A 288358-nucleotide genomic window follows, 5' to 3' on the forward strand; every position below is an offset into this window, starting at 1 on the left:
TGTTGTAGGGTTTGATGCTTGAGTTTGAGCTCATGGCTTGCACTTGTGTGCATTAACTTGTGTTTGACTGTTGATGCGTGTTTTTCGCAAGTGTACGAATCACGTCAAAGTAATATAAAAGATTATCGAATCCACAGAGACCAAGTGTCAATCTATCAAACCTGTTGTTATGGTGTGTATCTAAGGCAACTATTTTTAAGGGTTTTAATAAGGGTGCAATGGTAAATAAAATTATAATTTTAAATAATAAATAAAGACAGGCTCGAATGTAATTCACGCAATCAATGATAATCCAGTACTTGTTAGTGGAACTACTTATGGGCAATGTTTTCTCCTTTGAAAAGAACTAATTTAACAGGAACTGTCGCTTTCGCGTATTCAGAACCGAGTTGTACTCTCTAATCAACCCCTCCTATTGTCACGGATAAAAAGGTGCGTACTGCGTTAGAGTAGTAAACCTATTTTTAAGAAATATAGTATCTTAACTAAGTTGAAAAGTATTTTAACCTGGACTTCTTAGCAAAAAGAGGTTCTTACGAACCAGAGTTTAAACTTCCTAACGCGTCCGAAAATCGTTTTAAAATCTCTTTTCTTTTTAATCTAAAATCTCCTAATAAACTAGACAAAGCGCTTTTGGCTGTTTTTGAAATAGTTAAAAACAATTACTTGAATTGAAAGATAAAATAGCCCTTAGGTGTTTCCACGAACAATTATACTGATTACTGGTTTAATTACGATCCTTACATTCTAACCTTTATAGAATTAGTTAGACATGATAAAGTAAATATTCTTTTTTATAGTTTTTCATAAAAGTAATTTAAAGCGAGTGCGGATAATAAACAAAGTAAAGTGCGAGTGCAGGAAATAAACAACGTAAATGTGCGAGTGCAGGAAATAAACAACGTAAATGTGCGAGTGTAGGAAATAAACAACGTAAATGTGCGAGTGCAGGAAATAAACAAAGTAAAGTGCGAGTGCAGGAAATAAACAACGTAAATGTGCGAGTGCAGGAAATAAATAAAAGTAAAATACGAACTTGAATTAAAATGGCGGCAGGATTAACTTCCTCCAGAGTGCTCCAAAACTCGAACCACAGACAGATTACAGACTCGATCACTCGATTGCAGAGGCACCCCGATGTGGAATGGCAACTGCTTTATAACTGATATATGCCTAGAGAATTCTAATTCTGGATGAAGAAAAACGAAAATCTAAGGTCCTATTTATAGTAAAAACTGAAAGCATGAAATGACAGGGACGCCCCTCCACTAAAAAGTGGAGGTTACTGATTTTGGCCTTGTGGCGCCCGCCACAGGCCTATGGCGCCCGCCATGGTCCCTACAGGGGATGATGGAGTGGGGATCGTGGGTCTTGGCGGTTGAGGAGTGGTCTTGAGACGTGGCCACGTCATGGCTAACCCCATGGCGCCCGCCACGGTGGGTGCCGTAAGTGCAAAACGCTGAATTTCTAGGTTTTCGCCCGTTTTCACTCCTTTTTCGCTCCTTTTCCCGATTCAAGCTCCGATTATTATAAAAACCTGAAAACATAAGAAAACAAAGAAATAACAAAGCAAAACAACAATAAAAGCTAAGAATGCATGCAAAATCGGAGTCAGAAATACGGTGAATTTTAGTGTGATCAAATTCTCCCACACTTAAACCTTTGCTTGTCCTCAAGCAAACATTAGAGCTTAAGAAAATATGGTGTCAACACTTGTCTTTGGGCTAAAGGGATTCTAAGTTCAAGTCAGGATGCAGTGACAGATACTAACTAAGTGAACCAAGGGTACCATAGTAACACAAACACAAACTTCAATCCTATATTAACCACTCCATATCATCCCACAATACCTAGGCCTATCTTCTCATCTTTTTGTGTCCTTTTCATTCAGGCGCAATCACATTAAGCCCGTTATCTGTACATGCTTCATAGTAGAGTGACCGGTTAGTGATTCTGATCCATAACATAAGGTTTCTGGCACATAAGCATGTGTAAACCTGTTTTATTTCGCCTAAATGTAGCTGCGGGGGATCGGATCGTAATCCGCCCTACCAAGTTCAGTGCCAGATACCTCTGAACCAACTAACAATAGGTGACTTGCAAATTTTTTTTTTTTTTTTTCTTCGGTTTAAATGACTTTGTGAGGGTCACCTACCAGAGTTTGCCTTTTTTTTTTTTTTTTTTTTTTTTTTTTTTTTTTTTTAAATAGCACTGGATCATTCACTTATGTTCATCGGCCCCCTACGTAGAGCATGCTTAAGCCGGAGCTGACTGCTAAGATAAACTACTTAGGACAATTTTTAAAATGATAGTAAAGGCCAAGGTGGTGGGGTTTAGGAGTGATTCCTATATTCAAGAGGTCTATGGTGCTAAAATGGTTCTGATGTTTCAAAAATTGACCTAGGTCACTACATCCTAATCTAAACCTGTCCCAAAGCCCAAAAAACATGTGAAACAACATCATTTTCTTTTTAAAAATTTTCTGGTAAGGCTAAGGAAATGGGAAAAAATGAAGATGAACTAAAAAGACACTATACTGGTGACTCGTCAGACTCATGCATTATCTAAGAAAATTAAATTACTGAAAGGAAATAACTGAAAGGAAATAATTAACTAAAAGGGAAATGACAGAAAGCAATAAAATCCCCTCCCACACTTAGATCGAACATTGTCCCCAATGTTTCGAAATAAGATAAGGGGGGTAACCTGAAAAAGACTACTGAGGAGGGGCACTGGTGCCTTCGCCGTCCTGATGTGATGGTCTGGAACGACGGGATCTACTACGATGCTGGTCCCTCCGGTCGAGTCGTGCTGATAAAGCAGCCCGAGCACTCCGAACCTCTCGAAGGTTACCTAAGATGGAACCCTGAGTGGCCTCGACAAGCTGGTAGTGTTGGCTGTTGAACTCTCTCTGACGGTTCTGCTCTAATGAGATATCGTTCAAGGTACGGCAAACGTTGCTATAGGCACGATCCGAAACCAATCGCGATTGTTGCATGAAGCTCATATTGTCCGTCAGCTGCTGTGAAATAGTAGAGAGAAGGCCATCACGCCTTTCTTCTCTAGCTGTCATATCACGCCACATCTCCTCGGTGACATGGAATCCAGGAGCAGTACCTGCAACAGGGTTAGAGGAAGATGGTGCGGTGTGTGACTGTGAAGGACGATGGGGGGACATGTGAGGGATGGGAGACTGCTCTCTCCGATCATACTCATCATCAGTGTCATGTGCCTCCCCATCGGGAATATTAGGAGGAAGTGGACCCAAAACACGTGGAGCATTAAGATCATAGGTCCAGTTCCTTTCATCACGTACATCAGTACGTCTACTGCATGGTAAAGCAACAGATGGGATAGCTACCCCATGAACCATCAACTCATAACCACCTTCTCTCCTTGCTCGGCACAATTTCATGTCTTTCAGAAATTTTAAATTAATTGTGCGAGGAGGTAGTGGTTCAAGTGTAGCTATCTCATCGTTCAGGCCAAGAGCCCGAGCAATATACGTAACAAGCCCTCCAAAAACAATCGGTCCTGTTTTGTTAGTAAATAAAGTCATATGAGCAAGCATAAACGGGACCGGATTGATGTGGGTTCTAGTGAGGCATCCTTGCAAAAATAGGAGTTCACGAGCATTTTAATCTTTTTGTCTTATATTTTTTTTCTTTGCACGACAAAAAAAAATAAAATAATTAAAGAAACAAAAGAAAAAGAAAAAGTTAACATTAGTGCATAATATGTATATATATAAGAAATTCAGAGTGCATGAAAATATAAAAGCTGCAGTAAAGTAAAATATGTCTGGAAATGCGATAAATAAAATACTAGGGTAATGCTGTCAGGGTAGAATGAGTCATGTGGTAGGCGTCTTTTCCTGGCTTGATCCACGAAACTCAGCTATCTCCCTCCGAAGCTCTTCAATCGCCTGATGTAGAGCATCGGTCTCTGAGGCATGAGTGAGATCAGAAACCTGCATCTGTAACTCTAAGTCTGCCACTTCCTGCTTGAGCAGGGCAGTCTCCTTACGGAGCTCATAAATCTGTGTTTGTAGGTCAGGTGGCTGCAGAGACAAATTGTTAGACATAACAGTGATCTGGGGAGTAAGAGGTGTAGGAGTGTACTCAGCGGCGGGAGGCGATTTCGGCTCTTCGACAGTCTCTCCATAACCCTCTAGAGCATAACTCCAATTTTCAGGATCATGGACACTGGTCATCAGCTGATCTGGTAATGTGAAATAGTGTATCGCTTCGCCGTCGATTAGCAGTCTAAACATGTTGGGCTCAAAAAAACCCTCCTCATCAGTCCTCTATCAAGACAAAAATCAATATCCAGGGTGGTGTAGAAGCAGAAGGTCCTGAGGTGCAATAACTTGCGAGACAGACCCAATGCAGTAGCAATCTGTGTAACAATCCCACCGACATGGATGATGCCTACGGATGATCTGGCAACACTAGCCAAGCCCTTTAACAGAAAGTTGCCACAAGCAACAGGGCGAGACTGAGTCGCACAAAACAGTAGGAAAATCTCCTCTTCACTTAGCAGTGTCTCTGTATCTGGAAAACCTAGGAAAGAATGTGCTAGAATCATCTGGAAGTACCTCAATGCAGGGTTGTGGATTACCTGAGAAAACTGGGTAGAAGGATCTTGGCTCCCTCCGCCGGATATTTTAGTCCAAAACTTTTCCACTTCTCTGCTCATAAAATACCCCATCGGTGTATCTGGAATAGCATCAGGAGTAGTCTGGAAACCTAGCAAATCACCAAACTCCTTGTGAGAGAATGAGTAGTCAATCCCGAACAACCTGAAAACAGCGAGTCCATCGGGTCCAGCCCAGGGGTCATAATGAAACGAGCTGAGGAACTCAAGAGTCAAGTTCCTATAAGTGTTGTTCCTGTAGTCAAACTGTTCCCACTGGAGTTGATGGCATAAAAATCTGACGCTTGGCTCTATCCCCAAGGCATCCATGCAGTCATGGTCAGGGTACCTGGTAGGAGCCATAGGGCGTCTCATGTGAACATAGTAACGCTCTCTCTGTGCATCATCTCTAAAGGCCACGTGCATGTCATCAGGGTTCTGCATTCTGTACAAGGTTAGCAAACAAGTCCTGTAAGCACATAAAACATTCAATCGTTAGTCCTGACATAATAATAATAATATAAACAAAATAAAGTAAAAGTAAAAAATAAAAAGTACAAAAAATAAGAAAAACCATGGGTTGCCTCCCATGCAGCGCTTGTTTAACGTCATTAGCTCGACGACCGATATTTAAACATCATTGGAAGGATATGGTGGATCACTCAGAGTATGGCAGGTGTATGTTGTCGGGATGTCACCTCCTTCGTAGGGCTTCAACCTCTGTCCATTGACGATGAACGATTTACATGTCTGGTTCTTGATTTCAATAGCACCGGATCTCAGGATCTTAGATACTTCGAAAGGGCCAGTCCATCTCGAACGGAGTTTACCTGGAAAAAGTCGTAACCTAGAATCGAACAGGAGAACAGGATCGCCTATTTTGAAGTCTCTTCTTATGATTCTTTTGTCATGCCAAGCTTTTGTTCTTTCTTTGTATATGATGGCATTTTCGTAGGCAGATTGTCTGAGCTCTTCTAATTTGTGGATGTCAAGGATACGTTTCTCACCAGCTGTCAAGTAATCCAAATTCAAAGTTTTGATGGCCCAATAGGCCTTATGTTCCAATTCAAAAGGTAAGTGACATGATTTTCCATAGACCAGTTGATAAGGGGTTGTTCCTATAGGAGTTTTGAAAGCGGTTCTATAGGCCCATAATGCTTCTTGAAGTTTCTGTGACCAATCCTTCTTAGATATAGAGACAGTCTTCTCGAGGATTTGTTTTATCTCCCTATTAGATACTTCCACTTGTCCATTGGTCTGTGGGTGGTATGGTGTTGCTACTCTATGCTTAACTCCATACTTGCTTAAAAGTTTATCAAATATTCTCGATATGAAGTGCGATCCTCCATCGCTTATGACTAAACGGGGTGTTCCAAACCTGGGAAATATATAATTTTTGAATAATTTGATGACTACTCTGGTGTCGTTTGTGGGTGCGGCGATAGCTTCAATCCATTTAGACACGTAGTCAACAGCTACTAAGATGTACTGATTTCCAAAAGATGGTGGGAACGGTCCCATAAAGTCTATACCCCATACGTCGAAGAGTTCTACTTCTTGGATATTTCTTAACGGCATTTCATTACGTCTTGAAATATTTCCTGTGCGTTGGCATCTATCACACTTGACAATGAAAGCATGGACATCACGCCACATAGTAGGCCAGAATAGGCCAGCTTGAAGAATCTTGGCGTAGGTCTTAGATGTGCTTGCATGTCCACCATAGGGTGCAGAGTGACAATGCTCAATTATATTATTTACCTCTTCTTCTGGAACACAACGGCGGAAAATGCCATATTTACCTCTCTTGAAAAGAAATGGTTCGTCCCAATAGAAGTTTCTCACATCACTATAGAACTTCTTCTTCCGGTGGTAGTTTAGATCAGGGGGTATGATGTCAGCGGCTAGATAATTAACAAAGTCTGCATACCAAGGTACATCACTTATGGCTAAGGATTTTTGAAAATGCTCATGAGGGTCTGGGTTATCTTCTTCAATGGTTTCTAGTTGGGCTATCAGTCTATCATAGGCAAAATCGTCATTTATGGGAACTGGATCAGGTTTCAGGTATTCTAGCCTAGATAGGTGATCAGCTACCACATTATCAATGCCTTTCTTATCACGGATATCCAAATCAAACTCTTGCAGTAATAGAATCCATCGAAGTAACCTAGGCTTGGCATCCTTTTTGCTTAGTAAGTAACGAATGGCAGCATGGTCGGTATAAACTATAATCTTGGCTCCTACTAGATAAGATCTAAATTTGTCTATTGCAAAAACTACAGCTAGGAGCTCTTTTTCGGTTGTTGCGTAATTGAGCTGTGCAGCGTCTAGGGTTCTACTGGCATAATAAATCACATGTAACTTCTTATCTTTTCTCTGACCTAGAACGGCTCCAACAGCGTAATCACTGGCGTCACACATTATCTCAAACGGTTCTGACCAATCAGGGGTTTCATTATAGGTGCTGAAGTCAGAGCTTCCTTCAGAAGATTAAATGCTTCAGTACATTTTTCATCGAAGATAAATTCAGCATCTTTCATTAAAAGACCAGTTAAGGGCTTTGTTATTTTGGAGAAATCTTTGATGAAACGTCGGTAAAATCCGGCATGTCCAAGAAAACTTCTTATCTCCCTGATAGTCTTCGGCGGTTTTAGATTCTCTATGACTTCTATTTTTGCTTTATCTACCTCTATACCTTTTTCGGAAACTATATGTCCTAAAACAATCCCTTCGGTGACCATGAAATGACATTTTTCCCAATTTAGCACAAGGTTTACCTCCACACATCTCTCCAGGATTTTCTCAAGGTTGACAAGACAATTTTTGAAATCTGATCCACAAACTGAGAAATCGTCCATAAATACTTCCATAATTCCATCTAAATAATCAGCAAAGATAGACATCATGCAGCGTTGGAAAGTTGCAGGAGCATTACAAAGTCCAAAAGGCATTCTTCTATAGGCAAAAGTTCCAACTGGGCATGTAAAGGTAGTTTTTTCTTGATCTTCGGGGTGAATAGGTATTTGGAAGAATCCTGAATATCCATCTAAATAACAAAAGTAAGAGTGTCTGGCTAGGCGCTCCAACATTTGATCTATGAATGGTAATGGGAAATGGTCCTTCCTAGTTGCTTTATTTAATTTTCTATAATCTATGCACATACGCCAACCTCCATCGGTTCTTTTTGCTACAGGTTCGCCCTTCTCGTTTTGCACGACTGTGATGCCTCCCTTTTTGGGTACTACATGCACAGGACTTACCCATTTACTGTCCGAGATCTGATATATTATACCTGCCTCTAGTAACTTAAGAACTTCAGTCTTAACTACCGCACTCATTATAGGATTTATTCTACGTTGGTGTTCTCTGGAAGGTTTTGAATCTTCTTCAAGCAAAATCCGATGCATGCATACGGATGGGCTTATTCCTTTTAGATCAGAGATCTTATATCCTAAGGCTGAGGGGTACCTACGTAAAACTTCTAATAATTGATCGGTTTCTTTTTGGTTTAAGGTAGCACTGACTATAACTGGACGATTCATATCTTCATCCAGAAATTCATATCTCAGGTTTTTAGGCAGTTCCTTAAGTTTTACGGTCGGTTTCATAGGGCAAGGCATAGGATCTGGGGTAAGAGATAAACATTCGTGAAGGTTATCATCAATGTAGGGTGTTTTATAATTGTCATCTTCCAAAATAAGGGTTGATGGCAATTTTATAGATTTATTTTCTTCTTCTTGTTCTAATTCCCTAATGCATTCTTCGATGATATCTAAGGCATAACAAGAATCTCCTATCACAGGTGCCATAAGAAATTTTGACAATATAAATTCTATCTTCTCTTCACCTACCTCAAAAGTTAGTTTTCCTTTTTTAACATCTATTACGGCTCCAGCAGTCGATAAGAACGGTCTACCTAGGAGGATTGGTATGTCGTCATCTTCTTTAATGTCCATGACAACAAAATCAGTAGGTATAAACAACTGACCCACCCTAATAGGGACGTCTTCAAGTATGCCTATAGGGTATTTAACGGATCTATCGGCTAATTGAAGCGACATCTTAGTAGGTTGTAATTCTCCTAAGTTTAATCTCTCACAAACTGCTAAAGGCATTAAGCTCACACTAGCTCCTAAGTCTAGAAAAGCTTTTTCGATGACATGATTCCCTAAAATATAAGGAATGGAAAAATTTCCGGGATCTTTATCTTTCTTTGCTAACCTATCTTCGGAAATAGAATTACATTCCACGGGTTTCGGATCTTCAAGTCTACGTTTATTCGTAAGTATGTCTTTGAGAAACTTAGCATAAGAAGGTATTTGGGTGATGGCTTCTGTAAAGGGGATTTCTACGTGAAGTTTTTCTATAACCTTAACGAATTTTTGATATTGATTATCGATTTGGGTTTTCTTTAATCTTTGAGGGTATGGTATTGGTGGTTTGTATGGCGGTGGTGGTACATAGGTTTTATTTTTAGGTTCTTCTCCTTTTTCTTGACTTTCCGGGGTTTCAGGCTTCTCTGGTTCCTTTTCCTCACTCCTCTCAGAAGTTTCAGGCTCACTTAATCTAGGGTTTAAAGGCTCCTTATAAGCGGTTCCACTTCGTAGAGTAATGGCATTAGCTTGTCCTTTCGGGTTTTGTTGAGGTTGTCCAGGGAACTGTCCTCCAGGGGTAGTCTGTGGGGCTTGGTTTAACGCTACCTGAGAGATCTGGGTTTCAAGCATCTTATTATGAGTAATGATTTGATCAACCTTGGTTCCTAACTGGGTAATTAGTTCGTTAACATGGACGCTTTGGTTCATGAACTCTTTGTTTTTCTGTTTTTGAGCAACGATGAAATCTTTTACAATTTCTTCAAAGCTCGGGTTTGGCGGTACAGGTTGCATAGGTTGATTTGTTCTAGGGGCTTGGTAACCTTGTTGTCTCGGAGGTGCGGTATTTTGAATAGGGTTATTATTTTTGTAGGAGAAGTTTGGGTGATTCCTCCATCCAGGGTTATATGTGTTAGAAAATGGGTTCCCTTGGGTATAGTTCACTTGCGCAGTGTTGGTTTCATTTAACAGATTGCATTCGGCGGATTGGTGTCCTTGCGTTCCACATATCTCACAATTCGGCGAAACTGCGGCTACAGTATTCGGAGTTGTACACATATGTTCGACTCTAAGGGCCAACGCGTCCATTTTAGCCTGCATCATATCTATAGAGCTTAGCTCATGTATTCCTCCTTGGGCTTCCTTCTTTTCCACTGTCGCTCGTTCTACTCCCCATGATTGATGGTTTTGGGCCATATCCTCGATAAGGGCACTAGCTTCAGGGTAAGGTTTATTCATCAGTGCGCCACCAGCGGCAGCGTCGATGGTCATCTTAGTGTTATAATGAAGTCCATTATAGAAGGTTTGGATGATTAGCCAATTCTCTAAGCCATGGTGTGGGCATGCTCTTAATAGTTCTTTATATCTCTCCCAGGCTTCGAACAACGACTCTCCTTGGAGTTGGGTAAATCTAGTTATAAGGTTTCGAAGAAGAGCGGTCTTACTTGGGGGAAAATATCTAGCAAGAAAAACTTTCCTAAGGTCATCCCAAGTTGTTATTGAATTGGGTGGAAGGGAATCTAACCATGATAGAGCTTTATCTCTGAGGGAAAAGGGAAATAATCTTAAGCGTATCGCCTCAGGAGAAGCTCCATTGGTTTTAAAGGTGTCTGCTAACTGAAGAAAGTTTTTTAAATGTTGGTTTGGGTTATCAGTAGCGAGACCTGAGAATTGTCTCTGTTGCACTAATTGCAGCAGGGATGGTTTAAGTTCAAAATTATTGGCTGGGATAACGGGGTTTACTATACTGGAACTAGGTTCCTCGTTTGATGGTTGGGCGAAGTCCTTAAGAGGTCTTCGGTTTTGTTCTTCGGCCATAGCTATCCTATTCCTATGGAAAAATAAACGTGCGCGAGCGTAACGTTCAGGTTCAGCTAGAGGGTCTACTAAACTTCCGGCACTGCGAGTCTTTCGCATTGACCGGTGGGTAACAACCTTAGTCTAAACGGTATAACTACAGGGTAATGAAATTTGACGAAATTGGTCCCCGGCAACGGCGCCAAAAACTTGATGCGTGTTTTTCGCAAGTGTACGAATCACGTCAAAGTAATATAAAAGATTATCGAATCCACAGAGACCAAGTGTCAATCTATCAAACCTGTTGTTATGGTGTGTATCTAAGGCAACTATTTTTAAGGGTTTTAATAAGGGTGCAATGGTAAATAAAATTATAATTTTAAATAATAAATAAAGACAGGCTCGAATGTAATTCACGCAATCAATGATAATCCAGTACTTGTTAGTGGAACTACTTATGGGCAATGTTTTCTCCTTTGAAAAGAACTAATTTAACAGGAACTGTCGCTTTCGCGTATTCAGAACCGAGTTGTACTCTCTAATCAACCCCTCCTATTGTCACGGATAAAAAGGTGCGTACTGCGTTAGAGTAGTAAACCTATTTTTAAGAAATATAGTATCTTAACTAAGTTGAAAAGTATTTTAACCTGGACTTCTTAGCAAAAAGAGGTTCTTACGAACCAGAGTTTAAACTTCCTAACGCGTCCGAAAATCGTTTTAAAATCTCTTTTCTTTTTAATCTAAAATCTCCTAGTAAACTAGACAAAGCGCTTTTGGCTGTTTTTGAAATAGTTAAAAACAATTACTTGAATTGAAAGATAAAATAGCCCTTAGGTGTTTCCACGAACAATTATACTGATTACTGGTTTAATTACGATCCTTACATTCTAACCTTTATAGAATTACTTAGACATGATAAAGTAAATATTCTTTTTTATAGTTTTTCATAAAAGTAATTTAAAGCGAGTGCGGATAATAAACAAAGTAAAGTGCGAGTGCAGGAAATAAACAACGTAAATGTGCGAGTGCAGGAAATAAACAACGTAAATGTGCGAGTGTAGGAAATAAACAACGTAAATGTGCGAGTGCAGGAAATAAACAAAGTAAAGTGCGAGTGCAGGAAATAAACAACGTAAATGTGCGAGTGCAGGAAATAAATAAAAGTAAAATACGAACTTGAATTAAAATGGCGGCAGGATTAACTTCCTCCAGAGTGCTCCAAAACTCGAACCACAGACAGATTACAGACTCGATCACTCGATTGCAGAGGCACCCCGATGTGGAATGGCAACTGCTTTATAACTGATATATGCCTAGAGAATTCTAATTCTGGATGAAGAAAAACGAAAATCTAAGGTCCTATTTATAGTAAAAACTGAAAGCATGAAATGACAGGGACGCCCCTCCACTAAAAAGTGGAGGTTACTGATTTTGGCCTTGTGGCGCCCGCCACAGGCCTATGGCGCCCGCCATGGTCCCTACAGGGGATGATGGAGTGGGGATCGTGGGTCTTGGCGGTTGAGGAGTGGTCTTGAGACGTGGCCACGTCATGGCTAACCCCATGGCGCCCGCCACGGTGGGTGCCGTAAGTGCAAAACGCTGAATTTCTAGGTTTTCGCCCGTTTTCACTCCTTTTTCGCTCCTTTTCCCGATTCAAGCTCCGATTATTATAAAAACCTGAAAACATAAGAAAACAAAGAAATAACAAAGCAAAACAACAATAAAAGCTAAGAATGCATGCGAAATCGGAGTCAGAAATACGGTGAATTTTAGTGTGATCAACTGTACAGATTAACATTTGTTGTTTATTGTTGGTTTGTCTGAGTACTGATGATACTTGATTGATTTCAGGTACATTAAGTTGCTTACAGTTCCTTGAGAACTTGCTTGCTGTTGCTTGGTTTTTAAACCAATTGAGGTAGAATTTCTATTCTCCATGTAGTCTGGAAGACCTGGCCTGTTACTTGGCCAGACAACTGTCTGAAGTCCTCCTTAAGAGGCGATGTTTGTGATTGTTTACTTTTGTCCCCAAGTAGGTAAAGACCTCTATGAGGCAATTGGCGGAACCCAAGGGATATGCAATCTATCCCCCGCTATTCTGTTGAGTCGTCCCTCTGCTCACACCACTGTGTTGATGCATTGGGACATTAACCCAAGATCTTGTGTTGTTGCACAGTCGAGTCAGAGTCTTGAGCGTAGAAGGGTTCCACGCTCCTTTGTCTGAAGCTCTCCCTGGCCAGGGATAAGAGCTGTAAAGTCTAATCTTCACTCACCTTTCATCTGCTTCACCCTGACTCTCAATGTCAGGGTTAAGAGCGAACACTACCTTGTACAGATGACTTGCCTCGGCAGTCCACCCTTGTTTGAGCCTCACTTGACTGGATATAGTGTGTGCTATGTGTTTGTTTATTTTGATTGATGCTTGCATGCTTGTTTTTCCTGGTTAGGATTAGCTTGTTGTTGTGCAAGTAGGATACAAACCATAACATAGGGCAATGATGCATGATAACACTAGGCTCGAGTACAGCTCCCTAGTAGTGTGTCTCCCCTTGGTTTCTGGCTAGAATTTCTTTCCCTTTCAGGGGAACTACGTCGCCCTGATCCTCATACCAGATGAGGTACGTAGGCAGGAGACCGTGCGAGGTCTCTCCGGGCACTTTTCTTTCTTTTTATGTGTGTGCTTGACGGTTATAGGCTCGAGTTCCCGACTCCCTATTAACTCGTTTGGTTGTTGTGTGCTTGGAAGCTGATGTAAGTCCATCGAGTGGCATTCGGGTTCCAGTGTGCGTGTGTTTGGTTCGGATGCCGATGTAAGTCCAGTGATTGGCGTTCGGGCTCCACGTTTGCCTTTTTGTGTGTGTTTTGGTTCGGAAGCCGATGTAAGTCCAGCGATTGGCGTTCGGGTTCCATGTTTGCCTGTGTTTGTGTGTGTCTTATTTGGCATGCGTGAGCCAAACTACGGCAGCTCTGATTCTCGTTCCAGACGAGATACGTAGGCATAGGATGCGATATCCTAGCGAGCCCCCTCCTCTTTTACCCCACCTGTGTTGTCTTCGGTGTGTGTGTGTGATGTTTGTTTTAGCAACCTATTCTTTCTTTAGAGCGTGGATCCCGTCGAGTACGATGGACGTGAGGGGTGCTAATACCTTCCCCTTGCGTAACCGACTCCCGATCCCATATCTTTGGTCGCGAGACCTTGCTTTTCCCAGGTTTACTCTGAGCGTTTCCTTTCCCTTTTTGGGATAAATAACGCACGGTGGCGGCTCTGTGTTATTTTTGTTTTAGCCCGCCGGTTGTTTTTCGTGGATGCGACACCAGGCATGTCCTAATAGGAACAAGCAAACACATCTGAATATTCTCGAAGAAGATCAACCAACCCCTTCTTGACATCTGGACACAGTCGAGACCCAATCTAGACTTCCTTCACATCATCCTCAGAGCCCAAGTTGACTAACTCAATCTGCTCTTCGAACGACTGAATGGTTTTCTCATCATGCTCAAGAAGACGAGATAGTTCATCACTCTTTTCTTCATCACTTTCCTCCTCGGCCTCAAACACAGGGAATTCAAATTTTGGAGAAGGAGAATGATCAATGTATTCAATGGGGTTAGGAACCAACCTGCATAATGATTTGATATTTTGATTTTAGAGAAGTGAATTTGTGACCAAATATTATGCAGATGGACAATTATATTGTTTATTTATGTTTTTTTGTGATTACCATTTTCAGAATAAAGCAAAAAGTAAAAATAAAACATCCTAGATGTGGATGAATAGAATTAATGTTATTAATAATCAATTTCAAAATGCCCAAACAATGTTCACTTCTCCCTTAGGCATAGGAGAAGGATTTTTCAAAACATATAAAGGCAATTACTTAGATCGATGCAAAATAACAGGAACATCAACAGAAGTCCAATTATTGCAAGCCTTTCCATGTGTCACAAAATTGGTGTAGTCTTCCTCTTTGTCATCCTCTAGCACAACAACTAAGTGTTGTTCATTGCCATGAATGAACCCTCTGCTACAGAAGCTAAGTTGCATATCCTCAAACCTTGCAGTTGATGAACCTCGCTGAAAGCCCAGACTGGCCCTACCTTTGTTGTCGGAGACCTCTACCATGCGCCCCCACTGATCAACATTGCCTTCTTCAACAATCTTCCTTGCATCTTTCAATAAGGACATAGGTGCCCTAACTCTCTTTTCATCAATAATAGATAAGGCTTGGAACGGAGTTCCAACCTCATCCTCAGCTTCAACATAAGAGAAAGATGATAGGTGCCTAACCAACAACGCCTTTTCCCCGCCAATAATAACAAGCTTTCCATTCTTCACAAATTTGAGCTTTTGATGCAATGTGGAGGTAACAACTCCCGCCTCGTGGATCCATGGCCTTCCCAACAGACAACTGTAGGTCGGGTGGATATCCATTACTTGAAAAGTAATTTGGAAGTCACTCGGACCTATCTTCACTGGAAGGTCCACTTCACCAATAATTGTTTTGCATAAACCGTCAAAAGCTTTGACGATTACGCCACTATACCTCACAGGCGCTCCTTGATATGATAGCTTTGACAGAGTTGACTTTGGCAGCACATTCAATGAAGACCCGGTCTTAACAAGCACATTAGACAAAGCATCATCTTTGCAATTCATAGAGATATGCAAAGCCAGGTTATGATTCCTACCCTCCTCAGGGAGTTCTTCATCACAGAAACTGAGATTGTTGCAGGAAGTGATGTTAGCCATAATATGATCAAATTGATCCACCGTAACATCATGTTCCACAAATTCTTGCTCAAGAACTTTTTGCAGTCCTTCTCTGTGCGCTTCTGAATTCATAAGCACAGACAGTACTGGAATTTTTTAGGGGGTTTGGAGTAGCTGCTCCACCACATTGAACTCGCTCCTCTTGATCAGACGAAGCACCTCATCATCATCTTTAGCCTTCAAATTGTTGGATTCACCAGACTTATTTTTTGAAGCACTAACCGGATCTACAGCAGGCAGTTCCACTTCCTTACTGACAGCCGAATCTTCTTTGTCTTTTGGGAACACTGGCCCAAACACACGACCACTGCGAGTCACCTTGGTAACATCAATAATGCTCATTACAGAGCTGGTCGTAGGCAATGGGACCTCTTGACCATCCTTCATCATTGTTGCATTATACTAATACGGAACAACTTTATCAGATGAATACGGGACTGGACCCGCTAACCGTATGACCAACGGCGATACCGATCTGTTGGTGACGCCGTTACTGTTGCTGCTGTCGTACTGAATCACCACTCTCTCGGGATTCTTAAAAACGGGTACTATGACATTCACATCATCATCTACATGACGGGATTGAGTAATTTGAATCATGCCTTCATCCATGAACCGCTGGATGTCCCTTTTCACAACCCCACAACCTCTTGGGTTGACATTACAGATAGCACAACCATCATAGTCATGCTCACAATCACTCACCATACAAATGTCCTTGTGCATTGTCACCAAGGACCTCCGAATGAAATTAACATCAAACACTTTAAACTCTCCAGGACAATCGTCCACCATATTAACAGAAGTATTCCCATGAGCGGGTAGTGGATTTTCTTTCATGTTTGGTGCACGGTACTCAAAGGACACCATTCCACTCTTTATCAGCTTCTGAACCTCGTACTTGAGCAGATAACAATTCTCTATGTCATGTCTGGGTGCTCCTTGGTGAAAAGTACAACGGAGTTCAGGCTTGTACCACCATGGAAGTGGTTCTGGAATTTGTGGCGGGTTTCTTGGTTGGAGTAGGTTCCTGAGAACCAAAGATAGGTATAGTTTAGCGTACATCATAGGAATCGGGTCAAAAGAGACCTTCTTCCTCTCAAAGTTCTGTTGATGGCGATTGTAACACCCCTTTTTCTACCCCAAATTATTTAACATATAATCAGAGTAAATAAGTACACATATAAAGAAAAGGGCGTCACATCGACGTTTTCGAAACTTAAAACTTTCAAAAACCAACAATACACCTGGTCATTCAAAATAACACATTTCATCATGAATATTCAAGCAATATGCGTTCGCAGCGGAAAATAAAGAATACTCATGTATTTCATAATATGATCCATGTCCCATACCATGATCATCTCTCAATAATCACTTCAAATAAAATAAAACAATTAATGACATAACGCATATCAAATTAAGATATGAGTTCAATACTACTAATCTACCCAGTGTTACATGACCAGAGCATTGACTCATTACCTAATTTCAAACTAAATACGAAACTCTCCAGTTATTCTTGAGCGAGCTACCGTCCACCTACTCCAGCAATACTACTCTGTAGTATCTGCACGATACCCATGTAAAGGTAACATTCAAACAAAAAGGGTGAGAATTCCAATCATTACGAAATAGCATAATAAGGCACAATGAATTAAAACACAATTTAAGAATTCATCACACTTGGTATAATCACGTCAATAGTATTAACCAACAATCATCTCACATATTTCAAACGTATATCGCATCCATATCAATACATGCATTCAATGATCACATAACTATAGACGACTCAATGCAAGACAATGTGACTCTATGCATGTGGTACCTCAATGTGAACTCAAAGTTTCACCGCTTTCCGATTCAATATCTAGAATCCAAGCCACGCTTCTGATCCGGACAAGACCAAAGCCCTACGTCTGTTTCCAATGAAGGATCACCGCTTAATACTACGCCTAATCCCAATTAAGGATTAACGTCTGCTACGTCTGTTTCCAATGAAGGATCACCGCTTAAATACTACGCCTAATCCCAATTAAGGATTAACGTCTGCTACGTCTGTTTCCAATGAAGGATCACCGCTTAACCACTTCCACCATGAAGTTAACCATGCTATGAATGAATGCATACATACCAACACATATGCAATTAAGACCATCTATATACCGTCTTAACATCCCACATATCACCATGACTCACAATTGGTACATATACACATTCATCACAACACATCAATTACGATTACATATACACATCCATAACCATAAATCATTCACAATTCAATAATGGTATACATACACATTCATGCAATATATTATTCACCAATATAGGCCAATCATCAAATATGTACACATACATTTCATTCCAACACATACACAACATTTAAATATCAATTTTTCACTTTTCAAACAGTGTTAATCGGTTAACGCCCTGGGTTAATCGGTTAACGCAAAACAGAATGCGCTTCTTGGCAATTTATAACAGTGTTAACCGGTTAACGCCCTGGGTTAACCGGTTAACGCAAGACAGAATGTAATTTTTCATAAATCGTAACAGTGTTAACCGGTTAACGCCCTGGGATGACCGGTTAACGCAAAACAGAAAGTTGTTCCTGCGCTTACACGAAAACAGAATGCAGATTTCCCCGCATTTTTCATCGTTGGAGGACTTCCGGACCTCCGATTTCGATTCCGTAAAAAGCTACACGTTCAGAAAATTATGAATCATCCAATTATATATTCATTCACAGTTTTAGCATAATTTAATCATCACAATTCAAGAGTATTTATCAAGACCTAATAATTCCAAACCATGCCAATTAAGGATTTCAACCTAAAACATGTTCCTACCCATTGACCAATCATACTAACCCATAATAATAAGGATTTTCCCCCTTAACTTGTAAATCTGATGAAAACCCTGACTCCTCTTTACTTTTCCTCTCCTCTTTTCTATTGCCTTTAGTGCTCAAGTGAATTCTAATTCTCACTTCCTCCACTCTTACTATTTATAATAGTATTCTAGTTGAGCTTAAATCATCTAATTAAATCACTGGCCCAATACTACCTAATATTTAAATACCTCTATTTAAATTTAAATAATTAACCACTCACTATGCAACCAATTTAATTATTTAATTCAATTATTTACTTATTTCTTATATCCACTAGATAATGAATTAATACACCAATTAATTAATTAACACTCCACATAATTAAATTAAAATATCATAATAATAGTATAATAAATAAATACTTCAAAAAAAATGGGTTGTTACAACTCTCCCCCACTTAAAAGATTTTCGTCCTCGAAAATTTACCTCAAACGAACAACTCCGGATATGATTCCCTCATCTTATCCTCGAGTTCCCACGTAATATTTCCATTGGCGACTCCGCCCCATATCACCTTTACCAAAGCAATCTCCTTACCACGAAGCTTCTTCACTTCTCAATCTTCAATCCGCACAGGTGATGTATCAACTGTCAAATTATCCCGTACTTGCACATCATCTAATGGAACAACATGCGATGGATCCGCAATGTACTTCCTCAATTGAGACACATGGAATACATCATGAAGATTAGAAAGTGATGGTGGTAATGCAATTCGATATGCCACTTCACCTATCCTCTCGGAAATCTGATAAGGACCAATGAAACGCGGCGTCAACTTACGCGACTTCAAAGCTCTACCAACACCCGTTATTGGCGTAACTCGAAGAAACACATGCTCGTCTTTCTCAAACTCAAGAGCTTTCCTCCTCTTATCATGATAACTCTTTTGACGACTCTGAGAAGCCTTCATCTTCCCTTGAATCATCTTAATCTTATCTGTAGTCTCTTGAATCAACTCGGGTCCAACCACAACACTCTCTCCCGATTCGTACCAACATAAAGGAGTTCTACACCTTCTGCCATAAAGGGCCTCAAACGGTGCCATTCCAATACTCGAATGGAAACTGTTATTATATGTAAACTCGATTAAAGGCAAGAAACTATCCCAATTTCCTCCTTGTTCCAAAACACAAGACCTTAAAAGATCTTCAAGTGACTGAATAGTCCTCTCCGTTTGACCATCAGTTTGCGGATGATATGCTGAACTCAAACGCAACTTCGTACCCAAAGCACTTTGCAAACCTTCCCAAAATCTCGAAGTGAATCTCGGATCTCTATCCGAAACAATACTCGACGGTATACCATGCAAACACACAATTCTCTCGACGTACAACTTAGAAAGTCTCTCCATCGAATAATCCATTCTCATCGGAATAAAATGAGCACACTTCGTCAGTCTGTCCACAACGACCCAAATCGCCTCACAATTACTCGATGTTCTTGGTAAGCCCGAAACAAAATCCATAGAGATACTATCCCACTTCCACTTGGGAATAGATAACGATTGCATCAAACCAGACGGCTTTTGATGTTCAATCTTTGACTTTTGACAAGTCAAACATGAATACACAAATTCCGCTACATCCTTCTTCATACCTTGCCACCAAAACATCTTCCTCAAGTCTTGATACATCTTAGTATCACCAGGATGAATACTCAGACCACTTCTATGCCCTTCCTCAAGAATCCTCTTTCTCAAATCCATACCATCCGGAACACACACTCGATCACGACACATCATGATACCATTCTCATCAATCCGAAAGTCACCACCTTTACCTTGGTTAATCAATGTCATAACATTGACTAACTTCAAATCTGACCTCTGACCTTCTCTAATCTCGTCAAGAATGTCACACGTAAGCTTCAACATCCCAAGCTTAACACACGAAGACGTCGCTTCACAAACCAAACTCAAATCTCTAAATTGCTCCAACAATTCAAACTCTCGCATCATCAACATAGACATATGCAATGACTTCCTACTCAATGCATCGGCTACAACATTCGCCTTCCCAGGATGATAATTCAAACCAAAATCATAATCCTTCAAGAATTCCAACCATCTCCTTTGCCTCATATTCAATTCTTTCTGGTCGAACAAGTACTTCAAACTCTTGTGATCACTAAACACATCAAACCTCGATTCAAACAAGTAATGCCTCCAAAGCTTCAACACAAACACAACGACCAACTCTAAATCATGCGTCGGATAATTCTTCTCATGAACTTTGAGTTGCCTTGAAGCATAAGCTACCACTTGCCCCTTTTGCATCAGAACACCTCCCAAACCTAACAAAGAAGCATCACAATACACAACGAAGGTTTCTAACGGATCCGGCAAAATCAAAATAGGAGCCGTAGTCAATCTTCTCTTAAGCTCTTGAAAATTCGCTTCACACTGCGAAGTCCAAATGAAAGCTTGACCCTTCCTAGTCAACTGCGTCAACGGTAACGACAACTTAGAAAATCCCTCAATGAACTTCCTATAATAACCAGCCAAACCAAGGAAACTTCGAATCTCAGCAACAGACTTAGGAGCTTCCCACTGCGATATAGCTTCGATCTTCGTAGGATCTACAGAAATCCCACCGCTCGAAATCACATGTCCAAGAAAACTTACTTCACTCAACCAAAATTCACATTTAGAGAGTTTAGCAAACAACTTCCTCTCTTTCAACACCGATAACACCACCTTCAAATGCTCTGCATGATCCTCTTCGCCCTTGGAATAAATCAATATATCATCGATGAACACAACTACAAACTTATCCAGATAATCATGAAAGATTCTATTCATATATTCCATAAATACACCAGGTGCATTCGTCACCCCAAAAGGCATCACGGAGTACTCGTAGTGACCGTACCTTGTCCTAAAAGCAGTCTTCTGAATATCCTCAACCTTTACACGAATCTGATGATACCCATACCTCAAATCAATTTTGCTAAACACACAAGCTCCAACCAGCTGATCCATCAGATCGTCAATCCTCGGAAGTGGATACTTGTTCTTAATCGTCACTTTATTCAGTTGTCTATAATCAACACATAATCTTATAGAACCTTCTTTCTTCTTGACCAATAGCACAGGTGCACCCCACGACGACACACTAGGACGAATAAACTTCTTCTCGAGTAAACCTTCAAGTTGACTCTTCAACTCTTTCAACACAGAAGCGGACATTCGATAGGGAGCCATCGATACAGGACTAGTTCCTAGAAATAAATCAATCGAAAACTCGACCTCTCATTCCGGCGGTAAATCACTTATATCTTCCGGAAATACCTCCGCAAATTCACAAACTATTGGCAGTTTTCGATCGTCCTCTCCTCCCGAATATCCAAAGTTGCCAACAACATAAACAACTCGGCACCATCTTGCACCGATTCATCAACTTGCTTAGCAGACACACACCAATCTTCCTTAGCATCAACCTCGGGAAAAATAACCGTCTTCTCGAAATAGTTGATATACACCCGGTTAACTTTTAACCAACTCATACCCAAAATCACGTCGAGTTGCTCTAACGGAAGACAACTAAATCAATTCCAAAATCCCTACCAAATATACTCAACGGACAATTCAAACACACATAGGAAGTAGAAACAGAACCCATAGCAGGTGTATCAATAATCATACTTCTACGCATATCAGATAATATGAGATTCAGCCTCTTAGCACAATCCAAAGAAATGAAAGAATGTGTTGCTCCGGTATCAATAATGGCAATCAAAGGTGTACCATTAATAAAGCACGTACCTTGGATTAGTCTATCATCTGTAGTGGTCTCCGCACCAGACAATGCAAACACCTTTCCCTTCACTTGCTCCTTCTTCGGCTTATCACATTGCGAACTAATGTGACCTTTCTCACCACAGTTGAAACAAGTTACGTTCGAACCAACTCTACACTGGTTTGCTCTGTGACCCATCCTGCCACAATTGAAACACTTCCCAGAATCTCTACTACACTCCGTAGCACGATGGCCTTCCACACCATATTTGAAGCACTTAAGTGGAATAGAAGATACTCCCCCACTTGGCTTCTTGCCAACACTAGATTATCTCCTCTTGTCATCATATGGTTTTCCCCGATCTTGGTTTTTCCCCTTCAGACTCTTGTAGACAGAAGCACTCTCCCTACTATCCTCGTCATAAATCCGGCTCTTGTTAACTAATTCTGTAAAACAAGTAATCTGTTGGTAACCAATGGCCTTCTTGATATCATGTCTCAAGCCATTCACAAACTTCAAACATTTAGATCCCTCAGCATTAGCAGTATTGTAATGAGGACAATACTTGATAAGCTCCTGAAATCTAGCAGCATACTCGGCAACGGTACCATTTCCTTACTTCAATTCAAGGAACTCCACCTCTTTCTTCCCACGATAATCTTCTGGGAAACAGTTCTCCAAGAAGGTATCATGGAAAAGAGTCCAAGTAACTTCAATGTTGTCTTCTTCGAACCTCTGAAGAGTGTTATTCCACCAATCTTCAGCTTCCTTCTCAAGCATATGGGTACCAAACTACACTTTCTGAGCATCAGTACAGTTCATGACTCTGAAGATCTTCTCAATTGCTTTTAGCCAAGCTTGAGCTTTCTCAGGTGCATGCTCACCCTCAAAGATAGGAGGATTGTTCCGCTGGAATCTCCCCAAAGCACGTAACTCATCATCATCTCCCTTTTGGTTACCGGCATTCGCATTCACTTGATGGGCATTCGCTTGATGGATCTGACCCATGGATTCAGCCAGCATCCTCAGCGCCTCAGCAATGGCATCGTCATTCCTGCCTGCAACCATTGTCCTGAACAACACGAAACATCAAACAAACAGTATCGATCGTGTCAGATACACAATCAAATACCACGGAAAAACCTACTACTATTGACCAACTGGTCAACCAGGCTCTGATACCACTAATGTAACACCCCTTTTTCTACCCCAAATTATTTAACATATAATCAGAGTAAATAAGTACACATATAAAGAAAAGGGCGTCACATCGACGTTTTCGAAACTTAAAACTTTCAAAAACCAACAATACACCTGGTCATTCAAAATAACACATTTCATTATGAATATTCAAGCAATATGCGTTCGCTGCGGAAAATAAAGAATACTCATGTATTTCATAATATGATCCATGTCCCATACCATGATCATCTCTCAATAATCACTTCAAATAAAATAAAATAATTAATGACATAACGCATATCAAATTAAGATATGAGTTCAATACTACTAATCTACCCAGTGTTACATGACCAGAGCATTGACTCATTAACTAATTTCAAACTAAATACGGAAACTCTCCAGTTATTCTTGAGCGAGCTACCGTCCACCTACTCCAACAATACTACTCTGTAGTATCTGCACGATACCCATGTAAAGGTAACATTCAAACAGAAAGGGTGAGAATTCCAATCATTACGAAATATCATAATAAGGCACAATGAATTAAAACACAATTTAAGAATTCATCACACTTGGTATAATCACGTCAATAATATTAACCAACAATCATCTCACATATTTCAAACGTATATCGCATCCACATCAATACATGCATTCAATGATCACATAACTATAGACGACTCAATGCAAGACAATGTGACTCTATGCATGTGGTACCTCAATGTGAACTCAAAGTTTCACCGTTTTCCGATTCAATATCTAGAATCCAAGCCACGCTTCCGATCCGGACAAGACCAAAGCCCTACGTCTGTTTCCAATGAAGGATCACCGCTTAATACTACACCTAATCCTAATTAAGGATTAACGTCTGCTACGTCTGTTTCCAATGAAGGATCACCGCTTAAATACTACGCCTAATCCCAATTAAGGATTAACGTCTGCTACGTCTGTTTCCAATGAAGGATCACCGCTTAACCACTTCCACCATGAAGTCAACCATGCTATGAATGAATGCATACATACCAACACATATGCAATTAAGACCATCTATATACCGTCTTAACATCCCACATATCACCATGACTCATAATTGGTACATATACACATTCATCACAACACATCAATTACGATTACATATACACATCCATAACCATAAATCATTCACAATTCAATAATGGTATACATACACATTCATGCAATATATTATTCACCAATATAGGCCAATCATCAAATATGTACACATACATTTCATTCCAACACATACACAACATTTAAATATCAATTTTTCACTTTTCAAACAGTGTTAACCGGTTAACGCCCTGGGTTAATCGGTTAAGCAAAACAGAATGCGCTTCTTGGCAATTTATAACAGTGTTAACCGGTTAACGCCCTTGGTTAACCGGTTAACTCAAGACAGAATGTAATTTTTCATAAATCGTAACAGTGTTAACCGGTTAACGCCCTGGGTTAACCGGTTAACGCAAAACAGAAAGCTGTTCCTGCGCTAACACGAAAACAGAATGCAGATTTCCCCGCATTTTTCATCGTTGGAGGACTTCCGGACCTCCGATTTCGATTCCGTAAAAAGCTACACGTTCAGAAAATTATGACTCATCCAATTATATATTCATTCACAGTTTTAGCATAATTTAATCATCACAATTCAAGAGTATTTATCAAGACCTAATAATTCCAAACCATGCCAATTAAGGATTTCAACCTAAAACATGTTCCTACCCATTGACCAATCATACTAACCCATAATAATAAGGATTTCCCCCCTTACCTTGTAAATCTGATGAAAACCCTGACTCCTCTTTACTTTTCCTCTCCTCTTTCTCTATTGCCTTTAGTGCTCAAGTGAATTCTAATTCTCACTTCCTCCACTCTTATTATTTATAATAGTATTCTAGTTGGGCTTAAATCATCTAATTAAATCACTTGCCCAATACTACCTAATATTTAAATACCTCTATTTAAATTTAAATAATTAACCACTCACTATGCAACCAATTTAATTAATTAATTCAATTATTTACTTATTTCTTATATCCACTAGATAATGAATTAATACACGAACTAATTAATTAACACTCCACATAATTAAATTAAAATATCATAATAATAGTATAATAAATAAATACTTAAAAAAATGGGTTGTTACAGTGATTGTTGTTGTTGTTATAAGTGTTTGCTCGTTGTTGTGGTTGTTGTTATTGACATTGTTGTTATTGAATTGGTGTTGCTTGATTATTCGAGAATATAGGAATGACTCAAGATACTTGATGATGGTGTTGACGGGATGGTTGACTCCTTCTGATCTGAGGCCTCCTCTGCCTCCCAATAGAAATTGCATTAGCTTCGCTATCTTTCTTCTTCCCAAAACTGCTGCCATATCTCTTACTTGATGATGTTTCCTCCTTTGACAAACGTCCTTCACGGACACCTTCCTCAAGCCTCATCCCCATGCTTACCATTTCGGTAAAATCACTGGAGGCACTGGCAATCATGCATTCATAATAAAATGAACTCAGGGTCTTCAAAAAGATCTTTGTCATTTCCTTCTCCTCTAAAGGAGGAATGATCTGAGCATCCAATTCTCTCCACCTCTGTGCGTACTCTTTGAATGTCTCTTTATCCTTCTAAGACATGGACCTCAACTGGTCTCTATCAGGCGTCATATCCATGTTGTACTTATATTGATTGATAAAAGCTTCTTCCAAGTCGTTGAAAGTGTGAATGCTTGCACTTTCCAACCCCATATACCAACGAAGCACAACACCTGTCAAACTATCTTGGAAGTAGTGTATTAACAGTTGATCATTGTCAGTTTGGGTAGACATCTTGCGGGCATACATCACTAGATGACTGAGCGGACATGTGTTCCCTTTGATTTTTCAAAGTCAGGCACTTTGAATTTCACCGGAATCTTCACATTCGGCACTAGACATAACTCAACAGCACTTTTCCCAAATAAATCCTTTCCTCTCAACATCTTCAATTCCTTGCGCAGCTCAAGAAACTGATCCTTCATCTCGTCCATTTTCTCATAAGCATCGGGGCCCTCAGACGGCTCGGAATGATAAATGGTGTCTTATACACAAGGTAAGGTGTGCACAACGGGAGGTGGCACAGACATGACCGGGCTAGATGCCGCCATAGAAGCAAAGGTAGGCGCAAAGCCTTCAGGTATGAAGTTCGGCGGAATTCCCCACAGGAATCCGGCAAGCATAGCAGGCGCAAAATGGGCGGTAGCAGCAGGCAGGGTAGAGGTAGCCACCTCTGAAATAACAGTCCTCTGAGGAGGAGGAGGAGCGGGCGTTGGAGAAGATTGACTCTGAGCAGCCAACACTGACTCCATCATGGCAGTCAGTCGAGCGATCTCGTCCTTCAACTCTCTGTTCTCTTGCTCAAGATGTTCCATGATTCTCAAATGATTGGCACGAGTGTTGTACCGATGAGTCATCTTGGCTGAAGCACATAAGAAACACCAATGAGACATCTGACGAAAGAGAAACCTGCTTATGCAAATGATGCATGAAATGTAATGCTTGCTTGTTTATTTTTATTTTCAAGGAACCTACTATATTATTTACAAATATATATATTTAACAACAATTGCAACTATTTTGATATGACCAAAAATCTCTTTTTATTTATATAATTGGAAGGATTACACTTAGTACAACTTCATAAACCGAAAAATAAAAATACAAGAGAAAAGGAGACTAGTCATCCTAAGGATCCTTAACAACGTTAGAAGATCTGGCTGAAGGCGCGTACTTTCTTCGAATGCGTCGAATCTCGGTCTCAAAAGAAGCCTTCATCCGAGTCTTGTCGAGGACAAACTGATCAACAATATTCTTCCAAGCAACGGAAGGTTGAGGCATGCTAGAAGATGAAACCTCCGGCTCTCTCTGTCTCTTTGTCACTCGGTCTTCAAGTACCTCAATAAGTGCATCTTTGTCCTTATACTCCAACTGCAACTCTTCATGCTTCTTGCTCAAAGCACGGAAACGATCTTCCCACATATCTTTCCCTTGCTTCATTTTGGCGAGTGTGTCTTCCAACTCCTTTACATCTTGGTTAGGGAGAGTTAATGGCTCAACCACAACCATAGATATAGGTCTTTCACAAGGATAAGTCATCTTCAACTCCAAAGCTCTCTTCTTCAGCCAAAGAGTGTAAGCTTCCAAAGCTACACAATTGCATGGACCAAGCTCGGATCTTCCCTTCCTATGCACATTATGCCAAGCATGCACAATCTTCTACTAAAAATGTTGGGGATCTTTACCCTCTTGATAGAAAAGACCTTCTAACAAAGTGTTATTAGGTTTGTCTCTCAAGGGAAACCCAAGTTGACGACGAGCCAAAGCAGGGTTGTAGTTAATTCCTCCTTGTGTACCAATGAGAGGCACATTAGAGAACTCACCACAACAATCAATAATCTCCAAACTGCTCAAAGAAGGATCATACCAAACTATATCATCATTAGTGAGAGACATGAGTCTTTGAGACCACCGTACACATTGTTTGTTCTCCACAAAAGCAGGTGTCTGAGGCAAGCGCGAAATAAACGACTTGTACAGAAGAGGAATGCAACAGACAATAGTTCCACCACCTTTAGAATTCCTTAAATGCAAAGATAAGTACATATCTCCAAACAGAGTAGGCATATGGTTCTCAATCAAGAAAAGTCTAATGGCGTTAACATCAACAAAACCGTCAATGTTAGGGAACAAAGCTAATCCATAAATGAGAAACACAAAGATAGCTTCAAAAGCGTCCACACTACCGGCTTGAGCAAAGGAAGTAGCTTTCTTGATGAGGAAATCAGATGGCAACCCAAATAAACCTCCTTTCTTCACCCAATGAGCCTTTATCTTAGACTTCTTCAAGTAAAGAGCTTCAGCAATAAGATGAGATATGGGAATCTCTTCCAATCCACTAAAAGGCACCCTTCTAGAAACAGGTATCCCCAAGAGATGCGCATACTTCTCCAATGTAGGCACAAGCTGATAATCTGGGAAAGTGAAGCAACGGTAGAGATGATCATAGAACTGCACTAGCACACTCAGGAGTTCTTCAACCACAACAGCAGACAAGATAGATAGAAGCTTCCTATGACGTTGTTTGAAGTCCAAGGAATCTAATACAAAAGATGTTAGCTTCCTTAACTCTTTCAAGTCGGGACATCTAAAACTGTACTTCTTAGTGTTCCTTCATCCACAATCCATGGTCTGAAAATATTTGCAAATAATACCTCAGTTCCTTGAAATTTTTGTGTCATGAATGTTATGATGCGCATGAATACATGAATGCAACAATCACAAATAAGGGATCACACACAAGGAAAACAAACAAAGGTCAAGATATGAATCAAGTCTTTGTCAAGATCAATCATCCATTTTGGTGGATTATGGTTTTCATCTTATCAACACCCAAGTTCCATTGATATTGACAAGACTTGATTGGATCAACTAAGAATCAAGGGTTTGTTGTAAGTCACGAGCATGGATTCTGGGTAAGAACCATCCCAAAGGAGTGAACTAAGGATAAAAACCTCTAGATCATGTTCTAAAAAGTTCCCAGAGTCTCAATTCCATCTATCGGATATTACAGGTTAACATGACTGACTCATCGACCCATAATATTCTCAAGAGAAACTCGTCTGAGTGTAGTATCGCATAACAACTGTTATCAAGTCTACACTTGAACAGTCTCCGCACTACGTCCTAAATAGGCCAAGAGGGGGGTAAATGTTCTACGGTTCTCAACTTCTCGGACCCAAATTAGAGATAGTAATGCCTAACCACAAATACTTGTGTGACATTTCCAAATCCAAAAGAGTCTCCACTGAGCAGATGGATCTCAAGCCAACTTGTTAAGGACTACTCCACACAAGTCAAACATGACTATACCATCCTCCTATCTTAATTGCACTCAAGTTCGGGTTAGAACTTATCTCACCACTCAGAGATCACCAAGCAGATTATATCACACAAACAAATATACATACATCACATATATACAATTATATACATATAAAAAAGTAAGCTAAACCCACTGGAGACTACTCCCCAGCAGAGTCGCCACTTAATTTCTGTAGCGGTAAATTCATGATCATCAAGCTATGAATAAGCAAGACATCAAATAACAAAAGTCACCACCGCGCTTTTATTATTTCAAAGGGAAAAGTACGAACAAAACCCAAAAGTAAGAAGTTTTCAAATCAAAACTAATAAAATGTCAGAGATTACAGGTAAGGGGGTTGGTTACATAGAGGGAAGGTGTTAGCACCCAAAGTGACCTAGGTACTCCTAGGGAGCCCTTTTTTGTGTGCATATGTATTTTGTACAAAGTGATGTTTACAAATAAATAGAATAGGGGGATGAGAAAAGAATTCATTAATTATATTTTTGTGTTTGACAAGACCTTCGGACTTGTGCCTACGTACCAACATAAAAATGAGGGATCAAAACCTCGTAGTTCGTGGTATAAATTTCAAAGTGGATGCATTATTTTTAGCAAAAATTAAGTTTGAAAGGCACAAAGGCCTAAAAGTTGCTTGAATGAGTTAGTTCTTTTTTTGGCTTTTTGGAAAGTTTATGTCAAGTATAATTAAGTTTATTTACAAGTTTGATTAAGAAAAGAATTTTGAAAAAGCAATGGCATAAGGCCAAAGTTTCTAGTTTGCAAAGTGGTCAAAGTTTAGAACAAAACTAGTTCAAGCAAAGAAGAATTTTTTAAAAGGAGGGAGAGATTTTGAAATTAAAGAAATGAGGAGGAGATGAAGAGACTAATCCTATGCATAAAATTAAAAGTTAAGAGTTGAAAAGATCTGACCAATGGGTAGCAATCCAATAGACAAGAATGTCCTATAGAAACCCCAAATTCCCTTGGACATTAGAATCATGCCACACACAAAATGCATACAATATTATCGTGAAGAGCAAGGCATCAAATAAATATAGACCCATCCAAGCCTTAGTCACTCCATGATCTCCTTCAAATTTGCCCATGTAGCAGATGAATTCCACAAGTCACAGGTTCAAAATAGCAGCTTCATAATGACCATGTTGCAGATGAACTCAAAGGGGTCTTCAAAGATGTATCAGATGAAGTTTCAAATTTCAAGTACTTGGTTTCACAAAAGGTAGCATTGGTCAAGTCCTTTTGCATAGGATTGTTGCCTAAATTCTAAGTCCAATTGTCCAAGATCAAGTCAATAGTCCACACAAAACTTTTTTAGGGTTTTTTTGTTATTATTATGTACATTAATGGTCAAAGGCCACACAAACAAACAAAATATACACAAACAAGATATATCACACAATATGGTCCAAATGGACAAAATGAAAATGGCATTAACATAAACAATTAGAATGGTATGAATAATGGCAAAGGAATAGAACTTAAAAATTAAAGTGCATTAAAATAAAGGACTTGAAGTTAGATGTTAGTTGTTAATAAGTTAGAAGTTAGTATTGTTTGGAGAACACTCAACCCACTTATCACAAGCATGAATCCTTGAACCAAGACATCTTCCAAAGGAAAGAAAACAGGCCAATTTTCCACACAATACCATGAAAGAGGGGAGACTTACAATCTCACTAACTAGAATGTTATGCCTTTTGTGTCAAAAATTCAGTGCTATGTTAAGCAATTGTAATTGGACTTATGTAGAAGTCACAACTATTTGAGACCGGAAAATAGAATTTTGGTGTTAATGCATGTTAGAAACATAATATAATGGACTATGCTCATGAAACAAACCACACACAAAAAGAATATGCAAAAGAGGTGGCCTAATCTCATCCATACTTATGTCAATTTTGCAATCAACTAGCCTTAGGATTTGGAGACATCATAGGCCAAATGAAATGGATGCATAAAGAAGGGGAATTAGATGAAGAGGGAGGGGAATAGATCAAAACTCAAATTGATCAAAGAAGGACTTTTACCAAGTTAATATCATTCATTCATTTTAGGAGATAGAATGTACATTCCATCAATCCCCTGAATCCAATGATATTAACCTAGCAAAGTCAAAGCAACATTGACCAAGGCCCTATAACACAAGTCAAACATACACAAACCGTCACAAGAGGTCAACACGATTATTTGGCATTTATTCAATTTAAAAATATTAAAATAATGCATTTAAATTAAATATGGTTTATCAAATTCCTAAAACCTCATCAAAACACCAAAGAAATGGCCATGAGATTTATCATAGGTCAAACAAGGTCCAAGGACTTTGGAGAAAAAATTTGAGAATTTTTAAAGACTTAAAAGTATTTTTAAACAATTAAAAATAATCACAAAATCAATTAAATCATGAAAAATAATAATAATGATCCAAAAAATAATTTAAATTCAGAATATGAAAGAGGAATTTATTTAAAAAAATTTGGTGAAACTTTCATATTTTTTGGATCAATATTAAAATTAATATGAATTAATGAAAATCAAATGAATTAAAACAAAAATAAAAAAACATGAGCCACTTGATCTCCCTCATTAATTGAGGTGGCAAATCAAGTGGATGGAAACTTGCGTTCCATGGTGGAACTCAGTCAGCCCGCCACACGCGTGGTAATTAAAACCAATGCCTAAGATTAAAACATTTCAAATAGATCATGTGGTATGGAGACGTGCCAACACACCGCCGGATCCAGAGCTTCGGTCTTCTTCTCCGGTGGACCTCACCGGACTGGTCCATCCTCAACCATCACCAAAATAAAAAAGGAGGACATGATCTGAAAGAAAAAAAATGACGTCGAGCACGAATCTGACCTCAATTTCAACTAACTCCAAATATATAACAATATATAAGGAGTTGAATTTTAAGGTGTGACAACTAAGTTGCTTCGATCTGACCTCAAAGCAACTTAATCTTCTTGCCTACATTGGTAGGAATTCAGACAACCAAAGATCCAAGAGAATTGATGAGAATTGAGTAAGAATCAAAGAGAAGAAGTTTTCTGAAATTTACCTTCAATGTTGTACAGAAATGGATCTTGCTTGCTTCAATTTTGATCTGATCACACTTGAAATCTTGCAGGAGAGGTTTGGCAATGGTACAAAGCTTTGGATCCTGGAGTTTCTGAATCTCCAAACAGTGAGATTCAAACTAAATTTTCAAGTTGAAAATTCTCAGGTTTTCCATTGAATGGTGAGGGTTTCAATTGGGGGGCAAAGCTGGCGCGCAAGGTGTGTTTGAATTGAGCTCTAAGGGCCTGTATTTATAGCAATTGGGACTAATATTTTCACACTTGAAAAATTGCTAAATTTGGACATGGTGATGCACAAGCTTGCATGGGCGTGTACAGGCCCATGAAGAAATCCAATTTGATCCATGTACAATCATTCTGAAGTTCATATGAGGCTTGGATGTCAAGGCAATGTGAAATGTGATTTTTGGTATTTGATTTCTTCCAATCATGCAAACATGTTAAAGCCATGCACAACCCTAGCAAATCTCATCCAAAATGCATGAACTTGGGTTCTTTGGAAAGCTTAGATCAAGGGGAACAAGTTTGATGTTTAACACTTTTCATTTGGAGCTTGTATCATGGTGAATTTTGAGGTGGAAGTTTGGAAATTTCAACATGTTGAAAAATTTTCTAAGTGTCAAGCCATATATCTCAATTTTCCACCTTGCTTAACTTTTTATGTGAGCTTCAAATGAGAAAACTGTCTTCATAAAAGTTGTATCTATTTTAAAGACCTTCAAAATGGTAACCAATTTCATGTCATTTGGATTTATAATGATAGAGTTGTGCATTCTTGAAGTTTGGAAAAATCACTTGTTCAATGGTATGGGGCAAAAATGACCTATAATGTAACTTCATATCACATGTTCATAAAAGTTGAATTAGATCTTACTCCAAACCTAAAGGTTGAAGTAGACATCTTGAATTTGATGTTGAAACTTGGAAATATTTCATCTCATAAAAATGGAGCAAGTTATGGCCTTGGGAAGTTGACTTTCAAATTAGGGTTTAGACAAAATGACATATAATGTTTCAACATAGAAATTAATTTTCAAAGAAAAACTATATCTAGGTCTCTACATGAAAGTTGTTTGGAATGTCATTTAGAGTAAATTTTCTCTTAGAATAATTTTCATTTGGTGAAAATTGTAGGATACAGGGTCTAGGGAGACCCAGTTTTGATCAAATGAATTCATCTGGCCAACCACCATCAACCAACTTGCCAACCTTCAATTCTATTGACTTTATAGGCTCATGGTAGATCATATATTCATAAGATGATGAATTTTGAAGTGTCCCTTGAGAAATTTTATCAATTGGTGAGATAGCTTGTTGGAGAAGTTACTCAAGATACCCAATCTAGCTAGGGTTTCCAAGGAAAATCACTTCCAAACTCTTGAAGAATGCTTGATCAATATAACATGTAGAGATCATTGAGACTCATATATGATTCTTAAAGACATTGTGGGTCAATCCTTGGTTGTGCTTTTAGCCATGAGGGTCTCAAACCTTAGGTATGAACTTGATGAATTTTGATGATCATGCCCTACCTACAAAAGAGTTAGGCAAATACAAAGACCTATTTTTCGTATTTTGGTTAGTGAAATGCTAAAATACAAGTATGATACAATCACATGGTTCTTGGTGATCTCTCCCAAAACAAACCCAATGAGAGAGGGGTAAGGAGGATGCCAAAGTATGATCCTAATGCTAATGCATATGATGAAATTGCATGAGGGATCTTAGGGTCAAAATTGGGGTATTACAACTGCCGCATGTGCACTTATATTCAAGCTTCTTCGGAAAGATCAGTCTTGCGATTGGACCGAAGATTGCCAGAAAGATTTTGATAGTATCAAAGAGTATCTATTTGAACCTCCAATTTTGTCTCCGCCTATTGAAGGAAGACCGTTGATCATGTATTCGGTTGTGCTTGATGAGAGTATGGGATGTGTTCTTGGCCAGCAAGATGAGACTGGAAAGAAAGAATATACAACTTATCACCTCAGTAAGAAATTCACCGATTGTGAGACTCGGTATTCTATGCTTGAAAAACATGATGCGCATTGGCTTCGAATGCTAAGCGTCTGCGCCAGTATATGTTGAATCATACTACTTGGTTGATATCCAAAATGGATCCAATCAAGTACATTTTTGAGAAGCTTGCTCTAACTGGGAGGATTTCTCGTTGGCAGATGTTATTGTCGGAGTATGATATTGAATACCGATCTCAAAAAGCAATTAAAGGTAGTATCTAGGCTGACCCTTTGGCGCACCAACCTACTAAAGATTATGAGTCAGTGCCGTATGATTTTCCAAACAAAGAGATTTTGTACTTGAAGATGAAAGATTGCGATGAACCATTGCTTGAAGAAGGGCCAGAACCTGGTTCCCGTTGGGGCATGGTATTTGACGGAGCTGTTAATTCATATGGTAATGGCATTGAGGCAGTGATTATTACTCCTCACGACACTCATTTTCTATTTACAGCTAGATTAACCTTCAAGTATACAAACAATGTGGCTGAGTATGAATCTTGCATTATGGGGCTCGAAGAGGCCATTGATCTCAGGATTAAGTATCTTGACGTCTATGGAGATTCAACTTTGGTTATGAAATAGATCAAAGGTGAATGGGTGACGAATCAACCCGGTTTAATACTGTACAGAATTATGCGAGGAGGATTTCAAGTTTCTTTACAAAGGTTGAATTTCATCATATTCCTCGAGTTGAAAACTGGATGGCAGATGCTCTTGCAATGTTGGCTTCCATGATTATGATGAATTTTTGGAACGAAGTTCCTAATTTAACTGTAATGCGTCTTGATAGGACAACCTATGTGCTTGCTGTTGAAGAAGTAAAAGATGAAAAGTCATGGTATTATGATATCAAATGTTTCCTCCAAAGTCAGATTTACCCATTTGGGGAATCTTTGAAAGATAAGAAGACTTTGAGGAAATTAGATGGAAATTTCTAACTGAATGGTGATGTGCTTTATAAGAGAAACTTCGATATGATTTTTCTCAGATGCATGGATAGACACGAATCATACCTATTGATTACTGAAGTCAATGAAGGTTCCTTTGGTACTCATTCCAATGGACATGCAATGTCAAAGAAGATGTTGAGAGCAGGTTACTATTGGCTGACAATGGAATCTAACTGTTGCAAATTTGTGAAGAAATGCCACAAGTGTCAAATCTATGCGGATAAGATTCATGTTCCTCCGACACTGTTGAACGTCATTTCCTCTCCATGGCCCTTCTCCATGTGGGGATTTGATATGATTGGCATGATTGAGCCCAAAGCATTTAACGGACATTGTTTCATTCTGGTGGCTATTAACTATTTCATAAAGTGGGTTGAAGCGGCATCATATGCAAATGTGACCAAGCAAGTTATTGTAAGGTTTATCAAGAATTAGATTATATGTCGTTATGATGTGCCAAGCAAGATCGTTACTGATAATGGATCGAACTTGAATAATAATATGGTGGAAGATCTTTCCAAATACTTCAAGATTGCACATCATAATTCTTCTCCCTACAGACCTAGGATGAATGGGGTTGTTGAAGCTGCGAATAAGAACATCAAGAAGATCATTTAGAAGATGGTTGTGACATACAATGATTGGTATGAGATGCTCCCATTTGCTTTGCATGGGTATCGTACATCTATTCGCACTTCAACAGGGGCAACCCTTTTCTCTCTTGTTTATGGCATGGAAGTTGTGCTCCCCGTGGAGGTTGAGATCCCATCATTACGTGTTTCGATGGAAGCCAAGTTGATAGAAGTTGAATGGTGTCAAACTAGGTTTGACCAACTCAATTTGATTGAAGAGAAGAGATTGACTTCCATGTGTCATGGTCAGTTATATCAACAGAGAATGAAGAAAGCTTTTGATAAGAAGGTTAAGCCTCGTGTGTTTAGAGAAGACGACCTCATGCTGAAGAAGATTCTATCTTTCAAACCTAATGCTAGGGGCAAATGGACTTCTAATTATGAATTCCCATATGTTGTTAAGAGAACCTTTTTAGGAGGTGCTTTGATTCTTACAACTATGGATGGAGAAGAGTTCATACGTCATGTGAATGTCGATGCAGTCAAGAAATACTTCTCCTAAAAAAGAAACGAACGGCTCGCTAAGTTGAAAACCCGAAAGGGCGACTTAGACAAAAATGAGCGTCTCGGTAGATTGAAAACCAGAAAGGGCGATCCAGGCAAAAATTAGAGACATAAAATAGAAAATTTATCCCGGTAGAATGAGTACTCCACCTTGGGGCAATCTAGGCAAAAATTAGGGATTGTGGCAAGTAACTGCACCCGACCGGTTTTGAGCAAGTCATTTGGTTCTGGTTCATCATTCTCAACCAAAGACAAGAGCACAACAGACTTCAAAGTTGGCAGCGAGAGTAGTGATCATTGTAGCCAATGTAGCCCTTTTCCATGTAAATTACCATTCTCAAACTTTGTAAAGATCAATGGAGTCCCGTCATTAACGAACTACCATTCTATTAAATAAAGTTGAGATTTTATCCAATTATTGATATTCTTATTTACCTCTGTTAATTAAAATTGAATTTTTATGATGATAATTTTGAAATAAATTAATGAATAGTTATTTTTCTTTCAATAATAAAAACATTCACTTTAAGAATAATTGATTTCAACAAGGAATGCCGACAGCAATTTAAGACCAGGTAAGTCTTGAAGTGTGAAGCATTATTGTCTTCCCCAAGCAGTTGTTTTGGTAACTATTTTCCTCCCCCAATAGTTCGTCATTTATCCCCAGTTTGGTCGATGAGTTTCTCCCCGAGTGATTTCTTATCCCCAGTAGAGTTGGTGGGTCTCATCCCCGGTTGAGCTGATGATTGGTCCCCTTTGCAAATCCATATTCCCCAGCTGAGGTTCTCATGTTTTGTATCCCCTAGTTTGTGATTTGAATGATTGCACCTTAGATATCCGGAACCTTTAGTTGGTTTCTAGATCCCCATTTGCATTTTTTGTGTTGCATAACCACGACAATTTCTCCCATGTGTGAGTCAGATCCGGTTATCTTTTCCTTGGAATTGGTTTATTTTGTAATTTCCAATAAGAATTTGATCTTTGAGATCACAGCATCCCTATCATTTTTCTCAATTCCCCACTCAGAGTTTTATCTCTCGTATTCCCCGGCAGAGTTCATCTTCAGATAGAAGTTCTCTCTTCCCCAACGGTGTTTGAATCTGAGCAGTATTAGATTTTGTCCCCTGCAAGGTTGTCTCCCATTTTATATGGTGTTGACTCAAAATTCCCCACAGTACTGATAATTTGGGATCCTCAGCAGACCTTTCTCTATCCTTGGCAGGATTGGTCGATTATCCTTCAGCAATGCTTTCTCCCCTCAGAGTTTGTCATGATTGTTTAGAAGCATGTTTTCCTATGTTCTTCTCTGGCCAGAGTTGATTAAATCGGAGCTAGATGATTTATTTTCATCCCTAGCAGATTCTCCAGTTGGTGTTTCCATCTTGTTGAGATTAGTCGAGTGTTGTAGTGATGATTCAAATCTTTATTATTTGTATCCATTGTGCTGTTTTTTTCAGCATAATCATAATCATATACATACATATTCATGCATAAAACATAACATTGGATATTTCATTGTGCACCTTATCGCATTGATTTTTCTTTTGGTCCCCTGCTTTAATGATAGTGTTATCACCATACAGATTCTGTGTGTCTTCCCTCCTTTAATTCAAGAGTGACAGCCCCTTAAGCAGAAAGAGTTTAACATTTCTCATTCCCCACTGAGTTATTTCCTCGTGGATGATTATTATTTTAGTTTCCTCCCTAGTTTATTATCTGGATGGAACCACTCCCTCTGAGTTATATCCTCATTGGGTTGAGTCGTTAATTGACAGTTTCTTTCTAGTTCTTACCTAGATAGATCGTTTTGGTCTCCAAGAGTCTATTATCCAGCAACTGGTAATATTGTTCTTGATGTTGAGTATATTACTTTTACCCAATACCCAGTAAAATGTAATCTACTTCCTTTTATTTTCCCCAGCGGATTCGTTTTCACGTTTCCCCGGTAAGTTTATCCTTGATATATTCATCCTAACTTGTGACGGATATTCTTCCCTTTTGGTTTTCTACCCAATAAAAAGGTAGTTGTAATCCCTACTTTTATTCCCCAGAGAGTTAATCCTTGATATGTTCACTTTAACCGGTGACAGATTTTCTCCTCTTTGTGGTTTTCTACCCAACAAATGGTAGATATAAATCCTATTTTTCCCCTCAGAGTTAATCCTTGATATGTTCACTCTAACCAGTGGCGAATTCTCTCTATTTTTGTGGTCTTCTGCACAGTAACTGGTAATTATAATTCCTATTTTCCCCCGACAATTTATCCTTGATATGTTTACCCAAACCGGTAACGGATATTCTTCCTCATTCCCCAGGTGGTTTATCCTTGATATAATCATCCTAACCGATGACGAATATTATTCCTTTGAGTTTATCCTTGATATGTTCACTGCATCCAGTGACAAATACTCTCTTTTCGTTCTTCTGCCCAATAGCCGGTAGTTATAAATCCTATTTGATTTCTCTCCCCTGTAGGTTATTCTTACCCAGTAACCGGTAATGGAGACACCTCTTTTTCCTCAGTAATTCATCCTTGATATGTTTACCCTAACCGGTAACGGATTTCCTCTGTCAGAGTGTATTATCTTCTTACCCAGTAACCGGTAATAGATGATATATCTCTTTTACTCCTGTGATAAAGTTCATTCTTCCCCAATTGAGTTTGAGCGTGTATTTCCTTAGAGAAATCGCCATCCCCTGTTTGGTTTGAGCATTTCAGCTTCGTTTTGATCTACCCTTTTCTCCTAGAGATTTTTCCCTGGTTCCCTAGCCGAGTCTTTCCATTGATTTTCATGGAAATTCCCCCCTCGTATCTCCAACAGTTTTTTAAGTCGTAGCCTGGCCTACGCATAGCTTGTGATCCCCTAGAGTCTCTGTCTTCCCAATGAGTTTTTCCTTATGGAATGCATTATGCTCCTGCGGATCTTCAGTCTCTTCCATATTCTCTTCCTTTGTGGCAATATGTTCCCCACAAAGATTATTTTAATATTCATATCATATGCATCATGAGGTCTCTTAGGGACAAAAATTTGTTTCTAGATGTTTTTATTTAAGTCCATTCTACTGAGTTGATACGAAGATTTTAACCTTCACATCCTCAGTTAGAATATCCTTAAATAGGTGCAGCTGTAAGACCCCAATTTTGACCCTAAGATCCCTCATGCCATCTCATCATTTGCATTGGCTTTAGGATCATACCTTGGCATCCTCCTTACCCCTCATTCATTGGGTTTGCATTGGGAGATGTCACCAAGTACATTTGATTGTATCATACTTTATTTTTTGTTTACTAACCAAAATTCCAAAAATATGTCTATGTATAGCTTTATTTCATTTGTAGGTAGTGTGTGCATCCACCTATGCCTCATCAAGCTCACATATAGGGTTTGAGACCCTCATGACAAGATATCAATCAAGAGATGGTTCATATTGGTTCTAGACATCATATATAGATCCCCATGTTCTTCATTTATCATTTTGATCAAGAAATCATCAAGAGTTTGAAGCTTGTTTGCCTTGGAAGCCCTAACTCATTCGGGTATCTTGTGTGACTTCCTCAACAAGTTTCTTCAACATTTGATCAAATACTTCAAGGGATACTTAACATTACATCATATCAAGCATATATGATCCTCCATGAGTCCCAAATATCAAGGGAACTTCAAGATTGCAAGTTGGTTGACCAGAGAAAGTCAATTGGTCAAAACTGGGGTTCCCTAGACCCTATCTCCTACAATTTTTGTCATATGAAAATTATTCCAAGATCAACGTTACTCTTTATGATATCCCAAACAACTTTCATGTTGACATCAAGAGCTAGTTTTGCTTGGAAAGTCATTTTTTATGATGAAATATTATAGGTCACTCTTTTTGTGCCCTAGTTAGGAGGTCAACTTCTAAGGACCATACCTTGCTCATTTTTATGATATGAAGGCCATCCAAGTTTCATTATCCTTTTAACGATGTCTTATCCAACTTTTGTTCTTTTAGAAACTTCAAGTTCAACTTGCAAGGGCATGTTCCAAGAGGAAATATTATAGGTCATTTTGGGCCATCATCATTGAACAAGCAATTTTCCTCAACTTCTAAGATGCATAACTCCTTCATTCCAAGTCCAAATAAGGTCAAATTTGTGACCATATTTAATAGGATTTAGAGAGCTACAACTTTTATGAAGGAACATTTTCCATTTGAAGCTCATAGCAAAAGTTATTCAAGGTGGAAAAAATGGATATTTGACTGGGTACTTAGAAATATTTCAATTATGTTTGATTTATCAAACTTCCACCTCAAAATTCATCATGATCCAAGGTTCAAATGGAAAAGTGTTAAACATGAAACTTGTTTCCCTTTATGTCACCTTTCCAAAAAGTCCAAGATTACCTCATTTGGACAAGATTTGAATGACTTGCGCATGGTTACCCTTCATGGTTCCATTTGGATAAATCGCATGATCATTTCTCAATTACAAATGCATGGCCTCATGTTAGACTTTCAACATCATTCCTGATCATTTTTGGACCTGATTACATCATCTAGTTTCAACTCTCATTCTGTTTTGGAATTAAAACTCCAAGAGTCCAAGATTTTTAATCATCAATATCATGTCCTACAAGCTTCTAGAGTCAAGCCAAGCCAAATTTGAAGCAAGATCAAGCTGATTTGAAGCTTCCCAAAGGTGACATTTCATAAACTTCTCTTCTTTGTTTCTCCCTTATTTCTCATCCATTTTGATTGATTGTTGGTTTGCTGAGGTCCTACCAATGTAGGCAACAAGATTGAGTTGCTTTGAGGTCAAATCAAAGCGTCTCAGATCATGATCCTCAAGATTCAAATCTCGGTATCTTTCAATATACTTGGAATTGGAGAAAATTAAGGCCAGATTCGAGCTCATGAGCATTTTTATTTAAAATCATGTCCTTGTTTTTCATTTTGAAAATTTAGTGGTGGACCATTCTGGTGAGGTCCACCGGAGAAGATGATCGGAGTCCTAGCTCCAGTGGTGTGGTGGCAAGGTCCTGTCAATCAGAGCATGTCTCCACATTTTAATCTCGTCCTTTGGTTTTGATTACCACTCCTGCAGCGCGTATGACTAGGTCTTTGGTGGACTGCACACGCGTGGCCATTAGATCTGCCACCTCAATTAATGAGGGAGATCTATTCGCCCCTGATTTTCCATTTTTTCTGATTTTCCATTTATTTATGTTATTTTGTTTAATTCATAATAAATCCATTTTTAATCCAAAAAACATGGGACTTTCACCAAAAAATTCAAATATTTTTCTCTTCCATATTCTGAATTAAAATTATTTTTTGGATTGATTTTGGTATTTTTTATGAATTAAGTGTTGTTTTGTATATTTTTAATTGTTTAAAAATACCTCTGACCTTTTAAAAATGGTGATTATTTTTGTCTAAGGTCTTTGTACCTTGTTTGACCTAGGATAAATCCCTTGGCCATTTATTTGGTATTTTGAAGGTATTTTAGGTTTTGACAAAATTAAAATGAATTTTAATTCATGTTTAAATTGATTTTTAATTGATTAAATGTTTAAAAATGTTATTGAGGCATTTTTATGGTCTTGTGATGTTTGATTTCTATTCGGGCCTTGGTCATGGTTGATTTGACTTTTGTTGGATCAAAACCATTGGATTTAGGGGGTTGATGAAATGTATATTTTATCTCCCAAAATGAATGGATGGTTTTGATTTGATGAAATTCCTCTCATGATCAATTTGTGTTTTTATCTTCCCCTCCCTCTTCATCTTCATTCCTATTCTTTCTCATTCCCTCATTTGACCAATGAAATCTCTAATGTCTAAAGGCTAATTGATTCATCAATGACCTTATGTCAGATGAATCAATACAAGTATGACTAAGATAGGTCCCTCCCATTTTTCTTTGAGTGTGTGGTACGTTTTAGGAGTTTGGTTCTTTGTACCAAAGCTCTAACATGCATTAACACCTATATTTTATTGTCCGGCCTTAGATAGTTATGACTTCTACATAAGTCCAATTACGATTTCTTAACATAGAGATAAATTTAACCCTCAAGGCATGATATTGTATGGATACTTGACCTTTTTTCCTTTCATGGGAGCTAGTGGCATACTTGTTGAATTATCGAAGTTGAGGCCTTCTCATGGAAGATGTCTTGGTTTAAGGATCAATACTTGTGAATGAATGGTTGAGTGTTCTCCAAAGAATGACTTAATCAATTCAAACTCAATACCAACATTTTAATAACCATTGACTAACTCTTATTCATTATGCTTTTACTTTCAAGTCATTTAATTTATGCAATTTAAATTCCAGTCATTTATCATCCCTTTATATTTACATTTCATATAACTTTTTATGTTTCAAGTCATTTTCACTTTGCTCATTTTAGCCATATCTTGTGATTGTATATATTGTTTGCTTGCTTTTGGTTTTGTTTGTGGTTTTAGGACCTTTTGGACTTTTGGTGCACTGTTGAACTTGATCTGAACTTTTGGAAATAAGATTGGGCAACATTCCCTATGCTAAAGGACTTGGCCAATGCCAACATCTGAGACTGAGCTATTCTTGACAAGTGATTTGCATCTGATGCAAGACTTTGGATCTCGTTGATTCATCTACTACTTTGTCTCTATGTTTAATTTTTATCTTGTTATTTGCCTATGTATGATGTTTTGTTCTGAGTTGATCAAGGAATATTTCATTTCATACATTGGAAGACAATAAAGATTGCTAGCTATTGGAATGCTTGCTTGGATATGGCTATATTTATTTGATGCCTTAATCTTCTTGATGTATGGATATTACTCATTAGTTATTGATTATTGCCTGATTAAAGTCCAAGGGAAAATGGGTTTGTATATGACATTCTTGTTTGTTGGATTACATCCCATTGGTCAGATCGTTTCAACTCTTAACTTTTAATTTTTGCTTAGGATAGTCTCTCCATCTCCTCCCACTTCTTAAATTTCAAAACTTCTCCCTCCTTTTCAAAAACCTCCTTTGCTTGTGATTTCAAACCTAGACATGTTTTAATGATTAGAAACTTTGGCCTTATGCCATTGAATTTTTGAACTTATTTTCTTATATCAAATTTGTAAATAAACTTAACCATATTGACTTAAATTTCAAAAGACAAAAAAGAACTAAGAACCCCATTCAAATCTTAGGCTTTATGCCCTTTTACTTAAACTTTTGTTAAAATCAATTCATCAACTCATTTGAAATTTTTACCAAAAACTACGGGGTTTTGATCCCTCATTTTTATGTTGGTACGTACGCATAAGACCGAAGGTCTTGTCAAACACAAAAATATAATCAATAAATTCTTTTCTCATCCTCACACTCTATTTTATCAAACATCTTTTATACCAAAAACACATACACGCATAAAAAAGGGCTCCCTAGGATTACCTAGGACACTTTGGGTGATAACACTTTCCCTTTGTGTAACCAACTGTCGCAACCTGCGAAAAATAACAACCGGCGAAAAAAAGAAAAGACAAAAGTCGCCACCGTGCGTTATTTATCCCAAAGGAGGGAAAGGAAACGCTCGAAGTAAACCTGGAAAAAGGAAAGGAAAAGACAAGGTCTCGCAACCAAATCTTGGGTTCGGGAGTCGATTATCCGAAGGGAAGGTATTAGCATCCCTATGCATCCGTAGTACTCTACGGGATCGACTCTTGTCGTTCTTGTCTGAAGGGTGTGGGTTTATCTAATGTACTATTTACTAAAAGAAGGGTCAAAAGGAAATGACTCGCACGGATATCGGATCCACTGCATACGTATCTCATCTGAATATGAGAATCAGAGTCTTCGTAGCTCGACTACCTATGGGTTAGGGGGATGTGTGCTCGATAAGACGTCGCGTCTTATGCCTACGTATCTCATCTGGAATGAGAATCAGAGCACGCCGTAGTTCGGCTAACTACGGGGTTGGTTGTGTTTTTGGGTGAACGACGTTACTACGCAATCTACCAGATGCTCGACCTTTGGAGACTTACTCGCCTATAGTAGAAGGAGTAAACGTGTTCTTAGGAGAAGACAAATCAATGAGTTGTTGGTGTTTTAGGGATGCTCATGCAAAAAGGCAGTCCTAGACGAGGGAACCGCGCTACCTTAATTGACATGCAGACGAGTGACTATACGAAGCCTAGCAATCCTATGGGGAGACGATCACGCCATACAAAACATACACGGGTAGGGCTTTAGTCAAGAAGGGTCATATCAACCTCGACAAACAAGCCATGGAAAGGTAAATAAACGGGCTCTTAACCACTGACATTGAACGTCAGGATGAGCAAACAAAAAGGGTAATGAGGATAAGACCTCATAGCTCTTAACCCTGGACAGGGTGAGCTCATGACAAGGCGTGGGGGTTCAGAAAGATGGAACCCTCTCCACTGACCGACCGGACAAAGGATCTTCAGCTTTTGTTCTGAAGCATCGACATGTAGTGTGATCTTAAAGAACGATGCACTGAATAACGGGGGATTGACTACTAATCCCTTTTATCCGTCAATTGCCTCTTCATGGAGGTCTTTAGCACTGGTGCCTCTCCTTTGAGATCTTTAGGCACACAAATAAACACACAAAACATTGCGTCCTATCGAGGTCTTCCAGCTAAGAAAACGGTAAAATGCGGGAAAAATAAAGGGATCAAGAGATCTACCGCACGCATAAAAATCCGAAGTAATAGCAACTAACGACACAAGAAACCCGGAGATCCCTCAAGCTAGCACCATCAGAGAAAGCGAGTCAGTATAGGTAATCGGAATAAACCTCTAGGTGGTATCCCACAAATAAAGTGGAATACCAACAAGCCATCTCTTCTAACGTCAGGTGAGCCCTCACAAAAAACTCAACAAACAGGTTAGACTAACAGGATGGAATCAGGAGAAAACAATTCCATAACAAACACAAAACAGGTTAGAGCAAACAGAAAAAGGCAACTGTTGTTACGCTCGCTACTGCTTCGCCTAGCAAAGGCTTAGCGAAGCTTCGCTGCAGGTTCGCCTAGCGAAGGTGCTAGCGAATGCCTGCGGGTTTTGGGTTCTTCATAGATAACAGTACGATCTCAGAAACCCTAAACCTTGTGGTCTCCAATTCAGAGATTAAGTGATTAAACATTCAAGGTATTGTTTTATACATTCATGCGTATCTAGACCCGTGGTCAAAACCTAACGATACCTCATACATTCAGAGAATTCAAATTGAAAGCATAGAGTAATGGGAATAAGGGCAAACCTGATCAGAGAGATCGATTAAAATCGAATGGCACGACTGGGTTTGCGAAACAATATTAGGGTTCGCGTGAGATGGAGGTGAAAAAGTATGTGAGTCAGAGTGAACTTTTCAGAGTTGTCTGGAGGTTGCTGCAGATTAGTTCGTAGGTCTCCTTCTCTCTCTTTTTCTCCTTCTCCCTTTTTTCTACTGAAACTTTAGTATTTATAACCTGATTTTCGTGGCTGGGTGGGCTCAAATGAGGGCAACTCAAGCCCATGACTTTCTGTTATATTCTGAAAACGCGTGCGCTTCGCCCAACGAAGGATTTGCTCGCCTAGCGAGCATGACAACTTAGGAACAGAGTTTTTCTCCTTCAAGATTAGCATTCTGAATGATGAATAGACCCATTTGAACAAGTTGGAAGTAACTCAAGTCTTTCCCTTGTGTTGACTGATCACCCGGATAGGACCCGCAAAGTGTCTTGGATGATGTTCAAGCTTCTTGGATCTGATTCCAATTGACATGATGAAATGCAATATGACATGTTAAATGACCTAAAAAATGAATGCATGAATGAGGAGGGCAAATTTTGGGGTGTTACACCAACCCCCTTACCTGTAATCTCTGGCATTTTATTAGTTTTGATTCGAAAACCTCTTATCTTGGGGTTTTGTTCGTGCTTTTTCCTTTTCCTTTGGAAACAATAAAAGTGTGGTGGCAACTCTGGTTTTATTGACGTCAAGTTTATCCATAGCTTGATGGTCATGAATTTACCACTACACTTTTGAAATGTATAACTGCAACTACACAGTCATATCGCATAGTTTTAAAAAAGATATTGAGCCCACATGACCAAAAACCAAACTATCGTTATTTAAAGTTACTATGTAAAGTTAAGGCTAATGATTTTTTTCTTTTTTTATAGTAAGGGAAAGTATAAATAAAATTTAATGGGAAATAATAATATAATAAAAATATTCAATAAGGAGGCATCGGTATGTAGACCACATCATTCTTCGAGGATTCGGTAAATAATTAACATAAAATAAGGTAAACCACTTTTTAGTAGGAAATATCAATTTAAAGGATTTTGCCTCACACTCTCGTGTTACTAACTCGGGCTATACTCTTAAAGTGGAGATGAAAATTAACCTAAAATCGTGTAGAAGTAGTTGAGAAAATATAGGGGAGTCCTTGACCACGTTTATGCAGTTGCTGAAAAACTGCATTGCATGCCTGTGGAGAACGCCACAGGGCCATGGCGAACGCCATGGTACTTAAACTTGGGGTGATGTGGAAGGGAAACGTGGCGAACGCCATAAGCCCATGGTGAACACCACAGGCCTAAAACCTACAATATTAGCCTTTTTCTTCTTTTCTTTATTTCTTCTCTTCTCTTTATCTCTTTCTCACACGTGAGTTTTGCATTGACAAGTACCTGAAACATGGCAATAACACCAGCATAATACAATAAAAACACACATAAAATTATACTAAAATGCATATGAATCGAGTCAAATAAACATTATAGTTTCACGTTATCAAACTCTCTCATACTTGAACCTTTGCTTGTCCTCAAGCAAATGCTACACTTGTGACATAAATATCGGAGGCTCGTAGCATATAGATCCATGAAAAAGAACATAAACAATCAAATAATCATTCTAAAGCTACAAAGTTCGCTTTGGTTATAATTGCTTAAATAGGTACTAATCGGTACACTAAGGATATCATAATAACGTTATTCCGCAATTGCAATCATGAGTCTCCCTACATGCAAACAAATTTAAATTATGTCATTATATCGCAAACTTGTCAACTCACCGTTTATTTTTCCATTCAAATGTGATCACGTTAAGCCCGTTATCTCTCACACTTATAGTAGGAAGATATTTTAGTAACTTTGGTCTTTCTTTTACCTTTGATTTCCCGGTTAGGGGCTTGATTATGGCATCTAAGTGGTTTAAGGCCCCTCCCAAATTGTAATTGCGGGGGATCGGACTGTAGTCTTTCCTTCCAAGTTTAGTGCCAAATACCACTAAACCAACTACAATTGGTATTGGTAACTCAAGTATTAAAATATTTCATTCAATATCATTTTTATTCTTTGGACCAAACACTTATTTACATCAATCTCCTACGTAAAGCATGAACGAGATGGTGTTGACCGCCTGAACTATTTTATTAGGTAAGGATACAAGGTTTTTGACATGATAAATATTCAAATTTATTCGCATGTTTAGGATACTTAAGGCATTAAAACGATATCGATCTTGCACACAAATTTCCCAAGATTTTACAATTAAGTCTCAATGTCGTTTGTAACATAGAACTTTTAAATTATGAAAAAAAATTGTTATGGCTCAAGAAAACAGGAAGATCAATAAATAGTGGAAACCACGCATAAAGACTCGACATCACATGCATTGACTCAATTAACACTAAACAATTAAATTAGAAATGGAAATGGATAACACAATAAATCTACCTAAGAAAGTTGTAAATAAAAGCGATAAAGTTCTTCCCCCATACTTAAATCGAACATTGTCCCTAATGTTTCGATAAAAGGTGGAAAAGGAAGATAGAACCTGGATGGAGTGCTCAACGATGGCCTCAGACTCGTGCTCGTCCATACCTACCATGTTGACGAGGTGGTATACCTATGTGATGCATGACCTCAAGCAGGTCCTCAGTCTTTACACGCATGCCTTCCATTTCTTCAATCAGGCCCGATATGTTATTGATCGGGAAAATAGCAAGTGTATTTTTTTGCCTTTTATAGTAATAATGGGGAAATTCCCCGAATGTCGATCTCAAGGACTGCACGTTAGTATTGAGTTTAACTTATCTTTCAATTAAACAAAAAGTATTAATTTGGTTTTTGAGTGTAAAAAGAAAATAATAAGGAAATATGAAAATAAGGGTTTATAGAGAAAAAGGAACAATGCCAGGGAAGGTGTATGATTTATCCTTGTAACAACTCTAACTTACTATTGCATCAACAAATATTAATTACTACCAGTTCTCAAGGGTGTTTTCTCCCAAGTCCTTGGTGAGAAAACCTTTAATCAATCTACCCTAATTCCTGTGTCCATAGCCAATCAGCGTGAAGTTAAGCTGTATAATATCAAGAATGCTCTGGTTCATACAGGGTATCCCTAGTCCTAGGTGATATCTACTGCAGAGTAACCTGATGAAAACCTCATCACTGGTGGTCCAGCCTAAGTGATAAATATAAATCAATCTCAATTGGTCCGAAAGAGAAAGCAATAAACACATCAAAAGGTTACCGTAACCAAAATATTATAAATGCAAATGTAAACTCAAATTCATTACAATTCTAAATCAGTGACACCCCCCTAGCATTGGGGAGCTAGCTACTCATATTGTTTAAAACAAATTCAAGATATAAATTACACATTACAAGTAATTGGATGACTTTGATCTTCAATCGCTCCCGCTCATGAATCTCTCCAGCTCTCCAAATGCCTTGATCTCTATAATACTTGATTGCTTCACAATACTGTGGTTTGTTGTATTCCCAGATGATTTTTCCTTTGGTAGAAGACCTCTTTTTATAATGAAAGTTCCCAGCAGCAGTTGGACAGGTCCACATATGTATCCACAAAGCCTGAAGAATGAAAAGCCCGAGAAAATTGGAAATATTGGGCTTGGGCCGACACGGCCCGTGTCAGCTGACACGAGTGGCCGTGTCAGGCTACTGTTTTTCTTCTTCTGCTTCCCTTGCCTGACACGGCCTCTGTCAGGTGACACGGGTGGCCGTGTCAGGCCTCATGTACCGGTATTTTCTGCTCTTTTGCGTATCAGGCTCTCGCACTTTCGTGTTCTGAGTTCTCCGGTTCTTCTACCTGGATCTGTCTGACAAAAACACAGTTATCCCACGCATAAAATCAAGATAAACAAATAAAACATAATAAAGATTAAAAATGCGTAAATAACATAACGGAAGTAAAACTACTCGAATTGTACCTTTAATGCTTGCACAGTGTATCAAATGTCTCTAATTTGCGTCGGATCAGTAATGAAAACTTACTATAAATGGTGACTGATCACAACCCAAACTTAGCTCATTGCTTGTCCCAAGTAATGTTTCACTATTACTCCCCAGAATTCTTTATGCTTTCCACCACTGCTGAGATCATTCGCAAACGTCTTCCATTTTCCTTCCACAAGTACTACCCCTCCTCGTAAGTCATCATTCACACTTCCACTTTGAAGCACTGTTTCACCTGTCAGCTTATTTCACATTCTCACCAATTCTCTCGGGGTTAACTATTTACACTCATAATTCAAAGTATGCAATATCACTCACAAGTTTGAATAGTCTCTCTTTTCTCATCACCTACACATAACACACACACTTTTGAGGTCTTTAGGGTTGTAGCTTGGCTTGGGTTAGGGTATGGATTCACAAAAAAAAAGGAAAACAAGGGGCTTTTGGTTCAGAGTCGATGTTATATTCTGTGTTTGTTTCTTTTATTTCCTCGGTTTTATTTTCTTATTTCTTGAATTTTTATCGACTACCCTTTTCCGTGCTTCTCTCTTTTGAATCATCAAGTATTTGATTTTTTTTTCTTTCTTTTTCTCGATTCATCACTTTTTATTTTTTTCTTGTTTTTGCACTTTCTAGGGCTTTGCGAGCTTTTGGGGTTTTTACCCTAAAGTTAGCTTTTCAACACAGTTGGAATATATTCTCATGACTCTGAACATGGTGAGGAAGTGTTTTTGGCCAATGGTTACACTCATGGTGTTTTAAAAAAAATGGATATAGGCTCAAATGGGGTTAACAAAGGATATAATAATGCGGGATGGCTAGAAAGGCTCGGGGTTAATTACAAACAACGTGCCTCAGTGTGTGTATCATGCAGTGACAGTCCCAGAGAGTCTACGCAAATTTAGAGTGATAAAAACAAACCTGAATGACGCTCATGATGATTAATGTGTTTGGCCTTTTCTGACTCACTTGGTTTGGTTCAGCTTTGACAGGATCCACAGTGCTTCTTAATTTGGTGCAATTGTTTTCTTACTTTGGAATATGCAGGATACTCGTGTCAGGTAAGCTGTATACGTTGCGTCCGATCTTTATTTTCAGCAGTGTTACTTTCTGGGGAGATCTTTCGCAACAAGCCATGGTGAGTGGTGTGATCTTTCATCCACTCTCAACTGTGATCATTACTTTTCCAACCTGTCAACACAGACTTGACACACACACTTGCAGCATAGTGTACATTCAACAGACAAATTCAATCTAGAATACAAAATTAAAAATAACATAAAACAAATTACAAATAAAAGACATAAAATCTCCCACACACTTGAACTCAACATTATCCACAATGTTTGTGAACAAGCGCGGAGGAGGGAACTCACAGGGTCCTACTGAGGAGGTGGTTGCGGAAAATGCAACATCAACTGTCGCATCATAGTGCTCATCTCATCCAACATCACCCTCTGACGGGCTTGCTCGATGCGTTGCCTTTGCTGTTCGGTCCTTAAGTCACCTAGCTCGGTCTATACCCAACTCCATTGGTCAGTTGACCAAGATGATGAATCCGCGGGAACATAACACTGTTAACACTGTCACAACCCGAAGTGGAAAGTCAACTGAGGTAAATTATATAGAAAAAGATGGATTAATAGAGGTGGATTTAGAAATCAATGAAACAAAAGTCCAAGATGAATAAGCAATACCACCCCCTGTCCAGAATAAGGAAAAGGTTCCTAAACAACCCATAATCAAACTTCCTTACCCCCCACGACAGAAGAAGAAAAATCAATATGAGAAGAATTTTGAGAAATTTCTGGAGATGTTCAAGAAACTCGAAATAAATATCCCTTTTTCTGAAGCATTGGAACAAATGCCAGTATATGCCAAATTCATGAAAGACATCATTTCCAAGAAGCGGTCCACTGATACTGAACCGATCATCCTGACTGAAACATGCAGTGCCGTTCTCCAAGGCATGAAAACACCAGTGAAAAAGAAAGACAGGGGATCAGTTACTATTCCTTGCACTATTAGTGATCGAAAATTCAAGAAGGCTATGATTGACTTAGGAGCGAGTGTAAGTTTGATGCCACTATCCATCGATAAGAAATTAGGCATCAGTTCTGTTCAAGATACTCGAATGACCCTTCAGTTTACGGATCACTCTGTTCGGCGACCCTATGGTATTGTGGTATATGTTCTTGTAAAAATTGACAAGTTTGTCTTTCCAGTCGACTTCATCATTTTGGAAATGCCAGAGGATGAGGAGATCCCTCTCATACTAGGAAGACCTTTCTTGGAAACAGGACGATGAATGATAGATATTGAGGAAGGAACTATGACCCTTAAGGTCTATGATGAAGTGTTAAAGATAGATGTGAGGAATACCATGCAATACAAAGATGATGTTGGTCTTTCCTCAATATCTTCTTCTGTCTTGGACATTCACCGGCTGGTTAACAATGGTCAGTCGACCACCTGGTGCATTTGTACCTCCATAGTCACCTAGGAGTCTTTTCAGAGGTGGCGGAGGTGGAATTGGAGGAACTTCAGCCATTGGTTCCTTGACTTCGGGTTGATCCGATGTACTTTCTTCTGTAGAATCTACTCTTTGTTCTCTGCGTCTTCTGTGATGGTCTCTCTCGATCTCTGCGTCAAAAAGAAATTCAACTGAGGGTTCTCGTCGCATACACAAATTAGCAAAATATAAATGACAAAAAAATAATTTTCTTTCAAAGCAACAAAATTTTAATTAAAATAAAATTAAACTCTATATTTTTGGCAGTCCCCGGCAACGGCGCCAAAAACTTGATCGGGAAAATAGCAAGTGTACTATTTTGCCTTTTATAGTAATAATGGGGAAATTCCCCGAATGTCGATCTCAAGGACTGCACGTTAGTATTGAGTTTAAATTATCATTCAATTAAACAAAAAGTATTAATTTGGTTTTTGAGTGTAAAAAGAAAATAATAAGGAAATATGAAAATAAGGGTTTATAGAGAAAAAGGAACAATGCCAGGGAAGGTGTATGATTTATCCTTGTAACAACTCTAACTTACTATTGCATCAAAAAATATTAATTACTACCAGTTCTCAAGGGTGTTTTCTCCCAAGTCCTTGGTGAGAAAACCTTTAATCAATCTACCCTAATTCCTGTGTCCATAGCCAATCAGGGTGAAGTTAAGCTGTATAATATCAAGAATGCTCTGGTTCATACAGGGTATCCCTAGTCCTAGGTGATATCTACTGCAGAGTAACCTGATGAAAACCTCATCACTGGTGGTCCAGCCTAAGTGATAAATATAGATCAATCTCAATTGGTCCGAAAGAGAAAGCAATAAACACATCAAAAGGTTACCGTAAACAAAATATTATAAATGCAAATGTAAACTCAAATTCATTACAATTCTAAATCAGGGACACCCCCCTAGCATTGGGGGGTTTAGCTACTCATATTGTTTAAAACAAATTCAAGATATAAATTACACATTACAAGTAATTGGATGACTTTGATCTTCAATCGCTCCCGCTCATGAATCTCTCCAGCTCTCCAAATGCCTTGATCTCTATAATACTTGATTGCTTCACAATACTGTGGTTTGTTGTATTCCCAGATGATTTTTCCTTTGGTAGAAGACCTCTTTTTATAATGAAAGTTCCCAGCAGCAGTTGGACAGGTCCACATATGTCTCCACAAAGCCTGAAGAATGAAAAGCCCGAGAAAATTGGAAATATTGGGCTTGGGCCGACACGGCCCGTGTCAGCTGACACGAGTGGCCGTGTCAGGCTACTGTTTTTCTTCTTCTGCTTCCCTTGCCTGACACGGCCTCTGTCAGGTGACACGGGTGGCCGTGTCAGGCCTCATGTACCGGTATTTTCTGCTCTTTTGCGTATCAGACTCTCGCACTTTCGTGTTCTGAGTTCTCCGGTTCTTCTACCTGGATCTGTCTGACAAAAACACAGTTATCCCACGCATAAAATCAAGATAAACAAATAAAACATAATAAAGATTAAAAATGCGTAAATAACATAACGGAAGTAAAACTACTCGAATTGTACCTTTAATGCTTGCACAGTGTATCAAATGTCTCTAATTTGCGTCGGATCAGTAATGAAAACTTACTATAAATGGTGACTGATCACAACCCAAACTTAGCTCATTGCTTGTCCCAAGTAATGTTTCACTACTACTCCCCAGAATTCTTTATGCTTTCCACCACTGCTGAGATCATTCGCAAACGTCTTCCATTTTCCTTCCACAAGTACTACCCCTCCTCGTAAGTCATCATTCACACTTCCACTTTGAAGCACTGTTTCACCTGTCAGCTTATTTCACATTCTCACCAATTCTCTCGGGGTTAACTGTTTACACTCATAATTCAAAGTATGCAATATCACTCACAAGTTTGAATAGTCTCTCTTTTCTCATCACCTACACATAACACACACACTTTTGAGGTCTTTAGGGTTGTAGCTTGGCTTGGGTTAGGGTATGGATTCACAAAAAAAAGGAAAACAAGGGGCTTTTGGTTCAGAGTCGATGTTATATCCTGTGTTTGTTTCTTTTATTTCCTCGGTTTTATTTTCTTATTTCTTGAATTTTTATCGACTACCCTTTTCCGTGCTTCTCTCTTTTGAATCATCGAGTATTTGATTTTTTTTTCTTTCTTTTTCTCGATTCATCACTTTTTATTTTTTTCTTGTTTTTGCACTTTCTAGGGCTTTGCGAGCTTTTGGGGTTTTTACCCTAAAGTTAGCTTTTCAACACAGTTGGAATATATTCTCATGACTCTGAACATGGTGAGGAAGTGTTTTTGGCCAATGGTTTCACTCATGGTGTTTTAAAAAAAATGGATATAGGCTCAAATGGGGTTAACAAAGGATATAATAATGCGGGATGGCTAGAAAGGCTCGGGGTTAATTACAAACAACGTGCCTCAGTGTGTGTATCATGCAGTGACAGTCCCAGAGAGTCTACGCAAATTTAGAGTGATAAAAACAAACCTGAATGACGCTCATGATGATTAATGTGTTTGGCCTTTTCTGACTCACTTGGTTTGGTTCAGCTTTGACAGGATCCACAGTGCTTCTTAATTTGGTGCAATTGTTTTCTTACTTTGGAATATGCAGGATACTCGTGTCAGGTAAGCTGTATACGTTGCGTCCGATCTTTATTTTCAACAGTGTTACTTTCTGGGGAGATCTTTCGCAACAAGCCATGGTGAGTGGTGTGATCTTTCATCCACTCTCAACTGTGATCATTACTTTTCCAACCTGTCAACACAGACTTGACACACACACTTGCAGCATAGTGTACATTCAACAGACAAATTCAATCTAGAATACAAAATTAAAAAATAACATAAAACAAATTACAAATAAAAGACATAAAATCTCCCACACACTTGAACTCAACATTATCCACAATGTTTGTGAACAAGCGCGGAGGAGGGAACTCACAGGGTCCTACTGAGGAGGTGGTTGCGGAAAATGCAACATCAACTGTCGCATCATAGTGCTCATCTCATCCAACATCACCCTCTGACGGGCTTGCTCGATGCGTTGCCTTTGCTGTTCGGTCCTTAAGTCACCTAGCTCGGTCTATACCCAACTCCATTGGTCAGTTGACCAAGATGATGAATCCGCGGGAACATAACACTGTTAACACTGTCACAACCCGAAGTGGAAAGTCAACTGAGGTAAATTATATAGAAAAAGATGGATTAATAGAGGTGGATTTAGAAATCAATGAAACAAAAGTCCAAGATGAATAAGCAATACCACCCCCTGTCCAGAATAAGGAAAAGGTTCCTAAACAACCCATAATCAAACTTCCTTACCCCCCACGACAGAAGAAGAAAAATCAATATGAGAAGAATTTTGAGAAATTTCTGGAGATGTTCAAGAAACTCGAAATAAATATCCCTTTTTCTGAAGCATTGGAACAAATGCCAGTATATGCCAAATTCATGAAAGACATCATTTCCAAGAAGCGGTCCACTGATACTGAACCGATCATCCTGACTGAAACATGCAGTGCCGTTCTCCAAGGCATGAAAACACCAGTGAAAAAGAAAGACAGGGGATCAGTTACTATTCCTTGCACTATTAGTGATCGAAAATTCAAGAAGGCTATGATTGACTTAGGAGCGAGTGTAAGTTTGATGCCACTATCCATCTATAAGAAATTAGGCATCAGTTCTGTTCAAGATACTCGAATGACCCTTCAGTTTACGGATCGCTCTGTTCGGCGACCCTATGGTATTGTGGTATATGTTCTTGTAAAAATTGACAAGTTTGTCTTTCCAGTCGACTTCATCATTTTGGAAATGCCAGAGGATGAGGAGATCCCTCTCATACTTGGAAGACCTTTCTTGGAAACAGGACGATGAATGATAGATATTGAGGAAGGAACTATGACCCTTAAGGTCTATGATGAAGTGTTAAAGATAGATGTGAGGAATACCATGCAATACAAAGATGATGTTGGTCTTTCCTCAATATCTTCTTCTGTCTTGGACATTCACCGGCTGGTTAACAATGGTCAGTCGACCACCTGGTGCATTTGTACCTCCATAGTCACCTAGGAGTCTTTTCAGAGGTGGCGGAGGTGGAATTGGAGGAACTTCAGCCATTGGTTCCTTGACTTCGGGTTGATCCGATGTACTTTCTTCTGTAGAATCTACTCTTTGTTCTCTGCATCTTCTGTGATGGTCTCTCTCGATCTCTGCGTCAAAAAGAAATTCAACTGAGGGTTCTCGTCGCATACACAAATTAGCAAAATATAAATGACAAAAAAATAATTTTCTTTCAAAGCAACAAAATTTTAATTAAAATAAAATTAAACTCTATATTTTTGGCAGTCCCCGGCAACGGCGCCAAAAACTTGATCGGGAAAATAGCAAGTGTACTATTTTGCCTTTTATAGTAATAATGGGGAAATTCCCCGAATGTCGATCTCAAGGACTGCACGTTAGTATTGAGTTTAAATTATCATTCAATTAAACAAAAAGTATTAATTTGGTTTTTGAGTGTAAAAAGAAAATAATAAGGAAATATGAAAATAAGGGTTTATAGAGAAAAAGGAACAATGCCAGGGAAGGTGTATGATTTATCCTTGTAACAACTCTAACTTACTATTGCATCAACAAATATTAATTACTACCAGTTCTCAAGGGTGTTTTCTCCCAAGTCCTTGGTGAGAAAACCTTTAATCAATCTACCCTAATTCCTGTGTCCATAGCCAATCAGGGTGAAGTTAAGTTGTATAATATCAAGAATGCTCTGGTTCATACAGGGTATCCCTAGTCCTAGGTGATATCTACTGCAGAGTAACCTGATGAAAACCTCATCACTGGTGGTCCAGCCTAAGTGATAAATATAGATCAATCTCAATTGGTCCGAAAGAGAAAGCAATAAACACATCAAAAGGTTACCGTAAACAAAATATTATAAATGCAAATGTAAACTCAAATTCATTACAATTCTAAATCAGGGACACCCCCCTAGCATTGGGGGGTTTAGCTACTCATATTGTTTAAAACAAATTCAAGATATAAATTACACATTACAAGTAATTGGATGACTTTGATCTTCAATCGCTCCCGCTCATGAATCTCTCCAGCTCTCCAAATGCCTTGATCTCTATAATACTTGATTGCTTCACAATACTGTGGTTTGTTGTATTCCCAGATGATTTTTCCTTTGGTAGAAGACCTCTTTTTATAATGAAAGTTCCCAGCAGCAGTTGGACAGGTCCACATATGTCTCCACAAAGCCTGAAGAATGAAAAGCCCGAGAAAATTGGAAATATTGGGCTTGGGCCGACACGGCCCGTGTCAGCTGACACGAGTGGCCGTGTCAGGCTACTGTTTTTCTTCTTCTGCTTCCCTTGCCTGACACGGCCTCTGTCAGGTGACACGGGTGGCCGTGTCAGGCCTCATGTACCGGTATTTTCTGCTCTTTTGCGTATCAGACTCTCGCACTTTCGTGTTCTGAGTTCTCCGGTTCTTCTACCTGGATCTGTCTGACAAAAACACAGTTATCCCACGCATAAAATCAAGATAAACAAATAAAACATAATAAAGATTAAAAATGCGTAAATAACATAACGGAAGTAAAACTACTCGAATTGTACCTTTAATGCTTGCACAGTGTATCAAATGTCTCTAATTTGCGTCGGATCAGTAATGAAAACTTACTATAAATGGTGACTGATCACAACCCAAACTTAGCTCATTGCTTGTCCCAAGTAATGTTTCACTACTACTCCCCAGAATTCTTTATGCTTTCCACCACTGCTGAGATCATTCGCAAACGTCTTCCATTTTCCTTCCACAAGTACTACCCCTCCTCGTAAGTCATCATTCACACTTCCACTTTGAAGCACTGTTTCACCTGTCAGCTTATTTCACATTCTCACCAATTCTCTCGGGGTTAACTGTTTACACTCATAATTCAAAGTATGCAATATCACTCACAAGTTTGAATAGTCTCTCTTTTCTCATCACCTACACATAACACACACACTTTTGAGGTCTTTAGGGTTGTAGCTTGGCTTGGGTTAGGGTATGGATTCACAAAAAAAAGGAAAACAAGGGGCTTTTGGTTCAGAGTCGATGTTATATCCTGTGTTTGTTTCTTTTATTTCCTCGGTTTTATTTTCTTATTTCTTGAATTTTTATCGACTACCCTTTTCCGTGCTTCTCTCTTTTGAATCATCGAGTATTTGATTTTTTTTTCTTTCTTTTTCTCGATTCATCACTTTTTATTTTTTTCTTGTTTTTGCACTTTCTAGGGCTTTGCGAGCTTTTGGGGTTTTTACCCTAAAGTTAGCTTTTCAACACAGTTGGAATATATTCTCATGACTCTGAACATGGTGAGGAAGTGTTTTTGGCCAATGGTTTCACTCATGGTGTTTTAAAAAAAATGGATATAGGCTCAAATGGGGTTAACAAAGGATATAATAATGCGGGATGGCTAGAAAGGCTCGGGGTTAATTACAAACAACGTGCCTCAGTGTGTGTATCATGCAGTGACAGTCCCAGAGAGTCTACGCAAATTTAGAGTGATAAAAACAAACCTGAATGACGCTCATGATGATTAATGTGTTTGGCCTTTTCTGACTCACTTGGTTTGGTTCAGCTTTGACAGGATCCACAGTGCTTCTTAATTTGGTGCAATTGTTTTCTTACTTTGGAATATGCAGGATACTCGTGTCAGGTAAGCTGTATACGTTGCGTCCGATCTTTATTTTCAGCAGTGTTACTTTCTGGGGAGATCTTTCGCAACAAGCCATGGTGAGTGGTGTGATCTTTCATCCACTCTCAATTGTGATCATTACTTTTCCAACCTGTCAACACAGACTTGACACACACACTTGCAGCATAGTGTACATTCAACAGACAAATTCAATCTAGAATACAAAATTAAAAAATAACATAAAACAAATTACAAATAAAAGACATAAAATCTCCCACACACTTGAACTCAACATTATCCACAATGTTTGTGAACAAGCGCGGAGGAGGGAACTCACAGGGTCCTACTGAGGAGGTGGTTGCGGAAAATGCAACATCAACTGTCGCATCATAGTGCTCATCTCATCCAACATCACCCTCTGACGGGCTTGCTCGATGCGTTGCCTTTGCTGTTCGGTCCTTAAGTCACCTAGCTCGGTCTATACCCAACTCCATTGGTCAGTTGACCAAGATGATGAATCCGCGGGAACATAACACTGTTAACACTGTCACAACCCGAAGTGGAAAGTCAACTGAGGTAAATTATATAGAAAAAGATGGATTAATAGAGGTGGATTTAGAAATCAATGAAACAAAAGTCCAAGATGAATAAGCAATACCACCCCCTGTCCAGAATAAGGAAAAGGTTCCTAAACAACCCATAATCAAACTTCCTTACCCCCCACGACAGAAGAAGAAAAATCAATATGAGAAGAATTTTGAGAAATTTCTGGAGATGTTCAAGAAACTCGAAATAAATATCCCTTTTTCTGAAGCATTGGAACAAATGCCAGTATATGCCAAATTCATGAAAGACATCATTTCCAAGAAGCGGTCCACTGATACTGAACCGATCATCCTGACTGAAACATGCAGTGCCGTTCTCCAAGGCATGAAAATACCAGTGAAAAAGAAAGACAGGGGATCAGTTACTATTCCTTGCACTATTAGTGATCGAAAATTCAAGAAGGCTATGATTGACTTAGGAGCGAGTGTAAGTTTGATGCCACTATCCATCTATAAGAAATTAGGCATCAGTTCTGTTCAAGATACTCGAATGACCCTTCAGTTTACGGATCGCTCTGTTCGGCGACCCTATGGTATTGTGGTATATGTTCTTGTAAAAATTGACAAGTTTGTCTTTCCAGTCGACTTCATCATTTTGGAAATGCCAGAGGATGAGGAGATCCCTCTCATACTAGGAAGACCTTTCTTGGAAACAGGACGATGAATGATAGATATTGAGGAAGGAACTATGACCCTTAAGGTCTATGATGAAGTGTTAAAGATAGATGTGAGGAATACCATGCAATACAAAGATGATGTTGGTCTTTCCTCAATATCTTCTTCTGTCTTGGACATTCACCGGCTGGTTAACAATGGTCAGTCGACCACCCGGTGCATTTGTACCTCCATAGTCACCTAGGAGTCTTTTCAAAGGTGGCGGAGGTGGAATTGGAGGAATTTCAGCCATTGGTTCCTTGACTTCGGGTTGATCCGATGTACTTTCTTCTGTAGAATCTACTCTTTGTTCTCTGCGTCTTCTGTGATGGTCTCTCTCAATCTCTGCGTCAAAAAGAAATTCAACTGAGGGTTCTCGTCGCATACACAAATTAGCAAAATATAAATGACAAAAAAGTAATTTTCTTTCAAAGCAACAAAGTTTTAATTAAAATAAAATTAAACTCTATATTTTTGGCAGTCCCCGGCAACGGCGCCAAAAACTTGATCGGGAAAATAGCAAGTGTACTATTTTGCCTTTTATAGTAATAATGGGGAAATTCCCCGAATGTCGATCTCAAGGACTGCACGTTAGTATTGAGTTTAAATTATCATTCAATTAAACAAAAAGTATTAATTTGGTTTTTGAGTGTAAAAAGAAAATAATAAGGAAATATGAAAATAAGGGTTTATAGAGAAAAAGGAACAATGCCAGGGAAGGTGTATGATTTATCCTTGTAACAACTCTAACTTACTATTGCATCAACAAATATTAATTACTACCAGTTCTCAAGGGTGTTTTCTCCCAAGTCCTTGGTGAGAAAACCTTTAATCAATCTACCCTAATTCATGTGTCCATAACCAATCAGGGTGAAGTTAAGCTGTATAATATCAAGAATGCTCTGGTTCATACAGGGTATCCCTAGTCCTAGGTGATATCTACTGCAGAGTAACCTGATGAAAACCTTATCACTGGCGGTCCAGCCTAAGTGATAACTATAGATCAATCTCAATTGGTCCGAAAGAGAAAGCAATAAACACATCAAAAGGTTACCGTAAATAAAATATTATAAATGCAAATGTAAACTCAAATTCATTACAATTCTAAATCAGGGACACCCCCTAGCATTGGGGGGTTTAGCTACTCATATTGTTTAAAACAAATTCAAGATAAAAATTACACATTACAAGTAATTGGATGACTTTGATCTTCAATCGCTCCCGCTCATGAATCTCTCCAGCTCTCCAAATGCCTTGATCTCTGTAATACTTGACTGCTTCGCAATACTGTGGTTTGCTGTATTCCCCCAATTGATTTTTCCTTTGGTAGAAGACCTCTTTTTATAATGAAAGTTCCCAGCAGCAGTTGGACAGGTACACAGATGTCTCCACAAAGCCCGAAGAATGAAAAGCCCGAGAAAATTGGAAATATTGGGCTTGGGCTGACACGGCCCGTGTCAACTGACACAAGTGGCCGTGTCAGCCTACTGCTTCTCCTAACACGCCCCTGGCATGCCTAACACGGTTGTGATTTCTGCCTGACACGGGTGGCCGTGTCAGGCTACTGTTTTTCTTCTTCTGCTTCCGTTGCCTGACACAGGTGGCCGTGTCAGGCCTCTTGTACCGGGATTTTCTTCTCTTTTGCGTATCGGACTCTCGCACTGTCGTGTTCTGAGTTCTCCGGTTCTTCTACCTGGATCTGTCTGACAAAATCACACCTATCCCACGCATAAAATCAAGATTAACAAAGTAAAACATAATAAAGATTAAAAATGCGTAAATAACGTAACGGAAGTAAAACTACTCGAATTGTACCTTAAATGCTTGCACAATGTATCAAATGTCTCTGTTTTGCGTCGGATCAGTAATGAAAACTTACTATAAACGGTTACTTATCAGTTATGCTCGGTCCTTTCTACGTAGTCGTGTTGTTGATCCTGTATCTATTGGATATGTTCCATCATGTCGACCTTTTGTCTTTACATATTTCTCAACAGCTGGTCACGTTAGGTGTCTACATCATTATGGTGTCGCAACTCGCAGAGGTAGTCAAGTGCGTTCATGATGCCAACGTAATCATACTTCTCTCGAAACTGGTGTCGGGGAGAGGTACCTACAAAAGTGCTAGAAGGGCCAGGTGCGGTGTGTGCTTGTGTAGTAGGATCGGAAAAAGTGGGAGCATCTTGCTCCATCTCATCAAATTCACCATCAGTTTGACCATATTGGTTATCCTGCACATGCATGTCATTTGGCGCAGGATGATCGGGTTTAGGGGCGGTCAGATCATAGAGCCAATTGTTCCTGTTTCGCACATCTATATGTGCGTAGCAAGGTAAAATGATACTCCTAATCTCGCGGTTACCAACCATGAAAGAGTATATGTTGTCCCGCCTGACCTTAATTGAACATTCGGATCGACAGGAATCGATATCCAGCGAGGGCGTTTGTAGGGGTTGAAGAGTTGCAAGTTCATTACCTAAGCCTAGTGCGCGGGCTATGGAGGTAACCAGACCTACGATACAGAAAGGGGTGGACCCTCTTGTGCAAATATATTGTATGTGTGCCATCATGAAAGGAGTCGCATTGACTCGTGTCAGTGCGAATGCAGAATGTAAAAAGAATAGCTCTTTAGAGTTTACCTTACCATTGTTTATTCGGCCGAAAATTATGTTAGCTAATATACGATGCACATAGCGTATGATCGGGTTATATATATGCGAAGCTTTTATCCCTTCCCATTCATATGTTCTCTCACTTGTCAATTGTTCCTAAAAATGGAACGCTTCTGTAGCGGTGCATTCGTCGCTATATGATTTATTGATTAAACCATAAGCAAAGCATACAAAGAAATCGAGTCGCCACCGCACATTTATTTATCCAAAGGACTGGCTAAAAAGCGAACAAAAGCCTAAGAAGTTTTACGCGTAGAAAACTAATGAAAAGATCAGAGAGTCTGGGTAAGGGGTAAATTACGCAATGGGAAGGTGTTAGGCACCCACTACGTCCTAGGTACTCCTAGGGAGCCCTTTTCGCACTTGTTGTATAAAATTGTTATTTGTTATGAAATATTTATTGTGCAAACATGATTGGGATGATGAGAAAAGAATATACAATTTTTATTGTTTTTGTGTTGGAACGGATGAACCCGTTGCCTACGTACCTTCCATCAAAGGTAAGGATCAAAACGCCGTAGTTCGGCTAAAAGATTTCCAAAAGTTAGTGGATTCAATTTTAAACACAAGCCCTACGGTCTTACGTTATCCACGGGAGAAAACTCAACCTTATACAAACAACAAGTCCACCATGTGAGAAAAGCTTCAACTTGCTAGTGAGGGGTTAACCCTATAATAAGCAAGGAAGACTTACAATTCAATCAACTAAGGACAAATAGGTGAGGTTGACATCAACCAACTAGGATAAATCAAACATATGGCTAATGTATGAAAGCTTAACAAGAATGGACAAAGCCACAAAACAATTGAATGGGTGAAGTTATTTGATTATGATTATTCACAAAAGGAGGGTCAAAGTATGATTAAGTTTGGTTCAAAAGAAGTATTATGAAATGGAGTTTGAAAAAGTCAAGGACTTAGGGTCCAGGTTTCTAATTTAAAAGCATGAAGATGTTTGCACAATATTTATCTCAAGTTTTGAAAATAATGTGTGAAAAGGTTTAGGACAAAATGGGATGAATGGATGAAGATGGAGTGTAAAACTTCCTAGAAGGTTCACCTCTTGAAATCATATAGAAGATGACTCAAGTGCGTCCTTTGGAATAGGCAATGAGCAATAACAAACAAGCAAAGCAAAAGAGGAAAGTCAACTAAAGCGGATACCGGATGCCAATCACTGGACTTATACCAATCTCCTAAAACAAAACTGGATATCAGAGGCCACTCTATGGACTTATACTAATCTCCTCAACAAAGAAATAAAAAGTGGATACCGGATGCCAATCTATCTGGGCTTATATCAATCTCCAACAATAACAAAGCAAACACTTGGATGTCAGATGCCAATCTATCTGGGCTTACTCTAACCTCCAACATATGATCATGGGAAAAACAAATGCCAAATTACATGGACTTACAATTGCATCCTCACATAAATCAAACAAATGCATCAAGCAAAGAGAAGATGAGTGGCCAATGAAATGGTCTTATACTCACTTCCATATCATAGGAACAATGGCCAATGAATGGTCTTACAATTGTCCTCAATGGGCAAACAACAAAGATATGTCACAAAGACAAATGAAATGATCATGCACTAATGAGCAATTAATGATGATAAATGCACAAAGCATGCAAGCAGACATGTACAAATGAACTAAGTAATCAATCAACCAAAGTCATTCAGCACACTCTATAACCAAACAATTAGGCTCATACAAAGGGTGGGCATTGAAGCCAACTGGAATAGGGTTACTGGTGCTCTTAACCTTGACATTGAGAGCCAAGGTGAAGCAGATGAAAGGATATGAGGGGTGTGCCTCATGCTCTTATCCCTGGTCAGGGAGAGCTTTGAATATCAGAAGGTGTGGGAGTTCAGAAAGATGGAACTCTCTCCACAAGTTAGACTCTATAGATCTTGGGTTTTTACTCACTATGCATCAACACATGTGGTGTGAGCAAGGTGAGTGACACACAGAATAGTAGGAGATAGGCTACATATCTCTTTTGTCTACCAATTGCCTCAAATGAGGACTTTTCCTGCTTGGGACAAAAGTAAACAAGCACAAACATCGCCTCTTAAGGAGGACTTCAGACAGTTGCCTGGCCAAGTAACAGGCCAGGTCTTCCAGACTACATGAAGAAAAAGGATTCTACCTCAATGCAAATGCTATCAAGCAAAGCAATGCAAGTTCTCAAAGAACTATTAGCAACTAAAGGTACCTGAAATCAATCAAATAGAATCAGTATACAACTCAAATTCAAAACCAATATAAGATAAGGATCAACACAATCAGTCAAATGTGCAATGCAAAAAGCTCAAAGCATATGAGCTAAGCATCCTACAAAACAAACAAGTTAGTTCATGATAATCAATCAAACTCAATCAACTTGCATAAGTTTCTTTAAGGCATTTGCTTCTTAACCTGAAAAACCAAACTTAAACATGAGAAACAAGACCACTAGGACAAGCCTAGGGTCAAAAGGAGATAAAAAATCCAAAACAGCAAGTGAAAGACATCCAAAATCAAGTTAAAACAATTAAGAAACAAACCCAAGTGGTTTCATGTTCATATCATTCATCATTATCATTTCACAAACAAATTAGGTCAAAACATGTCATATAGAACCTCAAAGAAGTCAACAGAATGATTCAACTTAAATCCAATCACAAACATTTCAATAAATCCTCAAATAATTCATGCTCAAACATCATCCATAACATGATAAGCATACCAAATTTCAGCTCATTTGGATCAAGGGAAGTAGGTCAATGAAAATCAGAAAGTCAAAGCAAGTTCAAGCAAACTCATACAAAGCATCAAAACAGGCACCAACTTCAATAAATCATAAAATAGTGACAACACATGATAAATGAATGGGACCAAAACCATGACAAACTTTAAGATGTCTACAACTGACATGTCAAATTTCAAGTCCATCCAATTAAGCATTAGAATTTCACGAATCAAATACAAACATGTATCACAAAAAGTCAACAAATGACCAAACAGGGGAGAAAATCCCAATCAAATAGGAAATGCCATCAATAATTCCAGAAAAATTCACATGTATTCTCAACATCCATAAGTAGGTTCATGCAAAAACCCAGACCATTTTGAGTTCAATAAGCATGGTAATTAAAATCATGAAGTAGGACATGAATGGTGTGACACAAATTGTCACACCTCTATTCAAAATATTAAATCTCATCAACCAGCAATGATAAATTCACAAACTCTACACCAAAATCACCATGAACATGTCTAGTTTAAGCACAAAAAATTTCAGAGGCATTGGATTAAGTATCATCATTTCACAAGCAAATTGGCATGGCATACACAACATGGACAACATGAACAAACCCTAGCACATTTTAAAATCCACACGTGCAAAAAATCTGGAAAAATCATCATAATACACTAAAGATCATGAGGAGCATTTCACAAAAAATCCCATCAAATTTGGACAAATATTGAAGGACTTATGAATTTTTGAAGATTGGGACACAAAATGAAATAAATATTGAAATAATGAAATGATTTAATTAAAATTAAAACCGGCAGTGGCAAAATTGTAAATAGCCGGTCCCTTAAGTGAAACTCTGCGTTTCACTTAAGGACGTGTCGTCCAGGGATTGGTTTCATGGCAAAGAAACAGTAAAAAAAACATGCAGACGCGGGTTTTGGATCAAATGCGTTTCCTGGGTTTTCAAAATTAGGGTTCATAGCCACTGTTCATCTTGTTCATCATCGAAAAATCCAGCAAAAGCATTTCGCAACCAAAATCAATAAGCAACATACCAATGCATTCATCTCATCATGTACATTAACAAACCAACAATCATTAACACTAAATCATGCTGAAATGAAGGAATCGAGCAAAATATCATCCACACATGAAACTTCATGCCAACATAACTTTCTTAATACTCAACCATTTTCCACGATTTAAAGTTCAGTAAAACCAGCAAGGCAAGATCTACTCAAAGCACATCATGATTTCAAGAATAGCTAGGTTCGAAATCTTACCAGATTTGAAGAACAATGATGGAACAGTGGTTATTTGGCTATGATGAGCTAAAACAGATGCACAATAATGTTTGTATTGGTGAATGGAAGGAGAACTTGAAGCTCAGCTAGCACGATTCAGCTCCAAATTCGAACTGCCATGTGAGAAGTTCAATGGAACAGTGGTGCTTTGATGCTTTACAGTTATGAAATGGTGCTTGCAATGGCTTCCAAAAGGTTGGTAGATGATGAAACAAAGCTCAGGAACACGAGTTCTTTGAAGGTTTTCAGAAAAAGGTTCAGATGAAGAATTGAGTGTTTTGAGAGAAAATGAAGTTTTGATCTGGTTTGTGAATAGTGGCTAGGGTTTTTCCAAATCAGAAATGTCCAATATATACTCTGTTTAACATCCTTAATTTTGGTTAGTGGAATGGTAATCACAATTTGGTTAAATGAAGTGTTTTGGTATTTTGCTAAAAACCACTCAAGTTGCATGGGGTGCATGTTAATGCACGAAAATGGGCTTTAACACATTCCAAATTTGATTTCTGAACATTGGCAAATGGTAAAAAGTGTAGGAAATGGTTAATTTGAAAGTCCACTTTTTCACCTCCCTCATTTTAAATTCAAGCCACTTGAAAAAGGCCATTTTGATTGGTTGATTTTTGGTGAATTATGATGAAGGATTTGGATAGAGCACATCAAATATGACTTGTAGCAAAAAACCTCACTCAATTTGGCCAAATGGTTTGGAAGTTATCTCACTTTGAAGTTCAAAATTTTTTGAGAATGATTTGATCATAACTTGCCTACCACACATGAGAAAGGAGTGTTCATGGACTTTTTGGAAATGGTAGAACAAGATCTTCAACTTTCATGTTGGACAAAAATTCATTTGAAGCTTGTATGATGATGTAATTTTGAGGAGAAGAACTTTCCATTTTTGGCAAAATCCAATTACAGGTCAACTTACTATTTTTGGAAATTTCTTGTCTGACTTTAAATTCTTCACTGTGGATGTTTGACATGTTATATGAGGCTTATATGGACATGAATGAGACCTCTCAGACCAATTCCTACCATCAAATCACTGATTAAATGCACAGTTGACCACAGTTGACTTTAGTTGACTTTGCTAGGGTTTTTGTTGACTGAACCATGTTCTGATGAATTCCAAGCCCCTACCACTTGATATCTTGATTCAAAATGATGTCACAACTCATATGAACTCTTGATGAATGATCATGGTGCCCAAATTCTTCAAGAATGGCCACCATCTATTGCTCAATGACTGTTTTGACTGATTTGACCTAGCTGGCTTCATCTGCAAGTAACATGGTTAGATGACAATATTTTTGTACTTTTGGTTAATAGACAGATGAAAAGAAATGATATACAAATGCAAAACATGTTTGGTGATCAAGAACCACACTCACAAGATAACCCACCCACTAGGAGGGAAGCAAAGGTGCACAAAGATCCTTGAGGCAATGATATGGTATGATATGATGCCATGAGGGATCTTAGGGACAAAATTGGGGTCTTACAGATGCCCCTATTTAAGGTCATTCTAGCCGGAGAAGTGAAGTTTAGAAATCTTCGTCTCGACGCGGTAGAATGGGCTTAAATAACAGTAATGAGACAAATTTTGGTCCCTAAGAGACCTCATGATGCGAATGTATGTATGCAAAAGACACAAACTCTGTGGGGAATATGATTCACACAGAAGAAAAGACGATCCAACGGAGTAGTACACCCACCAGGAACATAGACTCTAACAAGACTCTTATTGGGGATAAGAAAAGGAAAAGGATGCGTGAGCAGGACACGACTTCAAGTTGGGGAAAAACAAAACTGACACAGCGTGAACAAGACACGACTCTGATTAGGGTAATAACAGAAATCAGACTGGAGACCTCACTGGGGAGTGAAGGACTTACACCGGGGAAAAGAAAATTCCAAAGGAAAAACATCCATTGGAGAGACACAAGCTGACTCTTGGGGATAAGCAAAAGGAAACTCCACTGAGGAAGCACCAAAGAATTGAGGTGTTACCGGTATAAGGGTAACAAACTCAGGAAGAATGAATATCTAAGACCGATATAAGGGTGAGAGATATCAATCAACCAAACATCTGAGAAAGACCTGAAAAAGGTACATAAACTCAGGAAAATCTGACTCCACAGGGGACCGAGGTCATAATAGGGAGCAGAAAGGAAGGAACACCAGGGATACCGAGGTATATAATAGGTGACCGACCAGAGCGTGAATTGGTATATATGCCAAAACACTCATCATCCGAAAGGAGGGCTTGAAGAAGCAAATCGACTTACAGGATGGACATTCGAATCCACAACGGGAAAACGAATCTTACTCAAAATGGGGACACAAACCCAAAGAGTGCATGAGATATAATATCCATTACCGGCAGACTGTGGATAAGAATACTCGCATGAGATATATTATCTATTACCGTCAGAACATAGATAATAAACTCGCATGGTAAGAAACACCAGAGATACCAAGGTATATAATAGGTGATCTACCGAAAACGTGAATTGGTATATATGCCAAAACACTCATCATCCGAAACACAAACTGGTTAAAGGATGGATATTCGATTCTACAAAGAATACGAATCTTGCTCAGCTGGGGAAAATCAACAAAGGATTCCAACTAAAGAGCGCATGAGACATATTATTCATTACCGGCAGACCGTGAATAATATACTCGAAAGGAAAAGACACCAGAGATACCGAAGTATATAATAGGTGACTAACCAAGAAGAGAGACAATCGATACCGAGCATCCGGGTAAACGAAAGATAACTCAAAGGGATAAATTGCAAGCATCCAGCAATTATCCAACAACAAAGAATTCGATTCCGCAAAGGGAAATAACGAAACTTACTCGACCAGGGAAACACAAAAGGCTTCGACTGAAGAGTGCATGAGATATATTATTCATTACCGGCAGACCGTGAATAACATACTCGCATGGAAGATTATCCACAACCGGTATAAGGGTTAATAAAGGATAAATCGACCGAAAAGAAAGGTATCGGGATACCAAACTAGGTATATAATGATGACCAATCAAAGGGAACAACAATATTACCAACACAAGGATAAATGAAAGGAGACCCGCTGGGGATAAATTGCAAGCATCCGGCAATTATCCAACTGTACCACAAGGCACAAACTCCGCTGGGGAGAAACATCATCACTCGGGATTTACAACTACCGAATACGGGGTAGAAGACCACAAACTCAACTGGGGATAGAAATCACCACAGGGAGACACCAACTCTGTTAGGGATAAAACCACTACAACAGAGATCCACTTACAATCAGGACGAACCACAAAGGTTACCTCTGTTAGGGGAAAAGAGATAGGACTTACAACTACCGAATACGGGGTAATAGCCATACTCTGGTGGGGATAATCATGAATTAGGGTTTACATCTACCGAATACGGGATAGAAGACCAAAAAACTCTGCGTGGGGATAGAACAAATCACAAATCCGCACGGGAAACCAAAATAGGGCTCATAACAAACCACAAACTGCTGGAGAGCAGGAAAAAAAGGATTTACAACTACCGATTGCTAGGTAGAAAATCAAAACTCTTGCCGCGGAATAAAGGTATATAACCACCAATTCCATCAAAAGGGCAAGGAAAATAGGACTTACAACTACCGGTATGAGGGTAGAGGCCCGAAAAACTCCGCTGGGGAACAACCCACTGGGAAGCACAAGACATTTGACAAATAGCCAATCCGGGAATAATCCGAAAAGACAGACTGAATCAAGACACGTCCTAATGAGGATGTAACTCAAATAGGAAAATCCATCCCAATATATGTTGGGAGGAAACGGAAGAAACCGTCATCCACGAGGATATATCTCAGTGGGGAACTGCATAAGGAAAGATAACGAACACTTTCTGCTTATGGGGTTGACTCTATATGGAGAGATTTAACACCCGACATCTGCTAGGGGAGATCTATTGGGGATCTGTACCACCATAGCAAGGAACAAACAACAAAAGATATATGGCAAGAAATGCAACATGAATATCTGAATGTTTATGGATATGCATGAATATGCGTGATTTATGTTTGATGAATGCTGACAAAACAGACATATCTAACCCAAACAGGTCCAGGAATCAAACGGCCAGTATTATACTTCCAGGGAAAAACCAACTGGAAAGTCAATCTGCGGAGATCTACAGGCTATAAAGCATAGATCTGCGGGTACTGCTGGGGAGCAGAGGATTAGAGATATCAGGGTACACCAAATCTCTAAATGATGGATCAGCAAACAACCCAACCAGGGTACAGAAAGTCACAACGGGCAAAATAGCCACCAAGACGAATCTGTTGGGGAACAAGAGAAAATCTCGAAGATCCGCAGGGGATCTCAGCAGCAACTGAGAAACAAAAAGAGCTTGCAACTCCAAACAACTCCGGGGAACAACCCACTGAAGGAGAAGAACATCATCCAAGTAGAATCCAACTGCATAAGCAACTCTACTGGGGAAAACTGCTGCTGGAGAAAACTGAGTCTTCAACAACACTCTGTTTGCAACTATGCTAGGGAACAACCCCATCACAAAATTTGGAGAAAGAAGATACCACCAAACCAGGAATATGAACCAAATGTCTTACCTGTTGAAAATCATGCCACCCTTGGGAGAGCACTGAGATATTCTTGAGTATCCTTTCAATCTTATGAATATTCACTTTGTTTAAAACAGCAAATTTTGAAAAATTTGATTTGTTTAAAAAAAAATGATATTTTATCAATTAAAACATGCAAAACATTTATTGAATTGAAACAAATAAGAGTGCAAATAATTGGATAAAAAGCTCAAATTGATTTGATGGAATGGTAGCCTGCAAATGGCAAGACTCCATAGATCTGTACAAATTTGAAATCAGTGATATATATTGGAAGAGGGCTACATTGAACATAATGATCCTTTCTCTACCAATTTGAATCTCGATGTATTCGAAGCTTTAGTTTGACGACGAATCGAGAATCTTCTGACGAGATGACAGCTGGTGAAACAGAAAGTCTTGTCAGGATGCAGTTACTTGCCAAATCCCTAATTTTTGCCTAGATTGCCCCAGGGTGAGGTACTCAATCTAGCGGGATGCAAATATTCTTTTCTCTTTTTTTCAAGTCTCTAATTTTTGCTTGGATTACCCTTGCGGGTTCTCCACCGAGACGCTCATTTTTGCCTAAGCCGCCCTTTCGGGTTTTCAACTTAGCGAGCTATTCTGTTTTTTCTTTTGCATATACTCTCTTTTTTTCTAGGCAAAGTATCTCTTGACTGCATCTGAATTCACAGGACGAGTGAAATCCTCCCCATCCATTGTTGTAAGCATCAATGCTCCGCCTGAAAAGGCTCTCTTAACAACACATGGACCCTCGTAGTTTGGAGTCCACTTGCCCCTGGAATCGGGCGCGAAAGACAAAACTTTCTTGAGCACGAGGTCACCCTCTCGGAACACACGCGGCTTGACCTTCTTATCGAATGCTTTCTTCATTCTCTGCTGATATAACTGACCATGACACATGGCAGTTAACCGCTTCTCTTCAATCAAATTCAATTGGTCATAACGACTCTGAATCCATTCAGCATCAGTCAACTAGGGACTTGAGGGTATACTCTTTCTTTTTTCTTCTATTTGAAAATTTTTTCCCGATTTTTGATTTTTTTCATTTTTTTTTCACCCTCTTTTTTTTTTTTTACATTACATTTGTAATGCCCCAGTTTGATTGTTTTTGCTGATTCTCATGATACAGCTGAATGAGCTCCTTTGGTGCTCAAGAAGGATACGAAATATCATCAGGAATCCCCTTCAACATCATCTTCCTCTGCTTTGAATACAAAGAATTCAAGATTGGGAGATGGCGTTGGATCATTATGTTCAATGGGTTTAGAAATCCCTGCATAATGATTCTGGATAACGAAAAGCTTTTGAATTTAAACAAGCAAATCATTTATGCAGATGAAAAGATTGTTTTCTTGTTTTTCATGGGTTCTTTGTGATCACTGATTTCATGCAAAAAGCAAAAAGTGAAAACAAATGGAAAAACAAATGTTTAACAATGCATTAATTGAATGAAAACATCATTGTATTAAATGCTGCCAACAATGTCATCACTTCTCCTTTGGCATGGGAGAAGGGTTTTAAACAAAGTGAACAATTACTCTGATCTATGGATGACTGTAGGAACATCTACAGTGACCCAATTGTGGCAGACACCACCAGGAATGACAAAATTGTTCAAATCCTCTTCCAAGATAGCAGCAGCTTCTTCCTCAGGTTGAACGGCATGGATGAATCCTCCACTTGCGAACAAACCTTGCTCCTTAAGTGCCCCAGAACAGTAGCCAATGCCAGCCCGGGATTGGTTAACCAGGAATAAATCCATCAACAGTACTAAGTCTGGCAAAATCCTCCTCGAGTTCACAATTCTCTTGCTCAGGATGATCCATCAATCTGGCAGAATCGGCTCTGGTATAGTACCGGCGAAGTGCGTCTTCAAAATAAATGAAGATCGCAGGGTCAGACCACAGGACGGGAGACCGGAACAAACACCCGCTTATGCAAATGATGCATGAAGTGTTTGTGCATATGCTTGATTTTTATTTCAAAGGGACTCAAGGGTTTTACTTGCAAACTTTGAAATATCGAAGCATTTTGATCTTATATGAGAATATCTCATCAGATACATCAGGTGAAAAAAATTTCCCGGTTTTTCCATGTTTGAATTTTTTTGCAAATAAACTCCTTTGAGTTCCTTGAAAATTTTCTTTTTATCTGATGATATGGATGCAAATGAATGCATGAATGCATGGATGCAACAATCACACTCAAGGATCAAGCAAGTCACACCAAACAAAGGTCGTGGGAAAGCTCATCGTATCCCTAATATCAATCATCCATTTTGGTGGATTTAGGTTTTCACCTTATCGACACCCAAGTTCCATTGATATTAACGGTACATGAACCGGCTCTAACATACTTAATATCAATCATCCTTTTTTGGGGGGATTTAGGTTTTATACCTGATCAACGCCCAGGTTCCATTGATATTAAGGTTGTCTGAATGACTCAACCACGAATCACGGGTTTGTTGAGAGTCACGAGCATGGAGTCTCAATTAAGAACCACCCAAAGGGAGTGTACTAGGGTTTAACCTGCCAGACATGTTCTACCAGAGGTTCCCATAATCATCGTTCCATCTTTCGAATATTATCGGAGGAACGAATACTCGTATTCCAAAAATATTCTCAAGAGAAACTCTTATGAGTGTAGTATCGCGTAACAATCGCATCAGAACCTACATATGAACGACCTCCGCACTACGTTCCTAAAAATAGGCCAAGACGGGTTTGGTAAACTAAGGTCCTTGGCTTCTGCGGCACATGATTGAAAGAATAATGCCTAACCACAAATAACTTGTGTGACATTATTAATCCAACATGACCTCCACCAAGTGAATGGACTCGCAAGTCAACTGGCTAAGGAATACTCCACACCAGTCAACAAGACTATGCCATTCTCCTATCCTAGAGTGCATTCGAGTTCGGGTACAGAACTCATCTCACAGATCACCAAAGCAAACAACAATTGTATATCAAGCAATTCAAACATTATAATCAATACAGTTATCCCAAATGGTACAAAAAATATGTCATATAACAAATAACAATATATCACACAACAAGGGTGAAAAGTAGGCAATACCACCAAGGATTGATTTCCCCAGCAGAGTCGCCACTTTTCTGTAGCGGTGCATTCGTCGCTATATGATTTATTGATTAAACCAAAAGCAAAGCATACAAAGAAATCGAGTCGCCACCGCACTTTTATTTATCCAAAGGACTAGCTAAAAAGCGAACAAAAGCCTAAGAAGTTTTACGCGTAGAAAACTAATGAAAAGATCAGAGAGTCTGGGTAAGGGGTAAATTACGCAATGGGAAGGTGTTAGGCACCCACTACGTCCTAGGTACTCCTAGGGAGCCCTTTTCACACTTGTTGTATAAAATTGTTATTTGTTATGAAATATTTATTGTGCAAACATGATTGGGATGATGAGAAAAGAATATACAATTTTTATTGTTTTTGTGTTGGAACGGATGAACCCGTTGCCTACGTACCTTCCATCAAAGGTAAGGATCAAAACGCCGTAGTTCGGCTAAAAGATTTCCAAAAGTTAGTGAATTCAATTTTAAACACAAGCCCTACGGTCTTACGTTATCCACGGGAGAAAACTCAACCTTATACAAACAACAAGTCCACCATGTGAGAAAAGCTTCAACTTGCTAGTGAGGGGTTAACCCTATAATAAGCAAGGAAGACTTACAATTCAATCAACTAAGGACAAATAGGTGAGGTCGACATCAACCAACTAGGATAAATCAAACCTATGGCTAATGTATGAAAGCTTAACAAGAATGGACAAAGCCACAAAACAATTGAATGGGTGAAGTTATTTGATTATGATTATTCACAAAAGGAGGGTCAAAGTATGATTAAGTTTGGTTCAAAAGAAGTATTATGAAATGGAGTTTGAAAAAGTCAAGGACTTAGGGTCCAGGTTTCTAATTTAAAAGCATGAAGATGTTTGCACAATATTTATCTCAAGTTTTGAAAATAATGTGTGAAAAGGTTTAGGACAAAATGGGATGAATGGATGAAGATGGAGTGTAAAACTTCCTAGAAGGTTCACCTCTTGAAATCATATAGAAGATGACTCAAGTGCGTCCTTTGGAATAGGCAATGAGCAATAACAAACAAGCAAAGAAAAAGAGGAAAGTCAACTAAAGCGGATACCGGATGCCAATCACTGGACTTATACCAATCTCCTAAAACAAAACTGGATATCAGAGGCCACTCTATGGACTTATACTAATCTCCTCAACAAAGAAATAAAAAGTGGATACTGGATGCCAATCTATCTGGGCTTATATCAATCTCCAACAATAACAAAGCAAACACTTGGATGTCAGATGCCAATCTATCTGGGCTTACTCTAACCTCCAACATATGATCATGGGAAAAACAAATGCCAAATTACATGGACTTACAATTGCATCCTCACATAAATCAAACAAATGCATCAAGCAAAGAGAAGATGAGTGGCCAATGAAATGGTCTTATACTCACTTCCATATCATAGGAACAATGGCCAATGAATGGTCTTACAATTGTCCTCAATGGGCAAACAACAAAGATATGTCACAAAGACAAATGAAATGATCATGCACTAATGAGCAATTAATGATGATAAATGCACAAAGCATGCAAGCAGACATGTACAAATGAACTAAGTAATCAATCAACCAAAGTCATTCAGCACACTCTATAACCAAACAATTAGGCTCATACAAAGGGTGGGCATTGAAGCCAACTGGAATAGGGTTACTGGTGCTCTTAACCTTGACATTGAGAGCCAAGGTGAAGCAGATGAAAGGATATGAGGGGTGTGCCTCATGCTCTTATCCCTGGTCAGGGAGAGCTTTGAATATCAGAAGGTGTGGGAGTTCAGAAAGATGGAACTCTCTCCACAAGTTAGACTCTATAGATCTTGGGTTTTTACTCACTATGCATCAACACATGTGGTGTGAGCAAGGTGAGTGACACACAGAATAGTAGGAGATAGGCTACATATCTCTTTTGTCTACCAATTGCCTCAAATGAGGACTTTTCCTGCTTGGGACAAAAGTAAACAAGCACAAACATCGCCTCTTAAGGAGGACTTCAGACAGTTGCCTGGCCAAGTAACAGGCCAGGTCTTCCAGACTACATGAAGAAAAAGGATTCTACCTCAATGCAAATGCTATCAAGCAAAGCAATGCAAGTTCTCAAAGAACTATTAGCAACTAAAGGTACCTGAAAGCAATCAAATAGAATCAGTATACAACTCAAAATCAAAACCAATATAAGATAAGGATCAACACAATCAGTCAAATGTGCAATGCACAAAGCTCAAAGCATATGAGATAAGCATCCTACAAAACAAATAAGTTAGTTCATGATAATCAATCAAACTCAATCAACTTGCATAAGTTTCTTTAAGGCATTTGCTTCTTAACCTGAAAAACCAAACTTAAACATGAGAAACAAGACCACTAGGACAAGCCTAGGGTCAAAAGGAGATAAAAAATCCAAAACAGCAAGTGAAAGACATCCAAATTCAAGTTCAAACAATTAAGAAACAAACCCAAGTGGTTTCATGTTCATATCATTCATCATTATCATTTCACAAACAAATTAGGTCAAAACATGTCATATAGAACCTCAAAGAAGTCAACAGAATGATTCAACTTAAATCCAATCACAAACATTTCAATAAATCCTCAAATAATTCATGCTAAAACAGCATCCATAACATGATAAGCATACCAAATTTCAGCTCATTTGGATCAAGGGAAGTGGGTCAATGAAAATCAGAAAGTCAAAGCAAGTTCAAGCAAACTCATACAAATCATCAAAACATGCACCAACTTCAATAAATCATAAAACAGTGACAACACATGATAAATGAACGGGACCAAAACCATGACAATCTTTAAGATGTCTAAAATTCACATGTCAAATTTCAAGTCCATCCAATTAAGCATTAGAATTTCACAAATCAAATACAAACATGTATTACAAAAAGTCAACAAATGACCAAACAGGGGAGAAAATCCCAATCAAATCGGAAATGCCATCAATAATTCTACAAAAATTCACATGTATTCTCAACATCCATAAGTAGGTTCATGCAAAAATCCAGACCATTTTGAGTTCAATAAGCATGGTAATTAAAATCATGAAGTTGGACATGAATGGTGTGACACAAATTGTCACACCTCTATTCAAAAAATCAATTCTCATCAACCAGCATTGATAAATTCACAAACTCTACACCAAAATCACCATGAACATGTCTAGTTTACGCACAAAAAATTTCAGAGGCATTGGATTAAGTATCATCATTTCACAAGCAAATTGGCATGGCATACACAAAATGGACAACATGAACAAACCCTAGCACATTTTAAAATCCACACGTGCAAAAAATCTGGAAAAATCATCATAATAAACTAAAGATCATGAGGAGCATTTCACAAAAAATCCCATCAAATTTGGACAAATATTGAAGGACTTATGAATTTTTGAAGATTGGGACACAAAATTAAATAAATATTGAAATAATGAAATGATTTAATTAAAATTAAAACCGGCAGTGGCAAAACTGTAAATAGCTGGTCCCTTAAGTGAAACTCTGCGTTTCACTTAAGGACGTGTCGTCCAGGGATTGGTTTCATGGCAATGAAACAGTAAAAAAAACATGCAGACGCGGGTTTTGGATCAAATGCGTTTCCTGGGTTTTCAAAATTAGGGTTCATAGCCACTGTTCATCTTGTTCATCATCGAAAAATCCAGCAAAAGCATTTCGCAACCAAAATCAATAAGCAACATACCAATGCATTCATCTCATCATGTACATTAACAAACCAACAATCATTAACACTAAATCATGCTGAAATGAAGGAATCGAGCAAAATATCATCCACACATGAAACTTCATGCCAACATAACTTTCTTAATACTCAACCATTTTCCACGATTTAAAGTTCAGTAAAACCAGCAAGGCAAGATCTATTCAAAGCACATCATGATTTCAAGAATAGCTAGGTTCGAAATCTTACCAGATTTGAAGAACAATGATGGAACAGTGGTTATTTGGCTATGATGAGCTAAAACAGATGCATAATAATGTTCGTATTGGTGAATGGAAGGAGAACTTGAAGCTCAGCTAGCACGATTCAGCTCCAAATTCGAACTGCCATGTGAGAAGTTCAATGGAACAGTGGTGCTTTGATGCTTTACAGTTATGAAATGGTGCTTGCAATGGCTTCCAAAAGGTTGGTAGATGATGAAACAAAGCTCAGGAACACGAGTTCTTTGAAGGTTTTCAGAAAAAGGTTCAGATGAAGAATTGAGTGTTTTGAGAGAAAATGAAGTTTTGATCTGGTTTGTGAATAGTGGCTAGGGTTTTTCCAAATCAGAAATGTCCAATATATACTCTGTTTAACATCCTTAATTTTGGTTAGTGGAATGGTAATCACAATTTGGTTAAATGAAGTGTTTTGGTATTTTGCTAAAAACCACTCAAGTTGCATGGGGTGCATGTTAATGCACGAAAATGGGATTTAACACATTCCAAATTTGATTTCTGAACATTGGCAAATAGTAAAAAGTGTAGGAAATGGTTAATTTGAAAGTCCACTTTTTCACCTCCCTCATTTTAAATTCAAGCCACTTGAAAAAGGCCATTTTGATTGGTTGATTTTTTGGTGAATTGTGATGAAGGATTTGGATAGAGCACATCAAATATGACTTGTAGCAAAAAACCTCACTCAATTTGGCCAAATGGTTTGGAAGTTATCTCACTTTGAAGTTCAAAATTTTTTGAGAATGATTTGATCATAACTTGCCAACCACACATGAGAAATGAGTGTTCTTGGACTTTTTGGAAATGGGAGAACACGATCTTCAACTTTCATGTTGGACAAAAATTCATTTGAAGCTTGTATGATGATGTAATTTTGAGGAGAAGAACTTTCCATTTTTGGCAAAATCCAATTATAGGTCAACTTACTATTTTTGGAAATTTCTTGTCTGACTTTAAATTCTTCACTGTGGATGTTTGACATGTTATATGAGGCTTATATGGACATGAATGAGACCTCTCAGACCAATTCCTACCATCAAATCACTGATTAAATGCACAGTTGACCACAGTTGACTTCAGTTGACTTTGCTAGGGTTTTGGTTGACTGAACCATGTTCTGATGAATTCCAAGCCCCTACCACTTGATATCTTGATTCAAAATGATGTCACAACTCATATGAACTCTTGATGAATGATCATGGTGCCCAAATTCTTCAAGAATGGCCACCATCTATTGCTCAATGACTGTTTTGACTGATTTGACCTAGCTGGCTTCATCTGCAAGTAACATGGTTAGATGACAATATTTTTGTACTTTTGGTTAATAGACAGATGAAAAGAAATGATATACAAATGCAAAACATGTTTGGTGATCAAGAACCACACTCACAAGATAACCCACCCACTAGGAGGGAAGCAAAGGTGCACAAAGATCCTTGAGGCAATGATATGGTATGATATGATGCCATGAGGGATCTTAGGGACAAAATTGGGGTCTTACAGCTTCATATTGCCATTCTTCTTCTAAAGGACATGCATAGGCTATACCATTACCATGGGGAAAATGCAGCATGTCCCCAATAGTATCTTGGCTTAATTCATAATCTCTATTAAATAATTTAAACCTTACCATGCCAGAAGAGTATTGGTCAACCAAAGGTGTATATTAAGTAAAAAAAACTCAAAAACTCCAAATTCAGTTTTTCGTGCGTAGCATCATTCAAAGAACATAAGTGTTTTAAATCTAATCTATCTAGTATCCATTACACACTACTGAGTAATCCTAACCTACATAGACAAGGTTCGTTGGCATACCTTGTCGGAGTGACTAAACGTTCGTAGAACTTTAGGTACCTTTCTTTTTGTAATTTCCTGACTTCTCCCTCACTGAAGATGGTGTTAGACAAATCTTCCATTGGCCTTTTCATTTTATATTGAACTCTTAGAGGCATGGTGAGAAGAAAAAATATTTTTTAGAGTGGGGTTGTAATTGTGGTTTGGTAATGGGGTTAGATTTGATGATATATGAGGTTTTAAATAGGTGAATGAGAGTGGGAGTTTGAAAGGTTGTTGATGAAGGGTGTGAGTGGGGGAATTAAGGTGAGTTAATATGGAGAAAGTGGATTTTGGAAGTTGAAGAAGTGTTATAAAACATGGGGTTGTATGTTGAAAGTCGTGTTTTTGGGTTTCTAAGGTTTGTGGCGAACGTCATAGGGTTGTGGAGAACGCCACGAGCCTTAAATAAGAAATTTTTTGTTTTAGCTCTATGGAGTGTAAGAACAAATCTAGTATCTACAATTTATCTCTAAGATTTTGATGATAACAAAGGATGAACAAAAATGGTACCCTAACAAAATTTATCTAAGTGTGCAGGACTCTAATCAAAGAAGTCAGATAGACATTCATCAGATACAGATACAAGTTCAGATTTACCACTTAGAAGATACACAAGCAGAAGATCTGACTCCGATTAAAGGAAGCGTACAAAGCGTAAACAAAATAAGAGGCATTAGACACTTTGAAGCGGAAGAACACACTCTAGGATCTAAAGCTTTACACTCTGATGTAATCAATCGGAAGAAACTCTAAAGACAGTCAGCTCAAGAAACTATCTGAAGAGACACTTGTTGAATAGAGACTCTGATATTTGAATCTTCTAATTCAGAATCTTATTTCCAAAGACTTAGCTATGAAGACTTCCACTTATGGAAAGAATCTATTTTAGGAAGAGAGTTATAGCGCCCCAAACTGCTTTGGAAAGAACACATAGATTAATGACATTAATCATCCATCATTGCCAAAAGATCCTGTCATTTAACGGTCTTCTCATCACTCCTATATAAAGGATGGAACGCTTCACTAAAAAGACAACTGAAACACATGAGAATACAACACTACTTTCATATCCATTATTCATTCTCTTTCTCACACGAGTTGCTGCTCTAAAAAGTGTGAACAATTATTTTGCTTTTACCTTGTGTAAATTCTGCTTACCTAGAAGCACTAAGCATTACTGTAATTCTATTCATTTGTTGATTACTCCTCAAGTGACTTATGAAGTCTATAAACTTGAGAGGGCAAAGAGATCTTTATCCTCTTAGACGATATTTTTGTAATCTTTCAAGATTAATGGATTAAGTCCTTATTGAAGGTGAAGTCACCTTTCCCGGGTGGACTGGAGTAGCTTTGATTTTCAAGTGAACCAGTATAAAAATTCAGTGTTGATATTACTTATTTTTGCGTGTGTCTCTTTTCCAAAAAGTTTTTATTATCGTCAAAATAATTCAAACCCCCATTTCTTGTTTTTCTCTACCTTTAATCGGTATCAGAGCTTCGGCTCTGTTATTGATTTTCGAATTAAACACTTAACAGTGTAGAGAGATCCAGTAAGGGAAAAACACTATGGCCAACACCAATGAAAGAGACAGTTACAATGCTAAACCTCCAATCTTTGATGGAGAAAAATTTGATTACTGGAAAGATAGAATCGAAAGTTTCTTTATGGGTTATAACATTGATATATGGGACATAGTTACTATTGGCTAAATATCTCATGTATCTGGTGTTGGTATTGTTATTTCCAGAAACAAGATGACAGATGATCAGAAGCGTGACTTCAAGAACCATCACAGAGCCAGAACAATACTGTTGAACGCCATTTCCTACAATGAATATGAAAAGATCACCAATAGGGAAACTGCTAAAGACATACCTGACTCCCTGAGGATGACTCACGAAGGAAATTCACAAGTCAAAGAGACAAAGGCTCTGGCTCTAATTTAGAAGTACGAAGCCTTCAAGATGGAGGACTATGAAGCTATAGAGGTAATGTTTTCTAGATTTCAAACTTTAATTGTAGGACTCAAGGTTCTGGACAAAGGCTACACAACTGTAGATTATGTTAAAAAGATTGTCAGAAGTTTACCAAAGAAGTGGAGACCCATGGTCACCGTATTAAAATTATCAAAGGATCTGAACAACATAAGCCTTGAAGAACTCGTTATCTCCCTCAGAAGTCACGAGATAGAGCTTGAGGAAGATGAGCCTCAAAAGAAGAACAAATTTGTAACCCTGAAATCCATATCTGAGAGACATAAACCAGAAAGAAGTAAAGCCCTCCAAGCTGAAGAAGAAGACAATGACGACTCTGAAAAGGAAGACTCTGACGATGAAGAAGAGTTATCCCTTTTGACCAGAAGAGTAAAAAAACTCTGGAGAAAAAGGAATAACAACTTCAGAAGACCAAGACCCAAGGGAGATTGCTCAGAATCAACTTCCAGAAGCAAATCCAACAAAGAGGTAACATGCTATGAATGTAAAGAAACAGGTCATTACAGAAATGAATGCCCAAAGCTTAAGAAAGAAAGCTACATAAGAGAAAGCTTCAAGAAAAACTCCTTTAAAACTAAGAAGGGACTCATGGCCACCTGGGAACGACACTGAATCTGATTCCTCTGAATTAGACTCTAAAGAATAGGCAAAAGTAGCATTCATGGCTACCACTTCTAGAAACTCATTAGATGGAGAGTGTGACCCTGAAGAGGTATTTTCTAATCTTTCTCGCTCTGACCTTGAATCATGCCTTTCTGAATCTTTAAACTCATATCAGAAACTTAAACAAAAATTTAAAGCACTAAATAAGGTCCTTGAAGGAACCATTGAAGAATGTGATAAGCTTGAGATAACAGTTTGGGAATTAAAGGATGATATTATGACTCTGACAAAAGAAAGAGACTCCACAAATAAACAATGTCTAAAACTTGAAGAAGCTTTATCTCAAGTCCCACAAACTTCCAACATAATTATATATAAATATGAAAAAGCTTTTCAAAAGTTTCTTAAAAATGGGATAGAAAGAAGCAGAATGTCTTCTATGATTTATGGAGTCAGTCAGAACAAGAAAAGAGGAATAGGATATGATTCTAGTGAAGACAAATCTTCTACATATTGTAAGACCCCAATTTTGGCCCTAAGATCCCTCATGGCAACATAGCATTTCATTTGCAAAGCCTCAAGGATCATAAGCATCTTGGTTCCCCTTGCCTTTGGGTGGGACCTCTTGTGAGTCGTTTGAGATCACCAAGCATGCTTGAATTATATATCATTGATTTTCTCATTTTATTTACTAACCAAAAGCACAAAAATATGTCACTAACATGTTTTGTTTGTAGCTTGAGCAATCACAAGGTCAAAAAGCTTCTAGGTGATCCTTGGTGCAATGACATGGCCAAGAGAAGATGAAGGCAAGCATGACAATGGTTCCCAAAGCTCTAATCCATCAAATATTCCCCATAGTATCTCAATTCATCATTTTGATCAAAACAAGTCAAAGGGTTTGAGGTTGATTTCTCAAGGAAACCCTAATTCATCTGTCTATCCACAATGCCTTGCTCATGAAGCAACCTCAGCCCATGGTCAAATACAATCAAGGGAAGTTCTTTAATTCATCATTTCATGCATATTTTAACTTATTTGAATGTCCTCAATCATCAATTCATCAAGATATGAGTTGTGGACTTGGAAAGTTGATCAGTCAATTCATCTGACTATTTTGAAATGCACTGAGACCTAACTTTTTATGTGCTGGTAAAATGGAGATGATCCCAAAAGCAAAAATGTTCTTAAGGACAATATGAACAACTTTTATTTTCATAAAAAAATGATTTGAATCTTGGACGTTCATCTCCCATTCCAAGACATTATAGGTCATTTTGACTGAAACCCTAATTTTGGGTCAACTTCCCAAGAACATAACTCATTCATTTTTTATGATTTTAAAGTGGGATCAAATGCACTGGAAATATTATTGTGTCTACTTCAAATTTTATGTTGAATACATTTTCAAAATCTCAAAAGAAATACATGTAATAATGCAAAACATTATAGGTCACTTTGGACCAAATGCATTGAAAGGCAAAAAAGTCCAACTTCAAGTGCCCATAACGTCTTCATCAAAAATCCAAATGATGCAAAATTTAGGTCCATCGTGATTGTCTTGAAAATATCTACAACTTTGATGTTGGAAGTGTTTTCATTTGAGGCTTTCATCATCAAAACAGAAGGGCTTGAAGTTGGACCAATTTGACAAAATTCTCATAGGCATGTTTTGCACTATGAACTTCATGGTCTGTTTTCATAAATTTCCACATTTCAAATGAGTTTTTGTCCAACATAACCTTTGTTCCTTATGTCAAGACCTTTCCAACCATTACCCATATGCTTATGATTGGATTTTCTAATTGGCATTTTCGAAGAGGTGAATATTTAGGCACAATTATGGAATTCATGATGAAACTTCATGCACAAGCCTTTGCCTTGCAAACTACACGTCCATTTCAAGTTGTTTGGTCATCAGCATGCAAATACAATTGAGTTTGGGCCTTCTACATGATCATGCAAGTCCATGCAAGGAAAATCCACTTGCCATGCACACGAGAAAAATCACTTGTTCAGCCAATTCCTGCTATAAATACATGTGTTATGCTTCATTATGAACTAACCCAAAGGCGCCTGAAATGCTGCAAGAGTGAATTCCCAACCATACCAAAGGAACTAAATCCATTTTCTTCAAAAATTTCAGATCTGAAATTCAATTGAAGTTGGTTGAATCTTCAGATCTAAAGTTCCTAAACCTTCATCATCTGATCCATTGAACTTCTATTTTGCAAAAGGAACCAAGGAAAAGAGCTCAAAACTTCACAATTCAAAGGTGTGCTTCAATTGGTTTTTTCTTTGAAACTCCTTATTCCTTGATCTATTGGCCTTGATATTGTGTTGTCTGAAGTCATCTCTATAGTGGCATCATTGTTGTGTGTTTAATTTTTGAAATCGAGCAAGTTCATGATGAACACCATTAAGCTTCCATCTCTGATTTCTCTCTTGATAGGAATCTAGAGTGGAAGTGAATGGTATAAGAGTGATGTACATCACTTCCTCTTTCGAACGGTGCCTAGATCGTCCATTTTAATGAGCATTTGCATCTCTGCATTTTTTTGCCTTCGTCGGAGCTCACCGGAGAAGACGGTGGCGCTGGCCACCGTCTCAATGCCAGATTGAATATGAGCCCTTGGATGCAATCTCCAGATCTAATATCCACGCTTGAATGTTATGACTTTTTTTTAATTCAATATGTTTCTCAGTTGACTAATGACTATGGTACGCGCGCGCTCCTGATCCATTGGATGTTGCCACGTGAATTAATGAAGTCATCCAACGCCTCCTGATTTTTGCTATTTTCCATTTTCTGATTTTATTTTTCTTTATTTCCTTTTATTTCAAAAATTCATATCTCTTTTATTATTGGTCCAAAAAATATGGGACCAATTGCATTATTTCTCTTTTTAATTCTAGTTTCTAAAAATAATTTTTAATATTTTTTATTTCATCATTTGATATTTTTTGTGAATTTTCTCTTTTCTGGTAATTTTTAATTCATTTTAAATAGTTTTTGATATTCAAAAAATACAAAAATATTTTTTCAACCTATTTGAATGATGATGGATCTATGAAAAATATTCTCATCAATATATTAATTGATTTGAGATTTATTTGTGATTTTAGTTCAATTTGGTTATTTTTATTCATTTTTAATTGAATAAAAATAGTTTCTGAATTTTAAAAATGCTGAATTTTTTTGTCAAACTTTGTTTGACCTTGTTGAACTTGGGACAGATCACTTGGACCTTTCAAGGATGATTCGAAGTGATTTTGAAGTTTGGCCTTTCTTTATTATTTTAATTTAAGTTTATTTTCAAATATTAAAAATGCCAAAAATATTTTGTTCATTTCTTGACTTCCAATCTTCAGCTCACTTCTGTGTTTGATTGTTTGACCATGATCCTCAATGTCATTGGTCAACACTTGTTGATTGGTACATTCTATTTCATTTAATGCACTTTATTCTTTCCATTTTCATTATCCATTATTCTTCTTCATCTCCTTCTTCTTCTTTTTTCTTTTTGATCAATGAGTTAAAGATTGATAAGTTAGCATTGATTAGGGAGGCTTAATCTTCCTTGATTCAAATCTAATTCATCTTGATCAAATGATCAAGTGAATGGCTTTGCATTAGGGATAGGTTGCTTCCTAAATCATGCAAAGGACTTAAACCAATACAAGATCAATTCTCTTCTTCTTTTTGGCATGGATTTAGTCAATATCTCTAATGGTAACGAATACCCCGCTACAGAAAAGTGGCGACTCTGTTGGGGATCATCATGCCTAGTGGGTTTTGCCTACTTTTCATATTGTGTTGTATTGTACTGTATTGTTTTGTGACATATTTTTGTGCAATTTGGGATTACTGTATTGTATGTAATGATTGAATTGCTTGAATATTAATTCCTTGTATGCTTGGTGATCTTTATGAGATGAGTTCTATACCTGAACTCGAGTGCACTTAGGATAGAAGAATGGCATAGTCTTGTTGACTTGTGTGGAGTTATTCCTTAGCAAGTTGACTTGCAAGTCCATTCACTTGGTGGAGGTCATGTTGGGATCAATAATGTCACACAAGTAGTTGTGGTTAGACATTACTCTTTCCAATATAGACCTTAGAAGCCAAGGACCGTAGTTTACCAAGCCCCTCTTGGCCTATTCTTAGGATGTAGTGCGAAAGTCGTTCAAGTGTAAGATTTGATACGATTGTTACGCGATACTACGCTCATAAGAGTCTCTCTTGAGAATATTTTTGGAATACGAGTAGTCGTTTCTCCGATAATATCCGAAAGATGGGATGATGACTATGGGAACCTCTTATAGAACATGTTTGGCAGGTTTAAACCCTAGTACAACTCCCTTTGGGTGGTTGTTAACCGAGACTCCATGCTCGTGACTTGCAACAAACCCTTGATTCGTGGTTGATCTATTCATGTATCCTTAATATCAATGGAACTTGGGTGTTGATAAGGTGTAGACCATAATCCACCAAAATGGATGATTGATATTAAGGATGCCATGATCCATCCCATGACCTTTGTTTCGTGTGCTTTGCTTGATCCTTGAGTGTGATTGTTGCATTCATGCATTCATGCACCCATTTGCATCCATATCATCAATAATAAAGAAAATTTTCAAGGAACTTAACAGGTCTATTTGCAAATTTTCAGACATGGAATGACAAAGAAGGAATACAAAGAAGTACAACTTCAGACAACCTGATTTGAAAGAGCTAAGGAATTTGACATCCTATGTATTAGATCCCTTGGGTTTCAAGGCTCGTTTTGGGAAGCTTCTTCCTCTTCTGACTACTCAAGTGGATGAAGGATTGATGAGTGTATTGGTGCAATTTTATGATCCTTTGTGATGTTGCTTCACATTTCCAGATTTTCAGCTTTTACCCACGCTTGAGGAGTATGCCTATCTTGTGGGCCTACCTATTCTAGACCAGTTTCTGTTCAGTGGCTTGGAGAGTATTCCTACTTCTCGAGAGATAGCTGACATGTTGCATATAGATGAATCTCTTGTTGGTGCTCATATGACTACCAAAGGTGGAATTCAAGGTCTCCCTTCTGAGTTCCTCATTGCTCAAGCTACTGTGTATGGGAAGGCCATGAGTGAGGACGCCTTTGAGGCCATATTTGTACTTCTCATCTATGGGTTAGTGTTATTCCCCAACATCGACAAGTTTGTGGATGTGAACGCTATTAGTATTTTCTCTACTCTTAATCCCGTTCCGACTATGTTGGGTGACCCTTACTTTTCTTTGCATATGAGGAATGCAAAGGGTGGTGGTGGCATTGTGTGTTGTTTGCTTCTGTTGTATAAGTGGTTTCTTTCTCACTTACCTCAGACGGTCGCCTTCAAGGAGAACAAGGAATGTCTATGGTGGTCCACGAGACATATGTCTCTCACTAATGATGATATCTCTTGGTACAACCGTGTGTATGATGGCGTACAGATTATTGACTCTTGTGGTGAATTCTCCAATGTACCTCTTCTTGGTACATGTGGTGGGATTAGCTACAACCCTGTTTTGGCACGTCGTCAGCTTGGGTTCCCCCTAAAGGATAAACCCAATAACATTCTGTTAGAGGTTGTGTTCTTTCAGGAGGGTAAAGATCCCCAAGGCTTGAAGGGTAGGATGGTCCGCGCTTGGCGCAAGATTCATAGGAAAGGAAGGAAGGAGTTGGGTCCTAAGAATTGTGTCGCTTTGGAGCCTTACACTGCTTGGGTTAGGAAGAGAGCTTCTGAGTACCTCATGCCGTATGAATATCCGAGACCTACACCTTTGGTTATGGCTGGGCCTTCAACCCTCCCTGACCAAGGAGTAGAGGAGTTGAGAGACGAAGACCGTTCACGTGCTTGGATCCGTGAACGAGAAGAGTTGCTTCAGCAGATTAAGGAAAAGGATGCTTTGATTGAGTTTCTCGAGCATCAGGTTATTGATGATCCTAATGATGCATGGACTTCTCTACTTCCTCAGTCTTCTAGGTTCTGGAAGAGGAAGTACGGTCGACTCGTCAAGGAGAAGGCAGATATGGAGGAAGCCTATGAAGAGGAGGTGAAGAGGCTTCGTGCATCTTATCTTCCTGTGTCCCGAGCTTTAGATGATTGTTTCTAGAGATCCATAGGATGGTCATTTTCCTTTTCCCTTGTATTTGGTTACCAATGTTGTACTCCTTTGGTGTAAAAAATATATTTTCCAGATATTATTGATGAGATGTTTCCGTATGTGATAAAAGTGTAATATTTCCCAAAATTCACAAGTAGAACTCTAGAGTTCCTCTGAAATAAAAAACAAATCATATGCACAAGCATTGCATGCATCATGTGCATAAGCAGGTTTTGCTCCAGGCTTCTTGTCCTTTGGTCTAACCCTGTGTTCTTCATTTATTTTAAAGACAAGCTGACTCACCGGTACTACACTCGAGCCAACTCTTCAAGACTGATGGATCATTTGGAACAAGAGAACCGCGAGCTGAAGGAGGAAGTAGCCAGACTGACTGCCCTGATGGAGTCATTCTTAGCCGCTCAGAGCCAGTCATCTCCAACACCCTCAACTCCTCCCCAGAGGACGGTCATTTCTGAGATCATGACTTCTACTGTGCCTGCTGCAACAACTCACTTTGCACCATCTATGCCAGCCGGGTTCCCTTGGGGAATGCCCTCCAATTTTATGCCAGAAGGTTTTGCTCCAACTCTTGCTTCTTTGCCGGCATCTAGCCCAGTCCTTTCAGTGCCACCTCCTGTCGTGCACACTTTACCATGGGTTAAAGATACCATCTATCATTCTGAGCCATCTGAGGGCCCAAATGTTTATGAGAAAATGGATGACATGAAAGACCAATTCCTTGAGCTTCGCAAGGAACTGAAGACTTTGAGGGGGAAATACCTCTTTGGTAAGAGTGCTGCTGAGTTATGCCTTGTGCCCAATGTGAAGATCCCTATTAAATTCAAAGTACCTGACTTTGAGAAGTATAAGGGAAACACATGCTCTCTCAGTCATCTTGTGATGTATGCTCGCAAGATGTCGACACAAACTGATAATGATCAACTGCTCATCCACTATTTCCAGGACAGTCTGTCTGGTGCCGCTCTCTGGTGGTACATGAGTTTGGAAAGTTCGAATATCCGCTCTTTCAACGATCTTGGCGAGGCCTTTGTCAAGCAATATAAGTATAATGTGGATATGGCTCCTGATAGGGACCAGCTGAGGGCGATGTCCCAGAAAGAGAAAGAGACCTTCAAAGAATACACCCATAGGTGGCGCAAATTGGCAGCTCAGATAGTGCCACTCCTTGAGGAGAAAGAGATGAGCAAGATCTTCTTGAAGACCTTGAGCTCGTTTTATTACGAGAGGATGATAGCCAGTGCTCCCTCAGACTTCACCGAGATGGTGAATATGAGGATGAGATTGGAAGAAGGGGTCCGTGAAGGACGCTTAACTCGAGATGAAGGCTCTTCAGCAAAGAAATATGGAAGCTTTGCGAAGAAGAAGGAGGTAGAGGCACATGTTGTGTCTTCCCATGTCAAGAGAAGACCCTCTGTGAAGAGGAAGATTGCTCGCCCAGTCAACAATCAGCATCAGGTGGCTCATATAGCACCGGTTTTCAGGGAAGCTCAACATTATCAACAACCGCAAACTCAGCAATATCAGCAACAACAACAGCGTCCACAACAGCAGGCCTACCAGCCTCGAAATAACAACAACAATGCCAGCGCCGGCTATGAGAGGAAGAGGGTCACCTTCGATCCAATTTCGATGACTTATGCTAAACTCTATCCGTCTCTGATCGATAGAAAGTTGATCACTCCGCGAGACCCTCCCGCCGTACCTGCTAACCCCCAGTGGTGGTACAAGCCTGAGCTTCATTGTGTGTATCATTCCGGTGCTCCCGGACACGACGTAGAGAATTGTTATCCCCTGAAGACCAAGGTGCAAGACCTTGTGAGAAGCGGGATTTTGTTTTTCGAGGACGTGGGTCCGAATGTGAAGAAGAACCCATTGCCCGAACATGGGAAGTCTGTTAATATGGTCCATGGCTACTCTGGAAAATACAAAGTTAAATACGTTAGTCATATCCGGCAATCGCTAGTTGAGATGCATCACTTGCTGTGTGATTATAGCCATTATGAGCATGACCACGATAGATGCAGAGTCTGTTCTGTTAATCAGAGAGGGTGTCGCCAGGTGCGCAGAGATGTTCAAGAGATGTTGGAAGAAGGAGTCATTGAGATCCTTCAAAACAGAAATGTTGACGAAGATGCTCCCGAAGTCAATGTAATTTCTCCAATATTCCGGATACCTGAGCCTGTTGTCATCAAGTATGATGGTAACAATCAGAAGGCTTCTCCTACTCTCGTTATCAAGCCAGCCGGACCTATACCGTACTCCTCCGAGAGAGCAGTCCCTTATCGCTACAATGTTGTAGGAGTGGAAAATGGGAAAGAGGTGTCTTTGCTCTCTTCATCTGTTGTTAACATTACTGACGTCAGCGGTTTGACCAGTAGCGGTCGTGTATTTTCAGCCCCGTTGAAGCCTCAAGTTGATGCTCGAGGGAGTGGTGATGCTGATTTTGTCGAACGCCCGATGGGGAATGTCGTGAACACTCCGAATCCGGCACTTGTTGCTAAGCCCTCCTCTACGTTGAAAACTCCTGCTTCTGCTGGCCCGAGTGGCAATACGAGAGAAGATTGTGATGAGATGCTGAGGCTCATCAAAAGGAGTGAGTACAACGTTGTAGACCAGCTTCTACAAACGCCATCCAAAATATTTGTGTTATCCTTGCTATTGAATTCAGAACCACACCGAGAAGCTCTGCAGAAGGTGTTGGATGTGGCGTACGTGGATCCCGACGTCACGATAGAACAATTTGATAGCATCGTTGCAAACATCACCGCTTGTAACAACCTGAGTTTTTGTGACGCTGATCTCCCCGAGGAGGGAAGAGACCACAACTTAGCATTAAATATATCTATGAGCTGCAAGGATGACGCCATGTCCAATGTGTTGGTGGACACTGGGTCATCATTGAATGTATTGCCAAATTCCACTCTTACGAAGTTGTCATATCAAGGGCCTCCCATGAGGCAGAATGGAGTCGTTGTGAAAGCTTTCGATGGGTCTCGCAAAACTGTGATTGGAGAGGTTGATCTCCCAGTCAAAATCGGACCAAGTGATTTCCAGTTTACCTTCCAGGTTATGGACATTCACCCATCATATAGTTGTCTCTTAGGCAGACCATGGATTCACGAGGCAGGCGCCGTGACATCCACCCTACACCAGAAACTGAAATTTGTAAAGAATAAGAAGCTGGTGGTGGTAGGGGGAGAAAAGGCTCTCCTGGTAAGCCATTTGTCTTCCTTCTCATATATAGATGCTGAGGATGAAGTTGGAACTCCTTTCCAAGCTTTATCCATTGCTGAACCTGTAGATAAGAGAACTCCCTCATTTGCTTCCTACAAAGATGCAAAGTTGGCCATTGAGCATGGTGCAACTGCCGGTTTGGGGCAAATGATCAAGTTGGAAGACAATAAATCCCGGGCTGGCATAGGCTATTCTTCTGGGATCTTCAATAAGCAAGGTTTGTTCAAGAGTGGAGGTTTCATCCACACTGGTCAAGACGAAGAGGCTGCTGCCATTTTGGAAGAGGATGAAGAGGATTCTGGCAACTTCATTATCCCTAGAGGGATCTGCAATAATTGGGTCGCTGTGGATATTCCAACAGTTATCCATAAGTCAAAGTAATGTTCATTGAGTTTGAAAGCCCTTCTCCCATGCCAAAAGGAGAAGTGATGACATTGTTGGCGCATAAATACATTGATATTTTCATTCAATAAATTCATGTTAAATGTTTGTTTTTCCAAATTATTTTCCCTTTTCGCTTTTTGCATGAAATCGGTGATCACATAAAACCTTTAAAGATAATATAAAATCAATCTTTTCATCTGCATAATGATTTTCCTTGCTTGAATTCTAAAATCTCTTTTATATCCAAAATCATTATGCAGGTTGATCAAACCCATTAAACATAATGATCCAACACCATCTCCCAACTTTGAATTCCCTGTATTTGAGGCAGAAGAAGATGATGTTAAAGAGATTCCTGAAGAGATTACCCGTCTACTTGAGCATGAAGAGAAGATCATTCAGCCGCATCTTGAGAATCTGGAAACAATCAACTTGGGGTCTGAAGATTGTGTGCGAGAAGTGAAGATTAGGGCACTCCTGGAAGAGTGTGTTAAGAAGGGGTTGATTGAGTTGCTACGAGAATATGTTGACGTTTTTGCCTGGTCATATGAAGACATGCCTGGTCTAGATACTGATATCGTACAACATTTCCTACCTTTGAACCCTGAGTGCGTGCCTGTAAAGCAGAAGCTCAGAAGAACTCATCCCGATATGGCAGTAAAGATCAAAGAGGATGTTCAGAAGCAAATTGATGCGGGGTTTCTGGTGACTTCTACATATCCTCAATGGGTGGCAAATATTGTGCCCGTGCCTAAGAAAGATGGAAAAGTCCGGATGTGTGTGGACTATAGAGACTTGAATAAAGCTAGTCCGAAAGATGATTTTCCACTATCACATATTGATATGTTGGTAGATAATACAGCTAAATTCAAGGTCTTCTCATTTATGGACGGATTTTCTGGATATAATCAGATTAAAATGGCACCTGAGGATATGGAGAAGACAACATTCATCACACCTTGGGGAACATTCTGTTATCGAGTGATGCCCTTCGGTTTGAAGAACGCCGGAGCCACGTATCAACGAGCTATGACTACCTTGTTTCATGATATGATGCACAGGGAGATCGAGGTATATGTTGATGATATGATTGCTAAGTCGAGAACGGAAGTTGAACATGTAGAGCACTTGTTGAAACTTTTTCAGCGTTTGAGGAAGTACAAGCTTCGTCTGAATCCCAACAAGTGTACATTTGGAGTCCGTTCCGGCAAGTTATTGGGTTTCGTTGTTAGCGAAAGAGGTATTGAGGTTGATCCTGCAAAGGTCAAAGCAATAACAGAGATGCTTGCGCCCAAGACTGAGAAGCAAGTCCGAGGTTTTCTTGGCCGTTTGAATTACATTTCTAGATTCATATCCCACATGACTGCCACATGTGCGCCGATATTCAAGCTCCTCCGGAAAGATCAGTCCCATGATTGGACCGAGGATTGCCAGAAAGCTTTTGACAGTATTAAAGAATATTTGTGTGAGCCTCCAATTCTGTCTCCGCCTGTAGAAGGAAGACCGTTGATTATGTATCTGACAGTTCTTGAAGTCTCAATGGGTTGTGTCCTTGGTCAGCAGGACGAATCAGGAAAGAAAGAGTATGCCATCTACTACTTGAGTAAGAAGTTTACCGACTGTGAGTCTCGATACTCAATGCTTGAAAAAACATGTTGTGCTTTGGCTTGGGTTGCTAAGCGCTTACGCCAGTATATGTTAAATCATACGACTTGGTTGATATCCAAAATGGATCCAATCAAGTATATCTTCGAGAAGCCTGCTTTAACTGGGAGGATTGCCCGTTGGCAGATGTTGTTATCTGAGTATGATATTGAGTATCGAGCGCAGAAGGCTATTAAAGGTAGTATTTTGGCATATCACTTGGCACATCAGCCGATCGAAGATTATCAATCAGTTCAGTATGACTTCCCAGATGAGGAGATTTTGTATTTGAAAATGAAATATTGTGATGAGCCTACGCTCGATGAAGGGCCAGAGCCTGGTTCCCGATGGAGTATGGTATTTGATGGCGCTGTAAATCAATATGGAAATGGTATTGGGGAAGTGATTATTACTCCTCAGGGCACACATTTTCCTTTTACAGCAAGGCTAACTTTCAAATGCACGAATGATATGGCTGAGTATGAGGCTTGTATTATGGGATTGGAAGAATGTATTGATCTTAGGATCAAGCATCTTGATGTTTATGGTGATTCGGCCCTCGTTGTTAATCAGATTAAGGGAGAATGGGAAACGAATCAGCCTGGCCTCATTCCATATAGGGATTATGCCAGGAGGATTTCAACTTTCTTTACAGAGGTTGACTTCCATCATATTCCTCGAGATGAGAATCGGATGGCAGACGCTCTCGCTACGCTTGCTTCGATGATTGTGGTAAGACTTTGGAATGAAGTTCCCAATATCATTGTGATGCGCTTGGACAGACCAGCTCATGTATTTGCAGTAGAGGAGGTGCAAGATGATAAGCCATGGTATTATGATATCAAGTGTTTCCTGCAAAGTCAAATTTACCCGCCTGGGGCATCTGTGAAAGATAGGAAGACTCTGAGGAGATTATCAGGAAGTTTCTACCTCAATGGCGATGTGCTTTATAAGAGAAATTTTGACATGGTGCTGCTCAGATGCGTGGATAGACACGAAGAAGACCTATTGATGACTGAGGTCCATGAGGGTTCATTTGGTACTCATTACAATGGACATGCCATGGCTAGAAAGATGTTGAGAGCAGGCTACTATTGGCTGACAATGGAGTATGACTGCTGCAAATATGTGAAGAAATGCCATAAGTGTCAGATTTATGCGGATAAGATTCATATTCCTCCGACACTTCTGAATGTGATTTCGTCACCATGGCCCTTCTCCATGTGGGGAATCGACATGATTGGCATGATAGAGCCGAAAGCGTCCAATGGACACAGATTTATTCTCGTAGGAATTGATTACTTCACTAAATGGGTTGAAGCGGCATCGTATGCAAATGTGACCATACAGGTGGTTGTGAAGTTTATCAAGAATCAACTCATATGCCGATATGGTGTGCCAGATAAGATTATTACTGATAATGGATCTAACTTGAACAACAAGATGATGAAAGAGCTATGTAGTGAGTTCAAGATTGCACATCATAATTCTTCTCCTTACAGACCCAAGATAAATGGGGTTGTTGAAGCTGCTAATAAGAATATCAAGAAAATTATACAGAAGATGGTTGTTACATACAAGGATTGGCATGAGATGTTGCCATTTGCTTTACATGGATATCGTACATCTGTCCGCACTTCAACAGGGGCAACCCCTTTCTCTCTCGTTTATGGCATGGAGGTTGTGCTCCCAGTAGAGGTGGAGATCCCGTCAATGAGAGTCTTGATGGAAGCCAAGTTGACTGATGCTGAATGGGTTCAGAGTCGTTATGACCGGTTGAATTTGATTGAAGAGAAAAGATTGACTGCCATGTGCCATGGTCAGTTATATCAGCAAAGGATGAAGAAAGCCTTTGATAAGAAGGTCAAGCCTCGAATGTTCCGAGAAGGTGACCTTGTGCTCAAGAAAGTCTTGTCTTTCGCGCCCGATTCCAGGGGCAAGTGGACTCCGAACTATGAAGGTCCATATGTTGTTAAGAGAGCCTTCTCAGGCGGTGCATTGATACTTACAACTATGGATGGGGAGGATTTCACTCGTCCTGTGAATTCAGATGCAGTCAAGAAATACTTCGCCTAAAATAATAAAAACAGAATAGCTCGCTAAGTTGAAAACCCGAAAGGGCGGCTTAGGCAAAAATGAGCGTCTCGGTGGATTGAAAACCTGAAAGGGCGATCCAGGCAAAAATTAGAGACATAAAAAAGTGAACATCTAGCCTGCTAGATTAAGTACCTCGCCCTGGGGCAATTTAGGCAAAAAAATTAGGGATTTGGCAAGTAACTGCATCCTGATAAGACTTTGTTCTACAACTGTCATCCGTCAGAGATTCTCGCTCATTCATCATCAACCAAAGCTTCAAATACATCGGATTCAGAATTGGTGAAGAAATGGTCATTATGTTCAATGTAGCCCTTTTCCAATATATATCACCAATTTCAAATCTGGTGAAGATCTATGGAGTCTTGCCATTTGCAGACTACAATCCCATCAAATAAATTTGAGCCTTTATCCAATCATTTGCACTCTTATTTGTTTCCATTCAACAAATGTTTTGCATGTTTTCATTGAAAAAATATCATTGTTTTAATCAAATTTTTCATAATTTGTTTTTAAACAAAGTGAACATTCACAATGACATAGGGATACTGGGAATGCCTGGAGTTCTCTCCCAAGGATGGTAAGATCCTCGACAGGGTGAGACATTTGTTCATATTACTGGCGTGTTTGTGCCCTCTTCCTCCGGGACATGTTATGGTTTTTTCTCTCGAGTAGAGTGTTTGTTAATATTATTCATCTCTCCTTCCTTCAGCAGAGTAGTGATCCTTCCTCCTCAGCAGATAGGACTCTTGGTTGGACAATATTTGATGACCCTTGGAAGCTTCTGGTTTACGGTTGTTCCCCCCGGAGATCCATCCTCCTCTTTGATAACTTTCCCTGTAGAGTTGCTTCTATGTCAGAGTTCATCCGTGCAACGACTTTGCCCCTGTTGGAATGATTGATGCTCATCCCCCTGCAGAGATTTTTGTTTCCTAGTATCTCTTGCCCATCATCAAATTAGATATCTTTCCACTGAGCCTGGCTTTCTCTCTTGAGATGTAGTACCGGATGTTTGTGTATTGATTCGTTGGACTTGTTTGTGTTAGAAATGTCTGTTTGTCAGCATTCATCATACATAAACCATGCATATATGCATAGTGATAACATTCTAGTATTCATGTTGCATTCTTTGCCATATGTATTTGCTCGTTATCTCCTGCTAGTTGGTAATACATTTCCCCAAGCAGATGTTTGTGTCTGATCTCCCCATATAGAGTCAACCCCATAAGCAAAAAGTGTTTACCCTTCCTTCCATATTCCCCACCGAGATATGTCCTCGTGGATGATAGTTGTTTCTGCTTCCTCCCAACACATATATTGGGATGGAATTCCCCATTGAGTTATATCCTCATAGGGACAAGCTTTGTTTCGTCGTGCCTATCTAGTTTGATCCTAGACTGGACTCTTTTGGCAGTTTCCTGCATTCCCCTATGGTGTAGATGAACAATTGCTCAGTAACCAGTAATCGTTCATCTTATCCCCGGTGGAGTCTGTGGTCTTCTACCTTTATACCGGTAGTTGTAAACCCTATTTCATCCCCTTGCAGAGTTAACCTTTTGTTCATCCTAATCAATGACGGTTACTTTTCTGTGGTTTTCTGCCCAGTATCTGGTAGATGTAATCCTCTCCTTGATGGCTATCTTTATCCAATATTCGGTATTGATATTCCTTCACCCCTTTCCTTTTTGAGCATATCTCCCAATAACCAGTGATATATCTCTTGGATAATTGCTTTGATCAAGCAATTTATCCCCCAGTGAGTCATCTTTCATTTACCCTTTGTTGATAATGATTGTTTCTCCCCTGGATTGGTCATCATTATGTACCTAGTTCTCGATATCCCGATGACCTCTCTATTCGGTCGATTTATCCTTTATTAACCCAGTAACCGGTTGTGGATAATCTTCCATGCGAGTATGTTATCTACGTTCTGACGGTAATAGATAATATATCTCATGCACTCTTTGGTCGAAGCCTTTTGTTCTTCCCCAGTCGAGTAAGATTCGTATCCTTTTTATTGGAATCGAATGTCCATCATATAATCGAGTTTGCGTTTAGCCCTCTTTTGGATGATGAGTGTCTTGGGAATATTCCCCAATTCACGCTTTGGTCGGTCACCTATTATATGCCCAGTAACCGGTATCCATGGTGTTCCCTCCTCCCTGCTCCCTATTATGACTTTTTGTCCCTTGCGGAGTCAGATTCTCCTGAGCTGAAGGTTACCTTTCTAGGTCTTTCTCAGATGATTTCAGATGATTGATATCTCTCACCTTTATACGGGTCTTAGATATTCATTCTTCCCGAGCATGTTGTTCTCTCACTCTTATACCAGTGTTCAGATCATATGTCTCTTTGAGCTTATTACCCAGTAACCAGTAATACCTCATCCTGTTACTTCCCTAGAAGAGTTTTGTTTGGGTGTTTCCCCCAGCGAAGTCCCTTAGTGGATTCTCTCAGTCTGAGACCGGATTTTCATCCGAAGTATTCATTGCGGATAATTTTTGCTGCATTGGCATATTCCCCAATACATGCATCTTTGAGTCAGCTCGAGTTCTTCCATTGATTTATTTCATGGATTCCCTTCGAGTCTCCCAACAAGTTTCAAGTCGTGACCTGCTCCCGCATTTTTATCCCTTTACTCCCCAGTAGAATCCCTAGAGTCTCTGTCCCATCTGTGAGTATGTTACTCCAGTAGATCTTCAATTATTTCTGATTTCTTCCTCTGTGGACACATATCCCCACAGAGTGTTACCGTTTGCATACATACATTTGCATCCTGAGGTCTCTTAGGGACCAAAATTCGTCTCTTTGCTATTATTTAAGCCCATTCTACCTCGTCGAGACGAATATTTTAACCTTCACGTCTCCGGCTAGAATGACCTTAAATAGGGGCATCTGTAAGACCCCAATTTTGGCCCTAAGATCCCTCATGGCAACATATCATTTCATTTGCAAAGCCTCAAGGATCATAAACATCTTGGTTCCCCTTGCCTTTGGGTGGGACCTCTTGTGAGTCGTTTGAGATCACCAAGCATGCTTGAATTATATATCATTTCTTTTCTCATTTTATTTACTAACCAAAAGCACAAAAATATGTCATTAACATGTTTTGTTTGTAGCTTGAGCAATCACAAGGTCAAAAAGCTTCTAGTTGATCCTTGGTGCAATGACATGGCCAAGAGAAGATGAAGGCAAGCATGGCAATGGTTCCCAAAACTCTCATCCATCAAATATGCCCCCTAGTATCTCAATTCATCATTTTGATCAAAACAAGTCAAAGGGTTTGAGGTTGATTTCTCAAGGAAACCCTAATTCATCTGTCTATCCACAATGCCTTGCTCATGAAGCAACCTCAGCCCATGGTCAAATACAATCAAGGGAAGTTCTTTAATTCATCATTTCATGCATATTTGAACTTATTTGAATGTTCTCAATCATCAATTCATCAAGATATGAGTTGTGGACTTGGAAAGTTGATTAGTCAATTCATCTGACTATTTTGAAATGCACTGAGACCTAACATTTTATGTGTTGGTCAACTGGAGATGATCCCAAAATAAACAATGTTCTTAAGGACAATATGAACAACTTTCATGTTCATAAACAATTCATTTGAAGCTTGGAAGGTCATCTCCCATTCCAATACATTATAGGTCATTTTGACTGAAACCCTAATTTTGGGTCAACTTCCCAAGAACATAACTCATTCAGTTTTTATTATTTTGAGGTGGGATCAAATTCATTGGAAATATTATTGTGTCTACTTAAAACTTTATGTTGAACAAAATTTCAAAATCGCAAAAGAAATACATGTGATAATGCAAAACATTATAGGTCACTTTGGACCAAATGCATTGAAAGGCAAAAAAGTCCAAGTTCAAGTGCCCATAACTTCTTCATCAAAAATCCAAATGATGCAAAATTTAAGTCCATCTTGATTGTCTTGAAAAGATATACAACGTTTATGTTGTATGTTGTTTCATTTGAGGCTTGCATCATCAAAACAGAAGGGCTTGAAGTTGGACCAATTTGACAAAATTCTCAAAGGCATGTTTTGCACTATGAACTTCATGGCCTGTTTTCCTAAATTTCCACACTTCAAATGAGTTTTTGTCCAACATAACATTTGTTCCTTATGTTAAGACCTTTCCAACCATTACCCATATGCTTATGATTGGATTTTCTAATTGGCATTTTCGAAGAGGTGAATATTTAGGCACAATTATGGAATTCATGATGAAACTTCATGCACAAGCCTTTGCCTTGCAAACTACACATCCATTTCAAGTTGTTTGGTCATCAGCATGCAAATACAATTGAGTTTGGGCCTTCTACATGATCATGCAAGCCCATGCAAGGAAAATCCACTTGCCATGCACACGAGAAAAATCACTTGTTCAGCCAATTCCAGCTATAAATACATGTGATATGCTTCATTATGAACTAACCTATAGGCGCCTGAAATGCTGCAAGAGTGAATTCCCAACCATACGCAAGAAACTAAATCCATTTTCTTCAAAAATTTCAAATCTGAAATTCAATTGAATTTGGTTGAATCTTCAGATCTAAAGTTCCTAAACCTTCATCATCTGATCCATTGAACTTCTGTTTTGCAAAAGGAACCAAGGAAAAGAGCTCAAAACTTCACAATTCAAAGGTGTGCTTCAACTGGTTTTTTCTTCGAAACTCCTTATTCCTTGATCTATTGGCCTTGATATTGTGTTGTCTGAAGTCCTCTTTATAGAGGCATCATTGTTGTGTGTTTAATTTTTGAAATCGAGCAAGTTCATGATGAACACCATCAAGCTTCCATCACTGATTTCTCTCTTGATAGGAATCTAGAGTGGAAGTGAATGGTATAGCAGTGATGTACATCACTTCCTCTTTCGAACGGTGCCTAGATCGTCCATTTTAATAAGCATTTGCATCTCTGCATTTTTTGGCCTTCGTCGGAGCTCACCGGAGAAGACGGTGGCGCTGGCCACCGTCTCATTGCCAGATTGAATGTGAGCCCTTGGATGCAATCTCCAGATCTAATCTCCACGCTTGAATGTTATGACTTTTTTTAATTCAATATGTTTCTCAGTTGACTAATGACTACGGTACGCGCGCGCTCCTGATCCATTGGATGTTGCCACATCAATTAATGAAGTCATCCAGCGCCTCCTGATTTTTGCTATTTTCCATTTTTTGATTTTATTTTTCTTTATTTCCTTTTATTTCAAAAATTCATATCTCTTTTATTATTGGTCCAAAAAACATGGGACCAATTGCATTATTTCCCTTTTTAATTCTAGTTTCTAAAAATGATTTTTAATATTTTTTATTTCATCATTTGATATTTTTTGTGAATTTTCTCTTTTCTGACCATTTTTAATTCATTTTAAATAGTTTTTGATATTCAAAAAATAGAAGAATATTTTCTCAACCTATTTGAATGATGATGGATCTATGAAAAATATTCTCATCAATTTATTAATTGATTTGAGATTAATTTGAGATTTTAGTTCAATTAGGTTATTTTTATTCATTTTTAATTGATTAAAAATAGTTTCTGACTTTTCAAAATGCTGAAATTTTTTGTCAAACTTTGTTTGACCTTGTTGAGCTTGGGATAAATCACTTGGACATTTCAAGGTTGATTCGAAGTGATTTTGAAGTTTGACCTTTCTTTATTATTTTAATTTAAGTTTATTTTCAAATATTAAAAATCCCAAAAATATTTTATTCATTTCTTGACTTCCAATCTTCATCTCACTTCTGTTTTTGATTGTTTGGCCATGATCCTCAATGTCATTGGTCAACACTTGTTGATTGGTACATTCTATTTCATTTAATGCACTTTATTCTTTCCATTTTCATTATCCATTATTCTTCTTCATCTCCTTCTTCTTCTTTTTTCTTTTTGATCAATGAGTTAAAGATTGATAAGTTAGCATTGATTAGGGAGGCTTAATCTTCCTTGATTCAAATCTAATTCATCTTGATCAAATGATCAAGTGAATGGCTTTGCATTAAGGATAGGTTGCTTCCTAAATCATCCAAAGGACTTAAACCAATACAAGATCAATTCTCTTCTTCTTTTTGGCATGGCAAGTTGTTGGAACTTGGTTCACTAATCAAGACTTCTAACTTATGTTGTTGCCTACATTATTATTGACCAGCCTCAGATAATTGTGACTTCTACATAAGTCCAATTACGATTGCTTAACATAGCGCTAAATTTGCCTTATGGCACACTAACTACTAACACTAACCATTGACCATTAACATTTACTTTTTGCACTTTACTTTTATGCAATTTACTATTCTTGTACATATTATTCATTTTCTTTTCCCTTTGCTCATTTGAGCACATGTTTATGTTAATGCAATTTGCCTTTTGCTCACTTGAGCACATACTTGTGTATATACTATTGTGTTTGTGATTTGTTTTGATTGTTGTTGACCAAAATGCAAAGAAATGGACAAATGAACTTAGACTTTAGGACCTTCCCTATGCAAATTTGGAGTCAAAGAGCAACTAGGCATTGGGCCTTTAGAGTGCTATAAAAGTCAAAGAGCAACTAGGCATTGGGCCTTTAGAATGCTTAATGTTGAAAGATGACCTTGAAAGGACCAACTTCTAAACTCTTCTTGTCCATTCTTTGTTTGTTTTGCTAGAATCTTTTGATGTGTGTGTTCTTGTGCTAGGGATTCCATCTTGATCCAAATTGAGGAACCATTGCCATGAGCTTCTTAGAGAGAGGGATCCAAGATACATTGAGGAGCCTTCCAAGAGTTCATTTGATTGTTGATTGCTTGAGTTTATGCTTATGTGATTGCTTATTCCAAAGGATGGGAGCTACTTGGATCATCAATATGATCTCAAGAGAGGAACTCCATTTGTGGTTTTACTTCTTATCCCTCACCTCTTGTATGTTAGGACTTTAGCCATTCTTCTTCTTCTCCCCACTCTAACTCAAGCCAAAACTTTTGTGCAAACATTTAACATTTGTTTTCAACATTAGAAACCTAAGCCTTATGCTTTTGATTTTCAAACTTTTCTTTTCATAACACTTATTTTGAATTGAACTTCTAAATCAACTTTGACCATTTTGTACATACTTTTCATTGGTAAATATAACCCATTCAAATATCTTTTTGTGGTTTCAATGGCCACCTTTCTTAATAAAATTTTTCATAACCTTTAGCTATTAGGTTTGAGTTATCCTTGAGGTAGATGTAATGCTAACATATATCCTTAGTGATGGACAATGAGTCTTCCATGCTTATTATAGGGTTAACCCCTCACTAGCATGTTGAAGCTATCCTCACATGGTGGATTTGTGGTTTTGGGTTGAGTTTTCTCCCTTGGATAACAAAAGACCTTAAGGCTTTTGTACCAACCAATTCACCAACTCATTTTGAGATTTTTACCCCGAACTAAGAGGTTTTGATCCTAATCTTTTTTAAGATGGTACGTAAGCAATGGGTTTATCCATCCAAACACAAAATGTAAATAAACTTGTATATTCTTTTCTTATCTCTTCAATCATGTTTGCACAAACAAATTTCTCAAAATACCAACCTTACAACAAATGTGAAAAGGGCTCCCTAGGAGTACCTAGGATGTTTTGGGTGCTTAAAACCTTCCCATTGCATAACCAACCCCCTTACCCAGATCTCTGACATTTTTACTAGTTTTTGATTCGATAAAACTTTTAGGTTTATGTTCGCTTTCTAACCATTCCTTTGGATAAATAGAAGTGCGGTGGCGACTCGACTTGTATGATTTACCTTGGATTTAGTCAATATCTCTGATGGTAACGAATACCCCGCTACACATATGACAAACCTAAATCCCCATTTTCTTATCATTACACACATGCACAAACATAACGCTTTACTAATGCTATAAAACCCAAAGTCTTAAGAAACTCTGGGAGAACTAATCACAAAGGACCCAAAAGATTTTGGGTACCAAAGGATAAGATTGTTTATGTTACAGATATCCTATGCAACAGATTTAAGAAACCAATCATGGTACCTGGACTCTGGATGCTCGCGACACATGACGGGAAGAAAGCATATGTTCCAAAGCCTTGAACTTAAAGATGGTGGCTTCGTAGGTTTCGGATGAAATTAAAAAGGAAAAATCAGAGGCTCTGGAACTATTGGTAATGGATCTCTTGCCTCTATATCTGATATCTCTATGTAGAAGGATTAATGCATAACTTGGTATCAATAAGCCAATTAAGTGATAACGGTTATGATATAATCTTCAATCAAAAAACATGTAAAGCAATTAATCAGAACAATGGAACAATTCTATTCACTGGAAAGAGGAAAAACAACATTTACAAAATAAATCTTTCAGATCTAAAAGATCAAAACGTAAAATGTTTAATGTCTGTACACAAAGAGAAATAGGTATGGCATGGACGCTTGGGCCACATTAGCATGAGAAGAATCTCTCAGCTAAATAAACTCGAGTTAGTCAGAGGTCTATCTAAGCTGAAGTTTTCTTCAGATGCTCTATGTGAGGCATGTCATAAAGGAAATTTTACAAAAATATATTTTAAAAAGAAAAATGTTGTTTCCACCTCTAAGCCTCTAGAACTTCTTCACATTGACCTTTTTGGTTAAGACAGCGCCAGCCAATGGAAAGAAGTATGGACTGGTCATTATTGATGATTTTAGTCGCTGGACATGGGTAAAATTTCTAAAGCACAAGAGTGAGTCTCACTATGTATTCACTAGCTTCTGTTCTAAAGTGCAAAACAAATTTGACTCTACAATCATCAGAGTCAGAAGTGATCATGGTGGCGAATTCGAAAATAACTTCTTTGAAGAACTGTTTGATTCAACTGAAATATCCCATGATTTCTCCTGCCCTAGAACTCCACAACAAAATGGAGTTGTAGAGAGCAAGAATAGGACACTCCAAGAAATGGCCAGAACCATGATCAATGAAACAAATGTGGATAAGCCCTTTTGGGATGAAGCAGTAAATACAGCGCGTTATATTCAGAATAGAATCTCTGTAAGACCTATTCTAGAGAAAACTCCCTATGAACTGTGCAAGGGAAGAAAACCCAACATTTCTTACTTCCATCCTTTTGGATGCTCATGTTTTATTCTTAATACTAAAGAACATCTGAACAAGTTTGACTCAAAAGCACAAAAAGGTATTATGTTAGGATACTCAGAACGCTCTAAAGGCTACAGAGTATACAACACAGAAACCAAAATTATGGAAGAATCAATACATGTTAGATTTGATGATAAGCTTGACCCTGAAAAGTCAAAGCTAGTTAAAAAACTTGCAAATTTGGAGATATCTCTTGCAGGCTCTGACGAAAAGACTAAAGCATCAGAAGAAGTTGAGAAACAAAGTCCAGAAGCAACTAAAATCTCAACTATCCAGAAAAGATCAAGAAATCGCCCAAACATCTCTGAAGAATTGATTCTGGGAAACAAGGATGAACCTGTCAGAACAAGGTCAACATTCAAAGTATCTGAAGAAACTCCTCTGGGATTAGTATCTCTGATTGAGCCTTCTTCCTGTGATGAGGCACTTCAAGATAATGACTGGGTTCTAACAATGAAAGAAAAACTTGATCAATTCTCAAAGAATGATGTCTGGGATCTTGTCCTAAAGCCTAAAGGAACTCATATTATTGGAACAAGATGGGTATTCAGAAACAAATTGAACCAAAAGGGAGAAGTAGTCAGAAATAAAGCACGACTGGTGGCACAAGGTTACAGTCAATAAGAAGGCATTGACTACAACGAAACTTTTGCTCCGATCGCCAGGTTAGAGTTCATTTGTTTACTTGTTTCATTCGCTGTAAATCACTCCATTAAGTTATATCATATGGATGTTAAGAGTACATTTCTCAATGGTTATATATCAGAAGAAGTGTATGTTCATCAACCCCCAGGTTTTGAAAACTCTAAATGTCCAGAACATGTTTTTAAACTGAAAAAATCACTGTATGGTCTTAAACAAGCTCCTAGAGCCTGGTATGAAAGACTAGGCAACTTTCTTCTGGAACATGACTTTATTAGAGGAAAGGTTGACTCTACACTCTTCTGTAAAAACATTCGAAATGATCTCATGATATGTCAGATATGCGTTGATGATATAATTTTTGGTTCAGCTAACCCCTCTGTATGTCAAGAATTTTCTTAGCTAATGTAGGCAGAATTTGAAATGAGTTTGATGCAAGAATTAAAATTCTTCCTGGGAATTCAAATCAATCAAGCTCCATAAGCTACATATGTATATCAAAGTAAATACATAACGGGCATTCTGAAGAAATTTGAAATGTCATAATGCAAACCAGCAAAGACACCCATGCATCCAACCTGCATTCTGGAAAAAGAAGAAGTTAGTCAAAAGGTTTGTCAGAAGCTCTATCGTGGTATGATAGGCTCTCTCCTTTATCTGACGGTTACCCGTCCTGACATTCTTTTTAGTGTATGTCTTTGTGCCAGATTCCAATCATATCCAAGGGAATCTCATTTAATAGTTGTTAAAAGAATCCTAAGGTATCTGAAAGGAACTCCTAACCTTGGCTTGATGTATGAGAAAACATCAGAGTATAGGCTTTCTGGATATTATGATGCAGATTATGCAGGGGACAGAATGGAACGTAAAAGCACATCTGGGAACTGTTAGTTCTTGGGAAACAATCTCATATCTTGGGCTAACAAAAGATAGTCAACCATCGCTCTGTCTACTGCAGAAGCAGAATATATATATCAGTTTCACTATGCACTACTCAGATGCTCTGGATGAAAAATCAACTAAAAGACCTTCAGATATTTGAGAGTAACGTTCCTATCTACTGTTGTCATATGTTTAAGTAAGAACCCTATCTTGCACTCCAGAGCTAAGCACATAGAAATAAAACATCATTTTATCAGAGACTATGTTCAGAAAGGGGTAATATCTTTAAAACTTATAGATACAGACCATCAATGGGCTGATATTTTCACAAAACCCCTCGCTGAAGATAGATTCTCATTTCTTCTGAAACATTTAAAAATTGAAATTTTCCTAGAATAAACCTAACGTGCTTCTCTAAAATAGCAAATAAGGCTCTGAAATAACATCTGGCACCTGGATCTGACTCTGATACTTCTACCAGTTAGGAGTCATCTGAATTAGAAATCCTCAAGATCCAATTCCTTGGTATTCCTGAAGAGCAGATATATCAACATGTGGGATATCTTGCGTCTAACCTTAGATCTTCTAGACGGCTATCTAGCAGAAATCTAGAGACAGACCCTTCATATCTCCTCGAGCAGTGTGTTGATTTGGGGATTAGACTTCTATCATGAGCTATAATCATGTCTCTCCTAGCGTGTCAACTCGTTTAATGTGCCATCATTTATTTTCTAATTTATCAACTGCTCCTAACGCTGTCATTTTGCATGCCCTCTATGTGTATTTATATGTTTCACAATTCACAATTTCACACTTTACACTCACAGCCTACACAGACCCCCTTCTCTCTCAAGTTCATTAGTTCTTCATCTTCATCAAGTTCATCAACTTCCTCATGGATTCTCAGCAACAATTCGTCTACAACTACTCTTAGCAAATGGAATCAACGGAACAAACTCCCATTTCTTCTCGGCAAACAACTGCTACAACCGGTGTTATCTCTACCCCAATTTCCAAAGAACCACACGTTTTAGACCGTGAACCTCATATCCATCTTGCCACTCCATTTGACAAGCTTGAGGTCCTGTGTGAATCTTTGTGGACTTTGACAACATGAAGCGTAATGGAATAGATCTCATTGAGGAACTCAAAATGCAAGGGTGGGAAAACTATTTCCAAAGGCTTTATGGTCCTGTCTATACCTGAAGCTAACGGAAATATACCCGAATGTATCGCACCCTCGAACATACAACAGAGTCGCCATCGAACTTTATTTATCCCCAGAGGGAAGGGAAAACATCGATAAAACCTAGGGGAAAGAGATATACTGGGTAAGGAAGTCGGTTATGCAAGGGGAAGGTATTAGTACCCCAAACATCCATGGTACTCCATGCGAACCGTTTTGATTGTTCTCGCTCAAATAGGTGTTAAATCTAAGATTACTCACAAAAGAATGAAGGGAAAGGAAGGGAAATAGATAGAGTGCTCGGTGAGGATTAGGGCCCTCATGCCTACGTATCCTCATAGTGCAATGAGGAATTCAGCGCTTCGTAGTTCAAGGAACTAGAGGCAGGAGGTGGAAAGGAGTGTGATAGAAGTATCGTTTAAACCAAAGAATAATGTTGTTTGAACTCCAAATGAAGGTGAAAATGTGAACCTAAGAGTAAACAGGTTGTTTGAACCGACAAGCGAAGGCGTATAGCACTTATAGCACTGTCTGGAACAACCGAAAAGAGAGGAATTAGGTGTTTGGGATAAGCGCCAAACAACTCTTGGTTCACGAGGAGGTACAATATGGAGCACAAAAGTATAGTGTATTTGGCTCAAAGAATACGTATATCACATGGAGTGAAAGAAGGTAGATTATGAAGATATCATGGAATGAATGGAGTGAAGTGACCAAAGTCACAGAATAGAGTATCTGGTGATAACAAGTGACTGAACAAGTATTGTTTGAAATTGAAAGGTGAAAGTATATTGGAATCCATAAGAGAAGTGAGATTTCTACCATAGAGGAAAACCGCGCTAACCAATACGTGGACTAACGGACCGCCACTATAGGGTTTTAGCTAAAAAGAAGGAATTGAATGTTTGGGATTAGCGCCAAACAACTCAAGGTATGAAATGCGGACTACAAGTGTCCTAAAAGGATGTGTATGGAATACCAAAGAAAGTGTATTTTGAGGTCAAAGAGACAGTATGTCACTGGATGAACGATTTATGATTGAAGGTAGATAATGGATTGTGAAAGATATGAATGATGCCCTAAGGCGAAAGAAGGAATAATTAGAAGTATGCTCGTCAAGGATTCTCATCCTCGTGCCTACATATTCTCATTGTGTAATGAGAAAGTCAGAGCATTCGTAGTACGGAACTACGAGAATGGAAAGAGAGATTGGTAGTATGGAGTGCAAGGAGTGGTGTGTCACTTGCTGGGGAATTGGCGATTCGAGATCAAATCAGGATATTAGCTTGGATCCAAGAGAAGGATAGACTCTTAATCGAAGAACAAAGGATGAAGTTAGTGTTTGGGATGAGAGCCAAACAAGGATGAGGTTAGTGTTTGGGATAAGCGCCAAACAAAGATGAAAGTGTTTGGGATAAGCGCCAAACAACGGATAAGGGTAGTGTTTGGGATAAGCGCCAAACAACTCTCGATTAAAGAGATGGACTGTCATCAAGACGTCCTAAAAGGATGGGCAAGGAGTCCAAGGAGAAGTTAGATTGATCTCGAAGAGATGGTATAGATTGCATGAATGGAGTATCAATAGATTAGGTAAATTGATAAATAAGATAGAGCTTGCGAAGAAACCGGGTTCGCCTACCTACGTAATGAGGAAATCAGAGCTTTCGTAGTTTAGCCCACTAGGGATGAAAAGAAATTGAATGGAGGCAAGAGGAATGAATGATTGAGATTGAAATGATTAGAATGGAATGATTGAGAATTGGATAGAATAGAGAGACCTGATAGTTACTGGATGAGAATCACACTAAAGTCTATGGGTAAAGGTGGATACGATAAGCAACGAGCCAAACCTCTCACACCCAAAGATTTCCAGAATGAGTGTAGGAAAGCTCCAGTCTCATTCCTTCTTTACCATTTAAGGCTCGTGGCATGTGATCCTCGTCTTAAACATCAAGTAGAGAGAGAAGAATCTTTGTAGTTGTTTCTTGCATGGAAGATGAAGACCTTATCAATCGTTCGATTCAAATTGTACTAAAGTGTACGAATGGAGGGGAATACGATGAGCGCTGGGTCATACGTCCCATACCCAAAGATACTCAAAATGGGGGTAGGAATAATCCAGTCCCACTCCTTCTCCATTACTTAAGGCTCATATCGTACAACTTGATTCATGATTGATAAGTTATTGATTGTCCTTGCTCTTGTTGTTTTTGCTTTGTGAAGATAAACCTGTCAATCGTATGATTAGAATCGTGCTAAAGTCTATGAATAGAGGCGAATACGATGAGCGATGGGTCATACGTCCCATACCCAAAGATACTCAAAATGGGGGTAGGAATACTCCAGTCCCACTCCTTCTCTATTGCTTAAGGCTTGTGTCACACTCTACTAACTTTGATTTAACAAGTGTTGAAGACGCCACCTTTGAAGTGCTTGAAAGTTGAAGACACCACCTTTGATGTGCTTGAATAATCCGCTGCTTGGTATGACTGAGGATGCCTTGATTGAAGATCTTGAGTTGAGGCCTTGAGCTCCACATCATGAAAGAAAATTCCTACTAAGTGACCAAGGTGGTCACTCAATTAGACTGTGGGATTATACAAGTTCAAAGGATTTAATTAATCAAAATTGATTTTGATCAATTTAATCGGGGGTTTGGTTTTAGTTTTGAGGGGAACTAATTTGGATCTAATTGAAGTTAGTAATTGTTAGAAACTAATCTAAGGGATCATGCATTAGAAGTTGGTTGAATATTCTAAAGTTAGATTAGAAATCCTAAGGGAGCATGCCATTTAAACACAAAATACAAAAATATGGCCCATAAGGGCAAAATGGTCATTACAAAATATGTCAAATTATATCCATGGTTTAAAATTGAGAAACTAGCCTAATGTTGAAAAAATGAGGGAATCCTAAATTTAATCAACCCTAAGTGTCTCTAATTAAAACCTCATTCTAAGTCCTAATTCTAATAAAAGGTCCTAATTAAATCCTAACAATTCTAAAAATATGAATTAATCCTAATTATTCTAAAAAGGGGACTTAATTTCTAATTATTTTAATAGGAGTTAATCCTAATTATTTTGTTAAGGAATTAATTCTAATTATTCTAACAATTAATTTCCTAATTATTCTAAGTTTCTAACTACTCTACAATTAACCTAATTGATCAAACAAAAAGGAAAATAGTGGTGCAAACAACACTTTCTAATGGGCTGCAATATGAGCCCAGAGTAACTTTTTGTGCAAAAACCAAATTCCAAAAAGAGGTAAATGGGGCCAAAATGCGTGGGCTACGTCCAGGCCCATTGATCCATTAATCAAATCCAAGGGGTGCAAGCAACAAGCGTATGGTACAGCTAGGCAATACATGTTAATGGGCCCAGAGAATCCCAGACTCAAACACTCACAACCACGAGGGGTGTATTCAGTAAATCACCAGGTGTGGATAGCGCTTGGCTATGGGCTTGATCCACTTTGAGCCCAACATATTTCTCACTAATCCTAGGGGGTATACTCGATGGACTAGGGTGTGAATAGCCAATTACCATGGGCCTTGCCAATTTTTGAGCCCAATGAACAAACTCAAATGAAGCGCACGTACATCCTTCCTCGTCCTCTCTTCTGTTCAACATACCGGCAGCCATCGCCGACGCCGGTACCAGCTCCGCCCTCATCAACACCACTAAATCAAAACCTAACAACCTACAGTTACACTCATGGCAATGGAGTCATACGATAGTCTAAGAATCCATGGAATCGCCCTCGGTCACAATGAACCCTAGCCTAATCAACATTCAATTAAACACTCCTCACTGCAAATTAACACCTAATGCCATGTGGTTTTTGATCCTCCACCTAAATGCTAGGTAACAGTGTGCTCAGAACCAGAAAATGAAAATAAATGGTAAATAACATACCGGAGAAGATGATCGGAGATGTTTGCCGGTGAGTTTCCTACTTCCAATTCTTCCTTCTTCTTCCTTTCTTTGTCTCATTCTTCTTCTAAAGCTCAAAAACAGAGTGTAGTGGTTTAGCTCTAGGTGAATTGAAGCTTCAATGTGAAGCTTCACTGGCCTTTCTTGAGAGAGAGAATGAGAGATTTGGTGAGGGTGAGAGAGTTTGCAAAGAAATGGCTCTGAATTCGCAGGGTTCAAAAACTGTCCAAAAATGAGAATGATGAAGTGTTTATATAGGATTAGGCTTGGGATTATTTCTGGATTGGGATTAGGATAGGAGTTAATTAATTAGGTTTGGAGTTAGTTGAATTGGACTCACTGAGTTAACAGATAACTCTGTTGGTTATTGGATCAAAACTCAGTTAGTTATCTCAATTTAAATTGGTTAATGAACTGTTAATGACTTTGAACTTGTTTACTGGTTATCACAGGTTGGTTTAAGTGGAATTGCTATTAAAATGAAGGATGACCTACTGAGCAGGTTTTGATGATTAGTGCAATGGGACCAAATCAAGTTGTTTTAGTGAAATGATGAAGTAGAGTGTTAATGGCTGTAGCAGGTAATCCTAATCAAATGAAATCATTGCATCCTCTTGAACTTGTTATGTTAATTCCATGCACTGCAATCTCTTCTTGTGCATTCTTACCTTTGAACATGACTTCATTAATCACCCACACCTTTTCACTGCAGGTTTACTATCCACTGGATCCAATGGCTTATGAGGTGCTGAAATGGTAGGTTACTTTGCTTACATGCCCTATTATTTTGCTCCTTTGTTCATGTCTTGTTGATGCAGCTTTTGGCTAATGCTTCTTGCAGTGTGAATCAAGGTTTTCATAGGCATAACTCTTCCTTGCCCTCACTTGTTTTCCTCAAGGTTTTTCCATGGTAAGGTGTGATGCAAACTTGGACATCACTTGGCTCCAAAGTGTGTACTGTTATGACCCTTCTTAATGCAACATGAAAGTGACTCATCATGGATCTTGTGTGAAATGTTGGCTGCAAGATACAAGGCCAATCCCTCCTGCTCTCTGTAAGACCCCAATTTTGGGCCCTAAGATCCCTCATGGCCCATATCATTCATATCATAACCTCAAGGATCATTGCATGCCTTTGCTTCCCTCCTAGTGGGTAGGTTACCTTGTGGGTTGTTTCTTGATCACCAAGCATACCTTGCATTTGTATATCTTTGCTTTCATATGTTTATCATTCAAAAAGTACAAAAATATTGTCAGTCTAACCCTTTTGCTTGCAGTTGAAGCAACCATCAGAAATTAGGTCAAAGTCAGTCAACAGTCAGTCAAAGCAATGGATGGTGGCCATTCTTGCAGAATTTGGGCACCATGACCCATAATCAAAGGTTCATACAACTTGGGACATCATTTGAAGTCAAGTTCTCAAGGAATTAGGGTTTGGAATTCATCAGAAGAGGTCCAATCATCCAAAACCCTAGAAAAGTCAAACTTGGTCAACAGTTGATTTAATCAAGGATTTGATGGATAGAATTGATTTGGAGGAGCTCATTCATGCTTGTATAAGTCTCATCTATCATGTTCAACCTCATCATGGAAGAATTTGAAGTAAAATCAGAAATTTCCCAAAATAGAAAGTGGACCTGTAATTTCAACTGCCAAAAATGGAAACTTCTTGATCCTCAACTTACATCATGATACAAGCTCCAAATGAATTTTTGCCCAACATGAAAGTTGAAGATCTTGTTCTCCCATTTTCAAAAAGTCCAAGAACTCTCAAATACCATGTGTGGTTGTCAAGATATGATCAATTCATTTTCACCAATTTTTGAACTTCAACAAGCCATATCTCTCAAACCATAAGGCCAAATTTGGTGGGGTTTTTTCCTACAAACCACATTTTTCATCCTCTTTCCAAAAATATAAATTTCATTCATCAAAACCCTACCAATCAAAATGGCATTTTTTGACCTTTTCCTTTTAAATTCAAAGTTTGACCAAACTTTGACTTTTTGAATTAGGACTTTTTTCACCATTTTGCCAATTGAGATTGCTTTCATATCATATTTGTGATTTGCTCCAAGCCCTAAACCATCATCATACCACCATTACACCTCATTTTGACCAAAGTTGCACAAGTTGTTATTTTTTGCAAATGGTGTGAAAAGAGCAAATCAAGTACAGCATTTCACAAGCACACACAAAACAGCAAGAATGTGGTCTGTGCAGCATGTTTGTAGGCCCAAAATCGTACCAATTTCACACCCTCCATTTCCATATTTTCAACTTAGCAAAAAAGGCAAGTGAGTTCATTAAGACAAACCAAGATTAGCACTTCCTAAACCAAGCCAAAACAGACCCTTATAAGCATTTTTTCTGTCACTTCCAACCCTAGAAGAATCGCAGCCACCAGCCAAAAAACCTCTCACTCTCATCTTGCATTTTGGCCAAAACAGGATTTCTGCACAAACCATTCAAAGAACTCAAGGAACCTTTGCTTCCTCCATCATCTAAACCTCATTTGAGAGTCCTTTGAGCCTTTGATTCACAGCTGGAACCCCATCCTCAAGCTCTGTTTTCTTCGAACCCTTCCAATGGCAGATTGAGATTTGGACCTACTCAAGCTTTGTTGAGCTAAGAGGCTTCAAGCATCATCATCATAAACCTGGACCTGCGCCTGTTCGAGCTTATAGCCACCAAAATACCACTGTTCCATCAACTTGCTTCAAAAACAAGTAAGTTTTCAACTACCTCCATTCTCCAATCTATGCCATGTGTTAAATAGGTTTTGGTTTGCTGGTTGCTTTAAACTTTGTCTCATGTAAAATAGTTGAGTATATCGTTAGAAATCTGGAAATGAAAGATGATGCTCATATGATGTTTTGCTCGATTCCTGATACACAGCATGTTTTGTTGAAAATTGATGTTGGATTCTCATTCACCTTGCCATGCTGAGCATTTTTATGTATATGTTTTCAATTTCTGGAAATTTTCTTGAAGATTCGAATTGTTGATGATGAAGATTATACTGCAGTTCATGAAACCTAACATATTTTTCCAGAAATCCTGTACATGTGCATGTGTGTTGGCCACTAGTGTTGCTTATGATTGCATGATGTATCTCATTACTGTGATGATTGTATGATGCTTGGTCGAATTTTTGGTTGTGGATTACATAAAATGCCCTGCTGTTTTGCTATTTTAAGCTGCCCAGAAATCCATATGGTTTGTGGCTGTTGTGTGTGGTTTGTGACTACTTGATTGCTGCATGATTTGTTATGTGACATGTTGCTGTTTACTTGGTGGTGGTTTTGATCGATTACATGAAGAACAATGCTGGAACCATGCTGTTAGAAACCCTAGGGTTTTTCTTAAACCCAGAATTTGAGATGATTGACCGCGTTACTGTTCTATTGGCTGAGAGCCAATCAGAACATTTTATTTGCCTTGCCAAAACGCTGCAGTTTAGTTAAGTGGGACGCCTATTTACACTTATGCCACTGCGTTGACCCTTAGTTGACTTGTTCACCATGCTATTTTGTTCATCTTGCTTCAATTATTCACTCCATTTCCAAATTAATTTCTCTTTCAATTTTCATCCAAAAATTATGAAATTTTTCCTCATGTTCATGAATGTGTCCTCTATTTTATTGTGAATTTTAATTAATTTTTCAGTGGTTGGATTTTAAATGATAATTGTTTTTCCAACATGTATGCATAAATGATACATTGAGCCATTCCTTTTGTGAGATTGTCATGATGCATCCAATGCCCTTGAAATTTTTTGTGGTGAAACTAGACACATTGACCTTTGTTTCCATGTAGAGTTTATACATTTCTCATTTGTGGTTTGCTGGTTGTGAATTTTTGAAGTAGGGTGTGACAATTTGTGTCACACCAATGATATGCAAATGTATGATTTTTGTTCACATGCTTCCTTACATCCAAATGACCTCAAATTTTGCATGAATCATCTATCACATGTCTAGTTTGTGTATGAATTTTCTTGGATTTAATCATGCTGTTTTCCATTTAATTGTGAATTTTCTTCCATGCTTAGTCATTTGTTGACTTTTTGTGATACACATTGCCAAATCTTTTGTGAAATTCTCAAATCTTATTGTATGACCATGAAATTTCATATGTGATAACTAGACATCTCAAGCTTTGCATTGGTGTTAATCTCATTCATTTCTCTTCTGTTTTCAATTTGATATGATTTTTTGAAGTTGACCCATGCTTATTGACTTTCATCATGCTTACTTGAATTTGGTTTGACTTCATGATTTTACTTGACTGCCTTCCTCTCATCCAAATGCCATGAAATTTTACATGTATACCATGCTAGATGTTAGGATTGAGTGTGATTTATTTCATGATTTTTGAGATTGTTTGAGTTGACTTTTGAATAAGGTCTTGCTGTTGACCTTTTGTGTGCTTCTCTTGCCATGCTTTGCATTCACTTGTGTATGAAATGACATTGATGCATGATTTGATTGTGAATCCAATTGAGATTACTTCTTAAATGTTTGAACATGAATTGGGTTGACCTTCCTTTGCTGTTTGACTTTTTTCCTTCACCTTTTACCCTAGGCTAGTCCTAGTGGTCTCTTGAGCTTACAATTGAGCTTTTGTTTCAGGTTGAGCACCAATGCCCCAAAGACCTTTCAATTTTGGTTGAGTTGGATTGTTTATCATGTGCTAACACTTGTTTTGTAGGTTGACTCATGTAACTTGAGTCTTTGTGCCTTGCACAATTGGTCCCTCTGTGGTTGACTATTGATTCATTTCCTTTTGATTTTGACTGTTGAGCTGTTTACTAATTGGTTTGACTTTTTCAGGTACTTTAGTTGCTTAAGTTCTTTGAACTTGCTTGCTTTGCTATTTAGCATTTGCTTTGAGGTATAAACCTTTCTTCTTCATGTAGTCTGGAGACCCGGTCTGTTATTTGACCGGGCAAACTGTCTGAAGTCCTCCTTAAGAGGCAATGCCTGTGTTTGTTTAAAATTGTCCCAAGCAGGAAAAGTCCTTCAAGTAAGGCAATTGGTGGAAGGTAGGGATAAGCAATCTATCCCCCACTATTCAGTGTGTCCTCTCTTTGCTCCCATTACATGGTTGAAGCATTGAGATAAATACCCAAGATCTAATCGAGTCAATAATGTGGAGAGAGCTCCATCTTTCTGAGCTCTCACACTTTCTTTTATGCTCTCTCTGATCTGAGATAGAAGCAATGAGGCACACCCCTCATCTCCTTTTCATCTGCTTCACCTTAGCCTCTCAATGGCAAGGTTAAGAGCGACCTTCACCTATTACAGTGGACTTTCAAAGTCAAACCCTCTTGTGTGAGCCCCCCATTGTTTGGCTATAGAGTGTGCTGTTTGATATTCATTGATTGATTGATTGCTTCATGTGCACTTGTTTGCCTGTATATTATGCATCTATCATCATCATCAGTTGCCATTAGTGCATGATCATCTCATTTGCTTTTGTGATGCTATCATTGTTGCTTGCCCATTGAGGACAATTGTAAGTCCATCTCTTTTGGCCTTTGCTCCTGTGATATGGAAGGATAGAGTGCAAGACCTCCTTGGTCACTCATATCTCCTGTCATTGCTTTGTGTGTATGTGAGGATACAGTTATAAGTCCCTGCGAGTTGGCATCTGTTTTCCTATGATCATAATTTGATCTGTTTGATTTGTATGTGAGGATACAGTTATAAGTCCCTGTAAGTTGGCATCTGTTTTCCTGTGATCATAAGTTGATTTGTTTGATTGTATGAGAAATTGCAATTGTAAGTCCCTGCAAGTTGGCTTTTGCTTTCTCATCATCTCATGTTGCATTGTTCTTGTATGTGAGGATCCTTGTAAGTCCCTGCAATGAGGCACTGGTATTCCTATGATCATATGTGTGGGGTTAACCTAAGTCCAGACAGATTGGCAGTTGACTTCCACATTTCATATCCCATTTCTTGTTTTCTTCTGTGGAGATTAGTGTAAGTCCATTGAGTGGCATCTGATATCCCATTCTGTTTTAGGAGATTGGTATAAGCCCAGTAATTGGCATCCGATATCCGCTTTTCATCTTTGTTTGTTTTCTATTATCCATTATATTCCAAAGGACGCACTTGAATCATCTCCCATATGATCTCAAGAAGTGAACCTTCTAAGAAGTTTTACTATCCATCCTCATCCATTCATCATTCATTTTGTCCTAGACTTTTCACACTATACCTTTTAAACTTGACATAAGTGTTGTGCAAACTTCTTCATGTTTTCTAACTAAAAACCTGGACCCCAAGTCCTTGACTTTTTTCAAACTCCATTTCATAATACTTCTTTTGAATCAATCTTAATCATACTTTGACTTCACTTTCATAAACATAATCAATTAACTTCACTCATTCACTTGTTTTGGCTTTGTCCATTAATCTTTTCATGCATTAGCCATAGGCTTCAATTATCATTGTGGTTGATGTAAATCTTGCCTATCCTTAGTGAGTCGACAGTAAGACTTCCGTACTGAAAACAGGGTTAACCCCTCTAGTGCGTCGAAGCTATCCTCACATGGTGGATGTTGTTCTTGGTCGAGTGTTCTCCCATTGATAATGAAAAGCCTCAGTGCTTGTGTTTAAAACTGAATCCACCAACTTTTGGAAATCTTTTAGCCGAACTACGGCGTTCTGATCCTTACCTTTGATGGAAGGTACGTAGGCAACGGGAGATGTCATCCGTTCGAACCCAATAAACACAATAACACAAAAATAACTAACTTGTATATTCTTTTCTCATCATCCCAATCATGTTTGCACAATACATATGTCATAACAATACATATGTCACAACAATACATATGTATTAATTTAGCATAACAAGTGTGAAAAGGGCTCCCTAGGAGTACCTAGGACGTAGTGGGTGCCTAACACCTTCCCATTGCGTAATTTACACCTTACCCAGACTCTCTGATCTTTTTATTAGTTTTCTACGTGTAAAACTTCTTAGGCTTTTGTTCGCTTTTTAGCCAGTCCTTTGGATAAATAAAAGTGCGGTGGCGACTCGAAATTTCATGTATCTCTTAGCTTATGGTTTAATCGATAGATCATATAGCGACGAATACACCGCTACAGAAAAGTGGCGACTCTGCTGGGGAAATCTCACCAGAATCCTTGGTGGTATTGCCTACTTTTCACCCTTGTTGTGCTATATTGTTATTCTTTATCTGACATATTTTTGTACGATTTGGGATCACTGTATTGATTGTAATGTGTGAATTGCTTGATATACAGTTGCTGTTTGCTTTGGTGATCTGTGAGATGAGTTCTATACCCGAACTCGAGTGCACTCTAGGATAGGAGAATGGCATAGTCTTGTCGACTGGTGTGGAGTAGTCCTTAGCCAGTTGACTTGCGAGTCCATTCACTTGGTGGAGGTCATGTTGAACTAATAATGTCACACAAGTTATTTGTGGTTAGGCATTATTCTTTCAATCATGTTCCGCAGAAGCCAAGGACCTTAGTTTACCAAACCCATCTTGACCTATTTTTAGGACCGTAGTGCGGAGGTCGTTCAGATGTCAGTTCTGATACGATTGTTACGCGATACTACACTCATAAGAGTTTCTCTTGAGAATATTCTTGGAATACGAGTATTCGTTCCTCCGATAATATTCGAAAGATGGAACGATGATTATGAGAACCTCTGATAGAACATGTCTGGCAGGTTTAAACCCTAGTACACTCCCTTTGGGTGGTTCTTAACCAAGACTCCATGCTCGTGACTCTCAACAAACCCGTGATTCGTGGTTGAGTCGTTCAAACATTGTTAATATCAATGGATCCCGGATCAGGTGTAAAACCTAAAATCCACCAAAGCGGCTGGTTGATATTAAGGATGTTTGAACCGGTTCATGTACCGTTAATATCAATGGAACTTGGGTGTCGATAGGGTGAAAAACCTAAATCCACCAAAATGGATGATTGATATTAGGGATACATTGAGCTTTCCCACGACCTTTGTTTGGTGTGCTTTGTTTGATCCTTGAGTGTGCTTGTTGCATTCATACATTCACGCATACATCCGCATTCATGTCATCAAAAGAGAAAATTTTCAAGGAACTTAAAAAGGGTGTATTTGCAAAATTTTCAGACATGGAAAGACCAAAAAGGTATACAAAGAAGTACAGCTTCAAACAGCCTGATGTAAAAGAGTTAAGGAATCTGACATCATATGTACTAGATCCCTTGGGTTTCAAAGCTCGATATGGGAAACTTCTGCCGCTGCTGACTACTCAGGTGGATGAGGGATTGATGAGCACTCTTGCTCAGTTCTATGATCCGCTCTATCATTGCTTCTTATTTCCGGATTTCCAGTTGCTGCCGACTTTGGAAGAATACTCTCACCTTATTGGGATTCCGATTCTGGATCAAGTGCCGTTCAGTGGCCTAGAGAGTATTCCATCTGCTCGAGAGATTTCCAGTCTGTTGCACATAGATGAAGATCTGATTAGAGCTAATCTAACTACCAAAGGCGGAATTCAGGGTTTTCCTTCCGAGTTCCTCATTGCCCAAGCTACCTTCTATGGGAAGGCCATGAGTGAGGATGCCTTTGAGGCTCTATTCGTATTGCTTATCTATGGATTGGTGCTGTTTCCCAACTTCGACAAGTTCGTGGACATGATTGCCATTAGGATCTTTGCAGTCCTTAATCCAGTTCCGACCTTGTTGGGTGATGCATATGTCTCCATGCATCTGAGGAATATGAAGAATGGAGGAGTTATTGTCTGCTGTTTACCCCTGCTGTACAAGTGGTTTATTTCGCACTTGCCGCAGACAGTTGCTTTCAAGGAGAACAAGGGATGTCTACGGTGGTCTCAGAGACTCATGTCTCTCACCAATGATGATATCACCTGGTATGATCGCGTGTATGATACCGTTCAGATCATCGATTCTTGTGGTGAATTCCCCAATGTGCCTCTTCTCGGTACATGTGGTGGGATCAGCTACAACCCTACGCTCGCACGTCGTCAGCTTGGGTTCCCCCTAAAGGATAAACCCCATAACATTCTGTTAGAAGGTGTATTCTTTCAGGAGGGTAAAGATCCCCAAGGCCTGAAAGCCAGATTTGTCCGCGCTTGGCGCAATATTCGCATAAAGAGTAGGAATGAGTTGGGTCCAAAGAACTGCATTGCTTTGGAGCCATACACCTCTTGGGTCAGACAGAGGGCTGCTACCTACCTGATGCCATATGATCATCCGAGACCTACACCGTTGGATGTGGCTGGGCCTTCAACCCTCCCTACCCAACGTGTAGAGGAGTTGAGAGAAGAAGACCTTTCGCGTGCCTGGATCCGTGAGAGGGAGGAATTGCTGCAGCAGCTCAAGGAGAAAGATGCTATGATTGAATTTCTCGAGCACCGAGTGATCGACGATCCGAACGACACTTGGACTTCTCTGCTTCCTCAGTCTTCCAAATTCTGGAAGAGGAAGTATGATCGACTTGCGAAAGAGAAGGCTGATATGGAGGCTGCCTATGAGAGAGAGATCAAGAAGTTGTGCACTTCTCGTCTTCCAGCATCCCGAGCTAATAGGGATCCATAGGATGTCATTTACCTTTCCTCTTTGTAATGAATTCAAAAATGCTGTATTTCTTTGTTTTGATATATTTGAAAGAAATATTTTTCCATGAGCAATTAAAATGTTTAAATATCCAAAATATTGCAAATAAATACCCTAAAGGTTCCTTGAAAACAAAGCATTTGCACAAGCATTTCATGCATCATCCTTGCATAAACAGGTACCCATTTTTCTGGTCTTCCGATTCTAACATCTTCTCTTCATTTATTTTGAAGACAAGCTGACTCACCGGTATTATATGAGAGTCAACTCCGCCAGAATCATGGAGCAGTTGGAACAAGAGAACCAGAGTCTGAGAGATGAAGTCGCCAGACTTGGCGCTCTGATGGAGCAACTTCTTGCTGCCCAGAATCAGCCTGCTCCTCAGCCAGCAACTCCGGTTCAGCGGACTGTTATTTCAGAGATAGCTACATCAACGGTACCTGTCAGTGCCCAGCAGCCAAATGCTATGCCTCCCGGTTTTCCTTGGGGGATGCCTCCTGGCTTCATGCCTGATCTGCCAGCTCCTACATTTGCTCAAATGCCGGCATCTAGCCCGGTCCCTATTCCCGTTCCTCCTGTCGTGCATACCATGCCTAGGGTAGACGACACCATCTATCACTCTGAAGCTTCTGAGGGCTCAGATGTTCACGAGAAAATGGATGCAATGAACGATCAATTCCTCGAGCTGAGAAAGGAATTGAGAACTCTTAGAGGCAAAGATCTCTTCGGCAAGTCAGCAGCCGAACTTTGTCTAGTTCCCGGTGTGAAGATACCAGTTAAATTCAAGGTCCCAGACTTTGAGAAGTATAAAGGGAACACTTGTCCTTTGGCACACTTAGTCATGTATGCCAGGAAGATGTCCACGCAGACCGACAATGATCAACTCTTGATCCACTACTTCCAAGACAGTTTGTCTGGTGCTGCTCTCCGTTGGTACATGAGCCTAGACAGCGTCAACATCCGCTCTTTCAACGATCTTGGCGAAGCTTTCGTCAAGCAATACAAATACAACGTTGACATGGCGCCTGACAGAGATCAACTCAGGTCTATGTCACAAAAGGACAAGGAATCGTTCAAAGAGTACGCCCAGAGATGGCGTGAGCTGGCAGCTCAAATCACTCCACCATTAGAAGAGAAAGAGATGACCAAGATCTTTCTGAAGACTCTTGGGTCATTTTACTATGAGAGAATGGTGGCCAGCGCTCCCTCTGATTTCACCGAGATGGTGAACATGGGGATGCGTCTCGAAGAAGGTGTCCGCGAAGGACGGTTGGCAAAAGATGATGGTTCTTCCTCTAAACGATATGGAGCGTTTAAGAGGAAAGAAGGAGAAGCCCATGCTGTGCAGTCTCAGCCCAAGCAAAGAAGACCCTCTGTTCAGAGGAAGCCTGCACGACATTCTGGTCATCAGCACCAGGTGGCTCACGTAGCACCTGTTTTCAAGGACAATGCTCCTCAACGTCAGCAATATCAACCTCAACAGTATCAACATCAGCAACAATATCAACAACCCCAATATCAACAATCTCGTCCACAGCAACAGGCTTACCAGCCTCGTGGGAATACGAGTAATCAAGCAAACGCAGGTTATGAAAGGAAGAAGATCAGTTTCGATCCAATTCCGATGTCGTACGCAGAGTTGTATCCCTCTTTAATAGAGCGGAAGTTGGTGTCTCTGAGAGATCCTCCGGCTATACCTGTCAACCCCCAGTGGTGGTATAAGCCTGACCTGCATTGTGTTTATCATTCTGGCGCTCCGGGCCATGATATTGAAAACTGTTTCCAGCTGAAGACTAAGGTTCAAGACCTTATGAGAAGCGGAATTCTGAGTTTCGAAGACTCTAACCCAAATGTCACCAGGAACCCATTGCCTTCGCATGGGAAATCTGTGAACATGATCCAGGAGGACCTTGGGAAGTACAAGGTGAAGTACATCAGTCATATCCGGCAGTCATTGGTTGGATTACATAAGATGCTGTGTCAGCACAGCTATTTGAAGCATAACCATGACCAGTGCCGCGTCTGCTCGGTCAATCGTTTGGGTTGTGACCAAGTTCGCAAGGAATTGCAAATGATGTTGAATGAAGGTACCATTGAGATTCTCCAGAATCGCAATGTGGATGTTGTTGAGCCCGAAGTGAGTGTCATCTCCCCGGTGTTCAAATTGCCTGAGCCTGTTGTTATTCGCTACAATAGCAACAAACCGAAGGCTTCCCCTGCTTTGATTATCAAACCAGCCGGCCCTGTGCCGTATTCATCCGACAAAGCTGTACCGTTCCAGTACAATCCTGTTGCTGTCCAGGATGGGGTTGAAGTACCTCTGCCGTCTACTTCCGTGACCACTATCGCTGATGTTAGTGGGTTGACCCGCAGTGGTCGTGTCTTTTCTGCACCGGCAAAAGCTACCACTTCTGACACTGTTGTGCATCCCGTAGGGAATGCTGTGAATGTTCAGAATCCGGCACTTGCTGTTGCCCAGCCTTCCTCCTCCGTACCAAAGACTCCCATTTCTTCAGTTGTTGGCCCGAGTGGCATCGTTGATGAAGAATCTGATGAGATGCTGAGGCTCATCAGAAAGAGTGAGTACAATATTGTAGACCAGCTTCTACACACGCCCTCCAAGATTTCCATTCTTTCTCTATTGTTGAATTCAGAGCCTCATAGGGAGTCTCTGCAGAAAGTCTTGGACCTGGCGTACGTTGATCACGACGTCACCCTGGAACAATTCGATAGCATTGTTGCAAACATCACCGCTTGCAACACTCTGAGCTTCTGTGACGCTGATCTCCCTGAGGAGGGAAGAGACCACAACATGGCTTTACACATCTCTATGAACTGTAAATCTGATGCAATGTCCAATGTGTTGGTGGACACTGGATCATCCCTTAATGTATTGCCAAAATCCACACTCTCTCGTCTGTCATATCAAGGTCCTCCTATGAGGCAGAGTGGGGTTGTTGTGAAAGCTTTTGATGGGTCGCGCAAGACCGTGATTGGGGAAGTTGATCTCCCTATCAAGATTGGACCAAGTGATTTCCAGACCACTTTTCAAGTAATGGATATCCACCCATCTTACAGCTGTCTCTTGGGCAGACCATGGATTCACGAGGCTGGCGCCGTGACATCCACCCTACACCAGAAGCTGAAGTTTGTGAAGAACAAGAAATTGGTTGTAGTAGGGGGAGAAAAGGCTCTCCTGGTCAGTAATTTGTCTTCTTTCTCATATATTGATGCAGAGGATGAAGTTGGAACTCAGTTCCAAGCTTTATCTATTGATAAACCAATCGAGAAGAAGTCTCCTTCATTCACTTCCTACCGTGATGCTAAGCTGGCCATTGAATGTGGTGCAGTTGCTGGATTAGGGAAAGTGCTTGAACTTGAAGATAACCGATCCCGGGCTGGCATTGGCTATGGTTCTGGGGCATGCAATGAGCAAGGTCGGTTCACCAGTGGAGGATTCATCCATGCTGATCAACCTGCAGAAGAGGAAGCTGCTGCCATCATTGAAGAAGAAGACGCAGAAGATTTGAACAATTTTGTTATTCCTGGTGGTGTCTGCCACAATTGGGTCGCTGTGGATGTTCCTACAGTTATCCATAGATCAGAGTAAATTGTTCACTTTTGTTTAAAACCCTTCTCCCATGCCAAAAGGAGAAGTGATGACATTGTTGGCAAAGCATATATACAATGATATTTTCATTCAATTTTTGCATTGTCAAAACATTTGTTTTTCCTTTGTTTTCACTTTTTGCTTTCCTTTATGAAATCAGTGATCACAAAAAACCATAAAAAACAAAATAAAAGCTATAAAAGCAACATTTCTCATCTGCATAATGATTTGCTTGTTTAAATTCTGAAGTTTTCTTAACCAAAATCATTATGCAGGTTGATCCTAAAACCCATTGAACATAATGATCCAACGCCATCTCCCAATTTTGAATTCCCTGTATTTGAGGCAGAGGAAGATGACGTTGAAGAGATTCCTGATGAGATCACCCGTCTCCTTGAGCACGAAGAGAAGATCATTCAGCCGCATCTCGAAGACTTGGAAACAGTCAACTTGGGGTCTGAAGATTGTGAGCGCTTGGTGAAGATTGGGGCACTTCTTGAAGAGTCTGTTAAAGAAGATTTGATCAGCTTGCTACGAGAATATTCAGATATCTTTGCTTGGTCCTATGAAGACATGCCGGGTTTAGATACAGATATTGTGCAACATTTCCTGCCTTTAAAGCCTGAGTGCGTGCCTGTGAAGCAGAAGCTCAGAAGAACTCATCCAGATATGGCAGTGAAGATCAAAGAGGAAGTTCAGAAGCAAATTGATGCGGGGTTTCTGGTGACTTCGACATATCCTCAATGGGTGGCCAATATTGTGCCTGTTCCTAAGAAGGACGGAAAAGTCCGTATGTGCGTTGACTATAGAGATTTGAATAAAGCTAGTCCAAAAGACGATTTTCCTCTACCACACATTGACATGTTGGTAGACAATACAGCTAAATTCAAAGTCTTTTCCTTTATGGACGGATTTTCCGGATATAATCAAATCAAGATGGCACCAGAGGATATGGAGAAGACAACATTCATCACACCTTGGGGAACATTCTGTTATCGAGTGATGCCCTTCGGTTTGAAGAACGCCGGAGCCACGTATCAACGAGCTATGACTACCTTGTTCCATGATATGATGCACAAGGAGATAGAAGTCTATGTTGATGATATGATTGCTAAGTCCCGAACGGAAGTTGAGCATATTAAGCATTTGTTGAAGCTTTTTCAGCGTCTGAGGAAGTTCCAGCTTCGTCTGAATCCGAACAAATGTACCTTTGGGGTCCGTTCCGGCAAGTTGTTGGGTTTTGTGGTAAGTGAAAGAGGTATTGAGGTTGATCCTGCAAAGGTCAAAGCAATACAAGAAATGCCCGCACCCAAAACTGAGAAGCAAGTCCGAGGTTTTCTTGGCCGCTTGAACTACATTTCCAGATTTATATCCCACATGACTGCCACATGTGCGCTGATATTCAAGCTCCTCCGGAAAGATCAGTCTCATGATTGGACCGAGGATTGCCAGAAAGCTTTCGACAGTATCAAGGATTATCTGTCCGAACCTCCGATTTTGTCTCCGCCAGTAGAAGGAAGACCTCTGATTATGTACTTAACAGTTCTTGAAGACTCGATGGGTTGTGTACTCGGTCAACAAGATGAATCAGGGAAGAAGGAGTTTGCTATATACTACCTCAGTAAGAAGTTTACTGATTGTGAGTCTCGGTACTCTATGCTTGAGAAGACGTGCTGTGCTTTAGCTTGGGCAGCTAAGCGTTTGCGCCAGTACATGATAAATCATACAACTTGGTTGATATCCAGAATGGATCCAATTAAGTATATCTTCGAGAAGCCTGCTTTAACTGGGAGGATTGCCCGTTGGCAGATGTTGTTATCTGAGTATGATATTGAGTATCGAGCACAGAAAGCTATCAAAGGTAGTATCTTGGCTGACCATCTAGCGCACCAGCCGATTGAAGATCATCAGTCTGTTCAGTATGACTTCCCTGACGAGGAAATTCTGTATTTGAAGATGAAAGATTGCGATGAGCCTACACTCGATGAAGGTCCAGAACCTGGTTCCAGATGGACGATGGTGTTTGATGGCGCTGTTAATCAATATGGAAATGGAATTGGGGCAGTAATTGTTAATCCCCAGGGATCGCACATTCCATTTACAGCAAGGCTAACCTTCAAATGCACGAATAATATGGCGGAGTATGAAGCCTGTATTATGGGACTTGAAGAATGCATTGATTTGAGAATCAAGTATCTTGATGTCTATGGTGATTCAGCTTTGGTTGTCAATCAGATCAAAGGTGAATGGGAGACGAATCAGCCAGGTCTCATCCCATACAGAGATTACGCAAGGAGAATTTCAACTTTCTTTACAGAAGTTGAATTTTATCATATTCCTCGAGAGGATAATCGGATGGCAGATGCCCTTGCTACGCTTGCTTCCATGATAGTTGTCAGATGGTGGAATGATGTTCCCAACATCACTGTGATGCGCTTGGACAGACCCGCTCACATATTTGCAATCGAAGACGTGAAAGATGACAAGCCTTGGTATTTTGATATCAAGAATTTCCTCCAGAACCAGGTCTACCCGCCTGGGGCATCTGTGAAAGATAGGAAAACTTTGAGAAGGTTGTCAGGCAGTTTCTACCTCAGTGGTGAAGTGCTGTACAAGAGAAATTTTGATATGGTTTTGCTCAGATGCGTGGATAGACACGAAGCAAACCTGTTGATGACTGAGGTCCATGAGGGTTCATTTGGTACTCATTCCAATGGACATGCCATGGCTAAGAAGATGTTGAGAGCAGGTTACTATTGGCTGACAATGGAGTCTGACTGTTGCAAGTATGTGAAGAAATGTCACAAGTGTCAAATTTATGCGGATAAGATTCATATTCCTCCGACACTTCTGAATGTGATTTCATCACCATGGCCTTTCTCTATGTGGGGAATCGACATGATCGGCATGATTGAGCCGAAAGCGTCCAATGGACATCGTTTTATTCTCGTAGCAATTGATTACTTCACCAAGTGGGTTGAAGCCGCTTCGTACGCGAATGTAACCAGACAGGTGGTTGTGAAGTTTATCAAGAACCAGTTGATTTGCCGTTATGGTGTGCCAGAGAGGATCATTACTGATAATGGATCCAATCTGAACAACAAGATGATGGATGAGTTGTGCGCTGAATTCAAGATTGCACACCATAATTCCTCTCCTTACAGACCCAAGATGAATGGGGCTGTTGAAGCTGCTAACAAGAATATCAAGAGAATTATCCAGAAGATGACTGTCACCTACAAAGATTGGCATGAGATGCTGCCATTTGCTTTGCATGGATATCGTACGTCTGTACGCACTTCAACAGGGGCAACCCCTTTCTCTCTTGTTTATGGCATGGAAGCCGTTCTCCCAGTAGAGGTGGAGATCCCGTCAATGCGAGTCTTGATGGAAGCCAAGTTGACTGATGCTGAATGGATTCAGAGTCGTTATGACCAGTTGAATCTGATTGAAGAGAAGAGATTAACTGCCATGTGCCATGGTCAGTTATATCAACAGAGAATGAAGAAAGCATTTGACAAGAAGGTCAAGCCTCGCGTGTTCCGAGAAGGTGACCTTGTGCTCAAGAAAGTTTTGTCTTTCGCGCCCGATTCTAGGGGCAAGTGGACTCCAAACTACGAGGGTCCATATGTTGTTAAGAGAGCCTTTTCAGGCGGAGCTTTGATGCTTACAACAATGGATGGGGAGGATTTCACTCGTCCTGTGAATTCAGATGCAGTCAAGAGATACTTTGCCTAAAAAAAAGTATATGCAAAAAAAAAAAAAAGAATGAAAAACAGAATAGCTCGCTAAGTTGAAAACCCGAAAGGGCGGCTTAGGCAAAAATGAGCGTCTCGGTGGAGAACCCGCAAGGGTAATCCAGGCAAAAATTAGAGACTTGAAAAAAAAAAAGAAACATTTGCATCCCGCTAGATTGAGTACCTCACTCTGGGGCAATCTAGGCAAAAATTAGGGATTTGGCAAGTAACTGCATCCTGACAAGACTTTCTGGTTTATCAGTCGTCATTTCGTCAGAAGATTCTCGATTCGTTGTCAACTGAAGCTTCGGATACATCGAGATTCAAATTGGTAGAGAAAGGATCATTATGTTCAATGTAGCCCTCTTCCAATATATATCACTGATTTCAAATTTGTACAGATCTATGGAGTCTTGCCATTTGCAGACTACCATTCCATCAAATCAATTTGAGCTTTTTATCCAATTATTTGCACTCTTATTTGTTTCAACTCAACAAATGTTTTGCATGTTTTAAATTGATAAAATGTCATTGTTTTAAACAATCAAATCTTTCAAAAATTTTGTTTTAGACAAAGTGAACATTCACAAGATTGAAAGGATACTCAAGAATATCTCAGTGCTCTCCCGAAAATGGCATGATTTCCAACAGGTAAGACATTGGTTCATATTCCTGGTTTGGTTGTATCTTCTTTCTTCAGACCTTTGTTGGGGTTGTTCCTCAAACAAAGTTGTTGTTGGGGTCTTTCCCCAGTACAATCGCAAGTTGTGTTGTTGAAGACTTCGTTTTTCTCCAGCAGCAGTTTTCCCAGCATGGGCGTTTTCTTATAGAAGTTTCGGTGATTGATGGTCTGTCATCTTGGTGCCCCGTCACTTTCTCCAGTGGGTCGATACCCCCAGACTTTATTTGTCTCCTCAGCAGTCATGAGTGTAACTGATTGATTGTTACTCCCCTCGGAGTCGCGAGTAGAGCTGTCATTAATATCCCCACCAGGGTTGCAAGTGGAGTTGTTACCGCTTTTTCCCCATGCAGTGTGCCAGCAGGAATTGTCTGTTTCCTCAGCACGGTTGTTTCTTTTGAAGACTCGGTAAGTCAGCGGTTTGATACCCAGTACTTTACCCTTTCCCCGGCGAAGTCGTCTGTGGAATTGTTGCTATCTCTCCATCAGAGTTATTCTCTCCAGCCGAGCAGGATTTATTTTCCTACTCCGTGGTTGTTTGAGTTGGTATCCCAGTATTTCAACCATCTTTTCCTCAGCTTAGTCTGCAGATTGTTTGTTGTGGCAGTTTCGCCTGTTGAATACTCTTTCAATCCCCAGTATGGTCGGATGATGGCTTTGGCCTCCAGTGAACGGATTTGATTTCCTGACTGTTTGTGATCCTTAGTAGAGTGGCTTGTATTGCAGAATCTACTTGTTGCGATCAGTTTGCTGTGTATTCTCCCCAAGTGGAGTGGTTCGTTGCAGAATCTACTTATTTGATCTGTCCTCCCTCAGTGGTTTGTTCCCAAGAGAGAGTAGCCGACAGTTTTCCCCAGTAGATTTGCTTGTGCAGTCAGATTCTACTTGGATGATTCACTCTCCCTCAGTGGGTTATTCCCCAGCGGAGTTGTGTGGAGTTGCTTCTACAGCAGTTCGTGCTTACGCACCCTTTGTTTCTCAGTTGACACTGGGATCCCCTGCATATACTTTGGGATTTCTCTTGTTCCCCTACAGATTTGTCTTGGTGGCTGTTTTGCCCGTTGTGACTTTCTGTACCTTGATTGGTTTGTTTCCTGATATCTCTGTTCCTCTGCTTCTTCAGCAGTACTTGCAGATCTTTGCTTTACAGCATGTAGATCTCCGCAGATTGGCTCTCCAGCTGGTTTTTCCCCTGGAAGTATAATACCGGACGTTTGTTCCTGAACCTGTTTGTTTTAGAATTGTCTGTTTTGTCAGCATTCATCAAACATAAATTACGCATATTCATGCATATTCATAAAACATTCAGATATTCATGATGCATTTCTCACCATATATCTTTTGTTTGTCGTGTCTCCTGCTATGGTGATATAGATCTCTTTACAGATCTCCCCAAGCAGATGTTGGGTGTTATAAATCTCTCCATATAGAGTCAACCCCATAAGCAGAAAAGTTTGTCTTTCCTTCTGCAGTTCCCCACTGAGATTTATCCTCGTGGATGACGGTTTCTTCCGTTTCCTCCCAACACATATATTGGGATGGATTTTCCTATTTGAGTTACATCCTCATTAGGACGTGTCTTTATTCAGTCTGTCTTTTCGGATCATTCCCGAATCGACTATTTGTCAGATATCTTGTGCTTCCCAGTGGGTTGTTCCCCGGCGGAATGTTTTTGGGCCTCTGCCTACAAACCAGCAGTTGTAAGTCCTATCTTTCCTGGCTTTCTTAACAGAATTTGTGGTTATACACCTTTCATTCTCCAGCCAGAGTTTTTGGTTTTCTACCTACTACCCGGTAGTCGTAAATCCTATTTTCCTGCTCTTCAGCAGTTTGTGGTTTGTTATAAACCCTATTTTGGTTTCCCGTGCGGATTTGTGATTTGTTCTATCCCCATGCGGAGTTGTTGGTCTTCTACCCCGTATTCGGTAGATGTAAACCCTAATTTTTGTGGTTATCTTCATTCAATATTTGATGACGATTTTCCTTTGCTTGTATAAGTTGCTCAGATCAACACTTATATTCTCAGCAAGTCTTTTGTGGATAATTGCCGTATGCTAGCAATTTTATCCCCAGTGGGTCTTTTCACCGTATGCTAGTGATTTGTTCCCCGGATCATTGGTTGTTTACCAATGCACCCCCAGCTAGTCTTCTGTCGATAATTGCCGGATGCTTGCAAATTATCCTCAGCAGCTCGCCTTTCATTTACCCTTCTGTTGGTAATGTCTGTTACTCCCTTTGATTGGTTATCATTATATACCTCTCCTGGTATCCCGATGCCTTTCTTTTCGGATTTTATCCTATAAACAACCTACAACCCGGTTCAGGATAATCTTCCATGCGAGGTTATTATTCACGTTTTGACGGCTATGAATAATATATCTCATGCGCTCTTTAGTTGGAATCCTTTGTTGATTTTCCCCAACTGAGCAAGATTCGTATTCTCTGTAGAATCGAATAGCCATCCTTTAACCAATTCGTGTTTTGGATGATGAGTGTTTTGGAACACAAACCAATTCACGATTTCGGATCTTATCCTATAAACAACCTACAACCCGGTTCAGGATAATCTTCCTTTGTGAGTATTCTATCCACGTTCTGACGGTAATGGATATTATATCTCGTTCACTCTTGAGTTAATCTTTTGATTGTTTTCCCCTCAGAGTAAGATTCATTTTCTTTATGGAATTGAATATCCATCCTATAAACAAGTCTGCTGTTCTAGCTTTCTTCAGGGTGATGAGTGTCTTGGAACACAAACCAATTCACGATTTCGGATTCTTATCCTATAAACAACCCAACCCGGTTCGGGATAACTTTCCATGCGAGTACATTATTCACGTTTTGACGGCTATGAATAATATATCTCATGCACTCTCTTGTCGAACACTTTGTTTGTTTCTCCAACTGAGTAAGATTTGCATTCTTTACAGAATCAAATGTCCATCCTATAAACAAGTTTGCTTTCGCTCTCTTCAGGATGATGAGTGTTTTGGAACACACACCAATTCACGTCTTTGGTCGGTCACCTGTTACATACCTACAACCCGGTATCCTTGGTGTTCCTTCCTGAGTTTGTTACCCTTACCGGTAGCATCCCATTTTGCTTGTTATTTCCCCAGTGGAGTTTTCTTTTGCTTCTCCTCAGGAGTCAGCTTGTGTCTCTCCAATAGATTTATTTTCCATTTGGAAATCTTTTCCCAGTGTGAGTCCTTCACTCCCCAGTGAGTTCTCCTGTCTGTTTTCTGTTGTTCCTTAATCAGAGTCGTGTTTTGTTCACTTTGTGTCGGTTTTGTTTTTTCCCCAGTTTGGAGTCGTGTATTGTTCATACATTTCTTTTTCTTTTGTTATCCCCACAAAGTCTTGTTAGAGTCTCTGTTCCTGGTGAGTGTACTACTCCGATGGATCGTCTTTTCTTCTGTGTGAATCCTATTCCCCACAGAATTTTCTCTTTTGCACGCATGCATTCGCATCATGAGGTCTCTTAGGGACCAAAATTTGTCTCATTACTGTTATTTAAGTCCATTCTACCGCGTCGAGATGAAGATTTCTAAACTTCACTTCTCCGGCTAGAATGACCTTAAATAGGGGCATCTGTAAGACCCCAATTTTGGGCCCTAAGATCCCTCATGGCCCATATCATTCATATCATAACCTCAAGGATCATTGCATGCCTTTGCTTCCCTCCTAGTGGGTAGGTTACCTTGTGGGTTGTTTCTTGATCACCAAGCATACCTTGCATTTGTATATCTTTGCTTTCATATGTTTATCATTCAAAAAGTACAAAAATATTGTCAGTCTAACCCTTTTGCTTGCAGTTGAAGCAACCATCAGAAATTAGGTCAAAGTCAGTCAACAGTCAGTCAAAGCAATGGATGGTGGCCATTCTTGCAGAATTTGGGCACCATGACCCATAATCAAAGGTTCATACAACTTGGGACATCATTTGAAGTCAAGTTCTCAAGGAATTAGGGTTTGGAATTCATCAGAAGAGGTCCAATCATCCAAAACCCTAGAAAAGTCAAACTTGGTCAACAGTTGATTTAATCAAGGATTTGATGGATAGAATTGATTTGGAGGAGCTCATTCATGCTTGTATAAGTCTCATCTATCATGTTCAACCTCATCATGGAAGAATTTGAAGTAAAATCAGAAATTTCCCAAAATAGAAAGTGGACCTGTAATTTCAACTGCCAAAAATGGAAACTTCTTGATCCTCAACTTACATCATGATACAAGCTCCAAATGAATTTTTGCCCAACATGAAAGTTGAAGATCTTGTTCTCCCATTTTCAAAAAGTCCAAGAACTCTCAAATCCCATGTGTGGTTGTCAAGATATGATCAATTCATTTTCACCAATTTTGAACTTCAACAAGCCATATCTCTCAAACCATAAGGCCAAATTTGGTGGGGTTTTTTCCTACAAACCACATTTTTCATCCTCTTTCCAAAAATATAAATTTCATTCATCAAAACCCTACCAATCAAAATGGCATTTTTTGACCTTTTCCTTTTAAATTCAAAGTTTGACCAAACTTTGACTTTTTGAATTAGGACTTTTTTCACCATTTTGCCAATTGAGATTGCTTTCATATCATATTTGTGATTTGCTCCAAGCCCTAAACCATCATCATACCACCATTACACCTCATTTTGACCAAAGTTGCACAAGTTGTTATTTTTTGCAAATGGTGTGAAAAGAGCAAATCAAGTACAGCATTTCACAAGCACACACAAAACAGCAAGAATGTGGTCTGTGCAGCATGTTTGTAGGCCCAAAATCGTACCAATTTCACACCCTCCATTTCCATATTTTCAACTTAGCAAAAAAGGCAAGTGAGTTCATTAAGACAAACCAAGATTAGCACTTCCTAAACCAAGCCAAAACAGACCCTTATAAGCATTTTTTCTGTCACTTCCAACCCTAGAAGAATCGCAGCCACCAGCCAAAAAACCTCTCACTCTCATCTTGCATTTTGGCCAAAACAGGATTTCTGCACAAACCATTCAAAGAACTCAAGGAACCTTTGCTTCCTCCATCATCTAAACCTCATTTGAGAGTCCTTTGAGCCTTTGATTCACAGCTGGAACCCCATCCTCAAGCTCTGTTTTCTTCGAACCCTTCCAATGGCAGATTGAGATTTGGACCTACTCAAGCTTTGTTGAGCTAAGAGGCTTCAAGCATCATCATCATAAACCTGGACCTGCGCCTGTTCGAGCTTATAGCCACCAAAATACCACTGTTCCATCAACTTGCTTCAAAAACAAGTAAGTTTTCAACTACCTCCATTCTCCAATCTATGCCATGTGTTAAATAGGTTTTGGTTTGCTGGTTGCTTTAAACTTTGTCTCATGTAAAATAGTTGAGTATATCGTTAGAAATCTGGAAATGAAAGATGATGCTCATATGATGTTTTGCTCGATTCCTGATACACAGCATGTTTTGTTGAAAATTGATGTTGGATTCTCATTCACCTTGCCATGCTGAGCATTTTTATGTATATGTTTTCAATTTCTGGAAATTTTCTTGAAGATTCGAATTGTTGATGATGAAGATTATACTGCAGTTCATGAAACCTAACATATTTTTCCAGAAATCCTGTACATGTGCATGTGTGTTGGCCACTAGTGTTGCTTATGATTGCATGATGTATCTCATTACTGTGATGATTGTATGATGCTTGGTCGAATTTTTGGTTGTGGATTACATAAAATGCCCTGCTGTTTTGCTATTTTAAGCTGCCCAGAAATCCATATGGTTTGTGGCTATTGTGTGTGGTTTGTGACTACTTGATTGCTGCATGATTTGTTATGTGACATGTTGCTGTTTACTTGGTGGTGGTTTTGATCGATTACATGAAGAACAATGCTGGAACCATGCTGTTAGAAACCCTAGGGTTTTTCTTAAACCCAGAATTTGAGATGATTGGCCGCGTTACTGTTCTATTGGCTGAGAGCCAATCAGAACATTTTATTTGCCTTGCCAAAACGCTGCAGTTTAGTTAAGTGGGACGCCTATTTACACTTATGCCACTGCGTTGACCCTTAGTTGACTTGTTCACCATGGTATTTTGTTCATCTTGCTTCAATTATTCACTCCATTTCCAAATTAATTTCTCTTTCAATTTTCATCCAAAAATTATGAAATTTTTCCTCATGTTCATGAATGTGTCCTCTATTTTATGGTGAATTTTAATTAATTTTTCAGTGGTTGGATTTTAAATGATAATTGTTTTTCCAACATGTATGCATAAATGATACATTGAGCCATTCCTTTTGTGAGATTGTCATGATGCATCCAATGCCCTTGAAATTTTTTGTGGTGAAACTAGACACATTGACCTTTGTTTCCATGTAGAGTTTATACATTTCTCATTTGTGGTTTGCTGGTTGTGAATTTTTGAAGTAGGGTGTGACAATTTGTGTCACACCAATGATATGCAAATGTATGATTTTTGTTCACATGCTTCCTTACATCCAAATGACCTCAAATTTTGCATGAATCATCTATCACATGTCTAGTTTGTGTATGAATTTTCTTGGATTTAATCATGCTGTTTTCCATTTAATTGTGAATTTTCTTCCATGCTTAGTCATTTGTTGACTTTTTGTGATACACATTGCCAAATCTTTTGTGAAATTCTCAAATCTTATTGTATGACCATGAAATTTCATATGTGATAACTAGACATCTCAAGCTTTGCATTGGTGTTAATCTCATTCATTTCTCTTCTGTTTTCAATTTGATATGATTTTTTGAAGTTGACCCATGCTTATTGACTTTCATCATGCTTACTTGAATTTGGTTTGACTTCATGATTTTACTTGACTGCCTTCCTCTCATCCAAATGCCATGAAATTTTACATGTATACGATGCTAGATGTTAGGATTGAGTGTGATTTATTTCATGATTTTTGAGATTGTTTGAGTTGACTTTTGAATAAGGTCTTGCTGTTGACCTTTTGTGTGCTTCTCTTGCCATGCTTTGCATTCACTTGTGTATGAAATGACATTGATGCATGATTTGATTGTGAATCCAATTGAGGTTACTTCTTAAATGTTTGAACATGAATTGGGTTGACCTTCCTTTGCTGTTTGACTTTTTTCCTTCACCTTTGACCCTAGGCTAGTCCTAGTGGTCTCTTGAGCTTACAATTGAGCTTTTGTTTCAGGTTGAGCACCAATGCCCCAAAGACCTTTCAATTTTGGTTGAGTTGGATTGTTTATCATGTGCTAACACTTGTTTTGTAGGTTGACTCATGTAACTTGAGTCTTTGTGCCTTGCACAATTGGTCCCTCTGTGGTTGACTATTGATTCATTTCCTTTTGATTTTGACTGTTGAGCTGTTTACTAATTGGTTTGACTTTTTCAGGTACTTTAGTTGCTTAAGTTCTTTGAACTTGCTTGCTTTGCTATTTAGCATTTGCTTTGAGGTATAAACCTTTCTTCTTCATGTAGTCTGGAGACCCGGTCTGTTATTTGACCGGGCAAACTGTCTGAAGTCCTCCTTAAGAGGCAATGCCTGTGTTTGTTTAAAATTGTCCCAAGCAGGAAAAGTCCTTCAAGTAAGGCAATTGGTGGAAGGTAGGGATAAGCAATCTATCCCCCACTATTCAGTGTGTCCTCTCTTTGCTCCCATTACATGGTTGAAGCATTGAGATAAATACCCAAGATCTAATCGAGTCAATAATGTGGAGAGAGCTCCATCTTTCTGAGCTCCCACACTTTCTTTTATGCTCTCTCTGATCTGAGATAGAAGCAATGAGGCACACCCCTCATCTCCTTTTCATCTGCTTCACCTTAGCCTCTCAATGGCAAGGTTAAGAGCGACCTTCACCTATTACAGTGGACTTTCAAAGTCAAACCCTCTTGTGTGAGCCCCCCATTGTTTGGCTATAGAGTGTGCTGTTTGATATTCATTGATTGATTGATTGCTTCATGTGCACTTGTTTGCCTGTATATTATGCATCTATCATCATCATCAGTTGCCATTAGTGCATGATCATCTCATTTGCTTTTGTGATGCTATCATTGTTGCTTGCCCATTGAGGACAATTGTAAGTCCATCTCTTTTGGCCTTTGCTCCTGTGATATGGAAGGATAGAGTGCAAGACCTCCTTGGTCACTCATATCTCCTGTCATTGCTTTGTGTGTATGTGAGGATACAGTTATAAGTCCCTGCGAGTTGGCATCTGTTTTCCTATGATCATAATTTGATCTGTTTGATTTGTATGTGAGGATACAGTTATAAGTCCCTGCAAGTTGGCATCTGTTTTCCTGTGATCATAAGTTGATTTGTTTGATTGTATGAGAAATTGCAATTGTAAGTCCCTGCAAGTTGGCTTTTGCTTTCTCATCATCTCATGTTGCATTGTTCTTGTATGTGAGGATCCTTGTAAGTCCCTGCAATGAGGCACTGGTATTCCTATGATCATATGTGTGGGGTTAACCTAAGTCCAGACAGATTGGCAGTTGACTTCCACATTTCATATCCCATTTCTTGTTTTCTTCTGTGGAGATTAGTGTAAGTCCATTGAGTGGCATCTGATATCCCATTCTGTTTTAGGAGATTGGTATAAGCCCAGTGATTGGCATCCGATATCCGCTTTTCATCTTTGTTTGTTTTCTATTATCCATTGTATTCCAAAGGACGCACTTGAATCATCTCCCATATGATCTCAAGAAGTGAACCTTCTAAGAAGTTTTACTATCCATCCTCATCCATTCATCATTCATTATGTCCTAGACTTTTCACACTATACCTTTTAAACTTGACATAAGTGTTGTGCAAACTTCTTCATGTTTTCTAACTAAAAACCTGGACCCCAAGTCCTTGACTTTTTTCAAACTCCATTTCATAATACTTCTTTTGAATCAATCTTAATCATACTTTGACTTCACTTTCATAAACATAATCAATTAACTTCACTCATTCACTTGTTTTGGCTTTGTCCATTAATCTTTTCATGCATTAGCCATAGGCTTCAATTATCATTGTGGTTGATGTAAATCTTGCCTATCCTTAGTGAGTCGACAGTAAGACTTCCGTACTGAAAACAGGGTTAACCCCTCTAGTGCGTCGAAGCTATCCTCACATGGTGGATGTTGTTCTTGGTCGAGTGTTCTCCCATTGATAATGAAAAGCCTCAGTGCTTGTGTTTAAAACTGAATCCACCAACTTTTGGAAATCTTTTAGCCGAACTACGGCGTTCTGATCCTTACCTTTGATGGAAGGTACGTAGGCAACGGGTTCATCCGTTCGAACCCAATAAACACAATAACACAAAAATAACTAACTTGTATATTCTTTTCTCATCATCCCAATCATGTTTGCACAATACATATGTCATAACAAATATTAATTTAGCATAACAAGTGTGAAAAGGGCTCCCTAGGAGTACCTAGGACGTAGTGGGTGCCTAACACCTTCCCATTGCGTAATTTACACCTTACCCAGACTCTCTGATCTTTTTATTAGTTTTCTACGTGTAAAACTTCTTAGGCTTTTGTTCGCTTTTTAGCCAGTCCTTTGGATAAATAAAAGTGCGGTGGCGACTCGAAATTTCATGTATCTATTAGCTTATGGTTTAATCGATAGATCATATAGCGACGAATACACCGCTACAGTCTCAATTCCAAACAAACATACTGTGTTCACAGCTCAAGGCAATGGTGCAACAGTTGGCAAATCCTCATCCCATTATCTTATTGAACAAGTGGTTCATACTCCTGCAGGTATGTTTGATACACCCAGTCTCACTATTGCATTTCCTTGTTGTCTCTTGACTTTCTCCAGCTGACAGGGACTCCAGCATGACTACTAACCTGGTTTGATGATGAGCAATAGCACTGCAGGAAGGATGCTTGCAAGAATCAACTAGTTCTTTGATGGATGCAGTTAAATGGCATTGGATTGGTAACATGTTGCAGGTAGTATTTTAATGTGCTCATTGTAGCAATTAGTGATTTTCTTATTGTTCAACTGTATTATGGTAATAAGGAACTCAGGTACCATCTTTTTCCTCTGCATTTTCTGTTTGGCGTGTTAAGTAGCAGCTGGTATTAGGTTGGTTGGTTGGTCTCATTGGTTTCCAGCTATTGCTAATGACTTTTGAGTTGCATTGATCAAGGTATCTCTGCAGGTTAGGCATCATGCAAGACTTAATTAGCTTCATTGCAGGATGAACTATTTTTTGAAGCTCCTTTGTAGGATTATGCAGGTCTGTTACTTGCTATGCCTGATGTTGTGGTGTTGGTTTTGGTTTTGGTGTAGAATTGGTTCCTGCTGAAAGCTGCAGGTACCAATGGTGTCTAACCCAATTGCAAACACACTTGACCACTTCTCTCACGTGTTGGTTTGATGGAGCTGAGCCCAAGATTGCAGTTGGTTTCCTAACTGCAGGATGCAAGATCATGATGAATTGCTGCAAGTAATGTCATGCTTGGTTGGTTCCCTTACAAGTAGGGTTTGCTGCAGTCCCAAGTGTGATGGTCATGCTGCAATGAATGATGTACAACCATGTTCATCTGTAACTTGACATACTCCATGTGTTGTAGGTGATGTCCAGGTTAGGCTGGAATTTTCAAGGGTCTGAGTGTGGTTCTGCTGTGCCTCAACTAGTATTGTTCTGGAAGATGGTTATCAATTGATGCCCTATTGCACCCCTAATGTTGTTTGCAGGTTCATCAACCTTAGGCCTGAGCATGCTCACAATTGGCCTCAAGTGAACTTTGGCTCAGGTAAAGCAACTAGGTTTGTCAACACAAAGTCACACCTTCCTGATAACTATGGTTTAACATGGTGACAGACAGTTTTGTAAGTTGTCTTTCTTGGTTATGTGACACTGCTAGTGGACAGATGAGACTGAATGCATGCTGCCATATTTCATGACAGGGTTAATGCTTGCTATAGGATTATGATGCCATGATGTTTACCAAGAGGAGTTCAAGGCCAAATCCATTTGAAATGCAATGTGAATCCAAGGTTGGAAATGCAACACAGCCTAATAGCATAGTACCTGATTATGTGATAGTGGTGCCTGTTTGTGGTGAATATAGGACCATATTTAGCAGTGTGAAGTTATGGTTGGAAATGCAACAAAGCCCAAATGGCAAGGTGCACAAGAATTGAATTGCTTGGAAATGAAGATACAAAACAACACACCCCCAAGCATGACTTTTGGATGATGGATCAATGAAGGAAGATTAGGTTAGGTCTTAGGTGGTAAAAAAAAGATGAGTTGACTTTGGTCAAAGTTGACCAAAAAAGTCAATTGTTGACCAAAGTCAATAATTGGTCAAAAATAGTAATTTTTGTCTTTTCTTTATGATTTCTTTGTAAATGGATGTTCTATGGACAATTATGGGTGGAATTAGGGTTTAATGGATTATGGTTGACTTTGGTCAAAGTTGACCAAAAAGTCAGCTATTGACCAAAGTCAACAATCGGTCAAAAATGTCCAATCTTTGTATTTTCTTGTATGGACTCACATGTAATGGTTTAAAATGGATGGAATGCATTATAATGGTTTTGAAAACTAACTGACATTGGTTTCACAACTGGCTTGAATGTTGACTTTTGCAAAGACAATAACTTGACGGACAGTGTATATGAATAAAACCAAGGAATGGGACCACAGGACTAGGGTTATCCACAAAACAATGGTATGACCAACAAATGGCTTAAAACAAAGATGTTTCCACCACTAAATAAATGGCACCACAGACTTTGAATTAAGGCCAAGACTCCCAGCTAGGTCGAGCAGCTTGACAATGCACATAATCAAACCACCAAATTCCCTTGATTGTCATCACTTGATTAGGACTTTGGGGGCCAAGATGAGGCCTAGGGAAACTCCAAATAATCCTACCTTGAGAAATTAGGGTTTTGGATCTCCCTGTTGTTGATATGGTTGACCATGCCTTTGGATCTTGATACCTGTATAAACCCCTGGCTTGTTGAGCCCAAGCCTCTTTTGAATTCACGAGGAATGATGCATGTGGATGAATTATGGATGTATGCAAGTCATATCTTGACCAACTAATTAGATACATAGGTGGAAAAAAGGGAAGGCAAATTTCGGGGTACTACAGCTGCCCCTATTTAATCCTTTTGTACCTGAATACAAGATTTGCGGGAGCTTTTTGAGTATTCAAGATAAAAGAGGATTAAATACCTATGTGCCCAAAATTTTCCGGACCAAATGATTGGCTTTATTACCAGTGTGGAGAATATGTTTTATGTCGTGCATGATGTATGTTTCATATTTTTTATGATGCATGCTTTTGTAGGGGTGAGTCTTTATTATGGTCGGGATTTCGACTCGTCATCAGGAATTAGAACATGACAGCTAAGAAGTTTCGATTGATGCCAACGCTGCCATCATAGAACCCCCTGCTTGTTAAGGAACACTGACAGGCTGAAGTCCCCAGGGTGCCCCAGTCAAATGGATGCAACAGGCATCCAAGCTAGGGGTGTTCAAAACCAAACCAACCCAATAGAAAACCGCAAACCAAACCAAACCAAACCGAAACCGCAAAAAACCGCATTTGGTTCAGATTCGTTTGGGTCATTTTTTAATAAAACCGCATGGTTTGGTTTGGTTTGCGGTTTGTATTTTGCAAACCGAACTAAACCAAACCAAACCGCATTATGTTACAACCCAAAGTTCACTTATCCCACATCCAACCCAAACCTCAAACCTATTATGCCTTAACCTTACAATTACAAACAATTTTCTCTTAATCACACTTAAGGTTTCAATTTCAACCTTATTAAATCTCTCATAGTAGTATCACGCATTCTTCTCATCTTCTTTTCCATGTAGGTCTTGCCTATTCTACTCTAATAAGTCCTCTATTATGTTCTTTCTTTTTTATCTTTTATGTTACTATTTTCTCTTCCAATTACGTTTTTATTGCACTTTTCTTCTCAATCTCGCATCATTTATGTTCTTTTTTTCATCTTCTCTAATCTCTCATCTCATATGTTTTTTTTTATGTTTTATTATAATTTCTTTGATATTATTTTATGCTACTATTTATATTTGTCTTTTATTCCACTTTTGTCTAATCTGATTTTTTGTATATTGAATGAAACGTTTTTGTCTAAATATGATGAATTTTGATGTTATTTAGTAATGTATGAATGACTAAACACAAAGTTATATCGTTATTTATAGGAGTATATATGGCTCAATAAAAATATTATAAAAAACCGAACCAACCGAACCAACCCAAACCGCATTGATTTGGTTTGGTTTGGTTTGGTTTTATTTCTAAAAGTCAACCGAACGAAACCAAACCGCATGCTTTTTTCTCTTGCGGTTCGGGTGATTTTTATCGCAAAAACCGCCCAAACCGCACCGCGAACACCCCTAATCCAAGCAACACTATTGTTAAGTCACCTATTACCTATTAGGTTTATCGGATTTCCACGGTAATGCAAATTATTTCTCTTTAATGTAGCTTTTTATTATTCCCCGAAATTTTAAAGTATTATGTGATTTAAGACAAGTCAGTCATTTGCATACAAAACATGGAACAAAACATTGGATAGAATCAACCGAATTTCTTATTGATATGGAATATGTACATATGTTGAGTACAAGGATGCAAACGCCCTTAATGAGGATGTTGCAAAAATTGACAAAATAATTGAAATGGCAATGGGAAATATTTTTGTATGATTTTCTCCATTGATTACAACATTGGCCTTAATCTACCAAATAATCTGAACCCCCAGGGCCTTGCTTCGGCTGACAGTAAGTGGATCGGTCTTTGACCCTCTGATATCTAGCTTGTAACGTGTAGACTCAAGAATCATAGTCAATGCCTTTATCCCTAACTTTTTCCTGGATCTTTCAATTCTTTTTATCCACCGGGATGCTCCTTTTTTCCTAAGCCGCCCTTTCGGGTTTTCGACCTAGCGAGCTTCGAATATACTCCCTAACTTTTGCATGGACAAATCTTTTTTTGGTCCATCGGGATAGCCATTTTTGCCTAGATTCACCTTGTGGAGATTAATCTAGCGGGCTTTTCATCATTTCTTTTTAGGCATAATATTTTTTGACTATGTCTGCATTCACCGACGAAGGCAAATCTTCCCCATCCATTGTTGTGAGGATTAGAGACCCACCTTAGAAGGCCTTTTCGACTACGAAAGGTCCCTCATAGTTGGGAGTTCATTTGCCTCGCGGGTCTGAGTGAATGGCAGAATATCTCTTGAGCACGAGGTCTCCAGCGTGGTACAATCGAGGAAGAACCTTCTTATCAAAAGCTTATTTGAGACGTCTTTTGTACAACTGACCATGATAGACGGCAGTCAAGCGCTTCTCTTCGATTAGATTCAGTTGGTCATACCGAGATTGAACCCATTCAGCTTCATCAAGATCTGCTTCCATGATGACCCTGAGTGAAGGAATCTCAACTTCGATTAGTAGTACAGCCTCCATCCTATAAACCATAGAGTATGGAGTTGCCCCAGTGGATGCGCGGACTGAAGTTCTGTAACCATGCAAGACAGAGGGTAACATCTCATGCCAGTCCTTATATGTCTTGACCATCTTCTGGACGATTCTCTTGATGTTCTTGTTTCGCATGTACACCCTCGCAGCCTTCGTGTATGGACCTTATGATTGTACTAGCTTCGTGTCTATCCACGCATCTTAGCAGTACAGAATCATAGTTCCTCTTATACAACACATCACCATTTAGGAAGAACTTAGAAGAGAGTCTTCTTAGATCCTTCTTATCGGTAATGGATATACCCTCAGGATACTTTCGTTTCTCCAGAAATGTATTTATGTCATAGAACCAAGGCTTATCGTCAGGATCGGCCTCAATTGCTAGACAATGTGTTGGTTCATCTAAGTGGTCAATCTAGATGGATGGTGCCTCATTCTTCCACTTGACTTTAAACATAGATGCCTGCGTAGCTAGAGCATCTGCTAACTGATTTTCTTCCCTATAAATATGATGAAAGGAGATCTCATCAAAGTAAGGGATTAGTTTTCCGATATGCTCTTTGTAGGGTATCAACTTGCTATCTCGAGTCTCCGAGTCGCCTTTCACTTGACTGATTACTAGAGCTGAATCACCGAATACCTCAAGGATTTTAATTCTCAAGTCGATTGCCGCCTCTAAACTATAGATACATGCTTCGTATTCTTCCATATTGTTGGTGCAGTCAAAACATAATCTGGCGGTAAAGGGGATGTGGAAACCAGTTGGAGAAGTGATAACAACACATATACCATGACATCAGGCATTGGAAGCACCGTCGAACACGAGCGTCCATTGCGATCCTGGTTCGGGGCATTCCTCAGGGCTTACCTCGAAGCCTAGCATAGTAAAATGTCTGATAAACATGATGTCCTCATTTGGAAAGTCAAACTTTAATGATTGGTAGCCTTCAACAGGAAGGTGAGCTAGATAGTCAGACAGAATACTCCTTTTTATTGCTTTCTGGGTCACATACTGTATGTCATACTCGGTGAGCAGCATTTTCCACCGGGCAATTCTTCTAGTAACAGCAGGCTTTTAAAATATATACTTTATCGGATCCATCTTGGATATCAATAAAGTAGTGTGGAAAATCATATATTGTCTCAGGCGTCGAGCAGCCCAAGTCAAGGCACAACAAGTCTTCTCTAAAAGTGAGTATCGGGTCTCACATTAAGTGAATTTCTTGCTGAGATAGTAGATAGCATGTTCTTTCTTGCATGTGTCGTCATGTTGACCCAAAATGCAACCCATTGATTCATCCAACACTATCAGATACATAATGAGTGGTCTACCAGGAACCTATGGTACCAGGATTGGTGGTTCTTGCAAGTACTTTTTATTTTATTGAACGCCCCTTGGAAATCGTCATTCCACACAATCGATTGATTCTTTCTCAACAACTTGAAAATCGGTTCGCAGGTAGCTGTCAGGCGAGATATGAATCTGGAGATGTAATTATGTCGCCCAAGGAAACCTCGGACTTCTTTTTCTGTTCGGGGAGCTGGCATATCTTGGATCGATCGAACTTTGTCGGGATCAACCTCAATACCTTTCTGACTGACTATGAAACCCAGAAGTTTACCTGATCGGACTCCAAAAGTACATTTGGCTGGATTCAGATGCAGTTTAAACTTTCGGAGTCTGACAAATAACTTCCTCAGATTAACCAAGTGATCTTCCTCAGTTCTGGATTTGGCAATCATGTCATCCACGTAAACCTCAATCTCTTCATGAATCATGTCGTGAAAGAGTGTTACCATGGTGCGTTGATATGTTGCCCCTGCATTCTTCACGCCAAATGGCATGACTTTGTATCAGTAAGTTCCCCAAGGTGTGATAAAGGTTGTCTTCTCCATATCATCTGGTGACATCTTTATCTGATTGTACCCGGAGAACCCATCCATGAAAGAAAAGATGGAGAATTGAGTTATGTTGTCAACCAAAACATCAATATGAGGCAAAGGGAAGTCATCCTTTGGACTGGCTCTATTGAGGTCTCGATAGTCTACACACATTCTGACTTTACCATTCTTCTTAGGAACTAGAACGATATTAGCAACCCACTGCGGATACTCAGAAATGGCTAAGAAGCTGGTATCTAGCTGCTTTTTAACCTCTTCCTTGATCTTGAGTTCCATATCAGGTCTGGTCCTTCTGAGCTTCTGCTTAACTGGAGGACATTCGGGCTTGAGCGGTAGATGATGTTCAACAATGCTGGTGTCTAACCCTGGCATATCCTGATACGACCAGGCGAAGACATCCACATATTCACGCAACAGATCTACCAACTCGGAGTGTACATGCGTGGCGAGAGATGCCCCTACTTTCACCTCTTTTTTGTCAGTCTCATAACCCAAATTAATGACATCCACTAGTTCTTTGTATGGCTGAATCTCTTTCTCCTCGTGCTCAAGGAGTCGTGCTAGTTTAGCTGGTAATTCGCAATCTTCCTCACTGTCATCTTCAGCTCGGTTGATTGGAAGTCCAGATTCATAGTTGATTTTAGCCATGTTGTAATCAGTGATTTTATTTCCTCTGCATATGATGAGCTTATTTTAGTATGCTTCTTTTTTTTTTAGAAAAAGTGGAAAAAAGAAAAAGAAATCTTTTTCCATTTTGTTGTTTTTAGTGAAAACGAAAAATAACTGAAAGAAAAGGAAGATGAGTTTTGCATGCAAGAAAGTGCTTTTATTTATTCACATAATACTTTTAAACATGGGGGCCCTTACAAGCTATCCTCTCGTCTCGGGCAGGGACGAGGGACGGATAAAGCAAAATGCATTACGTTTTTTCCGAGTACACCATAGGTATCACGGTGGTCGTCCAATTGGGAAGCTTGAATCCTGGAGGACATCTGCGAACAAGGTTGCGTGCCCCTGGCTTGCTACCACTGGACTCTCCGATGACTGCTATGGTATGCTCATTTTGATAGCCAGCGCTGTTGATCTTGACCGGGTTGAATTGCTTTTTCTTTGGATTCACCTTGCGTGTTGCTGGGTGATAACCGATACCAAACCTGTCGCGCTTTTCTACCACATTGACGACCTTACCCCAACCGGGAAGCGGGCCTTTCTCCAATGTATTCTTGGAACTCTTCGCTGAGGTTAGGATAGTAGCGGATGATTGATTGTTGGCAGATACGGAACTGACATCTTCAAACTCTAGGCAGTGGAGTGGAACCTCGACGATCCCCTCATTTGTTTCGACGTATCTGAAGGAAGAGAGTTCACTGACCAACAAATCTTCTTCCCCACACACAATTACCAGCTTCTCATCTATCAAGTACTTCAGCTTCTGATGCAAAGTAGAAGTGACTTCCCCAGCGGCATGAATCCATGGTCGACCCAACAAACAACTGTAGGTTGGATTGATGTCCATGACTTGAAAAGTAATATCAAACCGGTGAGGTCCAACACAAATCGGCAAATCGACCTCCCCAATTACCTACCTTCGGGAACCATCGAAAGCTCTAACGATCAGTGCACTGGTTCTCATCTCGAGCCCCTTAAACTATAACTGGCTTAATGTAGATTTTAGCAATACATTAAGCGAGGATCCAGTATCAACAAAGACTCGGGATAAGAGAGAGTCAGTACATATGAACGAAATATGTAGTGCTTTGTTATGGGCCTTCCCCTCAGGAGGTAGCTCTTCTTCATTAAATCCCAGATACCTACTAGTGGTGATGTTGGCAACCACGTCGTCAAATTGATCGACTGTGATATCTTGCATCACATGAGCGTGTTAGACGGTGTGGCTAGTGATCGAGAGGGGGGGGGTGAATAGATCACCTCTTTGAAATTTAACGGATTTGAAACTTTATCAGAGTTTTCAAAGTTGGCAGAAAAATCAGTCCCGAATCGACTTCCGTCTATTCTGAACCGCTACTAGAAAGCCGGACACACAAGTTTAATTGCTGGATTTTAATGAGAATGACAGAAACAATTCACACCAGAATTTTAACTAATTGAATGCACTTATCATTAAAGTCTATTTCCAATGAATAAAATCTAGCTAACCGTTTTGTCAAACAGTTGGTGTGTATGTGATCGATGATAAACAGCAATGGAGTTTGATTAAAAGTTTTCTTGCCACTGCTGTCTTGCAACAGGAACAATCACCACACACTAACTGAAATTGCGAAAACAGTTTTAAAGCGTAAAGAAGAGTAAGGTAAGAATACGATACGCAGAGATTTGGTAAGGAAGTTCCCCACGTCGTCCTCGCGTGTGGGTACGTCTCCCTCTCAATTTCAAATGAAATTGAGAACTTTGATTATCAATTTTTGCCGAATCCGTTGATACAAGGTTATGATACAAAGACTGAATTCTAAACTCTAAGAACCTCTTCTTGTATGAACCTTCACTTGATCTGAGCACGATCAAGATTTTCCTGCACGAAATTGCAAATAATTCACCGGTTCCACGACCTGCTTGCGAAATCCCCCGATCTCCAAACGCAACGCTGCGGCTGAATATGTTCTGCAAACGTGACTCCCAAACCCTCAAGAACACTCCAGTTCTTGAAGGACAAACCAGTAGGTTTTTCCTAGAAACCCCCTTCAATCTTCAACTCAGCTAGATCCTCGATCGTTCCACTGCAAACCACAGCTAGATCCTTGATCATACCACTGAACGTTATCTCGATGCTTCTTTAATCCAAAGAACAAGAATGGTTATGTGTAAATGTTCTTGAAGAAAAGTGATTGAGAAGATGAAGAAGATGAAGTCTCTTTCAGGTTTCTAATTGCTCTCAAACAATTGCTCCAACACTGCTTTTGATCTTGTGTTCAATTGTTTTCCCTCAATGAATTCGTTCTTTTCACTGCTGTCATAACCTGTCTTATATATGCTGCAAAACAGTTACTGTTATAACATAAAACAGCTTTATGTATTGATGCATAAGAGTGTGTATCGATGCATACTGTAAGATATGTGAATTTTTTATTAATCATGTATCGATGCATAATTCGTATGTATCGATGCATGTGATTATTTCACTAGTATGTATCGATGCCTAATGCGCATGTATTGATACACAGGTTGTTTCAATTGGTCATGTATCGATGCAGGGATCGTGTGGATCGATGCATAGAGTCTTTAGCCTTCCATGTATTGATGCATGACTCGTATGCATCGATGCATACTGAACAGAAAGGTTTTGTAATTTATCACATGCTGTATGTATCGATGCAGAGGCTTATGTATTGATGCATACTGACATAAAATGCATTTTAATTGTTATTTTAAGGGAAGTATCAATGTAGGTTTATATGTACAGTTATGCAACAATAGAGTGGGATGGAAAACATAATAAAAACACAAATGTATCATGTAATGCAATGCACAACCAACATTTGGATGATGATCACACAATTTGCTATCATTAAAAATTAATTCAAGGTAAAGAATTCTCTCACAAACTTCCCCTTTTTGATGATGGCAAATTCTTGGCAAGATGTGTGATACTCCCCCTGAGTTTGTGCATATCTGCATTTTCTCCCCCTTTGTCAACATCAAAAAGAGGAAGAAACAGATTTATCAAGGTAGCATAGTGTAGCAGGACATGGCAAAAAATGGATAACAGGCTATCAATCACAAAGAATGAAGCTTCAAAGTAAAGAATCATTCACAAAGAATGACGAATAAGGGCAATAACAATAGAGATAAACAGAAATAGAAAAGCATTTTAAAGATACGAACGAGTTTAAGAGTTACATAAGCTAAACCATATATTGTGCAACAAAATAAAACTTGAGCAATATGACATGAAATGCAGTGAGATGAAAAGATGGTTGGTTAATTTGGATTGTGGCCACCATAGGACTCCTCATCATGTCTGTCAGGATCTCTGTAGCTTGGCGGAGGCGGAGGAGGAGGCATTGTGTCTGGATTTTGGCCCATGAAGGAGTATTGCCTAAATCGGTTCTGAACTTCAATGCTTCTAAAGCTGTCCATAATACCAGGATTTTCACGGCAGTCGTCCATAAAACCGGACATTTCGTTGTAGAAAACCTGATGCCATTTAACCAAGTCTTGGTGCCAAGCGTGTTGATTCTGATACATCCGTGTATGCTCATCATGCCAGTCCCGATGCTCGTTGTGCCATTCAGATTGTTGAACATGCCAGTACCGTGCTTCTTCATGGCGTTCTTTGTTGACAATTTCCATCTGTTGAAGCATATGAGTGATGTCCGCATTTGGTGTTGAGGCTGAAGTACCACCGGAGAATGGAGGGGCTGTAGGTTCAGGTACATAGTTGGTAGGAGACCACCTTCGTGGCACCCAATCACCCCAACCAGCATTGGCCTCAGCTTGTGGTGCATCTGTTTCAGCCGCATCCTGCATTTCTTCATCAGGCTGATCTTCAGCAACATGGATGCGTTCCGAGGGCACGTCAAAGTTGTAAATTCTGGTTTTGGATTTTCTTTCGAAGAAATAGAAACATTTGCGGTCCTTGTCCCACCGATATCCCATATGCGATAGAGTGGCAGAGTCAAACTCTTGAGCAGCAGATGGAGATAGGAGAGGAACAACAGGTATTGCAACTTTCCAAAACTTAAGAATTTTCATTATTTGAGAGGCATAACCTAGAGCCACATTCTTGGAGCTGTCTCGCACGAAAAATAGACGTTTTACAAAGTAATTAGCCCAATTTAAGAACACCTTATTTTGCAAAATGTAGAGAAGATGTATGCTGGGCCTGTCCAACCGCGAATGTCCACTGTTTGTTGGACGCAGAATATGTGTAATAATCCAGTGAAGAATACGCGGAGTTTGCTTGATCATACCAGACGTGACGTGTTCATCATCACTCAACGGTCTGTCTATCTTTAGGATAGATGGAGTAAAGTCCTTCATGTCAAATTCAGGATCAAAATGCAGGTCATGCCAGGACTTGAAAGCCATCGAAGGAGGCGGCATTTGAAATACCGTTTCCCAATCAGAGGCTTCAAAGGTATATGTTCTGACTCCGATAGAACACCGGAACATATAGCCTCTACCAGTTTGTAAGCCAGCATAAAAGACCCGAATGAAATCCTCATGATAATCATCCTTTGTGGACAGAAACGACCCAAGTCTTTGTGCATGTAAGAGTTCAACCACTTCATTTAGGTGTAGGTGAATAGCATCTGTTTTATCAAAGACGTGAGGTTTCATGACTAACCTTGTCTTGAAGGATTCCTCAAATTCAGCAGCAATAGCAGGATGAAGTAGCTCTAAGGCATTTGAAGGAACGTCTGGTGGTTGCTGAGATGTACCGGCTGTTTCCTTTCCCTTTCCTTTTCCTTTGGCTCTGGCTGGAATAGTGCGTGGAGGCATGGTGATGTGAGATTTAGGGTTTTAGAGAGAGAGTGAAGATGAGGAGGATTAGGGTTAGCCACTGGTTTTGGGGTTTTTGAGGGCAGATGATATGAAGTCTTGAGATAGGAAGTGATATGATTGGCTGATGTGTCGATGCATGAGAGAGAAAGAAATGCATTTAATTCAGATAACATCAGTATGTATCGATGCAGATGGTCATGCGTCGATGCCAAATATTCACAATGGGCATGTGTATCGATACATGCGATGGATGCATCGATGCATCCTAAAGCAGTTTTTAAAAAATTTGAATTTCAGAATGTATGGATCGATGCTTGCTTCGTTTGTGTCGATGCATACTGATGCTGAACTAGCTTTTAATGAATTTTGATGCAGTATGAATATGCATTATGCACTATGTCATGATGATTATGCTCAAGAGAGATTCAGAAGTCAGATTGTTAATGTGCACACAATATGGACAAGGAGTATATGCAATCAAATTTTATATCAACTAGAGTAAGAACATTTGTTCTAACATACACAATCACTTAGCAATAAGAAAATTGTAGAAAGGATTGATAATACCTCTGTTGGAGAACTCTTGTGATGGATAATTGACATCTAAAACAGCTCTTATCAACCATGGTGAGGCATAATATAATTAAGAGGTAACATGCTTATGACATCAATTGAGAAAGATCTAAGATTCCCAATTCGCGACGAATGTTGAAGAAAGGTTCCGTTGCCAATGGTTTAGTGAAAATATCAGCAAGTTGATTTTTGGAATCAACGTGCTCAAAGACAACGTCTTCTTTTTCAACATGATCACGAAGGAAATGATGTCTAATCTCTATGTGTTTAGTGCGTGAGTGTAAAATAGGGTTTTTAGTAAGGTTTATGGCACTAGTGTTGTCACATTTGATAGGAATACGTTTGAGTTGAATGTTGAAGTCTTGTAGTTGTTGTTTCAGCCATAAAACTGAGCGCAACAACTACCGGCTGCAACATATTCTGCCTCTGCAGTTCACAAAGCCACAGAAACTTGCTTTTTGATATGCCAACTGACCAAGGAGTTTGAAAACAGGTGACATTTACCACTTGTGCTTTTCCTATCTGATTTGCAGCCAGCAAAATCAGAATCGGAGTACCCTACTAAGCTACAATCACTTCCTTTGGAATACCAAAGCCCATATTTAGGTGTTCCGTGAAGATATCTAAATATGCGCTTCACCGCTTTTAGGTGCGATTCCTTAGGATTTGATTGATAGCGTGCACACATACAAACACTAAACATGATATCAGGTCTAGAAGCAGAAAGATACAAGAGAGATCCAATCATACCTCTGAACCTTTTGACATCTACACACTTACCGTGCTCATCCTTATCTAGATTTCCGTTGGTAGGCATTGGGGTGTCGATTGATTTTGAGTCATTCATTCCAAAGCGCTTGAGTAGTTCTCTGCAGTATTTTGTTTGACATACTGTTGTACCCTCATCAAGTTGCTTTATTTGCAGTCCTAAGAAGTAGTTCAGCTCCCCCATTAGACTCATCTCAAATTCACCCTGCATAACCTTAGAAAATTCTTCGACCAAGTGTATGTTAGTTGAACCAAATATGATATCGTCGACATAAACTTGAACTAAAAGAATGTGCTTCCCTTTGTGTTTAATAAAGAGAGTATTGTCCACTTTACCTCTTGAATATCCATGATCAATCAGGAATTTGCTAAGCCTTTCATACCAAACCCGAGGGGCTTGTTTAAGACCATACAAAGCTCGTTTTAATTTGTAAACATGATCTGGATTTTCAGCATTTTCAAAACCAGGAGGTTGTGAAACATATACTTCTTCATTTATGACACCATTGAGAAAGGCACTCTTTACGTCCATTTGGTAAAGCTTAAAATCCTTAGAACACGCATAGGCAAGCAAAAGACGTATAGCTTCAAGGCGAGCAACTGGAGCATAAGTTTCCTCATAGTCTATGCCATCCTCTTGGTTATACCCTTGTGCTACTAAACGTGCCTTGTTCCTAGTAATCACTCCGTTTTCATCAAGCTTGTTCCTAAAAACCCACTTAGTGCCTATGATATGATGATCTCGCGGACGAGGGACAAGTTCCCAAACGTCATTTCTTTTAAATTGATTAAGCTCTTCTTGCATGGCCATTAGCCAAAATTCATCAATCAAGGCCTCTTTGGCATTCTTAGGTTCTACTTGTGAAACAAACGCGAAGTGAGAACAAAAATTACTTATCTTAGAACGAGTCATTACTCCCTTTGAAATGTCTCCCAAGATGTTGTCAATGGGATGGTCTTTTGAGGATCTCCAAGCTGTTGGAAGATCATTCACTTCAGCTGTCTTTTCTTCCTCAATTTCTTCATGACTAGTATCTTCCTCCTTCTCATGGGCAGCTGTTTTGGACTGATCAGTTTCCTCAACAGCTTCCTTGAGTATGTCTTCTGTAGATACACCTGCGTCATCAAAAGAAATACCTTTTCCGACACTTTTCGGATAAGACTCATCAAAAGAAACATGAACAGATTCTTCAACAGTAAGTAAACGCTTATTATACACTCTATATGCTTTACTTGACAGTGAGTAACCAAGAAAGATACCTTCATCTGCTTTTGCATCAAACTTCCCAATGTTTTCCTTACCGTTATTCAAAACAAAACATTTACAACCGAATACGTGAAGATGTGACAAGTTTGGTTTTCTTCCTTTCAAAAGTTCATAAGGAGTTTTGTTTAAAATAGGGCGAATTGAGATTCTGTTTAGAACATAACAGGCTGTGCTGACAGCATCGGCCCAGAAGTATTTTGGTAATCCACCCTCATTAAGCATTGTTCTTGCCAACTCCTCTAAAACACGATTTTTACGCTCCACAACGCCATTTTGTTGTGGAGTGCGAGGGGCTGAAAAGTTATGCTCAATACCATACTTGTCACAAAACTTCTCAAAGTGATAATTTTGAAACTCACCACCATGATCGCTACGAATTGTAACTATTTTGAAATTCATTTTGTTTTGGGACAGATTTGCAAAATTTTTAAAAGCAGAAAAAGTTTCATCTTTGCTATGAAGGAATATAGTCCAAATGAATCTAGAGTAGTCATCAACTATTACAAAGCCATAGTAATTTCCACCTAGGCTCTTTGTCCTAGAAGGTCTAAAGAGGTCCATATGGAGAAGCTCAAGGGGTCGTGAAGTTGAAATTACATTTTTAGATTTAAAAGACACCCTTGTTTTCTTTCCCATTTGGCACGCGTCACATAGGTGGTCTTTTGAAAATTTTATTTTTGGTAGACCGACTACTAGATCCTTAGATACAACCTTATTTAGCAAATCGAAGTTAACATGCGCTAAACGTCTATGCCAAAGCCAAGAATCATCATTCAAGGTGACTAGACATTTAGTATTTGTTAAAGGTACATCAAACAAGTCAAGCATATAGATATTGTTTACTCTTACACCCTTAAACACAATGTTTTGTTCAACATGTTCAATTATGCAGCAAGTTTTTATAAACGACACTTTGTAGCCCATGTCGCATAGTTGACTTATGCTTAACAAATTGTGTTTAAGTCCCTCAACTAAATGGACATTTGAAATAGTAGTGGTGGAGGGATTACCTACACTACCTTTGCCGAGTATAGCTCCTTTGTTGTTGTCTCCATAAGTGACATATCCCTTCTTCTTTGCCTTGAAGTCTATAAAGAGCGATATGTCACCGGTCATGTGCCTCGAGCAGCCGCTGTCAAGAAACCACCTTCTATCTGCGGAGGCAAGGCACTCATCCTACAACATCAAAAGAGAGAAGTTGGTACCCAATTTTCATTGGGTCCAAGTGGGTAAGTGCTAACATGGTTGCCTTTTGGCTTCCATTGATAAATGCCTTTAGGGACAAGAAATCTCCTAAATTTGCATTTCTCAATGGTATGGCCAGCATGGCAACAATAATGACATAAACCATGATGATGTGTTTGTTGTTTCTTGTTCATTGAATCCTTTAGAATAAAAGAGTATTTTGCATATGGAGGATTCAATGACTTCTTAAACAACTTGGGGTCAACGGCATAAGTAACTTTAGGTTGTAGCGCTTTCTCTAATTTGACCTTAAGAGTGTTTACCTCTTTTTGCCAAATATAACAAGTGTCACAATACCTAACTCTACTACATCCGTCAATGTCAATAATTTTTGAATTTTCTGCAATACTAGCTTTCAACGCTTCTAACTCAATTTCAGCTTTGTTTACTTTACCTTCCAAAAATGAAAAAATATGTTTGTCGGAAGATAGTCTTTTAAAAGCATCTACAGCTTCGTTATGCAATTTTTCAAAAGCTATTTTTAGTTCCAAAAAAGACATAGAAGAGAAATTATTGTAGTAGGCTTGTTTTACCTTTTTGTCATTGTTTTTCTTCTTGTGGTAGGACAGATTTTTTTTGTGAGCCATAAGGCACAGATTTGCTGCTTCATCATCATCACTTGAGCTTTATGTGCTTGATGAATCGCTATCACTTTCCCATGCAATGTACGCTCTTCTTTGTTTGTTGTACCCTTTTGGTGAATCCTTTCTTTGCTCCTTATACTTTATAGGGCAATCCGTTTTATAATGTCCAGATTTACCACAATTAAAACAGGATTCTCTTCCTCTACTCTTCTTGTTCTCTTCTTGTTTCGAATTTGTAGATTGTTTTCGAAACTTCATGAGATTTTTGTCGGAATGCTTGACTCCATTCTTTCGAATGAATCTATTGTATCTCCTTACAAACAGTCCCATTTCCTCATCATCCGAGTCTTTGTCACTACTTGAATCATTGTCGCTTTGCTCTTTTCGTGAGGACTTAGAGCTAGAGGCCACAAGAGCTATTGGCTTCTTCTCTCCCTCTTTGTCTCTTTTCTTCTCCTTTTCCTTCTTACTTTTGTTCTCATATTTTTCAAGACTTTCCAATGCTTGCTGATGTTCTTCCAGCTTTCCAAACAAAGTTGTAATCGTAAGTCTTGTTAGATCGTTGGCTTCCTTGATTGCTGTTACTTTAGGTTGCCACTCCCTGCTAAGACACCTGAGAATTTTATTAGTAGCAATTTCATTGGAAATAGGTTTTCCAAGAGCATTCAATCGGTTAGTTAGATGAGTGAATCTCTTTTGCATGTCGGAGATGGATTCTCCTTGTTTCATGCGAAAGAGCTCAAACTCTTGATTGAGTGTGTTAATGCGGGACTGTTTTACTTCAGTAGTACCCTCATGGGCAACTTCTAAAGCGTCCCACATTTCTTTAGCTGTCGTGCAATGAGATACTCGATAATACTCATCAACACCAAGTGCTGAAATTAACATGTTTCGAGCTCTCCAATCACACGACCACTTTTTCTCATCTTTCTCATTCCAATCATCTTCTGGTTTAGGTACTATGGCGCCAGCTGCATTAGTCATAGTAATTTAAAACGGACCGTTTTCAATGGCAGCCCATACTAGCCTATCCACAGAATTTTTATGAACTCGCATGCAGTCTTTCCAGTAGCCGTAATTTTCACCGTTGAAAATAGGCGCTCTATTATACGCCCCCTTTGGTTCAGAATCCATACTGTTATAGGCAGCCACAGAGCACCAGCGAACCGGCGCTCTGATACCACTTGTTAGACGGTGTGGCTAGTGATCGAGAGGGGGGGGGGGTGAATAGATCACCTCTTTGAAATTTAACGGATTTGAAACTTTATCAGAGTTTTCAAAGTTGGCGGAAAAATCAGTCCCGAATCGACTTCCGTCTATTCTGAACCGCTACTAGAAAGCCGGACACACAAGTTTAATTGCTGGATTTTAATGAGAATGACAGAAACAATTCACACCAGAATTTTAACTAATTGAATGCACTTATCATTAAAGTCTATTTCCAATGAATAAAATCTAGCTAACCGTTTTGTCAAACAGTTGGTGTGTATGTGATCGATGATAAACAGCAATGGAGTTTGATTAAAAGTTTTCTTGCCACTGCTGTCTTGCAACAGGAACAATCACCACACATTAACTGAAATTGCGAAAATAGTTTTAAAGCGTAAAGAAGAGTAAGGTAAGAATACGATACGCAGAGATTTGGTAAGGAAGTTCCCCACGTCGTCCTCGCGTGTGGGTACGTCTCCCTCTCAATTTCAAATGAAATTGAGAACTTTGATTATCAATTTTTGCCGAATCCGTTGATACAAGGTTATGATACAAAGACTGAATTCTAAACTCTAAGAACCTCTTCTTGTATGAACCTTCACTTGATCTGAGCACGATCAAGATTTTCCTGCACGAAATTGCAAACAATTCACCGGTTCCACGACCTGCTTGCGAAATCCCCCGATCTCCAAACGCAACGCTGCGGCTGAATATGTTCTGCAAACGTGACTCCCAAACCCTCAAGAACACTCCAGTTCTTGAAGGACAAACCAATAGGTTTTTCCTAGAAACCCCCTTCAATCTTCAACTCAGCTAGATCCTCGATCGTTCCACTGCAAACCACAGCTAGATCCTTGATCGTACCACTGAACGTTATCTCGATGCTTCTTTAATCCAAAGAACAAGAATGGTTATGTGTAAATGTTCTTGAAGAAAAGTGATTGAGAAGATGAAGAAGATGAAGTCTCTTTCAGGTTTCTAATTGCTCTCAAACAATTGCTCCAACACTGCTTTTGATCTTGTGTTCAATTGTTTTCCCTCAATGAATTCGTTCTTTTCACTGCTGTCATAACCTGTCTTATATATGCTGCAAAACAGTTACTGTTATAACATAAAACAGCTTTATGTATTGATGCATAAGAGTGTGTATCGATGCATACTGTAAGATATGTGAATTTTTTATTAATCATGTATCGATGCATAATTCGTATGTATCGATGCATGTGATTATTTCACTAGTATGTATCGATGCCTAATGCGCATGTATTGATACACAGGTTGTTTCAATTGGTCATGTATCGATGCAGGGATCGTGTGGATCGATGCATAGAGTCTTTAGCCTTCCATGTATTGATGCATGACTCGTATGCATCGATGCATACTGAACAGAAAGGTTTTGTAATTTATCACATGCTGTATGTATCGATGCAGAGGCTTATGTATTGATGCATACTGACATAAAATGCATTTTAATTGTTATTTTAAGGGAAGTATCAATGTAGGTTTATATGTACAGTTATGCAACAATAGAGTGGGATGGAAAACATAATAAAAACACAAATGTATCATGTAATGCAATGCACAACCAACATTTGGATGATGATCACACAATTTGCTATCATTAAAAATTAATTCAAGGTAAAGAATTCTCTCACAGAGCGGTATTTAGAACTTTCAGTAGTGTATTGCGATGAGCCTCAGAACTCAACAGCAAAGACAAGATTGATAATTTGGAAGACGTCGCAGTGCTTTGCGATGAGCCTCAGAACTCAACAGCAAAGACAAGAGTGATAATTTGGAAGGCGTCTGATTCAACTGTTCAACAATCTTGAAGTCACTTTTTCTGATCAGTTTGAGGAATTCCTGACTTTCCTCAAATGTGATACTCTTCTTGTGATCATCAGACTGTTGTTTTTCAACCATCGACACTTTCCCTTTGGAGACTTCGACCTCTGCAGCTTTGTCATTGTCAATAACTCTCGTAACTACCGGAGCAGTCGTCACAGTCGGAGTGGCGGGTACAATTGTCTTTGCCTGCGGAGTCGGTGTAGGAGTTGCCTTCTCTTTAGGTGAGACAACTGTGGATGCTGGAGACACCCTAGGAGTGTATTTAGGAGCGAATACACGGCCACTTCGAGTCATGCCTCCTGCTCCAGCGATATTGACGATCTATGTATCAGGAATGCAGATTTCTTTCCCTCCCATATACGCTGTAGTCTCATAATTCCAAGGCACTGCCTTGGTGTTCTGATACAGAAACGGAGTTGGGACACGGAAATGAATCGGCTGAATCCTCTTGGGAAGAGCTTCAACCTTCTTCTTCCTGTATACAATTGTTATCGGTTCAATTACTGCTACCTCTTCTGCTGCTTGAGCTTTAGAGAACTGTATCAAACCTTGGTCTATTAGTGCATGCACGCACCCTTTCAACTGCTCGCAACTATCGGGATCAAACTCACATATTGTACAATCTTCATGCACCTCTTCTAAAAACCCAAATTGTTCAAGTTTTTGTAATACAACAAACATCGGAGTCTTCACCTCTTCAACTTTCAGTACGACCTCAGCATTTACCTCCTTATTCACGGCGTTAACTGACGCGCCACTATGATTCAGCAAAGGATTGGTCTTTACATTCGGTTTCTCTTCAGAGAAGGTCAGGATTTGGTGTTTACCTCCTCAAATCTTGAATTTTTCACTTAAGTGCCCAACAATTTTTGGTGGAGTGTCATATGAATCCAGCATGATACGCGCACGAAGCATTAGGATCGTGGTTGTTGCGGAATGGAGGAGTGGCCACGGGCAATTCCTTTGGTATGATTGCCCCCATATGAACCAGATAGGGGACTAATTCGGAGTACGGCACCGGGGTTTTGTCAAACTGGGGGCGGTTCCCAAAATTGTTCCCTCGATTCTGTGCTCGATATCGTTGGTTTGGATTTCTCTTATTGGATGTTGATGGTCGATTGTCTCTCTGCGGTTGATATTAGAAAGGCGGTTGTTGGTATTGAGTTGCGGAAATGTACTGGTATGGATAATACGGCATAAGGGTTGTCGGAACTCGATGTCGGGGGCGAGCCTTCGCTATTACAACGTTTGCTTCTCCCTCCTTCTTCTTCATGAAGCCCCCATGCGGTCTTTTATTGACTAACTACGACGCGGTCGTGTCCGTTATTTTCCCCGATTTTAACCCACTTTCAACACGTTCTCCAATTGTGACCATGTCGGCGAAATTTGTTGATGAACTGCCAATCATTTTCTCAAAATACAGCCCATGCAACGTGCCCATGAAGATGTCAACCAACTCATTATGAGATAGTGATGGTCGAACCCTAGACGCCATTTCGTGCCACCGTTGAGCATACTGTTTAAAGGTTTCATTAGACCTTTGTGACTGGTTCTGTAGTTGAAGCCTTGTCGGAGCCATGTCAAGGTTGTATTTGTATTGTTTCAAGAATGCCTCAGAGAGGTCTCTCCATGATCGAATCTTCGAGCGCTCCAGACTCATATACCAATCCAAGAAAGCCCCAGTCAGGCTGTCTTGGAAGAAATGAATCAGGAGGTTGCCGTTATCCATATGCGAAGCCATCTTCCTGCAGTACATAGTGAGGTGACTGCGAGGACAGCTAAGACCTTTGTACTTGAGGAGATCAAGCACTTTGAATTTCTGGGGTAACACCACGTTTGGGACCAAGCAGAGGTCTCGAGCGTCTATCCCAAAAGAAGAGAAGCCCTCAATGGCCCTTATTCTGTCTTCTAGGCGTTGGTAATCCGCTGGTCTGGCCGGATCAATAACGGGAGGAGAAACCTGACTAGCCGGTCGCGAGGCTTCAGGAGCAATTAGCGCTGGCACGCTCGGGTTGAACCATATTGGCGGGTAAGAAAAGCCTGGTGGCATAGTCTGAGCAGCAGTGGGGGGTTAAAAGTACTGCATCCTAGGTTGAGCATTGGGAGCCTGAGGTGCCCCTGCCTGCATATACTAGGATGCAGAATTCAGCATCATAGGCACCGATCCTGCCCCTGGGTAGCCAAATGGGACGGGGATCTGGCCTGCGCTCACAACTTGAGCAGGCTGGCTGGGCAGTTGGAAGTGGAGGCGTGGGCCTCGGTAGTCTTCATCATCGCCGGGGAGGTCATCAGGCACCTGGCCCTGGTTGTCCTCCGGAGAAGTGTAGAGAGGAGGGAGAACCCAAGGGAAACCAGAGTTTCCAGCAGCGGTGGCCAGAGCCAAGTGAGGGAAGAAAGCTCCCCCACTGGTGAGGCTAGCAGCAAGGTGGGAAGGCATTCCCCACGGGTAGGCGGCAGCAAGCCTAGCAGGATCCGCGGGGACCACCTGGCGGTTCCCAGAGGAGGATCGACATTAGTGCTAGCAGCAGCATCAGAATTGGAGGATCGACATTAGTGCTAGCAGTAGCATCAGAACTGGTCACCCCAGCAGCACGGGTGACGTTGGCAGTAGCAGAGGAAGGGTTCCTCTGAGATTGGAGGAGCTCTAGGATGGTCTCCATGTTGCCCCTGAAGACATTCATCTCTCCTTGCACCTGGGCAAGGGATTCATGGACAGCAGCATTGTCGGCTTCGTATTCGGCCATGATCTTAACTTTGCTTGAACGTGTGTAGTACGAGTGACGAGTCGTCGTTGTTACTGTAGCAAAACGGTGGGTGTAAGCATTTTGTTTTCTGACAGCTTGGCAAGTATGTGCGATGATACATGTATGCATGCAAAAAGATTTGATGTGTGCATTTAATATTATTATTAAAAAATTCCAAGGAATCCGTGAGTCTATTTAACACAAGCAATTATGAAGCGAATAAAGAGAGACAATTTATGAAGCCAATAATCGAGAAACTCTTTTTATTCCATATCAGTAAACAGAATATAAATACATCAAGAAAATGTCCATCGGCTACAAGGAGATCACATCAGTCCAATCAAACCTCAATCTACTAAAATACAAACGACTAGAAACAATCAGACAACAACTCCTCATAGTAGGCTTGTGATTTGGGAGATAGGAAGGCGCTCCATTTTCCCAACATCGCACTTTCTTAGGATGGGGGGTTGTTCACAATTGTCTTCCCTCGGTCAGAGGGGTCTTCAGGACGCTCATTCAAATGCATGTTACTGTCGTTCGGATTCCCATGTGATTGCTCCTTCAGCTTTTGGATTTCTTCCAGCTTCTGATTCAGCTCGTACTGGTTCTGGTGAAGGGTGACTTCTAGCTGTTTTTTGCGGCTTCTTTAATCCTTCAATTCCTTCTTACAAGCTTCTAGCAGGCCTTGAAGTTTCTTCATTTGCTCCATGCATTCTAGTTCTGCTTTACCATCTCGGTATTGGGCTTCAGCTAACTGCTTCTTTTTGGTCGTTAGACTAGCATAAGTCCCTTTGAGGGTGTCACTCACCTTAATTCTTTTGAAAACCTCGGTTTGTACCTCATCATCAGCTTGGCAAACTCAATCCCTCTTCTGATTCAGATTCAATTTCAAGGTCTCTTTCTCCAAGGAAATCTTAGCAAGCTTAGATTTGAGATCGGCATTATCTTTCTCTAGAGTCTTGATAACCTTCTTCAATTCATCCATCTCAGAACTAGGCTGGTTCTCTAGCTCAGAAGATCGGGGGTTCATGGATGGTTCGGGTGGGAACGGCAATAAGACCTCACTGACTCTGCTCTTGACCCAACTGGTGTAGGCTTCCTTGGCGATACAATTCTTCTTGCCCATCTCTGCTCTTCCTTGAGGACAAATTGACCCCCAAGCCTTGGCAATCTTCTTAAGAAACTCTGGCTCTTCGACTCCTTCGTACAAAACAAAACCCTCTACGCTTTCGAGATCAGGTTTGTCCACCATAGGATATCCAAGTTGTCGCAATGCTAACCTCGGGTTATAGTTGATTCCTCCTTTTACGCCAAGAAGAGGCACATTAGGAAAATCCCCACAATTGAGAATAGGCTTAACACCATCGTACAATCGACAATACCAAGGGATGTCTTCGACTTTTAAGGACATGATCCTCTGGGACCACTTAAGATTATCTTTGTTCTCAACGAAAGGCCCATCACTTGGTAGATGCGAAATAAACCATCTATATAGTAAAGGGGTGCAACAGACGATAGTCCCTTTCTTCTTCTGAGTCCTTACATGAATGGAATAATAAGTATCAGCAAGAAGAGTGGGAATCGGGTTCTGAGTCAAGAAGATGTGAATAGCAGCCAAGTCCACAAACTCTTCCATATTTAGAAATAGCACAATTCCATAGGTGAGTAAAGCTAGATGGGCCTTGAAGGTCGTCCAGCTTTCAGCTTCAGCGAAAGTGATAGCTTTGTCTACGAGAAATTTAGAGGTGAAGCCATGGATTCCATCTTTTGGTTTCATGTTCAATTCTATCTCCTTCTTTCCCATATGCAGAGCTTTGGCAAGGTCTCGATATTCAAGAAGTTCCTTAGTGCGGATGTAGGGCACCTGGTTCTTTATCTTGATACCGAAGATATGAGAGTACTCTTCCAGTGTCGGTGCTAGTTGATAGTCTTGGAAGGTAAAGCACCTTAGTGGTGGATCATAGAACTACACCAAGGTATGCACAGCGGTGACGTTGACCTCGGTGTTCAGAATGCCCAGCAAGTTACCATACGTTTCCTTGAAGGCGTTTTTGTGAGTCAGGTATAAACGTGCCCCAAGTCCTCTCAACACAGCCAATGGAGGTTCCACAAACTTGTAATTGTGGATGCTCTTCCTCTCGGGATTCATGCTTCGCTTTAATTGCTTGGTGGATAGACTGGACTCTTGGATTCCTGGAAAACATGCATATGCAAAAATTTGGTCGTGATGAATGATAATGCAATGATGACATGATAATAAGTCACATGGGGTCAGAACCCAGGAAGTTCTGGACAATCTGTTCTGTAAGTGCCACATGTTGCAAGTTCAAAAGTTCGACGTACATGAGTATCAAGGTAGGTAGAGCCTATGGTTTCCTGCAATAAAAACCCATATCCCCCTCACAGGTGTGGACTATGCTCCAAGGTGGTCCCTAGAAAGTCTCCCAGAGTCATCGACTCGAAATGAAAATACCCTGCCGTAGTGAATACTCACAGGACAAAAGTACTTCCAAGTGAATCTAGTCTGGGTGTGGTTCTCGTGACCCCCAACGCGTGAAACGCAAGAGTACATGACTATCCACGAGCCTAAACCTATGTGTATACTAAGCTCGGTTATAGTGCTTTCCTGTCATGTAATCTAACCCATCCCAACAATAGTGTTACAGATATATCCATAATATAAATCGATTGTGATAAATAAAAGCGAGTAATGCTAGAAGGTAAACACCTAAACTAGCGAGGGAACAACCTAAACTAGGCTCGACTCCTTTTAGCGACTAGGAAATACTCCCAGTAACGAAGTATCCCCAGCAGAGTCGCCAGCTGAAGCTAGCGGAAATATACCCGAACGTATCGCACGCTCAAACATACAACAGAGTCACCATCAAACTTTATTTATCCCCAGAGGGAAGGGAAAACATCGATAAAACCCAGGGGAAAGAGATATATTGGGTAAGGAAGTCGATTATGCAAGGGGAAGTTATTAGCACCCCAAACATCCATGGTACTCCATGGGAACCGTTTTGATTGTTCTCGCTCGAATGGCAAGGTGCACGAGAATTGAATTGCTTGGAAATGAAGATACAAAACAACACACCCCCAAGCATGACTTTTGGATGATGGATCAATGAAGGAAGATTAGGTTAGGTCTTAGGTGGTAAAAAAAATGAGTTGACTTTGGTCAAAGTTGACCAAAAAAGTCAACTGTTGACCAAACTCAATAATTGGTCATAAATAGCAACTTTTGTCTTTTCTTTATGATTTCTTTATAAATGGATGTTCTATGGACAATTATGGGTGGAATTAGGGTTTAAAGGATTATGGTTGACTTTGGTCAAAGTTGACCAAAAAGTCAACTGTTAACCAAAGTCAACAATTGGTCAAAAATGTCCAATCTTTGTATTTTCTTGTATGGACTCACATGTAATGGTTTAAAATGGATGGAATGGATTAGAATGGTTTTGAAAACTAACTGTTTCACAACTGGCTTGAATGTTGACTTTTGCAAAGACAATAACTTGATTGACAGTGTATATGAACAAAACCAAGGAATGGGACCACAGGACTAGGGTTATCCACAAAATAATGGTATGGCCAACAAATGGCTTAAAACAAATATGTTTCCACCACCAAATAAATGGCACCACAGACTTTGAATTAAGGCCAAGACTCCCAGCTAGGTCGAGCAGCTTGACAATGCACATAATCAAACCACCAAATTCCCTTGATTGTCATCACTTGATTAGGACTTTGGGGGACAAGATGAGGCCTAGGGAAACTCCAAAGAATCCTACCTTGAGAAATTAGGGTTTGGGATCTCCCTGTTGTTGATATGGTTAACCATGCCTTTGGATCTTAATACCTGTATAAACCCCTGGCTTGTTGAGCCCAAGCCTCTTTTGAATTCATGAGGAATGATGCATGTGGATGAATTATGGATGTATTCAAGTCATATCTTGACCAACTAATTGGATACATAGGTGGAAAAAAGGGAAGGAAAATTTAGGGGTACTACAATACCTATTTGGTAAAAGAGTTCTGGCGCTTCTCAGACTCAGATGATCATTACATAGTGTCACATGTTCTGGGGGTAAATATTGTCATCACTGAGAAGTCCATCGTCTCCCTTCTGAACATGGAGAAGGCAAGGGGAAGAAGGATCTACAACATCAACCCTAGGGTAAAGTACTTGTCCCAGGAAATTGACCCAACTATTTTCCAACAAAACGCTGAAGGCAACTCCTCCAAGAATAAGGAACTTCACCAGACCCTCCGAGTCTGGATGAATATCATTCTAGGTACCATTCATCACCACCCAGCCTCTGACTCTTCTGATTACATCAACACGGATCAGAAGTGCATTCTCTACTACCTTCACAAAGGGCTAAAGTTGAACCTGTCAGCGCTGCTCTTCAAATACCTCAGAGACTCTGTCAAAGACACCAGAAATAGCATGAAGCCCAGAACCTACATTCCTCTAGGAAGACTTATCTCTGAAGTTATGATCGAGAGTGGGTTGGTGGATCACCTGATCCATCACAATCTGATGGAGGATGTCACAATTGACATTGGAAGGCCTTTGAACGCTCAAAATCTGAAGAGCACGGGGGTGATTTTTTGGTTCTAAGTGTTGGCAGCAATTTTGGTAAAACAAAGAGTGTTCACAAGATATTACATGTGATGCCTTAACATAAGATATCTTGTACCTGCTGGAGGTTTAAAATATAATTATGCAGGATTGTTTCAGGATGTCATACCCTATGCCTTGACATTTTATATTATGTACCTGCTGGATATTTAAAATGGAATTATGCAGGATTGTTCCAGGATGTCAGACCCGATGTCAGACCCGATGTCATGACATTTGTACACAGAACATTCAGTCTGAATGTTATGAGTTATGTGATTGCGCTTTTAATGGCAATCTATGTTTGATTGATGAGTTAATTGCAAACGCAATCAATCAATGATTACAACGTGATTTAACTTATTTTCCAAAGAGATCTAACCAACTGTCATGAGAAGATTTAAAAGGAAAATAGTTTTAGGGTTTTATGATGTCCAAGCCCAGCCAAATGCTTCTATAAAAAGGACATGGAAAACCTGATTTGATACACTATAAATACAGAGCGAAATATTCAGAGAGAATAAAGGTTTAAGTCTTGTGTGTTCGTGTAACTTGTAAGCCATTCAATTCATCCATAGATGATTGAATTGGTCTGATTGTTGAGTTGTAATTTGTCACTCAAAGCTTTTAAGCATGAGTGTGTGTCTACTTGATTGAAGTTGCTAAGTAAGATCAAGTGTGTGTCTTTGAAGAGTGTCTTCTTTTTACTGTAATTCTTATTTATATCATTGGTGTGATTGAGGAGGGTGAGATGGGATCTCATATCTAAGAGTTCTTAGGTAGAAGTCACACGGGTAGAGATTAGGTGAAAAAGACTGTAACTTGTGTAGTTTACAGAGAGTCTTTGAACTGATTCTATTTTAGTGGATTTCCTTCCTGGCTTGGTACCCCCCAGGCGTAGGTGAGTTGCACCGAACTGGGTTAACAATTGCTTGTGTCTCTTGCATTACTGTTCTTTATCTTTATCCTGTTTGTATTATTCGGATATTAGTGTCATGACATTACCTTCGACATCTCATATCTGATACCAGAATTTCAATTGGTATTAGAGCAGGCATCCTGCTCTAGTTCTGGGTGAGATCTAGGGACGATACTTTCTGGTATTATGGAGAGAGATGGAGGATCTGTTCACAGGCCACCAATTCTGAATGGATCTAACTATGACTATTAGAAACCTCGAATGGTAGCCTTCCTAAAATCTCTTGATAATAAGGCTTGAAAGGTTGTGTTAACAGGCTGGGAACATCTAGTAGTTACTAAGGAAGGAGAAGCCACAACTGATAAGAAGCCTGAAGAACAATGGTCCAAGGAGGAGGATGATCTAGCCCTTGGAAATTCTAAAGCATTGAATGCTATATTCAATGGAGTAGACAAGAATATCTTCATACTGGTATACAACTATGAGGTGGCTAAAGATGCTTGGGACATTCTCAAGATCACTCATGAAGGCACCTCTAGAGTGAAGATGTCTAAATTGCAGCTGCTCATTACCAAGTTTGAAAATTTAAGGATGAAAGAAGATGAAAATATTCATGAATTTCACATGAATATCCTTGAAACTGCTAATGCCTCAGGAGCTCTGGGAGAGAAGATGTCAGATGAAAAGTTAGTAAGGAAAATACTCAGGTCACTCCCCAAGAGATTTGCTATGAAGGTGACAGGCATAGAAGAATCTCAAGACATCTCAAATATGAGAATTGATGAGCTAATTGGATCCCTCCAAACATTTGAGATGGGAATGTGTGATGGATCTGAAAAGAAGGTCAAGAGCATAGCCTTCATGTCAAACACTGAAGGGGAAGATGAGGAACATGGTCAAGATAGTGATGAAGATCTGGCAAATGATGTAGCAATGTTGGGAAGACAGTTCAACAGACTTATGAAAAAGATGGATGTGAGATCAAAGACCAATGTCAAGAACATCGCATCTGACATCAGTAAATCCAACAATGCTGGAAGAAGAACAAGGTCAGATGAAAAGCCCAAAGAAGGAAAAGGAGTTCAGTGCCATGAATGTGATGGGTATGGTCACATTAGATATGAATGTGAGACCTACCTCAAGAAACAAAAGAGGAGTCTTGCTGCCACTTGGTATGATGAAAGTGAAACAGAAGAGGCTGCAAATCTTGTGATTGCCTTGACTGGAAGATGGGGTTCTGATGAAGATTCAAGTAATGATGAAGTAACCTTTGAAGAGCTGGCCACTACCTACAGAGAGTTGTGTCACAGAAGTGCATAAGTGTGCAGACAAGTTGAAAGCCAGAAGAAAGTGATAGCTCAGCTGGAAAATGAGAAGGCAGAACATGTGGAAACCATCTCCAAGTTAAAGTCTGAAGTTGTACTCTTGAATTCTAAACTGGATGAGATGACCAAGTATGTAAGAATGCTTAAAAATGGATTTGACACCTTAGACAAGATTCTCCAGACTGGTCAAATAACAGGAGACAAATCTGGCATTGGGTTCAATGAATCTAAGGCTGAGTGCAGTTACACTGGTGGCAAACCTAAATCCAAATCTAAGTGCAGCCATAATGATAGCAAACCTGCGATGTCACATCACATGTCACAACATCATAAAGGAAGACAGCTGAAAGGGAAACACCAAAAATGGAGATGCCATTACTGTGGGAAGTTTGGCCACATAAAACCCTTATGCTATAAGCTGTATGGTTACCCTCAACCTGCTCATTATCAACCTAGACCCAAACATCACAGACCTGTCAATAAAAAGCAATGGGTTCCTAGGACTAATGTTACAAGTTTGATAGCTCACACTTCCCTCAGAGTTTCAGCCAAAGAAGATTGGTATTTTGACAGTGGGTGCTCCAGACACATGACTGGAAACAAAAACCTGTTGACTGGCCTTCATCCTCATGCCACAAGCTATGTAACCTTTGGTGATGGAGAAAAGGGTGAAATCAAGGGGATTGGTAAGCTTGATTGCTCTGGAGTACCTGACCTTGACAATGTCCTACTTGTTAAGGGATTAACTGCTAATCTAATAAGCATTAGTCAACTGTGTGACCAAGGTCTAAATGTAAACTTCACTAGAACAGAATGTCTGATTACTAACAAAGAAAATGAAATGATGATGAAAGGAGTTAGGTCTAAAGACAACTGCTACATGTGGAGTTCTCAAGAAACTGGTTACTCTTCAATGTGTACTTTGGCCAAAGAAGAAGAAGTGAAAATATGGCATCAAAGATTAGGCCATCTGCATCTTAAAGGTATGAAGAGGATTATATCTGTTGAAGCTGTTAGAGGAATTCCCAACTTGAAGATTGATGAAGGAAAAGTCTGTGGAGAATGTCAAATTGGAAAACAGACAAGGATGTCACACCAGAAGCTCAGACATGACACCACTACCAAAGTTTTGGAACTCCTCCATATGGATTTGATGAGACCCATGCAGGTGGAAAGCCTTGGTGGGAAGAAGTATGCATATGTAGTGGTGGATGACTTCTCAAGATACACCTGGATCAATTTTATAAGAGAAAAATCTGATGTTTTTGAAGTCTTCAAGGATCTTTGTCTAAAACTTCAAAGAGAAAAGGAAAGCCCAGTTATCAAAATTAGAAGTGATCATGGGAAGGAATTTGAGAACGGAAAATTTGTTGAATTTTGCTCTTCAGAAGCAATTCATCATGAGTTTCCATCCCCCATTACTCCCCAACAAAATGGTGTGGTGGAAAGAAAAAATAGAACTCTTCAAGAATCAGCCAGAGCTATGATTCATGCTAAGAAATCGCCCTACCATTTTTGGGTTAAAGCCATGAACACAGCCTGCTATGTTCACAACAAAGTGATATTGAAGAAAGGGACTCCTACAACCCTATATGAAGTCTGGAAAGGAAGAAGACCTACAGTCAAATACTTCCATGTATTTGGTAGTAAATGCTATATCTTGACTGATCGTGAACAAAGAAGGAAGATGGATCCCAAAAGTGATGAGGGAATATTTCTGGGCTACTCAACAAACAGCAGAGCATACAGAGTCTTTAATTCTAGAACTCATGTAATGATGGAATCTATAAATGTTGTGGTTGATAACCAACAGACTGATGTCACAGACGATGTCGAGACATCTCTGAATGATTTCCCAACTGACTTCTCAGACAAAAATAAGGAGAGTGAACCTCCCCAAGCTGAACCTGAAAATGACAAAATCAACAAGGGACCCTCCATCAGAGTTCAGAAGGATCATCCCAAAGACCTTATTATAGGAGATCCAAATAAAGGGATCACTACTAGATCAAGGGAAGTGATGTCACATGGTTGCTTTGTGTCCAAGATTGAACCTAGGAATGTCAAGGAAGCCTTGACTGATGAGTACTGGATCAATACCATGCAGGAGGAGTTAGGTCAATTCAAGAGGAATGAAGTATGGGAACTGGTTCCTAGACCTGAAGGAGTAAATGTCATAGGTACAAAGTGGGTGTATAAGAATAAATCTGATGAACAAGGGGTTGTTACTAAAAACAAAGCAAGATTAGTAGCACAAGGATATACTCAAGTTGAAGGAGTGGACTTTGATGAAATATTTGCTCATGTAGCTCGCCTTGAGTCCATTAGATTATTGCTTGGAGTGGCATGTATTCTGAAATTCAAACTGTTCCAAATGGATGTAAAAAGTGCCTTCTTGAATGGCTACTTAAATGAGGAATTATATGTTGAATAGCCTAAAGGATTCATAGACCCAAATCTTCCAAAGCATGTGTACAGATTGAAGAAAGCCCTCTATGGGTTGAAGCAAGCTCCTAGGGCTTGGTATGAGATACTCACAGTGTTCCTCACTAACAATGGATACAGGAAAGGAGGTATTGGCAAGACCCTATTTGTGAAGAATGAAGGAGGGGAAGCTCATGGTGGCACAAATATATGTAGATGACATTGTGTTTGGTGGGATGTTGGATCAGATGGTTGAACATTTTGTTAGACAAATGCAGTCTGAGTTTGAGATGAGCCTTGTTGGAGAGCTGACCTACTTTCTTGGGCTACAAGTCAAGCAGATGGAAATCTCCAAAGAGGACACCTGCTCCTACACATGTGAAAATCTCCAAAGATGAAAATGGTGTTAGTGTAGATCAAAGTCTATACAGAAGCATGATAGATAGTCTGCTATATCTCACAGCAAGCAGACCTGACATTGCATTTGTTGTAGGTGTTTGTGCTAGATATCAAGCTGAACCAAAAGTAAGTCACATAAACCAAGTGAAGAGAATACTGAAATATGTCAATGGCACCAGTGACTTTGGGATGTTATATACTCATGGATCTGGATCTATGCTGACTGGTTACTGTGATGCTGACTGAGCTGGAAGTGCAGATGATAGGAAAAGCACATCAGGAGGATGTTTCTTCTTGGGGAACAATTTGATATCATGGTTTAGCAAGAAACAAAATTGTGTGTCCTTATCCACTGCTGAAGCTGAATACATAGCAGCTGGGAGTAGTTGTTCTCAACTAGTTTGGATGAAACAAATGTTGACTGAATACAATGTCACACAAGATGTCATGACATTGTACTATGACAACCTGAGTGCTATAAATATTTCCAAAAATCCTATTCAGCACAGCAGGACAAAGCACATTGATATTCGTTATCACTTTATTAGAGAACTTGTGGAAGAGAAAATCATAGCACTGGAGCATGTTACTACTGAAATGCAATTAGCTGACATATTTACAAAAGCTTTGGATGCTAATCAGTTTGAATGTTTAAGAGGGAAATTGGGGATTTGTATTCATGAGAATTTATAGAAATTAAAGTGGAGTGGAAAATGTAATAAAAATATTGTCTGCCCACTTAAAAGAAAGTGCCTCATTTATGGTAAATCATTACCTAGTATTGGAACTAGTATCTATACCATTCTCACACGCTACCTCAAAACAACCATTTCCATCTTCATCAAACTGCTCATATCATCTCTGTTAGGGCAACAAACTTTTTCTCAAAAGTTCAACAAAATGTCTCAACATCCCTCATCCTCTGGTTCAAAACCCACTCATCAAGCAAGGACTCCCTCCATGAAGTTTCTAGATGAAGACGTGTTGGACATTACTCCTCTTTCTGTTATTCCAGGTGACGCCCCTGGCCCTTCTTCCATGGCTAGAAACAATCAAGGTAACATTCCTGATAACCCTCCTCCTAAGGATGACATGCACTATACAGATCGTGTCATTAGGAACCTGGTAACTAGGATTCTAAACGAAGGGCATGCAGTCAAGGGTGTTTCGACCCCTCTATCTAGAAGGAACCCATTTCCTGAGGTGGAACCTCAAACTGAGAAAGATGATGATTCATCTAGATCAGAGAAAGACATGGTTGCTGAAGGACTATGCTCTCTAGGTAAAACCTTTCCTAGTAAGAAACCAGTAGATGGCTCTCATGAAACTGCTGAGAAGATTATTGATTTGGAGGAAGAGAGTTCAAAAGAGGAAGATGACACCTTGGTTCATCATGTGAAACCAAGTGTTGCAAAGAAACTGAAGACCAGGAAAGGGAAGACTATGGCTGAGATGTTGACATCCAGAACTAGGAAGAAAACTGATGGTGTAGGACCCTCTAAATCATGGAGTAAAGTAGAGGTCAAGAAGAGGAAGGTCAGAGAATGCTCTGATTCTGAAGATGATGTCGAAGACGATGTCCCAGACATCTCTCCTGCTAAAAGGCAGACTGTTAAAAAGTCTCCAGCTAAGGTTGCAGCTGTGCATTTGGACAACATTTCCTTCCATCTAGAAGATGGTGCTACCAAGTGGAAGTTTGTTATACAAAGGAGAGTTGCTGTTGAAAGGGAGCTAGGGAAAGATGTTGTGGAAGTGAAGGAAGTTATTGAGTTGACCAAATCTGCAGGATTAATGAAAACAGTGGCTACATTACCCCAATGCTTTGAAGGGTTAGTGAAGGAGTTTGTGGTTAATATCCCAGAGGATATTTCTGACAAAAATAGTAAGGAATTTTGCAAGTTGTTTGTAAGGGGAAGATGTGTAAGGTTCTCCCCAACTATAATCAATAAGTTCCTAGGGAGAGGAACTGAAGGAGGTGTGGAGTTAGAGGCTACAGACAATGAAGTCTGTAGGACAATCATTGTTGGCCAAGTCAAGGAATGGCCAAGCAAAAAGCATCTATCAGTTGGCAAATTAACTGTTAAATATGTCATCTTGCATAAGATTGGTTCAGCCAACTGGGTGCCAACAAACCATATCTCAATTATCTCTAATGGTCTTGGAAGGATTATATATGTTATTGGAACCAGGCTCAACTTTGATTTTGGAAGGTTCATGTTTGAACAAATTATTAGACATGCCTCCACTAATGCAGTAAAGTTGCCAATTGCCTTTCCCTCCTATCCCTCTATCATTTGTGGAATCATTTTAAGCCAGCAACCTGGTATTCTAAACGCAAGTGATATTCCCAGCAGAAGGAAACCTCCATTGTCCATTCACTACAAGTTATTTGAGGGAAGTCATATCAATGATATTGTCATGACATCTGCAAGGAAGGAGCCAGCCTCTCGAGGTGGCTTGATTGCTCAATTGAAGGAAACTTGTAAGGAGCTGGAAACTGGGATTAGGGTTGCCAAGGCTAGGAAAGAGGCTTTAGAAGTTCTCATTAGTAGCTTGGAGCAGGAAGAGATGGATAATGGTGAAGCCAAGGAGTCAGATGCCCATGCCTCAAGTGAGAGGTCGAATTCTCAAGATCAATCTAGTGGCAGTTCTGAATCTGAAGGTGAAGAGGATGTTACTTCCTCAGACTAAGCTGTAATGGCCCCCCTGTTATGAAGATTGTGCTATTCTGGATGCTGTCTTGGATGTTTTGGAAGCTGGGATGTTTTGATGTTTTTCTGTTTAATGGTCTGTGTTTTTTTTCTGGCAGTCTTTCTGATGCCATAATGGAATATTTGGGCTCTTTATGAGTTCCCTGGATTTCTGATTATCTCAGCTATTGCAGTTGTGTATAATTATGTTTTGTATCTCCTGACATTGTGTTTTAACATTTTATATGTTATAACATCTCTTGTGACATTCTCTGCTAGAATAATTGACATTTATTTTGTCTAATTGGTCACCTTTGGTCTATTTTGACTAAAAAAGGGGAGAAGTGGTTATGTGTAGAACTGCAATTGTGTGGAGATCTGAAGATCTGCAGTGCTGATATGCAGTTGTATGGAGATGTGGAGATCTGCAGTGCTGATATAGCTAGCTAGCTAAACAGATGAACAACTGATGTTGAAGGAGATGTTTGATGTGGGACAGAATGATGTTCTGTTCTGTGATGTTGGAGGAGATGTCTGATGTTCTGTGCATGTTCTGTGTTGCACAGGTGATGTTGAAGGAGATGTCAGAGGGTAACTCTGAATGTTACAGGTGTTGTTTAATGTTGAAGGAGATGTCTGTGTTGTACAGACTTAGGGGGAGAAGAAGTACCCATGTTTTACTAGTTGCTATTATAGCTAGTAATTTTGTTTGCTTCTGCTGCTGCTTAAACACTATTATGCAGTTTAACTGCTGATGTGTTTTTCTTGTAAACAAAATGGACTGATATATGTTTTAGCCAAAATTTGCCAAAGGAGGAGTTTGTTGGTTCTAAGTGTTGGCAGCAATTTGGGTAAAACAAAGAGTGTTCACAAGATATTACATGTGATGTCTTAACATAAGATATCTTGTACCTGCTAGAGGTTTAAAATATAATTATGCAGGATTGTTTCAGGATGTCATACCCTATGTCTTGACATCTGATATTATGTACCTGCTGGATATTTAAAATGAAATTATGCAGGATTGTTTCAGGATGTCAGACCCGATGTCATGACATCTGTACACAAAACATCCATTCTGAATGTTATGAGTTATGTGATTGCGCTTTTAATGGCAATCTATGTTTGATTGATGAGTTAATTGCAAACACAATCAATCAATGATTACAACGTGATTTAACTTATTTTCTAAAGAGATCTAACCAACTGTCATGAGAAGATTTAAAAGGAAAATAGTTTTAGAGTCTTATGATGTCCAAGCCCATCCAAATGCTTCTATAAAAAGGACATGGAAAACCTGATTTGATACACAAGAAATACAGAGCGAACTATTTAGAGAGAATAAGGGTTTAAGTCTTGTGTGGTCGTGTAACTTGTAAGCCATTCAGTTCATCCATAGATGATTGAATTGGTCTGATTGTTGAGTTGTAATTTGTGACTCAAAGCTTTTAAGCCTGAGTGTGTGTCTATTTGATTGAAGCTGCTAAGTAAGATCAAGTGTGTGTCTTTGAAGAGTGTCTTCTTTTGACTGTAATTCTTGTTTATATCACTGGTGTGATTGAGGGGGAGTGAGATGGGATCTCATATCTAAGAGTTCTTAGATAGAAGTCACACGGGTAGCATTAGGTGAAAAAGACTGTAACTTATGTAGTTTACTGAGAGTCTTTGACCTGATTCTATTTTAGTGGATTTCCTTCCTGGCTTGGTAGCCCCTAGACGTAGGTGAGTTGCACCGAACTGGGTTAACAATTGCTTGTGTCTCTTGCATTATTGTTCTTTATCTTTATCCTGTTAGTATTATTCGGATATTAGTGTCATGACATTACCTTCGACATCTCATATCTGATACCAGAATTTCATGATTGAGCAAATCAGGGTGAAACCCTCATTAGATATCTCTTGGGAAGCACTCAAGGATCATAGGAAGATTTCCAATAGCCTTTACCTCTTCTCCAAGATTGATCCTCCAGAAGTTATGGCACATTATCTGCAGGATCTCGCAAGCCAAGGAACTGACATTTCAGAGTTCTCTGTGGACTGGCTGCCTGGGTGTCCACCCAACTTCATGAAGAGACAACGAGAACCTTCTAGGAAGTCGAAGAAGGCAAAGAAATTAAAACTGGGAGAAACCTTTGAGTCAAGACCTCCGGTCCCTCTAATCGAATCACCAAGTAAGTATATGCCTCATCCTTCTCGCTCTATCAATTTAAAGCAAATTGCTTCTTCTCTTCCTCAAACCACACCTATTTATACCCACTCTGAAACCTCACCCTCTACCACTAATCCCTCTGATACTCCAACCTCTAATCCACCATCACCATTGATTCAAATATGTAACCTCTCCACCACAACCTTACCAGTATCTGAAGCAGAAATGTTTAACGAACCTATCTCACCAACATCTTCCACACCTTCATCTTCACCCTACTACATCTTATCATCTGACTCAGAACCCTCTGACCCTCAATCTCCCACACTAGCTCAGCTTCAGGCACGTGCTTTTGCCTCACAACAACAACCTGAACCAGAAGCTAACACTCCACCACCTGAACAATAAATTCCACCACCATCCGAGAAACCACAAACACCACCTTCTGAACAACCACAAACACCACCATCTAAACAACCACCAAATCCACCACCTGAACAACCATAACAATACCTTCTGAAACCCCCATCATACCACCCTCTGAAAATGTTATCATCCCTACCTCTCAGACTCCTGCTGACACCACCCAAACACCACCAACATCTCTATTCCCCAACACTGAACTAGAACATACCTTCCCCACCCTGGAAGAAGCAATCTCTTTATTTGTTGACTCTTCAGTGGAGAAGATCATATATCTATCTGTAAACTCTAGTATTAGTGATGATCCCTCTACAGTGAGGATTCACTATAATAGAGTGACCAGATGGATGACCTCTGAAGCCTTTAAACTGAAAGGCATCTTTGAACAAGTTCGCAATGACTTCATCAGAGACGCTGGAGAAAGGCTACAGGCACGATTGGTCAGAGAGGCTGAGGAAAAGGACAGAAGAGAAGCAGAAGAGAAAGCTCGCCTGGAAGAAGAACAACGGGTTAGAGAAGCTGCGGAGAAAGCTGTTGCTGAAGCTGAGGCAAAAGCAAAAGCTGACACTGAAGAAGCAACACACATAGCTGCGGAAGAAGCTGCAACGGATAGCACTGATGCTCTGACTCAGGGGGAACAATCAAACTTTAGCTTCGCTTATCTAGTCCTGAAGACTCTAGAAGAGCTGCAGAAGGAGCAACAGATAGTGCAAGCAAGATTGGATCATCAGGACTCCATCAACAACAATATTCAGAACCTGCTGACTCAGCTGCTCCAAAGGATGCCTCCGCCTCTAAACCCTTAGGCACTTAGGCTTCTTCTGTTGTTTTTTTCTCATGTTTTCTGCTATGTATTTTGTGCTCTCTTTCTGGGTTGTTGCTTACGTGTACTTGTTTTTCTCATATATATGAACTCTTTTTTTGCCAATCTTTTGTCTTTTTGAGTCTGACAAAAATAGGGAGAACTAATACAACTCTGATGAAAATATATCTAAGCCTCTTGATACACTGCGCACATTAATATCTTAATATCTTATGAAAACTAAAGTTATACAGGATAACAACTAATGTACAAACTAGATTCCACACAAGGAAAGTCTGGTAAGAACTTCTGAGAAATCCTATGATACATCTCAGGGTGAGTCACCTCTCATCTAACTCTGAGATATTATTTTTTGATAATATTACTGTTTCATCATCACTCTGAATTTTTTTGTCATAATCAAAAAGTGGGAGATTGCAAGAACAAATCTAGTATCTACAATTTATATCTAAGATTTTGATGATAACAAAGGATGAAACAAAAATGGTACCCTAACAAAATTTATCTAAGTGTGCAGGACTCTAATCAAAGAAGTCAGATAGACATTCATCAGATACAGATACAAGTTCTGATTTACCACTTAGAAGATACGCAAGCAGAAGCTCTAACTCTGATTTAAAGGAAGCGTACAAAGCGTAAACAAAACAAGAGACATCAGACACTCTGAAGCGGAAGAACGCACTCTAGGATCTGAAGCTTTACACTCTGATGTAATCAATAGGAAGAAAGTCTAAAGATAGTCAGCTACAAGCAACTATCTGAAGATACACTTGCTGAATATAGACTCTGATATTTGAACCTTCTGGTTCAGAATCTTATTTCTAAAGACTTAGTTATGAAGACTTACACTTATGGAAATAATCTATTTCACGAATAAAGTTACAGCGCCCCAAACTGCTTTGGAAAGAACACATAGATTAAGGACATTAATCATCCATCATTGCCAGAAGATCCTATCATTTAATGGTCTTCTCATCACTCCTATATAAAGGATGGAACGCTTCACTAAGAAGACAATTGAAACACATGAGAATACAACACTACTTTCATATCCATTATTCATTCTCTTTCTCACACGAGTTGCTGCTCTAAAATGTGTGAACAATTCTTTTGCTTTTACCTTGTGTAATTTCTGCTTACCTAAAAGCACTAAGCACTACTGTAATTCTATTAATTTGTTGATTACTCCTCAAGTGACTTGTGAAGTCTGTAAACTTGAGAGGGATAAGAGATCTTTATCCTCTTAGACGATATTTTTGTAATCTTTCAAGATTAGTGGATTAAGTCCTTATTGAAGGTGAAATCACCTTGGCCGGGTGGATTGGAGTAGCTTTGATTTTCAAGCGAACCAGTATAAAAATTCAGTGTTAATATTACTTATTTTCGCGTGTGTCTCTTTTCCAAAAAGTTTTTATTATCGTTAAAATAATTCAAACCCCTCTTTCTTGTTTTTCTCTACCTTCATGGAGATCACTATGAGGCATGGTGAACGCCATAAGCTTTAGAAATGTGGTTTTTGTCTTATGGCTCTGAAAAAAGGCATAATGGTGGTTGTAAAATATTTTTAAAAGCTTCTGAGTGATAAATTGTTGCTTAATGGGACACATATCCTCAAAAATAATTAATCAATCAAAAAATAAAATGTGACGAACCAATAAAATAAAACATGAATATAAAATATATAGATAGAAAATGACATTAATAAAACTGAAATATTCGCTATGTTTTACACATAACATAATGAATAATTTATCGTTAGACACAATAGTACTTCTCTCCAGTTTTCCAGAAAGAGTGTAAGCTAAGATCATATAAAAATAACGAATAGTAGGGTTATGGATTTGGGTGGAGTTCCTTGAATCGGGTTCAGTGAGTGTTTCTCCAGAAATTCTACTCCATATATAGTCAAGTTCACAAGCCATAAATGTATCCTCTTGTGCCATTGTGAAAATGTCGGGTACATTAGGAAATCCTAACAGGTATGCCATCTCACGATGATTAAAATGATAAGTGTGCCCGAAAAGTCTAGATGATACTCGACCTCTATTGAATCCCATCCCTTGGTTAGGGTCATAGAAAAATGAGCTTATGAATTCTAGTGTTAGCTTATGGTAGGTTGCGAATTTCTTCCTAGTAAAGCCTTCCCACCCAAGTTGGTCGAACATAAAATTTATGCTCTCTCTTATACCTAGGGTAGCCATTGTAGGTCCATCAGTATATTTGGTCAGTGCCACCTCTCTCTGAAAAAGAGTTATAAAATGTTTCCTTTGTGCCACGTTTCTAAAAATAACAACCATGTTATCTATGTTCTCCATTCCTAAAGTTAGTATCAAGTTAGTAGCCTGAAAGGAGAAATGAAAAGAGTTAGTATTAATTAAAACAAGTAAACGGCGTATTGAAGGATTTGGGAAATTAGTAATTAGTAATTGTGGGTTGCCTCCCAAGTAGAGCTCTGTTTAATGTCGTAAGCACGACACAGATTAACAAATCATTAACTTGTTGAAAGAGTTGGCGGCTCGCCTAGCTTTAGACTAGTATAATAATCTTTATTGTTAACACAACGATAATGTTTCAGACGTTGTCCGCTCACGATAAATGCTTCATTAAATTTACCTTTTGTTCTATGGCTCCATTTTGAAACACTTTGGTAACTTCAAAAGGGCCGGACCATCTAGAATGTAATTTTCCGGGAAAAAGTCGTAGTCCAGAGTTAAATAGTAAGACTAAATCCCCTAGTTAAACTCTCTCCTTGATATACGTTTATCATGCCATTTTTCGTCTGTTCCTTATAGATTTTAGCATTCTCGTAGGCGTCCAATCTTAGTTCCTCGAGCTTATGTATATGTAAGACTCCTTTTTCACATGGGGTTGCATAATCCATGTTTAGGGCCTTAATGGACCAATAAGCTTTATGCTCTAATTCAACTAGAAGATGGCAAGACTTACCATATATTAGTTTAAATAGTATGGTTCATATGGGAGTCTTATAGGTTGTTCGATATTCCCATAGAGCTTCGTGAAGCTTGGAGAACCAATCCTTCCTAGAAGGCGTAACTATTTTGTCTGGTATTTGCTTAATTTCCCTATTGAAAATTTCAACCTGGCCACTTGTTTGTGGGTGGTAGGGTGTTGCTATTCGATGTCTAACTCCATATTTGAGCAATAATTACTCAAAGATTTTGGAAATGAAGTGGGAGCCTCCTTCATTAATGAAGATTTTTGGCACACCGAATTTAGGGAAGATTTGATTCTTAAAGAGCTTAATCACAAATCACGCGTCGTTTGTAGGTGAAGTTATTTCTTTGATCCATTTTGACACATAGTCAACGGCGACGAGTATGTATTTGTTACCAAAAGAGGATGGAAATGGGCCCATAAAGTCAATGCCCCACACATCGAAAACTTCTACTTCTAAGATACCTTTCAAAGGCATTTCATCGCGTCTAGAGATGTTTCCAGTATGTTGGCACCGGTGGTAACTTATAACCGCGGAGTGGACATCTTTCCATATTGTAAGACCCCAATTTTGACCCTAAGATCCCTCATGCAATTTCATCATAAGCATTAGCATTGGGATCATACATTGGCATCCTCCTTACCCCTCTTTCATTGGGTTTGTTTTGGGAGAGATCACCAAGCACTATGTGATTGTATCATACTTGTATATTATCATTTTACTAACCAAAATACCAAAAATATGTCTTTGTATTTGCCTAACTCATTTGTAGGTAGGGTATGATCTCCATTGATCTATCAAGTTCATATCTAGGGTTTAGGACCCTCATGACAAAGAGCACAACCATGAATTCATCCAAGAATGGTTGTGAGAAACATGTATGAGTTCCATTGATTCCTACATGTTATATTGATCAAGTTTTCTTCAAGAGTTTGAGGGTGATTTGCCCTGGAAACCCTAGTTTGACTGGGTATCTTGAGTAACTTCTCCAACAAGCTATCTAACCAATTGATCAAATCTCTCAAGGGAAACTTCAAACATTCATCATATTATTCATATATGATCTACCATGATCCAAATAGGTCCAAAGAATTGAAGGTTAGCAAGTTGGTTGATGGTAGTTGACTAGATGAATTCATCTGATCAAAATTGGGTCTCCCTAGACCCTATCTACTACAATTTTCACCATATGAAAATGATTCTAAGATAAACGTTACTCTAAATGAAATTCCAAACAACTTTCATGTTGAGACCTAGAGTAATTTTTTCTTGGAAAATCATTTTCTATGTTGAAACATTATAGGTCATTTTGTATAAACCCTAATTTGAAAGTCAACTTCCCAAGGCCATAACTTGCTCAATTTTTATGAGATGAAATATTTCCAAGTTGCATAATCAAATTCAAGATATCTACTTCAACTTTTATGTTTAGAGTGAAAGCAAATTCAACTTTTATGAGCATGTGATATGAGGTTACATTATAGATCATTTTTTACCTATACCATTGAACAAGTGATTTTTCCAAACTTCAAAAATGCATAACTCTATCATTCAAAATCCAAATGACATGAAATTGGTGACCATTTTGAAGGACTTTGAAATAGCTAAAACGTTTATAAAGACACTTTTTTCATTTGAAGCTCACATAAAAAGTTAAGCAAGGTGGAATATTGAGATATATGGCTTGATACTTAGAAAAAATTTCAACATGTTGAAATTTCCAAACTTCCACCTCAAATTTCTCCATGTTCCAAGCTCCAAAGGAAAACATGTTGAACATCAAACTTGTTCGCCTTGATCCAAGCTTTTCAAAGAACCTAAGTTCATGCATTTTGGATGAGGTTTTCTAGGTCTACGCATGGCTTTAACAGAGTTGCATCTTTGGAAAGAATCAAGCTTCAAAACTTCAGTTCCCTTTGCCTTGCCAATCAAGCTTCCATTCAGACTTCATTTGGAATGATTTTGGACCTTTTTTCATTGCATCATGGGCCTACACATGCTCATGCATGCGTGCCATCAACATTGCTAAAATTGGATAAAATTTGAAGTGTGCAAATATCATTCATTCGTGCTATAAATACATGCTCTCTGTGCTCATTTGAATCACACCTTGCGCGCCAGCTTTGCCCCCCATTAAAACCCTCACATTCTAAAGGAAAACCTGATAAATTTCAACTTGAAATTTCAGTTTGAATCTCAATTGTTGGAGTTTCAAGAACTCCAGGATCCAAAGCCTTGCAACCTCTCTAATCACTTCCTGCAAGCTTCTCATGTGTGATCAGATCGTGTTTGGAGCAAGCAACATCAAGAACTGCATAGCATTGAAGGTAATTTTCAGAAAACTTCATCTCTTCAATTCTCTGTTAATTCTACTCAATTCTCTTGGATCTTTCGTTGTCTAAAGTCCTACCAATATAGGCAAGAAGATTGAGTTGCTTAGAGGTCAAATCGAAGCAACTCAGTTGACACACCTCAAAATTCAACTCCTCATATATTTCTATATATGTGGAGTTAGTTAAAATTGTGGTCAGATTCGTGCTCTACGCCATTTTTTCTTTCAGATCATGTCCTCCTTTTTCATTTATGTGATTGTGATGACTGAACCAGTCCGGTGAGCCTTGCCTGAGAAGGTGACCGGAGGTCCAACGCTGGTGGTGTGCTGGACAGGTTCTGAGCCACATGATCATTCCAAAACGTTTTAATCTCACGCGTCCATTGTGAATACCAGGAGTGTCGATGAGTTGACTAGCGTGCATCATGGAACGCGCGTTCTAGGCCACTTGATCTGCCACCTCAATTAATGAGGGAGATCAAGTGGCTCTCGTTTTTTGCTATTTTCTGATTTTCATTTTGATCCTTTTATTTTCATTAATTCATATTAATTTTAATATTGATCCAAAAAATATGAGAGTTTCACCAAAACATTTCAAATAATTTTCTCTTGCATATTCTGAATTAAAATTATTTTTTGGATCATTATTAATATTTTTTGTGATTTTATTGATTTTATGATTATTTTAATTGTTTAAAAATACTTTTAAGTCTTTAAAAATTCTGAATTTTTTTCTCCAATGTCCTTTAACCTTGTTTGACCTATGATAAATCTCATGGCCATTTATTTGGTGTTTTGATGAGGTTTTAGGAATTTGACAAACCATATTTAATTTAAATGTCTTATTTTAGTATTTTTAATTTGAATAAATGCCAAATAATTTTGTTGACCAATTATGATGACTTGTTTGAGTTTGACTCTTGTTGTTGGGCTTTGGTCAAGGTTGATTTGACTTTGTCAAGTTAATATCATTGGATTTAGGGGATTGATGGAATGTACATTCCATCTCCCAAAATGAATGGATGATATTAATTTGGTAAAAGTCCTTCTTTAACCAATTTGAGTTTTGATCCATTTCCCTCCCTCTTCATCTCATTCCCCTTCTTTATGCATCCATTTCATTTGGCCTATGATATCTCAAAGTCCTAAGGCTAGTTGATTGAAAAATCAACATAAGTATGGATGAGATTAGGCCACCTCTTTTGCATATTATTTTTATGTGTGTTATGTTTCATGAGCATAGTCCATTATACTATGTCTCTAACATGCATTAACACCAAAATTCTATTGTCAGGCCTCAAATAGTTGTGACTTCTACATAAGTCCAATTATGATTGCTTAACATAGCGCTAAATTTGTGACACAAAAGGCATAGAATTCTAGTTAGTGAGATTGTAAGTCTCCCCTCTTTCATGGTATTATATGGAAACTTGGCCTTTCCTTCCTTTGGAAGATTTCTTGGCTCAAGGATCCATGCTTGTGATAAGTGGGTTGAGTGTTCTCCAAAGAATGACTTAAAAAATGAAAACCAAAAGCAAAATAATACTAACTTCTAATTTATTAACAACTAACTTTTAATTTCAAGCCATTTACTTCAATGTCATTTAATTCTAGCTTTATTCATTTGCCATTATTCATACCATTCTAATTGTTTATATTAATGCAATTTTCACTTTATCCATTTGGACCATATTGTGTGATATATCTTGTTTGTGTATACTTTGCTTGTTTGTGTGGTCTTTGACCATTAATGTACATAATAACAACAAAAACCCTAAAAAACTTTTGTGTGGACTGTTGGCTTGATCTTGGACAAATGGACTTAGAACTTAGACAACATTCCTATGCTAAAGGACTTGGCCAATGCCAACTTTCTGTGAAACCAAGTGCTTGCAATTTGAAACTTCATCTAATACATCATTCAAGATCCCTTTAAGTTCATCTGCAACATGATCATTGTAAAGCTGTTATTTTGAACTTGTGACTTATGGAATTCATCTGCTACATGGGTTAATTTGAAGAAGATCATGGAGTGGCTAAGCTTGGATGTGACTATCTTTATCTGATGCATTTTCTCTTCAAGATAATATAATTGTGTATTTGTGTGTTGCTTGATTCTAAATGTCCAAGGGAATTCTGGGTTTCTATTGACATTCTTGTCTATTGGATTGCTACCCATTGGTCAGGTCTTTTCAACTATTAACTTTTAATTTTGTGCATAGGATTAGTCTCTTCATATTCTCCCCATTTCTTTAATTTCAAAATCTCTACCTCCCTTTTCAAAATCTTCTTTGATTGAACTTATTTTGTTCTAAACTTTGACCACTTTGCAAAAAGATAGAAACTTTGGCTTTATGCCATTGCATTTTCAAACTTATTTTCTTAAATAAAATTTGTAAATAAACTTAACTATACTTGACTTAAACTTTCAGAAAAGCCCAAAAGAACTAACTCATTCAAACCATTTTTAGGCCTTTGTGCCTTTCAAACTTAATTTTTTGTTAAAAACAATGCATCCACTTTGTAAGTTGTATCACGAACTACGAGGTTTTGATCCCTCATTTTCATTTTGGTACGTAGGCACAAGTTCGAAGGTCTTGTCAAACACAAAAATATAATTAATGAATTCTTTTCTCATTCCCCCATTCTATTTGTTTGTGAATATCATTTTTTGTACCAAATACATATGCACACAAAAAGGGCTCCCTAGGAGTACCTAGGACACTTTGGGTGCTAACACCTTCCCTCTGTGTAACCAACCCCCTTACCTGTAATCTCTGACATTTTATTAGTTTTGATTTGAAAACTTCTTACTTTTTGGGTTTTGTTTGTACTTTTTCCCTTTTCCCTTGGAAACAATAAAAGCGCGGTGGCGACTCTTGTTATTTGATGTCTTTCTTATCCATGGCTTGATGATCATGAATTTAGCACTACACATAAATTAGGCCAGAAGAAGCAGGATTGTAAAAGTTTTGCACAAGTTTTCGAGGTGCTTGCATGCCCCCCATAGGGTGCGGCATGGAAATGATATATGATGTTGTCTACTTCTTCCTCTAGGACACAGCGATGGAAGATACCACTGACGCCTCTTTTAAATAGAAGGGGCTCATCCCAGTAGTAATGTTTCAAGTCATGGAAGAATTTCTTCTTCTGCTGGTAAGTTAGCTCTAGAGGAAGTACTCCAACCGCTAGGTAGTTGACAAAGTTGGCATACCATATCACTGCAGTTTTAGTAAGCATGACCTCCATAAGTTCATCAGTTTCTCCGTCATTATAGATTAAAGAGAATTCAGTTATGGTACCTTCGAATTGGGCTACAAGTCGATCATAAGGGAAATCATCGTTGATTGGTTGTTGCTCGATTTTCATATTCTCAAGTCTAGATAGGTGGTCAGCAACAACGTTCTCAGTGCCCTTGTTGTCTTTAATTTCTAAGTCGAATTCTTGCAAGATAAGAATCCATCTTAAGAGTCTTGGTTTGGCGTCTTTTTTATTTAATAAGTACCTAATCGCGGTGTGATCAATGTAGATAATTATTTTAGCTCCTACCAGGTAGGAAAGAAATTTATCTAACGCGAAAACGACGGCTAGAAGCTCTTTTTCTGTCGTGGTGTAGTTCATTTAGGCTTGGTCCAATGTTCTACTTGCGTAATAGATCGCATGAATATTTTTATCTGTTCTTTGTCCCAAGATCGCGCCTACGGCATAGTCACTAGCGTCACATTATCTCAAAAGGTTTGCTCCAATCAGGTGGTTGCATGATAGGCGCAATTATTAGGGCATTTTTCAATAACTCGAACGCCTCTAGACATTTTTCGTTAAAGACGAATTTTGCTTATTTCATTAACAAGTAGTTAGTGGTTTGGTTATTTCTCTAACAGTTTTCAGAGGTTGAAGGTTTTCTATAAATTCTATTTTTGCTTTGTCGACTTCAATCCCCTTATCGGACGTTGTGTGTCCAAGTACTATCCCTTGTCTAACCATGAAATGACATTTCTCCTAATTTAGCACAAGATTAACCTTTACACATCTATCAAGTACCATTTCTAGGTTTGTTAGACACCCTTCGAAACTCTGCCCACAAACGGAAAAATCATCCATAAATACTTCCATGATGTCTTCTACATAGTCAGCAAAATTTGACATCATGCACCTTTGAAATGTTGCGGGAGCGTTACAAAGTCCAAACGGCATTCTTCGGTAGGCAAATACACCATAAGGACATGTGAAAGTGGTCTTTTCTTGGTCATCAGGATGGATAGGAATTTGAAAGAATCCTGAGTAACCGTCCAAATAGAAAAAATGAGAATGTTTAGCTAATCGTTCCAGCATTTGATCGATAAAAGGCAAGGGAAAGTGGTCCTTGCAAGTGGCTTTATTTAATTTTCTGTAATCGATGAACATCCTTCATCCAGTTACTACACGTTTAGCTGCAGTCTCTCCCTATTCGTTATTGACAATCGTAACACCTCTTTTCTTGGGTATTACATGTACTGGGCTGACACATTTACTGTTAGATATAGGATATATAATACATGCCTCTAATAACTTCAACACTTTCTTTCTTACTACATCACTCATAATCGGGTTTAGTCGCCTCTAGTGTTCTCTAGAGGTTTTTCGAGTCTTCCTCCAGCATAATGTGATGCATGCACAGAGAAGGACCCATTCCTTTTAAGTATGAGATGGTGTAGCCTAAGACATTAGGGTATTTGCTTAAGACATGTAATAGTTTCTCAGTTTCTAGTTGTCCTAAATCAGCGTTGACTATAACTGGTTGCTGAAGCTCTGTGTCTAGGAACTCATACCTCAGATTTTTCGGTAGTACTTTAAGTTCTATATATGGTTTCTTCGGGCATGGAATAGGATTTGGAGTCAGTGTTAGACATTCCCTTAGAATGTCATCTACATATGGTTCTTTCCATTGGTCATCCTCAAGAATGGGTGGTGCTGGGATTTTTAGGATTTCAGTATCCTCGGATGGTTCCATTTTTATTTCTTTGATGCACTCATCAACGATGTCCATGAAACAACATGTGTCGTCTATGGTAGGTGCTTTTAGAAACTGCGATAAAATGGACTCAATTTTCTCCTCTCCCACTTCGAAAGTCATTTTTCCTTGTTTGACATCTATAATGGCACCGGCAGTGGCTAGGAAGGGTCTTCCTAAAATAATTGGGATGTTATAATCTTCTTTGATGTCCATTATTATGAAATCGGGAGGGATAAAGAACTGACTGACTTGGACGGGAATGTTCTCTAGCATTCCTATGGGATACTTAACAGAACAATCACCTAGTTGAAGCGACATTCTTGTTGGTCTTAATTCTCCCAATTTGAGTCTTTCGTGGATAGAAAGGGGCATCAAACTCACACTAGCTCCTAAATAACAGAGGGCTCTATCTATTACAAACTTCTCTATCACACAAGGTATGGAAAACCTTCCAGGATCTTTTAATTTAGGTGGCATGTTATTTTAAATGATAGCACTGCACTCTGCATTAAGTGTCACTGTCTCATCGTCCTCAATTTTCTTCTTGTTAGATAAGATTTCTTTTAGGAACTTAGCATATGAGAGCATATGTGTAATGGCTTCGGTGAAAGAGATGGTAATATTAAGTTATTTCAAGAGTTCAACAAATTTCCTAAATTGTCCTTCTGTTTTGGATTTAGCTAGTATTTGAGGGTAAGGTATTGGTGGCTTAAATGGTGGTGGAGGAACGTATGGTTTCGCTTTATCAACTTCCTCTTTGATTTCATCTTTTTCTACTAGTTTATCAAGTTGGTCATTTTTCTGAGCCATCGGCAGAATTTGTGTTCTGGGATCAACGGGTTCGTCTAACTCCGTCCCACTTTGCAATGTGATAGCATTAGCATGACCCTTCAGGTTAGGTTGTGGTTGATCAAGGAAAGCTCTAGTCGGGGCTGCAGTAGTTACTTGTTATTGGGATACTTGAGAATTTGGGTTTCCAACATTTTGTTATGAGTAGCCAAAGCATCTACTTTAGTTGCTAATTGTTTCACTAATTATGAGGTATGGATATTTTGGTTCATAAACTCCTTATTTTGTTGCGCTTGAGAAGAAACAAAGTTTTCCATCATTAACTCAAGGTTGAATTTTCTAGGTGCTTGAGGAGCGGCTTGAGGTGCGCGCTGACTTGGCTTCTGGTAACTAGGAGGTGGTTGATTTTGAGCATACAAGGCGTTGTTATTCTTATAGTAGAAATTATGATGGTTTTTCCAACCTTGGTTGTAAGTATTTGAGTACGGGTTTCCTTGAGCATAGCTTAACTGTTCAGGTGTGATGCCTGCTAGTAATTGGCATTCAAAAATGTTGTGTCTAGGTACTCCACATAAGTCACAGCTTAGGGCTACGGCAGCCACAGTGGTCGCGGGAGTTACGATCAAAGTTTCAATCTTTTGAGTCAGGGCGTCTACCTTAGCTATAACATGATCTATGCCACTGACTTCGTACATACCTCCTTTTGGTTGAGGTTTCTCTGCAGAAGTGTGCTCTCCTCCCCACTGGTAGTGATTTTGTGCCATATTTTCTATAAGTTGATAAGTCTTTTCATATGGTTTATCCATTATAGTGCCTCCAACTACAGCGTCTAGGTTTAATTTGGTGTTATAGGAGATACCACCATAGAAGGTGTGTATAATTATCCATGGTTCAAGCCCATGATGCGGGTAAATCCTTAGCATGTCCTTATATCTCTCTCTCACGCTTCGAAAAGTGATTCGTTGTCTTTTTGCCTAAATCTGTTGATTTGGCTTCTTAGCATAGTCGTTTTACTAGGTGGGAAATATCTAGCTAATAAAACCTTTTTAATTCGTCCCATGTAGTTATGGAATTGTACGGTAAAGACTGGAGCCAAGCTCTAGTTCTATCTCTTAAAGAAAAGGGAAAAAGACGTAAGCGTATCACCTCAGGATTAACACCATTAGCTTCCACTATATCTAAATATTGCATAAGCACTAACATATGGCAATTTGGGTCATCTGTAGGGCTGCCAGAGAATTTGTTTTGCTGTATAGCTTGTAACAACGAAGGTTTCAACTCGAAATTGTTTCGGTCTATGGCAGGGGCAACAATGTTGTTGTGTGGTTCCTCCTAAGATGGGTCAGCATAGTCCCTTAAAAGACGGATAGTAGGGGAAGCTGATCGGTCACCATTTTTACTATATTTTCATCACTTATTTGACAAGAAGAGAAGGACTCTAAAGTACTTTGTTCGTATTATGCTACCTTTCGAGTCAGTTTTAGTTTCTGTAAGTTATTTGCGTGTTTTATCATTTTTGAGGATTTATTTCGTGTTTTCAAAATTTTATGCTTTGGTTGTCTATTTTGATTTTCTTCAGGTCCAAGTAGAAAACCCAAATGACTCAGTGCAATAAAGTTGAGAAATCTGGCGTTTGAGGATGGAAATTGCCAAGTTACAGGGGGCCTGCCACGACCACCCATGTCACCTAACACGGGTCGTGGCAGGATGATGGTCTTAACAAGTTTCAGGAGAATGGAAACAATGGTGCAACATGGCCACCTGTGTCAGATGACACAGGAAGTGTCATTCTACCTTAGCTCAAAGCAGGAGAAGGCAACAACCAGTGGCGCAACACGACCACTTGTGTCAGCTGACACAGGCCATCTTGGCCCATGCGCTGATTCTTTCTACTCTTGTGTTTTTTCTCAAGACTTGAGAGGAAAGGGTATTATGGGGATTTCCAACCAATACTAATGGATTTTCACTATTTAGAAAAGTTTTTACGATGAATTAGGGGACTTTTTGGTTATACGAAATAGAGCACGAAGAATAGTGATCCGATAAAGAATTAGGGAAGTCAAGGAATTCGGAGAGCAGAAGATTTTCATGAGCAGACGCAATTGAAGATCCAAGTTATCCAATCACTTGTAATGTCTAGCTTTTATCTTGAATCTATTTTGAACAATATGTGTAGTTAAACCCCCCAATGCTAGGGGGTGTCCATAATTTATATATGTAATGACTTTGAGTTTGCGATTGCTATGACAATATTATTTTTCATAATTACGATAATCTTTTGATATGTGTAAAGCTTTCTCTTTCAGATCAATCGAGATTGATGTATGATTATCGATTAGGCTAGATCGTCATTGATGGGGTATTCATAAGATTACTCTGCAATAGATATCACTTAGGACTAAGGATACCCTGTATGAACCAGATTATTCTCGATATATTAAGGCTTAATTTCAGCGATAATGTTATATGGACATAGAGATTAGGGTAGAACAATTAAATATTTTCTCACCAAGGCCTTGGGAGAAAATACCCTTGAGAACTGGTAGTAATTAATTGATATTTATTGATGCAATAGTAACTCCGAGTTGTTACAGGGACAAATTATACATCTCCCTGGCATGTCCATTTTTCCTTAAAAACCTTGTTTTATAGTATTTTTTATTTTATTTGCCCTCATTTTTATAAGTTTGAATCTAAAATCTCAATACTAGTTTTTGTTTAATTGAACAATTCTTTGAACTTGATATTAACACGCAGTCCTTGAGATCCACATTCGGGGAATTTCCCCTTTATTACTACAAAAGGAAAAATAGTACGCTTGCTATTTTCCTATCAAGTTTTTAGCACCGTTGTCGGGGACTGCCAAAATATAGACTTTAATTCTAGTTCAATTAAAATTTTGTTGCTCTGCAATAAAATTATTTTTCTATCGTTTATATAATTTCATTCACTAATTTGTCTAATCTGTTTATACGAGGAGATCCCTCAGCTGAATTTCTTTTTGACACAGAAATCGAGAGAACCCTTCACTAGAGACTCAGACAAGCTAGATTGGCTAGACTGAATTCCGAAGAGGAAGTTCCCTTCATTCACTCATATTCAGACTCAGAAACAAAAACAATGGTTAAAGCTCCTCCTCATTCACCTATAGAAAGGCTCTTTGGTGACTATGGAGGTGCAAATGCACCGGATGATCGATTAACAATTGTCAACCATCCGGTGAATGTGACTAATTTCCAACTGCATCCTAGCATAATCAATCAACTTGAAATAAAACCTTTCACCGGAAAGGTGAATGAAGATGCAAACAAGCACTTGCAGAGATTTTTGACCATGAGTACTACTTTGAAAACTGATGGTCATACTGATGAAGCAAAGAAGTTAAGAATGTTTCCGTTCACTTTAGTTTAAGAGGCTGAAGAATGGTTTTATTCTCTCCTAGCCAACGACATTATATCATGGGAAGAGATGGAAAAGGCTTTCTTAAATGAGTATTTTCCAACATCGATATTTCTAAGAAAAAGTTATGAAATCTTGAACTTCAAACAGAAGGAGGGTGAGTCTTTGGGAGATGCCTACAAAATATTCAAAAGGATCCTAGTAGCTTGCCCAACTCATAATATGGATCAAACTCAACAGATGCAGATGTTTGTTAATGGTCTCAAAATAAAGACAAAACAGTTGATTGATACAACAGTCGGTGGCTCAACCAATTTCTCAACAGCCACCGATATTAAAAAGATCATTGAAGCAATAGCTTTAAACGAGCATCTGGAGTTGCACGATATGTGTACGAACAAACCTGAGGAAGTTATTGATCTGAAGTTGGAAACTAATAAAATCCGGTTGGAAGATGCAGTAGCTACTGAAGTGCAAAAGAAGTTGAAAGATATGAATATAGGTACTCAACAGGTAGCTCAAATACAACTTGCTGAGACCATCACTTGTGAGATTTGTAATGGACCTCACCATACTGTGTATTTATTTGCAACTCCTTAACAAATTGAGGAGATCAAATTTTTGAAGAAGAATAATCCCTACTCCAACACTTACAATCCAGGTTGGAAGAATCATCCAAACTTCTCCTGGAAAGATTGGAGGGGGAATGTTCCACAACAGGGTCAAGGTCAATATCAGACTCAATATCAACAATAGCAGCAACAGCAAGCTCCAAAGAAAGCAGACTGGAAAAATGGTCGCTCACAATATTCAATTCCAAGAAGAGACTAGAAACAATCAGAAAAACACCACGGCCTCTATAAAAAATCTTGAAGTTCAGATGGGTCAAATAGCACAACAATTGGCCTCAAGTTCTCAAGCTCCATGTACCTTGCCTAGTGGCACCATGAGAAATCCCCGTGAGCATAATAATGTTAACACTATGGTGACCAGAAGTGGTAAGTCTACTGAGAAACCAGAAGAAAAAATTGCATACGAAAATGGGTTGTTGGAAGTCGGGTTAGAAATCAAAGAACCGAATAAAACAAAGGAGGGTGTTGTGATAATGCATATAGTGGAGAAAGAGAAGGAAAAAACCTGCCAAGCCTATCATTAAACTTTCTTATCCTCCAAGACAAAAGAAGAAAGATCAACATGAGAAGAATTTTGAGAAGTTTTTGTAGATTTTTAAGAAACTTGAGATAAACATTCCATTTTCTGAAGCTCTAGAGCAGATGCCAATATATGCCAAATTCATGAAAGACATCATCTCTAAAAAGCGCTCCACAAATGTAGACCCTATCATCCTCACTGAAACTTGCAGTGTTATTCTCTAAGGTACGAAAATTCCTGTGAAAAAGAAAGATAGGGGTTCTGTTACTATTCCTTGCACTATTGGTGATAGAAAATTCAAGAAGGCTCTGATTGATTTGGGAGCTAGTGTGAGTTTCATGTCGCTGCTCATTTATAAAAAATCGGGCCTTGGCACTGTTCAAGACACTAGGATGACTCTTCAGTTTGTTGATCGCTCAGTTAGGCGACCTTATGGAATTGTGGAAGATGTTCTGGTAAAGATAGATAAATTTGTATTTTCGATTGAGTTTGTCATTCTTAAGATGCCTGAAGATGAGGAGATCCCTCTCATATTTGGCAGACCATTTTTAGAAACAGGAAGTTGTATGATAGACATAGAGGAAGGAACAATTATTCTCAAATTCTATGAGGAAGAATTGAAAATTGATGTTCGGAACACTATGCAATACAAAGATGATGTTTCCATGCGTCACACTATAGAGGTAATAGATCAAGTGATTGGTCAAGGAATTGAAATAAAAATACCAGAGTCACCCTCCTCTAGTTTGTTCTAAAATATTGAGGCCAATGTTTAGTTCAATCATGGGGGAGATTTAATTATGCTTTTGGTTTTTATGTTCTTTTTTTTATTTCCCTTTTTGTTTACTATTTTACATTGGTTTGTCTGTTATTGTTGGGTGTCATTTGTTGCATGTATTTCAGGTTCTTGGTTAGGTGATAACCATTAGTGGTAGTGGATGAAATGATCACTCGACTTACTATTTCTTGTTGTTGAATGATCCTCCCAAAAGTTGATACTGCTAAAGAAAAGGATCAGACGCAACTGTCTCAAACTTGACTAACATAGGATCCATGTGCATCCCGAGTTGAATAAGAAGCCGAACCATACTAGAGGTACTTTGGATTTTGTTAAGCTTTACCTAAAATGGTGAGCGCATAAAGGCCAAACACATTTTTCATCATGAGCGATAGTTCAGGTATGTCTTTATTACTCTGAGTTTGCATAAGTTCTCTTGGAATATCACTACATGTATACACATACTGAGGCACTTTGTTTGTGTTAAAAGCCTTGAGCCTTTCTAGCCATCCCTGTTAATATGATCCCTTGTTAACTTCGTTTGAGCCTATATCCTTTGTTTGTATATATCACCACATGAATGTAATTCGCAACCCAAACACTTCCTTACCCTGTTCAGAGAAAGTGTTATGTTCTTTAAGTTGTGTTCAATTCTAAGTTTGGGGTAGCCCCATAAGAAACTGAAAGTAAGGTGAGTGCGAAAAAAACGACCATCGAAAAAAAAAAGGAAACAAAAGAAAAGAGAAATTTGATGGAACGAAGAAAAGCACTCACCGAATGAGAAACACTCAGTTGGGTATAAAAATCAAAGACAAAAAGAACTGAGTAATGAAACTGAAAAAGAAAAAGAAGTGTAAATGATATGTTAGAACAAACACAACGAAAAGAATAATGGCATTGACTCTGAGCCCAAAACCATTTCTTTTTCCTTTGTTTGTGTTTACCCCACCGTAACCCAAGCCCTGTTACAACCCAAAAAGACCTCAAAAAGTGTATGTTGTGTCTAGGTGATATAAAATGAGAAGTTATTCAAATTTATAAATCGATATTGCATATTCTAAATTTTGAGTGTAAACACTTTAACGCAGGGAGAATTGGCGAGAGTGTGAAATAAGATGACAGGTGAAGCAGTAAGTCTATGGGGAAGTGAGGCGGAAAATCAATTGCGGAAAGCATGGACTATGAAAGAAAGAGTGAGGGCTAGTGGCGAAAGATCTCAGTAATATTGTGGTAAGAAAATTTCATGTATTTTAGGGTGATGCATTTTGTCCTTCAGAACATTACTTGAGGGCAAACAATGAAATAAGTTTGGGGTTGTGATCGGTCACAATTTTTACTGTATTTTCATCACTTATTCGATAATAAGCCAAGGACTCTGGAGTACTTTGTTCGTATTATGCTACCTTTCGAGTCAGTTTTAGTTTCTGTAAGTTATTTGCGCGTTTTATGATTTTTGAGTTTTATTTCGTGTTTTCTGCATTTTATGCTTTGGTTGTCTGTTTTGATTTTTCTTCAGGTTCAAGTAGAAAACTCAAATGACTCAGTGTGAGAAAGTAGAGAAATTTGTCGTTTGAGGAAGGAAATTTCTAAGTTACAGGGGGCCTGCCACGGCCACCCATGTCACCTGACACGGGTCGTGGCAGGATGATGGCCTTAACAAGCTTCAGGAGAAAGGAAACAGTGACGCAACATGGCCACCCGTGTCAGCTGACACGGGTCGTGTCAGCCTACAAAAGGCAAAATAGTACACTTGCTATTTTTCGATCAACAACCATATCTGGTTCAGGTATATTAGGATCATGAATGTTATATTTTAAACAGTATTTTCTAATTCGGCGTCTTAGTTTAATATAATGCTCGACTTCGTTTATCAGTTGCTCTAACTTATTCTCTTGTGAGCGAGTGTTTAGCATGCAATCGAAACAAATAAAATGGAAAATAGTTGCCTTAGTCTATACCGCGTAACAATGGAGTTACGATATTGACTTAATTGGTCCCCGACAACGGCACCAAAAACTTGATCGCGACTTAGTATGTCTATCAAAATGTCTAACTGCAAGTGCACAGTCGTATCGCGTAGTTTTAAAAAAGATATCGAACCCAAAGGACCAAAAACCAAACTATCGTTATCTAAAGTTACTATGTAAAGTTAAGGCTAATGATTGTTTTCTTTTTTTAGATTAAGGGAAACTAGAAATAAAATTTAATGGGAAATAATAATATAATAAAAATATTCAATAAGGAGGCATCGATATGTAAATCACATCATTCTTCGAGGATTCGGTAAATAATTAACATAAAATAAGGTAAACCACTTTTCAGTAGGAAATATCAAATTAAAAGACTTTGCCTCACACTCTCGTGTTATTGACTCGGGCTATACTCTTAAGCCAAAATGATTTGCTCTCGCTCACCCACCTGAATTAAAAGTAATTAAAGTGTTATCGTTGTGTTTAGGATTAATGCCTAGAAACCACTATCCGGTTAAAATCTCAAACTCTCACATTATAACCTTAATGACTTTTCACTCTCGTGCAAAAACCTTTTTAAATTAGAATTGGAAACCTAAAAATTAACCTAAAAATTGCATTACGTGTCTGTGGCGAACGCCACTGGGCCATGGCTAACACCATGGTACTTAAACTTGGGGTGACATGGCAAGGGGACGTAGCAAATGCCACAAGCCCGTGGCGAACGCCATAGGCCCAGAACCTGCAATTTTAGCCTTTTTCTTCTTTTCTTCAACTTTTCTTCATTTCTTATCTTTCCTTTATCTCTTTCTCGCACGTGAGTTCTGCATTGACAAGTACCTGAAACAGGGCAACAACACCACAAAATTATACTAAAATGCATGTGAATTGAGTCAAATAAATGATATAGTTTCACGTTATCAATCACACCCAAATTGAATCACAAATTTGATCAAGTCATCATCAAAATCAATCATCCATTTTGGTGGATTAAGGTTTTCACCCCATCAACACCCAAGATCTATTGAGTTTGATGAGACTTGAAGTCTATATCATCATGATCCAAGGCCAACAGAAGTCCACAAGATCATAGAAATTTAAAATGCAATTAAATGAAATAAACAATGCATCAAACGTATTTTTAAATGATTTTTAAAATGGAAATAAAATGGAAAATCCACAAAGTCCTTCAAACACCAAATAAATGGCCAAGAAAATTATGGAAGGTTGGAAATAAAATGAGAAACATATAATAAAAGTTTCAGAATTTAAAAATGCTGAAAAATATTTTTAAATCAAATAAAACAAAGGAGAAAAGAGGAAATTCATTAAAACAATTGAAAATAATAAAAAAGTGAAAAAAAATAAAAATCAGATAAAGAAAAATAAAAGAGATTTTTAGAAATTATTTTGGGATTTTTTTGATAAAAAATGAAATTACTATGAATTTTTAAAGAAAAATAAATTTAAAATAATAAAAGAAAAAGAAATTTAAAATAATAAAAGAAAAAGAATTAAAATCATAAAAAACCAAGAGCGTTGGATCACACCTCATTAATTGACATGGTAGATCCAACATTTCAAATGATGAGAAACGCGATGGAACGCGCTACAATCATAACACTGGATCTAGTTTAAATTAAACCAATCAAAACATTTCAAAATTCCAACGTGTATGTTCCAAACTTAGACCACCTGAGAAAAACTCTGGAACGCGCTACAATCATAACACTGGATCTAGTTTAAATTAAACCAATCAAAACATTTCAAAATTCCAACGTGTATGTTCCAAACTTATACCACCTGAGAAAAACTCTGGTCATCTTCTCCGGTGAACTCTCACTGTAGTTTCATCATTTGGTAACTTCAAGACACGAGACCACCACCATTGTGATCCTCTTCTCATCCTGAATTCAACCTTATGCCTCAAATTCATTTATGTGAACTGAGTAAAGGGAATTTCAAAGAAGTTTCATAAACAAGCAAGCCACGAAAAATAAAATTAAATGATGAACACGATCAATCAACACCAGATAAGTTAGGGGAAAGCATCAGAGAGTGAAGGACTATATTGTGGTAACTTGTTTGAATTTAAATGATGCTCAGAACTACCTTGTCTAGATGGTGATCAGAAGATGATGAAGCTCGATCTGATTGGAGCAATTCAGAAGGTCTTAGAGCTTGGGAATTGTTGCAAAAGTTTCAGAGGATGTCGATGGAGCTAATAGAATCAAGAAAATGGATTGAAATTGACTTAAAATCAAAACACGATAGTTGAATTTTCTGGAAAAAATTCAAGTTGCAACAGGGGTTTCTTGGCTCTCTAAAACTTATAAATGAAGGCAATAGCTTCCTTTATTTCTAGGTAATATGTTTGGATCCAAATACGTGTGGAATGATGCAGAATTTTTGCAAAACGAATTTGATCCAAGTGTATGAAAAGTGTGACTTGAAACTCATCAAAACTCAGACAAATGATGTTTTTTAAGTGTCAATTAACTTTTTGAGACTTGATTAAACATGTTTAGGACCAAAGCACTTGCTAATTTGGCTTGGAATTGAGTTTAGTCATGATCACATTTCGGGCAATGGTAATTTCTTCAATTTCAAGTTACCATGTTCAACTCAATGGGCCATCCTACTCAAGAGGCTTTTTGATCCCATTATTTTTGCAATGTGTTAACATCGTGGCCAAGATTACAATGAGTTAATAAAGGTTGCATTTGGATGTTTGAGCACAAAGTTATGGTGTGTTGAAGTTGGAATAAAATACTGGTTCCATAACTTAGAAAAATTTGAGTGCTTCATGGCTGAAAATGACCTATAATGTCCCAATGAATTCCATGGCCTTTCAAGCATATTTTGACCTTGGTCCTTGCAGCAAACTTGTAGATGGTATCACCAATGGCATTGTGCAAAACAAATCAACTTCATATGTTTAAAATTGAAGAAATTGTGATCTTTTAAAGTTTGCAAAAAGTCACTTGAAAATAGGTCAAATTTCACTAAGTCCACAAATGACCTATAATGTCTCCAAATGTTTTATGATCCTCCAAGAATATTTGGCTCTTGTCATGTAAAGATAAGTTGTGGAGTACGTTGAGAAGATTCATATGCAAAAAGGGGCATTCAAAAATGTTGAGAATTGAAGGAGTTATGTGATCTTTGGAACTTTGACTTCAAAATGTTGACTTTTAGGTCAAACCCCTTAGAATAAGTTTGTGTATTTGGACTTTTATTGCACTTAAAAGTACATGGGTGATCGTATGAACTCAAAATAAGGTGTATGTGATATTCTCTTGATTAGATTGCTCAAAGTTTAAAGTTACTTATTGAATAAAGCATGGAAATAAACACATGAACCTTTGACTTTTCTTGAGAAGTAAGCCACCAAACTTTGAGAAGCCCTACCTTGCATAATACTGTAGCGGGGTTTTCGTTACCTTTAGGTTTATTGACTAAACCAAAAGTTAACATATAATTTGAGTCGCCATCGCACTTTTATTTGTCCAAAGGAAAGGCTAAAAAGCAAACTAAAGCCAAGTAAGAAGTTTTTCAAATCAAAAACTAATAAAAATGTCAGAGATCTAGGTAAGGGGGTTGGTTATGAAATGGGAAGGTTTTACGCACCCAAAACATCCTTGGTACTCTAAGGGAACCCTTTTTGCAAATATGTGTTGTAGGTTGGTATTTGTGAAAAGATTAGTGCAACAGATTGGAGGGATGAGAAAAGAATAGATTATATTTACAAATTTTGTTGTTTGAATGGATGAACCCATTCCCTACGTACCATCACAAAGAAGGATCAAAACCTTGTAGTTCGGGGTAAAAATATCAAAGATTGGTGAATTGATTGTAATCAAAAGCCTTAAGGTCTTTTGTTATCAAAGGGAGAAAACTCAACCTAAACCAACAATCCACCATGTGAGGAAGGCTTCAACATGCTAGTGATGGGTTAACCCTATATTGAGCAGGGGAGGCTTGTAATCCAACACTAAGGATGAGGTGAGATTTACATCAACCACTATGATAACTCAAACCTATGACTAATGTTTCAAAAAGTTTTAACAAGTGGCCATTGGAACAACAAAACAACTTGAAATGGGTTATATTTACAAGTTAAATTTATTTACAAAATGAAGTCAAAGTTGGATTAAAATTTATTCATAATGAGTATTTATGAAAATGGTTTTGAAAAGTCAAAGGCCTAAGGCCTAGGTTTCTAATTTGAAATAAAGTCAAAGTTTTGAAATTGATTTTTGGCTTGGTTAGAGTGAGGGGAAGAAAGAAGGGCTATTCCTAAAGCATACAAAGATAAAAGGGGAAAGATAAACCCTTAGAGTTCCTTTTCTTGGAGTCATAGAGATGACTCAAGATGCTGCTTTCCTTTAGACTTATCACACAAACAAGCAATTAATAATTTGAATTCAAGCTCCTAGGATCTCCATTTGGCTTGGCTCTTAACTTGGCTACTCATGACAATGGTCCTCTTTTCACAATCTCAAGGTGGGATCCCTATCACACAAAAGAAAACATAAAAAAGCTCATAACACAATAAAAGGGAATGGACAAAGAATAAGTTTGAGGAGAAGTCCTTTGAGATCAACTTTGAATTTTAGCATTCTAAAGGCATGAGGCTTAATTTCTCTTCAACACATTTTGCATTCTAAAGGCATAAGGCCTAGTAGCTCTTGAACTCCTTTAAGTATGGGTAAATCCTAATTCTAAGTCCTTTCTCCTTTTGGTTCACATCAAAACAAACACAAACACAACAAAATATCAATATATTTACACAATAATGGGCTCAAATGAGCAAAAGAAAAATGACCTAAACATAAAATATATGCTCAAGTGAGCAAAGATGAAAATCAAGATGATAAATGAGCAAGAAATAAATGTCATTAAAAGTAAATGACAAGAAATTAAAAGCTCAAATTAAAGTTAGTAGTTAGTAAGGTTATGTTAGCTTGTCATAAGACAATGTAGCGCTATGTTAAGCAATCGTAAGTGGACTAATGTAGTAGTCACACCTATCTGAGGCCGGTCAATAAAAATATAGGCAAAGAACACAAGTTAGAGGTCATGACTAGTAAGCCAAGCTCCATAAACTTGCCATGCCAAATAAAAGGGGAAGGCCTTGTATTAACTTTTCGTTATTTGCTTGACCAAGAAGTAACCTATCTTTGACACAAAATAACTCACTTGATCATGGATCAGGTCGAGTTTGGTTTGGATCAAAGAAGGTTAAACTTCTCATTTGTCAAGACCAACCTCAAGACTTTAACTCATTGGCCATTGATGGAAAGAAAGGGATGAAGATGAAAGGGAGGGAAAAAGAAGACAACAACCAAATCCAATTGATCAAAGTTGAATCAAATCAACCTTCATCAACAATAAACAGAAGAGAAATGAAGATAACAAGTCAAGAAGTCAATGATATTTTTTTGGTATTTTTTTGAATTAAAATAAAATATAAATAAAAATAAACAAATAAGGTTGAACCTCAAATTTAATTCAAAGCAACTTTAAAAAGTCCAGTTAAATTCTCATAGGTTCAACATAGTCAAACAAGCTTTGACTAATTTCCTCACAAATTTTTGAAATCAGAAAGCAATTAAAAACAATTTAAAAAACAATCAAAAATAGCATAATATGAATTAAAATCTCAAATAATCTCAAAACAAACAAGAAATTGTTGAGACTATTTTTCATTGATTTATCATGATCCATAGATGCTATGAAAATATTTTTGGATTTTTTAAAAGTCATAAAGTATTTTAAAATGAATTAAAATCATTAGAAACCAAGTAATTCATAAAAAATATCAAACAAAGTCACAAAAATAATTAAAAATCATAATATGAAACTTGATTTTTCAAGAAAAATTTTGGAATTGGTCTCATTTTTTTCTGACTTCAAATGAATTTTTAATGAATTTTTGAAAATGAAATGAATTAACAGAAAATAAAAAGAAAATGAAATAAGTGAAAAATGCACAGCCATCTGATCCACATTCATTAATTGACGTGACACAAGGCACGGTCCAGATCTGATGATCCACGCTACTCTTGAGTCAAACGTGAAGCATGGTGCATTAAATGAAGTATTTAAAATGAATGAACAAGATTAGATCGTGGCATGGAGATCCAAGGGCCCTAGCGTACACACGTGGTGGTGGTGGTGGAAACCACCATCTTCTCCGGCCAGACTCACAAACTCCGGCCACCAGTTGCAGAAAATAAATCTTAATGAAAATTGAAAACAAGGCCATGGAAATGAAGCTCGTGTGATGTAAATCATCACTGTACCATTGGATTTCTCTCACTCTTCCTATATTGAAATAAAGGTGAAGGAGAAAATCATGGTGTCCACTCGGATTGCTCATGAAACGGAAAATTGAATGCATCAACAGCTTGCCTCAAGTATGAGGACTTCAGAGAACCACAGAAACACAAGCAAACTACATTGAATTAAGAGATTCAGATCCAAAAAATTTGAATGGATACCTTCAAATTGATGAACTTCTGGCCACGAATTCTCTAAGATCTTTGCTCCTCTTTGATCCTTGAGTGTAATGGAAGTGATTGGCTAAGGAATCTGGCTTTAAAACTCAGCTAATGATACTGAATTTCAAGCTCAAAAGTATTAAAAAATTGATTGATTCCTTTGGTGAAGGCTATGGTATCAGTTCTACAGCACTTGGGATCTCTAAAAGGTTAACAAATGAAGCTCATGAGGGTGTTATTTATAGTTGAATGTGGCTGATCACACGCTTCTTTCATGTGCATGAGAATTTGAAAATTGGATGCATGGGCTTGTGTGGATTTGTGGAAGGCCCGTGGATGAATGCAGAATCATGCTGATATCATGTAGAGGGCAATTGGTCGTGCACTTTGAATGGAGAAAGCTTGCGTTTCAAGTTTTAGCATACAATATCAAAATTGCACATAAATGAAAAGAATTTCGAATATCCCAAATGGTGAATCCAAAAGACTATTATGAGTAATGGTTGGAAAGCTCTTGGAATAAGGAACAAAAGTCATGTTGGGAAAAAAAATCATTTGGCATTTGCAAATTGATCAAAACTGGCTTGGAAAATTCAAGTACAAAACATATTCAAATCACTGTAAAAAATTTCACCAAAAGCAAGCTTAATCAAACTCCTTTGTCCTCATGATACAAGCTTCAAATGAAAAATTCTCCAACATAAAAGTTGTAGATATTTTTAAGATGGTCAATCTAGACTCAGAGTTTGCATCATTTGGATTTTCTATGACAAAGTTATGGGCATTTGAAGTTGGGTACTTTTTCAAATTCAATGAATTAGGTCCAAGATGACCTATAATGTTTTGCATTATCACATGTATTTATTTTAGGATTATGAAATTTTTTCAAACATAAAATTTTAAGTAGACATATCAATATTTCCAATTCCTTTTGTCTCACCTAAAAATCATAAAAATTAAGAAAGTTATGCCCTTGGTAAGTTGACCCAAAATTAGGGTTTCAATCAAAATGACCTATAATGTTTTGAAATGAATGATGACCTTCCAAGTTTCAAATGGATTTTTTATGAACATGAAAGTTGTTCATATGGTTCTTATGAACACGGTTTCTCTTGGAGTCATATTAATTTGACAAACATATCAAAAGTTATATCTCATTGGTCCTCAGCTTAGTCAGATGACTTAACTGGTCAACTTTTCAAGGCCAAACTTCCAATCTTGATGAATAAATGATTGAGGGGCCTAAAATAGGCTCATATATCCATAAAAGGATGAATGAAAGAACTTACCTTGATTAAATTTGATCATAGGTTGAGATTGCTTCATGGGCAAGGCACAGTAAAATTAGGGTTTCCTTGGGAAACAATCTTCAAGCCCTTTGGGTTATCTTGATCCAATTGGTAAATTGAGATACTTGGGAGACATATATGATAATTAGGAGCTTTGTGGACCATTGTCATGCTTTTCTCTTCTTCATCTAGCCATTGCATTGGGCTTAGGAGCCTTCTATGAGCATTGGGGAGCACATGATCATTGGAGCTTCAAAACAAAAAGAGTTAGTGACATATTTTTGTGCTTTTGGTTAGTAATCAAATAAGAAAAGCAATAATATACAATACAAGCATGCTTGGTGGTCTCAAAATACTCAAACAAGTCCCAACCCTAGGGTTAAGGAGCCAAACATGCTATGATCCTTGAGGCAATGCACTTGTGCAATAACATGATGCCATGAGGGATCTTAGGGTCAAAATTAGGGTCTTACAGATGCCCCTATTTAAGGTCATTCTAGCCGGAGATATGAAGGTTAAAATCTTCGTCTCGACGAGATAGAATGAGCTTAAATAATAACAAAGAGACGAATTTTGGTCCCTAAGAGACCTCATGATGTAAATGTATGTATGCAAAATAAAATCTTCATGGTGAATAATTGCCACAAAGGAAAAGAAATCGGGAGAAACTGAAAATCCATAGGAGTAACATACTCACTATGGAGACAGAGACTCTGGGGGAAATAAAGTAAAAATGCATGAGCAGGTCACGACTTGGAAACTTGTTGGGAGACACGAAGGGATTCCAAGAAAATAAATCGATGGAAAGACTCGAGTTGACGCAAAGATGCATGTATTGGGGAATATGCCAATATAGCAAAACTATCCACAAAGGATACATAGGCTAGAAAAATCCGGACTCAGACAGGGACGTCCACAAAGGTGTCAACTGAGAAAGAAACAACGAGATATTACTGGTTACTGGGTAATAAAACTCAAAGAGATACATGTTATCAAAACACCGGTTATTGGGTGAGAGAACAACACGCTCAGGGAGAAAGAATATCTAAGACCAATATAAGAGTGAGAGATATCAATCATCCGAAACATCTGAGGAGGACCCAAAAGGCACATCTCAACTCAGGACAAATCTGACTCCATAGGGGACAAAAAGTCATAATAGGGAGTAGAAGGAAGCAACACCAGGGATACCGATTATTGGGTATATAATAGGTGACCAACCAGGCGTGAATTGGGAACATATCCAAGACACTCATCATCCGAAAGGAGGGCTGAAAAAGAAAACTCGACTTACAGGATGGACATTCGATTCGACAAGGAAATATGAATCTTACTCGGCTGGAGAAGAAAAAGACTTCAATTGAAGAGCGCATGAGATATATTATCTATTACCGTTATATGGTTAAAAACGTAGATAACATACTCGCATGGAAGATTATCCACAACCGATTACTGGGTTAATGAAGGATAAGTCGACCGAAAAGAAAGGACATCCAGATACCGGTTACTGGGTATAAAATGATGACCAATCAAAAGGAGAAACAATCATCACCCAACAAGGGTAAATGAAAGATGACTCGCTAGGGATAAATTGCCTGACAAAAGCAATTATCCAAAAGATATATCACCGGTTACTAGGTGGTATACTCAAAAAATGAAGGAATATCAATACAGGTTACTGGGTAAAGATAACCAACAAAGAGGGGATTACATCTACCGATTATTGGGTAGAAAGCCACAGAAATAGGACTTATAACTATCGGTTACTGGGTAGAAGGCTACAAAATCCACTGGGGAAAAGATGAACAATTACTGGTTATTGAGAAATTGAACAACTGATCCACAAGGAATTGCAGGGGGATAACAAGAAAGGAATCAATTTAGGAACAAACTAGAAAGACACAATCAAACAAGACTCAACCCGATGAAGATATAACTCAGGGGAGTACTTCCATCCTGATACACAACTGGGGAGGAAACTGAAATAATAATCATCCACGAGGACATAACTCAGTGGGGAAGAAAGAAGAAAAGATAGACACTTTCTGCCTATGGGGCTGACTCTATATGGAGAGATCAGACTCAAACATCTGCTTGGGGAAGAACATTTCACCAATAGCAGGAGATAACAAGCAAAGATATATGGCAAAGAATGCATCATGAATATCTGAATGCTATGATTATGCATGTATATGCATGATTTGTGTAAGATTAATGCTGACAAACAGCCATATCTAACACAAACAAATCCGAGAATCACGAACAGACATTCGGCACAACGTCTCGATAAGAAGGGCGAAGCCTACTGGAGAACTCAGCTTGGGAATAACCCGAGAAGGATGAAAATAAATCATCGAGGATATCAAACCCTATCCCAAAGCTACACTCGCTGAGGATACAAAGAAGATGTATTCAGGAGCAGCGAAAGAAGATGATCAAACAGAGAACTCAACTCTGATGGGGATCATCTCTGGAACAGGAGTAAACAAGGGAAAATTGTAACCAAAGCTGGGAATAGGCAAAGTCAAAGCTTCCAACAGCAGGAGTTAACACTTTGCCCAGGAGAAGTCTTCCAGGAGCAAACAACCCTGACATAAGGAAGACGCAGAAAATCTGTCGGGGAGTTTCCATCCACTCTCTTGGGGACAGGTGGTTTAATAATAATAAGATCTGCCGGAGAAGAAGCTCTATTGGGGAAACTTATCAAGGAATGATGTGAAACTCTATGGGGAACAACCACCAATCAGATGTACACCGATCAAAACACTCCTGTCATACGGTGAACTGGACTTTTTGTGGTTTTAATCGCAATGTCGCGGTTAGCAAGAGTCGCCACCGACTTTTCTTTTATCCAATAAGGAAAGGTGGAAAAGAACAGGAAAGACCTTAATTTAGATTTTGGGTTCGGGAGGTACATTATACAAAGGGAAGGTGTTAGCACCCTTTGTATCCATGGTTATCCATGGGCTCTTAATTGCTCGATCACTTATATTATTTTTGTCTAAAAAAAGTGTTTGTGAATTGTTTGGAAAATTGTTTTGAAAAGAGAATTTAACTTTGTAATGATTCTTGTATGAATGTATACAAAGTGGTTATCTCGTTTAGTTTTGAAAATTGTTTAGAAAAATATAACTCGGTAATGATTCTAGTATGAATGTATACCAAGTGGTGATTTTCTAAAGGTATTTTGAAAGGTGTGAGGTGCGAAAAAGTGTTTTAAGTTGTGAGCCAGCAATTAAGAGTTATACCGACCCAAGGTCTTTACGGGCATTTCCTATCCTTATGAGGGTAAAAATGTCCTTATTATTGAGAAATAAGTAGTTTTATCCTTTGGATGTAAAAGGGTCATCGTAGGGTCATCGATTGGTCATTGAAGGCAACAGTTATGAGGATACCTTAGCATTCGAAGGGACTATCATCATTTAATCGTAGGCAACATCGGAGGGTCATCGAGGGACAAAGTTGTATATTCGAAGGCAACATCCGAGGGACTATAATTTATTTTATGATGATTTAACCGAAGGGTCTTTGCTAAGGGTATCCCCACATTCGCGGGACATGACCGTAATATCGTAATCGTAAGGCAACAAAGAGAGGTCCAAGATCACTTATTCAAAGGCAAAGTTTTACAATTAATTAGGTGATTAGGAGGAATTCTCCCACATTAAAATTAATACATTAAAATTAATACATTAAAATTAATACATTAAAATTAATACATTAAAATTAATACATTAAAATTAATACATCAAAATTAATTAGGTAATTTAGGGTGAAAACTCCACAAGGGTATCCCACAAATAAAGTGGAATACCTAGCCAATAACCTTTTCCTGGGATATGTGAACCTTTTCGAAGCTCAAAAAGAAACATGTCAGAATACCAAATCAGGGTGCAATCGAAGATTACACCGGAAAAATATCGCAACAGTAAATAGGATAGGATGAATAATGCATGGCTATGTTAAAAACATAAAAAAAAACAGGCTAGAAAAATCAGGTACTGTCTCGTTCGCCTCTGCCTCGCCTAGCGAAGGCCAGGCGAACGGCCACGGATTTTGAATTTTGAGAAAAAAAAAGCCCCATGTTAGGAATCTTGAACTTTATGGCATTTTATCACAGGAACAGCATGGTCAAACATTCAGGGTATTCAGGCATATTTAAATTCACATACGAAAGCAAATTATATATCAACATTTAATCATGATGCATTATATGTGTAGATATGGCCAATTGAAAGTATAAACAATAGAGATACGCAAACCTGTTTGCCAATTCAGGGTTGAAGGGATTGACCACTTGTGGTATCGGAATGAGTTAGGCGGCGGGAATTGGGCGGCGATGGCTTCGGGGCGGATGAGCTGCCTTCAGGGTTTCTTTATTCTGAATTCTCCGGGTTGGCAGGGTTCCTATGCCAAAGTTTCTATCCGTCCTTCTCTGTTCTCTCTCTTTCTTTTCCCTCAAGGTTTTGTTCCAAGGAAACCTCAGAGTATTTTGCTTCTCTTCCTTCTTTCTCCAGTGAATCTCCCAGTGTAAACTCCAAGTCTAACTCCCCGTTTTTTTTCCTCTACTGAAACTTCAGTATTTATAGACTAATTTTGTGGGTAATGGGCTTGGAATGAGGGAGACCCAAGTCCAAAATAATTTGTTATATTTTATTTATTTATTTATTTTAATTATTTAATTAATTAATTAATTAATTAATTAATTAAATTTTTTTTCTTTTTTTTTTTATTTTTTTCAGGAAAAATGATGGGTAAATTTTGGGGTATGACAACTCCCTTCTATCTATTGGAGAGGGAACTCTGCAAAGGGGGATAATAGCATTTTGTTCCACTGGGGAAGAAAATAAACATCTTCACCACCAGCTCTTAATGCTAGAAGAAATCTTCAGATTCGGAGGAGATACAAACATCAAACTCTGATCTGGAAACCTTACTGGGGACAAGCTGTAAATGCTCTCGAGGAAACCACCCTGGCTGGAGAAGACAGAAATGACACCTTCATCCACGAGCGACATACCGGGGATACCTCTTTTCAAAATAAATGAAAAGGGAAACAAGGTCTTCATCAAATGCACTAGGAAACTTCCTGTTGAGGAGACAATTATCTAGAAAGATAGCTCTGTAAGGAACACACGCTTACTCCGTTGGAGATTCTTACTCATGCTGGAGATTTTTACTCAGGCTGGGAAGGACAACATTCCTCGTGAGTAGACAGTCAGGATAATGAGACAGGGAATATTCCCAACTCAAAGCATATCAACTTTTATCAATCTATAAGGGATTTTAAGTCAATCCATACAAGGGATAACAACCATACAAATGATAAAACACAAATGTCAGTGCCTGATAAAGAGGGATACACGTCTCTAAGATATCGAGGCAAAAATTGGAACAGAAGGGATTATTCACAGATCAAATAAAACCAAATCATGAATTGCTAAAACTCCGCGGGAGAAACAAGTATGCATACACAACAAACTATCGGGAATACTTTGGATGAAAATCCAACTAGGGGAAAGCAATCCATAAGACAGAGCAATCTACTGCTATCAAGGAGAACTTCTCAAACCAGACTCTCTGGGAAGCTGATGATGTATTATTCTTTCTGCGCTTGCTGGGGAGACAACTTGAAAGCTAATGAAGAGGATATAAGGAGCGAGGATGCCAGAATATGAATAAATGTCTTACCCTTTAATGATCATACTATCCTTGGGAAAGCACTAAAGACATCCCACTTATCCTTTCAGTCATTGTGAATGTTCACTCTATTTAAAAACAGTTTATTTATGAAAACTTTATTTATTTTTTTAAACAATGATAGTCATCAATTAAAACATGCAAACATTTGTTAAACAGAAACAAATAAGAGTGCAAAGAATTGGATAAAGGCTCAAATTTATTTAAGAGAATGGTAGTCCGCAAATGGCGAGACTCCATGGATCTTTACAAATTTGAAACTAGTGATATACATGGAAAAGGGGCTACATTGAACATAATGACCGTTTCTCCACCAACTCTGAATCCACTATATTCGAAACTTTAGTTAATGATGACTGAGCGAGCATCTTTGACAGACGACAGTTGTAGAACAAAGTCTTGTCAGGATGCAGTTACTTGCCAAATCCCTAATTTTTGCCTAGATTTCCCCAGGGTGAGCTACTCAATCTAGCGGGATATATATATATATTCATTTTTTTCATGTCTCTAACTTTTTCCTGGACCACCCTTTCGGGTTTTCAATCCACTGAGACGCTCATTTTTGCCTAAGTCGCCCTTTCAGGTTTTCAACTTAGCGAGCTATTCTGTTTTTATTTTTAGGAGAAGTATTTCTTGACTGCATCTGAATTCACAAGACGAGTGAAATCCTCCCCATCCATAGTTGTGAGCAACAAAGCACCGCCTGAAAAGGCTCTCTTAACAACGTATGGACCTTCATAGTTTGGAGTCCACTTGCCCCTGGAATCGGGCGCGAAAGACAAGACTTTCTTGAGCACGAGGTCTCCTTCTCGGAACACACGAGGCTTGACCTTATTATCAAACGCTTTCTTCATCCTTTGTTGATATAACTGACCATAGCACATGGCAGTCAATCTCTTCTCTTCAATCAAATTCAGTTGGTCATAACGACTCTGAACCCATTCATCCTCAGTCAACTTGGCTTCCATCAAGACTCTCATTGATGGGATCTCGACCTCTACAGGGAGCACAGCCTACATTCCATATACAAGGGAGAAAGGGGTTGCCCCTGTTGAAGTGCGGACAGATGTACGATAGCCATGCAAAGCAAATGGCAGCATCTCATGCCAATCTTTGTACGTAACAACCATCTTCTGAGTAATCTTCTTAATGTTCTTGTTAGAAGCTTTAACAGCCTCATTTATCTTGGGTCTATAGGGAGAAGAATTATGATGTGCAATCTTGAACTCGCTACACAGCTCTTTCATCATCTTATTGTTCAAGTTAGATCCATTATCAGTAATGATCTTGTCTGGCACACCATATCGGCATATGAGTTGATTCTTGATAAACCTCACAACCACCTGCCTGGTCACATTTGCATACAATGCCGCTTCAACCCACTTGGTGAAGTAATCAATGGCTACGAGAATAAAACGGTGACCATTCGACGCCTTAGGCTCAACCATGCCAATCATGTCAATTCCCCACATGGAGAAAGGCCATGGTGAGGAAATAACATTCAGAAGTGTCGGGGGAACATGAATCTTATCAGCATAAATCTGACACTTGTGGCATCTCTTCACAAATTTGTAGCAGTCAGACTCCATTGTCAGCCAATAGTAGCCTTCTCTCAACATCTTTTTCGTCATAGCATGTCCACTGGAATGAATACCAAATGAACCCTCATAGACTTCAGTCATCAACAGGTCTGCTTCGCGTCTATCCACGCATCTGAGCAAAACCATGTCAAAATTCCTCTTGTAAAGCACATCACCATTAAGGTAGAAACTGCCAGATAATCTCCTTAAAGTCTTCTTATCTTTAACAGATGCCCCAGGCGGGTAAGTCTGACTTTGAAGAAAACACTTGATATCATAATACCACGGCTTATCATCTTTTACCTCCTCAACTACAAACATATGAGTTGGTCTATCCAAGCGCATCACGGTAATATTTGGGACTTCATTCCAATAATTGACAGCAATCATTGAAGCAAGTGTAGCGAAAGCATCCGCCATCTGATTCTCATCTCGAGGAATATGATGGAAGTCCACTTTAGTAAAGAAAGTTGAAATCCTCCTCGCATAATCTCTATATGGGATAAGGCCAGGCAGATTCGTCTCTCATTCACCTTTAATTTTATTAACAACAAGGGTCGAATCGCCATAAACATCAAGATGTTTGATCCTAAGATCAATACATTCTTCCAAACCCATGATACAAGCCTCATACTCCGCCATATTATTCGTGCATTTGAAAGTTAGCCTTGCTGTAAAAGGAAAATGTGTGCCTTGAGGAGTAATAATCACTGCCCCAATACCTTTTCATACTGATTGACAGCACCATCGAACACCATACCCCATCGGGAACCAGGCTCTGGCCCTTCATCGAGCGTAGGCTCATCACAATATTTCATTTTCAAATACAGATTCTCTTCATCAGGGAAGTCATATTGCACAGACTGATAATCTTTAATTGGTTGATGCGCCAAATGGTCATCCAAGATACTACCTTTAATAGCTTTTTGAGCTCGACACTCAATATCATACTCAGATAACAACATCTGCCAACGGACAATTCTCCCAGTTAAAGCAGGCTTCTCAAATATATACTTGATCGGATCCATTTTGGATATCAACTAAGTTGTATGATTCAACATATACTGGCGTAAACGCTTAGAAGCCCAAGCCAAAGCACAGCATGTCTTCTCAAGCATTGAGTATCGAGACTCACAGTCGGTGAATTTCTTACTCAAGTACTATCTGGGATATTCTATCTTCCCAGATTCATCTTGCTGACCAAGGACACAACCCATGGAATCTTCCAGCACAGTCAAGTACATAATCAATGGTCTCCCTTCAATAGGCGGAGAAAGAATCAGAGGCTCAGACAAATACTCTTTGATATTGTCAAAGGCCTTTTGACAATCCTCGATCCAATCATGACGCTGATCTTTCCGGAGGAGCTTGAATATAGGCGCACATGTGGCAGTCATGTGAGATATAAATCTCGAAATGTAATTCAAGCGGCCAAGAAAACCTCGGACTTGCTTCTCAGTTTTGGGCATAGGCATCTCTTGTATTGCTTTGACCTTGGCAGGATCAACTTCAATACCTCTCTCGCTGACAATAAAGCCAAATAACTTGCCGGAACGAACTCCAAATGTACACTTGTTCGGGTTCAAGCGGAGTTTGTACTTCCTCAAACGCTGGAAAAGCTTTAACAAGTGCTCTACATGTTCAACTTCCGTTTTCGATTTTGCAATCATATCATCGACATACATCTCGATCTTCTTATGCATCATGTCATGAAACAAGGTAGTCATAGCACGTTGATACGTGGCTCCGGCGTTCTTCAAACCGAAGGGCATCATTCGATAATAGAATGTGTGATGAATGTTGTCTTCTCCATATCCTCGGGTGCCATTTTAATCTGATTATAACCGGAAAATCCGTCCATAAATGAAAAGACATTGAATTTAGCCTTATTGTCTACCAACATATCAATGTGTGGTAGAGGAAAATCATCTTTTGGACTAGCTTTATTCAAGTCACGGTAATCCATGCACATCCGGACTTTTCCATCTTTCTTAGGTACAGGAACAATATTGGCCACCCATTGAGGTTATGTAGAAGTCACCAGAAACCCCGCATCAATTTGCTTCTGAACTTCTTCTTTAATCTTCACGGCCATATCAGGATGAGTTCTTCTAAGCTTTTTCTTCACAGGCACACACTCAGGCTTCAACGGCAAGAAATGTTGCACGATATCAGTATCTAGACCAGGCATGTCTTCATACGACCAGGCAAAGACGTCGACATATTCTCGTAGTAACTCAATCAACCCCTTCTTAACAGACTCTCCAAGGAGTGCCTCAATCTTCACTTCACGAACACAGTCTTCAGACCCCAAGTTGACTGTTTCCAGATTCTCAAGATGTGGTTGAATGATCTTCTCCTCGTACTCAAAGTTGGGAGATGGTGTTGGATCATTATATCCAATGGGTTTGATCAACCTGCATAATGATTTTGAGTATAAAAGAGATTTCAGAATTCAAAGAAAGGAAAATCATTATGCAAATGAAAAGATTGATTTTATTCTCTTTTTTAGGGTTTTATGGTGATCACCAATTTCATGCAAAAAGCAAAAAATGAAAAATAATTTGAAAAACAAACATTTAACATGCGATTATTGAATGAATATCATTGTATTAATCAATTATGCCAACAATGTCTTCACTTCTCCTTTTGGCATGGGAAAAGGGTTTTTAAACAAAATGAACATATTACGTTGACCTATGGATAACTGTTGGAACATCAACAACGATCCAATTATTGCAGATTCCGCCAGGTATGACAAAGTTGCCAAGGTCTTCCTCTCCATCTTCTTCAACGATGGCAGCAACTTCTTGATCTTCAACGGTGTGGATGAAACCTCCACTCTGAAACAGCCCAAGATCATTGGAAACACCGGAAGAATACCCTATACCAGCCCGGGATTTATTATCTTCCACCTTTATCATTTTCCCCAAACCATCAGTTGCACCATGCTCAATGGCCAACTTTGCATCATTATAGGAGACAAATGAAGAAAGTCCTTTCCTAGAAGGCTCAACAATAGATAAGGCTTGGAACGGAGTTCCAACCTCATCCTCAGCATCAATGTAGAAAAAGGAAGATAAATGTCTGACCAAGAGAGCCTTCTCTCCCCCTATCACCACCAACTTCTTGTTCTTGACGAACTTCAACTTTTGGTGTAGGGTGGATGTCACGGCACCTACTTCGTGAATCCATGGTCTACCAAGTAAACAACTGTATGACGGATGTATGTCCATAACTTGGAAAGTGATCTGGAAATCACTAGGCCATATCTTGATCGGGAGGTCTAATTCACCGATCGCAGTCTTACGCGATCCATCAAAAGCTTTTACTACCACTCCACTTTGCCTCATGGGAGGCCCCTGATATGAAAGTTTGGCGAGAGTGGACTTTGGCAATACATTAAGTGATGACCCTGTGTCCACCAACACATTGGACGGGGCATCATCTTTACAGTTCATAGATATATGTAGGGCCAAATTGTGGTTTTTTCCCTCCTCGGGAAGATCATCATCACAGAAGCTCAAATTGTTGCAGGAAGTTATGTTTGCAACAACGTTATCAAACTGTTCAATTGTGACATCATGATCCACATATGCCATGTCCAACACCATTTGCAACGCTTCACGGTATGGCTCTGAATTCATCAGCAAAGATAGGACATATATCTTTGATGGAGTTTGAAGCAACTGCTCCACAATGTTGTACTCGCTCCTCTTGATGAGCCTCAGCATCTCATCACCATCCTCTCTCAAAATGCCAGACTGGCCAACTAGGATAGGAGTTTTATCAGCTTTGACAACAACAGGGTCAACACCCTTCACAACAGGAATATAATGATTTGAAGAAGAAGTCCTCACGGGACCGGCAGAACTGACAACATCTCTCTTCACGACGTCTTCATGGGATTTTGGCTTAGTCGAGAAAACACGACCACTACGGGTCACTCCACTAACAACGGAAATGCTTATAATAGAGGTTGAGGGCAACGGCACCTCCTTCCCATCTTCCAGCATAACAGCATTATAACGGTATGGGACCGCTTTGTCCGACACATACGGGACAGGGCCCGCTGGCTTAATCACAAGAGTGGGCTCCACTTTCTTCTTACTGCCATCATACTTAATGACAACAGGATCAGGAATTTTGAACACAGGAGTGATAACGTCAACTTCATCCTCGTTACGATTCTGAAGTATCTCAATCATCCATTGGTCTAGCATCTCTTAAATGCCCCTCCTTACTTTGCGGCATCCTCTTTCATTGACAGTGCACTCATGGAACCTATCATGATCATGCTCATAGTGATTGTGCTCACATAACAGCTTATGCATCTCTACCAAGGACTATCTTATGTCATTCACATAAAGGACTTTATATTTTCCAGGCCACCCTTGGGCCATGTTGGCAGCTGTCTTCCCATGCTCGGGCAATGGGTTCTTCTTAACATTTGGGCCTACATCCTCAAAGAATAGTATCCCACTCCTCACAAGGTCTTGCACCTTGGTCTTCAACGGAAAACAGTTCTCCATATCATGTTCGGGAGCACCGAAATGATACACACGGTGAAGTTCAGGCTTGTACCACCATTGAGGATTGGCTGGCACATCAGGAGGATCTCGTGGAGTTATCAATTTCGTATCAATTAAGGAAGGATATAATTCAGCGTAGGTCATAGGAATCGGGTCAAAAGTCACCCTCTTCCTCTCATAATTGTTGGTGTTGTTGTTATTGTTGTGAGGTTGGTAAGCCTGTTGTTGTTGACGAGGTTGTTGTTGTGGTTGTTGAGTTTCTCTGAAAGCAGGTGTTATATGAGCCACCTGGTGTTGGTTGACAGTTGGTCGGACTTCCTTCCTCCTCACAGAGGGCCTTCTTTTAATATGGAAAGAAACAGCATGAGTCTTCCCTTCCTTCTTCCTGGAAAATCCTCCATACTTCTTTGCCGAATTGTCATCGCGGGATAGACGTCCTTCGTGGACTCCCTCTTCTAGCCTCATCCCCATATTTACCATTTCGGTAAAGTCCGAGGGAGCACTAGCAATCATGCGCTCATAGTAGAAAGAGCCCAAAGTCTTCAGAAAGATCTTTGTCATCTCCTTCTCCTCCAAGGGTGGCACTACCTGAGCTGCCAGTTCTCGCCACCTCTGGGCGTATTCCTTGAAGGTCTCCTTATCTTTTTGGGATATCGCCCTCAACTGATCTCTGTCTGGAGCCATGTCCACGTTGTATTTATACTGTTTCACGAAAGCCTCTCCTAGATCATTGAAAGTGTGGATGCTTGCACTCTCTATCCCCATATACCAACAGAGCGCAGCACCTGTCAGGCTATCCTGGAAATAGTGAATCAGCAGTTGATCATTGTCTGTCTGGGTCGACATCTTGCGAGCATACATCACAAGATGATTGAGTGGACACGTGTTTCCCTTATACTTCTCAAAGTCAGGCACTTTGAATTTGACTAGGATCTTCACGTTGGGTACTAAGCACAGTTCAGCAGCACTCTTCCCAAACAGATCTTTGCCTCTCAGCGTTTTCAGTTCCTTGTGCAGCTCAAGGAATTGGTCCTTCATCTCGTCCATCTTCTCATAGACGTCTGGGCCCTCAGATGGCTCGGAATGATAGATGGTATCTTCAACACGCGGAAAAGTGTGCACAATGGGAGGTGGCACAAACATGACCAGGCTAGATACCGGCATAAAAGCAAAGGTGGGAGCGAAACCCTCTAGTACAAAATTGGGTGGCATTCCCCAAGGGAATCCAGCAGGCAGATTAGGAGCGAAGTGGGCGGTGGCAGCAGGCACTATTGAGGTAACCACTTCAGAGATGACTGTCCTCGCGGGAGGAGTTGCAGGAGTTGGAGAAGCTTGACTCTGTGCAGCAAGAACTGACTCCATCATGGCAGTCAATCGGGCAATCTCCTCTTTTAAATCTCGGTTCTCTTGCTCAAGGTGTTCCATGATCTTCGAATTATTTTCTCGAGTGTTGTACCAGTGCGTCAGCTTGTCTTCAAAATAAATGAAGAGCAAAGAGTTAGACCACTGTATCAAGAGCTCGGAACCAAAACCTACTTATGCATATCATGCATGTAATGCTCGTGCATATGATTTTTTTTTATCAGAGGAACTTTATAAAGATCTATTTGCAAATGTTTTGAAAATATTGAACTTTGTAAGACATACGTGGAATACTCATAGCAATATAATATTTGGAAACTTTTTACACCAAAGAAGTAGTACTGTCTCGGTAACCAAATACAATATAAGATAAAAGGAGAATAAACATCCTATGGAGCCCTAGAAGCAGTCATCCAAAGCCTTCGAGATCGGAAGATACGTCGCACGAAGCCTCTTCACCTCTCTCTCATAAGCTGCTTCCATGTCGGCCTTTTCCTTGGCGAGCTGATCATACCTCTTCTTCCAAAACCTAGACGAGTGAGGCAGGAGAGAAGTAACCACATCATCGGGCTCATCAATAACCTGATGCTCTAGAAACTCTATCATTGCATCCTTATCCTTGAGCTGCTGAAGAAGCTCCTCACGCTCACGAACCCAAGCACACGAACGATCTTCGTCTCTCAACTCCTCTACTCCTTGATTAGGGAGGGTTGAAGGCCCAACCATAACCATAGAGGTAGGTCTCAGATACTCGTACGGCATGCGGTACTCGAGGGCTTTCTTCCTTACCCAAGAGGTGTAAGGCTCCAAAGTAACACAATTCTTCGGACCAAGCTCATTCCTCCATTTCCTATGAACCTTGTGCCAGGCGCGGACCATCCTATCCTTCAAGTTTTGGGGATCTTTACCCTCTTGAAATAATAAGCCTTCCAACAAAATGTTGTTAGGTTTATCCTTTAAGGGGAACCCAAGCTGACGGCGAGCCAGAGCAGGGTTGTAGTTAATTCCACCACATGTACCAAGAAGAGGTACATTGGAGAACTCACCACAAGAATCAATAATCTTAACGCCATCATAAACTGGATTATACCAAGAGATATCATCATTAGTGAGAGACATAAGTCTCGTGGACCACCATAGACATCCATTGTTCTCCTTGAAGGCAAGCGTCTGAGGTAAGTGCGAAATAAACCACTTGTACAACAGAGGCAGACATCACACAATGGAACCACCACCCTTTGCATTCCTCATATGTAAAGAGAAATAAGTGTTACCCAATAGAGTCGGAACGGGATTAAGAGAAGAGAAAATCCTAATTGCGTTCACATCCACGAAGTTGTCAATGTTGGGAAATAACACTAGCTCATAGATGAGGAGTACAAATATGGCTTCAAAAGCTTCCTTACTCATGGTCTTCCCAAACAAGGTAGCTTTGGAGATCAGAAAATCAGACGGGAGACCTTGAATTCCACCTTTGGTAGTCATATTAGCAACAATGTCAAATACCTCCACATGAAGCATGTCAGCAATCTCTTGAGAGGACGGAATCTTCTCCAAACCACTGAACGGCAAACGGTCAAGAATAGGTATACCCACATGTTAAGCATACTCCTCTAGTGTAGGCAAAAGCTGGAAATCCGGAAAAGTGAAGCACCGATACAAAGGATCGTAGAACTGCACCAACACACTCATCAGACCCTCATCCACCTTGGTAGAGAGAATAGCTAGAAGCTTCCCATTGAGAGCTTTGAACTCCAAGGGATCTAATACATAAGATATCAGACGCCTTAACTCTTTCAAATCGGGTTGTCTGAAACTATACTTCTTTGTATTCCTTCTTTGTTTGTCCATGCCTGAAAATTTGCAAATAGACCTTTTAAGTTCCTTGTAGAAATCTTATTGTTGAGGACATGAACGCGGATGAATGCATGGATGCATGGATGCAACAAACACACTCAAGGATCAAGCAAGTCACACCACACAAAGGTCACAGGATGGCTCAAGTCATCGTCAATATCAATCATCCATTTTGGTGGATTATGGTTTACACCTTATCAACACCCAAGTTCCATTGATATTGAGGATATACGAGAACTGATCAACCGCGAATCACAGGTTTCTTGTGAGTCACGAGCATGGAGTCTCGGTTAAGAACCACCCAATGGGAGTGTACTATGGTTAAACCTGACAATCATGTTCTAAGAGGTTCCCATGGTCATCATCCCATCTTTCGGATATTATCGGATAAAACGACTACTCGTCCTCCAAAAATATTCTCAATAGGGACTCTTATGAGTGTAGTATCGTGTAACAATCGTATCAAGTCTTACACTTGAACGGCTTTCGCACTACATCTTAAAATAGGCCAAGATGGGCTAGGTATCTAAGGTCCTTGGTTTCTAAGGTTCATATTGGAAAGAGTAATGCCTAACCACGACTACTCGTGTGACGTTAGTGATCCCAATAGAACCTCCACCAAGTGAATGGACTTGCAAATTAACTTGTTAAGGAATAACTCCACACAAGTCAACAAGACTATGCCATTCTCCTATCATAAGTGCACTCGAGTTCGGGTATAGAACTCATTTCACAAGAAACCACCAAGCATACAAGCAATTAATATATCAAGCAACTCATACATTACAAACAATACATTCATCCCAATTTTGCACAAAAATGTGCCACAAATAAATATAAACAAACAACACATACAAGCAAAAAGTAGGCTAAACCCACGGGGCTTTTATTCCCCAGCAGAGTCGCCATTTTTCTGTAGTAGGGTTTTCGTTACCTTTAGGTTTATTGACTAAACCAAAAGTCAACATACAATTCGAGTCGACATCGCACTTTTATTTGTCCAAAGGAAAGGCTAAAAAGCGAACAAAAGCCAAGTAAGAAGTTTTTCAAATCAAAAACTAATAAAAATGTCAGAGATCTAGGTAAGGGGGTTGGTTATGAAATGGGAAGGTTTTACGCGCCAAAACATCCTTAGTACTCTAAGGGAACCCTTTTTGCAAATATGTGTTGTAGGTTGGTATTTGTGAAAATATTAGTGCAACAGATTGGAGGGATGAGAAAAGAATAAATTATATTTACAAATTTTGTTGATTGAATGGATGAACCCATTGTCTACGTACCATCACAAAGGAGGATCAAAACCTCGTAGTTCGGGGTAAAAATCTCAAAGATTGGTGAATTGATTGTAATCAAAAGCCTTAAGGTCTTTTGTTATCAAAGGGAGAAAACTCAACCTAAACCAACAATCCACCATGTGAGGAAGGCTTCAACATGCTAGTGAGGGGTTAACCATATAATGAGCAGGGAAGGCTTATAATCCAACACTAAGGATGAGGTGAGATTTACATCAACCACTATGATAACTCAAACCTATGACTAATGTTTGAAAAAGTTTTAACAAGTGGCCATTGGAACCACAAAATAACTTGAAATGGGTTATATTTATAAGTTAAATTTATTTACAAAATGAAGTCAAAGTTGGATTAAAATTTATTCACAATGAGTATTTATGAAAATGGTTTTGAAAAGTCAAGGGCCTAAGGCCTAGGTTTCAAATTTGAAATAAAGTCAAAGTTTTGAAAATGATTTTTGGCTTGGTTAGAGTGGGGGGAAGAAAGAAGGGCTATTCCTAAAGCATACAAAGATAAAAGGGGAAGATAAACCCTTGGAGTTCCTTTTCTTGGAGTCATAGAGATGACTCAAGATGATCCTTTCCTTTGGACTTAGCACACAAACAAGCAATAAATAATTTGAATTCAAGCTCCTAGGATCTTCATTTGGCTTGGCTCTTAACTTGGCTACTCATGACAATGGTCCTCTTTTCATAATCTCAAGGTGGGATCCCTATCACACAAAAGCAAACATCAAAAAGCTCATAACACAATAAAGGGAATGGATAAAGAATAAGTTTGAGGAGAAGTCCTTTGAGATCAACTTTGAATTTTAGCATTCTAAAGGCATGAGGCCTAGTTTCTCTTCAACATATTTTGCATTCTAAAGGCATAAGGCCTAGTTGCTCTTGAACTCCTTTAAGCATGGCTAAATCCTAATTCTAAGTCCTTTCTCCTTTTGCATTTTGGTTCACATCAAAACAAACACAAACACAACAAAATAGCAATATATTTACACAATAATGGGCTCAAATGAGCAAAAGAAAAATGACATGAACATAAAATATGTGCTCAAGTGAACAAAGATGAAAATCAAGATGAATAATGAGCAAGAAATAAATGACATTAAAAGTAAATGACAAGAAATTAAAAGCTCAAATTAAAGTTAGTAGTTAGTAAGGTTATGTTAGCTTGTCATAAGACAATGTAGCGCTATGTTAAGCAATCGTAAGTGGACTAATGTAGTAGTCACACCTATCTGAGGTCGGTCAATAAAAATATAGGCAAAGAACACAAGTTAGAGGTCATGACTAGTAAGCCAAGCTCCATAAACTTGTCATGCCAAATAAAAGGAGAAGGGCCTTGTATTGACTTTTGGTTATTTGCTTGACCAAGAAGTAACCTATCTTTGACACAAAATAACTCACTTGATCATGGATCAAGTTGAGTTTGGTTTGGATCAAAGAAGGTTAAACTTCTCATTTGTCAAGACCAACCTCAAGACTTTAACTCATTGGCCATTGATGGAAAGAAAGGGATGAAGATGAAAGGGAGGGGAAAAGAAGACAACAACCAAATCCAATTGATCAAAGTTGAATCAAATCAACCTTCATTAACACTAAACAGAAGAGAAATGAAGATAACAAGTCAAGAAGTCAATGATATTTTTTTGGTATTTTTTTGAATTAAAATAAAATACAAATAAAAATAAACAAATAAGGTTGAACCTCAAATTTAATTCAAAGCAACTTTAAAAAGTCCAATTAAATTCTCATAGGTTCAACATAGTCAAACAAGCTTTGACTAATTTCCTCACAAATTTTTGAAATCAGAAGAAAGCTATTAAAAACAATTAAAAAACAATCAAAAATAGCATAATATGAATTAAAATCTCAAATAATCTCAAAATAAATAATAAATTGTTGAGACTATTTTTCATTGATTTATCATGATCCATAGATGCTATGAAAATATTTTTGGATTTTTTAAAAGTCAGAAAGTATTTTAAAATGAATTAAAATCATTAAAAACCAAGTAATTCATAAAAAAATATCAAATGAAGTCACAAAAATAATTAAAAATCATAATATGAAACTAGATTTTTCAAGAAAATTTTAGGAATTGGTCTCATATTTTTCTGACTTCAAATGAATTTTTAATGAATTTTTGAAAATGAAATGAATTAATAGAAAATAAAAAGAAAATGAAATAAGCGAAAAATGCACAGCCATCTGATCCATATTCATTAATTGACGTGGCACAAGGCACGGTCCAGATCTGATGATGCACGCTACTCTTGAGTCAAACGCGAAGCATGGTGCATTAAATGAAGTATTTAAAATGAATGAACAAGATTAGATTGTGGCATGGAGATCCAAGGGCCCTAGCGTGCACACGTGGTGGTGGTGGTGGAAACCACCATCTTCTCCGGCCAGACTCACAAACTCCGACCACCAGTTGCAGAAAATAAATCTTAATGAAAATTGAAAACAAGGCCATGGAAATGAAGCTCGTGTGATGTAGATCATCACTGTACCATTGGATTTCTCTCACTCTTCCTATATTGAAAGAAAGGTGAAGGAGAAAATCATGGTGTCCACTCGGATTTCTCATGAAATAGAAAATTGAATGCATCAACAACTTACCTCAAGTATGAGGACTTCAGAGAACCACAAAAACACAAGCAAACTACATTGAATTAAGAGATTCAGATCCAAAAAGTTGGAATGGATACCTTCAAATTGATGAACTTCTGGCCACGAATTCTCTAAGATCTTTGCTCCTCTTTGATCCTTGAGTGTAATGGAAGTGATTGGCTAAGGAATCTGGCTTTAAAACTCAGCTAATGATACTGAATTTCAAGCTCAAATGTATGAAAAAATTTGATTGATTCCTTTGGTGAGGGCTATGGTATCAGTTCTATAGCACTCGGGATCTACAAAAGGTTAACAAACGAAGCTCATGGGGCTGCTATTTATAGTTGAATGTGGCTGATCACACGCTTCTTTCATGTGCATGAGAATTTGAAAATTGGATGCATGGGCTTGTGTGGATGTGTGAAAGGCCCATGGATGAATGCAGAAGCATGCTGATATCATGTAGAGGGCAATTGGTCGTGCACTTTGAATGGAGAAAGCTTGCATTTCAAGTTTTAGCATACAATATCAAAATTGCACATAAATGAAAAGAATTTCGAATCTCCCAAATGGTGAATCCAAAAGACTATTGTGAGTAATGGTTAGAAAGCTCTTGAAATAAGGAACAAAAGTCATGTTAGGAAAAAAATCATTTGGCATGTGAAAATTGATCAAAACTGGATTGGAAAATTCAAGTACAAAACATATTCAAATCACTTTAAAAAATTTCACCAAAAGCAAGCTTAATCAAACCCTCTGTCCTCATGATACAAGCTTTAAATGAAAAATTCTCCAACATCAAAGTTGTATTCAGTTTCAAGATGGTCAATCTAGACTCAAAGTTTGCATCATTTGGATTTTCTATGACAAAGTTATGGGCATTTGAAGTTGGGTACTTTTTCAAATTCAATGAATTAGGTCCAAGATGACCTATAATATTTTGCATTATCACATGTATTTCTTTTAGGATTATGAAATTTTGTCCCACATAACATTTGAATTAGAAATCTAAATATTTCTAGTTCCTTTTGTCTCACCTCAAAATCATAAAAATTAAGAAAGTTATTCCCTTGGTAAGTTGACCCAAAATTAGGGTTTCAGTCAAAATGACCTATAATGTTTTGAAATGAATGATGACCTTCCATGTTTCAAATGGATTTTTGATGAACATGAAAGTTGTTCATATGGTTCTTAGGAAAATTGTTTCTCTTGTAGTCATCTTCATTTGACAAACATATCAAAAATTATATCTCATTGATCCTCAATTTTGTCAGATGACTTGACTGGTCAACTTTTCAAGGCCAAACTTCCAATCTTGATGAATAAATGATTGAGGGGCCTCAAATAGGCTCATATATGCATAAAATTATGAATTAAATAACTTACCTTGATTAAATTTGATCATAGGTTGAGATTGCTTCATGGGCAAGGCACAGTCAAAGCACAGTGAAATTAGGGTTTCCTTGAGAAACAATCTCCAAGCCCTTTGGGTTATCTTGATCAAATTGGTAAATTGAGATACTTGGGAGACATATATGATGATTGGGAGCTTTGTGGACCATTGTCATGCTTTTTCTCTTCTTCATCTAGCCATTGCATTGGGCTTAGGAGCCTTCTAGGAGCATTGGGGAGCCCATTGCATTGGAGCTTCAAAACAAAAAGAGTTAGTGACATATTTTTGTGATTTTGGTTAGTAATCAAATAAGAAAAGCAACAATATACAATACAAGCATGCTTGGTGGTCTCAAAACACTCAAATAAGTCCCAACCCTAGGGTTAAGGAGCCAAACATGCTATGATCCTTGAGGCAGTGCACTTGTGCAATAACATGATGCCATGAGGGATCGTAGGGTCAAAATTTGGGTCTTACAAATACACTTATGGGAAACAAGAAATATTTTTTGATATTTTGATTAGTGTTTAGATAAATAATGAATAAATAAACACAATGGTAGAACAAATGGGGGCTTGGTGATTCCTGCAAGAAGCAAACTCAAAGATGGTTAAGGGAAAGGTCAAGATGTGACCTTGTTTATATGCAAAAGTTGCAAATGAGATGTAGGATCTTAGGGTTAAAAATTAGGTTATGACAGATGCCCCTATTTAAGTTTCTTTAATTTGGAGATATGAAGGTTGAAATCTTCGTCTCGACGAGATAGAAGAGAATTAAATATTAAAGACCCAATTTTTGGCCCTAAGATATTGCAATATGTTTATGATATGATATGAATGCAAACAAAGATCTCGGTGATGAATATAGCACCATGGGAGACAGAGAACTACTAGAGAAAAGAGGAGGCTAAAATCTCGCGGGGGAATGACAGATTCCAAGTGGCAGTCTAACAAAGGTAACCAATCATAGAGTAAAAGGAACTACTACCTACTATCAGCCGAGTGATAGCTTAACAAAGATAGTAAGCTCAAACAAAATGATTACCAACTACCAGCCAAGTGATAGCTTAACAAAGGTAACCAATCAGAAGGTAAAAGGAACTATTACCTACTATCAGCCGAGTGATAGCTTAACAAAGATAGTAAGCTCAAACAGAATGATTACCAACTACCAGCCAAGTGATAGCTTAACAAAGGTAACCAATCAGAAGGTAAAAGGAACTATTACCTACTATCAGCCGAGTGATAGCTTAACAAAGGTAATAAGCTCAAACAGAATGATTACCAACTACCATCCAAGTGATATCTTAACAAAGGTAACCAGTCAGAAGGTAAGAGGAATTATTACCTACTATCAACCGAGTGATAGCTTAACAAAAGTAATAAGCTCAAACAAAATGATTACCAACTACCATCCAAGTGATAGCTTAACAAAGGTAACCAGTCAAAAGAGTAAAAGGAACTATTACCTACTATCAGCCGAGTGATAGCTTAATAAAGGTAATAAGCTCAAACAGAATTATTACCAACTACCAGCCAAGTGATATCTTAACAAAGGTAACCAGTCAGAAGGTAAGAGGAATTATTACCTACTATCAACCGAGTGATAGCTTAACAAAAGTAATAAGCTCAAACAAAATGATTACCAACTACCATCCATGTGATAGCTTAAAAATGTAACCAATCAGAGAGTAAAAGGAATTATTACTTATTATCAACCGAGTGATAGCTTAACAAATATAATAAGCTCAAACAGAATGATTACCAATTACCAACCAAGTGATAGCTTAACAAAGGTAACCAATCAGAAGGGGGACCAAAGTTCAGACCAGGAATGAACTGGAGAGAAGCGATCAAAGAGGACTCAATCTAATGAGGGTGTGAGCTTGATGGGGGATTGATCTTATCCAGATAATAAACTGGAGGTAAAAACTAAAGCAAAATTTTCCAAGAGGATCAGACTTGGTGGGGAATTAGAAAGGATAAACTCTCTATGCTTAAGGTTGACACTTTATTGGAGAGAGGACGTCCACACTCTACGGGGAGAAAGGTTCTAGAGAGTGGTGAGGGATTATTGCAAAATGCAAAACTCACAAATAAACATCATGATTCTATGCACATATGTATAATTCTGCTGACAAAAAAAACACAAAGGCACGAGACTGATAACATAGTATAACTAGATACTCGGTTAATCACAACACAATAGAGATGCTGCCAGAGATTCGTTAGGGTTTCTACCACTCTTTCAATTTGATGCTAGGGAGATTGTTGTAAAAGAAAATCCGACTTTGGGGAAGTCACTGAATTCCACTCTTCAGGATCTTACCATCCTTGGGATCACCATTAACATTCCTCTTTTGTATTCACAGGTCAAGGAAAATACATATCTTTTTTGTAAATTTTCAAACACATGATTGTTCAAATATATTTTTGTTTCAAAAAATGATCATCAAAAATAAATGAAATTTTATAAACTAAAACAAAATAAGAGTAGCAAACAAATTGGCAAAAGGCTCAAATTTTATTGATAGAATGGTAGTCCGCAAAAGGCGTGACCCCATGGATCATTACAAAGTTGAAAAAATGGTAAATATATGGAAATGGCTACATTGAAATACAATGACCGCTATTCTCCCTAACAACTTTGAATCCCACTATGCTCTGGACTTCGGTCAAGGATGGCGGAAAAGGAACTTATGATAGACATTGTTGCTTCAAATGATCTAGTCTGGCCTGATGCAGTTACTTTCCATAATCCCTAACTTTTTCCTAGATTGCCTTTTTGGGGTCAATCTACCGGGATGATTATTTTCTATTTATGTCTCTAACTTTTTCATGGACCACCCTTTCGGCTTTTCAATCCACTAAGACGCTCTTTTTTGCCTAAGCCTCCCTTTCGGGTTTTCAACTTAGCGAGTTGTTCTTTTATTTTCTATGCGAAGTATTTCTTGACTGCATCGACATTCACAAGACGAGGGAGATCCTCACCATCCATAGTTGTAAGAATCAATGCACCACCAGAGAAAGCTCTCTTAATAACATATAGGCCTTCGTAATTAGGAAACCACTCCCCCTAGAATCAGTGTTTAAAGACAAGATCTTCTTGAGTACAAGGTCACCTTCTTTGAATACATGAGGTCGAACCTTCTTGTCAAATGCTTTCTTCATTCTTTTTTGATATAATTTACTATGACACAAGGCTGTCATTCTCTTCTCTTCAATCAAATTCAATTATTCATATCTGCTCTGACACCACTCACCTCATACAAACTGGATTTCATCAAGACTCGGATTGATGGGATCTCAACCTCCACAAGGAGGACTACTTCCATTCCATACACAAGAGAGAAAGGGGTTTCCCCTGTTGAAGTGAGGACAAATGTACGATATCCATGCAAAGCAAACAAGAGCATTTCATGCCAATCTTTATACGTCACAACCATCTTCTGGATGATCTTCTTAATGTTCTTATTTACAGCTTCAACAATCCCATTTATCCTGGGTCTGTAAGGAGAAGAGTTATGATGTTCAATCTTGAAGTTGTCACAAATCTCTTTCATCATCTTGTTATTTAAATTTGACCCATTATCAATAATGATCTTACTTGGAATACCATATCGGCAAATAATCTGATTCTTGATAAATCTGACCATAACCTACTTGGTCACATTAGCATAAGATGTTGCTTCAACCTACTTGTTGAAGTAATCAATATCTACCAGGATGAAATGATGTCCATTCGAAGCTTTGGGCTTGATCATACCAATCATATTGATTCCCCATATAGAGAAATTCCATGGGGACGAAATAACATTGAGAAGCGTCGGAGTCATACGAATCTTATCAGCATAAATTTGACATTTATGGCACTTCTTCACATACTTACAGCAATCAGATTCCATTGTCAACCAATAGTAACTTGCCCTTAACATCTTTTTAGCCATTGCATGTCCATTGGCATGAGTACCAAAGGATCCTTCATGAACTTCTCGCATTAACATGTTTTCTTCGTGTCTATCTGTCGCATTACGCGAAAAACCGGCGGGAAAAGAAGAAACAACAGAGCCGCCACCGTGCGTTATTTATCCCAAAAGAGGGAAAGGAAACGCTCAGAGTAAACCTAGGAAAGAACATGGTCTCGCGACCAAAGAGGATGGGTTCGGGAGTCGGTTATGCGAAGGGAAGGTATTAGCACCCCTACGCATCCGTAGTACTCTACGGGATCCACGCACAAAAGGAAGGATAAATGGTTGCTAAACACTGCTCAAACTCACACACACTAGCTGAAAAGAGACAAAAGAAACTGACTGAAACTGACTCGGCAGGATGTCGCATCCTGGGCCTACTTAGTCTATCAGGCATAGACATCAGAGTCGAAGTAGTTCGGACTGGGGAGACGACACATGCTCGCTAGGATGTCGCATCCTATGCATACGTATCTTCTCGGACGAGAGAAGAATCAGAGCATTCGTAGCTCGGCTGACACGCACACAAACAAACAAGACACAGGCAAACGTGGAGCCCGACTGCCAATCACTGGACTTATGTCAGCATCCGGACCAAAACGCACACAAAGAGGCAAACGTGGAGCCTGAATGCCAATCACTGGACTTACATCAGCATCCGAACCAACAAACACGCACAGGAAACCAACTGCCAATCGCTGGACTTATGTCGGACTCCAACCAGAACACACACAAGGGTGGTTAAGACACAAAGGGTTGAAAAAGAAAAAAGGGCGCCCGGAGAGATCAGCTCAATCTCCTGCCTACATACTTCATCTGGTGTGAAGATCAGGGCGATGTAGTTCCCCTACGCAGGGAAAAAGGACTAGCCTAACCAGATAACAGAGGGAGACACAACACTAGGGAGACTACGACTCGAGCCTAGATGTTGTCATGCAAAGTCAACCCTAAGTTAAGGTTTCTAGCTAAATGGCACAAGGGCCAACCTATCCTAGACAAGACTTGCACAGGAAGCAAGGGTCTCGATTGCAACTAGGGCAAGAGAAAGGGGAGGTCTCAATCACAACAAGGGTGAGAGAAAAGAGTTAGTGTTAGTGGTTAGTCAAACTCGGCAAGACATCGCGTCTCGTGCCTACGTATCTCATCTGAACATGAGAATCAGAGTTGCCGTAGTTCGGTGGGCAGGGACAAAGATCTCGATTGCAACTAGGGCAAGAGAAAGGGAAAGCCTCGATCGCAACGAGGGCGAGAGCAAAGAATCGCAACGAGGGCGAAAGCAAGGATCGCAACGAGGGCGAAAGCAAGCAAGTACAATCACATGAAGCACACACTATATGCACACAAGAGGCTCACACAAGGGTTAGGCACTGAGGCCAACTGGAATAGGGTCAAAGAGTTGCTCTTAACCTTGCCATTGAGAGGCTAAGGTGAAGCAGATGAAAGGAGATGAGGGGTGTGCCTCATTGCTTCTATCCCTGATCAGGGAGAGCATTTAAGAAAGTGTGGGAGCTCAGAAAGATGGAGCTCTTTCCACATTATTGACTCGATAGATCTTGGGTTTTTATCTCAATGCTTCAACCATGTAATGGGAGCAAGGAGAGGACTCACTGAATAGTGGGGGATAGGCTACTTATCCCTTGTATCCACCAATTGCCTTACTTGAAGGACTTTTCCTGCTTGGGACAATTTTAAACACATACAAGCATGGCCTCTTAAGGAGGACTTCAGACAGTTTGCCCGGCCAAGTAACAGACCGGGTCTCCAGACTACATGAAGAAGAAGTAATTATACCTCAAGCAATTTGCTAAATAGCAAAGCAAAACAAGTTCAGAGAACTTAAGCAACTAAGGGTACCTGAAATAGTCAAACCAATCAGTAAACAGTTCAACAGTTTAAAGCAAAAGGAATTGGTACACAACAGTCAAAACCAATAACCAACTGTGCCAAGCACAAGACTCAAGCACATGAGTCAAGCCACCTACAAAACAAGGGTTAGCTCAATGACATATAACCAAACTCAACCAAATTAAAGTGATCTCAATGGTCATTTAGTGCCCAACCTGAAAACACAAACTCAACAGTAAGTAACTGGACCACTAGGGCAAGCCTAGGGTCAAAAGTGAATGAAAAAGTCAAAACAGCAAACCATATTCAATCAAAAATCAAATTCAATCAATCAAGAAGTAATTCCAATTGGGTTCACATGCATATCAATCACTATCATCATTTCATGAACATTTGAAGTCAATGTAAGGCAAATGAAGGCTCAAAGAAGTCAACAGAATAACTTGCATCATGAGTCAACCCAAACAATCTCAAAAATCATCAAATAAATCACATTCAATCCTAGCATCTAGCATGGTAAGCATGTCAAATTTCATGGCATTTGGATGAGAGGAAAGCAGTCAATGAAAATCAAGAAGTCAAACCAAATTTAAGCATGCACAATGAAGGTCAATAATCATGGGTCAACTTCAAAAAATCATAACAAAATGAAAACAGATGAGAAATAAATGAGATCAACACCAATGCAAAGCTTGAGATGTCTAGTGTGCACATGTGAACTTTCATGATCATATGATAAGGTATGAGAATTTCCCAAAGGATTTGGCAACATGTATCACATAAAGTCAACCATTGACTAGGTAGGGAAGAAAAATCTCAAATAAATGGAAAACAGCACAATTAAATCCAGGAAAAATCACACATCAACTAGACATAGAAGAGAGGGATCATGCAAAATTTGGGGTCATTTGGATGTAAGGAAGCATGCCATTGAAAATCAAGAAATTGCATATCATTGGTGTGACACCAATTGTCACACCCTAGTTCAAAAATTCAAAGCTCACACACCATATATGATAAATGCACAAACTTTACATGGAAACAAAGGTGAATGAGTCTAGTTTTACCACAAAAAGTTTCAGCTCAAATGGATGCAACATGACTATTTCACAATTGTTTTGGCAACATGTATCATTTTTGGTCACATTTCACAAACCCTAAGGCCAATTAAAATCCATTGATCAGAAAAATTTGGAAAAATAATGGTAAAAAACTAGACATTTTCATGATCAAGATGCAAAAAATCCCATGATTTTTGGAGTTGGAATGAATGAGAAATGGATTTTAGAAGTGAAGTAACAAATTGGAATAAACATGAACAAAGTGGATGAATGGATGGTCAAACTATGGTTGACCAGTGGCACGGTGGTAATTACCACCCTCATTTAGCAAAACGACTGCGCATCAGCTAAGGCCACGAAATATTCCCATTGGTCAGTTCCAATGGAACAGTAAACAAGCCAATGAACATTCAAACTTTCTGGGTTTAAAACCCTTAGGGTTTTAGTAGCAGGGCATCAAGTTCAACTTCATAATTCATCATCATCATGCGAAATTCAAACAACATGGCAATTAGCATGGCATTGGAAATGGTTCGTATAATCACAAACAACAACAACAGCCAAAACTCATGCATATACGAAACAAGATTTCTGGAAAGATACAAGGGTTTAGCACAACAGCATGCTTCATGTTCATCAACAATGTTCATCATCAACTTCAAACAGAATCACTCACACATCATGTCAATTAACAAAGTTCTTCATGCACTCACAACATAAACAACAAAACAAACACAATCATGAATTCATGTTCTGGCAGAGTCTTAGGTTTAAACAAACAGCAAGTTCATCTTTTCTATTCAAATCGAAATTTTCAAAACGCCCAGAAATCCATGGCAAGCACATCAACAGCATCATCAGACCACATACGACACAAATATGGTATCCATTTTCACTAATTCATCATGAATAAGGCAAAACGAGCAGAAACTTATTTGAGCATAAACAATGAAATTCAATTTTCTCACAGCATAGTTAATCATTTTCAATGGTTCAAGTTGCATTGGCTTCAGCATACACAGACCTACCCTAAACATGGCACAATTTGGAGAAAAGGGAGAATCGAGCACTTACTTGATTTTGAAGAAAAGTGTTGAACAGTGGTTATTTGACTGGTACAGGCACAGACAGGTGTCCACAAGGTTTGGAGATGTTGAATGCTTGAAGAAAACCAGCTCAGTAATGCTTATAACCCTCTAAATCTCAATTCACCATTTCATGTCCATGAAGAAAACAGAGCAAGAAGATGGCTGTGCAGGTGATGAATGATGCTTGAGTAAGCTTCCAAATGTTGTCTAGATCATGGAACAACCAAGGGTGCTCGAGGTTTTTTGACACCTTTGAGCAGAAATCCAAATCGAGCCAAAAATGCAAGAAGGAGAGAATGTGTGTTTTTCTGAACTTGGAGGCTGTCTAGGGTTTAGAATGTGCAGCAAATAAGGTTTTATATGACTGTTTTAACAATGTTAAACCAATGCTAAACTTGCTTAGTTCAAAATGAAGCTAAATGCATTTTTGCTAATTTGCACATATGGAAGTGGAGGTGTATGGTCTGCCACGATTTGGGCCTTTGGACAGGCTGCAAATGACCTATATGCTTGCTGTTTTCTGTCTGTTCATGAAATGCTAAACATTGCTTTTACTTATGAAGCCATTTGCAAAAATTACCAAGTTTGCACCTTTGGCCAAAATGGTGATATGATGGTATCATGAGCATGAATTAGGGCCTGGAACATGCTGCAAATAGCTTTCAAAACAATTCCCAATTGGCCAATTGTGTAAAAAATGCTTAATTTGAAAAGTCAACTTTTGGTCAATCTTGAATTTTAGATGGAACAAGTCAAAAAATGCCATTTTGATTGGCAAGGTTTTGGTTCATGAAATTTATATTTTTGGAAAGAGGAGGAGAAATGTGGTTTGTAGGAAAAAACCCCACCAAATTTGGCCTTATGGTTCATGAGATATGGCTTGTTGAAGTTCACAAATTTTTGAAATTGAATTGATCATATCTTGACAACCACACATGGGATTTGGGAGTTCTTGGACTTTTAGAAAATGGGAGAACAAGATCTTCAACTTTCATGTTGGGCAAAAATTCATCTGAAGCTTGTATCATGATGCAAGTTGAGGATCAAGAAGTTTCCATTTTTGGCAGTTAAAATTACAGGTCCAGTTTCTATTTTGGGAAATTTTCTGATTGGCTTCAAATTCTTCAATGATGTTGATTGCCATGATATATGAGGCCTATTGGGACATGAATAAGCCCTCTCAAACCAAATCCATCCATTAAATCCACAAAATCAACCACAGTTGACCCACTTTGACTTTTCTAGGGTTTTGGATGACTGAAGCACTTCTGATGAATTCCAAACCCTAATTCCTTGAGACCTTGACTTCAAATGATGTCCCAAGTTGTATGGACTCTTGATTGTTGATAATGATGCCCAAATTCCACAAGAATGGCCATCATCCACTGCTTTGACTGATTGTTGACTTTCTTTGACTTTCTAGGGTTTTTTGCCTGACTGTGCATTGACTGATGACCTTTGAGTCTTCAACCCTTGATACAAATACTTCAAATGGACCCCCTAGACATGTGAACTTGATGGGCAAACCCTAGGGCCTTGGCTCCTTGAGAAACACCCTTGCTTGATTGGTTGACTGATCTCCTGATCAGTTTGACCTAATTCTTGACTTGCTTGCACTTGAGGCAACTGGGGACAATGCAAATGCTATGCAATGGACCATGATATGCTATGACCTAATATGAAATGATATGTACAATGATAGGTGCAAATTTGAGGTGCTACAGCTGCCCCTATTCAATCAGCTGGGAACCCGAACGGATGATAGCAATTGCTGTCAGACTTTCAGGGTAAACAGGGATTGAATACAAAAGAACCGTAGAAATTTGCACCGACTGAATATGCTACAAACAATGCCTGTTAGGATCGGCAAAGAAACAGTCTTGAATGGAGAAAAGAAAATCGGCCTGAATACCGAAACAGAAAACGTCGACCTGGATACCAAAATAAATGGTAACACAGGGATAGCCAATGCCTGAGTGTCGTAAGTACATCGACCTGATCGTCGGAAACTTCTTCGGTCTGAATACCGGAAAAATTGGCATGAGTGCCAAAGCGTGAATTGGTTTGTGTTCCAAAACACTCAACATCCTGAAGAGGGCTTAGAAAAGCAGTCTTGTTAAGGAATACGAATCTTACTCGACTGGGGAGGACAACTTCGACCCAAGAGCGCATGAGACATATTATCTATAGCCGTCAGAACATAGATAATAACCTCGCATGGAAGATTATCTATAACCGGGTTGCAGGTTGTTAAATGAATAATCGACCGAAAACATCCTGAAGAGAGCGAAGGCAAACTTGTTAGAGGATGAACATCCGATTCCACAGGGAATACGAATCTTACTCTGCTGGTGATAACAATCGAAAGATTGACCTAAGAGTGCATGAGATATATTATCTATAGTCGTCAGAACGTAGATAATACACTCGCATGGAAGATTATCCATAACCGGGTTGCAGGTTGTTAAATGAATAATCGACCGACATCATCCTGAAGAGAGCAAAGGCAAACTTGTTAAAGGATGAACATCCGATTCCACAGGGAATACGAATCTTACTCTGCTGGTGATAACAACCAAAAGATTGACCAAAGAGTGCATGAGATATATTATCTATAGCCGTCAAAACGTAGATAATAACCTCGCATGGAAGATTATCCATAACCGGGTTGTAGGTTGTTAAATGAATAATCGACCGGAAAGAAAGGCATCAGGGTACCAGGACTAGGTATGCAAAAGATGACCAATCAAAAGAGGATAAAGTTGCTTACTCGGAGCAAGTATCCAAAAGGAAGGGGAAGACCCACTGGGGACAATACTGCTTGATCAAGGCAAGTATCCAAAGGGGAAAGAATGTCAATACCGCAAAGAGGGGATTACATCTACCGGTTTGTAGAAAACCACAGAAAGGTAACCAGTCATCGATAGGATGAGCACAAAGGGTTAACTCCAACAAGGGGAGAACGTGGGATTTTACAACTACCAGCTAGTGGGTAGAAAACCACAAAGATAGGACTTACAACTACCGGTTCGTAGGTAGAAGCCACCAAATTCCGCTGAGGATAAGATGAGTGAGTGCCGGCTAGTGAGCAACTATTCATTTATGCCCCAGGGAAGCACCAGAAACAGTCAACGGGGAGCCAATTTAGGATCGATCCAAAAAGGCAGACTGAAACAAGACTCATCCTAATGAGGACAGAACTCAATAGGGAAAACCCATCCCGTGTAGGGAGGGAACGGAAGCAACCGTCATCCACGAGGATGTATCTCAGTGGGGAAATGGCAGGAAAGGATGGACACTTTCTGCTTAAGGGGTAGACTCTACATGGAGAGATCAGACACACCCATATCTGCTTAAGAAAAAAAAACTACTGGAGAAATCTGTATCAACAAATAGCAGGAGGTAACAATCAACAGATACACGGCAACAGCTGCAACATGAGTACCTGAATGCTATGATTATGCATGTATGTATTATACCTAAAATGTATGATGAATGCTGACAAACAGACATGCTCAACACGCAGGTCCAGGGATCAACCACCCGGTACTACTCTTTTTCCATAGGGAAGGCCAAAAACACCAAAGAGCAAACGCGATCTGCTGGAAATCGGGATATCAAGGAACAACACCATCCTGCGGGGAGAGGAGAAGACTGCTCTGCTGGAGAGAGGAAAGTTAAAGTCTTCAATAAACACTCTGCTAGGGGAGCTGCCCCACAATAATGTCCAAAACAACAACCTTGCTGGGGATGCCCCACGATAACGCTCAAACAGCACTCTACTGGGGATGCCCCACAATAGAACTAACAGGGATTTGGAGGAAGAATTTGTACTGCCGGGAACATGAAGATGAACAACTTCAAACAACACTGCATCGGGCAACTTCACTGAGGAGAGACCATACGAGGCTCTGCAGGACAAAGATACAGTCATGCTCGAGATACGAACGATTGTCTTACCTGTTGGTAATCATACCACCCCCGGGAGAGCACTGTGGGTCTCCTAAGTATCCTTCCATCATCGTGAATGTTCACTTTGTTTAAGAACAATTTTTTTGAAAATTTGTGTTTATTTTGAAAACAATGATACTTTATCAATTAAAACATGCAAAACATTTGTTGAGTTGAAACAAATAAGAGTGCAAACAATCGGCTAAAAGCTCAAATTGATGTGATGGAATGGTAGTCTGCAAAGGGCGAGACTCCATAGATCTGTACAAGTTTGAAACCGGTGATATATATTGGAGAGGACTACATTGAACATAATGACCTTTCCTCTACCATTCTGAATTTTCGATGTATTCAAAGCTTCTGTCGACGACGGATCGAGAATCCCTGACGGATGACAGATGTACAGCACAGTCTTGTCAAGATGCAGTTACTTGCCAAATCCCTAGTTTTTTCCTAGATTGCCCCAGTGTGAGGTGTTCAATCTAGCGGGATGCAAATTCTCTTTTTTCTCAATGTCTCTAACTTTTGCCTGGATCGCCCTTTCGGGTTTTCAATCCACCGAGACGCTCCTTTTTGCCTAAGTCGCCCTTTGGGGTGTTCGACTTAGCGAGCTTTTGATTTTTTTGTTTTAGGCGAAGTATTTCTTGACTGCATCGGAATTCACGGGACGAGTGAACTTATTCATCCATTGTTGTAAGTGTCAGAACACTGCCCGAAAAGGCTCTCTTGAAAACATATGGACGTTCTTAGCCTGGAGTCCACTTGCCCCTGGAATCGGGCACGAAAGACAAGACTTTCTTGAGCACAAGGTCCCTCGGAACACACGAGGCTTGATCTTCTTGTCGAATGCTTTTTCACTCTCTGCTAATATGACTGACCACGACACATGGCAATTGATCTCTTCTTTTTGATCGAATTCAGCATCAGCCAACTTGGGACTTTGAGGGTGCTATTTCTCTTTTGTTTTTTCTTTCTTTTTCTTTTGATTTGGATTTCTTTTGATTTGGTTTTGCACCCTCCTCTTTCTTTTTTCTTTTTTCTCTTTTTTTTTTTTTTGATGCCCCAGTTGGCTGTTCTGCTGATTCTCGAGATGCAGCTGAGTGATCTTCTTTTCTTGCTCAAGAAGTCGGGAAATCTCGTCGGGAATCCCTTCAACATCATCTTCGTCCGCTTCGAATACAGGGAATTCAAAATTGGGAGATGACGTCCGATCATTATGTTCAATGGGTTTGAGAAACCACCTGCATAAAGATTTTGATATGAAAAGCTCTTTGAAAATCAAACAAGACAATCGTTATGCAGATGAAAAGATTGCTTTTATTCTTGTTTTTAGGGTTTTTTGTGATCACCAATTTCATGCAAAAGTGAAAAGGGAAGACAATTGGAAAAACAAATGTTTTAACACGAATTTATTTGAATGAAAATATCATTGCACAAAATGTTGCCAACAATGTCATCGCTTCTCCTTTTGGCATGGGAGAAGGGTTTTTAAACAAAGTGATTATTACAAAGACTTATGAACAAACTGTAGGAAAGCCCACAGTGACCCAATTGTGATAGATCCCATCGGGGACGACAACTGTCAGTATTTCTTGCATCAGCAGCTTCTGCTTTCCGAACAACCCTTCTGAAGAAAAGTCGGCGCCAGCCCAGGACTTGTTATCTTCAAACTTGATTAGCATTGGGACCTAAGTCCTCCAAGATCAGAATACCTGACCTCACAAGGTCTTGAACCTTCATCTTCAGCTGGAAACAACTATCCACGTCATGACCAGGAGCACCCGAATGATACACACAATGTTGTTCAGGCCTATACCACCACCGAGGGTTGACGGGTATGGGCGGCGGGTCTCTGGGAGTAATCAAGTTTCGTTCTACCAGAGTGGGATACAGTTCGGCGTAGGACATGGGGATTGGATCAAAAATGATCTTCTTCCTCTCATTACTTGTACCAGCTTGATTGTCAATGGGAGGCTGGTAAGCCTGCTGCTGAGGATGATGTTGCTGACGCTGATGCGGCTGAGCGGGTCTTCTCTGTTGCTGTTGAGTTTGAGTTGCTGGGATAGTCACAGCAGCAACTTGACGATACTGTCCTCTGTTTGCACTCCTCCGACGGTGCACAGCATTTGTCTCACCCTCTCCCCTTCTGGGTGCCCCAGAGGATGGCTTTTTAGAATTGGACGAGTTTGAAAAGCCAGGATCTTGTATCCTTCCTGCTTTGATAAGGCTCTCAGTTCTTTCTCCACAGACAACAACATCTAAAAAGCTACTGAACGGGCAACTTCCCAAACGATCCATGAACACACCTTGCAGGGTTCCAATGAACATGTCAGTCAGCTCTCTCTCCAGCATAGGAGGTTGCACTCTGGCGGCTAGCTCACGCCACCTCTGGGCATACTCTTTGAAACTCTCCTTATCTTTCTGATACAAGCTCTGTAACTGAGTTCGGCCTGGCGCCATGTCCATGTTGTGCTTGTATTACCTTAGGAAGGCCTCACCCAGATCTTTCCAGCTTCTGACTGATTCTCGCTTCAGATCCATGTACCAGTCCAAAGATGCCCCAGATAGACTATCTTGGAAAAAGTACATCCACATCTTTTCATCATCAGTGTAAGCAGATATCTTCCTGAAGTAAGCCTGCACGTGGGTGCGAGGACAGGAAGTGCCATTGTACTTGTCGAAAGAAGGTGCTTTGAACTTGTACGGGATCTTCAACCCTTCCACCAGACCCATGTCAGTCACATCGAACCCAAGGGAGTTCTGGCATTCCATGGCTCGGATTTTCTCAGCAAGAGCATCCACTTTTCTATCCCTCTCTTCAGTTTTCACAACGTCATAGTCCTCACTGAGGAGAGTAAACGTGTCCTCTTGTTTGTCAACAGGTGAAGCAGGACGACGAACTGGAATCCGGGTAGCTCTGACATTGACCTCTGCAGCAAGAGGCTGTCCATTGATTCTTATTCCTCTCAACTCTTCCCCGACGGCGTAGTCGTTAGTGGGAGCAGTAACATTGATAGTCTCATGAGCGGGTGCAGCAACAGGCGAAGCACGGTTGGATGTTGGAATCACAACTTCCTGTCTCTGGGCTAAGGCACGCAGCTCCTCTAGCCCCTGAACGACCCCTTGCATCATTGTCATGAACTGGGCCATGTTTGCCCTCATCTCGGCCAGCTCGGTCTGAACCTGATCCATACCTCTCTGTTGATTGAGCCTGGTTGAATACTGGTGTGGTCTTTGATCAGCTATCCTGTCTCAAAGGAACCGGAGTGAGAAGACAGCACAAGAACACCTGTTATGCAAGTGATATGAGTATGATGTTTAATGATATGCATGATGCACATGAGATGCTCATTTCTCAGGCATTCAAAGAGCCTGACCCATTCTGAAAAGACGGCAACCTGCAACAAGAGAACAAACAAAATACAGGGAAGAAGAGAGCAACAGGGAAAATCCGACATCCTTATATATGAATAAGGGTAAAAAGGTCATACAACTGAATATTCGAAAACAGAGTACAAAGAAAAAGAATCCCATCCAACAAGCCTGGAGGTGATCCTTAACAAAAAGGTCCAAGAGATGGATTACACACAAATGAATCCCATCCAACAAGCCTGGAGGTGATTCAACAAAACAAACAGAAATACAGTCTACGGCAGACGGTCTTCTGGAATGAGGGTCTTCAGGTAATGGCACTGGTCTATCAACAGTGAGCATTCTGAGTAATCTGGTAGCGGAGTGATCTTCTCTTTCAACTGTCTTCTCAGCTCCAAGACTTCTCCTCCAAGATACTCCTCTGACTTCTGTCTCAACTCCATCTCTTTCTTCAACTGACTGTCTTTGTCTCTGAGTTGCTTCTCCAAGTCTCTGATCTTCTTTTGGTAGTTGACTTCTGCTCTCTGCAGTCTCAGACACTCCCTATGCTCTGTATCCAACATGGACTCTATCTCATCATATGATCTTTTCTTGCTCCTTGCTCTACCAGCATCTTCTCCTTGCCCTTCCCTGAGTTGATGGGCCAAGTGCAGCTTATCAGCTTTAGCTTTGTACAACTCCATCTGAGTGTCTTGCTCCTTCTCTCTCAGACGACGACTCTCCATCAGGGCTTGCTTATAGTGCTCAGCAGGCACACTATTAGCAAGAACCAAAGGTGGTTGCTCTTGCAACGGCTCCATCCTATCGTAGGGTAGCAGCAAAGTTTCCACTCTCTTCTTTACCCAATCGGTGTAATCGGGCATTGCAATGGCAAACTTCTTCCCTAAGACGGATCCATCCTTCACCCCAAGAGATCTCCAGGCTTTCCCTATCTGCTCCAACCTAACAGGGTCATCCTTCTTCTCAAAACACACACTCTCAGCTATCTCAGCTTCAAGTGGTCTTCTACTCATAACAAACCCTAGCTGGCGAAGGGAGAGAACTGGGTTGTAATTGATGCAACCCTTGGTTCCCACGAGTGGCACGTTCCGGAATTCACCACAACTCATGATAACATCTTTCACATCCATCCGGTACGACTGCCATCTGATGTCGTAGGAAGTGAGCGACATGACCCTCTGAGTCCACTTCAGAGTGCTCTGGGTATCTACAAATGGTCCACTGGCTGGCAGAAGAGACATGAACCATTTGAACAGGAGGGGTAGACAGCACCTGATGGCTCCACCCTTACCATGCCTACTGTGGATGGCATAGTAAGTATCAGCTAAAAGAGTTGGGACCGGATTCCCTCTGATGAATATGCTGATGGCAGTAAAGTCAATGAAGTTTGGCATACTGGGAAATAGGATGATCCCATAGATCATGGCGGCGAGCTGTGCGTGAAAAACTTCCCAATTCCCCTTCTCTGCTTCAACTCTGGCTATCCTCAGAAGGAACTTCAACGGCAGACCTACAACCTCCCCACAGGGCTTCCAATTCTCACCAACCTCCTTAACACTCAACCGGAGAGCTCTGGCAATCAATCTGAAGTCAACCTCCTTTGGGACGTCCAAGAAGGGAGTCTGATGCTGAACCGGGACGTTCATCAGAATAGAGTACTCCTCGAGAGTAGGTGCTAGCTGATAATCTTGAAACGTAAAGCATCTGAGCTCTGGATCATAGAACTGAAGAAGTGTCTGCAGAGGTACTGGGTCCACTACTGTCTTCAGCACTGTCAGGATGTCTCCATACTGCCCAACAAAACTCTTCAGATGATCATCTGTCACGAGGCTACCCAACTCAATCAGGGAAGTCAACGACTCACGATGGAAACTGTAGGAACAGGTCTTCCGCTTCGGCTCTGAGACTGTTGCCATCTTTATCAGTAGTCAAGCTCGGGAATGTACCTGAGAAATAATATGCATGCAGAGATTAGTTTTTTTTCTTTTTTTTTTTTTGATTTCTTTTTTTTTTTTATTTTTTTTTTTTGATTTTTTTCATTGCGTTTCTTTTGAAAAATAAATATGCTATGATGCACATGATGCAGACTGGACTGGCTGGTTGTGCAAACTCTGACTAGGTCGAAGCTTCAGTCAAGATCAGAACATAAATCCAACTTATGGTCAAACTGATCACACTGTTGTCTGAACTAGAGTCATCAACAGAACCAAAGTCACCAACGGTACCTGTAATGAATAACCCTTCCCACTCACGGGTGTAGTCTAGGCCAGGGTAAAGCTGAGAGAAACGCAGCATAAATAACCTTTCGCAGAAATACTGTCATATACACACCCGAAGTATGTAACGACAGTATCCCACCAGGGTCTGAACTGCTCGTGATATCAATGTTCCGCTAAGTGGCGCCATACCACCCGCTTCCCATTAATCACTCTATTCCTAATCATCCTAGATTTTCACTCATGGTCTGGGTATTGGACCTTTTACCTCAACTGACTCCCCCCCCCCACACAGAGAAAAACAGACAGCCAGCCAGTAATGAATAATGAATATGAATGCAAACATCAATGCACACAATCAATGCAAACAAATAAATGTACATATATACAATGAATGCAATAAAATACAATAAGCAGAAAGCGACCAAAACCCTAATCCTAGAGAGCGCTAGGAGAGACTCGCTCAGGGAAGATGGACCAGCATAGGTCAACTTCTCTTTAATCCCCAGCAGAGTCGCCAGCTGTCGCATTACGCGAAAAACCGGCGGGAAAAGAAGAAACAACAGAGCCGCCACCGTGCGTTATTTATCCCAAAAGAGGGAAAGGAAACGCTCAGAGTAAACCTAGGAAAGAACATGGTCTCGCGACCAAAGAGGATGGGTTCGGGAGTCGGTTATGCGAAGGGAAGGTATTAGCACCCCTACGCATCCGTAGTACTCTACGGGATCCACGCACAAAAGGAAGGATAAATGGTTGCTAAACACTGCTCAAACTCACACACACTGGCTGAAAAGAGACAAAAGAAACTTACTGAAACTGACTCGGCAGGATGTCGCATCCTGGGCCTACTTAGTCTATCAGGCATAGACATCAGAGTCGAAGTAGTTCGGACTGGGGAGACGACACATGCTCGCTAGGATGTCGCATCCTATGCATACGTATCTTCTCGGACGAGAGAAGAATCAGAGCATTCGTAGCTCGGCTGACACGCACACAAACAAACAAGACACATGCAAACGTGGAGCCCGACTGCCAATCACTGGACTTATGTCAGCATCCGGACCAAAACGCACACAAAGAGGCAAACGTGGAGCCTGAATGCCAATCACTGGACTTACATCAGCATCCGAACCAACAAACACGCACAGGAAACCAACTGCCAATCGCTGGACTTACGTCGGACTCCAACCAGAACACACACAAGGGTGGTTAAGACACAAAGGGTTGAAAAAGAAAAAAGGGCGCCCGGAGAGATCAGCTCAATCTCCTGCCTACATACTTCATCTGGTGTGAAGATCAGGGCGATGTAGTTCCCCTACGCAGGGAAAAAGGACTAGCCTAACCAGATAACAGAGGGAGACACAACACTAGGGAGACTACGACTCGAGCCTAGATGTTGTCATGCAAAGTCAACCCTAAGTTAAGGTTTCTAGCTAAATGGCACAAGGGCCAACCTATCCTAGACAAGACTTGCACAGGAAGCAAGGGTCTCGATTGCAACTAGGGCAAGAGAAAGGGGAGGTCTCAATCACAACAAGGGTGAGAGAAAAGAGTTAGTGTTAGTGGTTAGTCAAACTCGGCAAGACATCGCGTCTCGTGCCTACGTATCTCATCTGAACATGAGAATCAGAGTTGCCGTAGTTCGGCGGGCAGGGACAAAGATCTCGATTGCAACTAGGGCAAGAGAAAGGGAAAGTCTCGATCGCAACGAGGGCGAGAGCAAAGAATCGCAACGAGGGCGAAAGCAAGGATCGCAACGAGGGCGAAAGCAAGCAAGTACAATCACATGAAGCACACACTATATGCACACAAGAGGCTCACACAAGGGTTAGGCACTGAGGCCAACTGGAATAGGGTCAAAGAGTTGCTCTTAACCTTGCCATTGAGAGGCTAAGGTGAAGCAGATGAAAGGAGATGAGGGGTGTGCCTCATTGCTTCTATCCCTGATCAGGGAGAGCATTTAAGAAAGTGTGGGAGCTCAGAAAGATGGAGCTCTTTCCACATTATTGACTCGATAGATCTTGGGTTTTTATCTCAATGCTTCAACCATGTAATGGGAGCAAGGAGAGGACTCACTGAATAGTGGGGGATAGGCTACTTATCCCTTGTATCCACCAATTGTCTTACTTGAAGGACTTTTCCTGCTTGGGACAATTTTAAACACATACAAGCATGGCCTCTTAAGGAGGACTTCAGACAGTTTGCCCGGCCAAGTAACAGACCGGGTCTCCAGACTACATGAAGAAGAAGTAATTATACCTCAAGCAATTTGCTAAATAGCAAAGCAAAACAAGTTCAGAGAACTTAAGCAACTAAGGGTACCTGAAATAGTCAAACCAATCAGTAAACAGTTCAACAGTTTAAAGCAAAAGGAATTGGTACACAACAGTCAAAACCAATAACCAACTGTGCCAAGCACAAGACTCAAGCACATGAGTCAAGCCACCTACAAAACAAGGGTTAGCTCAATGACATATAACCAAACTCAACCAAATTAAAGTGATCTCAATGGTCATTTAGTGCCCAACCTGAAAACACAAACTCAACAGTAAGTAACTGGACCACTAGGGCAAGCCTAGGGTCAAAAGTGAATGAAAAAGTCAAAACAGCAAACCATATTCAATCAAAATCAAATTCAATCAATCAAGAAGTAATTCCAATTGGGTTCACATGCATATCAATCACTATCATCATTTCATGAACATTTGAAGTCAAAGTAAGGCAAATGAAGGCTCAAAGAAGTCAACAGAATAACTTGCATCATGAGTCAACCCAAACAATCTCAAAAATCATCAAATAAATCACATTCAATCCTAGCATCTAGCATGGTAAGCATGTCAAATTTCATGGCATTTGGATGAGAGGAAAGCAGTCAATGAAAATCAAGAAGTCAAACCAAATTTAAGCATGCATAATGAAGGTCAATAATCATGGGTCAACTTCAAAAAATCATAACAAAATGAAAACAGATGAGAAATAAATGAGATCAACACCAATGCAAAGCTTGAGATGTCTAGTGTGCACATGTGAACTTTCATGATCATATGATAAGGTATGAGAATTTCCCAAAGGATTTGGCAACATGTATCACATAAAGTCAACCATTGACTAGGTAGGGAAGAAAAATCTCAAATAAATGGAAAACAGCACAATTAAATCCAGGAAAAATGACACATCAGCTAGACATAGAAGAGAGGGATCATGCAAAATTTGGGGTCATTTGGATGTAAGGAAGCATGCCATTGAAAATCAAGAAATTGCATATCATTGGTGTGACACCAATTGTCACACCCTAGTTCAAAAATTCAAAGCTCACACACCACATATGATAAATGCACAAACTTTACATGGAAACAAAGGTGAATGAGTCTAGTTTTACCACAAAAAGTTTCAGCTCAAATGGATGCAACATGACTATTTCACAATTGTTTTGGCAACATGTATCATTTTTGGTCACATTTCACAAACCCTAAGGCCAATTAAAATCCATTGATCAGAAAAATTTGGAAAAATAATGGTAAAAAACTAGACATTTTCATGATCAAGATGCAAAAAATCCCATGATTTTTGGAGTTGGAATGAATGAGAAATGGATTTTAGAAGTGAAGTAACAAATTGGAATAAACATGAACAAAGTGGATGAATGGATGGTCAAACTATGGTTGACCAGTGGCACGGTGGTAATTACCACCCTCATTTAGCAAAACGACTGCGCATCAGCTAAGGCCACGAAATATTCCCATTGGTCAGTTCCAATGGAACAGTAAACAAGCCAATGAACATTCAAACTTTCTGGGTTTAAAACCCTTAGGGTTTTAGCAGCAGGGCATCAAGTTCAACTTCATAATTCATCATCATCATGCGAAATTCAAACAACATGGAAATTAGCATGGCATTGGAAATGGTTCGTATAATCACAAACAACAACAGCAGCCAAAACTCATGCATATACGAAATAAGATTTCTGGAAAGATACAAGGGTTTAGCACAACAGCATGCTTCATGTTCATCAACAATGTTCATCATCAACTTCAAACAGAATCACTCACACATCATGTCAATTAACAAAGTTCTTCATGCACTCACAACATAAACAACAAAACAAACACAATCATGAATTCATGTTCTGGCAGAGTCTTAGGTTTAAACAAACAGCAAGTTCATCTTTTCTATTCAAATCGAAATTTTCAAAACGCCCAGAAATCCATGGCAAGCACATCAACAGCATCATCAGACCACATACGACACAAATATGGTATCCATTTTCACTAATTCATCATGAATAAGGCAAATCGAGCAGAAACTTATTTGAGCATAAACAATGAAATTCAATTTTCTCACAGCATAGTTAATCATTTTCAATGGTTCAAGTTGCATTGGCTTCAGCATACACAGACCTACCCTAAACATGGCACAATTTGGAGAAAAGGGAGAATCGAGCACTTACTTGATTTTGAAGAAAAGTGTTGAACAGTGGTTATTTGACTGGTACAGGCACAGACAGGTGTCCACAAGGTTTGGAGATGTTGAATGCTTGAAGAAAACCAGCTCAGTAATGCTTATAACCCTCTAAATCTCAATTCACCATTTCATGTCCATGAAGAAAACAGAGCAAGAAGATGGTTGTGCAGGTGATGAATGATGCTTGAATAAGCTTCCAAATGTTGTCTAGATCATGGAACAACCAAGGGTGCTCGAGGTTTTTTGACACCTTTGAGCAGAAATCCAAATCGAGCCAAAAATGCAAGAAGGAGAGAATGTGTGTTTTTCTGAACTTGGAGGGTGTCTAGGGTTTAGAATGTGCAGCAAATAAGGTTTTATATGACTGTTTTAACAATGCTAAACCAATGCTAAACTTGCTTAGTTCAAAATGAAGCTAAATGCATTTTTGCTAATTTGCACATATGGAAGTGGAGGTGTATGGTCTGCCACGATTTGGGCCTTTGGACAGGCTGCAAATGACCTATATGCTTGCTGTTTTCTGTCTGTTCATGAAATGCTAAACATTGCTTTTACTTATGAAGCCATTTGCAAAAATTACCAAGTTTGCACCTTTGGCCAAAATGGTGATATGATGGTATCATGAGCATGAATTAGGGCCTGGAACATGCTGCAAATAGCTTTCAAAACAATTCCCAATTGGCCAATTGTGTAAAAAATGCTTAATTTGAAAAGTCAACTTTTGGTCAATCTTGAATTTTAGATGGAACAAGTCAAAAAATGCCATTTTGATTGGCAAGGTTTTGGTTCATGAAATTTATATTTTTGGAAAGAGGAGGAGAAATGTGGTTTGTAGGAAAAAACCCCACCAAATTTGGCCTTATGGTTCATGAGATATGGCTTGTTGAAGTTCACAAATTTTTGAAATTGAATTGATCATATCTTGACAACCACACATGGGATTTGGGAGTTCTTGGACTTTTTGAAAATGGGAGAACAAGATCTTCAACTTTCATGTTGGGCAAAAATTCATCTGAAGCTTGTATCATGATGCAAGTTGAGGATCAAGAAGTTTCCATTTTTGGCAGTTAAAATTACAGGTCCAGTTTCTATTTTGGGAAATTTTCTGATTGGCTTCAAATTCTTCAATGATGTTGATTGCCATGATATATGAGGCCTATTGGGACATGAATAAGCCCTCTCAAACCAAATCCATCCATTAAATCCACAAAATCAACCACAGTTGACCCACTTTGACTTTTCTAGGGTTTTGGATGACTGAAGCACTTCTGATGAATTCCAAACCCTAATTCCTTGAGACCTTGACTTCAAATGATGTCCCAAGTTGTATGGACTCTTGATTGTTGATCATGATGCCCAAATTCCACAAGAATGGCCATCATCCACTGCTTTGACTGATTGTTGACTTTCTTTGACTTTCTAGGGTTTTTTGCCTGACTGTGCATTGACTGATGACCTTTGAGTCTTCAACCCTTGATACAAATACTTCAAATGGACCCCCTAGACATGTGAACTTGATGGGCAAACCCTAGGGCCTTGGCTCCTTGAGAAACACCCTTGCTTGATTGGTTGACTGATCTCCTGATCAGTTTGACCTAATTCTTGACTTGCTTGCACTTGAGGCAACTGGGGACAATGCAAATGCTATGCAATGGACCATGATATGCTATGACCTAATATGAAATGATATGTACAATGATAGGTGCAAATTTGAGGTGCTACACTATCCATGCATCTGGGCAGAACCATGTCAAAATTTCTCTTGTATAACACATCTTCATTGAGAAATAAATTTCCAGCCAGTCTTTTCAAAGTCTTCTTATCTTTGTTGGATGCCCCAAGCTGGTAATCTTGACTTTGGAGGAAACATTTAATATCATGATACCATAGCTTATCATATGTAACTTCTTCTGTTGTAAACACATGAGCAGATCTATCAAGGCACATAATTGTGATATTGGGTGCGTCATTCCAACGATTTACTTTGTATAAAGAAGACGGGGTAGCCAGAGCATCTTCCATCTGATTCTCTTCACGAGGTATATGATGAAACTCTATTTTATTGAAGAAAGTTGACAACCTCCTTGCATGATCTTTGTAAGGAATCAGGTCGGGATGACGAGTTTCCCATTCTCCTTTAATTTGATTGACCACCAAGGTTGAATCTCCATACGCATCCAGGATTTTAACCTTTAAATTAATGGCTTCTTCAAGACCCATGATACAAGCTTCATAGTCTTCCATATTATTCGTACAATCAAACATCAATCTTGCAGTGAAATGGTTATGAGAATCCTTAGGAGTAATAATGGTGGCCCCAATTCCATTTCCATAAGCATTAACAACTCCATCAAACACTAAACCCCAACGGGATTCAGGCTCTGGCCCTTCTCCAAGCAACGGTTCATCGTAATCTTTAGCTTTCAAGTATATAACATCTTTATCAGGGAAGTCAAACCTGATGGATTGATAATCATTGGTCGGCTGGTGAGCCAAATGATCTGTGAGGATACTTCCTTTAATTTATTTCTGAGTATGGTACTCAATTTCATATTTAGACAATAACATCTGCCAACGAGCAATCCTCCCGGTCAAAGCATACTTTTCAAAGATATACTTGATTGGATCCATTTTGGATATCAACCAAGTAGTATGATTGATCATATACTGGCGTAAACATTTGGCAGCCCAGGCTAAACCACAACAAGTCTTTTCAAGCATGGAGTACCGAGACTCACAGTCTATAAACTTCTTACTCAGATAGGAGATGACATGCTCCTTTCTACCAGTTTCATCTTGTTGTCCAAGCACACAGCCCATGGACTTTTCTAATACAGTCAAATACATAATCAAAGGTCTTCCTTCCACTAGAAGAGACAAGATTAGAGGTTCAAGTAGATACTTCTTGATGTTGTCAAAAGCTTTCTAGCAATCTTCTAACCAAACACAACTCTGATCTTTACGGAGAAGCTTGAAGATTGGCCCACATGTGGTAGTCATATGAGATATGAATCTAGATATATAATTCAGAAACCCGAGGAACCCTCTGACTTGCTTTTCTGTCTTTGGCGCAGGCATCTCTTGAATAGCTCTGACTTTATTAGGATCTACTTCAATACCTTTCTGGATGACAATGAAACCTAACAGCTTTCCTGAACAGACATAGAAAGTACATTTATTAGGATTCAGTCGGAGTTTAAACTTTCTCAACCTCTGAAATAGCTTCATCAAATATTCAACATGATCTTCTTCATTCTTTGACTTAGTAATCATATCATCAACATAGACTTCTATCTCTTGGTGCGTCATGTCATGGAAAAGAGTAGTCATGGCTCTTCGGTATGTTGCACCAGCATTCTTTAAACCAAAAGGCATCACTCTATAGTATAATGTTCCACAGGGTGTCATAAATGTTGTCTTTTCCATGTCTTCGGGTGCCATCTTGATCTGATTATAACCGAAGAATCCATCCATGAAGGAGAAGATATTGAACTTAGTTGTATTATCTACCAACATGTCAATGTGTGGCAGAGGAAAATCATCTTCCGGACTAGCTTTGTTTAAGTCTCTGTAATCAACACACTCTGAACTTTAACATATTTATTTGGAACATGCATAATGTTAGCCACCCACAGAGGATACTCAGGGGTAACAAGGAACTCAACATTAATCTGCTTTTGAACTTCTTCTTTAATCTTGACACCTATATTAGGGTGAGTTCTTCTCAACTTCTACTTAACCGGCAGACACTCTGGCTTCAACAAAAATCGATGCTCCACAATATCAGTATCAAGACCTGGAATATCTTGATAAGACCAAGCAAACACATCCACATAATATCATAGAAGATCTACCATCCTCTTCTTAACATCTGGAAAAAGCAGTGCCCCAATCTTAACTTCTTCCTTGTTATCTTTGGAACCCAAATTAATCACTTCCAACGGCTCTTTATGAGGCTGAATGGTCTCCTTTTCATGCTCAAGCAACCTAGAAATCTGATCAGGAATCTCTTCAGCATCCTCTTCTTCCATTTCGAACACAGGAAATTCAAAGTTGGGAGAGGGCATAGGGTCATTATTTTCAATGGGTTTAACAATTAATTTGCACAATGATTTTATGCTTGATTTTATAATATGAACAAATAAACACACATTGTGATGCATATATAAAAATGATTATTATTTTGTTTTTTATGTTACCATTTTTCCAGGAAAAAAGAAAAAAGCAAAAACATAATATGGTTAAATGAAATAACATATTATTAATGATAATGATATTTGAAACAAAGCCCACATAGATTCACTTTCACCTTTGGCATAGTGAAAGGATTTTAAAAATTACAAAAACAAACAAACATATTACTTTGACAAGTGAATAACAGTTTGGCACACCGATCCACGTGTTATAAAGTATGGCACTTATTGCTCTTCATCGTCTTCTAAGATTGTGGCAGCAGACTGATCCTTAGAACGAATAACACTAACATTGTGAAACACTTCTTGAATTCTCTTCAAATCTCTTTGGGTTGCACCAGGTGAAAAACCCAAACCAGCTTTGTTCTTGTTTTCAATGAGCTCAACAATTTGTCCCCATCTAGCAGATTGACCATTCTCCACCACAGACTGAGTATCTTTCAAGGATGACATGGAATCCTTATTCTTCTTAATAGTAATATTATCAACAGAAAGATATTGAAACGACATCCCTTCAGCTTCTTCGCCATCAATATACGAAAATGAAGAGAGATGACTCACCAATATAGCCTGCTCGCCATCCACGATTACTATTCTTCATAAACTTCGGCTTCTAGTGTAGAGTTATTGTAATTACTCCAGCCTCGTGAATCCAAGGACGTCCTAAGAGATAACTGTAGGTGGGATGAACATCCATCACTTGAAAAGTGATCTGAAATAAGCACATACATATCTTTATCGAGAGATCAACCTCTCCAATTACGGTCTTCCTTGAGCCACCGAAGGCTTTCACAACAACTCTACTAAATCTCATTGGAGCACCTTGGTATGCAATTTTAGATAGTGTGGACTTAGGCAAAACATTCAAAGAGGACCCAGTATTCAAAGAGTGCTTCATGGCTTAAAATAACCTATAATGTTCCAATGAATTCCATAGCCTTTCAAATATATTTTGACCTTGGCCCTTAAAGAAAACTTGTATAGGGTATCACCAATGGAATTGTGCAAAAATATCTAGCTCCATTGAAAATTGAAAAAGTTATGATCTTTGAAAGTTGGCAAAAAGTCACTTGAAAATAGGTCAAATTTCACTAAGTCCACAAATGACCTATAATGTCTCCAAACTGTTGATGATCCTCCAAGCATATTTGGCTATTTTCATGTAAAGATAAGTTGTATGGATGTTGAGAAGAATCATATGCAAAAAGGAGCATTCAAAAATGTTGAGAATTAAAGGAGTTGTGATCTTTGGAACTTTGACTTCAAAATGTTGACTTTTAGGTCAAACCACTTAGAATAAGATTGTGTACTTGGACTTTTCTTGAACTTCACAGCACATGGGTGATCATATGAACTCAAGATAAGGTTTCCTTGATGGTATCTTGATTAGATTTCTCAAAGCTTAAAGTTACTTGTTGAATAAGGCATGGAAATAAACACATGAACCTTTGACTTTTCTTGAGAAGTAAGCCACCAAACTTTAAGATGCTCTTGATTTGAGAAGTCCTACCTTGCACAATAAACTTAAGGGAAACAAGACATATTATTTGATATTTTGATTAGTGTTTAGATATAAAAAATTAACAAATAAACACAATGGTAGAACAAAGGGGGGCTTGTTGATCCCTACAAGAAGCAAACTCAGAGATTGTTAAGGGAAAGGCCAAGATGTGGCCTTGTTTGTATGCAAAAGATGCAAATGAGATGTGGGATATTAGGGTTAAAATTAGGGTATGATAGATACACAAAAATGATTAATAAAATTCAAATGGATATTTTGATGATAAATCAAATGATCATGAATTTATTTTTCAAAATGTATAGCATAAAAAAATGTAATTTTAGTCAATTTCTTCAACATGTAAAATATTGACTTTATGTTGACTTTTTTACTATATATGCATATATGAATAATGATGGTGACCCTATTTGATAATAAAAATGCATATGGATAAAAATGCAAAACTTGACAAATGGACTTGTATCAAAGGAATTTAAAATGTCCAGACAAAATTGGGGTATGACATTTCATTCTTCCATTTGACCTTAAACATGGATACCAACGTAGCTAGAGCATCTGCCAACTAAATTTCCTCTATAATATGCTCACCTTAAGGATCCAATTTACTATCTCGAGTCTCCTACTCACCTTTAACCTGACTGATTATCATAGCAGAATCTCCGTACACTTCAAGAATTTTGATTCATAAGCCAAATGTCGCCTCTATACCATAGATACATGCTTCATATTATGCCATATTATTTGTGCAGTCAAAGCATAATCTAGTGGTAAATGGAAGGTCAAATCTAGTCGTAGAAGTTATAATAGCCCCTACCCCATGATCTCGAGCATTAGAAGCACGCTCGAACACGAGCGTCCATCATGATCCTGGTTTGGGGCCTTCTGCAGGGCCTGGAAAGCATAATCTCTAATAAACAGATATCTTCATCTAGAAAGTCAAACCTCAATGGTTTATAACCCTTCACATGTTGGTGAGCAAGATAGTCAGATGGAACACTCCCTTTTATAGATTTTTGAGTCACATACTGAATGTCGTACTTAGTTAACAACATTTTCCAATGAGCAATTCTACCATTGACAACAGGCTTTTCAAATATATACTTTATCGAATCCATTTTGGATATCAATAAAGTAGTATGGAAAACCATGTATTGTCTCAGGCGTCGAGCAGCCCAAGCCAAAGCACAACAAGTCTTCTCTAAGAGTGAGTATCTGGTCTCACACTCAATGAATTTCTTACTCAAATAGTATATTGCATGTTCTTTATTACCTGTATCATCATGTTGACCCAAAACACAACTCGTAGATTCATTGAGTGCCGTGAGATACATAATAAGAGGCCTATCAGGAACAGGTGGTATGAGGATCGGTGGTTCTTGCAAATACTTTTTTATTTTGTCAAATGCCACTTGACAATCATTATCCCACATGATTGAGTGATTTTTCCTCAATAATTTGAAGACCGGTTCACAGGTAGTTGTTAAATGAGATATGAATGTGGAGATATAATTAAGTCTATCAAGTAAACCTTGTTAGACTATGGCACAGATCTAGAAGGGGTGGGGGGGTTGAATAGATCCCAATTAAAAAATAAGTCGGCGCTACCAATTTAAAATTGGTTTTGAAAATTTGTTTTAAGTGCGGAAGCGGCCGAGGAAAATATAGTCTAAAACGAACTGTTATTGGAAAATCGGATATGCGTCAAGCCTATGGATTAGTGATAATGTGGAATAAGAATCACTACACTAGTCACTCTATCAAAGATTTGTTTCACTAACTAGGATTCCTAGTTCCAATGATTCAAATAGCAAATCAAACTAGATACACACTTAAGATAATTTTGGTTTAGGCAAATTATCAAACACTTGGTGTGTGAAAACACTCCAAGTGATATTTGTGTTGAGTAAGTGATCCCAATTAATCTAGTACAATATCCTACTGTACTTTGGATTCAAAAACAGAGTTCTAACCTCTTACTCAATTAATATCAAAGTTTGATAAAAGTGCTTATTGTCGCATCCGCGAAAAACAACCGGCGGGCAAAAAACAAAACAAACAGAGCCGCCACCGTGCGTTGTTTATCCCAAAGAGGGAAAGGAAATGCTCGAAGTAAACCTGAAAAAGACATGGTCTCGCGACCAAAGAGAGATGGGATCGGGAGTCGGTTACGCAAGGGGAAGGTATTAGCACCCCTCACGTCCGTCGTACTCGACGGGATCCACGCTCAAAAGAATAGAAGAAAGGTTGCTAAAAACTGCTCAAAAGAATGCACGCACACGCGGGAAACAACACAGGTGGAATAAGAGGGGAAAGGGCTCGCTAGGATATCGCATCCTATGCCTACGTATCTCATCTGGAATGAGAATCAGAGCTACCGTAGTTCGGCTCACGCACGCCAAACAAAACACACACAGGAAACCGACTGCCAATCGCTGGACTTATGTCAGACTCCACACAAACAGGCAAACATGGAAACCGAATGCCAATTGCTGGACTTACATCAGACTCCGAACCAACAAACACACACAGGAAACCAACTGCCAATCGCTGGACTTACGTCAGACTCCACACACACAAACACCAATAGGATACGGACTGCCAATCGTTGGTCTTACATCCATATCCTAACACCCACAAGAAGGTTAACCAACAAACAAGTTACTAAGGAGTCTGACACTCGAGCCTAGTAACTGTCAAGCAAACACACACAAAAAGAAAAAGGGTGCCCGGAGAGATCTCGTACGACCTCCTGCCTACGTACCTCATCTGGTATGAGGATCAGGGCAACGTAGTTCCCCTTAATAGGGGAGAAACTTTCTCCTAACCAGAGACTGGGAAATGACAAACTAGAAGGGAGACTGACTCGAGCCTAATAGTTATCATGTAATCCACCATGGTCCTAGGTTGAGGTTTCTATCTAACTTGCACAGGCAGCAAGCTATCCTAAACAGGCAAAGCAGAGCAAACATACACACAATTAGCACACACTATCTACAAACAAAGTGGGCTCACACAAGGGTTAGGCTGTGAAACACAAGCCAACTGGAATCGGGTGTAGTTAGCTCTTAACACTAACATTGAGAGTTAGGGTGAAGCAGATGAAATGGGAAGTGAGGGTAAGACCTCACAGCTCTTATCCCTGGCCAGGGAGAGCTTCAGACAAATGAAAGTGTGGGAGTTCAGAAAGTTGGAACTCTTCTCCACATATGACTGACACAACATGGATCTTGGGTTAATATCCACAATGCATCAACACAAGATGTGTGAGCAAAGTGGATGACACACTGAATAGCAGGAGATGGATTGCACATCTCTTTTATCTGCCAATTGCCTTGTCAAAGGACTTTTCCTGCTTGGCACAAAAATAAACATTCACAAGCATTGCCTCTTAAGGAGGGCTTCAGACAGGTGCCTGCCCAAGTAACAGGACAGGTCTTCCAGACTACATGAAGTCAAGAGAGTTATACCTATGTGGTTAAGCAACCAAGCAAAAGCAAGTTCAAATTGAACTTAAGCAACTTATGTACCTGTGGAAACATCAAACAAATCAGTTAAACTGTACAGACAATCAGACAACATCTATATCAACAGTCAAACCCAATAAGCAAAGGCATAAGCCAACAAGTCAAACTCAAATGAGTTAGCAACCCTACAAAACACACAATGTTAGTGGTCAAAAGCAAGCATCAAATGCTCAAGTGAGGTTGCATCATGAACCATATACCCTGGATGTTCAACCTGAAATCAAAGCTCAAAGATGAGACAAACCACTAGGTCAAGGCCTAGGGTCAAAGAGGGAGAAAAAATTCAAAACAGAACATGAAAATTGACATGAATCAACTTCAATCAATTAAGAACATCATCCAAAAAATTCCACATCAATATCAATTACCAATTCCATTTCATGAACAAAATATGTCAAGGTATGCACATTGTAACCACATTGTGACAACAGAATGAACAAATGCACATTAATTCAAAAATGATTCAATTAATTTTGGGAAAAATCATGGGTAAACAGAACACACAACATGATCGCCACACAAAAAATTAGAGCATTTGGACATGATTAGGCATGGTAATCAAATTCATCAAGTCAAGGCAATCAAAACAAGCTCAAATGAGACACCAAATGATACATCAACTTAGCACAAGCCTAAAACAGAAATGGTGAAACATAAAAACCTCAAACCAAATCCAAAACAACCTCTAACATGTCTAGAAATAGTGTGCAAAATTTCACATTCATAGGATAAACAACCAGCATTTCACAAATCATTGAAGATCAATACCATTCAAACATTCACAAATGATCATCCAGAATGAAAAATCTCAATCAAATCAGAAATGATTCCAAAAATTCCACAAAAAATCATGAGTATACACAACATACATATCAAGCACCATACAAAAAGTCAGAACATTTGGAATTCATTTGATAGGGCAAATTCATTCATCAAGATGAACAAGCAAAGGTGTGACACAAATTGTCACACCTAACTTAGAAAAATCATAACTCAGCAATGGCAATTGATAAAAATGCAAACTCAACACCAAAATGTCCAGCAAGATGTCTAGTTTCATCATATAAAATTTCATGAGCATTGGATAAGAATTGAGCATTTCACAATTGATATATCAAGGCAAGGTCAAAACATGACATGTATACAAAAACCCTAGGGCATAATTAAATCCAGCCAGGCACAATTTATGAAAAAATGTTGATAAAAAACTAGACACAAAAAGAGACACCATGCAAAAATCCTCACATTTTTTAGATCATTATTTATTTTGTTTTGATTTTTGAAAGTTAAAGAAAAATTAAAAAATGCATGAAGAACATATATGGAATGGCATGGAAAAACATGAAGTGAGCATTTGAAAAACATACACAGCCTGGGATCGAAATCGGTCCCTTTTTAAATAGGGGAGAGGGCGCGCTGCATGGGGATTCCATGCAGCCAATGAGCATCCAGCGCCAGCGAACATTAGGCCACGCTTTAGAAGCACACAAAACCGTTGCCTAAAGTATAGCTTCAGCGCGTGCCTAAGGCCACGCTTTGAAACCACCAAAAACCGTTGCCTAAAGTATAACTTCATCTTCTCCAGAATACACACACGCGATGAACAGTAGAATCTCAACATCACTCAAGAATATTTTTCTCAGTTGTGGAAATTGGACATATGAACGTGTAGATCTTTCATAGTACATCAAGAATCAATCAACATTTCATCAATTAACACACAAACAAACACGAATCGAAAGAAATAAGTTTCATGAGTGAAACTTTAATTGCATGTAACTTCATGGATATTACACCAAATCACTCTATTCAAATTGCAGAATTATCACCATTAAAAGATCTACAAGAATCACACAACAATTGCAAGAAATAAGAGAATTGAATTTTTGACCTCTTGAAGTGCAACTTTGTAATTCGTGTGTTCCAGGCCGTGCAATGCTTAGATCTTCCTCCAGCAAGCTTGTGGAGTTGATTGGAAGAGGTCTTGATGTTCAATTGGCCTTGATTCAACAGAATTTGAAATTCACCATTGATGAACAAGCTTCATGTATGCTTCCAAACTGCACGAATTGGCTTGGTTCCAGCTTCAATCTTGCTCCATAATGCTTAATAATGATGAATTAATCAAGAAAAATGCATGAGATGTGAAGAAATTTGGAGAAAAAAATGAGAGAGAATCTTGAGAGATTTTGAGAATTACTAGATCTAGAATTGGAAAGTGTGAAAATTATATTATGATTTGTGTTATATATGCTTCACTAATCATGATTAATTAACCTCTAATCAAATGCTAATAAAAAATGGTTAGTTTTGGAGGTGTTTTGCAAAAATTGGGATTTCACCCTTATGCATGGGATGCATGTGAATAGTGCACGAATTTGCATTCATTTTCTCTCAAAATATTATTCTAAGGCCAATGGAATTGATAGAATGTGTAAACAATGCCTTATTTTTAAATTTTAATTTTCCCTCCAAAAGTCAATTGAAAATGTAAATATTTATGTGAATGGAATGCATGCCATATAATGCCAATTTTGGAAACTAGAAGTTGAAACAAGAATGTTGCAAAAAGAGCCACATGATTTGGACTTATGGTTTGAAAGTTATGCCCCTTTGAAGTTCCATGTTCATTTGACCAAGATTGATCCATATCTCTTCAACCATACATGAGAAATTCATGATCTTGGACTTTTTGGAAATGGGAGAACAAGATTTACAACTTTCATGTTCAACAAAATTTCATTTGAAGCTTTCTTGATGATGTAATCTTGAGGAGAAAACCTTTCCATTTTTGGCAATTTTGAATTACAAGTCACTTTCTATTTTTGGAAAGTTTTGTCCTGACTTTATTTTCTTCAATGTTGATGTTTGAAATGTCAAATGAGACTTGTTTGAACATGAATGAAGTATTTCTAATCACTTCCCACCTCCAAATCCAACAGTTGACCTTTGGTTGACTTTTGCAGTTGATAGATGACTTGGCCATGCACAGATGAATTTGAGCCTCAATCTCCTGATGAAATGGCTCCAAAATGAAACCCTAGCTTATACAAGCTCAATAGAACACATATGATGATCCCCATCTCCACAAAGACCCCATCTCCTTAACAAACCCTGATAGGCACAATGCAGTTGATTAGGTTGACTAGAGGTCAAAACCCTAATCTCAAGGAACATGATCAAGCACAATGAACCTCTTGGCGATGATAAGACCATGATGATGATGATGTACCATTTCAACCAAGATAAAGATCAACCTCCTTGAGGAACCAAGAAACCCTAATTGAAGCACAAACCCACAGATGGCTAGTGATCAATTCAGGAAACCCTTAGGCTTGAATCTTTTAACTTCTCCATCTTCTGATAAAGACCTAGGAGGATGACCTGCTCAGTGTTTCCACATGATATGCAAATATGCAATGACTAATGACCTACAAGATGAAATACAATATGCTAAGCTAGTCCCAAGAGAGGAGGGCAAATTTTGAGGTGTTACACTTATACAAAAATCACTTAATTTTTAAGCTGAAAACAAATATGCAGAAAATTAGAGAAGACAAAGATTTGATGAGGCAGTTCCCCCACCGTCCTCGCTTCGGGGTACGTCTGCCCTCAATTCTAAAACTAGAATTGAGATGATTTAATAGATATCACCTGTTGAATTTAACCGTTTATACAAGGATTGCAAAGCAAATATACAACAGAACTCTCAAGACGTTGAATGTTGCTTCCACTCCTTGTTCCTTGATTCAAGATGAATCAAGTCCTTCGATTGTTGTTGATAGACCTCCGATTCCAGCCCCTTTGTTGAATAACCCTCGGTTCTTCAAACCCTCGGCCCGGCTGATCTCAACTACAACAAATCGAACCCGAATTCTTCCCTTCAATATCACTGAATCCGCTACTAGACTGATGAAGACTTCCTCTTCTCAATCACCTTCGCTCAGCTGAAAATTGATGAAGCAATTCGTCCAAAAACCCCCAAAATCAAACCTATCTTGGAGGACAAAACCCTAAAGGTTTTATTCAAGAAAAAACCTGTCACAAGCTTCAACCCGAACCGGATTCCCCAATCACGGCTTCGAACCTTATCACCTTTAACCAATCACACAGCACCTCAAAAATGGTTGTGTGTAGTTTATGTGTTATGAGATGTTGAAGATGAAGATGAAGAATCTTGGACACCTATTTCACTTTTTCTTGTTCTTTGAACACTTGAATCAAAATATCAAAATGTTAGTTGATACAAGTAACTTGAAATTCTATTTATAGTAACCAACCAACCAACCCACTTAACAGCTTTTCAAACAGAGTGGGAAACATCAGAAAACTGATTTTGCGCATGAACGGTCGACCATAGCAGGACTATGCGTCGACGCATGGCCTGCAGTTTTGGTCAGACTGAAAAATGCTTCAGTATGCGTCGACCATAGGTCGGCGTGCGCTGACCCGTGGTTCATGCGCTGACCCCTGCGGTCGACGCAAGCATCTTGTGCGCTGACCCGTGGGAAAAGTGTTGTGTTCATGCGCTGACCCGTGGGGAATGTACTATGTCATGCACCGACCCTACCGTCGACTCATCCCCTGCAGATCTGCAAAAATTAACATTTTTGTGATTTTCATGCCTTTTGTCATGACCACACTTTGTCCACACATGTTGTACAAAATATAACAGTATAGATGAGCAATGAAAAGGATATGATAGGTGATACGTTGCATTTGTTTTGTAGAGGTGGAATCGACATTGCCGATTCATCCATGATGGTCATTTGTCATCATCGAAACCTATGATTGTATGTTGTATGACAGTTTGCCCTTACATACTCCCCCTTTTTGATGATGACAACCTGTGTGAAACCAAAGAGAAAACAACATGCAATATTTACACATATTTTACACACTCCCCCTTTCTTTTGTAATCTAAGACTGTCTAACAAACTGTTATGAATATCATCTTGGCTTTGGTTTGGTACATGGTCTTCTCCCCCTTTGACAACATCAAAAAGAGAAAAGGAACGAGTAGTCAACGTAACATAAAAATACAACAGGAGATAACAATATCAGATAACAATATCACACCAAATATCATTACTGAACGATAATCATTAATTAAACGGAGATAATCATTAAATTTGATTTGCACAAACAAGCATAACAGAAAAATGAATACAGTCAAACAACAAAAATGTAGATGCATATGTAGTTCTATGTCCTAATGGCCTCGACCTCGACGGGGACGGATATCCGGATTTCTGTCAGGGTCTGCCAAGGAAGTCATTTGGTCAACAACACTGCTTAGATAATTGAGGCCCACATCTACTGATCGCTCCTGTCACTCAAATGTCTCGGTGAATGCTGCATACCGCTCATTCATGCTGGCAGAGAGGTTATCGATCCTCTCATTCTGTGCTTGAAGCTGGCTGCATATGTGAGCATAGCGCTCATCCTGAGTTTGTATAAATGATTGTTGAGCCAGTTGCATATTTCTCATCATATCTAAAAGCTCAGACGAGTTTCCTTGTTGCGAAGGAGACGGTGGAGATGCTTCAGCACCATATTGATATGGCTGATAGAATTGTCGTTGCGTTGACCAGCCCATATGTTCCCATTCACCCCAGCCACCCTGGTTGGGGGCATCTTCTTCAATTAAATGTGAATTATGAACCCAAGCGGAGTGATTGTAGTCGTGTGTGTCCGCTTGTAGAGGACTATCAGGCTGGTCAAATGCTTGTCCAGCTCCTTCTTCTTCATTTTCCTCTTGATCTTCTTCTTCACTTTCATCACTTTCATCATTTTCTTCCACATTCGTAGGAACAAACCCTCGGCGAACAAATTTGTATATTCTCCGCTCATCACACCAAAAATATCCCATCATAGACAAAGTTTTTGGGCTGAATTCTTTGTCTGAGGAAATGGAGGTATACGGAAAGGACGGATAATCAACGTCAGCTGCCGTAAGGACCTCTTGAATGAAAGATCCATAGGCCAGAGCCGTTCCTCGTCCGGAGTCTCATAAGCTAAACATCCTACTAGCAATGTAGTAGGGCCAGTTTATTTTCCGCTGATTCTTTAAGATGTATATGAGATGAACTTCAGCTTGTTCAACTCGGGAGAGACCACCCTTCTTAGGTCGCAGTATGCGTGACACAATCCACTAGAGAATGCGCTCACCTATTTTCAGTTTCCCGGCAGTGACAGTTCGTGGGAACGCGTCACTGTTTACAATGTGGTCCGGGTAGGGTCGTTTCAGCATAGCGTTCAGAGCGCTCTTAAATTCATACCCTTCGATTGTGTGAGAATCAGTTACCTCAACGAGAGGATTTTCATCAGCAGCCACAGTCGTGTCAAAAAATTTATTCCAAACGGCAGACTTAAAGGATACCTTTGTTGTGCCGATTCTGGAGTGAAACCTTTGACCACGAAACTTGTCATGAAGACAGGTGTAGAACACACGGACCAGGTCCTCGCTATATTTGGCATTGCATTCTAGGAAGTTGACAATATCGTGATACTATAGCAGAGACATGATTTCTACGAGATGCATCCGCTCTGCTGTGAGTTTGTAGAATGCATGTTACCGCACAACTCCTCTTTTACCAATGTCCTTGTTGAAGGTGTCGACAAGTGCTGGTGGAACTAATGACACAGCGGTGATGGGTAAGGAGGCAGAGGATGTTTCCCTTGATCTCTTACCGGTAGGTCTTCGGGATGAGGAAGCCATGGGTAATGGTTCTGAGGCTTTTTGCAAAAGAGAGAGTGAAGGTTGGTGTAAGTGTGTTGAGAATGATTGTCAAGAAAGAAGTTTGCCCTTTTTGTAGATGAGGATTTAGGGTTTTGAGAAGAGGAGAGGCCAAGAGACAATAGGAACTAGGTAGATGCAACTTACAATGTAATGAGTTGAATGCACAATGAATTCAAATTTGAAATGGTAAATGCATGGGAAGTTTGAAGGTTTTTCTGCCGAGAAAAACTGAGTTTTCGTGCGATGAGTTGACCATACATTGTGCATGCGTCGACGCATACTGTTTGGATTTTGAAAAACAGAAAGATTTTTAAGTGTGCGTCGACCATTGCCCTGTTACGGTCGACTCATACAGGCAAAATTTCCAGTTTTTCACTTTTCTGCACATACGCTCACATGTTTGATGCATAATTAGAATGCCACACAACATTAAACATCCAAAGAGATACGTCATATATATATATATACAATATTATTATGTAGTACAGCTATTTAACCATGAAAATTTGGAGAGAGAGAGAGAGAGAAAGGTAAAGAAACAGTATCACCTCGATGTCGGAGTAACTTGATGAACAATAAACTTGTGCTTGCAACAACATCAACTTGTTAGAAGTACAAGATTATAGTCTTAAATGAAATAAGATAAAACCAGCAATTTATAATGCCCGTTCCGAAATATCGAGAATACCAAGTTCTCGGCGAATATGAAAGAAAGGCTCAGTAGCTAGCGGCTTTGTGAAAATGTCCGCTAGTTGGCTTTTAGTGTCAACATGTTGGAATACAACGTCGCCTTTCTCTACATGGTCCCGAAGAAAATGGTGTCGAATTTCGATATGTTTGGTGCGAGAATGCAGCATAGGATTTTTGGTAAGATTAATGGCACTTGTATTGTCACAGAAAATGGGAATACGTTCGAGTTTGAGATTAAAATCCAATAGTTGTTGCTTAACCCATAGGATTTGTGCACAACAACTACCGGCGGCCACGTATTCCGCTTCGGCGGTTGACAAAGCAACAGAAACTTGTTTCTTGCTATGCCAACTGACCAAAGAATTTGAAAATAAGTGACAAGTGCCACTAGTGCTTTTCCTATCCGATTTGCAACCGGCAAAATCGGAATCGGAGAAGCCTACCAATGAGCAATCATTTCCTTTGGAATACCATAGTCCATACTTCGGAGTACCGGATAGGTATCGAAGTATCCGTTTGACAGCTTTTAGATGGGATTCCTTGGGATATGATTGGTATCTTGCACACATACACACGCTAAACATAATGTCGGGACGAGAAGCAGTAAGGTAGAGAAGAGATCCAATCATACCTCTATACCTTTTTACCTCTACGTCCTTACCGTTTTCATCTTTATTCAAGTTTGCACATGTTGGCATGGGGGTGTCAATGGCCTTAGCTTTTGCCATGTCAAATCTCTTGATAAAGTCCAAACAATACTTTGTTTGACTCACGAATGTTCCTTCATTGAGTTGTTTAATCTGCAAACCGAGAAAGTATGTGAGCTCCCCCATCATACTCATCTCGAATTCACCCTGCATAAGATCAGAAAATTCTCTCACGAGATTCATGTTAGTAGACCCAAATATAATATCGTCTACATAAATTTGTACTAATATCAAGTGCTTTCCTTGACGTTTAATGAAGAGAGTTGTGTCAACCTTTCCTCTTGACTAACCTTGATCGAGTAAAAATTTACTTAGTCACTCATACCAAGCTCTAGGAGCTTGTTTGAGACCATATAAAGCCCTTTTTAGTTTATAAACATGATCAGGATACTCATACGATTCAAAACCAGGAGGTTGTGCGACGTAGACCTCTTCATTTATGTGACCGTTAAGGAATGCACTCTTAACATCCATTTGGAATAGTTTAAAGTCTTTCGCACAAGCGAAGGCAAGGAGAAGGCGTATAGCCTCGAGTCGGGCAACCGGCGCATAAGTTTCCTCATAGTCGATGCCTTCCTCTTGGTTATACCCTTGCGCGACTAAACGCGCCTTGTTACGGGTTATTACCCCGTTTTCGTCCAGCTTATTCCTAAACACCCATCGGGTGCCGATTACTCGATGACCTCGCGGAGGAGGGACAAGGTCCCAAACCTCATTTCTAGTGAACTGATTTAGTTCCTCCTGCATTGACAAAAACCAGTGTTCATCGAGTAGGGCTTCTTTAGGGTTTTTAGGTTCCATTTGCGAAACGAAAGCGAAGTGATAACAAAAATTACTTAGCTTCGATCGAGTTGTAGCACCCTTTGAGATATCTCCGAGAATGTTGTTGATTGGATGGTCTTTGGGAGACTTCCAAGCTTGAGGGAGATCATCGTTTGAAGGCGGATGAGCTACCTCGATTTCCTCATGGTGTACATCTTTATCCTCCTCAACTTTGACTTTGTCGGGTTGATCAATCCCCGGCTCGCCACCTTTGAGTATGTCTTCTGTAGATGTACCTGCACCATGAACAACACTACCCTTTCCGACGTTTCTCGGATAGGATTCATCAAAAGTGACATGTACAGACTCTTCCACAGCAAGTAATCGTTTATTATATATTCTATATGCTTTACTCGATTGAGAGTATCCGAGGAAGATACCTTCGTCGGCCTTGGAATCGAATTTTCCCAAGTTTTCCTTTCCATTATTTAATACAAAACATTTGCAACCGAAAACATGTAAGTGAGAAACATTTGGCTTTCTCCCTTTTAAAAGCTCATACGGTGTTTTATTTAGAATGGGGCGAATGAGCACCCTATTCAAAACATAACAAGCCGTACTAATGGCGTTGGCCCAAAAATATTTCGGTAAACCACTTTCGTTAATCATTGTTCTTCCCAATTCTTCCAAAATTCGATTTTTACGCTCCACAACCCCATTTTGTTGAGGAGTACGTGGAGCGGAGAAGTTATGATCGATACCATGGTTACCGCAATTTTCTTCAAATAAATGGTTTTCGAACTCACCCCCATGGTCGCTTCTAATTGAAACAATGTTTGTATTTAATTTATTTTGGGAAAGCTTAGCAAACCTTTCAAAGGCGGCGAACGTATCGCTCTTGCTTACTAAAAAGATAGTCCAACAAAATCTAGAAAAGTCATCCACTATTACGAAACCGTAATAATTTCCTCCTAGACTTTTAATCCTAGACGGCCCAAATAAGTCCATATGAAGAAGTTCGAGAGGTCTCGTTGTTGAAACGATATTTTTGCATTTAAATGAGATCCTCGTTTGCTTCCCTTTTTGACAAGCATCACAAAGGTGATCCTTGGTGAACTTTATTTTGGGGAGACCTAAGACTAGATCTTTTGAGACTATTTTGTTTAGTAAGTCAAAGTTAACATGTGCTAAACGCCTATGCCATAACCATGAATCTTCACTCATTGTTACAAGGCATTTGTCACTTGTTAACGATACTTCGTTCAAGTCTAACATATAGACATTATTCACTCGCAAGCCATTAAACATACTCTTCTTATCATCATTATGTACAATTTTGCAACAATCTTTTGAAAACGATACATTGTATCCTTTGTCACATAATTGACTGATGCTAAGTAGATTGTGTTTAAGACCTTCGACAAGCAATACATCAGAAATAGTAGTGGAAGAAGGGTTACCTACACTACCTTTACCAAGTATTGCTCCACGATTTTTGTCACCATAGGTTACATATCCTTTCTTCTTAGCCACGAAGTCAATGAAGAGTGATATGTCTCCTGACATGTGCCTTGAGCATCCACTGTCGAGAACCCATCTTCTCTCGGTAGTCTCGAGGCATTGTACCTATGGAAATGCAATTAACACGAGAAGGTACCCAATGGCTTATTGGGTCCTGAATGGTGAGGAACGAAATGGTTGCATTTGGGCAGCCATTGATAAATGCCTTTAGGAACTAAAAATCTCATAAATCTGCATTTAGCAATGGAGTGGCCTTTCTTGCAACAATAAAGACAAGAGAAATTTATATTTTGATTGCCTTTGCTATCTTCATCCTTTATAACATATTTATATTTTTGATATGGATTAACCATACTTTTTCGAAAGTTTGATTTATCGATAGCAAAGGTAATCTTGGGCTCAAGAGCCTTGTCAAGTTTGGCCTTTAGGTTTCTTACTTCACCTTGCCAAATGTAACAAGTATCACACTCAAAGTTCATCACTCTACTTCTAAGGTCCTCACAACCGGCTTTTGTGCTTTCTACTATAGAAGCCTTAAGTGCCTCAAGTTTCCTTTCGGATTCTCGAATTTTTTGTTCTAAATGAGTAAAAAAATTGTTATTTGAGGCAAGCCTTTTAAAGGCCTCTTTAGCTTCACAATGTAAAGTATCAAATGCAGCTTGTAATTCATGATGAGACATACTAGAGGATTTTTCATATTTAGCATGTCGTACCTGTTTCTTTTTGTTCTTTTGATGAGCAGAGAGACATAGGTTTGCATTTTCATCTTCATCACTAGAACTTTCATCATCGGAGGAGTCGCTATCGCTTTCCCAAGCTATGTATGCTCTCCTTGGCTTTGATGATTTCTTGTGTGATTTGTATGATTCCTTTTCCTTTGTCTTCTTGTTCATCGGATAGTCCGGTTTGTAATGACCGGGCTTTCCACACGTATAGCACGACCCTCTAGTCATTTTACCTTTTGCGTCATCATTTTTAGAGTACCTAGATTGTTTCCGGAAGTTTACCAAGTTATTCTCGGAATGTTGGATGTCGTTCTTTCTCACGTAACGATTGTAACGTTTAACGAACAACCCCATATCTTCGCTCTTGTCCTCTTCTTCTTCGTCGCTCGAGGAATAATCACTTTTCTCTTTTGCTTGAGACTTTGAGGAGGAAGTCTTTAGAGCTATCGATTTCTTTTCACTCACCTTTGCTTTGTCCTTCTTTTCTTTCTTTTCGTGTTGTTCTAGGCTCAAGAGTACTTGTTCGTGCTCTTATAGTTTGCCAAATAATGTTGTCAAGTCTAATATGGTAAGATCATTTGCTTCTTTGATGGCGGTCACTTTCGGCTGCCATTCCCTGTTAAGACATCTCAAGATCTTATTAGTAGCAACATCATTGGAAATAGGCCTACCTAATGAGTGTAATCGATTGATGAGATGAGTAAATCTCTTTTGCATGTCAGCAATGGTTTCCCCTTGCTCCATGAAAAAGAGATCAAACTCTTGTGTTAGTGTGTTGATTCTTGCCAACTTAACATTGTTCGTCCCCTCATGGGCGATTTGTAGTGAATCCCACATGGCCTTAGCAGTAGGACAATGGGATACACGATAATACTCATCTACACCTAGTGAGGAGATTAGGATATTTTTGGCTTTCCAATCGTAATTGTATTTTCTTTCATCATCATCAGTCCATTGTGCTTCGGGCTTTGGCACTAATTCATCATTATGATTGATCATGGTTATTTCAATTGGACCATTGAGAATGACGTTCCATATTTTTCTATCTATGGAATTTATGTGCACCCGCATACAGTCTTTCCAATAACTATAATTTTCACCATTGAAAACGGGAGCTCTATTGTAAGCCCCTTTAGGTTCGTTAGCCATTTTCTATCAAAGTTATATTTTGAAGCACGGAGTGAACCGGAGCTCCTGATACCACTTGTTAGATTATGGCACGGATCTAGAAGGGGGGGTTGAATAGATCCCAATTAAAAAATAAGTCGGCGCTACCAATTTAAAATTGGTTTTGAAAATTTGTTTTAAGTGCGGAAGCGGCCGAGGAAAATATAGTCTAAAACGAACTGTTATTGGAAAACCGGATATGCGTCAAGCCTATGGATTAGTGATAATGTGGAATAAGAATCACTACACTAGTCACTCTATCAAAGATTTGTTTCACTAACTAGGATTCCTAGTTCCAATGATTCAAATAGCAAATCAAACTAGATACACACTTAAGATAATTTTGGTTTAGGCAAATTATCAAACAATTGGTGTGTGAAAACACTCCAAGTGATATTTGTGTTGAGAAAGTGATTCCAATTAATCTAGTACAATATCCTATTGTACTTTGGATTCAAAAACAGAGTTCTAACCTCTTACTCAATTAATATCAAAGTTTGATAAAAGTGCTTATACAAAAATCACTTAATTTTTAAGCTGAAAACAAGTATGCAGAAAATTAGAGAAGACAAAGATTTGATGAGGCAATTCCCCCGCCGTCCTCGCTTCGGGGTACGTCTGCCCTCAATTCTAAAACTAGAATTGAGATGATTTAATAGATATCACCTGTTGAATTTAACCGTTTATACAAGGATTGCAAAGCAAATATACAACAGAACTCTCAAGACGTTGAATGTTGCTTCCACTCCTTGTTCCTTGATTCAAGATGAATCAAGTCCTTCGATTGTTGTTGATAGACCTCCGATTCCAGCCCCTTTGTTGAATAACCCTCGGTTCTTCAAACCCTCGGCCCGGCTGATCTCAACTACAACAAATCGAACCCGAATTCTTCCCTTCAATATCACTGAATCCGCTACTAGACTGATGAAGACTTCCTCTTCTCAATCACCTTCGCTCAGCTGAAAATTGATGAAGCAATTCGTCCAAAAACCCCCAAAATCAAACCTATCTTGGAGGACAAAACCCTAAAGGTTTTATTCAAGAAAAAACCTGTCACAAGCTTCAACCCGAACCGGATTCCCCAATCACGGCTTCGAACCTTATCACCTTTAACCAATCACACAACACCTCAAAAATGGTTGTGTGTAGTTGATGTATTGTGAGATGTTGAAGATGAAGATGAAGAATCTTGGACACCTATTTCACTTTTTCTTGTTCTTTGAACACTTGAATCAAAATATCAAAATGTTAGTTGATACAAGTAACTTGAAATTCTATTTATAGTAACCAACCAACCAACCCACTTAACAGCTTTTCAAACAGAGTGGGAAACATCAGAAAACTGAATTTGCGCACGAACGGTCGACCATAGCAGGACTATGCGTCGACGCATGGCCTGCAGTTTTGGTCAGACTGAAAAATGCTTCAGTATGCGTCGACCATAGGTCGGCGTGTGCTGACCCGTGGTTCATGCACTGACCCCTGCGGTCGACGCAAGCATCTTGTGCGCTGACCCGTGGGAAAAGCGCTATGTTCATGCGCTGACCCGTGTGGAATGTACTATGTCATGCGCCGACCCTACGGTCGACTCATCCCCTGCAGATCTGCAAAAATTAACATTTTTGTGGTTTTCATGCCTTTTGTCATGACCACACTTTGTCCACACATGTTGTACAAAATATAACAGTACAGATGAGCAATGAAAATGATATGATAGGTGATACGTTGCATTTGTTTTGTAGAGGTGGAATCGACATTGCCGATTCATCCATGGTGGTCATTTGTCATCATCGAAACCTATGGTTGTATGTTGTATGACAGTTTGCCCTTACAAACCTCGGACTTCTTTTTCTATTTGGGGAGATGGTATATCTTGGATTGCTCGAACTTTATCGGGATTAACCTCAATGTCTTTCTGACTTACTATGAAACCCAACAATTTACTAGATCGGACCCCAAAAGTGCACTTTGCTGGATTCAAACGCAACTTGAACTTTCGGAGTCTGGAAAATAATTTCCTCAAATGTTCCAAATGATCATCTTCAGTTCTATATTTGGCAATCATGTCGTCCACATAAACCTCAATCTCTTTGTGAATAATGTCGTGAAAGAGGGTTACCATGGCACGTTGATATGTTGCCCATACACTCTTCAAACCGAAAGGCATGACTTTATAGCAATAAGTTCCCCAAGATGTGATAAAGGTCGTCTTCTCCCTATCATATGGTGACATATTTATCTGATTATACCCTAAGAAACCATCCATGAAGGAAAAAAATGGAGAACTGAGTTGTATTGGCAACCAAAACGTCAATATGAGGCAAAGGGAAATCATCCTTTGGACTTGCTTTATTGAGGTCTCGATAATCTACACACATTATGACATTCCTGTCTTTCTTTGAAACTGGAACAATATTGGTGACCCATTGAGGATATTTAGAAATAGCTAAGAAGTCGGCATCAAACTGCTTCTTAACCTCTTCTCTGATTTTAAGTGCCATGTCGGATATGGTCCTTCTGAGCTTTTGCTTAACTGAAGGACATTCCAGCTTGAGTGGCAAGTGATGCTCAACAATGTTGGTGTCCAACCTTGGCATGTCTTGATAAGACCAAGCAAAGATGTCAACATAATCATGCAGTAACTTAACCAGCTCAGAGTGTACATGTTCGGCAAGGTATGCCCCAATCTTCACCTCTTTTCTATCTTCTTCAGAACCCATGTTAATGGCTTCCACTGGCTCTTTATACAGCTGAATTTCTTTCTCCTCATGCTCAAGGAGACTTTCTAGCTCAGTCGGTAATTCACAATCTTCCTCATTGTTATCTTCAGCTTGGTTGATTGGAAGTCAAGACTTACAACAGATTCTTGTCGAGTTGTTATCAATGGATTTATTTGCTCTACATGTTATAATCGAAAGAAAAGGAGAAAAAAATTTAATGCAAAAACACTTTCTTTATTTAATCATTTAACGCTTTAAACAAGGAGGCCCTTACAATCTATCCTCTTGTCTCGAGCGAAGACAAGGGATTAAGAAAACAAAATGCATTATGTTTTTTCCGAATATACTATAGGAATCACGAAGGTCGTCCAGTTGGTGAGATTGAATCTCGAAGGGCATTTGCATACAAAACTGGGAGCCTCATTTTTGCTGCAACTAGCATCTCCAACATTTGCCACAGTGTGATCATTTTGGAAGCTTACACTATTAAACCTGACAGGATTAAACTTTTTCTGCTTCCTCGAATTTGCCTTGCACACTGATGGATGATAGCCAATACCAAATTTGTCATGCTTCTCAGGCACGTAGACAACCTAACCCCAACCAGATAAAGGACCTTTCTCAAGGGTTTCCTTGACGCTTCTAACTGAAGATAAAATTGTTATGGATGATTGATCATGATTAGAAGTAGCATAACTAACATCTTGATATTCTAAACGGTGGAGCAGAATCTCAGCAATCCCTCTGCTATCTGGGCATATCTAAACGAAGATAGCTCGCTAACCAACAAGTCCTCTTCACCACAAACTATAACCAATTTGTCATCAAACATGAATTTCAACTTTTGGTGCAACGTAGAAGTCACTTCCCCAGCAACATGAATCCAAAATCTACCCAAAAAATAGCTAGAGGTCGGATTGATGTCCATAAACTGGAAAGTGATGGTGAATTGATGAGGCCCCACACAAATAGGTAGATCCACCTCACCAATAACTTGTCTTATAGATCCATCAAAAGCCCTAACAATAAATGCATTGACCCTCATCTTGGGTCCCTTAACCTACAATTGTCTCAATATAGCTTTTGGCATTACATTAAGTGAGGAGTCGGTATCAGCTAAGACTCGATATAGTAAGGTGTCTATACACATGACCAAAATATGCAACGCTTTATTATCGACATTTCCCTTTGGAGGTAACTCAACTTTATTAAATCCCAGGTATCTAGTGGAAGTAATATTAGCAACCACATCGTCAAATTGATTGACCGTGATATCTTGCATCAAATTAACAGTATTTAGGACTTTCAATAGTGCTTTACGATGAGCTTCAGAACTCAACAGCAAAGACATAATAGAAATTTTGGAGGGAGTCTGACCCAGCTAGTGAACAATCTTGAAGTCACTCTTTTTTATCAATTTGAGGAATTCTTGGGCTTCCTCAACAATATACTTTTCTTGTGACCTTCAATTTGTTCTTCTTCATTCATCAACCCTTTACCTTTTGAAGTCTCGGATTCTGCAATCTTATCAGGAATAACTTTTGTCATAGCTGGAATAGTCATCACGATCGGAGTGGTGGAAACAGATACCCCTGCTTGTGGACGAGGAACATGAAGAACCTTCTCTTTAATAGGGATAACTGTGGGTGATGGATACACCCTAGGAGTGTATTTCAGAGCAAATACACGACTACTACGAGTCATGCCTCCCGTTCTAGCTATATTAACAATCTCAACATCAGAAAATTGAATTTCTTTTCCACCCATGTACATTGTCGTATCATACCTCCAAAGCACTGTCTGGGTGTCTTGATATGGAAATTGACCAGGAACACATATATGGATAGGCTAACTCAGCTTTATTAAGGCTGAATCATTTGAGCTGTTATGAAAATTTGCAGGTGGATTTGTTTTGCGGAATTATGTAGGCTACATGGTTCTGAATTAACAGGTGAGTGATCCTGTGTCATCTGCTATTGATTAAATTAATTTTTTTTAGAATTTAGTGTGCAGTTTGGATCTGTTAGCGTTCTGTTACATCATTCTCCCGGTGGAAGAAAATTCTTAACTTCGGATTATGCGTTGGGCTACCCTGCAGGAATAATGTTTGAGAGTTTTTTCTTGTTATATGATTCATTTGGCTGTTTGGATTATGTTAATTGGTGATTTGTGATGCAGGTCTGTTAAACTTTATGTTGCAATGTTGGTTGGCGATACCTTGATGCTATTGATTTACTGCTGGAGATTTGAAGATTATGCATTGCCTGGTTGTCTGTAGATTTGTTGGGATGTCGCAGGCTGATGTTTCGTATTTCCAAGTTCAGTTTTGTATTGCCAACAGGGAGTGGGCTGAACCGTCATGAACTTCGTTGTCCTTAAGTTAGATTGTATTGTGTTGGATTTCATGTTATAGGTTAACATTGTGTAGGAGTTGTGGTCTTTTTATGTAATAGTTTATGCATTACAACAATGGTTTGAAACTCATTAATTCACTGTTGAAAATTCAATGCGTATGAATGGGCATGAGGGTTGGATTAGTTATAGGATCTGTTATTTGGGTTTGTAAGATTGTAAAGGGGATTATGCAGAAAATTGTATGAAAAATTAATTATGAATGACAATGTTATGGAGTTAATTTGAATGTTTTGGTAAAAATTGATTGAATGCTGAATTTGAATGAATATTATTGGATAGTTATGGAAAGTTATGGATGTGAATATTAGATATTAAAGTGAAGGAAATGTTTTGATTAAAGAAATTGATTGTGTATTGAATATATATTATGGAAAATGTTTGGTGTTTAAAAAATAGTGCAATGTGATTTGTTTTGCCTCAATTGTTTTGGATTTATTGTTAGTTATTATGCTAGATGTTCTGAAACTTGAATTGTGTGAATATGTAAATAGGAAGTGAATTTGTTATGTACACATAGAATGCAATTTTAAACTTGAATTGGAATGTAATTATTGAATGTAATAGATATGGTAATGAAGTGGTATTGAATTAGTTTGTAATGTAAGTTTGGGAGGGTAATTTATGGAAATGGTTTGAATGTAAATTGAATGGATTAGTGTAATTTAATGATTTAATGGAAGAATGTTGGAAGTTTGAATGGAAAGTTTCTTGGATTGAATTGGTATGGAAAATTTGAACATGAATTACAATGAATTTGAATTCAAAAGTTGTATTGAAATGGGATAAAAATTAATAAATAAACTAGAATATAACCCGCTTAATGTCACTGTATATGAAATTTTTAACTTTATCAAAATTTTAGATTTTTGGAATTGAGTAATTTTTTTTAAATATTATATTTTAATAATTATTATATGTAGTTTTATAAACACATATTTGAAAAAAGGTTGAATTTTAAGAGTAATAGAGAAAATTAATTGATTATTTTGATAGAATTTTTTTTTCAAGTGAATTTATTTGAATAACTATTATATGAGTTTATTAGGACATTTGAGAATAACTTAAATTTTAAGGATAAATAAAAGAGATCCATGTAATTGTAAATAATATAAAATTATACTAAATTTTAGTAATTAGTTTGTATCTTAAAAATTTAATGATTTTAATGATTGAATAATAGATAATAGAACAATTTCATGGTTAAATTTATAATTTAGTTTAATTTATTTTTATTCAATGAGAATAATTTATTTAATGACAATTACAAAGAAATAATAATTGTACTAAAATATAATGAAAAAAAACAATAGTGAGAAATTGAGATTCAATTTGATTTTTAAATATGATACTAACTATAAAATTAAAATTTTAATTGGTAGATAATGTCACTAATATTGTAAAAAGGAGCTTCCATTTTATTTAGAGTCAGAATTTGGATTGATGAATAATTAAAATAGTGAGAACTAAATTTTAATTTTTTAATAAGTCATTAATTATTAAATATGAATGTAGAATCATAAATTATTATTGGCCACAATTAGAAAGAAATAAAAAATAAAACTTCATAACAATTGAAACGAAAATTAAAATATTATTTATGTTGGTGATTTTAGTATCATCAATGTATTTTTAGTAGTAATGTGATTTACTATAGGCCGATGCAATTATGCGTTAAAGCTTGGAAACGAGTTAGGGGTAGTGTGGAGTGCACGCTCGTCGAGTCAACGTATAATTGAATGCGAATAATTGAAACGGGGTTTCAACGTTCGAAATTTTCTTTTGAATTTCGAATCCTTTCCCAACCGACGTAACTGTTTCTGAACAGTTGCGTCTTTTCGGTTTCTGTTATTGATCTCCTATATAAGGAGTCATTTGACCTCAGTTTGTATACACATAACGAAACCAAACTTTCTCTCTACATTCCTGAACATTTCTCTTTGCTAGAAACAAATTATTCTTCAAGAATTATCCCCACAAAGATTTCGTGAACCCAGGCAAGAATAGGGTCAAAATACTTTGTTCGGAAAGTGTATGAACATGATTCTTCGAAGTTATCCAGGATTATCATACCCAATTTTCTAACAAACGAACAAAGTATTATCTGATAATCATGGCTGGAGGAAGCACCGTCAAGGAGATGACTACTGATCGCTCGACTGTGTGAGTCGAGAATGGGATACAAACTGCAAGTGCACAGTTCTATCGCGTAGTTTTAAAAGATATCGATCCCACAGGGACTTATGAATCGATATACCGTTATCTAAGGTTACTACGTAAATCTAAGGTGAAAATGTTTGATTGTTTGGGGAAAAACTAAGAGCTAAACTAAGATCTAGATTAAATATTAATAAAACGGATATCGGTATGTAGTTCGTCACAACTAGGGAATCAAGTCTTTGTCGGTTTCTTGGTTTTAAAATAAATCGTTTCGGTTAACTTTATTGGTTAAAGGTTTTATCTCAAACTCTCGCTCTGTTGAATAAACCATGATTTTATATTAATGTAGCTGTCACTTATAATTAAGTCAAAAATCATATTTTGAAAACAATAAAGTTGCAGAAACTCTTTTTAAGAAAATACTGACCGTTTTAAACACCCTTATCTCAAACTCTCGCTCTGTTGACTTAAGTTATATAATTAAATCCAAATGCTTAACTCTCGTCCTCACATTCAATCTTTAAAAATACTTTTTGAAAAAGGTCAGAATTTAATTAACTCTAAAACTTGCTCTCGCCCTGATCTAGAATTAATGCCTAACTTACACTGTCCAGTTAAAACCTCAAACTCTCGCTCTATTGATTTTAACTTCTTTATGTCCTTTACTTTTGTAAAAAATCTTGTTATTAAACCTGTAAGTTGAGACCGTAAAAAGATTGATTTTAATTTTAAGTTTAGATAGACCGACTCAGTCTTGATCCCTTATTCTGCTTACTTTACATACCGATACCTAGGCGAATTAGCCAGACATGCTAAATAAACAAGAATACATATCATGCATAAACAGACTCATTCCAGGCAGATAATATAGATAAATAATAAAACAAAATATTAAATAATGATTAAAGAACCTGAATGCGTAATACAATAGTCTTGAACACTCCACCACAAGCCGGTAGGATTTGTTCTTCGATTCTTCAATTAAACAATAAATTAAACCAAGGAAATAAAACTAGAATCTAACGTAAGGTTAGATCCGATAAAAAGTTGCACAATAGTTTCCGGTGTAGAAACTATTATGCGAAAAATATCTAAATGCTAAAAAGGGAAAGGTAAATTGCAAGGGAAAAAGAATGTAGAACTTGCAAAAGAAATAAATAAAATAAACAATCTTAAGTTGCTGGAAAAGAAAATTAAGCAAAAGCGTGAAAAGAAAATTGGCAGAGCTTCGGAAATATGAGCGTGGAAAAACCGGAGCCGAGGAACTTCCCAATTAGCTGCTATTTATACAGCTGCTGGTGTAACTGCTTTCCAAGGGTTTCCGTATGCGCGGTCTTTTCGTTCCGAGGGTTAAGCGTGCGTGGAAATAGCTTTCAACGTGGTCAGTTGAGTTCCTAACGCCAAAAATATAGGGGGATGGTGTGACGTCCGTCACACCATGTGTGACGCTCGTCACAAGAGTGTGCTTAGTGTGACGCTCGTCACAACCTTTGTGACGCCCGTCACAGGCATAACGTGCGCTTTCTTTGGGCTGGGCTTGGTCTTTGTTATTTGTTTCCTTTTTATTCCTTTTTACACCTCCTTTTCTTCCCTTTTTTCACTTTTGCTTCAAAATGGATGCCTGACATAAATAGAAAGGAAATACCGCATAATATCTGATAAAATGAGATAAATTAAAGTAAATGATAATAAAATCTAATTGAATTAAGTCCTAAAATGTGATATAATTTCATGTTATCAAACTCCCTCATACTTAGATCTTTGCTTGTCCTCAAGCAAAATACAGTATAGAAATCGTTTTAAAATTTTAGCCAGATGAAATTTCAAAATACACATCAATTCGTAATAGGTTGCAAGTGGATTTTGTTTAGAAGCAACTTGAGTTTAATCTTGACATTAACAACTACCGTTACAACTCAGATAACTCTACCTTATGCAAATCAGTTCAAGTACTGCCATTATAGCTATCCTAGTTCCTTTACTTTTATTTCACCCCCGCTTTCATTCTAGCGAAATCACATTAAGCCCTTTATCTTTTCGCGCACATAGTGGAGTAACCGGTTAGTGATTATGATCCGCTTTTAGCTAGAAGTTCTGGTACATAAGTCGGATAACTTCGTTATTCAGTCCATTGCAAATTGTGGGGGATCGAACCGTAGTCCGCCCTACCGAGTTCAGTACCAGATACCTACTGAACCAACTCATAATGGATTTTTCATATTGTGTTTTTGCATGATCTGCAACCTTTAGATTAAATGATCTGGTAAGGATCACCTAATTTAATCAGTGTATTTCCTGATATATTCATATATTTTATGTTACTTTGGGGATCATTCACTTATATTCATCGGCTCTCCACGTAGTTTGCTATTAAGATGGTGCTGACTTCTCGTATAAACTACTCGGGGTTACTATAAAACTAAAAGTTCAAGGGATTGGTATAATGGGTACTTATCCTGATCTAACATGTTGAGGTTCTCAGAGCGTTGTTATGGTAATGATTTTTTGTCTTGATTTCACTCAAGTTTTATGAGGTAAGCAACCTTTATACTTATTGGGTGTGTTAAAAAAAAAATTTTGTTTGTTATGGCTCAAGAAAATTGAGGGAATAGATAATAGAAATTTTCACACTCGGACTTAACTTAAAATTTTTCTATATTATAATAATTTTTTTTTTTTTTTAATGATTAAAGGGAAATAACAATGAAAGGGAAAATAACATACTTGAAAAAAATGGAAATAGGAAGAACAAGTTTTCCCCCCCATACTTAAATTAAACATTGTCCCCAATGTTTTAAGGAAATGAAATACAATATGGAAAGGAAAAAAAACTACAACTAAGGTTGTCTTCCGCCTCTGGTTCTTGGACCTGGTGATTTCTGACGTAAGTCTAAGTTGTCGAACCTGCTGAACAACTCAGTAAACCGCTGGTCAGTTATGGCATTCCTAGCATCCTGTTGTTGTTGCATTTGATGCATCATCTGCAGCATTTCGACATTCTGTGCATGCATGCCATCGATAGCATCCATAATGTCGTCGTTGGTTGCAGGCCTTCTTCGTCGACGACGTTGGGAGGATGGGCCAGTTGTATTGCCGGAAGGGTTGAGCGGGACGGACTGTTGTGTAGGCGGATGATCACCTTGTTCCATTTCTTCAAACTCATCTGTTTGCGGGTTTGTTTGTAAAGGCTCGGTGGTTTCAGGAGCGTTTAGATCATAGAGGTGGCGGTCGGGGTTTGTGACATCAGTGAGGGCAGTATTTGGTAGAACAACGCTTGGGACTGCCTGGTTGTTCACCATGAGATAATATCCTCCGCCTACTCTGTTCTTAATCAAGCGGCTGGATCGACAGTAGCTGGTGTCCATAGATAGGGGAGGTAGGGATTCTAAAGTTTGGAGTTTATCTCCTAGGTGTAGGCCAAGTGCGATGGTGGTTATTAAGCCACCAATTATAAAAGGTTGCCTGCCTCTAGCACATAAGGTGCGGATATGATGAAAGAGAAAGGAGGCGGCGTTTACCTGAGTATCTGGTTCGAAGACGCACTGGAGGAAAAATAGTTCCTTTGAGTTGACCTTGCTGTTGTTTGGCCTTCCAAAAATTGTGCTTTGCAAGATGCGGATAAAGTACCGGATAGTGGGGTTATGTATATGGGAGAGAAGGAGCTCTTCCCAGTTGTAGGTTTCTATACCGGAAATTTTCTTAAAAAGGCCGAAAACACCAACTGTGTTCCAGTTTGAGGTTGGAGGGATTCTGGCGTGCAGCAGACCTTCTGTGGGAAATTGTAGCATGGTACTCAATTGGTTTTGGGTTAGAGAGTACTCGGTGTTAAACATACGGAAGGTTGCCGTACCGGTTAGAAATTCGTCTTCACCGGCGGGGGTGGTGTAGTCGTAGGAACTTAAGAATTCTAAGGTTAGGGATGGGTAGGTGGGTTGATTATGGGTGCAAAGGAAGGTTAAGTTGGCTTGACGGAGCATCCATTTGATACCTTGGAGTAAGCCTAATTGTTGTAAACAAGGTAAATCGGGGTACCTGGTGGAAACGACGCCTCGCTGTTGGAAACGCTCGAATTGCTCCCTCTGATAATCGTCATCTACGGATCGGAAGATGATATTTCCGAAATTCTGATTTCCCGCCATTGTGATGAATTTTTGAAGGGATGATTTGGAAAGAAAAAGAAGTGTATTTGATAGGAGAGAATTGTTTTGTGGTGAATGAAGGAAGGTTTGGTGGGTATTTATAGGAGAAGAATTTGGGAGGTGGAAAGAAAAAGTGGTTGAAAAGTAATTAAGTGTGGTTAAATGAAAAATGAATGGGGAAGGTAAAAAGTTAAAGGTGTAACGTTCGTCTCCAACGGCTCCTTAACGTTCACTAGTCTGAGGAGTGTTACGCTCGTCACAGGGGTGTGACGCTCGTAACAGGCACTAAGCGTGCCGTCCGTTATGGATAGTGTGACGCTCGTCACACTTCCTTTTTGGAAAGGCTTAGTGGCGCTTCACAGAATTACTTTGGTAGCGTATTTTAATGTTTTGTTTTGTTTATGATCAGTTTAGTCTGCAATTTAATTTATTGTGCACGCTTAATTGCTTTGTGTAATAATTAATTCATAGGTAACAACAATAGAGCATAATAGCTATTGCATAATAAAATTAACTAAACAGCTTCAATAAAAATGATCATAATGTAATACAGGAAAAGAAAACAATGAAATGAAATAGAAATAACATGAATTCAAATAACATTAATAAATAATCTAACTTAAAACTAAATAACTTAGGAAAATAACTAAATTCTATCCCTCTGTACGATCTCTGGCCGGAGGAGCAAAAGAGTTAACATGATGTAGCAATTCGTGAAACTGATTCGTCATACTGCTCATGTATCCTAGGACTTCGTCTCTCATGTTAGTAAATTCTCCTCTGAGGGCGTCTTGTTCTGACATCAAAGCTTCAATAGCGGTGTTATAATCAGTTCCGGGCATATGATGTCGGAGGTCAGGTATGGCTGATTCTTCGGTCGGAACAGGCTGAGGAGGAGGGTCAATATCATGATAGCCGGATGGTGTCTGAGGGTCAGATTCAGCATGAGATATCTGGTCAACATAATTCTCATAGTCATCACAAATCTCATAATCCTGGATGGATTCAGTGGATCCAGCAGGAGTTGGGGTTTCATTCAGGTTATAGAGCCAGTTCCTTTGGTTATGAACACTAGTCCTAGGATCGGGCATGGTGAATAGGCAGAGAACCTGGTTATCAATAATAAGCTCAAACTCATCAGACCCTAGGTTTGCTATAAACATAGTGTTGAAGAGGAAAGGTATACTCATAGTAGTAATGCCACAAAAAGGGCTAAGGTCAAGCATAGGCTGACGTAATCCAATAGCATTACCTATCATAGTTATCAAACCGCCTATTCTAATGGGTGCTCGCTCATCCTGGATAAGGTGGTCCAAATTAGCTAACATAAAAGTGGCACCGTTTACTGGACGGTTCTGGGAAGCACAAAATATGATGAAAAGTTCATCACGTGAAACTGAAGTACTGTTTGGCTTCCTCCCAAATAAAGTGTGGGTCAGGATCTTATGGAAGTAGCGAAAAGCCGGGTTGTGTATGTTTCCAGAGAGAAACTCATGTTCTTCGGGCTCATCATTTCCAGTCAGCTTACCCCAAAAGTGTTCAAGCTCTCTATATTCAAAAAGTTCTTCCTGGCTTACAGTGAATGTATCAAAGGAGGTAGGAAAACCCAAAAGGTTGGTGAAGTCTCTAATATTAAATTGGTACTCCATATTGAACATTCTGAACTGGATAAAACCTCTGCTAATTCCTTTTCCATGGCTGGGTAGATAGATTAGTGAACTAAGGAATTCTAGTGTGAGTCTCCGGTAGGTGGTGAAATGTCTCAGGATAGGGGATGTCTCCCATCCTATCTGATTCAGCAAATACAGGACACTCTGTCTCAGTCCAAGGGCAGTCATAGCCCAATCATCAGCATATAAACTAGGTAGCATCTCTCTAGCGGCTAGTTCTTCAAACTTTTGCTTCTGAGCCATTCCTCTGAACTTGATACCCATACGATCAAAATGTCCCATCTGGTTAGTGTTAGCTAGAGAAAAGAAAACATGAGTTTAAGTCAGGATTTGGCCAAATGCCGAAAGAAGAAAAGATTATTATTATTATTTATTTATTTTCTTTTTGAATAAATCAAGAATGAATACTAAATAGAAATTAAAAGAATAATTAAGAAAGAAAATAGGGATATGATAATAATAGAATAATAAAATAACAAATTAGTTTGTGGGTTGTCTCCCACTAAGCGCTTTGTTTAAATGTCGCAAGCTCGACAAAGAAACTGTTAAATATAATCTATAGATCCTGGGGGCGTTTCGTCTAAGTGTAGAATTTGCGAATCCTCGTTGGTTTCCGCATAGTGATAGTGTTTCAGACGTTGCCCGTTTACGGTGAATGGTTCTGTAGATTGTCCTTTTATTTCTACCGCTCCACTGGGAAAGATTTTAGTGATATGAAAAGGCCCTGACCATCTGGATCGTAGTTTTCCCGGGAATAACTTTAGTCTAGAGTTAAATAAAAGTACTGCGTCGCCTTGCTTGAAGATTTTCCTTGATATACGCTTGTCATGCCATTGTTTTGTTCTTTCTTTATAGATTCTGGCATTTTCATAGGCGTCTCTTCGGAGTTCCTCTAATTCATTTATGTCAAGGATTCTCTTTTCACCGGCGGCTTTATAATTCAAATTTAGATTTCTAATAGCCCAATAGGCTTTATGTTCTAATTCTACCGGGAGGTGACAGGATTTTCCATAAATGAGCTTAAATGGGGTCGTCCCTATGGGGGTTTTATAAGCAGTTCGGTATGCCCACAAAGCTTCTGGTAATTTCAATGACCAATCTTTCCTTGAAGTGGCTACCGTTTTTTCTAGTATTTGCTTGATTTCCCTGTTAGACACTTCCACTTGTCCACTGGTTTGAGGGTGGTAAGGTGTCGCTATCCTATGTCTTACTCCGTATTTAAGTAGTAGTTTTTCGAGTACCTTGGATATAAAGTGCGATCCACCATCACTGACTACTATTCTTGGGATGCCAAATCTCGGAAATATTATATTCTTAAAGAGTCTAGTTACTACTCGGGTGTCATTTGTTGGAGAAGCTATAGCTTCGATCCACTTTGATACGTAGTCAACTGCCACGAGTATGTATTTGTTACCGAAAGAGGATGGGAAAGGTCCCATGAAGTCTATCCCCCACACGTCAAAAATCTCTACTTCCAAAATACCTTTTTGTGGCATCTCGTCACGTCTAGATATGTTTCCCGTGCGTTGACATCTGTCACACTCCTTAATAGCCACATGTACGTCCTTCCATATAGTTGGCCAATAAAAGCCAGCTTGTAGGATTTTAGAGCAGGTCTTGGATGTACTTGTGTGTCCATCATAAGGCGCGGAGTGACAGTGTTGGATTATATTTTCTACCTCTTCTTCGGGTATACATCGACGGAAAATACCATCGGGGCCTCTTTTGAAAAGTAAGGGATCATCCCAGTAATAGTGTTTTATGTCGTGGAAGAATCGTTTCTTCTGCTGGTAAGATAAAGTAGGTGGGACTATTCCGGCAGCTAAATAATTGACGAGATCAGCGTACCACGGTGTGGCAGATATAGCTAAGGTGGTTTCTACTTGCATGTCGGAGTTGTTCTCTTCCAAAGTAGCTATAAGTTTGTCGTACGAGAAATCATCATTAATTGATGTTCGTTCCGGTTCAAGGTTCTCAAGTCTAGAGAGGTGGTCTGCTACTACGTTTTCAGTTCCTTTCTTGTCCTTGATTTCTAAGTCGAATTCTTGTAGTAACAAGATCCATCTTAGGAGTCTAGGTTTAGCATCCTTTTTTGTTAGAAGGTACCTGATAGCAGCGTGATCAGTGTAGACTATTATTTTGGCTCCTACCAAGTAAGAACGAAATTTATCCAGCGCAAATACCACCGCTAGGAGTTCTTTCTCGGTAGTGGCGTAATTCATTTGCGCTTCATCCAGGGTTCTGCTAGCGTAATATATAACGTGAAGCTTTTTATCCTTCCTTTGTCCTAAAACAGCACCTACAGCATAATCACTGGCATCGCACATTATTTCGAATGGCTCATTCCAGTCTGGTGTCTGCATAATGGGTGCGGAGATCAATGCTTGTTTAAGAGTTTGAAATGCTTTTAAACAGTTATCGTCGAATATGAATTCAGCATCTTTCATCAACAGTCCGGTTAAGGGTTTAGTTATCTTAGAGAAGTCTTTGATGAATCGTCGGTAAAAACCGGCGTGTCCTAAAAAGCTTCGTACTTCTCTCACGGTTCTTGGGGGTTGAAGATTTTCGATTACCTCTATTTTGGCTTTGTCTACTTCAATTCCTCTGTTCGAGATGATGTGTCCTAAAACAATTCCTTCTTGTACCATAAAGTGGCACTTTTCCCAATTAAGTACTAAGTTTACTTTTACACATCGCTCAAGAACTCTTTCTAGGTTTTCAAGGCATTCTTCGAAACTTTGTCCGTATACAGAAAAGTCATCCATAAATACTTCCATGATGTTTTCGAGAAAGTCGGCGAATATTGCCATCATGCATCTTTGAAAGGTTGCAGGGGCATTACACAGACCAAACGGCATTCGTCTATAAGCGAAGGTACCAAAAGGGCATGTGAACGTTGTCTTTTCTTGGTCATCAGGGTGAATTGGTATTTGAAAGAAGCCTGAATAACCGTCTAAATAACAGAAATGTGAATGTTTTGCTAATCGTTCTAACATTTGGTCAATGAATGGTAAAGGGAAATGATCTTTTCGGGTTGCTTTGTTTAGTTTCCTATAATCAATGCACATTCTCCATCCCGATTCGATTCGTTTAGTTATAGTTTCTCCTTTTTCGTTTTCAATAACGGTTATGCCTCCTTTCTTTGGTACAACGTGTACAGGACTAACCCATTTGCTATCAGATATAGGATATATAATACCTGCTTCCAATAACTTGGTTATTTCTTTCTTTACTACCTCACTTAGGATCGGATTTAGTCTTCTCTGGTGTTCCCTAGAGGTTTTACCGTCTTCTTCCAACATGATGCGGTGCATACAAATAGAAGGGCTTATTCCTTTAAGATCGGTGATGTGGTATCCTAGTGCGGTAGGGTATTTCCTTAAGATATGTAAGAGTTTTTCTGTTTCGAGTCTTCCTAGATCTGCATTAACTATCACAGGTCGTTCAAGTTCTAAGTCTAGGAATTCATATCTCAGATTTTTGGGAAGTGTTTTCAAATCAGGGGTTGGTTTGTTAAGACACTGTGTAGGGTCCGGTGTTATTGCTAAGCATTGTTTAGATTTGTCCTCTAAAAGATAGTCTGATGATTTGTCTTCTCCTAACTCTGCTTCTTTTATGCATTCATCGATGATATCCATGAAGTAACATGTATCTTCTATTGCAGGTGCTTTCAAGAATTGGGAAAGAATGAATTCAATTTTCTCTTCACCTACTTCGAAGGTGAGTCGTCCTCGTTTTACGTCTATGATTGCACCGGCAGTTGCTAAGAACGGTCTTCCTAGTATAATAGGTGTAATATCATCTTCTCTAATGTCCATAATTGTGAAGTCAGTGGGAATGTAAAACTGACCTATGCGTACGGGAACGTTTTCAAGGATTCCTACAGGATATTTGATGGAACGATCTGCTAATTGCACAGACATTTTGGTTGGTCTTAATTCTCCCATTTCCAGTTTCTTACATATGGATAAAGGCATAACGCTAATTCCGGCTCCTAAATCGCATAAAGCTTTGTCGATGACAAATTTTCCTATGTGACAGGGTATAGAGAAACTACCCGGATCCTTGAGTTTAGGAGGCATGTTTTGGATTATAGCGCTACATTCGGCAGGGAGTGTAACGGTTTCGCTATCCTCAAGTTTCCTCTTATTAGAAAGAATTTCTTTTAATAATTTAGCATATGAGGGCATCTGCGTAATAGCTTCGGTGAACGGAATTGTAACGTTTAATTGTTTAAGGAGATCAACAAATTTTCTAAATTGGCTCGCATCTTTGGTTTTAACAAGCCTTTGAGGGTAAGGTATAGGTGGTTTGTAAGGTGGTGGAGGTACATAAGGTTCCTTCTTTTCTAGGGTTTCCTTATTACTCTCTTCCTTTTCCTTAGGTTCACTTTCCTCAGTTGATTTCTTAGGGTTTTGGTTTTCTATCCTTGGATCAGACGGTCCTTCCACTTCCGTTCCACTTCTTAATATAATTGCATGAGCTTGGCTTCTCGGATTAGGTTGGGGCTGTCCAGGGAATGTACCAGTTGGGGCAGCAGTAGGTGCTTGTTGTTGAGCTACTTGAGATATTTGTGTTTCCAGCATTTTGTTATGGGTAGCCAAGGCATCTACTTTGCTTGCTAGTTGTTTAAGTTGTTCGCCAGTATGTATGTTCTGGTTCAAGAAATCTTTATTGGTTTGTTGCTGGGAAGCTATAAAGTTTTCCATCATGACTTCCAAGTTGGATTTTCTAGGGGTATTATTGTTAGGATTCGGTTTCTGATATCCCGGAGGTATAGATGGGGCTTGATTTGGAGACTGTCCAGGTGCATATAAAGCATTATTACTCTTATATGAAAAGTTCGGATGGTTCTTCCAATTTGGGTTATAGGTATTCGAATAGGGGCTTCCTTGAGCATAGTTTACTTGCTCTGCTTGGATTCCAGTCAAGAGTTGACATTCCGCAGGAGTGTGGCCTTGGATTCCACAGACCTCGCAATTCTGAGTTATAGCAACCACGGCGGCTGGAGGTGATACGTTTAAACTTTCAATTTTCTGGACCAAAGCATCCACTTTTGCATTAACGTGATCAAGGTTACTTATCTCGTACATGCCAGTTTTCGGTTGAGGTTTTTCCACCGTTGTTCGTTCGGTTCCCCACTGATAGTGGTTTTGGGCCATGCTCTCGATAAGCTGGTAAGCATCAGCATAAGGTTTGTTCATTAGTGCACCACCTGCAGCGGCGTCTATTGTTAACCTTGTGTTGTATAAGAGACCATTATAAAATGTGTGAATTACTAACCAGTCTTCCAAACCATGGTGTGGGCAAAGTCTCATCATGTCTTTGTATCTTTCCCATGCTTCGAAAAGAGACTCGTTGTCTTTCTGTTTAAATCCGTTTATCTGGGCTCTTAACATAGCTGTTTTGCTTGGCGGAAAATATCGGGCAAGAAAAACTTTCTTCAACTCGTTCCATGTGGTGACTGAGTTGGAAGGAAGAGATTGAAGCCATCTTCTAGCGCTATCTCTTAATGAGAAAGGAAAAAGACGAAGTCGAATTGCCTCTGAAGTGACACCATTAGCTTTAACAGTATCAGCGTATTGAACAAATACGGATAAATGAAGGTTTGGATCTTCGGTAAGATTTCCAGAGAATTGGTTCTGTTGCACAGCCTGCAACAGCGAAGGTTTTAGTTCGAAGTTGTTTGCTTCGATTGCGGGCGGAGCAATACTTGAATGCGAATCATCTTGCGATGGAGCGGCGTAATCTCTAAGAGCACGAGCTGGTTCTGCCATCTCGGTTAAAGAAGGAAGATCTTTGAGATCAGGAAAGTCTATAGGAGGGAGATTGTTCGCAGCACGATATTCCCGAATTCGTCGTAAGACTCGGAGATATAGTTCGATATCGTTGATTCGTAAATAGAGCGGTTCGCCTTGTGAGCGAGTGCGTGGCATACAAATCAACGAAAGAAAGAATAGAAGAAAAAGAAACCTTAGTCTCTACAGCGTAACGGAAGAGTTACGATATCGATTGAATAAAAGTCCCCGGCAACGGCGCCAAAAACTTGATCGCTCGACTGTGTGAGTCGAGAATGGGATACAAACTGCAAGTGCACAGTTCTATCGCGTAGTTTTAAAAGATATCGATCCCACAGGGACTTATGAATCGATATACCGTTATCTAAGGTTACTACGTAAATCTAAGGTGAAAATGTTTGATTGTTTGGGGAAAAACTAAGAGCTAAACTAAGATCTAGATTAAATATTAATAAAACGGATATCGGTATGTAGTTCGTCACAACTAGGGAATCAAGTCTTTGTCGGTTTCTTGGTTTTAAAATAAATCGTTTCGGTTAACTTTATTGGTTAAAGGTTTTATCTCAAACTCTCGCTCTGTTGAATAAACCATGATTTTATATTAATGTAGCTGTCACTTATAATTAAGTCAAAAATCATATTTTGAAAACAATAAAGTTGCAGAAACTCTTTTTAAGAAAATACTGACCGTTTTAAACACCCTTATCTCAAACTCTCGCTCTGTTGACTTAAGTTATATAATTAAATCCAAATGCTTAACTCTCGTCCTCACATTCAATCTTTAAAAATACTTTTTGAAAAAGGTCAGAATTTAATTAACTCTAAAACTTGCTCTCGCCCTGATCTAGAATTAATGCCTAACTTACACTGTCCAGTTAAAACCTCAAACTCTCGCTCTATTGATTTTAACTTCTTTATGTCCTTTACTTTTGTAAAAAATCTTGTTATTAAACCTGTAAGTTGAGACCGTAAAAAGATTGATTTTAATTTTAAGTTTAGATAGACCGACTCAGTCTTGATCCCTTATTCTGCTTACTTTACATACCGATACCTAGGCGAATTAGCCAGACATGCTAAATAAACAAGAATACATATCATGCATAAACAGACTCATTCCAGGCAGATAATATAGATAAATAATAAAACAAAATATTAAATAATGATTAAAGAACCTGAATGCGTAATACAATAGTCTTGAACACTCCACCACAAGCCGGTAGGATTTGTTCTTCGATTCTTCAATTAAACAATAAATTAAACCAAGGAAATAAAACTAGAATCTAACGTAAGGTTAGATCCGATAAAAAGTTGCACAATAGTTTCCGGTGTAGAAACTATTATGCGAAAAATATCTAAATGCTAAAAAGGGAAAGGTAAATTGCAAGGGAAAAAGAATGTAGAACTTGCAAAAGAAATAAATAAAATAAACAATCTTAAGTTGCTGGAAAAGAAAATTAAGCAAAAGCGTGAAAAGAAAATTGGCAGAGCTTCGGCAATATGAGCGTGGAAAAACCGGAGCCGAGGAACTTCCCAATTAGCTGCTATTTATACAGCTGCTGGTGTAACTGCTTTCCAAGGGTTTCCGTATGCGCGGTCTTTTCGTTCCGAGGGTTAAGCGTGCGTGGAAATAGCTTTCAACGTGGTCAGTTGAGTTCCTAGCGCCAAAAATATAGGGGGATGGTGTGACGTCCGTCACACCATGTGTGACGCTCGTCACAAGAGTGTGCTTAGTGTGACGCTCGTCACAACCTTTGTGACGCCCGTCACAGGCATAACGTGCGCTTTCTTTGGGCTGGGCTTGGTCTTTGTTATTTGTTTCCTTTTTATTCCTTTTTACACCTCATTTTCTTCCCTTTTTTCACTTTTGCTTCAAAATGGATGCCTGACATAAA

General features: G+C 39.1%; 1 protein-coding gene, 1 non-coding gene and 1 pseudogene across 2 annotated transcripts; 2 read left to right on the forward strand and 1 right to left on the reverse strand.

The window, feature by feature from the left end:
* The first annotated feature begins 10056 nt into the window (after nt 1-10056).
* On the forward strand, nt 10057-10163 carry LOC127134207 (small nucleolar RNA R71). Its single transcript, XR_007807962.1, has one exon. It is a non-coding gene; the product is annotated as a small nucleolar RNA R71 (small nucleolar RNA).
* A 150172-nt stretch (nt 10164-160335) lies between these two features.
* Nucleotides 160336-161082, reverse strand: LOC127131638 (uncharacterized). The gene has a single exon (XM_051060550.1). The coding sequence runs from the start codon at nt 161080-161082 to the stop codon at nt 160336-160338; it is 747 nt and encodes a 248-aa protein (XP_050916507.1).
* Nucleotides 161083-285960: 124878 nt separating this feature from the next.
* LOC127133861 (uncharacterized) lies at nt 285961-286060 on the forward strand (annotated as a pseudogene).
* The last annotated feature ends 2298 nt before the right edge of the window (nt 286061-288358 follow it).

The sequence above is a fragment of the Lathyrus oleraceus genome, chromosome 3, assembly GCF_024323335.1.
Source record: "Lathyrus oleraceus cultivar Zhongwan6 chromosome 3, CAAS_Psat_ZW6_1.0, whole genome shotgun sequence".
Lineage (NCBI taxonomy): Eukaryota > Viridiplantae > Streptophyta > Magnoliopsida > Fabales > Fabaceae > Lathyrus > Lathyrus oleraceus.

Bases quoted from the DNA above. Each gene is read 5' to 3' on its own strand.
- LOC127131638 (XM_051060550.1), bottom strand. From the start codon at position 161,082: ATGCCACCAGGCTTTTCTTACCCGCCAATATGGTTCAACCCGAGCGTG.